The sequence below is a fragment of the Salmo trutta genome, chromosome 27, assembly GCF_901001165.1.
Source record: "Salmo trutta chromosome 27, fSalTru1.1, whole genome shotgun sequence".
Lineage (NCBI taxonomy): Eukaryota > Metazoa > Chordata > Actinopteri > Salmoniformes > Salmonidae > Salmo > Salmo trutta.
In genome coordinates, this window is record NC_042983.1 from 4,673,399 (window position 1) to 4,904,697 (window position 231,299).

At 42.7% G+C, this 231,299-nt stretch overlaps 4 protein-coding genes across 7 annotated transcripts in view; 3 read left to right on the forward strand and 1 right to left on the reverse strand.

The window, feature by feature from the left end:
• Positions 1 to 59,655, forward strand: part of LOC115164040 (whirlin-like) — a 103,107-nt gene extending 43,452 nt beyond the window's left edge. Inside the window, exons 2-12 of the mRNA XM_029716170.1 lie at positions 9,887 to 10,096; positions 14,471 to 14,596; positions 24,733 to 24,959; positions 35,814 to 35,850; positions 41,500 to 41,682; positions 42,285 to 42,488; positions 47,644 to 47,718; positions 47,972 to 48,749; positions 49,378 to 49,550; positions 49,891 to 50,016; positions 58,621 to 59,655. Coding sequence (XP_029572030.1) covers positions 9,887 to 10,096; positions 14,471 to 14,596; positions 24,733 to 24,959; positions 35,814 to 35,850; positions 41,500 to 41,682; positions 42,285 to 42,488; positions 47,644 to 47,718; positions 47,972 to 48,749; positions 49,378 to 49,550; positions 49,891 to 50,016; positions 58,621 to 58,833 — 2,352 coding nt within the window. The 3' untranslated portion in view covers positions 58,834 to 59,655. The remainder of the gene's footprint in view (positions 1 to 9,886; positions 10,097 to 14,470; positions 14,597 to 24,732; positions 24,960 to 35,813; positions 35,851 to 41,499; positions 41,683 to 42,284; positions 42,489 to 47,643; positions 47,719 to 47,971; positions 48,750 to 49,377; positions 49,551 to 49,890; positions 50,017 to 58,620) is intronic.
• Positions 59,656 to 70,746: 11,091 nt separating this feature from the next.
• On the reverse strand, positions 70,747 to 125,939 carry LOC115164166 (syntaxin-binding protein 1). 3 transcript variants are annotated; one of them, XM_029716395.1, is made up of 20 exons: positions 125,862 to 125,939; positions 106,988 to 107,037; positions 104,519 to 104,600; positions 104,347 to 104,423; positions 104,054 to 104,132; positions 103,396 to 103,499; positions 100,965 to 101,113; positions 100,611 to 100,695; positions 100,026 to 100,156; positions 99,082 to 99,189; positions 98,877 to 98,937; positions 98,680 to 98,745; positions 98,309 to 98,389; positions 92,199 to 92,337; positions 91,163 to 91,272; positions 90,690 to 90,794; positions 90,363 to 90,448; positions 83,412 to 83,566; positions 73,623 to 73,748; positions 70,747 to 72,057 (listed from the first exon to the last, which is right to left on the reverse strand). In XM_029716395.1, the coding sequence occupies exons 2-19, from the start codon at positions 107,030 to 107,032 to the stop codon at positions 73,639 to 73,641; spliced, it is 1,773 nt and encodes a 590-aa protein (XP_029572255.1). In that variant the 5' UTR covers positions 107,033 to 107,037; positions 125,862 to 125,939; the 3' UTR covers positions 70,747 to 72,057; positions 73,623 to 73,638. The 3 variants fall into 3 exon arrangements, with proteins under 3 accessions (XP_029572255.1, XP_029572253.1, XP_029572254.1); XM_029716393.1 differs by lacking the exon at positions 125,862 to 125,939 and adding an exon at positions 114,607 to 114,883; XM_029716394.1 differs by lacking the exons at positions 73,623 to 73,748; positions 125,862 to 125,939 and adding an exon at positions 114,607 to 114,884.
• A 31-nt stretch (positions 125,940 to 125,970) lies between these two features.
• On the forward strand, positions 125,971 to 181,357 carry LOC115164165 (niban-like protein 1). Its single transcript, XM_029716392.1, has 14 exons — positions 125,971 to 126,107; positions 145,193 to 145,323; positions 146,569 to 146,697; positions 148,436 to 148,541; positions 148,916 to 149,083; positions 161,053 to 161,168; positions 168,347 to 168,451; positions 168,698 to 168,860; positions 169,619 to 169,806; positions 170,040 to 170,195; positions 171,360 to 171,473; positions 176,120 to 176,227; positions 176,447 to 176,558; positions 178,429 to 181,357. The coding sequence occupies exons 1-14, from the start codon at positions 126,053 to 126,055 to the stop codon at positions 179,709 to 179,711; spliced, it is 2,934 nt and encodes a 977-aa protein (XP_029572252.1). The 5' UTR covers positions 125,971 to 126,052; the 3' UTR covers positions 179,712 to 181,357.
• Positions 181,358 to 182,478: 1,121 nt separating this feature from the next.
• LOC115164168 (neural proliferation differentiation and control protein 1) lies at positions 182,479 to 229,569 on the forward strand. Of its 2 annotated transcripts, XM_029716397.1 has the most exons (10): positions 182,479 to 182,618; positions 182,710 to 182,885; positions 210,159 to 210,320; positions 223,294 to 223,389; positions 223,747 to 223,974; positions 224,428 to 224,494; positions 226,149 to 226,233; positions 226,559 to 226,638; positions 227,010 to 227,109; positions 227,539 to 229,569. In XM_029716397.1, exons 2-10 carry the CDS (start codon positions 182,777 to 182,779, stop codon positions 227,602 to 227,604), a joined length of 993 nt encoding a protein of 330 aa, XP_029572257.1. In that variant the 5' UTR covers positions 182,479 to 182,618; positions 182,710 to 182,776; the 3' UTR covers positions 227,605 to 229,569. The 2 variants fall into 2 exon arrangements, with proteins under 2 accessions (XP_029572257.1, XP_029572256.1); XM_029716396.1 differs by having other exon boundaries at positions 182,479 to 182,885.
• Positions 229,570 to 231,299: the final 1,730 nt, after the last annotated feature.

The window sequence follows — 231,299 nt, forward strand, 5'->3', positions numbered from 1 at the left end:
ATCCCACTTAACATACCTATGTAAACATTCTGTGTCAAACACCTCCTCCTGCTACAGATTCATTTGCACATATATCATTCCATCTAACCCATAACACACTTGTCACTACTCCTAATAATGCACTTCTTTAGTTATAAACATACTACAACATTCTCAAATCAATTAGTCAATATACATTCCTCGAAACCTAATAAACATATTGACTTGAAAAGGAAAGAGAAAAAAGTACACGTTTAATAACTTCACAACACCCATTGATGCGACAAACTATAATTCTGATTACTTGGAATGTTACCTAATATCCACTGTCCTTGATTCTCACAAGGATTATTCAACCCCAAAATCCGCTAATGAACAGGGTTGATCCAAACTTTGATTCATAATGCCTAATACTTTTTTTCCCACAAGGCAATCAAGTACCCAAGCTAACTGGCTAAAGTTTGTTAAAAACTTTGGTGACTAACTGTGCTGCTGACAATAATTCAAATAACGTTATTTCCCTGACGTTTACTAACACCGGCCATATTCAACCCGGCGTTGAGCATTCGTAAATTCATCAGTTATTCTGCACTCTGGTACATCCAAACTAGAGCTTTGAAATCCTAACAAAATAGCCTGAGCGATTCTACCAAGTACCCCATTCAACAGTATCCATACTCAAATAGTGCGGTTGGTTCATGCGATTACGCTGATAGAACGCTAACATCAATACGCTGGTATATTGAGCTTTTGATTTTATGTGATTGTGCCAATTCATAATTGCCTCCCTGAATTCTTTATTTGATTTGAATTCTCCGTTAGCAGGGAAATGTTGCCCAATATTATCCAGTTTGCTCAATTCTTCCCATATTTGAGCCGAATTGGTAGAATTTTCATGCACTTCTTTCAGCGACTCAATGTTTTTATTAAAATCCTCTAGCTTCATATTACGGAGAGAAACAGGGCCGTTTGTCGACATATGAATAATTATTATTCCCAAACCTCTCCCTAATGTGTCTAGGGTGTTTTAGATTTCTTCACTCCCTTCTATATTAGACACCTTTATTAAGTATTTTCCAAGCTTCTCCCTATTTTCCTGTGATATCCGTATTTATTCTTTGCTCCCTAGTTTTGTTTTATTGTGCTATTCACTTTATTAAAACCACTTTCTTTCTCTTGTTCTTAGATTTCTCTACTCGTCCAGGGCTAAATCTTTCTAAGGGTCTGTTAAAGCCCTGAACGACTTGACCACACCATATTCTCTCCTATTTATATCCACGTTATTTTTGTTTCTCTGATTGTTGTACTCGGTCTATTGGTTATTGCCCCTGTCTCTAGTTTTTTAAAATAATTGTTCTCTCTTTTTGAGTATATTCTTACTTCAAATGTTCCAATTTCTATATTTCTCTGTACTGTATATTATTCTTCCTTGCAACAGAGTAGGCCATTTTTAATGGCCTTACCGGCAATCGCTAATGTCATCTTGACTTTTATTACTATTTCACTTAATGTTCATATATTTTTTAATTTATCCTAACTATTCAAACTTCTAGTATCATATTACTTCAATGGTTATTCATGTACCATTCACACTCCCCTCCTTTAGTGCGGGACTGGGTGAGTCCTCCCTACCAGGTCACACTTTAACCTCTCTGGGGTATGTGGGACGCTAGCGTCCCACTCGACAAGAGCCAGTGAAATTGCAGGGCGCCAAATTCAAAACAACAGAAGTCTCATAATTAAAATTCCTCAAACATACAAGTATTATACACCATTTTAAAGATAAACTTCTTGTTAATCCAGCCACAGTTTCTGATTTCAAAAAGGCTTTACGGCGAAAGCATACCATATGATTATGTTAGGTCAGCGCCTAGTCACAAAAAAACATACAGCCATTTTCCAGCCAAAGAGAGGAATCACAAAAAGCAGAAAGAGATAAAACATCAGATGGCACTCATAGGACTTCATGTTACACAATACATGTATGTTTTGTTCGATAAAGTTCATATTTATATCCAAAAATCTCAGTTTACATTGGCGCGTTATCTTCAGTAATGTTTTTCCTACAAAACAGCCGGTGATTTTGCAGAGAGCCACATCAATTTACAGAAATACTCATAAACGTTGATGAAAGATACAAGTGTTATGCATAGGATTATAGATACACTTCTCCTTAACCTGTTGGGGCTAGGGGGCAGTATTTGCACGGCCGGATAAAAAAACGTACCCGATTTAAACTGGTTACTACTCTTGCCCAGAAACGAGAATATGCATATAATTAGATTTGGATAGAAAACACTCTAAAGTTTCTAAAACTGTTTGAATGGTGTCTGTGAGTATAACAGAACTCATATGGCAGGCCAAAACCTGAGAAGATTCCATACAGGAAGGCCCTGTCTGACAATTTGTTATCCTTCTAGGGCATCTCTATCAAAAATACAGCATCTCTGCTGTAACGTGACATTTTATAAGGCTTCCATTGGCTCTCCAAAGGCGCCAGAAAGTGGAATGACGTCTCTGCAGTCTCTGGGCGAAAAACAGCAGGAGTTTTTGTCAGTGGTCAGGCTGAGAACAGTGACACTGGAGTGCGCGTCCACGAGAGGACTCCATGTTTTTCTTTCAGTCTATGAATGAATATAACGTCGCCCGGTTGGAATATTATCGATATTTTATGAGAAAAATCGCATAAAAATTGATTTTAAACAGCGTTTGACATGCTTCGAAGTACGGTAATGGAATATTTTGACATTTTTTGTCACGAAATGCGCCCGCGCTTCACCCTTCGGATAGGGACCTCAACGCACGAACAAAACAGAGCTATTTGGATATAACTATGGATTATTTCGAACCAAAACAACATTTGTTGTTGAAGTAGAAGTCTGGGGAGTGCATTCTGACGAAGAACAGCAAAGGTAATCCAACTTTTCTTATAGTAAATCTGAGTTTGGTGAGGGCCAAACTTGGTGGGTGTCAAATTAGCTAGCCGTGATGGCCGGGCTATCTACTCAGAATATTGCAAAATGTGCTTTCGCCGAAAAGCTATTTTAAAATCTGACACCGCGATTGCATAAAGGAGTTCTGTATCTAGAATTCTTAAAATAATTGTTATGTATTTTGTGAACGTTAATTACTCACGATTAAGTAAATTCACCGGAAGTTTTCGGTGGGTATGCTAGTTCTGAACATCACTGTAACGTTCGGCGTCAGGTAACGAGGAAGCGGACCAAAACGCAGCTGGGAGCGAACACACGTTTATTCTTTTACACCGAAATAAACACGTACACAAAATCAAGAAAATACCGATACGTTAGCTGCTCAAAATCAAAGAGACAACAACCCACAAACATCGTGGGGGGAAAAGGAACTTAAATATGATTCCCCAATCAGAGGCAACTAGCGACAGCTGTCTCTGATTGGGAATCGACAGAACCCAACATAAAAATACGCCCCAAAGCAAGGCTATACCAAAAACATAGAAAATAAACTATAGAAATGCCACACCCTGACCAAAATAGAAGAGTTCACCTGGTCAGGGCGTGACAATCACATGCTAATGTAAAAAGCTGGTTTTTGATATAAATATGAACTTGATTGAACAAAACATGCATGTATTGTATAACATAATGTCCTAGGAGTGTCATCTGATGAAGATCATCAAAGGTTAGTGCTGCATTTAGCTGTCACGTCCTGACCAGTATAGGGGTTATTTGTGATTGTAGTTTGGTCAGGACGTGGCAGAGGGTATTTTGTTTTATGTGGTTCGGGGTGGTGGTTTGTTTAGAAGGGTGTTTGATTTATTATTTCCGGGTTTTGGGTTATGTTCTTTCTAGTTTAGTATTTTCTATGTTAGGTAATTGAGTGTTGGACTCTCAATTGAAGGCAGGTGTTTGTAGTTGCCTTTGATTTAGAGTCCTATATATAGGGATGTGTTTTGTTTGTTAATTGTGGGTAGTTGTTTTTGCATTGCGTTGGTGTAGCATACAAAACTGTTTCCTGTCGTCGTTTCGTTGTTTATTGTTTTTTGGTGTTCACATTCAATAAATATAATGATGAGCACGCAACCCGCTGCGCCTTGGTCCTCTCTTCACGAAGACAGCCGTTACATTAGCTGTGGTTTTGATTTTTGTGACATATATGCATGCTTTGAAAATGGCTGTGTGATTATTTTTGGCAGGGTACTCTCCTGACATAATCTAATGTTTTGCTTTCGCTGTAGAGCCTTTTTGAAATCGGACAGTGTGGTTAGATTAACGAGAGTCTTGTCTTTAAAATGGTGTAAAATAGTCATATGTTTGAGAAATTGAAGTTATAGCATTTATGAGGTATTTGTATTTCGCGCCATGCGATTCCACTGGCTGTTGCAAGCGTCCCACCTTGCCCAGGGAGGTTAATGCAACCGCTGTGTCAGATTTCAAAAAAGATTTACGGTGAAAGCACACCATGCGATAATCTGAGTACAGCGCTCAGCCACCAAAACAAGCCATACAGATACCCGCCATGTTGTGGAGTCAACAAAAGTCAGAAATAGCGTTATAAATATTAACTTACCTTTGATGATCTTCATCAGAATGCATTCCCAGGAATCCCAGTCCCTCAATAAATGTTTGTTTTGTTCGATAAAGTTAATCTTTATGTCCAAATACCTCCATTTTGTTTGCGCGTTTGGTTCACTATTCCAAATGCACAAGGCGCGCGCACTAAGTCCAGACGAAATGTCTAAAAAGTTCTATTACAGTTTGTAGAAACATGTCAAATCATGTATAGAATCAATCTTTAGGATGTTTTTATCATAAATCTTCAATAATATTCCAACCGGACAATTCCTTTGTCTTTAGAAATGAAAAGGAACGGAGCCCGTGCACACAGCTGCGCGCGATAAACAACTCATAGCTTTCAGCTGGTCCACTTACTCTAGGTGGTTTTATTCGCTCCCCCTTTACAATAGAAGCCTGAAACAACGTTCTAAAGACTGACATCTAGTGGAAGTGCAATCTGACCCCACAGACACTGTATATTGGATAGGCAATCACTTGAAAAACTACAAACCTCAGATTTCCCACTTCCTGGTTGGATTTTTCTCAGGTTTGTGCCTGCCATGTGAGTTCTGTTATACTCACAGATATCATTCAAACAGTTTTAGAAACTTCAGAGTGTTTTCTATCCAAATCTACTAATAATATGCATATCCTAGCTTCTGGGCCCGAGTAGCAGGCAGTTTACTTTGGGCACGCTTTTCATCCGGACGTGAAAATACTGCCCCTACCCTAGTGAGGTTAAGCAACAGTTCGGGAGAGGTGCGTGGCCCTTTCGCCACCAACAGCAGATAACTTTTACACTCACTTTCACACTCTCTCATGCTTTTCTAAGCAACCTGAAAATTCAGCATTTTTCTGATTCACTTCCTCAACACAGAAAAGGCAGTATTCCAAGCAGTCCCCATTGATCAATTAATTTCCTCAATGCAATAGGCGGTATCACAGGATTTCTACCCATCCAAGCAGTCCTTATCGATTCACTTCCTCAACACGATAAGCGTTATCACAGGATTTCTGTTTCATTTTATTTGACCATGCAGATGGACAGTTGCCACTCCAAACTCGATCAAACAGAACAGTCAACAGGGCAGACAGACAACCTGAACAAGACTGAACACACCCACCCCAGATGAGCAACTGAGCGAGCTGGATGAATTGAATGACCCGCTGACTCGGACTGATTGAATAAGATGAATGGGCTGTGTTTTGTGCGCAAACTCAAAACATGTCTAAACAAATAAGTCCAGCCAAACTGAATCAGACAACACAGTCAGAACTCAAACAGAATGAACAGATGAACTGCCCGAACAAATTAGTGAATAACCCCACTCAACTGAGCTAGTCAAGCCAGATTAAGCACATAAATCTCCCTCTGCAATTGGTTACACACCAATTACTATACTCTATTTTCACTGTTGCAACCCTCAAAGCTTTTTATCCCGTCATTATTTTGCATGCATTTCATTTGAACTCAAAAGCTCCCAATATTTCTTTGGTTCGGCAAATTTGGAGAGACCCACTTTGTGACCTACCGCTGAGGCAGGTTTCTGGAGCGAACCACACAATCTCTATACTATAGACAAGAACTAAGCTTACCTTGTTTTTCAAGTGGCCACATTTATTTGTGCAGTTCATCCAAGAAGCCCCGTCCGCAGCTGCAGATTTTCACCGTCTCTGGTCCCTTTTCGCCACTCCTAGCAAACTCACCATTTATGTTGTGGAAATATTCAGTAAATACCGGAGCCTGTGAGTTCAAATCTTTTTGCCTTGCACTAATTTTAGTTTCGTTTCATATTAGGGCATAGAAACATTAGAGCCATAGCAATGGTACAAAAATAAACAGACATGTCCACTCCCGAGACAGGTGCATGTCCAATGGTGTCCAATGACCTAGCCACACATACAGAGCGCACCTATTCTGTTGACCACTCCACGAGGTACAGTTGACATACACTTAGGTTGGAGTCATTAAAAGTCGTTTTTCAACCACTCCACAATTGTCTTGTTAATTAACAAACTATAGTTTTGGCAAGTCAGTTAGGACATCTACTTTGTGCATGACACAAGTCATTTTACCAACAATTGTTTACAGACAGATTATTTCACTTATAATTCACTTATAACTGTATCACAATTCCTGTGGGTCAAAAGTTTACATACACTAAGTTGACTGTGCCTTTAAACAGCTTGGAAAATTCCAGAAAATTATGTCATGGCTTTAGAAGCTTCTGATTGACATAATTGACATGATTTCTGTATTTCAAGGCCTACCTTCAAACTCAGTGCCTCTTTGCTTCACATCATGGGAAAATCAAAAGAAATCAGCCAAGACCTCATAAAAATAGTGTAGACCTCCACAAGTCTGGTTCATCCTTGGGAGCAATTTACAAAAGCCTGAAGGTACCACGTTCATCTGTACAAACAACAGTACGCAAGTATAAACACCATGGGAACACACAGCCGTCATACCACTCAGGAAGGAGACGCATTCTGTCTCCTAGAGATGAACGTACTTTGGTGTGAAAAGTGCAAATAAATCCCAGAACAACAGCAAAGGACCTTGTGAAGATGCTGGAGGAAACAGGTACAAAAGTATCTATATCCACAGTAACACGAGTCCTATATCGACATAACCTGAAAGGCCACTCAGCAAGGAAGAAGCCACTGCTCCAAAACCGCCATAAAAAAGCCAGACTACGTTTTGCAACTGCACATGGGGACAAAGATCATACTTTTTGGAGAAATGTCCTCTGGTCTGATGAAACAAAAATAGAACTGTTTAGCCATAATGACCATTGTTATGTTTGGAGGGAAAAGGGGGTGGCTTGCAAGCCGAAGAACACCATTCCAACGTGAAGCACGGGGGTGGCAGCATCATGTTGTGGGGGTGCTTTGCTGCAGGAGGGACTGGTGCACTTCACAAAATACATGGCATCATGAGGAAGGGAAAGTATGTGGATATATTGGAGCAACATCAAGACATCAGTCAGGAAGTTGAAGCTAGGTCGCAAATGGATCTTCCAAATGGACAATGACCCCAAGCATACTTCCAAAGTTGTGGCAAAATGGCTTAAGGACAACAAAGTCAAGGTATTGGAGTGGCCATCACAAAGCCCTGACCTCAATCCTATAGAACATTTGTGGGCAGAACTGAAAAAGTGTGTGTGAGCAAGGAGGCCTACAAACCTGACTCAGTTACACCAGCTCTATCAGGAGGAATGGGCCAAACTTCACCTAACTTATTGTGGGAAGCTTGTGGAAGGCTACCCGAAATGTTTGACCCAAGTTAAACAATTTAAAGGCAATGCTACCAAATACTAATTGCGCGTATGTAAACTTCTGACCCACTGGGAATGTGATGAAAGAAATAAAAGCTGAAATAAATCATTCTCTCTACTATTATTCTGACATTTCACATATTTAAAATAAAGTGGTGATCCTAACTGACCTAGGACAGGGAATTCTTACTAGGATTAAATGTCAGGAATTGTGAAAAACTGAGTTGAAATGTAGTTGGCTGCGGTGTATGTAAAAACTTCTGACTTCAACTGTATAATGGACACACAAATTCCCAATAGGCGTAACCATAGCAACAGTAAATATTAGGCCATAGCAATGGTACAACAATAACCAGACATGCCCACTCCCCAGACAGGTGCATGTCTAATGTTGTCTAATGACCCAGACACACATGTAGAGTGCACTTATCCTGCTGACTACTACGAATATCAACTGCAAAACATACAGAATCCTGCACTACGGGTACTGACCAAGACCAGACGGAGAGCACACCGGTTTTAAGGTCTGTGCACTGGCTGCCTGTGAGTTTTAGAATTCATTTTAAGATTTGTCAATTGTTTTTAAATCCATGTCAGACATGCTTTTAAGTTATGTACCTAGTGTAGTAGGTCCCCAGTCGCTCCCTCTGGCACTGGCCTTTTCACTATCCCAAAGCCTAGGACCAAGAGGCATGGGAGGCAGCCTTTAGTTACTATGCACCCAGCCTCTGGAATAGCCTGCCAGAGAACCTGAGGGGGGCCGAAACTGTGGACATATTTAAAAGAGATCTTAAAACACACATTTTATCTTTGCCTTTCTTCAGGTTGCTTTTTAGTAGTTCAGTTTTTATTGTTATTCTTGTTTTTTTTATCCTCTTGTTTGTTGTGTAGTAAATATTTAAGTTTTTATTTTCATAGTTTTTTTTTCCTGTGAAGCGCATTATATTGCATTCCATGTCTGAAATGTGCTGTATAAATAAAGCTTGATTTGATAGGCGCGTGGATTCAGTGTGGTCAGGGTGAAGCAACCTGAGCTCTCTTTACCATAAAAGAACAGAGGATGAGCAACTCCTATTTACAGATGACTCACTTCCAGATTACTCTATTCATCCACAATAAAAGACAGATACAGTACAGCTACATATAACAGTATAGCAGAAAATTGTTTTCAATTTTCTCCAGAACTATTTTTCTAGGAAGAAAAACAGATATATGCACTCAGAAAGATAAAAGCAGCCAATCTGCCACTCTCAGATACACATCTCTCTCTCTCTGTCTGTCTGTCCTCTCTGTCTCCCTCTGATAGCCATCCTGTAGAGAGGGACAGCTTGGGGCCTCCAGGGAAATCCTTATCACCCTGCCCCCTCAGACTGTGTTGTATAGAGAGGCATGTGCTGTGTGTTTGTTTGTTTGAGTGTGTGTACTAGTGTGCGCGCGTGTTTGGCCCTGTGTGTGTAACCTTGTGTGTTTGTCTATGTCAGTGTGTCCCTGTGCGTTTCTGTCATAGCTCCGTCAGTGCATATGAGTCAGAGGACAGTCACTCGGAGAGCTGCCTCCAATTCATAAAGGAGCGGAATGATGTGGCTGCCGCAAGACACTCCCTCCGCTCGTTACGAGCTTCACTGTTTTCAAACAGAACATAATGAAATCAATGACGGAGGTATGACGATGGTAAACACAGCGATTCATCCCGAGAGGACAATAAAAACGCTGTGTCTATATCACCAATCAATCTGAAAACATCCATATCTTATGTAATGGTGGAGCATTTACGTATGTAATCAGCTAGGATGATGTGAGGGGTATATCCGGCTGTGACACAAAGCGGAATGTGGAATGAGTGTGTGTGTAAGCTACAGAGGATGAACACGTCATGACTGAAGTTAGCAAACAACTCACCCCTGTCCTCTTCTTCCCTCCCCATCTTCTAGTGCTCACTCTCCTGTGTGTGTGTCATTTATGGTATGTTTGTTGTATGTTCTCATGTAGTTGTGGTTACTTACTCTCACATCTCCAAATTAAATTGCCCTTTGGGATCAATAACGTTTTTTTTAAAAATCGAATTAAATTGAATCCCCTCCCTCCTCTATGCAGGTCCTGAAGGGCTGTAAGAAGCTGACCATGTCAGTGTGTTCTGTGGGCCGTATCCCTGGCGGTTTTATCACCAACCACATCTACACCTGGGTGGACCCTCAGGGCCGCAGTGTCTCCCCTCCCTCCGACTTGGAGCAGGAGCAGCACAGCACCCTGGGACAGCAGGACAGCCAGAGACGTGGACACACACAGGAGAGGGCTGAGAAGACAGTGAGTACGATATTGGACCATTGGTTGTCATATCTTTTTGAATTCTCAGCACGGTTCAAACAATTTCTCTATCCATCCACACATTCTGTTGCCGGGGAAGCAGAGCTGCGTTGGTAGACAATTTTTGGTAGGTCCGTGGTCGGGCTGCTCGGACAGCCATGTAGGTTTGCTATTACAAGGAATCAAATGCTAACTACTTGACCTGTGTCTTGACATCTTAAATATACATGGTAAAGAATGCCCTTGCCAGCAACCATGCTATACAAATGAGTGTGTATGGAGGTGCAGAGGTAACATCAATTCCCACAAAGAAGGCTAGGTGCCCAGCAAAGGAGGAGTCCCAAAGTAAAGACCTGACTCTCTATTGGTAGAGATTCATGTCCCCTGACTCGGGCTGCTTCCCAAATGGCACCCTATTCCCTATGTAGTGCCCTATGTTCAAAAGTAGTGCAGTACATAGGGAATAGAGTGCCATTTTAGACGCAGACAAGCAACACATCATCCCTGCCTGGGGCCTGTGCTGAGATATCAATGGTAGTAACAATGTCTCAGGCCCACGTCCAGAGAAACTATATCACTGTCAACATTAATGACATATAACATCTCAGGCCATTCGAGTCTCATCCAAATGCAGCGAAAAATAAGCAATTTTCTGTAGGATTAAGTCTGCCCCCTGGCTAGCCCAGTATTCCCACGGTTTATTTAGTGAATGTAAATCTGTTTGGACGCGTTTGGCCATCATCAAAGTTTCCATCTAAATCTGCAGCGCTGTGCAAAACTCTATCGTACCCCCGCCCACCCTGCCTGGTCTGTGGAGCTGACGATGCAGTTTCACATCAATATATGAGAGAGGTGGGCAAACACTGGAGAAAGGAGAACACAGGCTACATCCCAAATGGCACCCTATTCACTATAAAGGGCACTCATTTGGACTAGGGCTCATGTGAATAGGGTGCCATTTGGGATGTATTCTGGGTGTTTGGATGCTCAGAGGGGAGCTCCACATCGATTTCTCCCTGGCCCATGGAGCTGTCCCATCAGACTACAAAATAAATGCAGTCACCCCCATCCTAAAGAAGCCCGGACTAGATACCTCCATCCTCAACAACTATCGCCCCATCTCCAACCCCTCCCTCTGCAACTGGATCTGGATTTCCTGACGTGCAGCCCCCAGGTGGTGAGGGTAGGCAACAACACATCTGCCACGCTGACCATCAACATGTGGGCCCCTCAGGGGTGTGTGCTTGGTCTCCTCCTGAACTCCCTCTTCAACCACGACTGTATGGCAGCGGGCGACTCCAACATCATCATTAAGTTTGCAGACAACACAATGGTATTTGCCCCTTTCAAATTTTCTGTACTTTTGCATATTTTTGATACTGAATCAGATCTTTAACCAAAACCTAATATTAGATATAGTGAACCTGAGTCAACACAACAATTATATATTTATTTCATAAACATTTTCATGTACACTTGATTGGGTGTTTTGGATCATTGTCTTGCTGCATGACCCAGATGCGCTCCAGCTTCAGCTCACAGATGGATGGCCTGACATTCTTCTATGGAATTATCTGATACAGAGCAGAAATCATGGTTCCTTCTATTAAGGCAAGTCGTCCAGGTCCTGAGGCAGCAAAGCATCCCCAAACCATCACTATGTTCGACTCAAAAAAATATTTTTCTTAATTTAACCTTTAACTAGGCAAGTCAGTTAAGAACACATTCTTATTTACAATGACAGCCTACCGGAGAACAGTGGGTTAACTGCCTTGTTCAGGGGCAGAACGACAGATTTTTACCTTGTCAGCTCGGGGATTTGATCCAGCAACCTTTTGGTTACTGTCCCAACGCACTGACAACTAGGTTACCTGCCGCCCCAAAGGTTCTTACCGTGGAATGCAGTGTTTGGTTTTTGCTAGGCATAATGGGACCCATGTCATCCAAAAATATATACTTTTGAATCATCTGTCCATTGAACATTCTTCCAAGAGTCTTGATGATCATCCAGGTGCTTCCAGATGCTTTTTGCCAAACTTGAATCAACTTTTTAGATGACATGGGTCCCATTATGCCTGGCGAAAACCAAACACTGTAAACTCAGGTTCCCTTTATCTAATATTAGGTTTTGGGTGAAGATCTGATAACATTCAGTATCAAAATATGCAAAAATAAGGGCCTCCCGGGTGGTGCAGTGGTCTAAGGCACAGCATCGCAGTGCTAGCTGTGCCACCAGAGATTCTGGGTTCGAGTCCAGGCTCTGTTGCAGCCGGCCGCGACCAAGAGGCCCATGGGGTGGCGCACAATTGGCCCATCGTCATCCGGTTAGGGAGGGTTTGGCCGACAGGGACATCCTTGTCTCATCACGCACTAGCGACTCCTGTGGTGGGCTGGGCGCAGTGCACGCTGACCAGGTCGCCAGGTGTACGGTGTTTCCTCTGACACATTGGTGCGGCTGGCTTCCGGGTTGGATGGGCAGTGTCAAGAAGCAGTGCAGCTTGGTTGGGTTTCGGAGGACGCATGGCTCTCGACCTTCGCCTCTCCCGAGTCCGTACGTGAGTTGCAGCGATGAGACAAGACTGTAACTACTACCAATTGGGGAGAAAAAAGGGTTGCAAAATGTAAAATAAAAATATGCAAAAATAGAGAATCAGAAAGGGTGCAAATATTTTTTCACGGCACTGTACACATCTACCTCAATTATCAACTCGGTACTGGTACCCAGTGAAAATAGCCAAGTTATCGTTACTCAATGTGTATTTATTCCTTCTATTGTTTATTAGTAAGCATTTCACTGTTAGTCTACACCTTTTTACAAAGCATGCGAAGCATGTGACAAATACAATTTGATTTGAACTACAAACCCACCTCCTGAACAATAACCTATTTGAGCCTCTCCAGTCTGGTTTCCGCCCCATCCACAGTACTGAAACTGCCCTCCTCAAATTCATCAACGACCTCCTAACCTCTGCTGATGCTGGTGCCCTCAACATCCTGATTCTCCGCCACCTGAGTGCCGCCTTTTACGTGGTGAACCATCAAGTCCTGCTCAGGGTCTGGGTGTTGGAGCGCCGCACTCTCATGGCTACAATCACATCGTACCAACCGGACCCACTACATTGCCCTCAAAGGCCATACTTCTGACTCTGCTGCTGTCACACAGGGTGTCCCCCAGGGCTCTGTGCAGGGCCCCTTCTCTTCTCCATCCTCCCCCTTGGTCAGATCCTCCGCCACTTCAACCTCGACTTCCACAGATACGCTGACGACTCCCAGACATACCTCAGCACCAAATACCTCCTCGACCCACCACTGACCCTCATTGAATCCTGTCTCTCTGCAATAAAAACCTGGATGCAACACAACTTCCTCAAGCTAAAGAATTACAAAACTAAACTCTTCCTATTAGGCACCAAAATCACACTCAGCAAAGTTAGCAACCTCACTCTCAAAATTGATGACACCACGCACCAACTTTGGCGTCATCCTGGCCTCCACCCTCTCCTTCGACCACCACATCCGACAGACTGTCAAATCCTTATCTTCCACATCCGCAATATTTCCAAAGTCAGGTCCTCCCTCTCCCGTCCTGCTGATGAAACCCTCATCCATCACCTACCGTCTCAACTACTGCAACTGACTACTCTCCGGCATCAATGCAAGCTCCCTCCATAAGCTCCAAATGGTTCAAAACTCTGTGGCCCAACTCCTCACCCACACTAAGTCCTGGCAGCACATCATCCCTGTCCTCCATGAACTCCACTGGCTCCTTGTCTCCCAACGCATTAACTACAAGATCCTCCTTCTGAACAACAAAGCCCTTCACCACCTTATCCCCCTTACCTCTCTGACCTTCTTCTCCCCTATCAACCCACACGCTCACTACATTCCACCACAGCAGGCCACCTTGCCCCCCCCACCCTCTCTCCCACACGTACTCTCTCTCATACACACAACACCTGCTCGCTCACTCATACACTGACACGTCACTCTTTTCCCTTCTTTATGCCCCTCCCATTCTCTTTGTTTAATGTTTATGTTTCTTCCTTCTGTTAGTCTGGTGTTGTCTTGTTATGATCTCTGTTGTTTTGTTTAGTTTCAACAATTGCCTAGTGACTTTAGATCATTGAAAAGCTCTATACTGTATGTTCCATGTATTATTGTTATTCTTGTTATTATTATTACTGATCACTGTCACTTCCAGGAGGTCTGGGGCCATATGTATCAATCAACTCACAATAGGAGTGCTGATCAAGGATTTGCCTTTTAGATCATAATGAATAAGATTATATAGACAGGGAAGACCTGATCCTAGATCAGCACACTTTATGAACACGACCACTGATCCCTGTCCCCTCTGTCTGTGTATCCCTGCAGATCACCCTAAACCTGAACGATGGTCTCTCTCTAGGCCTGATGATCAGAGGAGGGGCAGAGTACGGCCTGGGCATATACATTACTGGAGTGGACCCAGGCTCAGCCGCAGACCACGCTGGACTCAAGGTATTTACAGACCATTACCATACACATCCTATGGAAAATGTTTCACCCCACCACAGTGAATAAAAACACAATGCGAGGTTCTGACGCAGCAAAGCAGTGGGGTAAAGAGTCTGCTATGGTCTGTGTTGCTGATTCGAAATATGGCAGACGCTTTTTACTCGACTAAAGACATTGATTCTATATACTAAACATAGTTCATTGCACTCTATTTTCAACTTCAGTCTGCTGTGTTTTCAGGTCAGATTTCTGAGGCAGGAATACAGTGAAAAAAGAATGTGAACCCATTAGATCTGATCTTCCTCTAAGTCATAACAACAGACAAACACAGTCTGCTTAAACTGATAAATACAATAATGTGTGTTTTCTTGTCTATATTGAATACACAATTTAAACATTCACAGTGTAGGTTGGAAAAAGTATGTGAACCCCTAGGTTATTGACTTCAGTACAATCATTGAGGCGAGATTGGAGATGTTGGTTAGAGCTGCCCTGCCCAATAAAAAACACTCACAAAATGTGAGTTTACTATTCACAAGAAGCATTGCCTGATGTGAACCATGCCTCGAACAAAAGAGATCTCAGAAGACCCAAGATTAAGAATTGTTGCCTTGCATAAAGCTGGAAAGGGTTACAAAAGTATCTCTAAAAGCCTTGATGTTCATCAGTCCCTAAGATAAATTGTCAATAAATGGAGAAAGTTCAGCACTGTTTCTACTCTCCCTAGGAGTGGCCATCCTGCAAAGTTGACTGCAAGAGCGCAGAATGCTCAATGAGGTTAAGAAGAATCCTGGTGTCAGCTAAAGACTTACAGAAACCTCTGGAAGATGCTAACATCTCTGTTGACGAGTCTACGATATGTAAAACACTAAACCAGAATGGTGTTCATGGGAAGACACCACGGAAGAAGCCACTGCTGTCCAAAAAAGAACATTGCTGCACGTCTGAAGTTGCACATCTGAGCATCTGGATGTTCCACAGCGCTACTGGCAAAATATTCCGTGGACAGATGAAACTAAAGTTGAGTTGTTCGGAAGGAACACACAACTATGTGTGGAGAAAAAAAGGCACAGCACACCAACATCAAAACCTCATCCCAAATGTAAAGTATGGTTTGGAGCTGCTTTGCTGCCTCGGGGCCTGGACAGCTTGCTATCATCAACGGAAAAATGAATTCCCAAGTTTATCAAGACATTTTGCAGGAGAATGTAAGGCTATCTGTCTGCCAATTGAAGCTCAACAGAAGTTGGGTGATGCAACAGGACAACGACCCAAAACACAGAAGTAAATCAACAACAGAATGGCTTCAACAGAAGAAAATACACCTTCTCTAGTGGCCCAGTCAGAGTCCTGACCTCTTCTGTTCTACTCATTCTAGTTCTGTGGGACCGATGGTACTCTAGCCACTGAGATGACAACCTGCATAGACTAAAGGTTTTCCAGAAATCCTGGTTGGAAGATTCCAGATTCCCTGTTTATTCCCTCCTGATTCGCGGAATCTTCCAACTGGGATTTCTGGAGAACCTGTTAATTTTGGAAAAGTTACAGGTTATTTTTCTTTCTCTATTCTACTACAAGCCTCAGATATTTTGATTTTATTTTTTAAATGTTCTGCCTCAGTGTTGTTAATTGTACTCCACAGTGTATTCAGAGATCCATAAGAACTACACTGTTTTCCAGTGTAATGCTCTGTCGGAGTTATGTTGTGGGTCTACATCCATGGCAGTCTTGCAGAGTGAGTGATATTGACATTAGAGGAGGAGCAGTAGGAAAGTAAAGAGGCTGTCTGTTCTCCTCAGGAGGCCGTCTCCGTCTGTCTCACCTACCCACATTTACCCCCCCCTCCCTCTCTCATTCTCTCTATTCTCTCTTATGTCCTCTTTCTTCCCCTCTACCTCTCTCTTACCTCAGCCTGTTAAACACTGACTTGAGGCCTGTCTGTCTGCTACCTCTGGCAGATATCAATGGGAAACAGCCAGATATCAAACTATTGTTTCTTTTTAGTATGCAGTTTGCACCTGCATCATCACCAGGTGTATAAATGATTCATTACCACAAAGGCTGTATGTAATTGCAGGCATTATTGTGGCGATGTTAATGTTCTATAACCTGTTGTTTATAGATGGACGAAGTTATGTATAGCCCTGTGAATTATGGAGTAAGAAAAACAGGGACATTCAATGTTAGCCTGGTCAAGCAGTGAAACAGAATGTGAGCTATCAAGATCAGGCTGATTTCACGAGGCTAATTTAATGTTGCTCTTTGGATTCAAGGCCTTTTCTGAAGTTATTTTACAGAAGCTAAGAGAAACAAAATGCCTCTTTTCTCTCCTCTGACAAGTGGATAAACTAAACTCCTCTAAATGCATCTTATTTGTCATCCTGTCACTGAGGCGCAATAAGACACCGTCCGTCAGCCAGGTGTCAGCCCCATAACGAGGGCCTCTATCAAGCCAGTCTGGATCCAGCTGTTGTCTAACGGGCGGTGTGACAGATGATCATGTGCCTGTCCCATCTGTGTGCACTGACGTGGGCTTTAATTAGTGTCACTCCCCCAGGGGATCGGACGCTGTCTTATCCAGCCTACAGCCCTGCCTTTTATTTTATTTTAACAGGCCAGCCCACTGGCACACTATACTTTCCCCCCTACTTTTGAACAGAGCCCTATGGGGATAGGGTGCCACTTGGAACCATTATTTTTTTAAGACGAAAAATGAAGGCAAGGAACGTTGAACAAGCCCTGTGCCATTTCAAATGTCTCTGTTCCTATTGGAATGTGTGCGTGTTTAGCGCGCCACCATTAGGTAACAGATCTTTTTTTTTTTTTTTTCCCTAAAACTTTTCAATTGTTTTTCTTAATTTTTTTGAAAATCTTTTGGGAATAGTAATTGGTGACATATTTTTATCTCAAACCTAAACTTACAAATCTCTTATTCCCTAAATGGGGACAATAATTTAAAAAAATAATATACATTTCAGGGCCTGTTGTATCTCAGGCTCTGTAGTTGTTTCTGACACCTTTATCAGCATCCCACAGTTCTTACCTTTCTAACAGTACTTTACTAAGCATGGGTTTGTAGGATGTATAGTTTTGAAAATACCGAAATGTACTTTATGAGGGTAGTATATAATATTATGCATTGTTTAGAAAATGCCACCGGGGGGGTCAGAGTTTAACATGTTAACCTATTTAGACACTTTATGTTGGTGTTTCTGTTATTTTGGCAGTTACCTATAGGTACACATGCATATACACATACAGTACATATAAAAACCAAACATAAAAATATAGCCTATAACAGCAGCCAAATATCTTAAAGTGAAATATCCTAGATCATCTTCTGGGTGTACGTGAAGGCCTTGGACATTAGTACCTCAGCACTAACTCCATTCATTTTGGCAGGCATTGAACATTAATACCCAAACTTTACACTATATAATATTCAGTTCAAACGAAGTTTTGAGAATGCTTCCCCCCCCCCCCCCCCCCCCACAGCTGTTGAAGCTGCTAAGATGATTTGCTTTTCTTGAAAAGACATGTCGAATTTTTGATTGTAACCAAAGAGCATGAGAACGGGGCAAAATGGAAGAATCTTATTGAGAGCTTCAACAGTTAATCAGTGCCAAAACATATGCATGTAGTTTCTTACTAGAGAACAACCCCGGTTCTATGAACCAAGCACAAACTTTACCTCGCGACCCCATTTTCAAATCAGGTTGTGACCCCTAGTTTGGGAAACCCTGGTGTATGCAATTCAAATAGAAGTGTTCAACCTTCGCATACAGCTTGAAATCACAAAACATTGACAAGGGCCTGTAGCTGGAACATTTCACAGGGTGCCATTTGGGACATAGCCTCTGCCACTTCTCATCCACAGATAGGTGCCAGTGTCTTGTCTCTTTGGCTGGCAACCCTCTGAAAAACAACATTTCGTGTGTTTGGGAGAGATTGTCCATTTGCTGTACCGTGTCCGTAATAGCCCCTCTCTCTCAGGCCACCTGGAGAAAAACTATTAAGACAGACAACTGTCTCGGCCACCCAAAATAGGAAATTGCCCTTAGCTTCGCTTCCTTTGTTTTTTTATCTCTCTCTCTACCCCCCTTCTCTCTCTCTCTCTCTCTGAGAAAGGACAAGAACATTGTGCATGGACAATTGCTCCTCTCAGTCTCGCCTGACTCATAACCATTTTATTTCACGCTTCATCTCGGATGATCAATGAAACGCCAGTTGGAAATGACGGTTCAATCTATCGACTTTGAGCAGCTGAGTTACAGTACGCTGGAGGGGTCCCATACTGCCACAGAGTAAGCATTACAGAGGCAGGGGGCTGAGGGACATGGACTTTGAGTGAGTCCCAAATGGTACCCTATTCCCTTTATAGTGCACTACTGTTGACCAGAGCCCTACAGTAAAAACTCTCCCGTTCAGTGGCTGCACCTCAGATGCCCTGGCTGGGCGATGTAAATCAGACCCCCTCACCCTCCCTCCATCTCTTTCCCTCCCTCCTCTTCAGTGAGTTATGGAGGTTCACTCAAGCTGATTCTTCCGCTGCATATACTGTAAATGCATTAGTGTTAGGAGGGAGGGAGAGGAGAAGTCAATAACTAATTTCTTCCTTTACATCCTCTTGTGGAAAGAGAATTGGCCATTTGAAAAGGTCCAGTAATGCCACTATGCCTCCTCAGCTTCTCCTGTGTTTCTCAGATTTTCTGTTGTCTTTATTTCACACTGGACTAACTTATTATTTTTTAAGGAGTGGGGCAGTCCTTTCTTTTTTTATGTTTAATGGATAGGATAGACATTATGAGGCAGGAGGAGAGAGCTAGACCACCCCAGGCCTTTAGACTAACTCATTCTGATGCTCTGAGAAGACTAGTATAAGATTTGAGAAATGGAAAAACATTGATACACTTCAGTCTAGATAGAAGTTATTTCATTGTGAATTACATTTCTATTAGATACTAATCATGTTAGATATTGATAGCAAAGACACCTTTTGTATTCCCCTGTAGATCATGTTTTCCTTACTAAGGGACAGATAGAAATGGAAAAAGTGGTTACCTGGAGGAAAATGGGGGAGGGTCATGTTTTTTCAATTTCAGTCAAGGGGGGGTTTAGATTTTTTTTTACATGGTCCAGGGGAGGGTCATGTAATTTTGCCCTCAGAACAGCCTCAATTCATCAGGACATGGACTCTACAAGGTGTCGGAAGCCTTCCACAGGGATGCTGGCCCATGTTGGTTCCAATGCTTCCCACAGTTGTGTCAAGTTGGCTGGATGTCCTTTGGGTGGTGGACTATTCTTGATACACATGGGAAACTGTTGAGCTTGACGCAAACCAGCGTGCCTGGCACCTACTACCATACCTCATTCAAAGGCACTTAAATATTTTGTCTTGCCCATTCACCCTATGAATGGCACACATACAAAAGCCATGTCTCAAGGCTTAAAAATCCTTCTTTAACCTGTCTCCTCCCCTTCAACTACACTGATGGAAGTGGATTTAACAAGTGAAATCAATGAGGGTTCATAGCTTTCACCTGGATTTACCTGATCAGCCTATGCCAAAACTAGGCTGCATTTTGAGGGCTCCCGAGTGGCGCAGCGGTCTAAGGCATTGCATCTCTGTGCTAGAGGTGTCACTACAGACCATAGTTTGATCCTTGGCTGTATCACAACCAGCTGTGATTGGGTTAGGGGAGGGTTTGGCCAGGGTAGGCATTCATTGTAAAATAAAAATTTGTGCTTAACTGACTTGCCTAGTTAAATAAATGTTTAAACATTTTAAATTAACACAGCAATGGATATTCCAACCCTGAGCCCTGGCCTGCTGTTTCAAATCGAAAACGTTTTTGTATGCTGCTTAACCAATGGCTGTGCTGATTGGGGCTATGGTGGCAGTTCAGGAGATTATTTAATCTCTAGGGTACGTGGGACGAAATCGTCCCACCTACTCAACAGCCAGAGGAATCCCGTGGCGCATTATTCAAATAGAAATGCCTTAGAAATGCTATTACTTCAATTTCTCAAACATATGACTATTTTACACCATTTTAAAGACAAGACTCTCGTTAATCTAACCACACTGTCCGATTTCAAAAAGGCTTTACAACGAAAGCAAAACATTAGATTATGTCAGCAGAGTACCCAGCCAGAAATAATCAGACACCCATTTTTCAAGCTAGCATATAATGTCACATAAACCCAAACCACAGCTAAATGCAGCACTAACCTTTGATGATCTTCATCAGATGACAATCTTAGGACATTATGTTATACAATACATGCATGTTTTGTTCAATCAAGTTCATATTTATATCAAAAACCAGCTTTTTACATTAGCATGTGACGTTCAGAACTAGCATACCCACCGCAAACCTCTGGTGAATTTACTAAATTACTCACGATAAACGTTCACAAAAAAACATAACAATTATTTTAAGAATTATAGATACAGAACTCCTTTATGCACTCGCTATGTCCGATTTTAAAATAGCTTTTCGGCAAAAGCACATTTTGCAATATTCTGAGTAGATAGCCCAGCCATCATGGGCTAGCTATTTAGACACCCACCAAGTTTGGCCCTAACCAAACTCCGATTTACTATTAGAAAAATTTGATTACCTTTGCTGTTCTTCGTCAGAATGCACTCCCAGGACTTCTACTTCAACAACAAATGTTGGTTTGGTTCAAAATAATCCATAGTTATGTTCAAATATCCTCTGTTTTGTTCGTGCGTTCAAGACACTATCCGAAGGGTGACGAAGGGTGACGCGCCCGACGCGTTTCGTGACAAAAAAATTCTAAATATTCCATTACCGTACTTCGAAGCATGTAAACCGCTGTTTAAAATCAATTTTTATGAGATTTTTCTCGTAAAAAAGCGATAATATTCCGACCGGGAAACCCTGTTTTAGTTCAAAGACGAAAAAATAATAACATGGTGTCGACTCGTGCACGCGCCTCAGTCTCATTGTTCTCTGATCGACCATTATCCAAATGCGCTACTGTTTTTCAGCCAGGGCCTGCAAAGACATCATTCACCGGTTTGCCGACTTCTGAGAGCTTATGGGAGCCGTAGGAAGTGTCACGTTACAGCAGAGATCCTCAGTTTCCAATAAAGAGTGTGTAGAAGCCCAAGAAATGGTCGGACAGGCCACTTCCTGTAAGGAATCTTCTCAGGTTTTTGCCTGCCATATGAGTTCTGTTATACTCACAGACACCATTCAAACAGTTTTAGAAACTTTAGGGTGTTTTCTATCCAAAGCCAATAATTATATGCATATTCTAGTTTCTGGGCAGTAGTAATAACCAGATTAAATCGGGTACGTTTTTTATCCGGCCGTGCAAATACTGCCCCCTACCCTAGAGAGGTTAAACGTTTGGGCCGGGTAACTACCTAGCAAACGTAGTTAAACACAATAATACAAAAGACAATATCAGCATGTAATAGTTAGCTGTAAAATCGCCAAGAGCAAACTGCACTATCAATTTAGGAGTCTACAAACTCACCATATTCAACTTGCAGATACATGTACTTCACAGAGTGGATTCTAACATTCGCAACGTCATACATACTGTCGTTTTGAGGAGATGGGAAACGTTGCCCATGCTATGGAAATTGACCGCGTGGTGCATTCTGGGCGATTCAGGGACAAGGAGCGCTGTCCTTCAAGGAGTGAATGGGAGTCTATTGGGGGCTAGCTCAAAAACCCAACATTCGCAGAATTTCGTCAACAAAAAGTACAACATTACAAATATTTTTCTGTTGAAATCGTGACATTAGGTACTTTCGAGGGAAAAAAAATACACTGACTTGGGATTGCGTGATGATTAGCTTAGCAACCGCGTTACGCAGCATGACAACGTGAACGCGATTGGTTGACAGTGAGGTGGGACGTAATACGTTACTTTGTTCATTACATTCATATCTCCTTTCTATAATATCTCTAGCAAATGCAACATGCAATGCGCGCTAGATTTAAGAGGCAGACAAATAGGAAAATGTGCTAGATCCTCTGTTCAATTACACATTTCTCAAGGTAGGAATATCGAAAAAATATGATCATTGGCTCATTAGAGAAAATAAATACCCCGAGTTATGACATCGGCCAATATTGAAATCAGACATGTATGATAGATGTTTTTCGCGGTCTAAACGTCGTATCCCAATCAACTTCTAGTGTACAGTAGTGAGAGCGACTTTATCACGGTGCTACGTAATACCGCCGGGATTTCTGTACACTTGAACGTCAATAACTCAGGTACACATGAAAACATGAAATGATCCAAGGAATCGATAGAACGGGAAAGGTAGGCCTAGCTTTTGAAAGTACCATGCTCAGAATCCTAATGACAACTCAGGTTATTATTATTTGCAAACTGGGACAGTTTTCTTACAAAGAAGACACACTGATTTGGCATTAAATAAATAATGATAAGATGAACACATAAGCCTATCTCTCTGTCCATTAGTCTGTAATTTCGGTAATTTTTGTGGTATTAAAAAAAGATTCTGCTAATATGTAAAATGACGTAGAATTAATTGCATGAATGTTTATAAATGGCAATCATGCAATGCTTTAACTATAAAGGAGATATTTCCATCCCTACTCTTGTCCACGGTGGTTTGCGAACCCACAACCTTCTGGCCAGCGCTCTGAACGCTATCAAAATTCCTAATTTGCTATGTAATGCTGACAGGATGAAGAACGGTTTTTAAAACTGCATATCTAAGTCTCTGGTCTGTCCAAGAAGTGAGGGTAGACATGTTCTCTGCTATCCACTTTGTTTTAATTACTATTCTTTTCAAGCGTTCAGGGAGGGTTTAGGTAAAATATATTTTGCTGAAGGAACGGCCATTCATTTTAATTTCAGAGAGGTCCAATTTTCTCTGTGTATAACGTTCACTTCCTAATAACTATTAAGCTCAAATCAAAGCTAAACTGCTTCTCATAAATGTCAAACAGGAAGAATATGGAAGGGCATAAAACAAAGAGGATTATTGATTGTAAATCACAATGTCCAGTCAAGTGTTTTGTTTGTGCTTTTGAAGAATGAATAGGCTGGGAGATAATAAGCATGGGTTGTTATGGTCTGTGAGAACATGGTTTTATGAATGATGTTCCTTCCATAGATTTGGCCTCTCATCAGTCCAATCAAAGCTACAGTAGATACAACGGGATTTGATGTAATTTTATCTGTAGCCAATGACCTTGAGCCTTCTTGGATGGGCACTTCTAATGTAAATCTATGGCAGCACCCAAGGGGCTTGAATTTTCGAGCTCTCTCTGTAGATTTTGAGGTGACGTAGTGTCCCCATGAGTGACAGAATACTGAGCGGTGCAACTAGAGAACATTACCAACCCCTACGCTCTGTATTTTCCGCTGGCTGCCCCACCACCACCACATAAATCACTGAGCTAGGCTGAAACACCTGCATTTTGGAGCTGCCTTACACAAGGAAGCAATAAGAGACCATGTTTGTATGCGGCTTTATTAACTTAGCAATTTTTTTTTTTTACATTGTTTGAAAACGGATATGTGACACGTATTAATGCCAAAATAACATGCAAAACACTTTTTTTTTTTAGCTAAACAGGTGTGGCTCAAAAGAGGTGGGGCTCTGCCTGTGATCCCTTATTGATGTCACTTGTTAAATCCACTTCAATCAGTGTAGATGAATGGGAGGAGACAGGATAAAGAAGGATTTTTAAGCCTTACGATAATTTAGACATGGATTGTGTATGTGTTCCATTCAGAGGGTGAATGTGCAACACAAAATATTTAAGTGCCTTTGAACGGGTTATGGTAGTAGGTGTCAGGCGCACCGGTTTGTGTCAAGAACTGCAACGCTGCTGGGTTGTTTCGTGCAGGGTAGTGTCCCGTGTGTATCAAGAATTGTCCACCACCCAAAGGACTTTCAGCCATCTTATCACAACTGTGGGAAGGATTTCAATCAACATGGGCCAGCATCTTTGTGGAACGCTTTCAACACATGGTAGAGTCCATGCCCCGACAAATTGAGGCTTTTCTGAGGGAAAAGGGGAAGGTGCAACTCAATATTAGGAAGGTGCACCTAACGTTTGGTATACTCAGTGTATATCTACAAGTATAACCTCTCTTCTCTGTGGGTTCAGGTGGGCGGCCAGCTGCTGGAGGTGAATGGGCGGAGCTTCGTGGCCATCCCCCATGATGAGGCGGTGAGGATCCTGAAGACGTGTCGCCACCTGCTGGTTAGGGTGAGAGACGTTGGCCGCCTGCCCCATGCCCGCACCGTGGTGGACCAGACCAAATGGATCAGCAGCCCTAGCCCCCCCAGCCCACCGCCCGTGGCAGAGAGCACCGCCAGCCCAGCTACTACACGGTGATTTAGCACAAACAGGCACAACATTGTCAAAAGGGCAATCTCTTTGTGAATTCTATGGGTGTATCCCAAATGGCACCCTATTCCCTATACAGTACTCTACTTTTGACCAGAACCCTATGGGCCATTTGAGACGCTTCCTATGGGAGTTCTATGACATTTTTGTTTTCAGCGAAAAAGTCACGTTGAAGGTCACAGTTCTAACTGCAACTAGTGAGTGTAAGCTCTTTTCTCTGTTTATTTTAAATTCCCTCTAAACCAAACATTCTTGGAATGTACAATGTACAGTGGCTCCAACATTCTCTTAAGAGGGATGTAGTATGTTTAATGCGTTGAACATTGAATGATATTTGCATTCAGTCAGTCATTTCTTATTTGAGCAGAAAGAATGTCTTAGGGCATTGATGGAAATATACTTTGTCTGCATGGCACCCTATTCCCTATTTAGTGCACTACTAGTACACTATATAGGGAATAGGATGCCATTTGGGACACAGTCATTCTGTTGGATGAAATCAATTATATTCAACCGGTTGACATTAAGATTAGCAACATAATTTAATATTTTTTTTCTTTATAAGACAGCCCCCATTGAAGCATTTCATCGAATTATCACGTAGCAAGGTAACAGAATGACATTACCATTCAGTCTCTGACCAATGTATTTATTTATCCTACCACTGTCAGTGGCAGGGCTTTCGTCATGCGAGTGATTAAGTGAGTAATGTGAGGCAGAATACATCCACTTCATTGTTGGGTTTGACTGTGGCGTGTGATTATGGTGCTCAGTCCCACCGCGAGCTGCCTGTCTCTCCCTCCTTTCCTCAGCTCTCTGTCACTAGCTCTAATGAGAACCCTAGGAAGTATGCATTTCCCCTCAGCTCCTTTAGAAATCAAGCAAGGTGGCTTTTAGTCCTTCACTTCCATATATTTGGCCTCTCATTATTAGTGATATCCTCCTTCCAGCACTTTCTGTTTAATTACTAACCAAAGAGCCTGCTCAGTCTTATGGCACAATTCAATCAAACCACATTGCGTTTGCTGCTTAGCCTGGAACCAGGCTAATCTGGAAATAACTCACATGCTGTTTCACTTTACGTATCTGTGAAACGAAACGTGAGTGCAGCAGCCAATTTGCTTGACCAGGCCAGTTGCTTCTTTTCCCATGGGCAAATGACACCAGAGATTATTTCCAGAATAAGAAGCGTGTGTTTGCGAAGGCAGTAGTTAGTCAACAAAGAAACTGCATAGCATACACATTGCTGTGGCGGGTTCGAGTGCACTAAGTTCTGCTTCAGTGTAGTGTGTGTTATTGGCTGAACCTTGCGCTGCAGCTGTCAGAATGTCTGCTCTGCTCTCTCCTGAATACTGTCCTTGACTGTTGTAATGACATTCACTGTTCAAGGTTATCAGGAAAACCTATGGTACTTTAGTGTGGGTGTATACTTGTGTGTGCAGTGGCGATTTTAGCATAGAATATTGGTGGGGCAATTTTTTTTGCTTTAGATGCATGCAGCTAAGCCACAACACTAAACAATACATTAGTTGCACTATAAAACTGACAAACGTTGCCCACAAACTGTTAGGGCCTACATAAAGCTGTCCCAACAGCAGAGCTTTCTTTTCAGCACCATGGAATGAATCCTTACCACTGCTACACCTGGCTATTAGTGGAGCCTTGTCTGGCAGCAAAACAGTTCATTCAGCCTCATTTACTACCTTTAAAAAAAATATGGCTGACTTGTGTACAAACTACGGCATAAGGGGACGACGAGCGGATAAGAGGCAATCCGTAATTTTGATTAAGACATTAATGAGCGAGCTAGGACGGACGTAGTCAATTTAACTATTTGCTCAGCACTTTTGAAATGTACAGCGACAGAATTCAGAACATGGGCCGTTGTTACAGTATTCGCCCTGTACACCAAGTCAGAAATGTAGGATTAATAAAGGGGGTATATAAGCAGACAATGCAAGTTCTTACAATATTCGATGGTGACATTTATCTAAAACAGGCTATAGGCTACATGTGCACCACCAACAGCTAACAGCTTACTAAACAACATACATTTAGTATTAATTTTTTTTAGCTACAGTATACATATCTTCCTGGCATATTACATCATTTATGCAGCAGCATACAAGACATTTTTGGACTCACCTTGTTGTGTTGTGTTCACTTCAACAGGAAGGTGGCGGGCGGTCATCAAATTCTGGCATTCTCTGGATTTATGGTGCTTTCAAGACAACTGAGAACTCTGAAAAAAACAAGGTTGAATCATGATGTCAGTGAGCTCTAATCATGATGTCAGTGAGCTCTAGAAAGAGGCCCGAGTTCCTGACTTGGAATTTTGAATTAGATGACCATTCAAAACATATTTTCCCAGTCGGAGCTCGTTTTTTCTCAGAGTTCCCAGTTGTCTTGAACTCACTGAAGTCTGAGATTTTCCAGTTCCGAGTTTCCAAGTCAGGAACTCGGGCCTCGTTTTAGAAGTCATGCTCAATTGACAGCATGGCCAATGTTTAATATTTATCCTTTTGAGCTTGGAAAAGAGACCCTTAAACCCAGACATGGACCACATACCCACTCCACTGAATAGCAGGCTAGTGATTGCTTTGCAATGCTTGCAGTTAGCCACTGATTCCTTCCAAACCACTCATTGTTGAATTTGTGATTTCCAACTTGTTGTGTAATGTTTATGTCCAATGGCCGATGAGCACCATTACGTTTTATCTATATTTTCTCTTCATAATTTCTCTTCATATAACACCTTCCCAATAAATCCATTATTTATTTTAGACAGGTCTAAAGAAGCATGATATGAAGAAAATGTAGTCTATGTCAGAGGAAAAGAATATCATACTCTGAGTTGTCCTTGTGTTTGGTCCTGATGTGGCAATGCCAAATGGCTGTGGGCTAATTCTAAGATTTGCTTAGAATTCCTTGGCATTGTTTTATATTATTTTATAGTATGAAGAGTACACTTTAATCATTTTCTCCAAATTATTTGATGGAGTGCGCACATGCGGCTATGCTGTGTTGAGTAGTTAACAAATAAATACATACTCCTATCCTTAATTTAGAGTTATTAATGCAACTTTAGTTGTCCTACAAACGTTGGGCTATATGTTTTGATTTTTAATACATTGTAAGGCTGCATGATGAGACTAATGATGATTTGAAAAAAGTCGCTTGAAAGGCATGAGCTGTGCTTTGTTTTTTGCTCAGGCTGTACACACTTCAATCGTCTCTCATTCACAATTTGACAAGCACTTGATAATGCCTCGAATTTAACGGCGGCATCCCCTTTGTGGCCGTAATGCAACCTAAAAAGATCCTTGCCTTTTGTGGCCCGGAGTGCTGCGTTGTGCTCTTCTCCCTGATTGCTGTGCGATCAGAAGCGCCTCTCCCATTCACATGGCTCTCAATCACGTGATCGGGTTTTCTCACAGGCTACAGGTGAATACAGACACATTGGGGACGCAACTGAGCATGTCCTTGTCCAATTCCGAGGTGCATATTGAAGATATTGGAAGAACTGTCCACATTTACTTTTCGTCAGCCAACAAGATGAGTAGGCCTAGCGAACAGCAAAAGCACTAGCCTATGTCAATCTACTATCCCCCATAGTACAAAAGTCGACCTATTCTATTGTGTGCAAGAAATAAATATTGCAAACATAGTCTGGGACAGTTGTGGGGTGCAATGGATCCCAAATTAATACTATCACTAGCATCAAAAAACATGTTTTATAAAATGTGGCTGACGCAACAGATCAGAATGTTTAGCTTAAAATGTTGCTAAACTATTAGGCTGTTTCTTCACATTATAAGTGCAGCAATGCGCACATGGCAGTAGGCTATGAAAACACCACTATCAAAAATGACCGTGAATGCAATTATGCATGTAATGCATTTATTATTAAGGTGCATTTATATGGTGAAAGTTATCTTCCCCAAACTTGAAACTCACGCCCTGCTTATGTATGCCAGTTAGGCTCTCAACCCCTTGTAAAGAGGATTAATGTGCTTAATTTTAAGAAGCCACTTTAGTAGTGATACAAACCTTATCAAATATATAGGCCTATGGGCTACATGAGGTGTGCGACCATGATTAGCCTCTTACATCTAGATGTTCCGCTAGCGGAACACCGCTCCAATATCCAAAAACGTCCATTTTTCAAACATATGACTATTTTACACCATTTTAAAGACAAGACTCTCCTTTATCTAACCACATTGTCCGATTTCAAGAAGGCTTTACAACGAAAGCAAAACATTAGATTATGTCAGGAGAGTACCCAGCCAGAAATAATCACACACCCATTTTTCAAGCTAGCATATAATGTCACAAAAACCAAAACCACAGCTAAATGCAGCACTAACCTTTGATGATCTTCATCAGATGACACTCCTATGACATTATGTTATACAATACATGCATGTTTTGTTCAATCAAGTTCATATTTATATCAAAAACCAGCTTTTTACATTAGCATGTGACGTTCAGAACTAGCATACCCACCGAAACTTCCGGTGAATTTACTAAATTACTCACGATAAACGTTCACAAAAAACATAACAATTATTTTAAGAATTATAGATACAGAACTCCTTTATGCAATCGCTATGTCAGATTTTAAAATAGCTTTTCGGTGAAAGCACATTTTGCAATATTCTGAGTAGATAGCCCGGCCATCATGGCTAGCTATTTTGACACCCACCAAGTTTGGCACTCACCAAACTCAGATTTACTATAAGAAAAATTGGATTACCTTTGCTGTTCTTCGTCAGAATGCACTCCCAGGCCTTCTACTTTACACCCAAAGTTGTTTTGGTTCCAAATAATCCATAGTTATATCCAAATAGCGGCGTTTTGTTCTTGCGTTCAAGACACTATCCGAAGGGTGACGCGCCGGTGCGTATCGTGACAAAAAAACCCCGAAATATTCCATTACCGTACTTCGAAGCATGTCAAACGCTGTTTAAAATCAATTTTTATGCGATTTTTCTCGTAAAATAGCGATAATATTCCGACCAGGAGATGTTGTTTTCGTTCAAAGACTGAAAATGTAAAATGGACTCTAAATGTGCACGTGCGCACCCGTTTCATTGTTCTCAGATCGACCACTATCCAAATGCGCTACTGTTTTTCGCCCAGGGACTGCAGAGTCATCATTCCCCGTTCTGGCGCCTTCTGAGAGCCTATGGGAGCCTTAGAAAATGTCACGTTACAGCAGAGATCCTCTGTTTTCCATAAAAAGGCTATAGACGGCCAGGAAATGGTCAGAGGGCACTTCCTGTATAGAATCTTCTCAGGTTTTGGCCTGCCATATGAGTTCTGTTATACTCACAGACATTATTCAAACAGTTTTAGAAACTTTAGGGTGTTTTCTATCCAAATCAAATTATATGCATATTCTAGTTTCTGGGCAGGAGTAATAACCAGATTAAATCGGGTACGTTTTTTTATCCGGCCGTGAAAATACTGCCCCCTATCCTAAACAGTTTAGAAAAAGTAGCGAAACAAAAATATTTTTTTAATGCTGAGCATCATTCACAAGTGATAGGCTAATATTGTCACCCATTGGACTATTCTTGATTGAATCTTGTCTTTACATATTCTAAATAATATCTGTGTGAAATTTGTTTTGATTTAGAATGGACCATGATCATGCACCTGTCTCAAAAACAGGAGCAGCGAGAAAAAATACATCTTATTCACAGTTGAAGTTGGACGTTTACATACACTTTAGCCAAATACATTTCAACTCAGTTTTTCACAATTCCTGACATTGAATCTTAGTAAAAATTCCCTGTCTTAAGTCAGTTAGGATCACCACTTTATTTTAAGAATGTGAAATGTCAGAATAATAGTTGAGAGAATGATTTATTTCAGCTTTTATTTATTTCATCACATTCCCAGTGGGTCAGAAGTTTATATACACTCAATTCATATTTGGTAGCATTGCCATTAAATTGTTTCACTTGGGTCAAACGTTTTGGGTAGCCTTCCACAAGCTTCCCACAATAAGTTGGGTGAATTTTGGCCCATTCCTCCTGACAGAGCTAGTGTAACTGAGTCAGGTTTGTAGGCCTCCTTGCTTGCACACACTTTTTCAGTTCTGCCCACAAATGTTCTATAGGATTGAAGTCAGGGCTTTGTGATGGCCACTCCAATACCTTGACTTTGTTGTCCTTAAGCCATTTTTCCACAACTTTGGAAGTATGCTTGGGGTCATTGTCCATTTGGAAGACCCATTTGCGACCAAGCTTTAACTTCCCGACTGATGTCTTGAGATGTTGCTTCAATATATCCACATAATTTCCTTTCCTCACGATGCCATCTATTTTGTGAAGTGCACCAGTCCCTCCTGTAGCAAAGCACCCCCATAACATGATGCTGCCACCCCCGTGCTTCACGGTTGGGATGGTGTTCTTCGGCTTGCAAGCCTCCCCCTTTTTCCTCCAAACATAACGATGGTCATTATGGCCAAACAGTTCTATTTTTGTTTCATCAGACCAGAGGACATTTCTCCAAAAAGTATGATCTTTGTCCCCATGTGCAGTTGCAAACCGTAGTCTGGCTTTTTTGTAGCGGTTTTGGAGCAGTGGCTTCTTCCTTGCTGAGCAGCCTTTCAGGTTATGTCGATTTAGGACACGTTTTAATATGGATATAGATACTTTTCTACCTGTTTCCTCCAGCATGTTCACAAGGTCCTTTGCTGTTGTTCTGGGATTGATTTTCACTTTTCGCACCAAAGTACGTTCATCTCTATGAGACAGAATGCATCTCCTTTCTGAGCGGTATGATGGCTGCGTGGTCCCATGGTGTTTATACTTGCGTACTGTTGTTTGTACAGATGAACATGGTACCTTCAGGCATTTGGAAATTGCTCCCAAGGATGAACCAGACTTGTGGAGGTCTTGGCTGATTTCTTTTGATTTACCCATGATGTCAAGCAAAGAGGCACTGAGTTTGAAGGGGGGCCTTAAAATACATCCACAGGTACACCTCCAATTGACTCAAATGATGTCAATTAGCCTATCAGAAGCTTCTAAACACATGACATCATTTTCCGGAATTTTCCAAGCTGTTTAAAGGCATAGTCAACTTATTGTATCTAAACTTCTGACCCACAGAATGTGTGATACAATGAATTATAAGTGAAATAATCTGTCTGTAAACAATTGTTGGAAAAATGACTTGTGTCATGCACAAAGTAGATGTCCTAACCGACTTGCCAAAACTATAGTTTGTTAACAAGAAATTTGTGGAGTGGTTGAAAAACGAGTTTTAATGACTCCAACCTAAGTGTATGTAAACTTCCGACTTCAACTGTATGCACTTAAATAGCGAATGGAAGATGATATTCCTGTGGTTCATTTTTGTGCCAGCCTGGTAGGCTATACTCCTGTTGTAAAGATAAACAATGTGCTTAATATTATTAAAGTTGAGAAATAAATATTGTAGGCCTAGTCTATAGAAAGCTGATGGGATCCTCCACTTTTTAGTAGAGGCCATCACTCTGTTTTCTCGCACAATTGCATAGCCTATAGAAATTTTGCGCAACATTAGCTCATGGGCTTTCATGACGTGTTTGATTAGATTTTCGATTACATTTACATTGATATCAGAGTGATTAGAGGGACAATAGAGTGTTGAGTAACAGGCAGTTAGCAAGTTTGGTAGGCTACTAATGACCATCAGCAGCATCAGAGCTTGGAGAAGCCTAATTACCAGAATTTGACTGCCTTCGTGACTCGTGATCACCAGTGTGGTGGAAATGCAGTCACCGCAATTGTGCCATTGCGCCAAACCGCCACAAGGGGGAGTTAGAACGCTGATTATGCTTTCGTTCCGGTCCTCAGAACGGGAGAAATGAGACCCTCCTCTCTTTCTCTCCCTTTACCTCCCTCCCAAACACAACACAACATTACTTAATGCTTTTTACAGAGATCATGGACCGCTCTTATCAGAAAATGATCCGCAACAGCGCAGCTCCCTACATCTGACTCACTGGGGAAGTGGTCAGATGACGCAGATGCTAAGCTAAAGGACTGTTTGCTATTACAGACTGTAATATGTTCCGGGATTCTTCCGATGGCATTGAGGAGTACACCACATCAGTCACTGGCTTCGTCAATAAATGCATCGATGACGTCGTCCGGACAGTGACCACACGTACTGTGTCGTACAGCAGGCCAGCCACCAGGGGGAGACTAGTCGAGGCCTGGTGACAGACGGAGTATACATGACGAGGCGATGGCTCCATCTGCTGGACGTGCCAGGTCTCGACGGGCTCTCCAGCCAGGACTAATTGGGGCTGATTGGGAGCTGGTGAGTAATCAAGGGCTGATTGCTCAACAGCTGTGCAAGGCCCATAAAGCTGCCAGAAGGGCAGCACACGAGAGAATGGGGGGGGAAGAAAGGACTCCCGTATAGTTGGGGACGGTTACAAAGGGAACAGGACTGAGTGCAGTTGCGATCCCGACAGGATACAGCAAGACCCGGAGCCCAGAAGACGGTGTCCCGGAGAGAGTCTCAAAGGGTAGACCAATCCTTTTTGTTTTTAATTTATTATTTCAATAAACACCCTTGAAACCGAGTTCATCCTACTCTGTCCGTGTCTGATCTGTGTAAACATCTTGACCAAACCCCTGGTCTACCGCAGTACATACCCCAACCAGAAGCCATGGATGAACAATCATACAGGCAAAGTGTCAATACAGGACAAAGGTTGAATCCAACTACACCGGCTTCCGATGCTTGTCGGATGTGGCAGGGCTTAAGAAGTTTAAACTGCCTTTAAATCATTGTTTTTGTAACCAGTCGACAGCCAGTGAAAAATGCGCTCTTGCAACATATGCATAGTGGGTATCCCAGCCTATGGAATAAAAGTGGGGCTTTTATTGATCAATCTAATTCATGCTGATAAAACCAACACTTTTGATAGACTTAAAGGTGCAATCTGTAGTTGCTACATCCATTTTTGGACTTATAAATTATATATTTTAATGTAAAGATCTAATTTCATTGTATTATTCTATGTAGTATAAAGCGATGGGTTAGAAGAAGCCTACTGTACATAACCAACCCATAAAATGAAATTTAACATCCATATATGGCCAGCTATGTAAGCTTTAACATTGATTTATCCTGCAATAGATGTTGTTCAATTGGTAACATATATTTTTGTGTTCTTCTAATGCCTTTTAAGGGGAAAGTAATCTAAAAGTAACTGAATGTAATCAAATTACGTTACTGAGTTTGGGTAATCCAAAAGTTCAGTTACTGATTACAATTTTGGACAGGTAACTACTACCTTTAACAGAATACATTTAGAAAGTAACCTACCCAACACAGGGAACAAGTATGGTCCACCACCCAAAGAACATCCAGCCAACGTCACACAACTGTAGGAAGCATTGGAGTCAACATTGGCCAGCATCCCTGCTTTCAACACCTTGTAGAGTCCATGCCCCGATGAATTGAGGCTCTTTTGAAAGTGTTCCCAATGTTTTGTACACTGTATAAGGATTATATATTGAACAAAAATGTAACATGCAACAAATTCAAAGATTTTACTGAGTAACAGTTCATTTAAAGAAATCAGTCAATTGAAATAAATTAATTAGGCCCTAATCTATGGATTTCACATGACTGGGAGTACAGATATGCAACTGTTGGTCACAGATACCTTAAAAAAATGGCCTCACAACAGGCCTCAGGATCTTGTCATGGAAACTCTGCATTAAAATTTCCATCGATAAAATGCATTTGTGTTTTTGTTGTCCGTAGCTTATGCCTGCCCATATTATAACCCCGCCGCCACCATGGGGAACTTTATTCACAACGTTGACATCAGCAAACCGCTCGCCCACACAATGCCATACACGTTGTCAGCCAAATTCTCTAAAATAACGTTGGAGGTAGCTTATGGTAGAGTAATGAACATTAAATTCTCTGGCAACAGTACTGGTGGACATTCCTGCCAATTGCATGCTCACTCAAAACTTGAGACATCTGTGACATTGTATTGTGTGACAGAACTACACATTTTAGAGTGGCCGTTTATTGTCCCAAGCACAAGGTGCACCTGTGTAATAATCATACTGTTTAATCAGCTTATTGATATGCCACACCTGTCAGGTGGATGTATAATCTAGGCGAAGGAGAAATGCTCACTAATTTATGCACAAAATCTTAGATAAATAATATTTTTGTGCCTATGGAACATTTCTGGGATCTTTTATTTCAGCTCATGATACATGGCACCAACACTTTACATTTTGCGTTTATATTTTTGTTCAGTGTAATATTCCCCTGCCCTACCGTAATCAACACACACATATTTTACAGTAACAATAAAATGGAATATAACAGAATAAAATAGAAATTATATTTTTCCAGATGGCTAATGCTACCAGTACTCACGTGTGGCGCCGCCTTTATACTGGGAAAAAGTTTTTGGAAACAATTCTGAGAGTTATTTGCCAAAAATAGAATCATTAGAAACATTAGAATCTCCTCAATCAAAACGTCTTGCCTGTATGGAATTCTGAAAATGTATTTGAAAGTGATTTGGTCTACGCACGCAACTTTTAATTGAGGAACCACTGTATGTAGAGAATAGTGTGCCATTCGGGATGCATCTGTTGGCTTCCTTTTTCCTGAGGCACAGGGAGCGCTGCTGCCAGTTCTCTCCGGGCTGTTGTTGTTGCTGTTTTCATGTCATATTACATATTTCAAAGTCATTTGTGCTTGGTTGTTATATGTGCTATTGTAAAATGGGTTTTCTGTCAGTGGTTTATAATGTGAGCATCTTTAATGTTCTACTGTTTTTGCTGCAGGCCATCTTCAGCGCGGGCTACACCTGTATTAGGAAAGGTAAGTCAAATTCTACTACATACTTACAGTATATACTCCTATACTACTTGATGCTACTATATCGTCATTGATAAATAAACTTATATCCGAGTTCTTTTTGCTCCACATAACCCCAAATTAATGACATCAGAAGTGAAGAACACACGGACATCGCATACACACATTTATAATAGGTCTCTTAATTGAGGGGTCACCAGATTTGGCCACACTTAAGGCCTTTTAGACTGATAGTTCACTATCTTCAGATTACATTTTAATATTCTAGTACCTTTAACCTCACAGACAGCTGAGCACATCATACATGAACTACACAGTGTGTGTGTGTGTCCCAAATGGCAGTCTATTACCATATAGTGGGCTACCAGGGCTACCCGTGAGGGTTTGTTAAAGTCCCATAACTTGAGTCACAGCTCTTCAGGGTCGGATGCAATCTGCAATATTGATTTTCCAAATTGAACTTGCCGCAAAGTGCCTCTGGGCCCTGGTCAAAAGTATCGGGGGCCATTTGGGAAGCACGCTAAATCTTACAGTACCATTAAGGTACGAATCTATAGCTCAAAGTGGGAGTACTTAAAGTAAGACCAGGGCTATGTCCCAAAATGGCACCCTATTCCCTATATAGTGTACTAGATCCCTATGGGCTCTGGTCAAACGTAGTGCACTGTGTAGGGAATAGGGTGCTATATGGGATGCACCCCCAGTAGCAAATGCAGAAAACAGTAGGATTTGCTGGAAGAGAAGAAAGAGAGGCACTTTGCGGCTAGTTCGATTGAAAAATCAATACTGCAGATGGTATCTGACCATGAAGAGCAGTGACTCAAGTTATGGGACTTTAACAAACCATCACGGGTTAGTTACTGTATGTACGTATTGTGTTTTACCGTTTTACAGTTAAGAGTAGCTCACCCCTGCTTTTCTCTTCTATCTCTCTTTCTCTCGCTCACTCTTTCACTCTCTTTCGCTTGCTCTCTCTCCCTCTCTCTCTCTATTTCCTAGCAAGAGAGGCACTGAAGTGAAGAGGAAATTCAACAACTCTCCTTCATGTTCAGGCCTTCTTCACAGGCCAAAACGTGGTGGTTTTAACAATAAAGAAGCATTTTTATCAAGATCCACTGTCCTCCAAGAGTTGCTGAATTTCATCCTCACTTCATTCCTAACATCCATGACCTCATCCTTAGTTGGACATTCTGATCGATCCTGTCAAGGGACAGTGACAGCCGCCTGACAAGACGCCATCACCATGGCGACTCAAAGTCAGGTCTCTTCAATAAAAGAGAAAAGCGAGGGAAGAGTCCTTCGTTAGTCATCTTTAATTAAAGGGGAACACTGAGCTAATCTCATGGAGGAAATGCTGCATTCCGTATTCAACCATGACACATCACTGTCGTTGTCCCTAAAACCTCACGCTACTCGTGAGCATTCACTATCTATAAAGTTTAATACAGAGAAATGCAATGCAACAGATGACGTAGAATTACAGGTTATAGTAGTATGACTATTAGGGCAAGCAGTGTATTTATCAGCTGAGATATGTAGAGAGAGTTGATCCATTTCTTTGGAGACCCTGAGGTTCTCCTCCTAATGTTCTCCAGTTTGGGAATAGTCTCTTCTCACAGCCACTGTATGAGTGTGCAGACCGCCCTGAGTCTGGTGAGAGAAATATCAACTTGATGGTTGAGCAATTCTAGGTTCTGAAGCTTTCATTTGTATGATGGTTTACCTTCTACTGCTGTGAGTAGAGTGCTGTGTACCTGTGCTCCAGTTAGGCTCTCCTGAGGAGGCTTGCAGAGTGGTCCCATGGTGGTGATGAGAGGCAGGATTCAATGACAGACAGCCTAGACACTCAATCATACACACGAGCATGCATACACGAGCATGCATACACGGATGCACGGATGAGCAAACACGCATGTGCACCACACACACACTCAATCATCATGAACACGTTGAGACACAAAGGACCGCAATGGCACCACCAATGGTTTCACACACAATATAGACACGTGTGTGTGTGTGTGTGTGTGTGTGTGTGTGTGTGTGTGTGTGTGTGTGTGTGTGTGTGTGTGTGTGTGTGTGTGTGTGTGTGTGTGTGTGTGTGTGTGTGTGTGTGTGTGTGTGTGTGTGTGTGTGTGTGTGTGTGTGTGTGTGTGTGTGTGTCATTTACAGTGTCTAAGGTGAGTTCTGGCAGCCAGAGAGAGGTTAATGGCCCCTGTACCAATCTCACAGTCACACACACAGATACCATTCTCTCACAGTCACAACAGCAGGAGAACACCCTATGGTGCCGCCTGCCAAGAAGTGAGGACTCATGACCAACATCAATGCTACCTAACTCACAACAACCAGCTTTAGAAAAACACATTCACTTACTGTGAAATGATGCAGGTACTCAAACAAAAGCTCTGTCTTTCCTCCTTCTAACCTAGACCAACACATTCAAATCTACCGGTTCCTAAATGTGTCATCTAATCTTGCGATGGTTGCAGCTTTGTTTCCAAAGAGGGGACGTCTTTTATTTGGCCTGTTTCCTAAATTGCACCCTATTCCCTAAATAGTGCACTACCTTTGACCAGAGCCCATAGGGAATAGGGAGCCATTTATGACACATCCTCGTGTCCCTAATGCAGTCAGTCAGTCTGTCTTGCGGCTGTTAAAATGATACTCTAACCTGTATTAAATCAACATGCCCTCACCACCAATCTCCAATTACAAATCTCATTAGTTGCAGACCGCCAGAGGCACCCAGTTTGGACTCATTCCTGATGAATAGCTGTTTAATTTTAGCAATGTCCTTTGATGTGGATCTAATTGTAAGCATTCTAAGCAAATTTGTATGTTGGCTTTCTGTTTACAATGGAGCTCAATGGTGAGAGAGTGAGAGAAAGAAAGAGATAAACCGAGAGACAGATAGAGAGGCAGAGACCGAGACAGAGGGGACTCAAAAGAGCTATACTGTGCTTTATCACACTTTCTGTGATTGATTATGCTGAATGTGTTTTCTCCGCAGTTTTCCCTGTCCTTAGTCATACTCTAATGTTCACATCATCAACTCCTTTACACCTTTGTAGACCTTCAACTGTATCTCAAACACGATACGTAACCATAAAAGTGACTGCTCTTCCATTGTATGGATTTCATTGCAGAATATGGAAGCTCACGTAAACTCCACAGGGTTGTGTTACTTGGAATGCTACCGGGGTAAACTATGTAGGGTCACCTTGGGGAGAAATGAATGTCTTCATTGATTCCCAAATGGCACCCTATTCTCTGCATTGTGCACTACTTTTGACCAGAGGCTCTGGCCAAAAGTAGCACACTACATAGGGAATAGGGTGCCATTTGGGACTCAGAGAATTTCTCTGGTCTGAGCTAGGTATGGCGCTGGTGGTGAAGTGAGGGCAGCACAGCGCAGGACAGGAGCCCAGTGTGACTGACAAATTCCCTTAGTAATTAATAGTAGCAAGAGTCAATGCTTTGCTCCTGACCTGCTAACTCTCGCTGTCATTTTTCTCTTTACTCTCCGGGCCCTGCAACACATTCATCCTCCTGGTGCTCCTCTTGACAATCTGTTTCACATTCCCAGGCGTCTATAACCTCTAACATTTTTGTCCTCAAAAAGGTGTGCTGCGGTATATCGTCTGATATGTGAAAACATAACCATCTGTGTTAGAAGTCCTCTCCACATACGCGCACAGCTCTTATCCAGGCACCCATTTTAGAATGAGTGGAACTGTATCATTTTGAGTGCCATCGTTTAACCATGAATGGTATTTAAGATCCATCAATGGCTAGGTGCTCAATATTCTATGTTCCGGTCTATTTAAAACTGGAATGGTCATTTCAAGCTGTAGCTGAATAACAATGAGAGTTATTGGGCTCACCCTAACACTGATGACTTTGAAGTGGTTTCTATTGTTAGAGCTTAAGAAAGCTTGTTGGTGTGCTGTTGATGTGTGTGGGATGACTGAGAGCAAAGGAGACATACTGTACAGGAGACTCTGTACACTCTCAGAAATAAAGGGTGCGATTTTTCTTAAAGGGGTACAAATGCTCGTCACTGTAGCGGTACACTCTAAGGTATGTCCTTTGGACCTTTAGTTAAAATTACTTAATTGTACCCTTGCGGTTCATTTCTTAAAAGAGCCAATAATGTTGCTTAGGGGACAATATAGTACAGGTATAACAGCATACCTTTGGAAAAGGTACAATTTTGCCTTTTTTAGGTTACCACCACAGTGACAAAGCCGTTTTGTTCCTTTTTAAATGGCAAAAATGTACCTCAGAAAAGGTTTTTCATATTTCCCAGGATGCATTTCAAGCAATTTTTTTAGTTAACAGTACCACATGGTTGTTGCATTCGTTGGCTTTCAGTGCTGTAGCCTTCACCAAGTGAGGGCCTAAGAAAAATGTTTTTTTTATTCTTTATGACAATACATTATGTATATCATGAGGCCATAACTCCTGGTTAGTCCAACTATTACCAGACTAGGATTAGTATAGAAAAATGTATACTATTTATCTTTGTGTAGCATAAGATCAATCAATCATTGTGCATTCAAAAACACACTTATTGAAACAAACAATTCTAAAAATCAACCTGCAGTAGAGCATGCTGGGAAATATGTTAATTATGGGCATGGTTTGTGTGATGATTTCACCTTTATATTCAAAATATTAGGTACCATTATAGTAGTTTATCCTCTGCGGGATCGGTGTCCCCCCCCCCCCCCCCCCCCCCCGCGCGCAGGACGGTTGAGCTAACTTAGGCTAATGTGATTAGCATGAGGTTGTAAGTAACAACAACAACAAAAATCCCAGGATATAGACATATCTGATATAGTTAAGCTTAAATTCTTGTTCTTGCACTGTCCAATTTACAGTAGCTATTACAGTGAGATAATACCATGCTATTGTTTGAGGAGAGTGCACAATTATGAACTTGAAAATGTATCAATAAACCAATTAGGCACATTTGGGCAGTCTTGATTCAACATTTTTAACAGATATACAATGGTTCATTGGATCAATCTAAATCTTTGCACGTACACTGCTGCCATCTAGTGGCCAAAATCTACATTGCACCTGGGCTGGAATAATACATTATGGCCTTTCTCTTGCGTTTCAAAGATGGTACAAAAAAACAAAAAACGCATGTTTTTTTCTTTGTATTATCTTTTACCAGATCTAATCTGTTATATTCTCCTACATTCATTTCACATTTCCACAAACTTCAAAGTGTTTCCTTTCACATAGTATCAATAATATGCATATCCTTGTTCAGGTCCTGAGCTACAGGCAATTAGATTTGGGTATATCATTTTAGGTGAAAATTGAAAAAAAGGGTCCGATCATTAACAGCACATGTACCCTAAAAGGTACAGTACCTACAGTAACAGTCTCATGTGAGATTATACCTCTGAAGGAACGTTCTGTGTATTTAGATTTTTGTACCTCAGGGAACAATACTGCACCCTAACCAAACCCTTAATTCTAAGAGTGTACATTCATTCTTTTTCTCTCTCTTCTGTCTTTCTCTTTCTCTCCCTCCCACTCTCTACCTGTCTGTCTTTCTCTCTCTGTCTTTCTCTCTCTCTCCCTCCCTCTTGTTCTCTCTCTCTTGCTCTCTCTCCTCTCCCTCCGTCGATACAGCCAGTGTGTCGAGGTGTGTGGCCCCCAGGTTCACAGGTATCTCTAGAGGAGCAGGCCTTTCTGCTGCTGACAGACCCAGAGAGGCAGACCATGGGTTACTACCTGCAGGAGTACCAGGAGGGACACATCGGTCTGGAACCCCTGGCTATGGCCCTGTTTGAACTCTTCAACACCCACGCCAAGGTACTGTAACGCCTGCTGAGACAGCACATCTGGGCTAGCATCCCAAATGGCACCCTATAGGGCTCTGGTCAAAAGTAGTACACTATAGGGAATATGGTGCCATTTGGGATACACCCTGGGTGTCTGCTTCATCTGATGGTTGATCTTTTTCTCCAGAAGATGGTGTCTCCACAACTGTTTGGAAATTGTTTATTTAATGTACACCCAGTCACAAAATGCCTATAAATGTTATTTTGGTGGTTCCTTGTCTTAACTGTCCACCATTCTTCCTCCTGTCCTCCCTCCAGTTCCCTTTGTCAAAGGAGAGGATGAAAACCTAGTGCTCGAAGGTTAAACGTTGTCTAATAAATTCCCATTGAGAGCATAATGCAGTGTGTGGAGTACCCTTTTCACCTTTTATTGAACACTTTCTGACATCCAGCACCTTCTCTAAGTCAAATAAGGACTCTATATAACCTGTTGGGCCTCTATATAACCTATAGGGCCTCTATGTAACCGACAGGGCCTCTGTAACATCATAGGGTTTCTATGTAACTATGATAGCGCATTTATGTAACTCTATTGGGCCTCTATGTAACTTGTTGACCGTTTCTCCTCTACAGTTATCCTTGCTGTCTGAGGTGCGTAGCCTGGTGGCTCCCCAGGACCTGGAGCTGTATGATGGTCTGGTGCTGCACCGTGAGAGGGAGGCTCTGAAGGCCTGGCATGGAGAAAAAGGAACGTTGCATCCAACCAGCCGCTGTGTACACACAGAGCCCTTAGCCAGCCACAGCCACTACAACCCCACCACTCTCTGCTCTGCCAAGGTAGTGGAAAGTTTGCACCCTAAATGATACCCTACTCCTTATACAGTGGAGTGCTTTTGACCAGAGCCTCATTGGCCCTGTGTGTGCGTGCATGCCTATTCAGGTCTATGGTGCGTGTGTGTTTGATTTCCCCCAGGCATCCTTTTAAAATATTTTCTGTCATCAATTGGATCTGGCACCAGTATCAAATGAGAGAGAGCAGTGATTTCAGATGAGATTACTGAGCTGCAGTGCCAGTGTAGCATCGATGTTTAACTGAATCAGTATGGCCCTGATCAGTATAATGGGACCTCATTCTGCCAGGGCACAGTCACTCTACAAAACACTCTATAACCATCCAAATGAGACCCAGCCACCCTGTAATAGAAACTGTTAAAACAGTGTTTGAATGCACAATGGCACCCTATTCAGTGCTCCTCTTTTGACCAGACTCTGGCTCTGGTCAAAAGTAATGTACCATACAGAATAGGGTACCATTTGCTCCAACAAAGCAGAGATTATTCAGCCATGGACCGGGGGGGGGGGGGGGGGGATTTGAAACCATTGTGAGGAGAGATTTGAAACCATTGTGACTGAGAGCTGAACCCAAGTACAGTTGAAGTCGGAAGTTTACATACGCCTTAGCCAAATACATTTAAACTCACAATTCCTGACATTTAATCCTAGTAAGAATTCCCTGTCTTAGTTCAGTTAGGATCACCACTTTATTTTAAGAATGTGAAATGTCAGAATAATTGTAACGATCGTCGTGCAGGAAGGAAGAAGTGGACCAAGGCGCAGCTGGGAGCGAACACATGTTATTTATTACAGACTGAAATAACACGGTCAAAACAGAGAATAAACGTATCGTTACTGCTCCAACAAAAAGAGACAACACCCCACAAACATCGTGGGGGAAAAGGAACTTAAATGTGATTCCACAATCAGAGGCAACTAGCGACAGCTGTCTCTGATTGGGAATCGACAGAACCCAACATAGAAATAAGCCCCAAAGCAAGGCTATACCAAAAACATAGAAAATAAACTATAGAAATGCCACACCCTGACCAAAATAGAAGAGTTCACCTGGTCAGGGCGTGACAGTACCCCCCCTCCAACGGTGCGTACTCCCGGCGCACCAACCTAAAGTCTATTAGGGGCGGGACCGGGTGGGCGCCTCACCCTCGGTGGAGGCTCTGGCCCCGGGCGTGTTTCTCCCCCTGCCTCCACCCTAGCCCTACCCCTCTGGCCCGGACTGGACCACGGTGGAGCGGCATGCTCAGGCTCCGGAGTGGAGCCGCCGACCGGAACAGGACTGGTCACCGGTGGACCGGACACAGGCCGTGCCGGACTGTGGACACGCACCGTGGGCCTGGTGCGTGGAACAGGGACGGGCCGGACAGGACCGGGGACACGCACCACCAACCTGGTGCGGGGAGCAGGGATGGGCCGGACTGGACTGGGGACACGCACCAGCAACCTGGTGCGGGAGGCAGGGACGGGCCGGACTGGACTAGGGACACGCACCCCCGGCTTGGTGCGGGGAGCAGGGATGGGCCGGACAGGACTGGGGACACGCACCACTAACCTGGTGCGGGGAGCAGGGATGGGCCGGACAGGACTGTGGACACGCACCACTAACTTGGTGCGGGGAGCAGGGATGGGCCGGACAGGACTGGGGACACGCACCACTAACCTGGTGCGGGGAGCAGGGACGGGACGGACTGGACTGGGGACACGCACCACTGGCTTGGTGCGGGGAGCAGGGATGGGCCGGACAGGACTGGGGACACGCACCACTGGCTTGGTGCGGGGAGCAGGGATGGGCCGGACGGGACTGTGGACACGCACCACTAACTTGGTGCGGGGAGCAGGGATGGGCCGGACAGGACTGGGGACACGCACCACTGGCTTGGTGCGGGGAGCAGGGATGGGCCGGACAGGACTGGGGACACGCACCACTAACCTGGTGCGGGGAGCAGGGACGGGACGGGCTGGACTGGGGACACGCACCACTGGCTTGGTGCGGGGAGCAGGGATGGGCCGGACAGGACTGGGGACACGCACCACTGGCTTGGTGCGGGGAGCAGGGATGGGCCGGACGGGACTGTGGACACGCACCACTAACTTGGTGCGGGGAGCAGGGATGGGCCGGACAGGACTGGGGACACGCACCACTGGCTTGGTGCGGGGAGCAGGGATGGGCCGGACTGGACTGTGGACACGCACCACATTCGCCCGGCAAGGGCGAGGTGCTGGCACAGGACGTGCTGGACCGTGACCGCACACCGGCGACACAGTGCGCATAAGCGGCGCCGGATATCCTGGACCGAGGAGGCGCACTGGAGGTCTGGAGTGCACAGCTGACATCACCCATTCTGGCTCAACGCCCACCTTAGCCTGGCAAGTGTGGAGCGCTGGCACAGAACGCACTGGGCTGTGCAGCCGTACCGGAGACACAGTGCGCGTCCTCGGCGCAGGATACATCGGACCGAGAAGGGGCACCGGAGGCCAGGAGCGCTGAGCCGGCACAACACGTCCCCGCTGAACACTCCCCCTAGCCCGGCAAATGTGGGGCGCTGGCACAGAGCGCACTGGGCTGTGCAGGCGCACTGGCGATACCGTGCGCACCTCTGCCACCCAAGGCTCTTCCTCCACGCTGTCCCTACGCAGGTCCTCCAGGACCTGCCACATCTCTGCCTCCTCCTTCGCCATTATCCCCCACGAGAGCAGTGGTCTGGGCTCTTCCTCTGCCCTTCCGGACCACCCCATTAGCCCCCCCCAAAAAAAATCTTGGGGGTGTCTTCCGGGCCTCCTCGACCGCCGCCTGCGACTCCTTCCACCGGCTGGCATCACCTCCTCGACCTGGGAATCCTTCCGCCAGGGTCCTTTCCCCGACATGATCTCCTCCCAGGTCCAGAACTCCTTCCCCTCGCGAGCCCATCTCTCGCGCTCCTTATCCTCCCGCTGCTTGGTCCTGGTTCGGTGGGGTGTTCTGTAACGATCGTCGTGCAGGAAGGAAGAAGTGGACCAAGGCGCAGCTGGGAGCGAACACATGTTATTTATTAAAGACTGAAATCACACGGTCAAAACAGAGAATAAACGTATCGTTACTGCTCCAACAAAAAGAGACAACACCCCACAAACATCGTGGGGGAAAAGGAACTTAAATGTGATTCCCCAATCAGAGGCAACTAGCGACAGCTGTCTCTGATTGGGAATCGACAGAACCCAACATAGAAATAAGCCCCAAAGCAAGGCTATACCAAAAACATAGAAAATAAACTATAGAAATGCCACACCCTGACCAAAATAGAAGAGTTCACCTGGTCAGGGCGTGACAATAATAGTAGAGAGAATGATATATTTCAGATTTTATTTCTTTCATCACATTCCCAGTGGGTCAGAAGTTTACATACACTCAATTAGTATTTGGTAGCATTGCTTTTAAATTGTTTAACTTGGCTCAAACGTTTTGGGTAGCCTTCCACAAGCTTCCCACAATAAGTTGGGTGAATTTTGGCCCATTCCTCCTGACAGAGCTGGTGTAACTGAGTCAGGTTGGTAGGCCTCCTTGCTCACACACACACACACTTCTTCAGTTCTGCCCACAAAGTTTCTATAGGATTGAGGTCAGGGCTTTGTGATGGCCACTCCAATACCTTGACTTTGTTGTCCTTAAGTCATTTTGCCACAACTGTCCATTTGGAAGACCCATTTGCGACCAAGTTTTAACTTCCTGACTGATGTCTTGAGATGTTGCTTCAATATATCCACATAATTTTCCCTCCTCATGATGCCATCTATTTTGTGAAATGCACCAGTCCTTCCTGCAGCAAAGCACCCCCACAATATGATGCAAGTCTCCCCCTTTTTCCTCCAAACACGATGGTCATTATGGCCAAACAGTTCTATTTGTTTCATCAGACCAGAGGACATTTCTCCAAAAAGTACGATCTTTGTCCCCATGTGCAGTTGCAAACCGTAATCTGGCTTTTTTATGGCGGAGTGGCATCTTCCTTGCTGAGCAGCCTTTCAGGTTATGTCGATATAGGACTCATTTTACTATGTATATAGATACTTTTGTACCTGTTTCCTCCAGCATCTACACAAGGTCCTTTGCTGTTGTTCTGGGATTGATTTGCACTTTTCGCACCAAAGTACATTCATCTCTAGGAGACAGAACGCGTCTCCTTCCTGAGGGGTATGATGGCTGCGTGGTCCCATGGTGTTTATACTTGCGTACTATTGTTTGTACAGAACGTGGTACCTTCAGGCGTTTGGAAATTGCTCCCAAGGATGAACCAGACTTGTGGAGGTCTTGGCTGTTTTCCCATGTCAAGCAAAGAGGCGGTGAGTTTGATGGGGGGCCTTAAAATACATCCACAGGTACACCTCCAATTGACTCAAATGATGTCAATTAGCCTATCAGAAGCTTCTAAAGCCATGACATCATTTTCTGGAATTTTTCTGACCCACTGGAATTGTGATACAGTGAATTATAAGTGAAATAATCTGTCAGTAAACAATTGTTGGAAAAATTACTTGTGTCATGCACAAAGTAGATGTCCTAACCGACTTGCCAAAACAATAGTTTGTTGTGGTTGAAAAAAAGTGTGTACGCGACTGTTTTTGTACGCGACTGTGTGAGTGTACGCGACTGTGTGTGTGTGTGTGTGTGCGACTGTGTGTGTGTTTGTGCGTGACTGTGTGTGTGTGTGTGTGTGTGTGTGTGTGTGTGTGTGTGTGTGTGTGTGTGTGTGTGTGTGTGTGTATCTGTATGCGTGTGTCAGTTTCCCCATGGTCCAAGGTGACAAAGTGTTGCTTTCTGTTGGTTGGCTGGTTTTGCTGATTGCCATGGTCCATTCTGTGCTTGTGTAATTGGCCTTGTTGACACCCTCATTACTATAGCTGTAAAATCACACCCTCAAGTAAACAAGTAATTGCAGTTCATTTATATTATATGCACTAAATGATCTTCCTGTGTTAATTGATAATTCAAGTGTTTAGTCACGCTTCTGGGTTAATGTTTCAGCACATTATTGTCACACAACATTGTTCTGGGGTGCAGGTCAGTGACTCTATGGATGGGCCTGTTTATTTTGAATGATAAGTTCAAGTAAACAGGTGAAGTCATATTATAACACACAAAACCTTGTGTCTCTGTCTCTTTCAGCATGAGTGCTCTCATGGTGACAGTGTAGAGCATGATCCAGGGGTACGCACTAGTGTCCTACCTGACATTACATTGGTGAGTCTGTGTGAGTTTGAGGTTGTTCTAGTCTGATGGAAATCATTTGTCAGGTTTTATTATGTGCATGAGTGGCAAATTAGACTTAAATGCTAATCTTTGTGTACAATGCATTTAAAGGTGAGTCGTGAAGTTGCGTTTGAAGGTGACTCTCTCCATTAAAAACATTGTTGGTGAACTTCAGCAGACAGACTGAGGTTGTAAAGAGTTTGGACCACTTTTCTGTACAAGCAATGTCCTTTTGTGTTTCTAGAAAGAGGTGCGGTCTACAGCTGAATCTCCTCCGTCCTTCAAGCCATCACTTCCCTCCGGCCATACCCAGACGAGAAACCCCAAGGAGAGGGACCCTTCCAAGCGCCCCTCATCCAGTCACTCCCAGTCTGGCCTGATCTTTACTGCCCCCACCAGGCTACACCAGGAATGCCACCACAAATCCCTCAAAGCCTTCAGCTCCTCCAACCACCAAACCTCCACCTCCCCTAGTTCTGGCCTCCATCACACCTGTCCCAACCCTGGCCACCAAAACAGCCCCAACCCTGGCACCAACCACAGTGCCAATCCAAGCTCTGGTCATCAGACATCCATAAACTCTCTTCACCACACCTGCCAAAACTCCCTCCACATCTCCACCCCCACCTCTGACCACCACCCCCACCAAGCCTGCCCTAGCTCTGGCCACCATACCTGCCCCGGCTCCCTTCACCACAACCCCTTGTGGTTCCCCTCTGCTCCTCCAACCCAGGAGTCGACCATCAAGCACCCCATCTTCAGATCCTGTTCCCATGAGAAGCCTGCTACCTCCCCTAAGACTGCCTCCCCTTGTCTCTCCCCGTGTCCCTCCCCTGGTCTCTCCCCATGTCTGTCCCCCTGTCCCTCGCCCTGTCCCTCTCTCACTGTCCTGAAGCCGCCCCCATGTAGCCCAGACAGACCCTGCTCTCCTTGTTCTCCCTCCCTCAGCCAGGGAGGTCAGTGTGTCATGGCAGGCATACACAGACTGACTGCTGAGGTCAGGCCCCAGCCCCAGCAGAGAGGTAAAGGTCAATGTGTGTCTGTGTTTTTGTGCGTACCTGCCTGTGTTTCTGTGTGTTTATCACTTTACATGCTTGTACCCTGTGCGTACAAAACATTAGGAAAACCTGCTCTTTCAATGACATAGACTGACCGGGTGAATGCAGGTGAAAGATATGATCCCTTATTGATGTCACTAAATTCACTTCAATCAGTGTTGATGAAGGGGAGGAGGAAGGTTAATGAAGGATTTTTAAGCCTTGACAATTGAGACATAGATTGTGCATGTGTACCATTCAGAGGGTGGAAGGGCAAGACAAAAGATTGAAGTGCCTTTGAGCGGGGTATGGTAGCAGGTGCCAGGTGTACCAGTTTGAGTGTGACAAGAACTGTAACGCTGCTGGGTTTTTCATGCTCAACAGTTTCCCGTCTGTATCAAGAATGGTCCACCACCCAAAGGACATCCAGCCAACTTGACACAACTGTGGGAAGCATTGGAGTCAATATGGGCCAGCATCCCTGTGGAACGCTTTCGACACCTTGTAGAGTCCATGCCCCAAGGAATTGAGGCTGTTCTGAGGGCAAAAGGGGGTTCAACTCAATATTAGGATGGTGTATATATAATCGAATCTATTACTTCTGTGTATCCAGGCGCCACATTGTCCCAGCTGTCAGACAGTGGTCAGACTCTGAGTGAGGACAGTGGGGTGGACATTGCTGAGGCAGGAGGGCTGAGTAAAGACAGCAGTCCTCGGCCCAGTAAGAACCAGGCCACACAGCAGTCCCAAGTGGCCCAGGGACCTGCAGCACTGGCATCCAAACAGGTGAGGGCCACCAAGGGCCCATATCACAACAGAAATAACATGTTGGTGTCTCAAATGAAACCCTTTTCCATATATAGTGCACTGCGTTTGACCAGGGCTCATAGTGCACTATTTTTTACCAGAGCCCTAGCTAGGGATTAGGGTGCCATTTGGGACGCACACCATAACATAAAAAAATCTCTGAGTTTCACAACACTCTGTTTTGCCTTTTCACAAATTCATGGTTTGCCACACCTTTTATTACAGTACACTCAGTGCCTGTCCATCCCTTAACCGTAGTCTTGCTTCTATGTCTTTTTGTCCTCATTCTATGTTCTGATTCTTCTTGTGTTCCCTGCAGCAGCCTGGCTCTCCAGTGCCCACCCCTACCCTGGTACATGTGGTAAAGAATGCCAATACTCTGGGTATCGCTATAGAGGGAGGGGCAAACACACGCCTGCCGCTGCCACGCATCGTCACCATACAGGTGAGAAAGAGAGACTACTGCGTCCCAAATGGCTCTCTATTCCCAAAATAGTGCACTACTTTTGACCAGGGCTTATGGGGCTCCGGGTAAAAGCAGATGATTCTGCATCACCTTATCATACTCCGACATTTAGGATAACTCTGAACATGAATGTAGCATGATGAGGACTACACAGGGCTTTTGTACTGTGATGTCTGTAAATAGTAAGAACTACTTCATCCTATGTGAATGTAGCGCCTGAAGGTGTGCCATACTTATATATATTTTATTGCATAACAGCAAGCATAAAAAACGACAGAATTACCATTTTCACTTTCATCCTAAATGTGACTTTCCCCCGAGCATCTGTTTATGTGCGTAATAGCAGCCTATATTTGCATTAATAAGAATCTCAAATCAGGTAAAGGATGCTCTCATGGGGATTTGTAACTTTGTTGAAGAAAGTTTTCGCCACCTGTTTAGTCTCAGGATTCTTGGATTGGATGATCAATTCAGGTCACCAGGGCCCATATTCATTAGGAACAAAACGGAAGCAAACCCAAACATGGAGGGTCTACCTGAACTTGTCCAATAAGGAACACGTGTTTTGATTTTTAGTTTTCAGGTGTGAGTATACCGACATAGTCATTGTGAGTGGACCTACATGTGTATTTAAATATTATTGTCAAGAACAGCCTTGATGTAAGGATCGACTCTGGAGACGAGAAGCTGGTACAGGGAGTGAACATTTAATAACCACGGACAGGAACAGAATACGGACAGCGTCCGATGAGCCGGCTGAGGTGTAGGAACCCGACGAGCTGGCTGAGGCATTACGTGGGATGGGAGCCTGCCGACCCAACCGGAGCAAGGAAACCTCTCGAGCCAGCTAAGGCGTGAAAGCCTGATGAGCCAGCTGGGGCACCCCCGGTTCCATCGGCGGCGGAACCCGGACCCGACGTCACCAGCAAAACAAAAAACAAATACCTCCCTGATGCTTTGTATAGTGGTGCCGGCATTCTGTAAGGATCAACACTGGAGATGAGAAGCGCGTAATGATGGTGACAGGTGTGCGTAATGAAAGGCAGCCTGGTGCCCCCGAGCGCAAGAGAGGGAGACAAACAGGTGTTTGTGCCTCATTATTCCAACTATTTCCCCCCACCATTTAATGGTACTGTCTATGATTCAGTAACAGTCCATAGTTGTTTTCCAAATGGCAACCTATTCCCTATATAGTGCTTATAGTCCCTACACTCTTAGAAAAAAAGGTGCTATCTAGAGCCTAAAACGATTCTTCGGCTGTCCCCAGAGGAGAACCCTTTGAAGAACCCATTTTGGTCCCTTTCCACAGAGGGTTCTACATGGAACCCAAAAGTCTTCCACCTGGAAGCAAAAAGGGATCTACTTGGAACGAAAGTGGGTTCTCCTATGGGGACAGCCAAAGAACCCTTTTGGAGCCCTTTTTTCTAAGAGTGTATGGGCCTTGGTCAAAAGTAGTGCACTACATAGGGAATAGGGTTCTATTTGACACGCAGCCATTAGGTTGGCTCTGAATGGTCATACAGAGAATTATAAGTGACATGGTTGAAGAGGTTATTTCAGGATATGACAGTCAACAATAATGGGATTTTATTGTTTATTGTTTTACTGACTTAACACATCTGGGGATATGGTGCGATAAAGAAGATCATAAACAATAGGTTGTCACAGCCAATTTCAAGGCTCTGCCGCAGCTATTGCATAACGCTAGAGTGCTTCCGCTTTCCAAAGAGAAAACATTGTTGGTTAGTTGGAATGCCTTCCCCCTCTGTCGTAATGAGGGTAGATTGCAGGGTGCTTAAACTTAAGTGGGGACTGCTGCTGTCCAATATAATTGTTGTTAGGGTGTTTGATTAGTGTTATTACATCCCACACTTATATTTTTCTTCTTGGCTCTGATTCGGCTGATAGCGGATAATTATTTTGAAGAAGGGTCTACTTGCAATAACTGTGATGGGTGGGCGGTTTCTACCAAAAAATGAACTGACTGTAAGTCGTTCTGGATAAGAGCATCTGCTGAATGACTAAATTGTAGGAAACAGTGAAGGAACAGTGAGAGCAGTAAGGCAAGCATGCTTCTTGTTTTTATTTATTTATCGATAGCCAGGGGCACACTCCAACACTCAGACCTGATTTACATTTACATTACATTTAAGTCATTTAGCAGACGCTCTTATCCAGAGCGACTTACAAATTGGTGCATTCACCTTATGATATCCAGTGGAACAACCACTTTACAATAGTGCATCTAAATCTTTTAAGGGGGGGGGGTTAGAAGGATTACTTTATCCTATCCCAGGTATTCCTTAAAGAGGTGGGGTTTCAGGTGTCTCCGGAAGGTGGTGATTGACTCCGCTGTCCTGGCGTCGTGAGGGAGCTTGTTCCACCATTGGGGTGCCAGAGCAGCGAACAGTTTGGACTGGGCTGAGCGGGAACCGTGCTTCCTCAGAGGTAGGGGGGCCAGCAGGCCAGAGGTGGATGAACGCAGTGCCCTTGTTTGGGTGTAGGGCCTGATCAGAGCCTGAAGGTATGGAGGTGCCGTTCCCCTCACAACTCCGTAGGCAAGCACCATTTACAAACAAAGCATTTGTGTTTAGTGAGTCCGCCAGATCAGAGGCAGTAGTGATCCAGGATCAGAAAGGTCTTTGTTTCTGGCCATTTTGAGCCTGTAATCAAACCCACAATTGCTGATGCTCCAGATACTCAACTAGTCTAAAGAAGGCCAATTTTATTGCTTCTTTACTCAGGACAACAGTTTTCAGCTGTGCTAATGTAACCGATGTGAAATGGCTAGTTAGTTAGCGGTGGTGCGCGCTAATAGCATTTCAATCAGTGACGTCACTCGCTCTGAGACTTGAAGTAGGGTTTCCCCTTGCGTTGCAAGGGCCGTGGCTTTTGTGGCGCGATGGGTAACGATGCTTCGGTGGGTGTCAGTTGTTGATGTGTGCAAGGGTCCCTGGTTCGAGCCCGGGTTGGGGCGAAGAGAGGGACGGAACCTACACTGTTACACTAACATAATAGCAAAAGGGTTTTATAATGATCAATTAGTCTTTTAAAATAATAAACTTGGATTAGCTAACACAACGTGCCATTGGAACACAGGAGTGATGGTTGCTGATAATGGGCCTATGTAGATTTTCCATAAAAAATAAGCCATTTCCAGCTACAATAGGCATTTACAACATTAACAATGTCTACACTGTATTTCTGATCAATTTTATGTTATTTTAATAGACAAAAAAAATGCTTTTGTTTCAAAAACAAGGACATTTCTAAGTGACCCCAAACTTTTGAACGGTAGTGAATTAGGGGTGAAACGATAACTGTATTCGTATTGAACCGTTCAGTACAGGGTCCACGGTTCGGTACGCATTGCGAACTGAACAATACATTAATCATATATTATAGCTAGGAAAATATATATATTTCATTGTAAAAAATGATTATTGCATAAACCAATGGTGTATAAATTAACTTGGGCAAAATATCCACATAGTAATAAAGTTGTTTATAGTTGTCTGCTCATGAGTTATTTCACTCCAGCGAGAACAGAGCTGAGACCACCGTAGCAGCAATTAGCTAATGAAGGAATTAGCACTTAGCTAAATGCAAAGGAGCAACATGGCAAGCATTGGCGAGCCAGAACTAGAAGTCGCCCCAGTATCATTCAGGTCTGCCGTCAGGGAACATTTCGGTTTCCCTGTAAACTATAACGGGGATTGTTAACGAGTGGTGGATAAAACTTCTACAACATGTAGGCTTTGTTCATTGCCGATAGCCTATTCGAGTTGCAATACGCGTAACATGACTACTCATTTGCGCCGAAATCACTCAGTGGGACGAGGCGAAAAAATGAAACCACTTCTCCCCACAGACTTCATGCAACAATATGCGGCTGACTCCTGTAGGGCTAAAGAAATCAACGCAGCGATAGCTAAATTCATAGTGGCAGATATGAGACCTTTCTCTGTGGTAGAGAATGCGGGGTTCAGAAACATGTTTAAAGTGGTCGAGCCGCGCCTCACTATTCTTTCTCATACACATTTTGCCCAGTCATTAATACCTGCCTTATACAAAAGAACAACTTGAGACCGAGTAGTCAGAAACGCGGTCTGTTGCTCAAACAACAGACAGTTGGACGTTTAGAGCTACATAGAGCTACCTTACTGTAATGGCTCGTTGCATTACGGCAGAGTGGGAGATAAAAAGCCATGTCCTTCAAACAGGTCCCCTTGAGAGTAGTCACACCAGTGTAAACTTGGGGGAAGAGCTAAGGGAAGCAGTTGGAGAGGGATAATGTAACGATTTCTGTGACCACTGACAACGCTAGAAATATTGTAAATGCAGTTGCACTAGCTGGATTGGGGCCACAGATAGGATGCTTTGCTTAAGTTATTAATCTAGCATCTCAAAAAGCAATGTCAGGGAATCCAATCTGTCGCCTCCTAGCAAAGATCAGGAAGGTTGTATCCTTATTTCACAAAAGCACAATTGCTGCACATGCTGGAGTTCCCAAACCACAAACTAATCCAAGATGTCCCTACTAGATGCAATTCAAGCCATGACATGGTTGAGATACCTTGATCAGAAAGTTGCGGTGTATTCTACACTGACTGATCAAGCTGTGAGAAAGAATGTCAAAGATATTGTGACTTTGTCTAAAAATGACATAAGACTAGCAAAGGAAGTTTATCAAAGTGTGCTAACCTCTCAAAACAGTCACAACACTGATATGCACTGAGAGCATTCCATCAGTTTCCATGGTCCCGCCTATGAAAACAATGAGCATGAAATCAATGGTGGCATCTGATGAAGATGAACCCGCAGTAAGGGATGTCAAGACTGCTATCAGAGTTAACCTGGAGCCTAGATAGCACCGCTTTGGACCCCTGATTCAAGACCCTTCTGCACCTGGATGCTGCTGCTCATCTAAGAGTTTACAATGAACTCACAGCAGAGATTGTGACCAATATACAACAGGTATTGTATTTATTTATATATACCCATTAACACATTATGTTAATGTGACATTTATTTTATTAATTAGTGATTTAACAATTAATTATAAAGTTGTAATTGTCCTAATAGTGTCTGATGTATATCTCTAACAACAAATCATATTTTTAAAGCCACTTCAGAGACAGTAATTTTCATCAAATTGTAATTCTGCAGGGTCAAGCCACAGATACCACAGGAGCCAGCCCATCTACAGAGACGGCAGACGACAGGGGTTCTCCTCCAGAAAAGAAGTCTGCCATGGCTGAGCTTTTTGGAGAGTTGTTCACGACCCAGGAGCAGGGAACCAAGTCAAAGGTCAAGGTCATAGAGGAGGAGGTGACCTCATACAGGGAAGTGAACTGTATTCCCCTGGATGCTGATCCACCTACATGGTGGAAGACCAAAGAGTTAATATACCCTGATGTTGCCATGTTAGCAAGGTGCTACCTGGCTGTGCCTGGGACCTCTGTCCCTAGCGAGAGGGTATTCTCCACAGCGGCTGACATTGTCATCTGTGCTCACTGCAGATAATTGCGATATACTAATCTTCTTAAAGAAAAACTTAAAAATCTGATAAAAATGTTTGTATTTTTTATTTTTTTCAAGTAACCAGTCTCAAGTGGTCCTATTTTGTTTAAAGTACTGGTATGTGACTTAATTTTGATATATGCTGCTGGACTATGTACTCTGGTTGAAGTTCTGTTTTAAATTACTATTTTATTTCATGTTATAAGGCAGGCACTGCTGTTTTTGTTGTCCCTTTGTTTCCATATGCTCCTGGGAATTCAAGCTACCCATGTTTACTATTATAATAAATAGAAAAACTTAATACAAATTACATATTTCTCAGGCATTTATTTTGTCAATGTATCAAAACCATAACGAACCGTGAGTTTTGTGAACCGTTTCACCCACCCGTTTCACCCAAGGTTTTAATGAAAATATGTAAATCATTATTTGAATATTATTTGAATATGTTGGTAACCCGTTGTATAAAAGTGATAATGCCCTGGAAGCCGGTGTTTGGAGGATATATTGGCACGGTTTGTCGGCCTTCAACTTCAATTCGGGCCTAACAACAACTGTGCCAATATACAGTATCCTCCGAACACCGGCTTCTCGGGCGTTATCACTTAAATATCTGCATTTTGATATAGACAATTCTCAGACCAATTCTTGCTCGTCAACGCCAACTCATTGCCTAACATGCTGACCAGACCGCGCATGTGTCCGTGTGCGCCATCGCGCGCATGTTGATTTTGTTCAGCCACACCAGACACGATCAGGACATGCAGGTTGAAATATCAAAACGAACTCTAAACCAAGTATATTAATTTGGGGACAGGTCGAAAAGGATTAAACATTTATGGCAATTTAGCTAGCTTGCTGTTGCTAGCTAATATGTCCTGGGATATAAACATTGGGTTGTTATTTTACCTAAAATGCACAAGGTCCTCTACTCTGACAATTCATTCATAAATAAAAGGGTAAAAGTTTGTTTCTAATAATCTCTCCTCCTAAAGGCTTCTTCTTCTTCTTTGGCATTTATATAGCAGTTGGTAACCAACTTTAAGGTACATTACCACCACCAACTGAACTGGAGTGTGGACCTCAGTTCATCTTTCAATCACCCACATGGATATATGCTCCTAAAAACCAATGAGGAGATGGGAGAAGCGGGACTTGCTGCACGTCAAGCATCACAAATAGAACCAAGTTCTATTTTAGCGCCTGGCTCCGCAGACACTCGTTGACGCGTGCGAGCAGTGTGGGTGCAACGATTGAATAACATGTATGTGTACATTTATTTTGCAACGATTGCGCACGCGACGCGAGCGGTGTGGTCAGCATGTAATGCTTGCTTGTATATTTCAATTAACTTCATGGAGTTAGATACATTTAATTATAGGCTAATTGGCTTATTATGAGTCGCATGTGAGGTGTGTATATATAATATGTATATATCAAATATTACCCCACTACATCTTGACCTGTCCAATACTGTAGGTATCAGTAGTGATGTTTGCTAATATGCTGTCTTCAACCGCCGAGCTTGGGAGGTTGCTTGTGGCATCCTTCCACACAGAAGAGAAGTATAGACTCAGGGTTTCACACTCTTGTGTCTTTGTGTCATCTCTCTCACTCTGGTCTTCTGCAGCTCCCATCGGCTTTTTAATGGACCAGTTTCTGCTGTCCTTAGTCCTGAGATGAGAGACTTTATCCTCCTAGTGCAGTATATTTTCTTAGCATGTTGAATGAGATAGGGAAAGGGGATACCTAGTCATTTGCACAACTGAATGCATTCAACTGAAACCCGTCTTTCACATTCAACCCAACCCCTCTGAATCAGAGAGGTGCGGGGGGGGGGCTGCCTTAATCGACATCCACGTCATCGGTGCCCGGGGAGCAGTTGTTGTGGGGGTTAACTGCCTTGCTCAAGGGCAGAACGGCAAACCTTTCGGTTACTGGCCCAATCCTCTTAACCACTAGGCTACCTGCTGCCCCAGGTATGCCACTTTGGAGCCTCCATGGCTTAGTCCTCCATGGCTTATCAGATGATGTGATGTTGCTCATTCTGATGGTCAATGCCTGCTTGAGGATAGGAGTAATTCACAGTGATTCACTGTTGTTCGTTTTTCACTGTGTATTTATTCCTTGGGTCATTATATCCATTTTTTATTAAATGTTTTGTCTTTAACTGCATTGTTGGAAAAGGACCTGTAAGTATGAATTTCACTGTTAGTCTACACCTGATGTATACAAAGCATGTGACAAATAAAATGGTATTTGATTTGATTAGCCTGATGTCTTTACCCTGATGTCTTTGTTTTTATTTGGCCTGACCGATAGAAGGCCACCCCGCACAAAGTGCTAAATCATTCCTCCCCTCAATCTCTTCTGACTATTAATCAGAAGAGCCTCTACCTTTGTATTTTGTCTCTAACCTTTCCTTGAAACCACCAACCATGTTCTCCTCTTCTCTTCGCTTCATTATCTTCTCGCTCTCTCTTTAGCGCTTATTTCTGCCACAAGGACACAGCCTGTCTACAAAAGTGATTATTTAATTGATGCTTCATTATCTTCTCGCTCACTCTTTAGCGCTTTATTTCTGCCACAAGGACACATCCTGTCTACACAAGTGATTATTTAATTGATGCTTCATTATCTCTCTCTCTCCCTGTATCTCTCTCTGTCTCTCTGAATTCAATGAATTATCAATTTAAGGGCTTTATTAGCATGGGAAACATATGTTTACATTGCCAAAGCAAGTGAAATAGATCATAAACAAAAGTGAAATAAACAATAAAAAATGAACAGTAAACATGACACTCACAAATGTTCCAAAAGAATGAAGACATTTCAAATGTCATATTATGTGCAAGTAGTTTAAGTACAAAAGCGAAAATAAATTAACATAAATATGGGTTGGCTTTACAATGGTGTTTGTTCTTCACTGGTTGCCCGTTTCCTGTGGCAACAGGTCACAAATCTTGCTGCTGTGATGGAACACTGTGGTATCTCACTCTCACAGTCCCCCCTCTGTATCTCTCACTTTCTCACTCTCCCCCACATCTCTCTCTCTTATAGAAGGGGGGCTCGGCACACGGTTGTGGGCAGCTGAAGGTGGGTCAGGTGATTCTGGAAGTGAACGGTGTCTCCCTGAGGGGCCGTGAGCACCAGGACGCTGCTTGCATCATCGCTGAGGCCTTCAAGTCCAAAGAGAGGGACCACATTGACTTCCTGGTCACAGAGTTCAACGCAACCCTCCTGCAGGGCCTTTTGCAGGGTCGTATTCATTAGCCACCATACAGAAGGAAACGGACTGAAATAGGCAGGGACTACCTGAACTTGTCAAATAAGAAATGCTTGTTCCCATTTTCCTGCAGGGGCTTTAGCAGGACTTTGCACTTTAAAGAGGTGAAACGGAAGGAGAAGGAGAGAACAGGAGGGAGAGGTCTGAGTGTTAATATAACAATCTATCTTAGTCTCGTCTAAGCCCGTTCTCCTTTCCCACTTTTTTGTCTGTAGATCGCAACCAGGCTTGCCATGTAGAGTTGTATTGCCAAAATGCATGACATTCTGCATTAAGAACTCCCCAATATAACCTAATAGAACCTAAGAAGAACCCACCAATGGAACCTAATAGTATTGAACTGAAATCTTGAAAATCACAGTTTATAACAACAATATCAATGCTGTGATGTCATTAATTATGTCATTCCATTTAGCTGCTTTTCAGTCTCCCTGCTCTCCCCTCTCCAATAGGTCTGCCATTCGTAGCAGCTCTCCCCTGGAAGTGGTTATACCAAGATGGTGCTTTGAAAATGGACAGAGATTGTATCTAATCTTAGCCGAACTATACCTTTATGCTATCTCTAAAATACTTGTTTTGCATCATTTCTGTAATGTTTTATGAACACCCTATATATTGTATATAGAATATATTGTATATAACACTGAAACACATTTTAATAGGTAGAGGATTTGAGCTATTTATAACACTAGGTCGTCTGTATGTAAGAGGATCACATTTCTGTATGGATTTTTATTAATTTACTTAATTCATTTTTTATTTATAAGGGCAGTTCGTTTTCTATACTTTTCATGGTACACAGTATTGGTTAATTGGCTGTGTGGTGAATCTTGTGATTACATTAAGAATCCTTTTTCATACACTTCCATATATATATATATATATATATATATACAGTAGATAAAAGCAGAGACAATATTGAAAATTAGCAAAGGTACTTCATCTGAGCTGTAGAACTGAATCAGAGACGGTAATGATGAGTCAGAGAGTGATCCTGGGAGAGGAAAATTAGTCCATGAGCTGCTAATGCATCGTTATACAGATAAATAACTTGTCAATTATAGGCAACTGACTCACTATTAGCAGAGCTGGGGTGGAGGGGATGCAGCAGCAGCCATAATGCACATTGTGTGTATGAGAGAGAATATACTGTACACTACATCGCCAAAAGTCAAGTTCTTCCACACCAATCTCGGTGAACCATTTCACTATCGACCTCTGTGCACGGGGCATTGTCATGGTGAAACAGGAAAGGGCCTTCCCCAAACTGTCACAAATTTGGAAGCACAGAATCGTCTAGAATGTCATTGTATGCTGTAGCATTAAGATTTCCCTTCACTGGAACTACGGGGCCAGATGGTAAAGCGTGATTCATCACTCAAGAGAACGTGTTTCCACTGCTCCAGAGTCCAATGGCGGTGCGCATTCTGATCTTAGGCTTGTGTGTGGCTGCTCGACATTTCCACTTCACAATAACAACACTTACAGTTGACCGGGGCAGCTGTAGCAGGGCATACATTTGACAAACTGACTTGTTGGAAAGGTGGCATCCTATGATGGTGCCACGTTAAAAGTCACTGAGCTCTTCAGTACGGGCCATTCTACTGCCAATGTTTGTCTATGGAGATTGCATGGCGGTGTGCTCAATTCTATACACCTGTCAGTAACAGGTGTGGCTGAAATAGCCGAATCCACAAAGGGGTGTCCACATACTTTTGGCCATGTAGTGTATCAGCGGCAGTGTATGCTATTGTAGTGAGATACTAGTGGATATCCTGTCACCATAACGGGGAGGTTGGCACCAGTTACTTCCCGAATGGGCCCTGGTCAAAAGTAGTGCACTGTATCGGGAATAGGGTGCCATTTGGGACACACCACATTGCTTGCTGTTGATAGATGTCTTGAACTGGATGAACTGTTGTAAGAGTCTATAAAATGACTAATGATACATCTTTCAATAAGAGTATAACAGATTATTATAGAGTAAAGGTTTGTAGGTATTTTTTAACATTATACAAATGGCATGTTTTTGTGACTGCAAACAGACCAAACATGATACATATATATTGTCCACATATATGCATTCGGAAAGTATTCAGACCCCTTGACTTTTTCCACAATTTTATACGTTACAGTCCTATTCTAAAATTGATTAAAATGTTTTTTTCCCCCTCATCAATCCACACAATACCCCATAAACTGTTTTTTAGACATTTTTGCAAATTTATACAAAATAAAATACTGAAATATGACATTTACATAAGTATTCAGACCCTTTACTCAGTACTTTATTGAAGCACCTTTGGCAGTGATTACAGCCTTGAGTGTTCTTGGATATGACGCTACGAGCTTGGCACACCTGTATTTGGGGAGTTTCTCCCACTCTTCTCTGCAGATCCTCTCAAGCTCTGTCAGGTTGGATGCTGAGCGTCGTTGCACAGCTATTTTCAGGTCTCTCCAGAGATGTTCGATCGGGTTCAAGTCTGGGCTCTGGCTGGGCCACTCAAGGACATTCAGAGACTTGTCCTGAAGCCACTCCTGCATTGTCTTGGCTGTGTACTTAGGGTTGTTGTCCTTTTGGAATGTGAACCTTCGCCCAAGTCTGAGGTCCTGCATGCTCTGGAGTAGGTTTTCATTAAGGATCTCTCTGTACTTTTCTCCGTTCATCTTTGCCTCATTCCTGACTTGTCTCCCAGTCCCTGCCGCTGAAAAACATCCGGGCTGTCATGAACCTTTTACTGAGGAGTGGCGTCCTTCTGGCCACTCTACCATAAAGGCCTGATTGGTGGAGTGCTGCAGAGATGGTTGTCCTTGTGGAAGGCTCTCCCATCTCCACAGAGGAACACTGGAGCTCTATCAAAGTGACCATCAGGTTCTTGGTCACCTCCCTGACCAAGGCCCTTCTCCCCCGATTGCTTAATTTGACCGGGTGGCCAGCTCCAGGAAGAGTCCTTGTACCCTTTCCCAGATCTGTGCATTGACACAATCCTGTCTCGGAGCTCTACAGACAATTCCTTCGACCTCATGGCTTGGTCTTTGCTCTGACGAGCACTGTCAACTGTGGGACCTTATATAGACAGGTTTGTGCCTTTCCAAATCATGCCCAATCAATTGAATTTACCACAGGTGGACTCCAAGTTGTAGAAACATCTCAAGGATGATCAATGGAAACCGGATGCACCTAAGCTCATTTTCGAGTCTCATAGCAAAGGGTCTGAATATTTATGTAAATAAGGTTTTTCTGTTTTGTTTTTTAATTAATGTCCAAAAATTCATAAAAAGCTGTTTTTTCTTTGTCATTAGGGGGTATATTGTGTGTAGATTGATGAGGATTATTATTTTTTTAATCCATTTTAGAATAAGGCTGTAACGTAACAACATGTGGAAAAGGTCAAGGGGCCTGAATACTTTCCGAATGCACTGTATATGCTGTAAATAGATTTATAGACATATATAGAGTGACAGGTTACATTACTGTCTGAAAGTATCACGAACATCACTGTATTATCCCTGTGTCTGCTGTCACATTCTACAGTAGCTCTCATTCGACTAGTTGCTCAGAGTGTATTTGCTCAGGTTCCAGTTGGGTATTGATTGATTGACCACATACAATGCATTACCTATAGCAGGTGAGGGTGATGTAATGCTACATCACCTTTTGGCACTTTGCACCAAAATAATTCCAAGATTTACAAATACTCACAGAAACAGTATGCGAACATCAGATGACAAAACAGTCAGATGAAAATGTAAATCTAAAGTAGACTATTTACAAGTCTGCTGCATCTTGGCCCAGTTTACACAGGCTGCCCAATTCTGATCTTTTTTGACTAATTGGTTTTTCCTCCAATCAGATCAGCACTTTTGCCAATAATTGGGCAAAAGATCAGAATTTGGCTACCTGTGTAAACGCAGCCATGATGCAGCAGACTTGTAAATAGTCTACTTTAGGTTTACATTGGGTTTTTCATCTTACTGTATTGTCAACTACTGACTCGGTACCGGTACTCCTTGTATATAGTCTCATTATTGATATTTTATTGTGTTACTATTTCCTTTCTTTATTTTGCTAACTTTTTTTACTTTTTAACATTGCATTGTTGGGAAAGGGCTCGTAAGTATGCATTTCATGGTAAAGTCTACACCTGTTGTATTCGGCGCATGTGACAAATACAGTTATATTTCAACTGATGTCACATACTGTTACCGTGGGTATTTGCAATTATTTTGCATTGTTTTGGTGCAAAGACAAAAGTGATGTAACATTACAACACCCTCACCTGCTATAGATAATACATTGTCAGTCAATTTGCCTTTTTTTTGTTCTGTGCCGGCCTTCTGTTACCCAAGAGTAGGCTGTATTGTAAAAAAGGGAATCATGCTGGACAATGTTTTAGTAGCCTGAGTGCCAGTCTGTTTGTGCTATCATGCCAGCTCCCTGTCACTCATTGTCATGGCAATGTTTGGCTTGACAATGACAGCAATGGAGTTGGCTACAGATGGAAAGTAGCTGTAAGCGAAATCTGGTGCAACACATCAATTCTCAGTGGTTTGAGACTTATGTTTTTGTTGTACATTGTCCCTGCCAAATTAAACGTAATACAAATTTGACAAAAAAAGCACAAACAGGTCTAGGACCAGGCTAATCTTTCAGCACTATAGCTGTAGCAGCATATCATAGTAACATAGTGCATCTTACTACTACAGAGCTGACACAATATTAGAGGTGTACAATCATAACCAAATGCTTACTGCACTAAAACCTTAGGACTCTATTCAATCAGATCCGACATCTGCATAGGGGTTGTTTTGGCGGTGTCGGAGGTGGAGCTGCATTAGAGCTGTGAAATCCACAAGCGTCTTTTGGCATTATACTTAAAGCGGACATTGCCATTGGCTGCATGGAGCCGCATTAAGAGAAATCCCATACAGTCTTCTTTATAAGTTCGGAAACACTGGAATGTAAGATGTAGTCTACACCTCGATTAGGATGACAGAAATCCTCATCATTTCGTTGAATGATTTTCAGGTTGAGCGTCATTATTTCTATATAGCCTACACTTTCTCATTCTGAACTTCTAATACCAGTAGGACGGATGTGGCTTCTTGAAAATGATCACAAGTAGCTGCTCAACGATTTGACACCTCCAACACCGGCAAAGTATCAGCTATGCGGGTGTCGGCTATCACCGGTTAATGCTTGATCTGATTGAATCTAGGCCTTAGACATATTCCTGAAGTCTATAGAGTGCATAACAATGTCACACTGAAGTGAATTGAATAAAGATTTACCAACTCATGTCTAAGATCTTTTTTTCCTGGTTTGGTTGTATAGCTATAACATTTCAAAATACAAAATATTTTTCATTTCATTTATCATATTTTCTACATTGTAGAGTACTATGAAATGACACATGGAATCATGTAGTAACCAAAAAAGTGTTAAACAAATGAAAATATATTTTATATTTGAGATTCTTCAAAGTGGCCACCCTTTGCCTTGATGACAGCTTTGCACACTCTTGATATATATATATATATATATATATATATATATATATATATATATATATATATATATATATATATATATATATAGTGTGTATTTGTATGTATGTATATGTACAGTGAGGGAAAAAAGTATTTGATCCCCTGCTGATTTTGTACATTTGCCCACTGACAAAGAAATGATCAGTCTATAATTTTAATGGTAGGTTTATTAGGTTAGGTAGGTTTAATGGTAAGTTTATACAAAAAACTCCAGAAAAACGCATGTCAAAAATGTTATAAATTGATCTGCATTTTAATGAGGGAAAAAAGTGTTTGACCCCTCTGCAAAACATGACTTAGTACTTGGTGGCAAAACCCTTGTTGGCAATCACAGAGGTCAGACGTTTCTTGCAGTTGGCCACCAGGTTTGCACACATCTCAGGAGGGATTTTGTCCCACTCCTCTTTGCAGATCTTCTCCAAGTCATTAACCTCTCTAGGGTAGGGGGCAGTATTTGCACGGCCGGATAAAAAATGTACCCGATTTAATCTGGTTATTACTACTGCCCAGAAACTAGAATATGCATATAATTATTGGCTTTGGATAGAAAACACCCTAAAGTTTCTAAAACTGTTTGAATGGTGTCTGTGAGTATAACAGAACTCATATGGCAGGCAAAAACCTGAGAAGATTCCTTACAGGAAGTGCCCTCTCTGACCATTTCTTGGGCTTCTACACTCTCTTTATTGAAAACTGAGGATCTCTGCTGTAACGTGACACTTCCTACGGCTCCCATAGGCACTCAGAAGGCGGCAAAACGCTGAATGATGTCTTTGCAGGCCCTGGCTGAAAAACAGTAGCGCATTTGGATAGTGGTCGATCAGAGAACAATGAGACTGAGGCGCGTGCACGAGGCGACACCATGTTTTTATTTTTTCGTCTTTGAACGTAAACAGGGTTTCCCGGTCGGAATATTATCGCTTTTTTACGAGAAAAATCGCATAAAAATTGATTTTAAACAGCGGTTGACATGCTTCGAGGTATGGTAATGGAATATTTAGAATTTTTTTTGTCACGAAACGCGTCGGGCGCGTCACCCTTCGTCACCCTTCAGATAGTGTCTTGAACGCACGAACAAAACAGAGGATATTTGAACATAACTATGGATTATTTTGAAACAAACCAACATTTGTTATTGAAGTAGAAGTCCTGGGAGTGCATTCTGACGAAGAACAGCAAAGGTAATCACATTTTTCTAATAGTAAATCGGAGTTTGGTGAGGGCCAAACTTGGTGGGTGTCAAATTAGCTAGCCCGTGATGGCTGGGCTATCTACTCAGAATATTGCAAAATGTGCTTTTGCCGAAAAGCTATTTTAAAATCGGACATATCGATTGCATAAAGGAGTTCTGTATCTATAATTCTTAAAATAATTGTTATGTTTTTTGTGAACGTTTATCGTGAGTAATTTAGTAAATTCACCGGAAGTTTGCGGTGGGTATGCTAGTTCTGAACGTCAGATGCTAATGTAAAAAGCTGGTTTTTGATATAAATATGAACTTGATTGAACAAAACATGCATGTATTGTATAACATAATGTCCTAGAAGTGTCATCTGATGAAGATCATCAAAGGTTAGTGCTGCATTTAGCTGTGGTTTGGGTTTATGTGACATTATTTGCTGGCTTGAAAAATGGGTGTCTGATTATTTCTGGCTGTGTACTCTGCTGACATAATCTAATGTTTTGCTTTCGTTGTAAAGCCTTTTTGAAATCGGACAGTGTGGTTAGATTAATGAGAGTCTTGTCTTTAAAATGGTGTAAAATAGTCATATGTTTGAGAAATTGAAGTAATAGCATTTCTAAGGTATTTGAATAACGCGCCACGGGATTCCACTGGCTGTTGAGTAGGTGGGACGATTTCGTCCCACATACCCTAGAGAGGTTAAGGTTTCGAGGCTGACGTTTGGCAACTCGAACCTTCAGCTCCCTCCACAGATTTTCTATGGGATTAAGGTCTGGAGACTGGCTAGGCCACTCCAGGGCCTTAATGTGCTTCTCCTTGAGCCACTCCTTTGTTGCCTTGGCCGTGTGTTTTGGGTCATTGTCATGCTGGAATACCCATCCAGGACCCATTTTCAATGCCCTGGCTGACAAAAGGAGGTTCTCACCCAAGATTTGAAGGTACATGGCCCCGTCCATCGTCCCTTTGATGCAGTGAAGTTGTCCTGTCCCCTTAGCAGAAAAACACCCCCAAAGCATAATGTTTCCACCTCCATGTTTGACGGTGGGGATGGTGTTCTTGGGGTCAAAGGCAGCATTCCTCCTCCTCCAAACACGGCGAGTTGAGTTGATGTCAAAGAGCTCCATTTTGGTCTCATCTGACCACAACACTTTCACCCAGTTGTCCTCTGAATCATTCAGATGTTCATTGGCAAACTTCAGACGGGCATGTATATGTGCATTCGTGAGCAGGGGGACCTTGCGGGTGCTGCAGGATTTCAGTCCTTCACGGCGTAGTGTGTTACCAATTGTTTTCTTGGTGACTATGGTCCCAGCTGCCTTGAGATCATTGACAAGATCATCCCGTGTAGTTCTGGGCTGATTCCTCACCGTTCTCATGATCATTGCAACTCCACGAGGTGAGATCTTGCATGGAGCCCCAGGCCGTGGGAGATTGAGTTCTTTTGTCTTTCTTCCATTTGCGAATAATCGCACCAACTGTTGTCACCTTCTCACCAAGCTGCTTGGCGATGGTCTTGTAGCCCATTCCTGCCTTGTGTAGGTCTACAATCTTGTCCCTGACATCCTTGGAGAGCTCTTTGGTCTTGGCCATGGTGGAGAGTTTGGAATCTGATTGATTGATTGCTTCTGTGGACAGGTGTCTTTTATACAGGTAACAAGCTGAGATTAGGAGCACTCCCTTTAAGAGTGTGCTCCTAATCTCAGCTCGTTACCTGTATAAAAGACACCTGGGAGCCAGAAATCTTTCTGATTGAGAGGGGGTCAAATACTTATTTCCCTCATTAAAATGCAAATCAATATATAACATTTTTGACATGCGTTTTTCAGGATTTTTTTGTTGTTATTCTGTCTCTCACTGTTCAAATAAACCTACCATTAAAATTATAGACTGATAATTTCTTTGTCAGTGGGCAAACTGTCACGTCCTGACCAGTAATAGGGGTTATTTGTTATTATTGTTTGGTCAGTACATGGCAGGGAGTGTTTGTTTCATGTGGTTTCGGCTATGTATTTAGGTAGAGGGGTGTTTGGTTTATGTGGTTCGGAGTTTGTTAGTCTATGTTCTATGTTAGTGTATTTCTGTATTCTGTTTTGTTTTCTTCACCTGACGGAACTGTCGGTGTCGTTTTCATATTGTATACGTGTTTTGTTTTGTTTCACCTTCTTCAATAATTAAAAAGAAGATGAGTATACATTTTCCTGTTGCGTCTTGGTCCTCCACAAATGACACCCGTTACAGAACTACCCACCAAACCCGGACCAAGCAACAGATGATGGAGCAGCAAATGGACTACGAGGAGTGGAGCAAGCAGCGCGCTCGGAAGGAGATGGCATCCTGGCCGCTGGAAGTATTGGAGGCACGGATAGACTGGACGTGGGAGAAACTATTGGACTATTGTAAGGGGCTGCCTGGGAAACAGGTGGAGACAGCGAGGGAGGAACGGCACAAATGGAGCAAAGAGGAGAACTGTTATACAGGTACACGATTGGCATTTAAGCCTGAGAGGCAGCCCCAGAATTGTTTTTTTGGGGGGGCACACGGGAGTATTGGCTAGGTCAGGTGACAGACTGGAGCCAAATCCCCGTACTTTTGTCAAGCAACCTATTAATGGACAAGTCCCGTGCTTCGGGGTAATGCGTACTGTGGCGAGGCCAAGTATTTTCAGGCCGCTGTGCGCAGTGCCAGCGCCCCGCATTTGCCTGGGGGAAGTGAGCACTCAGCCAGTATGGGCGGTGTCAGTCCTGCGCTCGAGACCGCCAGTGCGTCTCTACGGTCCAGTGTATCCCGCTCCTCGCACTAGCCTTAAATTGCGTGTCTCCAGTCTGATACCTCCACTACCAGCTCCACGCACTAGGCTTCCAGTGCATCAGCCCAGTCCAATTCAGCCTGTTCCCGCTCCTCACACTAGCCTTAAAGTGCATGTCTCCAGTCTGATACCTCCAGTACCAGCACCACGCACTAGGCTTCCAGTGCATCAGCCCAGTCCAATTCAGCCTGTTCCCGCTCCCCGCACTAGCCCTGAGGTGCGTGTCCCCAAACTGGCACATCCAGTACCAGCATCAGGCTTCCAGTGCGTCAGCCCAGTCCAACTCAGCCTGTTCCTGCTCCCCACACTAGCCCTGAGGTGCATGTCCCCAAACTGGCACATCCAGTACCAGCACCACGAATCAGGCTTCCAGTGCGTCAGCCCAGTCCCAGTCCAGAGTGTCCGGCAACAGTACCTCGTCCAGAGTGTAAGGCAACAGTACCTCGTCCAGAGTGTCCGGCAACAGTACCTCGTCCAGAGTATCTGGTAACAGTGTCTAGTCCGGAACAGAGTGAGACGGCCCACTGTCCGGAATCGAGTGAGACGGCCTACAGTCCGGAACCGAGTGAGACGGCCTACAGTCCGGCACCGAGTGAGACGGCCTACAGTCCGGCACCGAGTGAGACGGCCTACAGTCCGGCACCGAGTGAGACGGTCTACAGTCCGGCACCGAGTGAGACGGCCTACAGTCCGGAACCGAGTGAGTCTGCCTACAGTCCGGAACCGAGTGAGTCTGCCTAAAGTCCGGAACCGAGTGAGTCTGCCTACAGTCCGGAACCGAGTGAGTCTGCCTACAGTCCAGAGCTCCTAGAGTCGGTCTGCCTACAGTCCAGAGCTCTTAGAGTCGGTCTACAGTCCAGAGCTCCTAGAGTCGCCCTACAGTCCAGAGCTCCCAGAGCCCAGTCCAGGGTCTTCAGTGACTGGCCTCAGGCAGAGGTATGCAGTGGGGGTGGTTTGGTCCGGGAGGGGATTAAGGCCTAAGCCACCTCCACTGTAGGAGGTTTGGGGAGGGGGGGTGTAGCACAGGAGCCGTCGGTGACGGCAGCCACCCTCCCTTCCCTCCCTTTAGATTTGGGATTTCTTTTTTGGGGGGTTTTGTTTGGGTTATTTGTGTGAGGTGCATCCGGGGTCTGCACCTTTGGGGGAGGGGGGGGGGGGGTACTGTCACGTCCTGACCAGTAATAGGGGTTATTTGTTATTATAGTTTGGTCAGGACGTGGCAGGGGGTGTTTGTTTCATGTGGTTTGGGCTATGTATTTAGGTAGAGGGGTGTTTGGTTTATGTGGTTCGGGGTTTGTTAGTCTATGTTCTATGTTAGTGTATTTCTGTTTTCTGTTTTGTGTTCTTCACCTGACGGAACTGTCAGTGTCGTTTTCATATTGTATACGTGTTTTGTTTTGTTTCACCTTCTTCAATAATTGAACAGAAGATGAGTATACATTTTCCTGTTGCGTCTTGGTCCTCCACAAACGACACCCGTTACACAAACGTACAAAATCAGCAGGGGATCAAATACTTTTTTCCCTCACTGTATGTGCAAATGTATGTATGCATATATATACAGTACCAGTCAAAATGTAGGACACACCTACTCATTCCAGGATTTTTCTATATTTGTATTTAATTTTGTATTTACATTTTTTTTACCCTGTTTTCTCCCCAATTTCTTGGTCTCCAATTGGTAGTTACAGTCTTGTCTTATCGCTGCAACTCCCGTACGGACTCAGGAGAGGCGAAGGTCGAGAGCCGTTCGAGAGCAGTGTATACACACACACACACACACCCTTTTAAAATATATTTTCCTTTATTTTTTCTCACAAACCCTATCGCCCCTCCCCTAATTGGAGTAAACTAATAAACAATAACACTTAGGCTTGCTTATACATACTATATACATTTCACGAACATAATATATTTTACAATAGTTCTGTTTTTTTTGTTTTTTGTCCTGGCCTTCCTCTTTTTCTGATGTCCATCCAGTTTGATGTCTATTTGCCACATATTTTTAACTGTGCCATTTCACGAAAGTTCTGAACCTATATACATTTTACAGACATAGTATATTTTACATTTGTTATCTTGTTATTAGTTCCACCCACAAAACATAGTATTAATTTAGTCCTACCATTCAAAGAAATGTTTCATTTATTGAAGTAACCCCCACAATATTCAAAAGCTTTAGAAGTTTGTTGTAATTATGGGGTATTGTGTGTAGATTGATGAGAATCATCAAAAAAAAAAATCTATTTTAGAATAAGGCTGTAATGTAACAAAATTTGGAAAAAGTCAAGGGGTCTGAATACTTTCCGAATGCACTCTATGTATTTCAGTAGTCATGTAGTAATGCAACAGTACAAGACCAACTTTTATTTGAAGCCTTTATTGGAGCTTTAGTACATGATATTTGCAGAAAGAATACGGTTTGTGATAAATCACTTCCAAGCATCGAATTCTGAGAAGTTATACTGGTATTACAGGAACTAATATCTCTTAATAAATAATAGATTACTCTAATAGAAAGCTAACAAATCACTATACAACAACAGCTGCAGTGACCAAAAAATTGTTGCATCATGACAGTGTCAACACTGGGAAGTGGAACGAAAATGACCATAATTACTACAGGGAGAGGAAATAACAAATCAAGTCAATATTGTGACATAATGTTAATGAACAGAGACAGACAACAAAACTAATAGAGGAAGAACTTTCCAATGGTTGATCACTGTCCAACTACTGTACTGTTTGCTACAGCTAAATGACCACTAGTACAGAGTGGCTTCACATTGGCATGTCCAAAGTTAGGTTAATCACCATCAAAACATTGATACAGCACGGCATATATTCTACTAACTACTGATTGCATGAGACGGAAGATGTTTCTTATTTTAAAATGGTGGTGAAGTTTACAAATTCTAAAATTGCTTTTCAAAATACTGAAAGTAAAATCAGTCTTTTTGCTCAATGTTCCGGGAATGTTTCCAAGCAATGAGACAAAATATATAATGACACTAAAAACAGACAGACAGTCTTAGAAACACAGGAATCTTGCAAATATTTTTGAGGGGGGAATGTTATACATAGATCCCATCCCACTATCTTCACAGCTGGTGCCTTTATACTCCTATCTGAAATATGATGAGCACTCTACACCAATCACCAGCCTAAATAATTCCTCAATTTCCAACTACACTAATCTAATCTCCTCTATGACTGGCTTCCCTTTTAAGGAAGTGCATTAACAGCATCCTGAGATGGCAGTTTACATCTACTGCTCATAGTATCAACGGTTATCCAGCATACACAATCTCTACTCTTCCATCCAATCATCGAGGGTGTATGTACAGTAGTTAAAACATTATGTGGTTCTCGGTGCTCTGGTTTTGAGGGATCTTATGTAATTCTATTGAAACATGATATCTCAATACATGACTTGGATATGCTAGAAATAGATGCTGCCAGTTGTTTTCTTCAGTCTTATGTATAGAGTAGAAGGGCCTGTTATGTCTTGGGTCCTGACTATTCATGTATGCCAGTTGGGAGAGTTTGGAGGTTAGGAGAGGGACAACTGCAGCCAGGGAGCTCTTAGCTGTTCAGCTCAAACATCTTGTTGCTTATCCATGTCTTTGAGGGCTTGAAGAAGGCGTGTAGGGGTGAAGATATTGGTTGATCCTGCAGCAGAGAGAGAGAGAGAGAGAGAGAACTACACATATCTTCTCAGTTTGAACTAGGCTCGTCTGTTAATTATAGTACAGTACTGTTCCAAATTGGAATGACATTGAGAGAAATACACAGACAGCAGAAATCACATATAAAGACATGGGTCCAGTTTTTATATGCTTCTCTAAAACATGTCATTTTCAGCCAAACAAAAAAATACAGGGGCAAAAAAGCTTAAATTTAAAAAACCTGTGCAAGAAATATTACATTGCTAAATACAATAGCGACATAGTGCCTTGTTGATTGTTAATACAGAAAATGGGAGCTATTGACAACTGTCTGCATACAGCACACCACAAGGACAAATCTCCAAAGGACAGACACAGAGAGCACAGACAAGATAAACAGAATAGACGACAGCACCACTAACCAAGTACACACATACAGACAAAGAATAGAGGTGAGAACAAACAATCCACTGAACCGTGAAGAACAAAGGGATAGATCACAAACAGTAGAATCAGAATGTGCTTTCCTATGGGCCCTAGTCAAAAGTAGTGCAATGTAACGGAAAGAGGGTGCCATTTGGGATGCAAAACAAGGGACAGTCTTTGGCACGGTTTCCCGAAAGCATCTTAAGGCTAGTTAAGGCTAAGGTCAGGCTAAGTTCATCGTTAGAACCTTTGTAGGAGCACCGTTAAATCTCCAAGCTGTTTCCCAAAACCATCGTTAGTAAAGTTGCACTTGAAAACCCTCGTTATTTTCCGACTGCCTCAAAACAGCTAAGTGCGTCATTTGATCCTTTTTTGCCCTTCCGTGTCACTTTATACACAGACGATCTCCACTAAACATAGAATCAAGCTGTTTATCTGTCTCTCTGTGACCCCCGTAACTTTGAATCGAAAGTTGACTACAAATACAAAGTTGGCCATGTCTGTGAAGGGTAACAGAAAACCGAGATGACTGCTTCAAAAAATAAATACAGTAGGCTACATAGGCCTCTGCATATACAGTATTTCAATCATATTGAAATTAATTTAATGTTTAGTCAATTGAGTTCTATTTTGCTAATTGTAGGCTAAACTGTCTGTAATTTTATGCTTTAATATATTTCATGATGTGTAACAATATCTGCGCATTGATGTGCCAAATTTGTGATTTAATGCATTATTAGGCTCCAGGGTAAGCATTAGAATAAGCCACCTCAATATTTGCAGCCATAAGGTGATAATATCTCTCTAGAACCTGATCCGTCGGCAGTATTGTGGAATTATTATAATGTTAAGGTAAGATTTCAATGGAGAATGATGATCCGATAGCAGCTGGGCCTTTCTTTCGAAACTATCAGTATTGACACATGCTCCAACGACACACTTAGCCAACGTTCTTCCTGCGTAGTGTTTTGGGAAATGCATGTTACGTCTTCGGTTGTTGTCGGAACGATGCATCTTTAAAACACTTGGAAGCCTAAGTTCCATTGCTATCGGGAACCCGGGCCCAGGGTCAGAGGAGGGGAAGTGGGGTGAGACTGAGGGAGATCAGAAAAGGTGGCTTCACATCACAACAACTATCTTTACTTCTCAGTGTGTGTTCTCATTCTGCAGGGGCAGGCTCTGGTTCCTCAGGGGCAGCGTTGGGGTCCAGGAAGTCAGGGTGCTGAAGCTCCTTTAGGTATTTGGTGGGAGTGAGTGTGTGGGTGGAACCTAAGGAGGGACAAAGGCTTTCACATTGCACCCTAATCTCATTCTCTGTTTTTGTGTAAAATCGCCATTGTCTTCTGACAGATGACATTATTCTAACGTGACTGCGTTGCCATGAACTGTAAGTGGAGATGGAGTTGTCACACTTTATCTGATGTAAGGTCCCCTAAAAAGATAAATGTTAGTGGCAACAAAAATATAATGTAAAAGGACATTCTCCACATAACATGAATTAAGCTTATTTTCTTGTCTTAAATTGTACCCTAAAAAAATGCACTATATAGGGAATAGGCTGCCATTTAGGATGTGGGTAAGTAATTTAACTTGACCTAGACTTGGCTTTTGATAGATAACTAATCTGCAGATCAATGTAATTCAGTACCTTTGTAGAATAACTGTGTCTTGTCCCTGCCACTGTTGGTATCCATTCCCTGCATTCACAACACACACATCCTCTATCTGATGCATTCTCAGAAACACCATCTGATCTGAGCCCACTAACACACTAAGCCGATTCCACCCACTAGCAGCAGCAACATCTGTGTCAGACACAGTGGAACAGCAATATAGGATATCAACTGTATATTCTAATGATTTCCACAGTTCCTAAGTATAGATAGGAGGATTCAAGATATGTAGATCAAGTCAAAGGGTAGACATAACATGCTATCATACAAATTGTATGATATGTTACGAATACCAATTTGTTGTGGCTAATGTTAGCTAGGTGGCTAACATTAGCTAGGCTTCCTCCCTTGCCTCCAGTGATGTGTTGTGCTGACCTCACTACCCTCTGGAGAGCCATACGTTTGTAGGTGGAGCAGTTGCCGTACCAGGTGGGGATACAGCCTGACAGGATGCTTTCAATTGTGCATCTGTAAACGTTTGTGAGTGTTTTGGTGACAAGCCAAATTTCTTCAGCCTCCTGAGGGTGAAGAGGCGCTGTTGCGCCTTCTTCGCCACGCTGTCTGTGTGGGTAGATCATTTCAGTTTGTCCGTCATGTGTACGCCGAGGAACTTAAAAACTTTACACCATCTCCACTACTGTCCTGTCAATGTGGATAGGGGGGTGCTCCCTCTGTTGTTTCCTGAAGTCCACAATCATCTCCTTTGTTTTGTTGACATTGAGTGTGAGGTTATTTTCCTGACACCACACTCCGAGGGCCCTCACCTCCTCCCGGTAGGCCGTCTCGTCGTTGTTGGTAATCAAGCCTACCACTGTAGTGTCATCTGCAAACTTGATGATTGAGTTGGAGGCGTGCATGGCCCACAGTCATGGGTGAACAGGGAGTACAGGAGAGGGCTGAGAACCCACCCTTGTGTTGAGGATCAGCGGGGTGGAGATGTTGTTTCCTACCCTCAACACCTGGGGACAGCCCGTCAGAATGTCCAGGACCCAGTTGCACAGGGCGGGGTCGAGACCCAGGGTCTCGATCTTAATGACGAGTTTGGAGGGTACTATGATGTTAAATGCTGAGCTGTAATCGATGAACAGCATTCTTACATAGCTATTACTCTTGTCCAGATGGGTTAGGGCAGTGTGCAGTGTGATTGCGTCGTCTGTGGACCTATTGGGGCGGTAAGCAAATTGGAGTGGGTCTAGGGTGTCAGGTAGGGTGGAGGTGATATGATCCTTGACTAGTCTCTCAAAGCACTTCATGATGACGGAAGTGAGTGCTATGGGATGATAGTCGTTTAGCTCAGTTACCTTAGCTTTCTTGGGAACAGGAACAATGGTGGCCCTCTTGAAGCATGTGGGAACAGCAGACTGGGATAGGGATTGATTGAATATGTCCGTAAACACACCAGCCAGCTGGTCTGCGCATGCTCTGAGGACACGGCTAGGGATGCCATCTGGGTCGGCAGCCTTGCGAGGGTTAACACGTTTAAATGTTTTACTCGCGTTGGCCGCGGTGAAGGAGAGCCTGCAGGTTTTGGTAGCGGGCCATGTCAGTGGCACTGTATTATCCTTAAAGCGAGCAGAGAAGTTGTTTAATTTGTCTGGGAGCAAGACGTCGGTGTCCATGACGGGGCTGGTTTTCTTCTTTTTGTAAACCGTGATTGACTGTAGACCCTGTAGGTATTCGGTCATGTTTCCGGTCACCTTGCCATGATTAAAAGCAGTGGTTCGCGCTTTCAGTTTTGCGCAAATGCTGCCATCAATCCACGGATTATGGTTGGGGAAGGTTTTAATTGGTCACTGTGGGTACAACATCACCGATGCACTTGCTAATAAACTCGCTCACCGAATCAGTTATTGTCTGAGGCTATCCAGAACATATCCCAGTCTACGTGATCGAAGCGATCTTGAAGCGTGGAATCCGATTGGTCAGACCAGCGTTGAACAGACCTGAGCACGGGGTTTCCTGTTTTAGTTTCTGTCTATAGGCTGGGAGCAACAAAATGGAGTCGTGGTCAGATTTGCCGAAAGGAGGGCAAGGGAGGGCTTTGTATGTGTCTCGGAAGTTAGAGTAGCAATGATCCAGAATGTTGCCAGCCCGTGTCGTGCATTCGATATGCTTATAAAATTTAGGGAGCATTGTTTTCAGATTAGCTTTGTTAAAATCCCTAGCTACAATAAATGCAGCCTCAGGATATATGGTTTCCAGTATACATAGATTCCAATGAAGTTCTTTCAGGGCCGTCGATGTGTCTGCTTGGGGGGGAATATATACACGACTGTGATTATGATCGAAGAGAATTCTCTTGGTGGATAATGCGGTCGGCATTTGATTGTAAGGAATTCTAGGTCAGGTGAACAAAAGGACTTGAGTTCCTGTATGTTGTTATGATCACACCACGACTCGTTAATCATAAGGCATACACACCCCCGCCCTTCTTCTTACCAGAGAGATGTTTGTTTCTGTCGGCGCGATCGTGAAGAAACCGTTTGGCTGTACCGACTCTGATAACATATCCGGAGTGAGCCATGTTTCCGTGAAACAGAGAATGTTACAATCTCTGATGTCTCTCTGGAAGGCAACCCTTGCTTGAATTTCGTCTACCTTGTTGCCATGAGACTGGACATTGGCAAGTAGTATACTCGGGAGCGGTGAGCCCGTCTATAGAGCCTGACCAGAAGACCGCTCCATCTACCCCTTCTGCAGCGTCATTGTTTTGGGTTGCCTACAGGGATCCGATCCATTGTCCTGGGTGGTGGTCCAAACAGAGCATCCGCTTCGGGAAAGTCGTATTCCTGGTCGTAATGTTGGTAAGTTGACATTGCTCTTATATCCAATAGTTCTTCCTGGCTGTATGTAATAAGACTTAAGATTTCCTGGGGTAGCAATGTAAGAAATAATACATAAAAAAACGAAATACTGAATAGTTTCCTAAGAACGCAAAGTGAGGCAACCATCTCTGTCGGCACCATTTTTAGGGGGATGCCGCCATGAAATTCTAGGCAATATCAAGTGCTTGTCAAATAGTGAATGCATGACTGATGTAGTGTGTACAGCCTGCGCAAAAAAACAAAGCAGAGCTCATGCCTTTCAAGCAACATTTTAAAAATCATCATTAGAGTCGCATCATGCAGCCTTACAATGTATTAAAAATCAAAACATATATCCCAATGTTTGTAGAACAACTAATGTTACATGAATAACTCTATATTAAGCATATAGGAATACCCATTTCTTTGTTAAGCGCTGAACACAGAATAGCCGCATGTGCGCACTCCCTAAAATCATTTGGAGAAAATATATTTTCTATTTTATTCAGCTTTGTTCAATTGTATTCTTCATACTATAAAATAATGCCATGGAATTCTAAGCAAATCTTGTCTGCTAAATGCATTTGTTTAGCCCACAGCCATTTGGCATAGCCAGATCAGGACCTACAGTGGTTCTTCCTTTAAAAGTTTTGAGCTTATGCCATGACCGTTATTGGTAGATGGTGGCATTCTGTCATTGCACCACACTGTCACAAGGGGGAGTTAGAACAACGATATATCGGTAGTCTAAACTGTGGCACAAATTGACTTTAATGGAGGTGTTTTCAGTCAGTCTCCTGCATCAGGCAACAACAAAAAACTGTCGGTGGTGCTGGAGTTAAGAGAGAACTTGGGTAAATACAATGTGGAATTACACTTTACATGTGGACCAACGATTTTTGAAAAATAGGTACGGTGGGCTTTTGGTTTCTCCCTCTCTAAAAACAGAAATAAATCATTCAAAATAACAAACTGGCTTTATTTACAAATTAGTAACTATGCCTCACCCCATGTTCAAGAATGGCCTTTTCCCCTTTATTCAGATTACAACAGCTCACTTTTGGTTATTTGAAAACAAAATAATCTAAAAAATATCGTTCTTTTTTAAACAAGCCATAGAAAGTTGGTTGCAATTTCAATTTAATCCACCAGAAAAGACTGAAGAAATAATACAGCAAATATTGTGGTTAAACTCAAATATACAAATACATTTTTTTTTATTATCAATTGGAACCTTTACCAAGTGGTAGAGGGAAAAAGTAAAGAACTTGTCTGTCGGCCCTGCATTAAAGACCAAAATTGGTTAAAGAAAATTGTGATAGATAAAAACTATATACCAGTTTCATTTAAGGATGTAGATTGCAAAATAGTTGGGAAGAGATTTTCGATCTACCGATTCCATGGTACATGGTTTATGAATTGACACACAATTTTCAGTTTATTATAACCTACTGCAGGCCTAAAACCTTTGGGTTTAACCTTCTGAATTAATGATTATATTGAAGATAGAAGCCGCTCTCTTAATTAATCAGTTCCAAGAGCCGATCTGTTATCGAACGATTATTATTATTACTTTTACTACTGAATGACAGAGCATGGGGACTGGTCTTGATAAATCAATCAGATTTTTATTTGGAAATGTGTGGATTATTTTGTACGGCGCCATATTTTCCTAACTGAAACCCTTAATTAAATCACTTTAGCCGTGATTGTAAAATGAAATCAGCTGATGCATTGGTCCAGAGCTAGGTGGTATAGGCGGAGAGTCATGTCATTGGCAGGGAGTCAGGCGGCATTTGTGGCATTTACCCAAGTAAAGAAGAGGGCGAGGAACGAGATGAAGTCACAATCCATGCCAGGCACACCTGTGAGCTCCACCTCCTGTTTGTGGACTCGGCAAACAATGTGTCCTTGATCAAAATACCTGTCTATTTGTGGAAAAATCACACTGATTAACTCTTTAGTCATATCACAGTTTAACTATTTGATTATGGGCTCCCGAAGATAGAAGCCTCAAGCACTGCATCTCAGTGCTTGAGGCGTCACTACAGACACCCTGGTTCGATTCCAGGCTGTATCACAACTGGCCATGATTGGGAGTCCCATAGGGCGGTGCACAATTGGCCCAGCGTCGTCTGGGTTTGGCCGGTGTAGGCCGTCATTGTAAATAAGAATTTGTTCTTAACTGACTTGCCTAGTTAAATAAAGGTTAAATTATGGATTTGACTACACCTAGCGACCTGTTTAAATTATATGAGCAAAAAATATTCAATTTTATTTGGAATGGCAAGCCAGACAAAATTAAAAGGGCCTATTTATATAATGAATATGAATTCGGAGGGCAGAAGTGAGAAATTACTTTATCAATTGGAACCTTTATCAAGTGGAAGGGGGAAAAAGAAAGGAACTTGTAGACCAAAATGGGATAATAAACCATTTAAAGGCTGACATTGGTTGATTTTAATACTTCTGACAGCCAAAATTCTAACTCCACCCATAACCTTTGGACGTTTAAACATTCCCAGTAAGGCCTGCGTGGAAACCAGGCGATAATACATGTGTTTATGTTAATTAACAGTCAATTACCGTGAGATCGACAATTATTTGCTTGACGATCACCGTCTGACGAAAGTTTGTGACCGCCACAGCCCTACATGAGAGCACCAGCTGTTCCGGATGACTGTGATCTCACTCTCCGTAGCAGATGTGAGTAAGGTAAACAGGTTGCAAAGGCCGCGTGGCCAGACGGAATATCAGGACGCGTACTCAGAGCACACACTGACAAGTGTCTTCATTTACATTTTCAACCCATCCCTGACCCGGTGTGTAATACCAACCTGTTTCAAACAGTCCACCAAAGTCCCCGTGCCCAACAACGCCAAGGTAAGCTGCCTAAATGACTAGCGCCCCGTAGCACTCACATCTATAGCCATGAAATGCTTTGAAAGGCTGGTCATGGCTCACATCAACACCACCATTCCAGACACCATCCTAGACACCCAATTTGCATACCGCCCCAACAGATCATGCAATCTCTATTGCACTCCACACTGCCCTCACCCACCTGGTCAAAAGGAATACCTAAGTGAGAATGCTGCTCATTGACTACAGCTCAGCATTCAACATCATAGTCCCCTCCAAGCTCATCACCAAGCTCAGGACACTGGGACTGGACATCTTCCTCTGTAACTGGATCCTGAACTTCCTGATGGGCCGCCCACAGGTGGTGAGGGTAAGCAACAACACATGCGCCACACTGACCATCAACACGGGGGAGCCTCAGGGGTGTGTGCTTAGTCCTCTCATGTACTCACTGTTCACCCACAACTGTGTGGCTGCGCACGATTCCAACACCATCATCAAGCTTGCTGTGACATGACGTGGTAGGACCAATCACCAACGAAGAAAAGGCAACCTACAGGGAGGAGGTCAGAGACCTGGCAGTGTGGTGCCAGGACAACAGGCTCTCCTCAATGTCAGAGACAAAGGAGCTGATCGTGGACTACAGGAAATGGAGGGGCGAGCACGCCCCCATCCATATCAATGGGTCTGTAATGGAGTGGGTCGAGAGTTTCAAGTTCTTCAGTGTCCACATCACTGAGGAATTAACATGGTCCACACACACCCACACAGTTGCGAAGAGGGCACAACAGCGCCTCTTCCGCCTCAGGAGGATGAAAAGATTTGGCATGGGCCCTCAGATCCTCAAAAAGATCTACAGCTGCACCATTGAGAGCTGCATTACCGCTTGATAGGGCAACTGCAAAACAACAGACCGCAAAGCACTACAGAGGGGGGTGAGTATGGCCCAGTACATCACTGGGGCAGAGCTCCCTGCCATCCAGGTCCTCTATACCAGGCGGTGTCAGAGGAAGGCCAAAAATTATCACAGACTCCAGCCACCCAAGCCATAGACTGTTCTCTCTGCTATCGCATGGCAAGCGGTACCAGTGCAAGTCTGGAACCAACAGGACCCTGAACAGCTTCTACCCCTAAGCCATAAGACTGCTAAACAAGACAACTAAATAGCTGATCACATGGCTACCCGAACTCCCTGCTTTGACCCTCTCTTGCACCGACTCACACACTGGACACTGGACCCACACACTCACACATACTTACACTGATACCCCAGCACACACACACAACATGCACACATATGCACACTGACACCACACACACTCACAGTACACGCTGCTGCAACTGTCTATTATCGATCCTGTTGCCTAGTCACTGTACCCCTACCTACAGTTGAAGTCGGAAGTTTACATACACCAAATACATTTAAACTCAGTTTTTCACAATTCCTGAGTAAAAAGTAAAAAGTCCCTGTTTTAGGTCTGTTAGGATCACCACTTCATTTTAAGAATGTGAAATGTCGTAATAATATATATACACACACACCGCTCAAAAAAATAAAGGGACCACTTAAACAACACAATGTAACTCCAAGTCAATCACACTTCTGTGAAATCAAACTGTCCACTTAGGAAGCAACACTGATTGACAATAAATTTCACATGCTGTTGTGCAAATGGAATAGACAACAGGTGGAAATTATAGGCAATTAGCAAGACACCCCCAATAAAGGAGTGGTTCTGCAGGTGGGGACCATAGACCACTTCTCAGTTCCTATGCTTCCTGGCTGATGTTTTGGTCACTTTTGAACGCTGGCGGTGCTTTCACTCTAGTGGTAGCATGAGACGGAGTCTACAACAACCCACACAAGTGGCTCAGGTAGTGCAGCTCATCCAGGATGGCACATCAATGCGAGCTGTGGCAAGAAGGTTTGCTGTGTCTGTCAGCGTAGTGTCCAGAGCATGGAGGCGCTACCAGGAGACAGGCCAGTACATCAGGAGACGTGGAGGTGGTCGTAGGAGGGCAACAACCCAGCAGCAGGACCGCTACCTCCGCCTTTGTGCAAGGAGGAGCAGGAGGAGCACTGCCAGAGCCCTGCAAAATGACCTCCAGCAGGCCACAAATGTGCATGTGTCTGCTCAAACGGTCAGAAACAGACTCCATGAGGGTAGTATGAGGGCCCGACGTCCACAGGTGGGGGTTGTGCTTACAGCCCAACACCGTGCAGGACGTTTGGCATTTGCCAGAGAACACCAAGATTGGCAAATTCGCCACTGGCGCCCTGTGCTCTTCACAGATGAAAGCAGGTTCACACTGAGCACATGTGACAGACGTGACAGAGTCTGGAGACGCCGTGGAGAACGTTCTGCTGCCTGCAACATCCTCCAGCATGACCGGTTTGGCGGTGGGTCAGTCATGGTATGGGGTGGCATTTCTTTGGGGGGCCGCACAGCCCTCCATGTGCTCGCCAGAGGTAGCCTGACTGCCATTAGGTACCGAGATGAGATCCTCAGACCCCTTGTGAGACCATATGCTGGTTGGCCCTGGGTTCCTCCTAATGCAAGACAATGCTAGACCTCATATGGCTGGAGTGTGTCAGCAGTTCCTGAAAGAGGAAGGCATTGATGCTATGGACTGGCCCGCCCGTTCCCCAGACCTGAATCCAATTGAGCACATCATATCTCACTCCATCCACCAACGCCACGTTGCACCACAGACTGTCCAGGAGTTGGCAGATGCTTTAGTCCAGGTCTGGGAGGAGATCCCTCAGGAGACCATCCGCCACCTCATCAGGAGCATGCCCAGGCGTTGTAGGGAGGTCATACAGGCACGTGGAGGCCACACACACTCCTGAGCCTCGTTTTGACTTGGTTTAAGTACATTACATCAAAGTTGGATCAGCCTGTAGTGTGGTTTTCCACTTTAATTTTGAGTGTGACTCCAAATCCAGACCTCCATGGGTTGATAAATTGGATTTCCAGTGATTATTTTTGTGTGATTTTGTTGTCAGCACATTCAACTATGTAAAGAAAAAAGTATTTAATAAGATTATTTCTTTCATTCAGATCTAGGATGTGTTTAAGTGTTCCCTTTATTTTTTTGAGCAGTATATATGTATATATATATGTATATATATATATATATATATATATATATATATATATATATATATATATATATATATATATATACATACATACACATACACTGTACATAGCTACCTCAATTGCCTCGTACCTCTGCACATTGACTTGGTACTGTATTCTCTGTATATAGCCATGTTAATTTTACTCGTTATTGTTATTCATTATTTACTGTATATTTTTTTACTTTTTTTATCTTTAACTCTGCTTTGTTGGAAAAGGAGACGTAAGTAAGAATTTCACTGTTAGTCTACAACTGTTGTTTACAAAGCATGTGACAAATACAATTGTATATTTTATTTGATGACCAGGAATACATCCAACTGGTACAACCAGCCCATGGATATTGTCTAGGTCTATGTATATATTCACAGTTTATATTCCCATGTTAGATAAAGAAAAACAGAACACAAAACAGTAAACCATGTAACCTTACATATGCTACCAACTCACCAATGATGGCTTCCCATTTGCCATTGGCTTGTGTGACCTCGTAGACGCAGCGCATCTCGCTGAAGGTCATGCCTCCGATGATGAAGATGATGACTCGGGGACCTGTCTTCATCTCTGTTGGACCCTTGTTCTTATGCCAGTTACCGTACCGGGCACTGCAATGAGAGGGGAAAATATTCAAGTAACTTTATTTGGATAGTCCATTTATGATGAGACATACTGTTGAGATGCTACTGAAAGGCTAAAGAAAAGCTGATGAGATGTTGTTAATAGTCTACTGACAGTTTGTTGAACATCTGTAGATGGACCAAAGTTCCTCTGTCCAGTGTCTGTGTTCTTTTACCCATCTTAATCTTTTATTTTTATTGGCCAGTCTGAGAGATGTCTTTTTCTTTTCAACTCTGCCGAGAAGGCCAGCATCCCGGAGTCGCCTCTTCACTGTTGACGTTGAGACTGGTGTTTTGCAGGTAATATTTAATGAAGCTGCCAGTTGAGGACGTGTGAGGCGTCTGTTTCTCAAACTAGACACTCTAATGTACTTGTCCTCTTGCTCAGTTGTGCACCGTGGCCTCCCACTCCTCTTTCTATTCTGGTTAGAGCCAGTTTGTGCTGTTCTGTAAAGGGAGTAGTACACAGCGTTGTACGAGATCTTCAGTTTCTTGGCAATTTCTCACATGGAATAGCCTTCATTTCTCAGAAAAAGAATAGACTGATGAGTTTCAGAAGAAAGTTCTTTGCTTCTGGCCATTTTGAGCCTGTAATCGAACCCACAAATACTGATGCTCCAGATACTCAACTGGTCTAAAGAAGGCTAGTTTTATTGCTTCTTTAAATCAGCACAACAGTTAACATAATTACAAATGGGTTTATAATGATCAATTAGCCTTTTAAAATGATAAACTTCAATTAGCTAACACAACGTGCCATTGGTTGCTGATAAAGGACCTCTGTATGCCTATGTAGATATTCCATAAAACATCAGCCGTTTCCAGCTACAATAGTCATTTACAACATTAACAATGTCTATACTGTATTTCTGATCAATTTGATGTTATTTTAAATGGAAAAATTATGCTTTTCTTTCAAAAACAAGGACATTTCTAAGTGACCACAAACTTTTGAATGGTAGTGTATATTTATATATATATAGTGCTATCAGAAAGTATTCAGACGCATTGATTTTTTCCATATTTTGATACGTTACAGCCTTATTCTAAAATGTATAAAATAGTTTTTTCCTCTTTAGCAATCTACACATAATGACAAAGCAAACATGGGTTTTTAGAAATGTTTGCAAATGTATTAAAAATAAAAAAACTTAAATCTAACATTTACATAAGTATTCAGACCCTTTACTTTAGCAGTGATTACAGCCTCGAGACTGCATGTCATAGCAAAAAACAAGCCATGAGGTCGAAGGAATTATCTGTAGAGCTCCGAGACAGGATTCTGTCGAGGCACAGATCTGGAAGGGTACCAAAAAATGTCTGCAGCATTGAAGGTCCCCATGAACACATTGGCCTCCATCATTCTTAAATGGAAGAAGTTTGGAACCACCAAGACTCTTCCTAGAGCAAGCCGCCCAGTAAACTGAGCAATCGGGGGAGAAGGGCCTTGGTCAGGGAGGTGACTAAGAACCCAATCGTCAGTCTGACAGAAGTCTAGAGTTCCTCTGTGGAGATGGGAGAACCTTCCAGAAGGATGACCATCTCTGCAGCACTCCACCAATCAAAAAATCGAATCAAACTTTATTTGTCACATGCACCGAATACAACAAGTGTAGACCTTACCGTGAAACGCTTACTTCCAAGCCCTTAACCAACAGTGCAGTTCAAGACGAGTTAAGAAAATATTTACCAAATAAGCTAAAGTAAAAAATAATAAAAAGTAACACAATAAAATAACAATAACGAGGCTATATACAGGGGGTACCGGTACCGAGTCAATGTGCGGGGGTACAGTCGAGGTAATTTGTACATGTAGGTAGGGGTGAAGTGACTATGCATAGATATACAGCGAGTAGTGTACAAAACAAATGGGGGGGGGGGGAGTAAATAGTCCGGTGGCCATTCGATTAATTGTTCAGCAGTCTTATGGCTTGGGGTTAGAAGCTGTTAAGTAGCCTTTTGGTCCTAGACAGTACCGCTTGCCGTGCGGTAGCAGAGAAAACAGTCTATGACTAGGGTGGCTGGAGTCTTTGACAATTTTTAGGGCCTTCCTCTGACACTGCCTGGTATAGAGGTCCTGGATGGCAGGAAGCTTGGCCCCGGTAATGTACTGGGCCGTACGCACTACCCTCTGTAGAGCCTTGCGGTCAGAGGCTGAGCAGTTGCCATACCAGGCAGTGATGCCACCCATCAGGATGCTCTTGATGGTGTGGTGTAAAACCTTTTTAGGATCTGAGGACCCATGCCAAATCTTTTCAGTCTCCTGAGGGGTAATAGGTTTTGTCTCGCTCTCTTCACGACTGTCTTGGTGTGCTTGGACCATGATAGTTTGTTGGTGATGTGGATGCCAATGACCTTGAAGCTCTCAACCTGCTCCACTACAGCCCCGACGATGAGAATGGGAGCGTGCTCGGTCCTCCTTTTCCTGTAGTCCACAATCAACTCCTTTGTCTTGATCACGTTGAGGGAGAGGTTGTTGTACTTGCACCACACGGTCAGGTCTCTGACCTCCTCCTTATAGGCTGTCTCATCGTTGTGTCATGGGCAAACTTAATAATGGTGTTGAAGTCGTGCTTGGCCGTGCAGTCATGAGTGAACAGAGTGTACAGGAGGGGACTGAGCATGCACCCCTGAGGGGCCCCTGTGTTGAGGATCAGTGTGGCGGATGTGTTGTTACCTACCCTTACCACCTGGGGGCGGCCCGTCAGGAAGTCCAAGATTGAGTTGCAGAGGGAGGTGTTTAGTCCCAGGGTCCTTAGCTTAGGGATGAGCTTTGAGGGCACTATGGTGTTGAACGCTGAACTGTAGTCAATGAATAGCATTCTCAGATAGGTGTTCCTTTTGTCCAAGTGGGAAAGGGCAGTGTGGAGTGCAATAGAGATTGCATCATCGGTGGATCTGTTGGGGCAGTATGCAAATTGGAGTGGGTCTAGGGTTTCTAGGATAATGGTGTTGATGACCAGCCTTTCAAAGCACTTCATGGCTACAGACTTGAGTGCTACGGGTTAGTAGAAATTTAGGCAGGTTGCCTTGGTGTTCTTGGGCACAGGGACTATGGTGGTCTGCTTGAAAAATGTTGGTATTACAGACTCATACAGGGATAGGTTGAAAATGTCAGTTTAGACACTTGCCAGTTGGTCCGCGCATGCTTTAAGTACACATCCTGGTAATCCGTCTGGCCTCGCGGCTTTGTGAATGTTGACCTGTTTGAACGTCTTGCTCACATCGGCTATCGAGAGCATTATCACATAGTCGTCCAGAACAGCTGGTGCTCTCATGCATGCCTCAGTGTTGCTTGCCTCGAAGCGAGCATAAAAAGGCATTTAGCTCGTCTGGTAGGCTTGCGTCACTTGGCAGCTCACGTCTGTGTTCCCCTTTGTAGTCTGCAATAGTTCTCAAACCCTGCCACATCCGACAAGCGTCAGAGCCGGTGTAGTAGGATTAAATCTTAATCCTGTATTGACGCTTTGCTTGTTTGATGGTTTGTCTGAGGGCATAACGGGAATTCTTATAAGCGTACGCATTAGTGTCCCGCTCCTTGAAAGCGGCAGCTCTAGCCTTTAGCTCGATGTGGATGTTGCCTGTAATCCATGGCTTCTGGTTGGGATATATATGTATGATCACTGTGGGGATGACGTCTTCGATGCACTTATTGATGAAGCCGATGACTGAGGTGGTATACTCCTCAATGCCATTGGATGAATCCCGGAACATATTCCAGTCTGTGCTAGCAAAACAGTCATGTAGAGTAGCATCCGCGTCATCTGACCACTTCCGTGTTAAGCGAGTCACTGGTACTTCCTGCTTTCGTTTTAGCTTGTAAGCAGGAATCACGAGAATAGAATTATGGTCAGATTTGCCAAATTGAGGGCAGGGGAGAGCTTTGTATGCATCTATTGTGTTGAGTAAAGGTGGTTTAGAGTATTTTTCCCCCTTTGGTTGCACCTGTGACATGCTGGTAGAAATTAAGTAAAATGGATTTAAGTTTGCCTGCATTAAAGTCCCCGGCCACTAGGAGCGCCACTTCTGGATGTGGTGGTAAATAGACGGCTACGAATAATATAGATGAGAACTCTGTAGTGTGGTCTACAGCTTATCGTAAGGTACTCTACGTCAGGCGAGCAATACCTCGAGTCTTCTTTAATATTAGACATCACGCACCAGCTGTTATTGACAAAAAGACACACACCCCCACCCCTGCTGGTGCATGGAAAATCCTGCCAGCTCTATATTATCTGTGTCGTTGTTCAGCCACAAATCGATGAAACACAAGATATTACAGTTTTTAATGTCCCATTGGTAGGATAATCTTGATCTAGGTCATCGATTTTATTTTCCAATGATTGCACATCGGCCAATAGAATGGATGGCAGTGGGAATTACTCGCTTGCCTACGAATTCTCAGAAGGCAGCCTGACCTCCGCCCCCTTTTTCTCTGACCTTTCTTCACGCAAATGACAGGGATTTGGGCTTGTTCCCGGGAAAGCAGTATATCCTTCACGTCGTACTAGTCGGACTCGTTAAAGGAAAAAGCTTCTTCCAGTTCGAGGTGAGTAATCCCTGTTCTGATATCCAGAAGTTATTTTTGGTTCTAAGAGACGGTAGTCTTTATGGTAGAGTGGCCAGACGGAAGCCACTCCTCAGTAACAGGCATATGACAGCCCGCTTGGAGTTTGCCAAAAGGCACCTAAAGACTCTCAGACCATGAGAAACAATATTCTCTGGTCTGATGAAATAAAGATCGAACTCTTTGGCCTCAATGCCAAGCAGTGCTTCCAGAGGAAACCTGGCACCATCCCTACAGTGAAGCATGATGGTGGCAGACATGAACCCGAACTAACATCTCAGGAGAGACCTAAAAATAGCTGAGCAGCAACGCTCCCCATCCAACCTGACAGAGCTTGAGAGGATCTGCAGAGAAGAATGGGAAAAACTCCCCAAATACAGGTGTTCCAAGCTTGTAGCGTCATACCCAATAAGACTCGAAGCTGTAATAGCTGCCCAAGGTGCTTCAACAAAGTACTGAGTAAAGGGTCTGAATACTTATATAAAATGTGATATTTCAGTTTTTTTTTTTTTATAAATTTGCTAAAAAATCTAAAATCTTGTTTTGGTTTTGTCATTATGGGGTATTGTGTGTAGATTGACGAGGAAACTTTGTTTATAAATCAATTTTAGAATAAGGCTGTAACCTAATAAAAGGTGGAAAATGTCAAGGGGTCTGAACACTTTCTCAAGACACTGTAGGTTGAATAGCCATATATGTTTATGGTCCAATAACATATTTAAAATCATCCATCTACCTTGAGGATCTGTTTAGACAATTTGCACATTCGGAACAAAATTACTGTTAATTCATATCATCACCCCTTTTGAATTTCTTTGCCCATGGGAGAAATATATTTAGCCCCCCCTTATTATCTGCTAAGCCATTACAATTATAACTGGCTAGGATAGTCTTTCAATAGTTTGTAGAGCATCTACAGATGTACTACAACAAAACTATAAGTGCAGCGTGCAACAATTTCTAAGATTTTGCTGAGTTACAGTTCATATAACAAAATCTGTCAATTGAAATAAATTAAATCTATGGATTTCAAATGACTGGGAATACAGATGTGCATAACAGATACCTAAGTAGTGGCGTGGATCAGAAAACCAGTCAGTATCTGGTGTGACTACCATTTTCCTCATGCAGCACAACATCTCCTTTGCATAGAGTTCATCAGGCTGTTGATTGTGGCCTGTGGAATGTTGTCCCACTCCTCTTCAATGGCTGTGCGAAGTTACTGGATATTGGATGGAGGTGGAACATGCTGTCGTACACGTTGATCCAGAGCATCCCAAACCTGCTCAATGGGTGACAGGTCTGGTGAGTATGCAGGCCATGGAAGAACTGGATCCACAAATTGTGTACAGATCCTTGTGACATGGGGCTGTGCATTATCATGCTGAAACATGAGGTGATGGCGGCAGATGAATGGCATGACAATGGGCCTCAGGATTTCATCACGGTATTTCTGTGCATTCAAATTGCCATTGATAAAATGCAATTGTGTTCGTTGTCCGTAGCTTATGCCTGCCCATACCATAACCCCATCACCACCATGGGGCACTCTGTTCATAAAGTTGACATCAGTAAACCGCTCGCCCACACAATGCCATTCACGTGGTCTGCAGTTGAGGCCAGTTGGACGTACTGCCAAATTATCTAAAACAATGTTCGAGGCGGCTTATGGTAGAGAAATTAACATTAAATGATCTGGCAACAGCTCTGGTGGACATTCATGCAGTTAGCATGCCAATTGCGTGCTCCCTCAAAACGTCAGACATCTTTGGCATTGTGTTGTGTGAAAAAACTGCACATTTTAGAGTGGTATTTTATTGTTCCCAGCACAAGGTGCACCTGTGTAATCATCATGCTGTTTAATCAGCTTCTTGATATGCCAGACCTATCAGATGGATGGATTATCTTGGCAAAGGAGAAATGCTCACTAACAGGGATGTAAACAAATTTGTGCACAAAGTTTGAGAGAAATACGTTTTTTTGTGCATATGGAACATTTCTGGGATCTTTTATTTCAGCTCATGAAACATGGGACCAACACTTTAGACATGTTGCGTTTATATTTTGGTTCAGTATACAAACTATCAAACCAAAGTGTTGGGAAATATTGAGGCTGTTCCACTAAGACCTAAAATGAAAAATGTCAGTAAGTAATTGGAATCTCAGAAGGTACAGAGCACAGCGGTGATGTCAAATTAATAGGGTTTATCTGTATACCTTGATGGAGCGCTGCTGTGGGTGGATGCAGTGCGTTGGGAGATGTAGGGGTACTGCTTTGGATCCAGTTTGTCCTCAATGGCATCCTGTAGAGAGACATAATTGGGTCAGTGGACTAACCATACCACGGCTCAACCCTAACCCTAGCTTTATGTCCATACCCTGGCTAAACCCTAACCCTAACTTTATGTCCATACCCTGGCTCAACCCTAAAAGTGAGAGCATTTCTTCCATGCCAGTCTTAACCCACACTAAACGAATGTATGTTAGACCCTACTAACAAATTGATCATGTATATAACAGTCTACAACAGCAGGCTGGACTTGCCTCCATGATGTCCTTGATGAGAGGGGTCCATCGGGAGAGCTGGTAGGTCTGTTCACTCACTCGCTCCTTCCGGTCAGTCTTTTTCACTTTGCGGGTCGGGTTCCCCTAGAAAGTACAGTAGATGATTGACGCACTGAAACACTTTTCAGTTGGACCCAGATAGCATATAAACACTGCAGTTTTCATATTTATGCCATTATCCCAAAAATGGATCCCCAATCCACATGTTAAAATGTTTCTACTAGTGTGTGAGAGAGTTGTGAGACAGTTCCACAATGGTTCATGGGTCATATTCATTAAGACACACTGTAGAAAAACGTAGCAAAACATTTTACAACAGAAAACGAAAACAAGAGTTGCTTGTTGGACAGGTTAGCTAGTAGTTCCTCCCTGTTTCAGTCCATTTTCTTCTGTTCAGTGCCTAATGAATATATGTCCTGGTGTTACTAAAGTATGGTACTATAGGATCTCACCTCTAAGATGATGGGCATGCCCATATGGGCCATGTTGGCGATGATGTCACTGTCCTCAGGAGGGATGTTAGCATGCTGGAGGAGCTTACACAGGTTCTCCTCCGAAACACCTGACACACACACACACACACACACATGCACAAACACAGACATGGACACATGCACATGCCCAGAAAAACACACACATGCATGAAAACATGTGTAACAGGGTTGGTTATGTTTCCACTTGCCTCTAAAGCAATGTGTACTTAATGTTCAAGCATTCGTATTGGTTGGTTCAACTGATGACAATAAGGTGTGTTGTGATTGGCCCCGCTTGCAGATAGGGGGAGATCGCGAACGTCAGGTCTTCCCAGTATGAAAATGTGATGCAAGGGGTAGGTCACGTTCTGAATACTGTTTTATATTTTATATTTTACAATGTGTACAAGTTTGCTGTACGTTACTGATTTATACATGTGTGGGTATATGGTACCTGTTAGGGATTGAGGGGCTTTCTGTGATGTGCTTTGGCATATGATTGCTGTAGATAAGTGTTAGCTAGCATACACCGTTGTAATGGTCACATAAGCCCACTGCTAACACAGTTGTCTTCATGCTACAGCTTTTGCCATCGACAGCCATCAGTATCATTAAGCCCTGCACAACTACCGTGCTGTTTCTCATTTAACAACAGGTATTTACACATGTTATATTTTGTATTGTATTTTTGTATTTTGTGACCCCAGTATGAAAATGTGATGCAAGGGCTTTTGCCATCGACAGCCATCAGTATCATTAAGCCCTGCACAACTACCGTGCTGTTTCTCATTTAACAACAGGAATAAATGATGCTCAACTGGGACCACTGGCTGATGTGAGTTATTAGAAGAAAACACAACGCAAGGAGAGTACGATATACATCTGTTACACATGCACAGACATGCAAAAACATGCACACACCCACACAACAAAATCTGAATTGTAATGGTAACAGAGAAGTGGAGTAATGTACATCGTAAAATACAAACACACAGAAAATAGATTTCTCTCTCACCGTTTTTCATGAAGATGTATAGCAGGATTATGCGGATCTTGTCGAAGACAGTGACATCTTTATCCAGCAGGATGGGTACGATGGCCCTCATGGGGTCCTTGATCTTCTCCCCCTCTGCATCTGTACCCATCGCTAGATCCTGGGGTAAGGCAAGACAGTTGGAGAGGCACGGGGTGGATTAGAGGATGAGAGATCTAATAGATATACAAAACATTAGGAACACCTGCTCTTTCCATGACATAGACTGACCAGGTGAAAGCTATGATCCCTTATTGATGTCACTTTTTAAATCCACTTCCAATCAGTGTAGATGAATGGAAGGAGACAGGTTAAAGAAGGATTAAAGAAGGAAGCCTTGAGACAATTGAGTATGTATGCCATTCAGAGGGTGAATGGGAAAACAAAATATTTAAGTGCTTTTGAACATGGTATGCTAGTAGATGCCCGGCGCACCGGTTTGAGTGTGTCAAGAAGTGCAACGCTGCTGGGTTTCACGCTCAACAGTTTCCCATGTGTATCAAGAATGGTCCACCCACCACCTGCACGCTGACACTACAGTCAAATGGATATAAAGATCTCACTGAAGACTAAAGGAAATGGAAGTCATGACTCATGATATGTCGTGAAGGAATTATTTACTTTCTTGTTAAACTCCTTCTTCTTGTCCCTATTAAGTATGCTGCACGACTACATACTTCAACGGGATATTAATTATTGGCAGATGTAGCCTAACGGTGACTATTACTGGTCACATACGTCATGTCATTCAAACGGGACAATATAGCTAACTGCATATACATTCTTTGTGTTGATGAAAATATTATCTGACTAATCATAGACCCGATTTATTTGTAATTGTTTTTTAAATTATTATTTTGGAGTGGGGTTTGTAGGTGCGCTCGTCTCCATGCCCGTCGGGGCGGCCCAGCCGGGTTGGGTCTCTCCCGTCCTTGGAAAATCCCTTTGGTCGAGGGCAGGGGCCTCCGCCGACCGGTGACTCGAGAGCACCTACCTGTAGCGGTTTGTATGGGTCTATTCTGTTTGGTTTTTCACATTGATGTGGTGACTGGGTGCCTGTCCACTTTCAGCATAAAGATTCCAAAGACCCCTCTCTTTTCCTCCTCATGAATGATTCAATTTATTAGCCGTATGTTTTTTATGTTGGCGCTGAGAGCTCAGTTGGGGAAAATGACTCGAGCTGGTCAGAAGCCCATCATAATATGGCCCTAATAATCAAGATTGATAGATGAATGAGCCACTATAGCCTCGCCCGTGGCTCTCAGACTGGGATTCAAATATTGAGAGGTGGTTCTGTTTGATTTTGCTGTCTATAATATGAAGCAGAATGGGATTTGCCCTGGTATTCGATTAAGAAGCCAGCTGTCATTAACGAATCCCTCTTCTTTCTTAAGTCTATTTTGTTCTTATTAAACCTTGTTAATTAAGGGAAGTTTGATGCATTTTCTTTTCTCCTTCCCAGCCCACTATTATTATTATGACTTTATCATTAGTATTATTAGGCTATAATGAATTAAATAGGCTAGTAAATTACTTGTCAGCTAATGGTTTTGCTGACTGAACGAACTATGAATGCCCTTTTAATTGCGCTGATATCTACTTCAATTTGAGAAAAGGCCTCTAGGAAGGTAGACCGTACCAGGGTAGCTAACGGTAAAATCTAAACGTTTATTTGGACTAATGAACGCAATGGAAGATGCTCATAGGAGACGATGGCCTAGACGACGTTAAATTTATCTCCAGATGCGGTCAAGATATCGTAGCTTTTTAAATTTTTAACTGGTTACCTTAAGCATGGTTTCATACCTAGTGAACATAATTTATGGTTAGAATGGGGAGGATTGAACGGTTTGGCCAAGAATAATGATTTTCATTTTCAAGACTCCACCTCCCCCGTGGCTTATCCAATCAGTATAACGTACTGATTCAATCTTTGTCAGGTGTTTTTATTTTGTTATGTAATGTTGCCTGTATATGGTGTGTTTATATTTTTATTTATCTTAATGTTGACCAAACGTGAACTATTCTCAGATGGTTCTCATTGCTCTTTCATTGCTTGTTGCGAATCCTGTAACAACAGCAAACCTCAATGAGTGATTTAAAAATAACTACTATTAATTTGAAAGGAATTCATTTGCCTATCAAATGTACAAAAGTATTGGCTCAGTTTAAAAAAGAAAAAGGTACAGAAAAGGTACAGGACTTCCTCCAAACAGCTGTTTTAAAGAATTACAAGCTGCAAGATCAGCATTAAACCAACGGTTTACAGACAAAGAAGAAGCATCTATTTTCCAGGCTAGGCACAGATTATAGGAACATGGAAATAAGCCAAGTCAACTCCTCTCAAGACTGGCAAAGAATAGAACGCACCAGATGCTATACTTTCATTAAAGGATCAAACTACAGACTCCAGCAATAATCTGGTTGACATACAATACTTTCTAGATAAACTATCTCTTGCAACAATACATGTGGGAGACAGAGAATTATTATGCAAGGAGATATCCAAAGAAGAAATACAAGAGGTGATTAAAACCCTTAAAGATGTAAAATCCCCAGGACCTGATGGGTTTGGACAAGAGTTTTATAAGAATTGTCAAGATTTCATAACGGAACCCCTTCTCAAAATGTATACAGACTCCTTTGCCAGGAGTCTGTATACATTTTAAACCATGTATACACTTTAAACCATGCTAATATTGATGAAGACTGCTCTAACTATAGGCCGGTGTCCCTTGTTAGTGTAGACAGTAAGATCTTAGCTAGGAGACTAGAAAGATTTCTACAAACTTTAATAAAGCCGGACCAAACTGGTTTTATAACGCAAAGGCATTCATTTACAAATATCAGTCATCTCCTTAGCATAATACAACATTGTGAGCAATCAAAACATTGAGCAGTGTCTCTATCGTTGGATGCCGAGAAAACATTTGACCGAGTAGAATGGCCATACCTATTTAAAGGACTTCACCGCTTTGAAGTGGGAGAGAATTTCGATAACCGGATTAAGTTGCCCCACAGGCTGCTGTGATAACAAATGGAATGCAGTCACCCACTTTATTTTTGAGTAGAGGGACATGCCAGGGTTGCCCACTGTCACCTCTGTTATTTTCATTGGTATTAGAGCCCCTGGCAGAGGCTATATGTCACGTCCTGACCAGTAAAGGGGTCATTTGTTCTTATAGTTTGGTCAGGACGGGTTTTATGTGGTTCAGGGTGTGTTTGTGTATGTGTTCATGTAGAGGGGTATTTGGTTTATGTGGTTCGGGGTGGTTGTGTATGTAGAGGGGTATTTGATTTATTAGTCCAGGGTTTTGGTTATTGTTCTATGTTAGTTTATTTCTATGTTCAGTCTGGTCGTTTGTATTTCTATGTTTAGTTAATTGGTGTTGGGGCCTTCAGTTGGAGGCAGCTGTCTATCGTTGCCTCTGATTGAAGGTCCTATAAATAGGAATGTGTTTGTCATGGGATTTTGTGGGAGATTGTTTCTTGTTTTGCTGTATGCCTGACGAGACTGTCTAGTTCGTTTGTATACGTTGTTTGTGTTTTTCCTTCTTCACTAAATAAAAAGAAGATGAGTATACATTTTCCCGCTGCGTTTTGGTCTACACCCTACGACACCCGTGACTCTATACGTACCCAGGAAGGTCTTACAGGTGTCAAGATTGGAAAACAATATATATCTCTATATGCAGATTATATTTAGCTATTTATTTCTTATTGACTTAAGAGATTTAGATCTTTTTCTGGCTTCAAAATACCTTTAATAAATCAGAAACTATGCCCCTAGGGATCTTGAGTGAGAACAATTTGAATGACTTCCAATTCAATTGGACAAAACATTTTTTGTTTATCTGTTGCAAAATGTTGAATAAACTTCACAACCTGTCTAACAGCAACTTTGCACCTGTACTTAGGGCAGTTAAGGAAGACATAGATAGGTGGATGGACTTGCCATTATCATGGTTGGGTAGAATTCATCTGATTAAAATGAATGTTTTCTCTAAGACTTCATATGGCACTGTAAACTGCAGCTACCATATAATTTAAGAGGCTTGGATTCATCTTGGGAGAAATAATTGCTTTTCTACTCTGACTCCCCTTATTAATAACAAGTATTTTCCCCTGGCATCTCTGATAGCATTTTCCACCTCTGGTACCAGAAAGGTATAAGGTCAATATCAGATATGTTTGATGGTGACACGTTGCTATCGTTTCAGCAAATCCCCCAAAAATGTGCTGTACCACACAGACAATTCATTGGGTGTCTGCAAGTAAATTGGACAAAGACTATGCCCGAAGCAAGACAGCTGTTCACCTGCAACAAGGTGCAAGAGATGCAATATTCCGCCGTTGATGATGCTCATTATACATTAAGGTTGAACCAAGATTACATGTAACAAATCTGAAATGAAATACGAAACAATTATGTGAAATTGAATTAAACAATATGTATTTTGATGCTTTTATGATGTATAATATTCAATTATGTTTCTATATGATAACAATAACGTAATATATTTAATATGCCATAAACTATAATTTTTTTAACAGTTTCACAAATTCATTTTAATTAACTTAATCATTATGACACACCCCTCACTATTGTCATTGGTTGCACTAATTGCACTGTTTGTCTACATAACCTGGTTAAAGTATTCATGACATTACCCTGAGGAAGGCACAGTGATGCCGAAACCTTGGTAAATACCCATTAAATTGCTGGGAGTTAATATATGGAGTGTGTGACTTTCTTTATTTTGATAGTCTATGTAAGGAACATAAAAAAAAAATCATGAAATTAATGTTATATTGTTTGATTAAAGTAATTAAAAATGAAGAGCAGAAAACTGAAATGGAATGTATAAGTCTTATTGTTTTTGTATGTTTTGGTGTTTGTTGGTTATGCTATGTTTTACGTTACCTTGTTTCATTTTGGAATTAAAATATACCGTAAATTCCGGACTATAAGCCGCAACTTTTTTCCCAGGCTTTGAACCTCGCGGCTTAAACAATGACGCGGCTAATATATGGATTTTTCCCGCTTTCAATTTTTTTCCCCCAAAAAAACACATTCTGTGACGTGCTCAGTTTTTTGGCAGCGTGAAGCTTTCATTAGACCAATGAAATTGCCGAACGGGTTAAGGTCAAACAACTTTTTTGTTTACTGTTTAGATTAAATTGAGCGCTCTCAAACTTCCCATCATTCTGATTACGGTAGTCATTTTGTCACCCTCATCATGGCAAAGACACAGAGAAATGCGTATGATGCAGCTTTCAAGTTGAAGGCGATTGATCTGGCTGTTGGAAAAGGAAATAGGTCTTAATGAGTCGATAATAAGACGGAAACAGCAGCGTGAGGAATTGACAACTAAAGCTTACTGCTAATTATGATTTTTTTGTTACAAGCCGTGTTTCGTTAAAGCCTATTTATTTTTGTTACAAGCCGTGTTTCGTTAAAGCCTATTTATTTTTGTTACAAGCCGTGTTTCGTTAAAGCCTGTGTAAAGTTAATTTGTTTCAATGTACCGGTAGGCACCTGCGGTTTATAGACATGTGCGGCTTATTTATGTTCAAAATAATATAGATTTTTACATTCAGTGGGTGCGGCTTATATTCAGGTGCGCTTAATAGTCCGGAAATTACGGTATGTACAATCTCTTTACGATGTTGACCTGAAACAAGGAAAATTATATAATAATAATAATTGAAAAAGATATATCTAAGAATGGTCCACCACCCAAAGGACATCCAGCCAACTTGACACAACTGTGGGAGGCATTGGAGTCAACATGGGCCAGCATCCCTGTGGAACGCTTTCGACAACTTGTAGAGACCATGCCCCAACGAATTGAGGCTGTTCTGAGGGCAAAAGGGGGTGCAACTCAATATTAATATTTTGTACACTCAGGGTATATCCAGTATCGTGTACCTATTTTAATAGCCTGAGTGCTAGTCTATGTGTGCTATGATGCCAACTCATGGTGTCACTGGTTGTTTGGCTTGACAATAACAGCAATGGAGTAGGCAAGAGTACAAACATTTCACCCAAATATATTCCAATTCCCTGGGCTCCCTGGTTATTCTGTTACCTGCTCAACACGACACAGCTTGTCCACCGTGCCCTGGTATCGATTCATACAGTCTTCAGCCAGGTGGAGGTGGGTAGAGTACTGAAACACAGGGAGGGGTGGATTCATTAGTTTACACAGTAGCAAAATCACTTTGAAAAAAGAAAACAAGCATTTCTTATTGGACAATGTCAAGGTAGTCCCCTCCGCGTTTCAGTCAGTTGTCTCCCGTTTGGTGTCACACATTCATAGTCTTAATAGTCCACAGTGAAGGTCTTCTATGTGTTATATTCCATAGCTGCCTGGGGGACCAGTTGTCTGTCTGAGCATGTTGGGTGTATTATTTCTGTGATGGGACATCCGTACAGTATCATATGACTCATCATGCTTACCTTGCTTAGCTCTTTCTGATACTGCGGCATCTTCTTCAGCATCTGAGACAAGTCTTTCATTGTGGTCTGTAACAAACCCAGAACAGCACATCACTGTTAGACACATACAGCAGCAAATACAGTGCAGAGAGTTACGAAGGACACATCTCAGTTCAATAATAGGTAGGTAGGACTAATACAGACTGAGTTGCATGTACCTTCTCTCCTGTGTTCATCTTTTTGGTGGCTGAGAATTCTTTGAGGGAGCGGGTCACAGCCCTGTTTGAATGTGTGAGAGGGATAGATGAAAAAAGAGAGAGAAATAAAAGACCTATAAAGGGCAGCAGGGCGTCCGTGCGTCTGTGTGTCCGTGCATGCATGTGTGTGAGAACCAAGGGAGCATCCTATTTCTTAAAGACTTACGTGGTGACTTCGGCAATGTGCTTGTGTCTGAGACTCATCCACAGGTCATCATCCTCATCCAGCAACACCGCCTTCTCCTTGACCTCCCCCATCCCACTGGTGTCATACCTGACAGACAGAGACAGAGCGAGGGAGAGCGAGAGAGCAAGAGATGAAAGCGAGATATGAGAGAGCGAGAGACGAAAGCGAGAGATAGAGAGAGAAAGAGAGGAGAGAGAAAGAGAGGAGAGAGAGAGAGAAACAGGGAACAGAGTCAAACACAGAGAGATGTACAACATAAATGCTCATAACAGCAAATATTGATATGGTCAAATGTTGACTTAGAACCAAATAGGAAGCTACAGGACAAGATGACAATTCCTATCCAAACAAAACGAGAGATGGACCTATTGCTAGGCTGTGCCAGGGATAGAGATCCTATAACATAGGGATAGAGATGTTATAATTCACATAGGGATAGAGATCCTATAATTCACATAGGAATAGAGATCCTATAACATAGGGATAGAGATCCTATAATTCAAATAGGAATAGATATCCTATAACATAGGGACAGAGATCCTATAATTCACATAGGGATAGAGATCCTATAATTCACATAGGGATAGAGATCCTATAATTCACATAGGGATAGAGATCCTATAATTCACATAGGGATAGAGATCCTATAATTCACATAGGGATAGAGATCCTATAATTCACATAGGGATAGAGATCCTATAATTCACATAGGGATAGAGATCCTATAAATCACATAGGGATAGAGATCCTATAATTCACATAGGGATAGAGATCCTATAATTCGCATAGGGATAGAGATCCTATATGTTCTCTGTAATTCTGTGGTGCGAGGCCCAGTGTGTTGTGTGCGATCAACCCATTGCTGTGCCAGGCTGTGCTATGAACCCATTGCTGTGCCAGGCTGTGCCAGCGTGTGTGTTTACTTGTAGACGTCGTTCTCGATGCCCAGCAGGTCATAGCCCATGGCTTGGAGGGTGAGTTCGTGGAGGATGGGAGAGACTGGGTCAAAGCCTCGGTCCAGAATCAGGAGTTGGGAGCGAGATTTGTCCGGACCCTAGGCAGGGCAGAGAGAAAGAGGGGGCCATATTAGCTGACAGGGACACAGAGACAAAAGGCTGGACAAAGAGTTTTACATGTGATTTACGTTATGATTTGACTGTACTATTGCAGTTTCATAACCTCCAAAACGTCATAACGATCTACAATAGATTCAACTATTTCATTATTGTGAATGATACATTGATTTGACATAATGACATGTTTCACTGTAACCTAAAGGACAAAACACACCGTGCCGGCAAAAGGGTAAAAGCAGCGGGTGGCTGACCTATCGTACTTGTTTGATACCGTATTTATATTACAGTATATTACTGTAATATGAAATACAGAATTGTACTTACCACCAAGCTGCCTGTAAGATACTGTCAAATTCACAGTAATCCCTTTACAGTGTGTGTTATATCAGTTAAATCAGTGTGGCTTGTTGGTTGGTTGCTCTCCTGCCTCACCTCTCCCATGGTGGGGTCGTCTGCCTTGTAGCCGTCTAGCTTGTCCTGCAGGAGCTGAGCCAGAGTGGCACAGTCTTTGTACTCCCTGAGTCAAGACAACAGAGTAGACAACAAACAGGCTGTTAGCTTTCCATCAGACGTACAGAAGACGGACTCCTTCTAAGAATCCTCTCAGGCTACGTCCCAATCCACAAGGATGCTATGTTTGGAGGTAGGTAGCTGCCTTTGGATTGAGACATTCCACTCTGGTCTGTCTGGGACTCAAACGAAACCACCAGCCACCACTATAGAAGCCAGTATACATGAAACAGCAGCAGTAATTGATATTGCTGTAGCTCTCTCTCTCTTTCTTACCCTCTGTATCTGATGCCAGGGTATTCCTTCAGGGTGTTGCAGAGAGTGGCGATCTGCTCAGCACAACGCTCCAACATGTTGTGCTTGATGTCAGCCTTGTAGGGGCTGTAGAAGTCCTGGAAGGCATCTGTCTTGTCCAGGGAAAACACCTAGATACACACAGAGAAATAATCAAATCAATGAAATATATTTTATTAGGCTGTTTTTACATCAGCAGTAACAACTTGCTTTACAGTTACCTGTCCTATACACAAAAATGTTGGTCACTTTCGCAAAAATCATAGGTTTTCCAGAAATCCTGGTTGGAATATTCCCGGAATCAGGATAGAATAAGCAAAAAATCTGTGAATCCTCCAACCAGGAATTTATGAATTTGGTGGAAATGAACAAAAGTTTGTAACCCTATCCAGTGGGCATGCAGGGCCAGACCTGCAGGTGGCACTGTAGCAGTGTGTGAGACTGTGTGGGTGAGATAATATACTCCTATTTGACTGCATTGATGCCCAAATGACTGACAATACAGTACGGTGCTGTAGGATCAGATGGGACATCTTTCATTAATTCCTCCAGCCTTGAGAAAGGCAGTTAAACCCCAACAACAACTGCTCCCTGGGCTCCGATGATGTGGACGTCAATTAAGACAGCCCCCCCCCCCCCGTACCTCTCTGATTCAGAGAGGTCGAGTTAAATGCGGAAGACACATTTCAGTTGAATCCGCTCAGTTGTGCAACAGACTATGAATCCCTTTTCCCCTTCCCCTTGCTTTCCCTTATGACTGATTCCCGAAATCAAATCAAGCTTTATTTATACAGCACATTTCAGACATGGAATGCAACACAATGTGCTTTACAGGAAAAAACAAACAAATAAAATATTTTAAAAGTAAAAGCTGAAATATTTACTACACAACAAACATAAGATAAAAACAAAATAATAACACAAATTGAACAACTAAAAAGCACCCTATGGAAAAGCAAAGCAAAAAGAAAGGTGTGTTAAAATCTATTTTAAATATGTCCACAGTTTCGGTTCTCTGGCAGGCTATTCCAGAGGCTGGGGGCATAATAACTAAAGGTTGCATCTCCATGCTTCTTGGTCCTAGGCTTTGGGGATAGTTAAAATGCCAGCGCCAGAGGACCTGAGGGACATACTGGGTACATAACTTAAAAGCATGTCTGACATGTATTGGGGTGCACAATCGTGGATTGATTTAAAAACCAATTGAAACATCTTAAAATTCATTCTAAAACTCACAGGCAGCCAGTGCAGAGAGCTTAAAACCGGTGTAATGTGTGCTCTCTGGTCATGGTCAGTATCCGTAGTGCAGGATTCTGTATGTTCTGCAGTTGACCAATGGCTTTCTTGGGTAGACCAGATAGGAGAGCATTACAGTAGTCAAGCCTGCTTGTAATAAAAGCATAGATTAGTCTCTCTGTATCAGCCTGAGATTGATTTGATTTGAAACGGCCACACCATGGCAATGTTCCTCAGGTGGTAAAAAGCTATTTTGGTCACATATCCTCGGTCTTGTCTTGATTTAGCTGGAAGAAGTTGTGAGCCATCCAAGTATTTAAATCACTAATACAGTGTAATAATTTATCTGTGGAACTAAAATCCTCTGGTGACACAGAAATGTAGAGTTACGTATCGTCTGCATAGCAGTGAAAATCAATGCCGGGCTTTCTGATAACACTGCCAAATGCCCCATGACATAAGTGACAGTTTATTTCCAAACTAAAACTTCCTATTTCTTCTCAGCCATGCCTCCCTTCATCCACTCTACTAAACCCATAATGTGTGTCAGTCAGGCAGGCTCTCTCTTTCCCATGCACCACTGCAACCAGCACCTCCAAACGCTCGAGCCCATCTGTTGACCGTCAAATGACAACAATCCCTCTAGTGGGCAAACAACTTCCCGCTGTCACACAACCCTCCTCCGGCTCCCATTGGCTCCCCGGCCAGCATTTTGATGCATCCGCCAATGAGGTGAGGGATTAGAGACAGACTGGGAGGGAGGGAGGGAGGCTGGGCGACGTGGCATCCCCACACACCCCTCATCTCCTTCTCATCCCCACACCGTCCCCTGTAGGATTAATTCTAGAGGACAACAGAACAGCAGAGGATTGGAGGCACAGCAAAGCCATGGCCTGGCTAAAGCCACTCTGCTCTGGAACATTCCATCAGGAGAAAGAGGAGAGGAGACTACCCCAGCTCATTCAGCAATCCCTCCCCCTCTCCTCCCCTACTCTTCCTATACCCCTCCCCCTCTCCCCCTCTCCACTGGTGTTTCCTTCTCTGTGTCCCCTCCTGTTCACCCCCCACCCCCTAATCATAATCATAATCCTCCCCTTACCTCCTCCTCTCTCTCTATGTATCTCTCCCACTGTCTTTCTATCCCTCGCCAGAGACAGAGGGGCAGATAGGCTCTTACCTGTGACTCATAGGGCAGAAAGGCGATGTGGATCTCAGTCAAGGTCTTCATGGCTTTGGACGCACGGGATTTCGTCAACAGATTGAACAATGTATCTGGGATTGCTGGGAGTTGGGGGGGGGGGTGACAAAAACTATGAAATTCTTGAAAAGGATGAAAATAATATGATAAAAATAATAGGGAAATAGAATAGAAATCTATATACTCTTAGAAAAAAAAGGTGCTATCTAGAACCTAAAAGGGGTCTTCGGCTGTCCCCATAGGAGAACCCTTTGAAGAACCCTTGTTGGTTCCAGGTAGAACCCTTTTGGTTCCAAGTAGAATCGTTTTTGGTTCCATGTAGAAGCCTTTCCACAGAGGGTTCTACATGAAACCCCAAATGGTTCTACCTGGAACCAAAAAGTGTTTTTACCTGGCACCAAAAAGTGTTCTCCTATGGGGACAGCTGAAGAACCCTTTTGGAAGAGAGAGTGTACTGTGTAAGGTTGAGATTGACTGTTGGTATTGTGGCAAAGAGGAGTTGCCTGCTAGTCTTTTCCCAGTACTCGAGGAGAATCAGATATAAAGGCATCATCAGACTGCTCCAAACTCAAATTCATATACTGTATACAATAAGTGATGGTGCAAAGTCGTCCCATGTCTCTCCAATATTACTCACTGTCAGTGAAGAAGACGTGAGCTCCTCTGTATCTGGGAGACCGCGGGTCTCTGAAGTCATCTATGAGTGCCTCCACAGTCTGGGTAGGAGAAGGTACGGGAACATCACAAATCTTACCAAAGAAAGCTCAAGTTTTTTTTGCTCCTGCATATCTCAGATGGTAGAGCATGGTGCTTCTAACACCAGGGCTGTGGGTTTGATTTCACTGGAACCGCCCATATGTAAATGTATGCATTTACTACAGTAAATCACTTTGGATAAACGCATTTACTAAAACTAAATGGTTCCAATACCTCATCATTGGGAGTTATTAGGTAGATGGCCTCCATACTGGGGAGAGGCTCTCGCTTCTTGCCAATGTCTTCAACAACTGGACAGGAGAGAAAAGCACAGTCATTCAGTTAGCCTTTGAAGTGATGCTGAACATTGAGCGAGCATGTGCGATGTTGATGGAGTGGTACTCACTGGTGATGCCATCTGACATGATATCTGTCATCTTACAGCAGGATGACATCATCCTCATGCTCAGCTTGTCTACTACCAGAACCTGGAGGAGGACAGGGACGAGGTTTACAGGGGGTCAAGGGGTGTATCCTAAATGGCACCCTATTCCCTATATACAGTGGGCTCCAAAATTACTGGCACCCCTGACTGGCAATGCACAAACAATACTTTAAAAAATATAAACAATATAATTATAGAGAAACTCAAAATACCAACATGTGAGAAATACTGTACTTTATTAATGTTTCAATGGAACCAACCAAAATAATTTATTGATTTAATTAAAAATCAATGTCCTCCAAATCAAGGTTTCACAATTAATGGCACCCTTTATTATTGATTATTGTAAATAACATCTACCAAAATTAAACCACAAATTAAATTCCACTTATTTAAGTTGATCTAAGTCTTAAGGAACTATATTGAGCCATTACATCACTTCCTGTTTCACTAGGGTATAAAAATGAGATAACACACATCCAATATCCCGCTGTCATCCAACACCATGAAGAAAACAAAAGAACTGTCAGTTCAAAAGAGACAGATGGTCGTAGACCTTCATAAATCTGGTAATGGCTACAAGAAGATCCACAAACAACTGAATATACCACTGAGCACTGTCAGGGCAATTATTAAAACATTCAAAAGATAAGGAACAGTTGAAAACCTCACGGATAGAGGACGCAAATGCATTTTGCCCCCCAGGATAGGGAGGAGGATGGTGAGAGAAGCAACAAAATCCCCAAGAATCACTGTGAAAGAATTGCAGGCCTTGGTGGCATCTTGGGGTCACCAGGTTTCAAAATGCACCATCAGATGCCACCTCCACAACCACAGGCTCTTTGGAAAGGTTTCTAGAAGAAAGCCCTTTCTGACCCCAAGACACAGACCCAAGAGCTTGGAGTTTGCCAAATGTCATTTAAATTATGACTGGAAGAAGGTGCTCTGGTCTGATGAGACCAAAATTGAACGTTTTGGTCAGATACAGGATCAGCATGTTTGACGTCGAAACACAGATGCATACAAGGAGAGGAACCTCATACCCACGGTGAAATATGGAGGGGGGTCAGTGATGTTTTGGGGCTGTTTTAATTCCAGAGGTCCAGGGGCACTGGTTAAGATTGATGGCATAATGAATTCCACAAAGTATCAGGCAATTTTGGCTGACAATCTGGTTGCCTCTGCCAGAAGGCTGGGACTTGGCCGTAGGTGGACTTTCCAACAAGACAATGACCCAAAACATACCTCAAGATCCACACAGAAATGGTTCAGTGACAACAAAATCAATGTTCTGCCATGGCCATCTCAATCGCCGGACCTCAATCCAATCGAAAACCTGTGGGCTGAGTGGAAGAGGGCAGTTGATAAGCGCAAACCCAAGAATTTGAAGGATCTTGAAAGGATCTGCATAGAGGAATGGTCCAAAATCCCTCCAAATGTGTTCCTTAACCTTGTCAAACATTACAGGAAAGGACTCCATGCTGGTATCCTTGCCAGAGGTGGTTGCACTAAGTACTAAATGAGGAGTGCCAATAATTATGAAACCTTGATTTTGGTTACATTTATTTTGTATTAAATAATTGTATGATTTTGGTTGGTTCCATCGAAACATTAATAAAGTACAGTATTTTTCACATGTTGGTATTTTGAGTTTCTCTCTATAATTATATTGTTTATATTTTTTAAAGTATTGTTTGTGCATTGCCAGTCAGGGGTGCCAGTAATTTTGGAGCCCACTGTACTGTGCGACTTTTGACTTGGGCTCATAGGGCTCTGGTCAAAAGTAGTGCACTATATAGGTAATAAGGTGTCATTTGGGCGCAGACAAGTACTATCACATACACAGTCATTCATAACCAAGAATGTCACTGATATAAAAGATTTGGCATGGGTACCCAGATCCTCAAAAAGTTCTACAGCTGCACCATCGATATCATCCTGACCGGTCGCATCACCGCCTGGTATGGCAATTGCTCGGCATCTGACCGTATGGCGCTACAGAGGGTAGTGCGCACGGCACAGTACATCATTGGGACCAAGCTTCCTGCCATCCAGGACCTACATACTAGCCGATTTCAGAGGAAAGCCCCAAAAATGGTCAGACTCCAGTCACCCAAGTCATAGACTGTTCTCTATGCTACCGCACGGCAAGGGGTACCGGAGCTACAAGTCTAGGTCCAAGAGGCTTCCAAACATCTTCTGCCCCTAAGCCATAAGACTACTGAACAATTCATCAAATGGCCACGCGGACTATTTACATTGACACAACCCCCCCCCATTTGTTTTTACACTACTGCTACTTGCTGTTTATTATCTATGCATAGTCACTTTAACCCTACATACATGTACAAATGACCTCGACTAACCTGTACCCCCGCACACTGACTGTTATTTTATTGTGTTACTTTTTCTTATTTTATTTGCCCATACCTTCCATTCGCCCTTCTTGTGCACCTTCTTGATGACATCATTCATAATCTCTGTAAATGGAGGAATAATTGATTAGCACACACTTCAACTTACACATTAAACTGTTCTGTGCTAAAAAGCACAAGCACTGTAGGCTATTTGCCCCTTGTGTCACACCCTGATCCGTTTCACCTGTCTTTGTGCTATTTGCCCCCCTCCAGGTGTCGCCCATCTTCCTCATTATCCCCAGTGTATTTATACCTGTTTTCTGTTGCCAGTTCGTTTTGTTTAGTCAAGCCTACCAGCGGTTTTTCCAGTGCTCCTTTCCGTCTCTAGTTCCTGTTTTCTAGCTTTCCTGGTTTTTGACCATTCTGCCTGCCCTGATCCTGAGCCTGCCTGCCATTCTGTACCTTTCAGACTCTGCTCTGGACTACTGACCTCTGCCTGCCCTTAACCTGTTGTTTGCCTTCCGTCCTGTTTTTGTAATAAACTTTTGTTACTTCAAAACTGTCTGCATCTGGGTCTTTTCCTGAGCCTTGACACCTTGTATACAGTTTAGTCTCACGAGGTCATCCTTCCGAATCTCGTCTCGTTGACTCAAACTAATGGAACAACTTGAGTGAAGCCTGGTTATCTAAGCATAATGCTTCAGGTATAAAAAGGGCATGTGAGATATTTTGGTCTAGTGAATTGTTAGTTTAGGGGGGTGACAGACGGTGTTAGCAGTGACGGCACAGCCACAGTTGGAATTTAATGGGCTCCGGTGAGGGGTCTGAAGTGAGCAGTTATACCAATGTAACACTCATTACATCTGTGAGGAGTCTGGGTACCTGGTGCCCCATTGGAGCCATCTGGGAGACAGTTGATGCATCCCAAATGCCAGTCTGTGGTAATGGAGAGGGGGGAAGGATCAGCTTTGAATCTATAGTTTAAAAGCTGGCCCATCTATCTACTGGAATGAGTCAGTGAGAGAGACACACAGCAATCACAAGGCCTAATCTCTTCCAATCCTCTTACGCCACAGAACCGCCAGGATCGCTATTTCTGGGCTCTTTCTGTGCCACAGGATGTGATGTCACAGGGAAACCTGTTGACACACACACGTATGTTCGATTTGGCTAGTATCCTAAAAAAACTCAATTAAATACATTCATCAGTGTTATTTGATTTGAAATAAGTATACGTATTAAATGAGTAGTAGCTACAGTGCCTTCAAAAAGTATTCACACCCCTTGACTTTTTCCACATTTTGTTGTGTTACAGCCTGAATTTCAAATGGATTAAATTGAGATTTTGTGGGACTGATCTACACACAATTACCCACAATGTCAAAGTGGAATTTTGATTTTAGAAATGTCTTGAGTTAAGTATTCAAACCCTTTGTTATGGCAAGCCTAAATACTTTCATGAGTAAAAATTTGCTTAAAAAGTAACATAATAAGTTGCATAAAAAGTGATTAACATTTTATATGACTATCCATCTCCGTACCCCACACAAACAATTATCTGTATCAAGCACAGATTCAACCACAAAGACCAGGCAGATTTTCCAATGCCTCGCAAAGAAGGGTTCCTATTGTTAGATGGGTACAAATAAAAAAAGCAGACACTGAATATCCCTTTGAGCATGGTGAAGTTATTAATTACACTTTTGGTGGTGAATCAATACACCCAGTCACTACAAAGTTACAGGTGTCCTTCCTAACTTAGTTGCCGGAGAGGAAGGAAACCGCTCAGGGATTTCACCATGAGGCCAAATCAGTTACAGAGTTTAATGGCTGTGATAGGAGATAACTAAGGATGGATCAGCAACATTGTAGTTACCTTAATGACAGAGTGAAAAGAAGGAAGTCTGTACAGAATACAAATATTTCAAAACATGCATCCTGTTTGCAGTAAGGCACTAAAGTAATTCTGCAAAAAATGTGACAAAGAAATTAACTTCTTGTCCTGAATACAAAGCATTATGTTTGGGGCAAATCTAACACAACACATCTGAGTACCAGTCTTCATATTTCCAAGCATGGTGGTGGCTGCATCATGTTATGGGTATGCTCATCAACGGCAAGGACTAGGGAGTTTTTTTGGTAGGATAAATATAAAACGGAATAAAGCTAAGCACAGGCAAAATCCAAGAGTAAAAACCTTGTTCAGTCTGCTTTCCAACAGACACTGGGAGACAAATTCATCTTTCAGCAGGACAATAATCTAAACTCAAGGCCAAATATACACTGGAGTTGCTTACTAAAACGACATTGAATGTTCCTGAGTGGCCTTGTTTTAGTTTTGACTTATATCTGCTTGAAAATCTATGGCAAGACTTAAAAATGGCTGTCTAGCAATGATCAACAACGAACTTGACAGAGCTTGAAGAGTTTTAAAAAGAATAATGGGCAAATATTGTACAATCCAGGTGTGCAAAGCTCTTAGAGACTTACCCAAAAAGACTCGCAGCTGTGAACGTTGCCAAAGGTGATTCTAATATGTATTGACCCATTGGGTTGAATACTTATCTAATCAAGATATATTAGGGTTTTATTTTTAAATTTAATTTTCTTCCACTTTGACATTACAGAGTATTTTGTGTTGAAAAAAAAAGAGAATTCAATCCATTTAAATCCCAATTTGTAACACAACAAAATGTGGGAAAAGCCAAGGGGTGTGAATATTTTCTGAAGGCTCTGTATATCCTTCATCCCTAGCTTAAAATGATTGTTACATAGAGCATGGATCCTAAAAGCCAGAGACAAAAGTATTTGGCTGTTGTGTCAGGATACACTATTAAAAAAAATGGTTCCAAAAGGGCTCTTCAGCTGTCCCCATAGGAGAACCATTTTTGGTTCCAGGCAAAACCTTTTTGGTTCCAGGTAGATCCTTCTGTGAAAAGGGTTCTACATGGAACCCAAACACAGTTCTACTTGCAACAAAAATGTTTCAACATGGAACCAAAAATAGTTATTCAAAGGGTGTAGCAAGGCATGGCTCTCTGTTTTCTAAATTCATCTTAACATGCATTACCTCAATTGAAAGACAAAACAAGACAATGTCACAAATATATAACAATCAGTCAACTCAATCATTGTTAACATTTCAGAAATCAAGAACAAAAATGTGCCTATATGCTTCATTCAAACACTGTTGTTGTTTTGAATATGGGTTGGGTGGGTTGATAATTAAGGTGACATGTCTGTCTATCAGTGAATGAGTTCTGTATCCAATTACCCAACTGGATTAGCTAGGGGGAATTTCCCCAATGCCCCATGAAAGAGTCAGTCAGCATCAACAAACTAACAAGCTGCTTTGGGATGGGAGATAATGTCTGTCTCAAATGTCGCCCTATTCCCTATATAGTGCACTACCTTCGACCAAGGCCAATAGGGTTCTGGTCAACATTTGTTAACTATATAGGGAATAGGGTGCCATTTGGGACGCATCCACTAAACTCCTCCTGTTTGTCTGAGCCGGACAACCACAACTATTGTGTCTCAGAAGGTAAACAGAAGAGCGATCCCACTGGGCCACAACTGGTTGAATCAACGTTGTTTCAATGCAATTTGCCAATGTATTGTGACGCGGAATCTAAGTGGAAAATACATTAGATTTGAAAAAAGTAATCAACATAAATATATTTTTTGGAGAGTTAAATTTCAACCAGGATTATTATGTCATCATGGTAACCAAATTTCAACATAGACAAACCTTGTATACAATATGTTGAATTTGTACCTTTAAAACAACATCAGATATTCAAAGTTATATCCACTATCAGAAATAAACAATAGGCTGTGCAGCATAATTGGTCTATCCACAGCTACACTTTGGTCTCCCATCTAGGATTTTAACCAATACGTGCTTAGCTATGATATTTGTAACGGACTATTACCAGTGTGCTATTGTGAGAGTTAAATAATATAACTAAATCAAATCAAACTTTATTTAAAGTTTGATTTGATTTAGTCCTACTCTTTCACTTAGAATTTTTGGGGCGAGATGGAGATGTGAAACCAACATATCAATTATTAACCTACCCACTGGGCACAAACTGGTTGAATCAACATTGTTTCAACGTAATTTGTCAACGTGTTATGACGTGGAATCTACATGGAAAATACATTGGACATTAAAAAAGTAATCAACGTAAACTGTTGGTTTGGCTATTAACCAAGCCCATCCCTGCTTAGCTATGATATTTGTCACTGACTATTATCAAGGTGCCATTGTGAGAATGATTGCTGAGAGGTCTCCACTTGAAAACTAAGATTCACTGTTGTTATCGAGGTAGATTTAAAAGAGCAAATTAAATGTGACCATACTTTATCACTCATATATCATCAGTTATGCTATTTAGGCCTATATATCAATTGCAAAGTCATCAACAGCTATTGTTTCAATTCAACCCAAAATTCAACTAAACATAGACAATACAATAGGCCTAAGGTTTCAAGCTGTGAATGTAATGATATTTAGTGATATTGAATTGTGTTCGGTTGTCAGGGCAACCAAATATCAACTTTTGAAGCAGATGTATCTTCTGCTTGGATAGTTCCATCTGTTCCACTGACTTATTCTGGCTTTAATTCCAGTTTGTTGCAGCAATAATCTGCGCAGAATTTCAAAAGGCATTGATCACTTGCACCATGTACTTTTAAAAAGGGCAATCAGCAGTTGCTACATCCATTTTTCGATTGACAAATTAATGATATATACACCTATTGATTCTTGAAGAATATAACTTATAAAAGCGTCTATGAGTCTAGCTCAACTGTTGTACACCATCAGGACCCAAAATATAAGCTTGTTTTACTCCAATGTTTGTAAACAAACACCACATAGCCTTAAAACATGGTTAAAACTAGTTTTAATATCATGGATTGTCAGTCCTTTTCCGTCGCTCTGTCTATGAATGTACGAGTGGTTAAATTTCTCCAACCCCCATTCCTCAGCTTTTTACCAAAACAGGGGTGGGGTCAGTGATAGATATTTGGTTGACAACTAAACCAAAAATCTGACATTGTTTTTCCATTGGAGTTTGGTTGTGCTTTTAGATGGTTGAAAGCAGTGATAACACATTGGAAATTCAACTAACTTTTCTCTGTCTTTTTGAGTAGGTGATTTCCATCTATTTCTAATTTATTATACAGTATTTGTCATACCCATAGATATTTATGTCTGTATGACAATAAAAGCCTTCAGGATTAAGAGCAAAATCCAGAAAATGTAAGGGACAGACAGACTCAACAAACTGTGAACACCAATAGTACTGTGATTTTCAGGTCCAGCATAGCTAGCTGTTGGTGATGCTGAATGTTACTGGTGGCTGGGTGGAGTTGGAGACCACAGCTCACTTCACACCAGTGGAACAAACTCTGAATCACCATAGCACCATCTTGTCTCACCTCAATCAAATACAGTGGGTATCTGGGGAGCAGGGTTGGGGAGTAACGGATTACATGTCCAAAAATAAAAACGGTAACTGTAATCCGTTACATTACCAGTAAAAAAAATATTGTAATCAGATTACAGATACTTTTAAAAAACTAGATGATTACTTCGATGATTACTTTAAATTCAGAAAGGATGTTTGCAAAAAAAAATAGTTGACACTTCTCTGTTTTCTCAATGACATTCAAATCAGCATTGAAAAAAGGCTCAAATTTAAGGTGGTTCCACCTGAGCGAGTCTGACCACAAGTCAGCGACCAGTATGATGACACACCAAATGTGTTTGATGGATCGCGGGAAAAGAGAAGGAATAGGCTTTTGTAGGATACAGTCCAAGCTATGTCTTCCAATGGTGCGACTGCTGTCGGCATCAGAAAATGATTCAACTTGAATAAAAACGCTTGGAGGTAAGGATGACAGCAGTGGTGTAGTCTACGGCGATACGGATATCACTTATTGATATCTACATAGCGCATTGATGTGAATCACACTGCTGTTCTCTCATTTTGCTATTTGCGCCTTACGGATTGTGGTTGTTGAGGATGGCTGTTCACAAATCTAAATGTGTATTTGAACCCAATAATGGTTGAACTCAAATAGTTTAAGCTGCCTATTAATCATTGTTTTTGAAACCAGTCGACAGCCAGTGAAAAACGCGCTCTTGCAACATCTGCAAGAGCGCGTGGGGCTTTTAATTGCTCAATCTAATTTATGCTGATAAAATAAATACATCCATAGGCCTAATGGACACATGCTCAAACTCACACACTTTTGATAGATTTAAAGGGGCAATCTGTAGTTGCTACATCCATTTTTGGACTTGTAAAGATATTATTATATGTAGTAGAAAGCGATGGGTTAGAAGAAGCCTACATAACCAACCCATAAAGTAAAATGTAACATCCATATATGGCCAGCTATGTAAACGTTAACATTGAACCACGTCTATTGCAGGATAAATCAATTGGTAACATACATGTTTGTATTCTTCTAATGCCACTTAAGGGGAAAGTAATCTAAAAGTAACTGAATGTAATCAGATTATGTTACTGAGTTTGGGTAATCCAAAAGTTACGTTACTGATTACAATTTTGGACAAGTAACTATTAACAGTAATGGATTACATTTAGAAAGTAACCTACCCGAGTGACCTACCAAACCCCGCTGAGGTACTAAATAGCGGATACCCACGCTTTATCAACACACGTTAACCCCAATATCTATATTCCCCTGTCTTCCATACCATAAATCAATAAAACACTGCCAGCCAAACATTTAACGTATTTAAGACTTTAGTTGCATTGTGTAATTATTGTTTTCACTTTTTCATGCATGGATAAGGTATTGCTTTTTATGTGCATAATGGGGAAACTAGGTTGTATGCCTGTTCTTGAATTAATTGCCTTCAACCCAGCAGATTTATTTTAAAAGCGCACAATACAAAGTAATAGGCCTACACCAGTAGAGGCTGCTGAGGGGAGGACGGCTCATAATAATGGCTGGAACGGAGCAAATTGAATGGCATCAAACACATGGAAACCATGTGTTTGATGTATTTTATCCCACTCCAGTAATTCTGCCCCAGGCATTGCCATGAGCCTGTCCTCCCCAATTAAGGTGCCACCTGTGGCCTACACGTTTTCATCCACATAAGAGATTTTCCCCTCTCGTGGTGGCTTTAGGTAACCGAGTACTGTATTGTGGTGGATCCATGCAGCAAGGCGCACTATGACAGTGGAAGAGCTTAATCCGTATGGATTTAGCGCATGTGGATTTACCCGAAACGACAATTTCATAGTGCAACTCACTACAAAACAAATGCCAGTATTGTATAGTGCACAGAATTAAAACACAATATTAAAATACCAATATTTTGCCATATCTAATGATGCAGAGAGATAGGATAATTGAGAGTGCGGTAGAGCGCCTTTACGCACTTTGAGCAATCCTATCGAACGCGAGACGCACTATATTTTACTTTCAATAGGTCTACTTCTGGATTTAAATTGTGTTTGAAATACAAATTTAGATCTAAATAATTGTAATTCAAACCAACTAAATAGCCTAAATTAATAGAATGTCCAAAATAAAGCAAAAAATAAAATAGCCTAGGCCAACACAGTACCTGAAAAAATACAGAATAACCATAGCGCATAGACCTACATAACGAAGTGATTAAACAAAAATACATATTCTTACTTTCTCCCACAATGGCTTTTAGTCCGAGTGGTGCCATGGTGATGTCTCTGTCGTGGACGTGTCTCCGCCTCCCCTTCTCTTTCCCTCTCTACCCAACCACCGCTAATACTGTGTAGGACTGTAGGCCGCGGGACAACATCCAAAGTGATGTTGTCCCGTATTGCTTCGAAAATAATCCCTTCCGCGCCTCCACAAACATGCCGATTTCAACTGTCTGTCATACAATGCCACAGACAACCTACTTCAACTTTTAATAGACATCCACATAGCCTATGTTTAGCTGTTTGCAGTGGTATTATTTATCAAGTGAAATAAAGTTATTGTATTTGTGAACTATTTTAATAGGCTATCAGGGTTAGAATAAATATCAGTTATGGGCCTAGTAATTTGTATACAACAATTAGGATATTGTACAACCCTAATTGAAAAAAGTCATGATCAGACCATTGAATTCTTATTTTAACATACTGTATTTGCACAGCAACTGCAATAGGATAAAACACAATAGACTACATTATCAGTAATACCTACAGATGTCCACAGAGGGGCAGTAATGTCTAAGTAAATATTGTCCTATTATCCATCCTTATGCCTCCATCACACACAGTGTTTTTGCGCAAAACTCAACATCATCTGGATATGTGCAAAACAAAAGTTCAACATTCACCTTCTGCCAGTGGTGTAAAGTACTTAAGTAAAAATAATTTAAAGTACTACTTAAGTAGAGTTTTTGGGCATCTGTACTTTACTATTTATATTTTTGACAACTTTTACTTCACTACATTCCTAAAGAAAACAATGTACTTTTACTACATACATTTTCCCTGACACCCAAAAATACTCATTACATTTTGACAGGAAAATGGTCCAATTCACACACTTGTCAAGAGAACATCGCTGGTCATCCCTACTGACTCTGATCTGGCGGACTCACTAAACACAAATGCTTTGTTTGTAAATTATGTCTGAGTGTTGCAGTGTGCTCCTGGCTATCCGGAAAATAAATAAAAAACAAGAAAATTGTGCAGTCTGGTTTGCATAAGATAAGACATTTGATATCATTAATACTTTTACTTTTGTTACTTAAGTATATTTTAAGAATTCCATTTACTTTTGATACTTAAGTATATTTAAAACCAAATACTTTTAGACTTTTACTCAAGTAGTATTTTACTGGGTGACTTTCACTTTTACTTGAGTCATTTTCCATTAAGGTATCTTTACTTTTACTCAAGTATGACATTTTAGTACTTTTTCCACCACTGCCTTCTGCTACCATTTCTGAAAAGCCGTACACGCATACAGTTTGACGCATACGTTCAATAAAACCAAAAGTATGCACCACACAGAACGCACTGCAACTGCCTCTCCAACGCAATGCTGCAAGGCAAACGCAGTGTTCCATCAGAAATAAATGTTTTTCTGCTGTACCAAAATGCAATGACGTTGTCAGTGTGATCGAGGTGTAAGGTCATGTCTTGTGCATACACCAGGGGCAGGCAACCCTGTTCCTGGAGTGCTGCAGATACTGCAGGAATTTGTTCCAACTAGGCACCACACCTGACCAACTGAGCTAATTGATCAGTTCACTGATTGCCTAAATTTCACAAACCTGGAATTCCAGGTTGATTAAATCAAAAACATGAAGTGCCTGTGTAGCAAATGGGGATGTGTGAAACTTAATCCTCACGCCTCGATCACACCTACAGTGTCATTGCGCAAAATGGTATGCAGCATCATCTGGATATGTGTGCAACAAAAGTTCAACATTCACCCTCTGCTACCATTTCTGTCAAGCTGTCTACACATACAGTTTGACGCATACGTTGGGTTCGATAAATCCAACATCAAATAAAATGTTATTGGTCTCATACACATGTTTAGCAGATGTTAATGCGAGTGTAGCGAAATGCTTGTGCTTCTAGTTCCGACCATGCAGTAATATTTAACAAGTAATCTAACATTTCACAACAACTACCTTATACACACACACAAGTGTAAGGAATGAATAAGAATATGTACATATAAATATATGGATGAGCGATGGCTGAACGGCATAGGCAAGATGCAGTAACCACACAGAATGCACCACACAGAATGCACTGCAATTGCCTCTGCAACGCAATGCTGCAAGGTAAACGCAGCTTTCCATTGGAAATCTGTACTTCTGGTGTACCAAAATGCAATGACGCGGTTGGTTTGATCAAGGCATCAGCCTGAAGTGTTCCGCTTGTGTTGCCTCATTAGCTAGCTTTTTGCATGACGCCGACTGATAAGACACTTCAGAAAGGCAGTCACACTAGGGACCTATGCCTTGCTAGCACACATGACCGCCTTCCTGAAGTGTCTTCCCAGTTGGCACCATGCAGAAAAACTAGCTATTCGCTGGTGCAAGTGGGGACACTTCAGGCTGAGGAGTAACATGCTGACTAGAACAGGCACGTGCGTGCGCCAACGCGTGCATGTTGATTTTGTCCATCCACACCAGACGTGATCATCAAGACACGAGGGTTGAAATATCAAGTTGCAAGATGGCGCCGACAGAGATGGTGGCCTCGCTTCGAATCCTTAGGAAACTATGCAGTATTGTGTTTTTATATGTATTATTTCTTACATTGTTACCCCAGGAAATCTTAAGTCTTACATTCAGCCGGGAAGAACTATTGGATATAAGAGTGACATCAACTTATCAACATTATGACCAGGAATACGACTTTCCCGAAGCAGATCTTCTGTTTGGACCACCACCCAGGACAATGAACCTAAACCCAAAAGCAGACCCCAGACAACGGCGCCGAAGGGGCAGACGGAGCGGCCTCCTGGTCAGGCTCGTAGATGTGCACATCGCCCACCGCTCCCGAGTATACTACTCGCCAATGTCCAGTCTCTTGACAACAAGGTAGAAGAAATTCGAGCAAGGGTTGCCTTCCAGAGAAACATCAGAGATTGTAACATTCTCTGTTTCACGGAAACATGGCTCTCTCGGGATATGTTGTCGGAATCGGTACAGCCACCGTGCTTCTCCATGCATTGCACCGACAGAGATAAACACCTCTCTGGGAAGAGGAAGGGCGAGGGTGTATGCTTCATGATTAACAACTCATGGTGTAATAATAACAACATACATGAATTCAAGTCCTTCTGCTCACCCGACCTAGAATTTCTTACAATCAAATGCAGGCCATATTATCACCCAAGAGAATTCTCGCCAGTTATCGTCACAGTGGTGTACATTCCCCCTCAAGCAAACACCAAGACGGCCCTAAAGGAACTTTACTAGACTCTATGAAAACTAGAAACCATATATCCTGAGGCTGCATTTATTGTAGCTGGAGATTTTAACAAAGCAAATTTGAGAACAAGGCTACCTAAATTCTATCAACATATTGATTGCACTACGCGCGTGTGGAATACACTCGATCACTGGTACTCTAACTTCTGCGATGCATACAAAGCCCTCCCCCGCCCTCTCTTTGGCAAATCCGACCACGATACCATCTGGCTCCTATGGTCTTATAGGCAGAAACTCAAACAGGATCTACCAGTGACTAGAACCATTCAACGCTGGTCTGACCAATCGGAATCCACGCTTCAAGAATGTTTTGATCGTGGGGACTGGGATATGTTCCAGTCTGCCTCGGATAACAACACCGATCTATACACTGACTCTGTGAGTGAGTTTATAAAGAAGTGCATTGGAGATGTCGTACCCACTGTGAATATTAAAACCTACCCTAACCAGAAACCATGGATGGATGGCGGCATTCGCGCAAAACTGAAAGCACGAACCACCGCATTTAACCATGGAAAGAGGTCTGGGAATATGGCTGAATATAAACAGTGTAGTTATTCCCTCAGCAAGGCAATCAAACAAGCAAAATGCCGGTACAGGGACAAAGTGGAGTTGCAATTCAATGGCTCAGACACGAGACATATGTGGCAGGGTCTACAAGAAATCACAGACTACAAAAAGAAAACCAGCCACATCACGGACACCGATGTCACGCTTCCAGACAAACTAAACACCTTCTTTGCCTGTTTTAAGGATAATACAGTGCTACCATTGCGGCCCACTAACAAGGACTGCACCCCGCCCCTCTCCTTCTCCATGGCCGACGTGAGTAAAACATTTAAACGTGTTAACTCTTGCAAGGCTGCTGACCCAGACAGCATCCCTAGCCGCGTCCTCAGAGCATGCGCAGACCAGCTGGCTGGTGTGTTTACGGACATATTCAATCGCTCCCAATCCCAGTCTGCTGTCCCCACATGCTTCAAAATGGCCTCCATTGTTCCTGGACCCAAGAAGGCAAAAATAACTGAACTAAATTACTACCGCCCCATAGCACTCACGTCTGTCATCATGAAATGCTTTGAGAGACTAGTCAAGGATCATATCATCTCCATCTTACCGGCCACCCTAGACCCACTTCAGTTTGCATACCGCCCCAACAGGTCCACAGATACAATCGCCATCACACTGCACACTGCCCTATCCCATCTGGACAAGAGGAATACCTATGTAAGAATGCTGTTCATTGACTACAGCTCAGCATTCAACACCATAGTACCCTCCAAGCTCATCATCGAGCTGGAGGCCCTGGGTCTCAACCCCGCCCTGTGCAATTGGGTCCTGGACTTTCTGACGGGCCGCCCCCAGCTGGTGAAGGTAGGAAACAACATCTCCACTTCGCTGACCCTCAACACTGGGGCCCTATAAGGATGCATGCTCAGCCCCCTCCTGTACTCCCTGTTCACCCACGACTGTGTGGCCATGCACACCTCAAACTCAATCATCAAGTTTGCAAACGACACAACAGTAGTGGGCTTGATTACAACAACAACGAGACAGCCTACAGTGAGGATTTAAAAAATATATATATATTTCCCCTTTATTTAACCAGGTAGGCCAGTTGAGAACAAGTTCTTATTTACAACTGCGACCTGGCCAAGATAAAGCAAAGCAGTTTGACACATACAACAACACAGAGTTACACATGGAATAAACAAACATACAGTCAATAATACAGTAGAAAAAGTCTATATACAGTCTGTGCAAATGAGGTAAGATAAGAGAGGGGTAGTCAATAAAATAGGCCATGGTGGCGAGGTAATTATGATATAGCAATTAAACACTGGAGTGATAGATGTGCAGAAGATGAATGTGCATGTAGAGATACTGGGGTGCAAAGGAGCAAAATAAATAAATAAATACAGTATGGGGATGAGGTAGTTGGATGGGCTATTTACAGATGGGTTATGTACAGGTGCAATGATCTGCTCTGACAGCTGGTGCTTAAAGTTAGTGAGGGAGATATGAGTCTCCAGCTTCAGTGATTTTTGCAGTTCGTTCCGGTCATTGGCAGCAGAGAACTGGAAGGAAAGGTGGCCAAACTAGGAATTGGCTTTGGGCGTGACTAGTGAAATATACCTGCTGGTGCGCGTGCTGCAAGTGGGTGCTGCTATGGTGACCAGTGAACTGAGATAAGGCGGGGTTTTACCTAGAAAAGACTTGTAGATGACCTGGAGCTAGTGGGTTTGGCGACGAGTATGAAGCGAGGGCCAGCCAACGAGAGCGTACAGGTCGCAGTGGTGGGTAGTATATGGGGCTTTGGTGACAAAACGGATGGCACTGTGATAGATTGCATCCATTGTTGAGTAGAGTGTTGGAGGCTATTTTGTAAATGACACCGCCGAAGTCGAGGATCGGTAGGATAGTCAGTTTTACGAGGGTGTTTGGCAGCATGAGTGAGGGATGCTTTGTTTGCGAAATAGGAAGCCAATTCTAGATTTAATTTTGGATTGGAGATGCTTAATGTGGGTCTGGAAGGAGAGTTTACAGTCTTACCAGACACCTAGGTATTTGTAGTTGTCCACATATTCTAGGTCAAAACCGTCCAGAGAAGAGATGCTGGACGGGCGGGCAGGTGTTGGCAGCAATCGGTTGAAGAGCATGCATTTAGTTTTACTTGCAATTAAGAGCAGTTGGAGGCCACACCTTGAGCATGGTTGAGGTGCACCCATGACCAGCTCGGAAACCAGATTGCATAGCGGAGAAGGTACGGTGAGATTCTAAATGGTTGGTGATCTGTTTGTTAACTTGGCTTTCGAAGACCTTAGAAAGGCAGGGTAGGATAGATATAGGTCTGTAGCAGTTTGGGTCTAGAGTGTCTCCCCCTTTGAAGAGGGGGATGACCGCGGTAGCTTTCCAATCTTTGGGGATCTCAGACGATACTAAAGAGAGGTTGTAATAGGGGTTGCAACAATTGCAGCATATCATTTTAGAAAGAGATGGTCCAGATTGTCTTGCCCGGCTGATTTATAGGGGTCCAAATTTTGCAGCTCTTTCAGAACATCAGCTATCTGGATTTGGGTGAAGGAGAAATTGGGAGGCTTGGCTGAGTTGCTGTTGGGGGTGCAGGGCAGTTGACCGGGGTAGGGGTAGCCAGGTGGAAAGCATGGCCAGCCGTAGAAAAATGCTTATTGAAATTCTCAATTATCGTGGATGTATCGGTGGTGACAGTGTTTCCTAGCCTCAGTGCAGTGGGCAGCTGGGAGAAGGTGCTCTTATTCTCCATGGACTTTACGGCATCCCAGAACTTTTTTGAGTTTGTGCTACAGGATGCAAATTTCTGTTTGAAAATGCTAGCCTTAGCTTTCCTAACTGCTTGTGTATATTGGTTCCTAACTTCCCTGAAAAGTTGCATATCACGGGGGCTATTTGATGCTAATGCAGTACGCCACAGGATGTTTTTGTGCTGGTCAAGGGCAGTCAGGTCTGGAGTGAACCCCAGGCTATATCTGTTCCTGGTTCTACATTTTTTGAATGGGGCATGCTTATTTAAGATGGTGAGGAAGACACTTTTAAAGAATAAGCAGGCATCCTCTACTGACGGGATGAGGTCAATATCCTTCCAGGATACCTGGGCCAGGTTGATTAGAAAGGCCTGCTCGCTGAAGTGTTTTAGGGAGCGTTTGACAGTGATGAGGTGTGGTCGTTTGACTGCAGACCCATTACGGATGCAGGCAATGAGGCAGTGATCGCTGAGATCTTGGTTGAAGACAGCAGAGGTGAATTTGGAGGGAAAGTTGGTCAGGATGTTATCTATGAGGGTGCCGTGTTTACGGATTTGGGGTTGTACCTGGTAGATTCATTGATAATTTGTGTGAGGTTGAGGGCATCAAGCTTAGATTGTAGGATGACCGGGGTGTTAAGCATGTCCCAGTTTAGGTCACCTAGCAGCACAAGCTCTGAAGATAGATGGGGGGGCAATCAATTCACATATGGTGTCCAGGGCACAGCTGGGGGAAGAGGGTGGTCTATAGCAAGCAGAAACGGTGAGAGACTTGTTTCTGGAAAGGTGACTTTTTAGAAATAGAAGCTCGAATTGTTTGGGCACAGACTTGGATAGTATGAGAGAAGCTCGAATTGTTTGGGCACAGACTTGGATAGTATGAGAGAACTCTGCAGGCTATCTCTGCAGTAGATTGCCACTCCGCCCCTTTGGCAGTCCTATCTTGTCAGATAAGGTTATAGTTAGGGATTAATTTCAGGGTTTTTGGTGGTCTTCCTAAACCAGGATTCAGACATGGCTAGGAAATCCGGGTTGGCAGAGTGTGCTAAAGCAGTGAATAAAACAAACTTGGGGAGGAGGCTTCTAATGTTAACATGCATGAAACCAAGGCTTTAACGGTTACAGAATTCAACAAATGAGAGCGCCTGGGAAATGGGAGTGGAGCTAGGCACTGCAGGGCCTGGATTAACCTCTACATCACCAGAGGAACAGAGAAGGAGTAGGATAAGGGTACGGCTAAAGGCTATAAAAACTGGTCTTCTAGTACGTTCGAAACAGAGAGTAAAAGGAGCAGGTTTCTGGGCGCGATAGAATAGATTCAAGGCATAATGTACAGACAAAGGTATGGTATGGTGTGAATACAGTGGAGGTAAACCTAGGCATAGAGTGACGATGAGAGTGATATTGTCTCTAGAAACATCATTTAAACCAGGTTATGTCACCGCATGTGTGGGAGGTGGAACTGAAGGGTTAGCTAAGGCATAATGAGCAGGGCTAGAGGCTCTACAGTGGAATAAGACAATAATCACTAACCAGAACAGCAATGGACAAGACATATTGACATTAGGAAGAGGCATGTGTAGCCGAGTGATCATAGGGGTACAGTGAGTAGTTAAGCTGGCTGGAGACACGGCGATTCAGACAGCTAGCGGGCCGGGGCTAGCAAGCTAGCAGAAAGGCCTTAGAGGGATGTCACGACGGAAGAAGTCTGTTGTAGCCTCCTCGTGCGATTCCGTCGGCAGACCAGTCGTGATGGATTAGTAGGGTTTAGTGTAGTAAAGGGGCCCAGTCCAATTGGCAAAGTAGGTATAGTGGCCCAAGAAATTGGCCGATGGACCTATTCAGCTAACAGTCCGATATGCACTAGACAGCTAGCGGGCCGCGGCTAGCAGGCTAACAGATGGGCATTCAGCGGACGTTACGACGGAGGGGCCTGTTGGAAAAAGAACCCATCGGGCAGATTACGTCGGTAGTCCAGTCGTGATGGATTAGCAGGGCTTCGTGTAGTAAAAGGGGTCCAGGCCAATTGGAAAAATAGGTATTGTAGCCCAAGGAGTGGCTGATGGACCTCTTCAGCTAGCCGGGAGATGGGCCTAACATGGGCTAGCTCCAGGCTAATTGGTGTTTGCTTTGGGACAGAGACGTTAGCCAGGAGTAGCCACTTGGATTGCAGCTAGCTAGCTGTGATAATCCAGGTGAAAAGGTTCAGAGCTTGCGGTAGGAATCCGGGGATATGGAGAGAAAATAAGTCCAGTATGCTCTGGTTTGAATCGCGTTGTGCGAACTGGCGAGAGATTTCCGAGCTAGAGGTTAGCTGATGACCGCTAGCAGTGGTTAGCTGACTACTAGCTAGTAGCTAGTTAGCTGACTAGCTTCTGTTGGGGGATTCCGGTTTGAAAGTAAAGAAAAATACTTTACAAAATACCAGATCAATACCACATTGGGTGAAGCGGGTTGCAGGAGAGTATATTGAAGTTGAGGTTTAGGAAAAATGTAAAAAAAGATATGCGAAGAAAAAATATATATACACGGGACACGACAAGAAGAGGACAAAGACGTCTGACTGCTACACCATCTTGGATAACTTCCGACTTCAACTGTATACACAGGTGAGGGCACTCGGATTGTGGTGTCTGGAAAAACAAACTCTCACTCAATGTTAACAAAACAAAGGAGATGATCGTGGACTTCAGGATACAGCAGGATACAACCCAATATGAATAGGGTAGCCGGCAATACGCTCGTAACCCCCGCAACCAGCGAGAACATAAAATATCCTCCATTCAGGCTGCAAAGGCATCGGTTTCCTCCTAAAGTAGTTGAATGGTGTGCTGCCGAAAAGAAAACTGGAAAAATATGCATTTTACTTAATAAAACTAAATGTTGATTACCACGCACCCAAAGAACACAGTAGCTTCCATCATTCTTAAATGGAAGAAGTTTGGAAGCACCAAGACTCTTCCTAGAGTTCGCCGCCTGGCCAAACTGAGCGGGGAGAAGGGCCTTGGTCAGGGAGGTGACCAAGAACCCGATTGGAGCTCTGACAGAGCTCCAGAGTTCCTCTGTGGAGATGGGAGAACCTTCCAGAAGGACAACCATCTCTGCAGCACTCCACCAATCAGGCCTTTATGGTAGAGTGGCGAGACGGAAGCCACTCCTCAGTAAAAGGCACATGACAGCCTGCTTGGAGTTTGCCAAAAGGCACCTAAATGACTCTCAGACCATGAAAAACAAGATTCTATGGTCTGATGAAACCAAGATGGAACTCTTTGGCCTGAAAGCCAAGCGTAACGTCTGGAGGAAACCTGGCACCATCTCTACGGTGAAGCATGGTGGTGGCAGCATCATGATGTGCGAATGTTTTTCAACGGCAGGACCTCAGACTGGAGAGAAGGTTCACCTTCTAACAGGACAATGACCCGGAGCACACAGCCAAGACAATGCAGGAGTGGCTTCGGGGGAAATCTCTGTGTGGCCCAGCCAGAGCCTGGTCTTGAACTCAATAGAACACCTCTGGAGAGACCTGAAAATAGCTGTGCAGCGACGCTCCCCATCCAACCTGACAGAGCTTGAGAGAATCTGCAGAGAAGAATGGGAGAAACTACCCAAATACAGGTGTGCCAAGCTTGTAGCGTCATACCCAAGAAGACTTGAGGCTGTAATCGCTGCCAAAGGAGCTTCAACAAAGTACTGAGTAAAGGGTCTGAATACTTATTTAAATGTGATATCTGTTATTTAAAAATGTTTTGCTAAAATTTCAAAAAATCTGTTTTTGCTTTGTCCTTATGGGGTATTGTGTGTAGATTTATGAGGAAAAAAAATATTGAATACATTTTAGAATAAGGCTGTAATGTAACAAAATGTGGAAAAAGTCATGGGGTCTGAACACTTTCCGAATGCACTGTGTATAGTCTGATATACCACGGATTTCAGCCAATCAGCATTCAGGGCTAGAACCAGGTATATAATTGTAATTAAATCAATTTTGCATATGTGAAGAATTATAAATCCGACAGGGGAGTTTGAGTGATGAAAGTTGGACAGAGGATGTGAAATCGTTATAAATAGCCCATCTTCGAGATTGACTTGTCATTTCAATAATAGGCATAGGCTACAGACTAAACTCGGGGTTTATGATTGTAATTCAACTTTGCCATAGTTTGCCTAGATAAAGGCAGGTAGCCTATTTTTTTTTAGAGAAACGTCATGGCGGCCGCGGTCCAACCCGCAACCAATATATTTTGACGACATCGTTTCAAAAGTATCCTAGTGGGTTAAACCACTGGACAGATTGAGTCAACACATACAGTAGTAGGCTGTTAATACAAGACGTCAGAAAGAACTACGCCCTCTAGGGGTCTCGGCGCTAATTTAATCATGATTTTAGGATCATTTGTACTGTATTTTATAGCTGAAACTCATCAATTTGGTTTATAGTTCGAAATAAAAACCAAAATTTAACGCAAGTATTTCACATCTGGTAAAACTATTGTGGAGAGAAAATTTCTCCATCTTTCAGCTAAAAATAATTCCGTTTGTACACAAATTATAGCACAATCTCTTGACACGCCCTTTATAGTAGTGAATTGGCTCATTTGTCGTCGGCCAACCTCTGTCGAAACCACACTTTCGACATGTCTAAAGAAATGTCTGACTGGCATAGTTCAACGAGCAGTGACTCACATTTAGGGTGTCTCCCTCCTGCTCAAGGCGAGCTCAACTTTTATTCTCTTTCCCTCCACCGCTTGCATTCTTCCAATCATTCACCACGCTGTGTGCACACGAGTTCAAAATAGTTCCTGTTAATTTGTATGTTCTATTTGCATTTGAAACGAACGGCATTGTTGTCACTGGATTAAGTTTTATTTGTTGTTATGGGGGACTTGATTTCGAGCCACCTGGATGAGGGCAAGCGGGAGATCATTAAAGGTGAGTGCGTTGGGATTTTGTCAATATTTGCTTTTTACCACAGTAATGCATGTTTTGTGTGTACATACATACATACTACAGATCATAAATGCGTGAATAAGAACTAGTGAACCGAACAGTATAGCCAATGTTACCAGCAGCATTTTAGTGTTCTGAATGGAAACATTGTCGTTCTCTATATCATGAATATAGCAGGTAAAGTAAACTACTAGGTGGGTGTCTAATATATTGAATTGTTCGATTCCAGTTCCCAAGCTTTAGTGTTACCATAGTTCTCGAAAACCGTTCTCCATTGGTAGTGTTTTCAGTTTACATTCGCCCAAGGTTGGCTCCATGTGAACAACAATTCCGATGCTGTCTTTTAACGTTCAGAAACGTCAATCAGAGCTTTTCAAGCCGGTTTTCAAAACATATTCTTATCTTTAATACAAAAAAGATACACATACTCTAGCAGTTTTGAACAGATCCGATCCTCAAGTTGTGTGTCTCCTGTCAGCATGGTCTCAGACTTGACGTAACATAGTAAATGTAATTCCAGGAGACTATTCAATTAGTATATTTTAGGTTTGGCATGGGTACAAAAGACAGAAGGTTACTTAAGGCAAAAGCGAAAGGTGGGTCGGTGGAAATACAGTTTAAGTCGAAAGTTTACATACACTTAGGTTGGAGTCATTCGAACTCGTTTTTCAACCACTCCCCAAATTTCTTGTTTATAAACTATAGTTTTGGCAAGTCGGTTAGGACATCTACTTTGTGCATGACACAAGTAATTTTTCCAACAATTGTTTACAGACAGATTATTTAACTTGTAATTCACTGTATCACAATTCCATTGGGTCAGAAGTTTACATACACTAAGTTGACTGTGCCTTTAAACAGCTTGGAACATTCCAGAAAATGATAACATGGCTTTAGAAGCTTCTGATAGGCTAATTGACATCATTTGAGTCAATTGGAGGTGTACCTGTGGATGTATTTCAAGGCCTACCTTCAAACTCAGTGCCTCTTTGCTTGACATCATGGGAAACTCAAAAGAAATCAGCCTAAACCTCAGAAAAAAATGGTTCATCCTTGGGAGCAATTTCCAAACGCCTGAAGGTACCACGTTCATCTGTACAAACAATAGTACGCAAGTATAAACACCATGGGAACACGCAGCCATCATACCGCTCAGGAAGGAGACGCGTTCTTTCTCCTAGAAATAAACGTACTTTGGTGCGAAAAGTGCAAATCAATTCCAGAACAACAGCAAAGGACTCTGTGAAGATGCTAGAGGAAACGGGTACAAAAGTATCTTTATCCACAGTAAAATGAGTCCTATATCAACATAACCTGAATGGCCGCTCAGCAACGAAGAAGCCACTGCTCCAAAACCGCCATTAAAAAAAGCCCGACTACGGTTTGCAACTGCACATGGGGACAAAGATCGTACTTTTTTGGAGAAATGTTCTCTGGTCTGATGAAATAAAAATAGAACTGTTTGGTCATAATGACAGTTATGTTTGGAGGAAAAAGCGGGAAGCTTGCAAGCCGAAGAACACCATCCCAACTGTGAAGCACTGGGGTGGGGGTGCTTTGCTGCAGGATGGGATTGGTGCACTTCACAAAATAGATGGCATCATGATGCAGGAAAATGATGTGGATTATATGGAAGCAACATCTCAAGACATTAGTCAGGAAGTTAAAGCTTGGTTGCAAATGGTTCTTCCAAATGGACAATGACCCCAAGCATACTTCCAAAGTTGTGGCAAAATGGCTTAAGGACAACAAAGTCAAGGTATTGGAGTGGCCATCACAAAGCCCTGACCTCAATCCTATAGAAGATGTGTGGGCAGACCTGGAAAAAGTGTGTGCAAGCAAGGAGGCCTACAAACCTGACTCAGTTACACCAGCTCTGTCAGGAGGAATGGGCCAAAATTCACCCAACTTATTGTGGGAAGCTTGTGGAAGGCTACCCAAAACGTTTGACCCAAGTGAAACAATTTAAAGGCAATGCTACCAAATATGAATTGAGTGTACATAAACTTCTGACCCACTGGGAATGTGATGAAAGAAATAAAATCTGAAATAAATTATTCTCTCTAGTATTATTCTGACATTTCACATTCTTAAAATAAAGTGGTGATCCTAACTACATAAGAAAGGGAATTTTTACTAGGATTAAATGTCAGGAATTGTGGAAAACTGAGTTTAAATGTATTTGGCTAAGGTGTATGTAAACTTCTTACTTCAACTGTATAATACGTATGTCTAGCAACCAATAGATTGTGTGTTCTAATCTCGTGATGATCAACTTTAGCATTTTAGAAACTTAAACAATTTACATTTTAGTCATTTAGCAGACGCTCTTATCCAGAGCAACTTACAGTAGTGAATGCATGCATGAAATGTATTTTTTTTGTACTGGCCCACTGTGGGAATCGAACCCACAAACCTGGCGTTGCACACACCATGCTGGCGTTGCAAACACCAGGCTCTACCAACTGAGCCACAGGGAAGACTATCTTATAACTATTTAGCATGTTAGCTAACCTTCCCCTAACCTTTACCCTTTTATCTAACCCTTCCCCAACTCCTAATCTTAACTCCTAGCCAGCTAGCTAACATTAGCGTTAACCACCTAGCTAAAGTTAGGTACAACAAATTGTAATTCGTAAAATATCATACAAAATGAATAATAGACATCCACAAATGAATACTTACCATACGAAACATAACATCTACTAAATGGAGTTTCTCGGATTTCCGTACAGAATAATACAAATACTCTAAGACCAGGTTGCTCCAGTTGATCAGCTGCACTTCCTCCCCACCTATGCTTACACACAGGTGTTTGGAGCATGCTCGATAGCTAATTAGCACACATGGCTGCCTATGTTTTCTGTCAAAAAGCTATGTAAGTAGTAAGTAGTTGAGATATGACCAAGTGGGAACACTAACCCTATAAAGGTGTGTAGTATTTAAACTTAAAAAAAAAGAAGTATTATTTCTCGCTGATATAAGTTCCTTATGTTTCCAAAACCGTACTGCAAGCGTGCGTTTTAAAGTTCAGAATGAGCGGTCAGGATCTTAACAAAACTCTTTCAACCAGAAGATGCTATCGTCAATAGGCAAAAAAGCCGTAAACAAATCAAATTCAATTTGTCGCATACACATGTTTAGCAGATGTTATTGCGGGTGTAGCGAAATGCTTCTATCTCCAACAGTGTAGCAAAATGTTCCTAGCTCCAACAGTGCAGTAATATCTAACAATACACAACAATTAACACATCTAAAAGTAAAATATAGAAATATTAGGACGTGCAATGTCTGAGTCCGGAGTATAAATATACAGTGCATTCAGAAAATGTTCACACCCCTTCACTTTTTCCACATTTTGTTACATTACAGCCTTGATTAAATAGTTTTGCCTCAATCTACACCAACAATACCCCATAATGACAAAGTATAATCAGGTTTTTAGACATTTTTACAAATGTATTCAAAATAAAATATGGCATTTACATAAGTTTTCAGACCCTTTACTCAGTACTTTGAAGCACCTTTGGCAGTGATTACAGCCTTGAGTCTTCTTGGGTATGAAGCTTGGCACACATATTTGGGGGAGTTTCTCCCATTCTTCTCTGCAGATCCATTCAAGCTCTGTCAGGTTGAATGGGGAGTGTCGCTGCACAGCTATTTTCAGGTCTCTCCAGAGATGTTCAATCGGGTTCATGTCCGGGCTCTGGCTGAGCCACTCAAGGACATTCAGAGACTTGTCCTGAAGCTACTCCTGTTTTGTCTTGGCTTGGCTGTGTGCTTAGGGTCGTTGTCCTGTTGGAAGGTGAACCTTTGCCTGAGTCTGAGGTCCTGAGCACTCTGGAGCAGGTTTTCATCAAGGACCTCTATGTACTTTTCTCCGTTCATCTTTCCCTCGATCCTGACTAGTCTGTCAGTCCCTGCCGCTGAAATACATCCCCACAGCATAATGCTGCCACCACCATGCTTCACTGTAGGGATGGTGCCAGGATTCCTCCAGACTTGACGCTTGGCATTCAGGCCAAAGACTTCAACCTTGGTTTCATCAGACCAGAGAAATGTGTTTCTCATGGTCTGAGAGTATTTAGGTGCCTTGTGGCGAACTCCAAGGAGGCTGTCATGTGCCTTTTACTGAGGAGTGGCTTCCGTCTGGCTGCTCTACCATAAAGGCCTGATTGGGGGAGTGCTGCAGAGATGATTGTACTTCTGGAAGGTTCTCCCATCTCCACAGAGGAGCTCTGTCAGAGTGACCATCTGGTTCTTGGTCACCTCCCTGACCAAGGCCCTTCTCCCCCGATTGCTCAGTTTGGCCAGGCAGCCATCCTGGCCAAAGTAAGGAGCTGATCGGAAGAGACTTGGTGATTCCTAACTTCTTCCATTTAAGAATGATGGGGCTCATTGTGTTCTTTGGGACCTTCAATGCTGCAGACATTTTTGGTAACCTTCCCCAGATCTGTCACACGACACAATCCTGTCTCGGAGCTCTACAGACAATTCTTTCTACCTCATTACTTGTTTGCTCTCACATGCATTGTCAACTGTGGGACCTTATATAAACAGGTTTTTGCCTTTCCAAATCATGTCCAATCAGGCTTTCCACTAGATGTTGGAACATTGTTGCGGGGACTTGCTTCCATTCAGCTACAAGCATTAGTGAGGTCGGGCACTGATGTGGGGCGATTAGGCCTGGCTCGCAGTCGGCGTTCCAATTCATCCAGAAGCGATGGGGTTGAGGTCAGGACTCTGTGCGGGCCAGTCAAGTTGTTCCACACCGATCTCAACAAACAAATCATTATTCGTCCTCCTCCAAACTTTTCAGTTGGCACTATTCATTCGGGCAGGTAGCATTTTTCCTGGCATCCGCCAAATGCAGATTCATCTTTCAGACTGCCAAATGGTGAAGCGTTTCCACTGCTCCAGAGTACAATGGTGGCAAGCTTTACACCACTCCAGCCAACGCTTGTCATTGTGCATGGTGATCTTAGGCTTGTGTGCGGCTGCTCGGCCATGTAAACCTATTTCTCGAAGCTCCCGACAAACAGTTAATGTGCTGACGTTGCTTCCAGAGGCAGTTTGGGACTCGGTAGTGAGTGTTGCAACGAGGACAGACAATTTTTATGCGCTTCAGCACACGGCAGTCCTGTGAGCTTGTGTGGCCTACCGCTTCGCAGCTGAGCCGTTGTTGCTCCTATACGTTTTCACTTCACAATAACAGCACTTACAGTTGACCGGGGCAGCAATAGCAGGCCAGAAATTTGACGAACTGACTGTTTAGAAACATGGCATTCTATGACGGTGCCACGTTGAATGTCTCTGAGCTCTTCAGTAAGGCGTTGCACCTTCTTCACCACACTGTCTATGTGGGTGGACCATTTCAGATTGTCAGTGATGTGTACGCTGAGGAACTTGAAGCTTTTCACCTTCTCCACTGCTGCCCTGTCGATGGGGGTGTGCTCCCTGTGCTGTCTCCTGAAGTCCACGATCAGCTCCTTTACTTTACTTTTGTTGACATTGAGGGAGAGGTAATTTTCCTGGCACCACTCCACCAGGGCCCTCACCTCCTCCCTGTAGGCCGTTAGCGCCTATGAATGGGTTAGTGTCACCACAGATGCTAGTCTGATTTTAATCAGGCTGTAATACACAAGGAATTGGTATATACAGCCTGTAACTTTTGTGTGCAAAATCGTGTAGTCTTCCTTAAATGCCAGAATGTTGAATAAAAAGGTAAACAAAAATGTTAACTAAAAATGTGTTAATTGTTCTCAATCTTCCCCTGATTCAGAGTATACCATTTTCATTGTAATGAAATGCTTGGTTGAAATAGCTATTGACAAGAGAACCGAATATTCAAAATAAAACTTTACCTTGGTGCCAAACCATATACCTACCGGCTCTCTAAAAATGTGGTGAACAATATTTTCCTGTGGATATTTTGTCTCAAATTTTGAGCAGCTGAAGGACAAAATGCACAGAGAAATGTCAAGTTCAAATGTAACTTTTTTTCAGCATTCTGTCTTTTATGGAACATATACATGATTTTGCCAACAAATGTTTCAGGCTCTATATACCAATTCATTGTCTATTACAGACTGATTAATCAGACTACACAGAGGCATGATTTAAAGTGGGGGGGATATTGTTAATTTTCTATGTAAAGCCCCTTTACTTGAGTTGATAGCACTGTGAAGCCCACGTGGCTGTGGCAATGCTGGCCATAAGGACTGAGTTTTATCTCACTGTATAATCAGACTCTTGTGCAGCAGTCTGTATAATCCCAGTAGCTTCATGGGTCTGCCTGTAGGAACTTGTCCACAGGCAGCTGAGAGGATGTGCCTTGATCAGAGAGGAATAACATAACACATGATTAACAGGTTTTTTTTTCTGAGTAGGAAGGTCTTGGGCAGGCTGTCAGTTTTTTCGGACCACCTACAGTACCAGTCAAAAGTTTGGACAAACCTACTCATTCCAGGGTTTTAATTTATTTTTACTATTTTCTACATTGTAGAATAATAGTGAAGACATCACAACTATGAAATAACACATATGAAATCATGTGGTAACCAAAAAAGTGTTAAACAAATCAAAATATATTTGAGATTCTTTAAAGTAGCCACTCTTTGCCTTTGACTGCTTTGCACACGCTTAGCATTCTCTCAACCAGCTTCACCTGGAATACTTTGCCAACAGTCTTGGAGTTCCCACATATACTGAGCACTTGTTAGTTGCTTTTCCTTCACTCTGCGGTCCAATTCCTCCCAAACCATCTCAAATTGGGTTGAGGTCGGGTGATTGTGCAGGCCAAGTCATTTGAACGGATGTTAGTATTCGAATACTTGAGTATTAATTTTGTTGAGGGGGGGAAAAAATATTTGCCCATATTTTAACACTGAAGCTTTTTTCGAAATTAAAATATCCATGTGACGTTACATACAAGGGTATACCATGACATTTCTAATTATTCATTAGAAATTTTTGTCATTTTTATGATGTGCGTGGTGCTCCCCCAAAAAAGACATGTGGCCGACCAGTAGCCTTGACCTGTGTAGCTTTGGCAAGTTAATTGGCCAACATAAACTACAAAGAGACACAATGTGTAGCAAGTGGAGTGCGAGTTTACTAATACAATGCAGGATGGAATAAAATGACGGAATTAAAAGTTAGCGAAATGAGGAGTAGGCTACAACGAGCAACCAACAGGTAGACTGCTGTTTTTTCTGAATGGGTTTGGGGAGAAAGCGCAGCAGGTGGCCTCAGTTAACCTAGCTAGCTTCTCTAGGCTACTCCAGTCAACAGGCACTGTTATATGGCATGATAAATAACATTGTGGCGTTCTACAAGTCTTAGCTGTAGCCGAGTTGCCTCCGTCTGCTCACTACACGCAACGCCCCATACCTTCTGCAGCGGCAGCAATAGAGCGCCAGCTTCTCCCTCACTCAGCAGGGCTCAGGTAAAAATAGGTATTTAGAATATCCGGATAGCCAACAAAAATTCATGATACTGTTCGAATAGTGAAATTATTTCAAAATCCCATCCCTAATAGCTAGACAGTCAGGGAGAATCTTTTAAAAATGTTTTTATGATGCATTCAGGAGTTTATTTTGTTCTCATGACATAAGACCACCATTGATTTTATTATAATATTTGAGGCATCAGATAGCATAAACTGTGGCAAAATGTGTAGAATTGCTGGAAATCTGCTTTAAAACAGCTTTCGGGCTCCTGAGTGGCGCAGTGGTCTAAAGCCCTGTATCTCAGTGCTAGAGGCGTCATTACAGACACCCTGGTTTGAATCCAGGCTGTATCACAACCAGCCGTGATTGGGAGTACCATAGGGCGGCGCACAAATGGCCCAGCGTCGTCAGTGTTTGGCCGGTGTAGGCCGTCATTATAGATAAGAATTTATTCTTAACTGATTTGCCTAGTTATAATAATACATTTTGTCACTGCGGCCAACAGGAGGGCTTCAAAAAATACAGTACCATTGGCCACGCCACTGTCACGCCCACCACCTAAGCCCCATTTTGATCCAGAAAAGAACCGTGGGTAAGAGTGTGTTGGGCAACATAGGAGAGAATGGATGCTCCCTCCCAACATTGACATTTAGTATCAACACCTACCTAGCCTTAGCACACCAATGCTTATATTCTTCATTGAGGTATCCTGACTCCTAATCAACTACAGATTTTTGAATGGCCATGTGGCTTTATAAACCCTGGCTGCACACAATACATCAATATGAAGAATGTCAAGCTATCTTATGAAAAACCAAACAACTTAATTAAAGGTTTTGAAGATAACAAATGAAGTATTTCCCTATTCCAAGTAATCCTGTGCCATTAGCAGGGAAACATCTGAGAGAGTGATCCTCTTCATGATAAAGGGAGCGACGTTCTCTTTTGGTCATACTTTTAATGCGTTGGCCAGCCAATCCAGAGACGCATATCAGATGTGGAATTACAGGAATGCATGAAAAAAAGCATGTGTGCTTGTGGCTGGAAAACTAGATTATTTGGGGCCTTGGGCTGCAGTCAGTCTCTTGTGAATCTCGGACAGAGAGAGCGGAGCGCCACACAGTCTCTAAAGTACTGACTGTCAAGGGCCTGAAGGCGTCAAGGTATTCTTTGTCTGCTCTGAGGAAATGTCTGTTCGTTATAATGTGCTGAGACACACATATACACACACATACGGGCCCGCCTGTTTGCGCACACAAACCACATATTTACCTAAACAGCGTGCCAGACAGAGAGGGAGAGAACTCCTACTGAAAATCAGTCACTATATTCTGCATGTTGCCAAGGTGACTGTTCCCTTACAGTTTGAATAGTTAATAATTGAATCATCAGATCTCATTGTGTCATGACTAATTTCCCTGTTTTACTGGCTGCTTGGTGTGTTCTCCATGCTTATATTCTGGTCCAGCTCTGTTGAGAGAGAGTTAGAGTTGCCTTGATGCTGATAGGAGCTACAGTCAGGGAATCCCTACATACGTGGCCATGTTCCAAGACTGAACATCATAACTGTATTCCAGTAACCCTTGAATGAGGTCATCATCTTGAGACTAGTAGGATAGGGTTGCAGCAAGGGCTGTGGCGGTCATGACATTTTATCAGACGGTTATTGCCTTGAAAATGACGGCTGGTCTCCCAGTAATTGACCGTTAATTAACATAAACATGTTTAGAATCTCCAGGCCTCCATGCATGCAAGCCACTGATGCGTACCTTTGGAACATCTATATTTAAAAGTCTAATAAATTCATTTTAATATACACCATCACAATAAATCCATGATTTTATTTTAGGCAGGTCTAAAGAAAGAACCGAAATATAAGTAGGCCTACTGTATGTTATCTGGCTATGCTCCATGCCATAGGCTGTACGGTAGTTAATTTAGCGGACAAGATTTGCTGAAGTCCCATGCCATTATTTTATATGATTTTATAGTAAGAATAATATTATTGAACTTAGCTGCGTGAAATAGAAAGGATATTGTTCCCATTCATATGTGCAGTCGCTATGGAAGTGGCTATGTCGAGCGTAAAAGTGATCATTTGAAACAGCTCCTATACGCTAGATTTAAAGTTATTGGCTAATTTAGTTGTGAATGATACAAACCTTAGAATGTCTTAGAAATCAAAATATATACGGGCTGCGTGATGTGACTAGGCTATTGACTATTTGAAAAAGTCGCAAAAAAAGCTTGCTCTCTGTTCCTTCCCTCAGACTGAACACGCTGTTCTCTCAAGGGATCATATTTTCACCCATCAGACTATTCTCAATTTAATCTTGTCTTTACTGATATGCAAAATTTGTTTCGATTTAGAATGGCCCATTATCAAATGGGCAGGGGAAAAAATACATGTCATCCGTAAGCACTCGAATAGTGAATGGAGGCAGTTCGTTTTAAAATCATGCCATGTAGCCTACTCCGGTTTCATAGTGGAGCAGCAGAAACATAAATATAGTTGCAGCTGGGATCCTCCTCGTTTTAGTGGCAACCATCAAAACTCTATCACACAGGATTGCATATAGAAATGTCTGGGCTTATAAGAATATTTATTTCACTTCATTCATCAACCACTGTTTGAGGAGCATGCAGCCTCTCGCTGCATGACAGGTGACATTCTGCTCAAATTCTGTATGCCACGGGCTCTCCCAACGGTGGTGAGATATTCTGTAGCTAAAAGGTAATGTTTCAGCCTATTAATTATGAAAATATAAAAAAATGCCCTATTACTAGGCTATTCAAAATCAAATACAAATTCACTATAATTAACTCTGCAAGCCGCCCTGCACAACCAAACAGCATCACCTAGGCATATAAACTCAGCATAAAAAGAAACATCCTCTCACTGTCAACAGCGTTTATTTTCAGCAAACTTAACACGTGTAAATATTTGTATGAACATAACAAGATTCAACAACTGAGACATAAACTGAACAAGTTCCACAGACATGTGACAAACATAAATGGAATAATGTGTCCCTGAACAAAGGGGGGGTCAAAATCAAAAGTAACAATCAGTATCTGGTGTGGCCACCAGCTGCATTAAGTACTGCAGTGCATCTCCTCCTCCTGGACTGCACCAGATTTGCCAGTTCTTGCTGTGAGATGTTACCCCCCTCTTCCACCAAGGCACCTGCAAGTTCCCGGATATTTCTGGGGGGAATGACCCTAGCCCTCACCCTCCGATCCAACAGGTCCCAGACGTGCTCAATGGGATTGAGATCCGGGCTCTTCGCTGGCCATGGCAGAACACTGACATTCCTGTCTTGCAGGAAATCACGCACAGAACGAGCTGTATGGCTGGTGGCATTGTCATGCTGGAGGGTCATGTCAGGATGAACCTGCAGGAAGGGTGCCACGAGGGAGGAGGATGACTTTCCTGTAATGCTCAGTGCTGATTGCCTGCAATAGGCTAGACATTTTTTTTTTTTATACCAAAGACACCTTAAATCTTAAAAATATATATATATTTCTGCCATGCATAATATGCAGTAGGTCAACCACACAATCGTGACATTTGTTGTATTACAGCCTGAATTTTAAATGCATTATATTTAGATTTTGTGTCACTGGCCTAACACTGGCAATAATGTCAAAGTGGAATTGTTTTTCAACATTTTTACAAATTAATATAAAAAATTGAGTCAATAAGTATAATAAGTATTGGACCCCTTTATGGCAACCCTAAATGAGTTCAGGAGTAAAAATGTGCTAAACAGGTCCCTACCTTTTTGTGAACAACAGATGCAGATCTGTATTCCCAGTCATGTGAAATCCATAGATTAGGGCTTAATCAATGTATTTCAATTAACTGATTTTCCTTATATGAACTGTAACTCAGTAAAATCTTTGAAATTGTTGCATGTTGTTTATGTTTTTGTTAAGTGTAGTTCACATATGCCAGTCGTGGACTAATCTAATGGCTGAGAACTGTGGGGAGAAGGCAGAAGGTCACCTGGAGTTTGAGAGCTAGTGCATACCATACATTTCCCCACCCACCCATAGGCTATTTAGCTGTTTAAGTGCAGTTCAATATGTACTTCCCTTAAGTAATTAAGTAGTCAATTTGATGTAAGGATGTGGTTGGTAAAGATTTCGGCTGCATTCCAAAATGACACCCTAGGGTAATTCCACGCAAAACATTTTTTGGGTATCTCAGATTGTTCTGGATATTCTCACACAGAAACTTCATTAGGAGGAAGGATGTTTGATATGCATTTTACATTTGTATCACTTTTTTGAAAATAATTTAGAAAGTTGCCATTTTAGGCCCTTTTTAGACCTATACAGAAGACTCTGTGAACCCTACATGATACAGCAGCATATTGGTGTCATTTTACTCCATATGTGCTCTTAAAAATGGAGTATGTCTAGATTCTCATAACATTTTTCACATGAATTTATTCAACATTTAAAAATATGAATATCTCAAAAGTAATCTTTTTTTTTTTGACATTGTTTGGAACATTACTCTTCAAACATTACATTTCTGCTGCCTTTGGCCACTTTCATGATAAAAAAAAATGGTTTGTGATACAAATGTAAAAAGCATATCAAACATCCTTTCTCCCAGTGAAGTTCTCCCTGTTCCCTATATAGTGTTGCTATGGGGGACGTGAAAGTAGTGCACTAATGTAGGGTGCCCGTTTGGCTCTGCTCAAAAGTAGTGGCTTATAAAGAGATTAAAGTGCTATTTGAGACTGAGCGTTCTCCTGTGAGTCATTGGAACATGACAAGACAGTAACCCAGCTTTCACCCAGACTCAGCACTGCTGAGGCCCCCAACACAATTAGCTGCAACACGACAGCACACCAAATGAACAACCTAGCACAGCGTCAGCTCGTCTCACAATAACAGAGCTGAGATGCTCCCCATCTCTATTTCGTCCATCTTTTTGACTCGTCTATCTCTTCATCTCCATGAAAATGGATTAAAGGGGAAAATGAAGTGTTTATTTGAATGGAAGATGGTAATATGGTGAAATGCAATTACCTTATTGCTCTCAGCCTCGGTTACTGCTTGACGGTGTAAAAATTTACTTTACAGTATACACACTCATGATTTTGACCTGGATTGCCTAACTAACACATGAAATAATGTGGCCCTGGTGCAACTCCCACATAGTTGCCGCCTAGCCGGGCTGAACATGTACACAATGCACAGACGGATACTCTTCAGTCCGGGCACTATAGCATATTGTATCTGACTCCCAATTGTCTGCAATAGTGATTTGAATTACAGTACTCTGATTTTCTCCATTTCAATTGCTCTTTTGTGCCTCCTAATTTGGGGCGGCAGGTAGCCTAGTAATTAGTGCGTTGGGCTTCTGAACAAGGCACTTAACCCATTGTTTTTTGGTAGGCCATCATTGTAAAATATTAATTTGTTCTTAACTGACTTGCCTAGTTAAATAAAGGTTAAATACTTTTTTTTAATATAGTAGAGTCCTGTAAAATGCCACACTGTATGTTACAGTATGTACTAGGACTATACATCAAACGCATTACAATCGGTTGAGGGACAAGTATTGCGTAGGAGTGACCCCCATCTGATGTGAGATAATACACATGCCCTGTCAGCACTCCCTTCCTCCCCCTCACCGCTCTTGACAGTGGGGGAGAGACTTCTTGTTCTTCATGACGAACAAAAAACCCTCACCCATCCTCGCACTGCAGAGAGAGCTCACACACACATCTGAATCACATTTCTCACACTCGGGCTCCAAATCTCTAGGGCACAGGGTTGGTTATTATGGGATCTAGTGCCCAACTAAGGCTGCATCGAAAATGGCACCCTATTTCCTATATTGACCTATGGGCCCTGGTCAAAAGTATTGCACTATATAAGGGATATGGTGCCATTTGGGATGTACGTAAGACAGAAGCCCACAGTACTGTAGGTTAGTTTTCATACAACACAATGTTTTGAAATTGAGTTTTCATTTTTGATTCGGGTGAAGTTTACGAACGGCAGCAACAGCACAAAGTCCGAGTCGGAGAGTTTGCTGTTCATCAGTTAAGTTTTCAGTGGACCGTTTCACCTTCACAGAAAAGTTCCAGGGAAGTTTATTCAACTGTAGCCTACAAGACACTAAAGGCCAGTTGAATACGGGCAGTATTATCTGTGAGCCCAGCTACCGCATGCTGTCTAGTTAGACATCATGTACTGAGATAAATTAAGCTTTTTTTTTTAAGAAGTCCATTGGTCCTGCCACCATGTGATCATGCCTCACAAACAACCGAGTAAATCAAAGGACAGTGTTGAGAGCATGTCAACTGTGTCATGCGCCAAATCAACCGCTCACACCTCATTGTGAATATTGTTAGTGTTATGAAGTCTGCCAAAGCCATACAGAGTGCTCTTTCAGTTACTTTGTGACTTCAAACACTTGTAGGCTTTCTAAACACATTTAATTAACAGAGGACAAAGACTGCTAATCTGGCTGTATAATTTCATCATGATTGCTATTCTAATGTCATGTTTGGGAACAATGAGAAGAGTGTCACTGTCTCGCCTTGATCACATGAAACTAAGTCAGTATGTGACTAAATCAAGTGACACACACATACGCGCACGCACTGTTGTATCTTGTGGTTGTTACTCCTCCTCAGGCCTGTCATTCCAAGCTTTCAAAAGTGACTGTCTTCTCCACACCCACAACATGGGAACCATTCCCAGGCCAACTCTCTTTCCTAGCTCCCTCTCACTGGTTCAGTTTTTCATAGAGAAAAGTTTTTAAAAAAAATAGCTGGAGTGGGTCTAAGCCCTGAACTGATTTCCAGGTTTTGTTCCATCAGTAGCACTATGAAGACACTTGAGCCCACCCCTGACTAAGTTGTTATTAATTGTTACATAACGCAGAGACTTCCTCCCCAGTCAGCCAGCTGGCCCACCAGGACATTCCCCAAGCTTTGTGTCAACTTATTTCGGTAGAAATGGTTGGTCATACTCGCATCCTTAAAAAAAAAAAAAAAAAAAGAAGCCATTCACTGTTTACTTAGTTCTAATTATCACCTTTTAATGACTTGGGCTCCTGAGTGGCGCAGTGGTCTAAGACGCTGGATCTCAGGGCCAGAGGCCTCACTGCAGTGCCTGGTTTGAATCCAAGCTGCATCACATCCGGCTGTGATTGGGAGTCCCATAGGGTGGCACACAATTGCCCCGGCGTCGTCCGGGTTTGGCCGGGGGGAGGCAGTCAATGTAAATAAGAATTTGTACTTAACTGACTTGCCTAGTTAAATAAAGGTTACACAATGACAATGTTTTGATCAAGAAGATCTTCATCAGGTCAAACAGAAAAGTTTTAATTACAGTGTTTGGGCCTTTCTATTCTTTATTATAACCTTATTTAATTCCAAGAATTAATAGTAACATTAATTTTGGTGGGTGCTTATACAGTATGTGTCCTATTTCAATTTTTTTTTTGCATATGGTCACAGCCAGTATTACTACTTCTGACCTGACCATATTTGTTTGCTTTTTCTGCAACAGAGTTGCAGTGCATTAGACTCACTTTAGCCTGGTCCCAGATCTGTTTCTGCCATCTTGCCAACTCCCTATGAAATTGTCATGTTTGGCATGACAATAGCTGGCAAGGAGAGCAGAAACATGCTGACACAGGCTCGGCTCACTCCGCCTAGAGGTGACCTATGTCCAAATAGTTGTGGCCTGTGGAACCATCCATTGTCTTTGACCTAGCTCTCATGACTAAGAGATTAAGCAGTCAGAATCTGTGGGAGAGAGTTTAGTTGAGCAAGCATCTGGTGACTGGATGGGTTTGGACTGACTGGGAGTGGAGGAGCAACTTGCAGTTTTTGTCCTCTGTCTACAGTCAGATGTTTGTTCAAGATGGATTGTGAGTCACTGCACAAACAGTGATACAGCTATGAAAGTCTACCCTAAAACCACCACCAACATGTCACCTGCTATTCATTCTCTGTACCATGGTCCTCAAGTCTCTGATAGACCCACACTCTACTCTGAGACACAGGACAGGGGATGGACAGCGAGAGAGGGGTGGGTGGCCCAGTTGAGTGGAAGAATGAAAATGGATAGAGTTGTTACTTTATTTCCTCTTCCACTGAGACACTGGGGGCCTATCAGTGCGTCAGTTCAGTAATCTTATGGAAGGCCTGTGTTGTGTTGGAAGGCCATAGGAAGGAGTGGCACAAGGTGGACTTTGCTGTGAGCTTATCATTCCCACAAAATAATTGGTGATTTTCAACCCCTCCCCATGTCTTCTTAGCCTAGTTCCTTACTAACCCAGTTCGTTCTAATGTCCAGTCCCCCCAGACGCTGCTCCTGCCTGCCTAATGGCTTTACCACAGCCCTTAATTATACTGTAGCCTCAGTCTTTAGAAAGCAAATCTGATCCATCTCTCATTATTCTCACCCAACCATTTCTCTCCCATTCCCAGCAAAATAAACATTTCATTAACTTAATGCAGAACAGATGGGATCAGAGAAAGATTATCTCTGCTCCAACTATAATTACTATCAAACATTTATCATATTTCCCATGTAAGTGCTATAGTATCAGAAATACACATTTGGCCAATTTTGTAATTCTGTTTTGGCAATACCATTTAGTCACTCACTCGGTTGAGCTACTACTCACATACACACAATTATTTATATTTTTAGCAATTTTTCTCCTCAGCTGGGTCCTGAGTGGTCTTGGGTTGGTGGTCTTAGAATATGATTGGTCTAAAGAGCAGCAGATGGAAGGACTCTTGCCGTCCTCTTTCAGGACAACCCAAACTATTTGGCACATGTCAGGTGGTTCTTTATTTCCCCTACTGGCCTGGTTCCAGCTCTCTCTTTCTCTCACTTTCTGGTTGTGTGTCCCAAATGTTACCCTGTTCCCTACATAGTGCATGACTTTTGACCAGAGCCCTCTGCCCTGCCAGCAGACCATTCCTCGCCACGCTACATTTATAGCACCAGTCTCTAAATAAAGAGACAAGAAAAAACAAATTTGAGATTTTGTTTCTTTGTTCCCTTCTCTCCGAAGTAGCCTAGACTTAAAGAGACTGAAAACATCAGAAATGGCCTCGCTCGGTATGAGTCACATAAAGAAACGGCTAAAATAGTTTGTTGAAGGTCCAGGATGGTGATGGAGAAATTAATCGATAGTTAGATATCGGGATGTAATCTTTGGAATATCATTATTTTTTTGACAATATTGCAATATAGTTTTTGTTCTAGTTGGCTGTACCTGCACCAGAACTCCAGTATTTTTCCTTCATAGCTTGTTCTCCATCTTTTTATATAGGGACCCAATTTGGTTTCAGCACTTCATTTCCATGACTGGTCAAACAAATTTTCTTATGGCTCTCTCTTGTCCCTCTGCAGCAGACATATGGGAAGCAATGTGTTTGGAACATCAAATCGCAATAAAATTACAGTATCAAATTGCAATACATATAGAATTGTGAGAATCGCAATACATATCGTATCAGCACCTAAGTATCATGATAATATCATATATTTTGGTATTTTAATAGGATCCCCATTAGCTGTTTCAAAAGCAGCAGCTACTCTTCCTTGGGTCCACACAAAACATAATACAGAATGACATACAGAACATCAATAGACAAGAACAGCGCAAAGACAGAAATACATAATTGAACAAAAAAAAGGCACACGTAGCCTACATATCAATGCATACACACAAACTATCTAGGTCAAATATAAAGATCCCTGGCAATTTCCAGCCCTAGTCCAGGATATAACTTTAAAGTCAGGGCCTTTTCAGTTTCACAAATAGATTGATAATGTGCCAGGTTTGTTTCCATGCCAACTCCATTACTGGGTAGAGTAAAAGGATCTGTGAACTGAAGGCTAACTCCGGGTAATGCAAACATGACCGTGTGGACATTCTGATAAAGGACACAAAGGACTGTGTGAAATGCTGTACATTCTTCAAAGAATGTGTGTTTTACTTTCCACTTGGAAACTGTTGTTGTTTTACACCGTGATAAGAGTAGTAAATAGGTATTGAGGTAATGGTGCACTGGAAGGAGAGAAAAGTGACCGTTTGTTCTCTCAAACACTATTACATACAGTTGAAGTCGGACGTTTACATGCGCCTTAGCCAAATACATGTAAACTCTGTTTTTCACAATTCCTGACATTTAATCCTAGTAAAAATGCCCTGTCTTAGGTCAGTTAGGATCACCACATAATTCTAAGAATGTGAAATGTCAGAATAATAGTAGAGAATTATTTATTTCAGCTTTTTGTTTCTTTCATCACATTCCCAGTGGGTCAGAAGTTTACATACACAATTAGTATTTGGTAGCATTGCCTTTAAATTGTTTAACTTTGGTCAAATGTTTCGGGTAGCCTTCCATAAGCTTCCCACAATAAGTTTGAATTTTGGCCCATTCCTCCTGACAGAGCTGGTGTAACTGAGTCAGGTTTGTAGGCCTCCTTGCTCGCACACACTTTTTCAGTTCTGCCCACACATTCTCTCTAGGTTTGAGGTCAGGGCTTTGTGATGGCCACTCCAATACCTTGACTTTGTTGTCCTTAAGCCATTTTGCTACAACTTTGGAAGTATGCTTGGGGTCATTGTCCATTTGGAAGACCCGTTTGCGACCAATCTTTAACTTCCTGACTGATGTCTTGATGTTGCTTCAATATATCCATATAATTTTCCTCCCTCATGATGCCATCTATTTTGTGAAGTGCACGAGTCCCTCCTGCAGCAAAGCACCCCCACAACATGATGCTGCCACCCCCGTGCATCATGGTTGGGATGGTGTTCTTCGGCTTGCAAGCCTCCCCCTTTTTCCTCCAAATGTAACGATGGTCATTATGGCCAAACAGTTCTATTTTTGTTTCATCAGATCAGTGGACATTTCTCCAAAAAGTACGATCTGGGGGTTTTGGAGCAGTGGCTTCTTCCTTGCTGAGCAGGCTTTCAGGTTATGTCGATATAGGACTCATTTTACTGTGGATATAGATACTTTTGTACCGGTTTCCTCCAGCATCTTCACAAGGTTCTTTGCTGTTGTTCTGGGATTGATTCGCACTTTTTGCACCAAAGTACATTCCTCTCTAGGAGACAGAACGCGTCTCCTTCCTGAGCAGTATGACGGCTGCATGGTCCCATGGTGTTTATACTTGCACAGTCAACTTAGTGTATGTAAACTTCTGACCCACTGGAATTGTGACACAGTGAATTATAAGTGAAATAATCTGTCTGTAAACAATTGTTTGAAAAATGACTTGTGTCATGCACAAAGTAGATGTCCTAACCGACTTGCCAACACGATAGTTTGCTAACAAGAAATTTGTTGAGTGGTTGAAAAACAAATTTTACTGACTCCAACCTAAGTGTATGTAAACTTCCGACTTCAACTGTAACACATGAATTCAGAATACACTAACTAATACATCACTGTTGACATGGGGAATGTGTCATTAAGTAAGCGTTGTCGGAGCCAGAATGGCCTATAGAGCAGGAGCCTCCTGTTTGGAGCTTGTGGCTGTGTGTCATTAAACACCACTTAATTTGTAACAACTGACCCCGCCTCTCCTCCCTTCCCCATGCAGCACGGACAGGCGAGGTGATTGGAGAGTTTGGCCGTCTGTATGAGCAGCAGTATGCAGTGGCCCTCTTCAACAAGGTCCGCTTTGACATTGAGGGAGGAGGGGGGCCCCAGCCACAGCTACTGCGCCGCAAGGTAATGAACACGCCCTCCTGTCCCTGTTTCTTTTCCTCTTGTTCCCCTCTTCCATACTCCTTTATTCCTACTGTGTCTTCCCTGAGAAGGTGATGGAATAATATCTGCAGTTTCTCATGACGTGCTGACATTTTGGAACACTTTGCCAACATTATGTTGAACCTGAAGCTCACATCACACTACATCAAATGAATGGCCATCTAAGAGTGACTCAGGACAGATGCTGATTGACACTCCCATGCTTTCAGTGTGTTCTGAAGATTTAAGTGTGTTTAGATCACTAGATAGTTTATTATAAATACACGATGACAGTAGCCTTGATTTTGAAGGCCACTTCCACTTCAGCCAGTGGAGTCTGCTTTAGAGTCACATGGTACGGAGGGAAAGATCTCAGTTTTCCTTGTATGGCTCTATCTCTGTGTAGCAGATGTTAGCTAGCAGGCTAGTGAAGAACAAGTAGCCATGGTGTGTCATGGTGACCTCGTTTTCAGTGAGATCTCAAGTTAACCGTGCTACTGACAAAGTGAGAAGTAAGCTTGAAATACTGCTACAGTTGACTTTAGGGCGAGTGGCGTCACACCGAGTAAACTCTTTATTTGTATTCTCCTGGGTGTCCAGTGTCTCTAGACATGGTTTAATTCACCTTTTTCAAGCCTGCACAGTGCCATTACCTTTTAAAGAGAAACGGTTACATTCTGTCTGGTGCCACCGCTGCACTCAGAATGCTACTGTAACTACATGAAGCTGTGTGGAAATGACCGAAGTCTTGATCCGCATCAGAAGTGCCACACTTTTCCCTATGTAGCTCTGTTCAAAGTAGTGCACGACTAAGGTAATAGGGTGTCATTTGGGATACACATAGTTTAATTGTCGGTGGTGAGTAAGTGAGGTTCTTGAGAAATGCCTGCTGTTTTCCTGAGAACAACAATACTGACTAGGTGGGCTTATGATTGGGTAAACTAAATAACACTACTCCAGTGTCTAGGCTACAGTTGAGATATCACTTACAGACAGTAGTATCACCCATGGCATGCAGTCTAAGTATACCTGATGTTTCTAAAGGAACGCAAAGGCTTAACGTTTTAGGCCACTCATTGGCTTTCTGGAGTATTACAAAATCATGGAATTTATTGTTGATGTAAAAATGTACTGTCCATGAATATGGCTCTATCCACACAGAGGTGATGTCCGTTCTTGCCAGTTATCATTGGGATGTGTACTGACTCCCCTGTCTGTCCCACTCAGGCCCCACTGGAGAATAGGTCCATCTTCTCTGGAGCTCTGTTCCAGTTTCTGGAGGAGAACAAGAAATGGAGAAACCGTTTCCTCTTCGTTCCTGACTCCTACAACATGAACTACTATGACAACAAAGCGGTAAGGGAGAATTTAATTAAAATGTCCCACGTTTACACACACACACACACAGCGTACCAGTCAAAAGTTTCGACACACCTACTCATTCCAGGGTTTTTCTTTATTTTTACTATTTTCTACATTGTAGAATAATAGAGAAGACCTCAAAACTATGAAGTAACACATATGGAATCATTTGAGATTCTTCAAAGTAGCCACCCTTTGCCTTGATGACAGCTTTGTACACTCTTGGAATTCTCTCAACCAGCTTCATGAGGTAGTCACCTGGAATGCATTTTAATTAACAGGTGTGCCTTGTTAAAAGTTCATTTGTGGAATTTGTTTCCTTCTTAATACATTTTAAACAATTAGTTGTGTTGTGACAAGGTAGTGGGGGTATACAAAAGATAGCCCTATTTTGTAAAAGACCAAGTCCATATTATGGTGAGAACAGCTCAAATAAGCAAAGAGAAACGACAGTCCATCATTACTGTAAGACATGAAGGTCAGTCAGTATGGAACATTTCAAGAACTTTGAAAGTTTCTTTAAGTGCAGTCGCAAAAACCATCAAGCGCTATGATGAAACTGGCTCTCATTTGAGGACCACCACAGGAAAGGAAGACCCAGAGTTACCTCTGCTGCAGAGGATGCGTTCATTAGTTAACTGCACCTCAGATTGCAGCCCAAATAAATGCTTTACAGAGTTCAAGTAACAGACACATCTCAACAACAACTGTTCAGAGGAGACTGTGTGAATCAGGCCTTCATGGTTGAATTGCTGCAAAGAAACCACTACTAAAGGACACCAATAATAAGAAGAGACTTGCTTGGGCCAAGAAACACGAGCAATGGACATTAGACCGGTTAAATCTGTCCTTTGGTCTGGTGAATCCAAATTTGAGATTTTTGGTTCCAACCTCTGTGTCTTTGTGAGACGCAGAGTAGGTGAATGGATGTTCTCCGCATGTGTGGTTCCCATCATGAAGCATGGAGAAGGTGTGATGGGGTGGGGATGCTTTGCTGGTGACACTGGGATTCATTTAGAATTCAAGGCGCACTTAACCAGCATGGCTACCACAGCATTCTGCAGCGATACACCATCCCATCTGGTTTGCGCTTAGTGGGACTATCATTTGTTTTTCAACAGGACAATGACCCAAAACACAACTCCAGGCTGTGTAAGGGTTATTTAACCAAGGATATTGATGGAGTGCAGCATCAGATGACCTCGCCTCCACAGGTCCCGACCTCAACCCAATTGCGATGGTTTGGGATGAGTCGGACCGCAGAGTGAAGGACAGGCAGCCAACAAGTTCTCAGTATATGTGGGAACTCCTTCAAGACTGTTGGAAAAACATTCCATGTGAAGCTGGTTGAGAGAATGCCAAGAGTGTTCATAGCTGTCATCAAGGCAAAGTGTGGCTACTTTGAAGAATCTCAAATATATTTTGATTTGTTTAACACTTTTTTTTGTAACTACATGATTCCATATGTGTCATTTCATAGTTTTTTATGTCTTCACTATTATTCTACAATGTAAAATGTAGTAAAAATAAAGAAAAACCTGTGTGTGTGTGTGTGTGTGTGTGTGTGTGTGTGTGTGTGTGTGTGTGTATATATAATATACACACACACCTTAGCTCAGTTGCATTATGATGGTGTATTTTACGTTCGTATTAGTGAATTAGCTAATAAAATGCTACTATATCTGCATGCATCATTCCCTTAAGTCTACCATGTCCTTATGTTCCTGTCCAGTCTCATGAGAGAGGGCTGCATCCCAAGGGAACCATCAACTGTGCCGGATACAAAGTTCTGACCTCGATGGATCAGTACCTGGAGCTGCTCAACAACAGCCTGCCTGGTGAGAACATGTTACGACTGAAAACCAGGTGTGGAGGAGAGTAGCAGGGGTGGGCGTGAGGCACATGTTGCAACTGCTCACCCAATTGTCATATATAATCCTTTAAATTGGAAGGCTTAATACTGTTCTTATTATGAACATCTCAATGTCATTTGATGTTCTAAAGAACTTGAGGCTATAGGTGTGATCATATGTTTCTCAATTTCAGTGTTACTGTAAACTACTAGTATTCAAATACCATATAAAACATAGGAAAATCTGCTTTTTGACTATACTGGACCTTTAAGTTGTTTTCAGTGTTGAGTGTATGATTCCAAAACCATGCAGAAAGGGCGACGTGGCCACCGACTGATAGAGGAATGCGTGTGTTTCAGATGTAAAGGCTAAAGTGGGCAACGCTCCCTTCCTGAAGTGTGCCACCGAGTTCCTTCTGATCCTGTGGCACCCATATGCCCGCCACTACTACTTCTGTGTGGTAACGGAGAAAGAGCAGAAGAAGTGGCATGCAGTTTTTCAGGACTGTGTGAGACATACCAATGATGGTGAGTAAAACCCACACAAACATTCAACAAGCATTCAAACCTAGACACACTGTAGAGCCCATAAAAATCCTATAATTCACATTTAATTATGTGGTAGTGGAGCACATATTAAACACACAATTCCACAGATCTTAGGGTCATTCCACCAATTGAGTACCTAACTTGGTGAGGAAAAAGAAAACCTGTTTTATTTCACCTCGTTTTAAGCCTGTCATAAAGAGCACCTGCTAAACTTAAAGAGCAACTGCCCCTAAACTAAATGTAGAAAACAGCCTATGAGGCATCAATAGGAATCAGAAACATTTATTCTACCGACAAAATTGACTACTAAGTGTAAATAGGATCATTTTCGTCAAAAGGTCAGTCTCGTCCAAAACTAAGTTTTTTGAGACTTGTAGTCTTGACTGCATCACAACGTAAATTAAGGTTAGGTTTGTTTCAATCCTGCCCACATGCCCACAGCTGGCAGCACACAAGTAATCATCAATTCGGAATGCAGCTGCACGCAATGTGTGTGTGTGTGTGTGTGTAAGGGTTGGATGTGTGGAGAGTGCAAATAGTCTCTAAGGTGCAGATGGTCTCAAGGGTCTAATAGTCACAAGGTGCAGGTCTGTTCAGGGAAACCGCTAAGGTTATCTGTTCAACAGTCTGATGGTGATGGACTGTTCACTCTACTACAGCTTCTATCGCTCGGGTGACTGGATTCCTTCATAACCTTTTGGGTCTGGTGTAGATGCCTTGGAGGACAGGGAGCTCGCCCCCAGTGAAGTTTTGGGACGCCTGCACCACCATCTGTAGAGCCTTGCGGTTGAGGGCGTTGCCATACCAGGCGGAAGATGCTCTCGTGGTGCAGCTGTAGAACTTCTTGAGGATCTGAGGGCCACCTCCGCCTAGCTGACTCTCAACATGGGGGGCCTTCCAGGGGTGTGATCAGCCCCCTCCTGTACTCCCTGATTTTCTTCAGTAGGCTGAGGTTGAATAGGCGCTGTTGCGCTGGCTTCACCACGGTGTTGGCATGATTGGTCCATGTCAGGTCCTCTTTGATGTGCATGCTGAAAAACTTGAAGCTTTTCACCCTCTCAACTACAGCCCCATCAATGTCAATAGGGGCGTATTAACTCATTACCAAACTTCTGTCTGGAGTCGAGTGCGTTGGATGCAGGGGCGGGGATTTGTGCCCCCTTTGGTCCCCGGGGCCAGGACTGGGGACGCTGTCATGGCCAGATGGTGTTTGAGCTGCTAGTGGAGAAAAACTATCATTTTTTTTCAGTATAGGCAGTTATGGTTGTTCCACTGAATATCTTAAGGTGAATGCACCAATTTGTAAGTCGCTCTGGATAAGAGCGTCTGCTAAATGACTTAAATGTAAATGTAAATGTCTCTGGCTACAGTGTGCAGATATGATTCCATTGTTATTGCGAGACCTAATTTATTTTATTCATTGTATTTTCTCTTTTTTGTATATTATTTATTTAATATAAATTGTATTTTTTTAATCATTCTGCTTTAAAAAAATAAAATGATGCCTTGGTGGGGGGGATAAAGGACTGGATATGTTGTATTGATGTCAATGTCTCCTTGTTCGCAAATTCAAAAACGTACAAATAAAGAGTTTCCTGTAGTCCTCGATCAAGCTCCTTGGTTTTGCTGACGTTGAGGGAGAGGCTGTTTAACTCTAACCTCCTCTCTGTAGGCTGACTTGGCAATCAGGCCCACCACCTCCATGTCGTTGGCAAACTTAATGATGGTGTTGGAGTCGTGCGTTGTCACGGATGTACAGGGAGTACAGGAGGGCACTGAGCACACACCCCTGGGGGGGGGGGGGGGCGGCATGTTGAGAGTCAGCGTGGCGGAGATATTGTTGCCTAACCTTAGCACCTGGGGTCTGCTTGTCAGGAAGTCCAGGATCCAGTTGCAGAGGGAGATGTTCATACCAAGGGCCTTGAGCTTAGTGACATGCCTGGAGGGGACTATGGTGTTGAAAGCTGGGCTGCATTCAACGAAAAACATTGGCACATATGTATAGTATTCCTCTTGTCCAGGTGGGACAGGGCATCGTGCAGAGCAATAGCGATTACTTCGTCCTTAGATCTGTTGTGGCGGTATGCAAACTGTACTAGGCCCTTGGTGTCAGGTAAGGTGGAGCAGATGTGGTCCTTGACCAGCCTCTCAAAGCACTTCATGATGACGGAAATGAGTGCTACAGGGTTACCTTTGTTTGCTTGGGTACAGGGAAAATGGTGAACATCTTGAAGGATCACAGGGAAAGGTTGAATATGTCCTTAACCACTCCAGCTAGCTGGTCTGCGCAAGCTCTGAGGACACGGCCAGGGTTACCATCTGGGGCGGCTGCTTTGCGAGTGTTCACGCGCTTGAAAGTCTTACTTACGTCTGCCACAGAGATCGAGCGCTCACAGTCCTCTTCAGCAGTGGGGGTCCTCATTGGAGGACCCAGGTTGATTGCCTTGAAGTGAGCATGAAGTGTTTAGCTCGAGGTTAAATGATCAAATGACTATAGTAAGTGCATATTAAAGGCCAAATAAGATTGTCAACCCTGTTTCTTTATCTTAAATCAGCCATAAATCCACTTGTGACAGGGGGGAATGGAAGTTTGTTCTGTGCAACAGGGAGGGACAATTGAATTAAAAAATATTTCTAGTCTGTATCTATGGGTAACAGGGCTGACGTGTTATGCTCGACCTGCTCATTTTTCCACCACAAATATGTTTTTTTGCCAAACCGGCTCACCTGCTTTTACACTATGATTTAACTATTAGATGTTCAGTGTTTCATTTTAATTAATTATTTTATTTAAAGGAGTAGTTTTGCCATATTAAAATGAGAGTAAAGTTCACAAAACAAGGTTGGCCTTATAATGAGGGACACATTTTTATTAACCTAAAATGAATCACCAACCACATGAAATGACTCACTGTAGTCAAAGAAACAAAATAATAACAGCCCTTACAATGACGGTGAAAACTTTGAGAAATGTTGGCACTTTAGCAAGTCTTTAAGTCAGAAGATATATTTATTGAGTTTTAGCAAGTCCGAGTTATAGAATTTTCCATGTGCTCTATATTAAAGGGCACTTCATTTAATATAACTGGCTTTTAAAATGCAATATTTGTGCACAGTTTCCACTTAAAATATCAAAGGGATGCAAAAGGCACAAAAAAAATCTGTGATTTACTTAAGTTTTGTTATGTAGCTAGACTAGTTGTTGATGTTCTGGAGGTTGAATCAACATAAAATATGCCTTGCCGTAATAACCTTTCAACTTCACTGTTAAGTACATTTTCCATTGTGCAAGATGCATCACTAATTGACATATTCATTGGTTACTCCCTAACTTTAGATGTGTTGCTTTCCAACAGTCTTCCTCTTTTTCAATTTTTAAAAAAACTTTGTTTAGCTTTGTTCGCTTGTATTTCATGCCTGTGGATGAGTCTAGGGTCTGATTATCCAACCTTTTGCCTGCCCTGCACAATGCACAGAATTGTAAACAAGACAGTGTGACACATGCACAGACAAGTGCCTGTCAATGTTAAAACTGTAGTTTACATTACCAGGTCTCAAACTTAAATATAGGGAATCATGTGAGTGACATACTGTTTATGTAAGTTCAGAAATATGGTGAAACGTCAACGGCAGCTCACCAGGCGTTACAACAAAACTGACAGTTAAGAGTGGCAGGCAGGTACTCCTGGCAAAGTGTCTCTGCTGTCGTTACGGGGACCAGGTAAACGGCTGACGTCATGTGCAGTCTATTCCATAGTCAAAACCTTTCCAATGCAACATCCACCTAAGTTTCTGTTTCAGTCCACTTGAAGATGTTATAGCTAACTAACTGGATGTTACTGCAGATGTCAATGATCATGTGCTGTGGCTGCAAATTATACTGTAGAGAAACGGATGCATGCCCAATGAAGTCATGCCAAAGCCCTAGAACTATGTATAATCTATGTAGTTATACTTTAGGCTTTACCAGCATCGTCGTTGCATGGCTCTTCAGAGCCAACATGGGTGCCCTAACTGATCCAAGACACTATCAGTAGGTCCCTAGAAGTTAGTTAACATAATGTACTGGACTGCAAACCTACTTAGCTCTTTTTCATTTTACCCATGTGTGGATAGGATCTTGCATGAGAAACATGGGAACCATCATGAAACGGTGAAGCTGGTGAGCAGAGAACAGCTAGAAGCCACAATGCCTGGGATGAGTGGGTTCAGACGACATCACTTCACCACCAGTCAGTGTACTTCACACTGCTACAATGTAAACTACCTCACTCATATCTCTCCCCCTGTTTGAGTTATGGCTACTCTGGTATTAGGGAGCAGCTGTGACGGGACCTGGGTTCAAATACTATTTGAAATCGTTGAAATATTTTGTGCGTTTGCTTTAGCCTGCCCCAAGTGCCAGATGGGCAGGGTTAGGGACGATTCCATTGGTCCATGAAGCAAGGCAAGCTCAATCAAGCACAGATGAAGTATTTGTAAATGATTTCAAATGGTAGTTGAACCTAGGTCTGGCTGTGACTGTGGGCGGCCCTGCCTGCTGCTCGAATTCGCTCTGCGTGCACTATACATGGACAGGTGAGCTAGCTAGCAGTGGTACAGACCAGACAAGGCAGTCAACACAACCAGAGATGGAGAACAGAAGAGAGAGAGAGGAAGGCTCCCTCTGACTCACATGCTTTGGTACTCCTCAACACAGGACTCACAGTGCCTTTGATAGTAGAAGCCAGGGGGAGTTGAATGTGGTGGGAGAGGAAATGGGAGAGGAGTAAGAGGGTTAATATGAACACCCTGGTCAAAGGTGGTGCACTATAGGGAACATAGTGCCTTTTGGGATTGTCATGGGTCAGTCAAAGCACATGGATTGACTTACTAAGCACTCCCATTCCAAAATCTGTGATGGCTTAATTGAAGTCATTATGTGTCTTAATTGAGTTGTTAGTAGGCATGCTAAGCACAGAGTCTGTGAGGGTATATGTGAGTGGGTGGACAGTTTGTTGTGTGACCTAACAAGTCAGGGTCTGCAGGTAATTTAGCCCAAACTGGAAGCATGAGCTGGCAACATGGTTGAGAGGAAGAGCTAATGAACGAGTTGACAGGCACCAGGGGCTTACCGTAGACCCCTTTTTTAGGCAAATGGTTACATGTAACAAGCTCTAACTCGATAGAGAGAACTTGGTAAAGGAATCTTTTAGCAGGCAGCTGTCATTCTTGGGATTCTCGACCGACAACTTTGTTAATTTTCTAATCCGATTTCGTCCTCAGTGAAAGATCTCATCTGCCTGGCGGCCAGCGTTTCCTCGGATGTACAGTATAGCTCTTTCTGTCATATCAGGGAGTCTAGAATCAGTGTTTAACAACTCCGGTCCTCGAGTACCCCCAACAGCACACATTTTTGTTGTATCCCTGGACAAAAACACCTGACAGGCCTTCCCTGTGGCTCAGTTGGTAGAGCATGGTGTTTGCAACGCCAGCATGGTGTGTACAACGCCAGGGTTGTGGGTTCGATTCCCACAGGGGGCCAGTACAAAAAAAACTAAAAATGCATGAAATGAAAATCAAATGTATGCATTCACTACTGTAAGTCGCTCTGGATAAGAACGTCTGCTAAATGACTAAAATGTAATGTAAATAGAATCAGGTGTGCTTGTCCGTGGCCGCAACAAAAAGTACGTACAGTTGGGGGTACTCGAGGACCGGAGTTGGGAAACTGGTCTAGATCATGCCCCAAAACTCACATTTGTACTCACTTTAAGTACTATAAGTAAGTTTGCCTTTTCCTGAGCCAGATCAGCCCATAGAGCATTAGTCCATCTCCAATTTCTGTAGCATGAGGCAAATACTTCAAGTACTATTTGATATGTCCCTGTAGCCTTGTATGGCCAGAGCAAAGACACAGGCCAACCTAAAAACAACACGTCATTAAGTGTATACAATGTGTAGAAGCTCCAGCCTGAGCCACATAAAGATCATAAAGAAGGGGACCACAATGTTGTCGAATGAGTCTGTAAAGTGCACATCATGTGCACTTCCCAAATGACACCCTGTTCCCTAGATAGTGCCCTACTTTTGACCAGCGCCTATAGTGCACTATATAGGGAATAGGGTGCCATTTGGAACATGCATGTCTTCATGTAGTCAAACCCTGAGTGGTCGGTCAGAGCAGTGTATGAACAACTGCTCTGTAGCTCGATGTTTAGACTGCAGGCTCAATAAAGTCTGGTATGTGCAGCAATTAATTTCCTCAGGCGGGCCGCCCTGCTCTGGCTCTCCCCACCCCCACCCTCCTTCCTAGAGCAGGCTGGGGTCTAGGGGCCGAACACAGAGGGACCCTGTCCAGCAGACGGACACCCTGCTGACCATGAATGAAGGCTTCACCTTCAGGGGCCACAGGATTTACTCCTCATTCATCGCTTATGTCCAGCACTAGGGCTGTGTTCCAAATGGCACCCTGTTCCCAATGTATGTAGTGCACTATATAGGGAATGTGGTGCCATTTGGGACTCAACCTAGGATTCATGCAGACTGAAGTTAGCATGGTGGGGAGTGGCAGGAATAGCCAGCATTGATGAGGTTGTAGAAGGGAAACGGAGGGCCGAGCACACCCCCATTCATCGATGGGGCTGTAGTGGAGACGGTCGAGAGCTTCAAGTTCCTCGGTGTCCACATCACTTTTTTTTCTTATTTTACTAGGTAAGTTGACTGAACACATTCTCATTTACAGCAACGACCTGGGGAATAGTTATAGGGGAGAGGAGTGTGGATGAATGAGCCAACTGGAAGCTGGGCATGATTTTAGTTTTTTTTTGACCAGAGGAAATAGTGCCTCCTACTGGCCCTCCAACACCACTTCCTGCAGCATCCAGTGACTGACCAAGACCAACCCTGCTTAGCTTCAGAGGTAAGCCAGCAGTGGGATGCAGGGTGGTATGGACCTATCACTAAGGATCTATCATGGTCCAAACACAGTCGTGAAGAGGGCAGGACAACTCTTCTTCCCCCTCAGGAGGCTGAAAGGATTTGGCATGGGCCCTCAGATCCTCCAAGTTCTAAAACTGCACCATTGAGAGCATCTTCACTGGCTGCATCACCGCTTAGTATGGCAACTGCTCGGCATCCGACCGCAATGCGCTACAGAGGGTAGTGTGTACATCCCAGTACATCACTGGAGCCGAGTTCCCTGCCTCTATACCAGGTGGTGTCAGAGGAAGGCCCTAAAAATTGTCAGACTACAGCCACCCAAGTCAGGCTGTTTTCTCTGCTACCGCACACCAATGCACCAAGTATGGAACCAACAAGACCCTGAACAGCTTCTACCCCCAAGCCATAAGACTGCTGAAAAGTTCATTAAACGGCTACCCAAACTTTCTGCTTTTTACCACCGACCTACATGTACATAGTACTTCAATTACCTAACCAAACCTACATATACTGTACATATTACCTCAATCACCCCAAAGACCTTGTACCGGTACTCCTTGTAAATTTCATCGTTATTGTTATTCTGTTTCTATTGTCTTTATCTATTTGTTAATTTTCTTACTTTTTAACTGCATTGTTGGGAAAGGGCTCGAAAAAAAGCATTTCGCAGTAAAGTCTACACCTGTTGTATTCGGCGCATGTGACAAGTACGATTTGATTTGTATCTGTCAGTGGTTTCTATTGACCTCTGTCTACATTGACAGCTGTGACCATGTTACTTTGTCCAACTTGAGAATATGGTACTTCTTTAATGAAAACCACACCGTAGGGCTGTATATGATCTGGTAAAAAGTTGCTATGATCACCATGTCCGAAAAGCATACGATATAGGGATTTTTAAGTTGAATAAAAATCTCCCTAGTCAGCTCTGAAGCTGGACCCTCTGACAACAAAGCAGACTATTTAAAAAAAAAAAAAAAAAAAAAAAAAAAAAGTACACACACAAGGCTACTCACTATAAGGTGTTGCTGAACTATAACCAGCCTCAAACTGACCAGGCCATTCTTTCTCTACAGATGCTGATCAATTGAAATACAGTACTGGATTTTCAGCATAAACAAGTCTTTTAGTCTAGTTTGACTTTAGATCCGGGGTACAGACTTTATTGGGCTGGCAAAAAATCCCCTCCACGTTCTCATGAGGCAGTGCCAAGATAAATGGCCTGGCTCCCACCCTCACACTCTTTCAACACACACACACACACACACACACACACACAGAGCTTTCAGAGAGAGAGGGAGGTAGTCTGGGGCTGTAGACTTCCTGCCTGTAGCTAGAAGCTCTACTTCCCCCCCAATTCATGCTCCCAGGCCCCACTCTCACTCACACATCCCACTCACTCCCCCACCCTGCACAACATACTTCCTGTCTTTGTCATGGCTAGAGTTAATTTATGAATTCCCCATTTTTATCACAAGACAGGATTTCACATGATTTGTTCTGATGCTGTGGTTAGACTAGCTCTCTCATGTACTGTACAGTGCATTCAGAAAGTATTCAGACCCCTTGACTTTTTCCACATTTTATTACGTTAGACTTATTCTAAAATTGATGAGAATTTATTTTTATTTAAGCCATCTACACACAATATGACAAAGACAAAAAAAAACTGTTTTAATTGTGCAAATTTATAGAAAATAAAAAAACAATTTATTTACATAAGTATTCAGACCCTTTGCTATGAGACTCGAAATTGAGCTCAGGTGCATCCTGTTTCCATTGTTCATCCTTAAGATGTTTCTACAACTTGATTGGAGTCCACCTGTGGTAAATTCAATTGATAGGAGATGATTTGGAAAGGCACACACGTCTATATAAGGTCCCACAGTTGACAGTGCATGTCAGAGCAAAAACCAAGCCGTGAGGTCGAAGAAATTGTCCATAGAGCTCCGAGACGTGATTGTATCGGCACAGATCTGGGGAAGGGTACCAAAAAATGTCTGCAGCATTGAAGGTCCCCAAGAACACAGTGGCCTCCTCCATTCCTAATTGGAAGAAGTTTGGAACCACCAAGACTTTTCCTAGAGCTGGCTGCCTGGCCAAACTGAGCAATTCTGGGGAGAAGGGTTTTGGTCAGGGAGGTGACCAAGAACCCGATGGTCACTCTGACAGAGCTCCAGAGTTCCTCTGTGGAGATGGGAGTACCTTCTCTGCAGCACTCCCCCAATCAGGCCTTTATGGTAGAGTGGCCAGACGGAAGCCATTCCTCAGTAAAAGGCACATGATAGCCTGCTTGGAGTTTGCCAAAAGTGACCCAAAGACTCAGACCATGAGAAACATTATTCTCTCGGATGATGAAACCCAAGATTGAACTCTTTGGCCTGAATGCCAAGCGTCACCTCTGGAGGAAACCTGGCACCATCCCTAGGGTGAAGCAAGGTGGTGGCAGCATCATGCTGTGGGGATCATGCAGCGGCAGGGACTGGGAGACTAGTCAGGATCGAAGGAAAGATGAACAGAGCAAAGTACAGAGGGATCCTTGATGAAAACCTGCTCCAGAGCACTCATGACCTCAGACTGGGGAAAACGTTCACCTTCCAACAGGACAGCGACCCTAAGCACACAGCGAAGGCAACACAGGAGTGACTTTGGGACATGTCTCTGAATGTCCTTGAGTGGCCCAGCCAGAGCCCAGACTTGAACCCGATTTGAACATCTCTGGCGAGACCTGAAAATACCTGTGCAGCAATGCTCCCCATCCAACCTGACAGAGGTTGATAGGATTTGCAGAGAATAATGGAAGAAACTCCCCAAATACAGGTGTGCCAAGCTTGAAGCTTCATACCCAAGAAGACACAAGACTGTAATCGCTGCCAAAGGTGCTTCAACAAAGTACTAAGTAAAGGGTCAGATTTTTTTGTTGAAATGTAAAAACAAAAAAACAAAAAACTATTTTTGCTTTGTCATTATGGGATATTTTTGTGTAGATTGATGAGGGGGGGGGAAACAATTTAATACATTTTAGAATAAGGCTGTAACTTAACAAAATGTGGGAAAAGTCAAGGTCTTACTACTTTCCGAATGCACTGTATGTTCTGATGGTGAGTCTACATACCAGAGTCTGATTCCTGATCCAAACACAGCTGGATACATTAAGGAATTCTTCAGGTTGACTCTTTCAGTAGAGGTGAAGATGATCTAAGCGGGAAGTGTGTCTGTGTGCGCCGTCTATTAGATGTAGCCTTGTTCACTAGTAACTCTGGGCCAACGAAGATGCTTGCCATCAAAACTGTGACTTCATGGTCAAAACAAACCCTGTTGCCAAAACAACATGTACAGTTATCATGTGATTACTGGCACTTTCTGTAGCTACTACTTCAATATTTGGAAAATGATTGGGTGATTTATTATTTTATTTTTTAAATGTGTTGGGGAGACAAGAATTGACTTCCCTAAAGGTGGATAATGTGGAATCTCCCTGGGTTGCCATGGCAAAGCTCTGATAAATAACCCTAGCCACTCGTGACATGAGAATGATCCAGTTGACTTTACAGAGTGTATGTGGTGTGGTCATTACATATGACTGTTTCACTCTTCCATCCATATTTAGATGGTGACCCTTGGCAACCCTTGTTTTTTCCCCTCATCAGTCTACACACAATACCCCATAATGACAAAGCAAAAACAGGTTTTTAGAAATGTTTGCACATTTACAAATAATAAAAAACAGATCACATTCACAAGTATTCAGACACTTTACTCAGTACTTTGTTGAAGCACATTTGGCAGCTATTACAGCCTCGAGTATTCTTGGGTATGATGCTACAAGCTTGGCACACCTGTATTTGGGGAGTTTCTCCCATTCCTTTCTGCAGATTCACTCAAGCTCTGTCAGGTTGGATGGGGAGCGTTGCTGCACAGCTATTTTCAGTTCTCTCCAGAGATGTTTGATCGGGTTCAAGTCCGGGCTCTGGCTGGGCCACTCAATGACATTGAGACTTGTCCCGAAGCCAGTCCTGTGTTGTCTTGGCTGTGTGCTTAAGGTTGTTGTCCTGTTGGAAGGTGAAACTTCGCCCAAGTCTGAGGTCCTGAGTACTCTACAGCAGGTTTTCATCAAGCTTTGTCAGAGTGACCATCGGGTTCTTGGTCACCTCCCTGACGAAGGCCCTTCTCCCCTGATTGCTCAGTTAGGCCGCACAGCCAGCTCTAGGAAGGGTCTTGGTGGTTCCAAACTTTCTCTATTTAAGAATAATGGAGGCCACTGTGTTTTTGGGGACCTTCAGTGCTGCATAAATGTTTTGGAATCCTTCCCCAGATCTCTGCCTCGACACAATTCTGTCTCGGAGCTCTATGGACAATTGCTTCGACCTCATGGCTTGGTTTTTGCTCTGACGTGCTGGTTACTGTGGGAATTTATGTAGAGAAGTGTGTGCCTTTTATTACATGTGGACTCCAGTCAAGTTGTACAAACATCTCAAGGATGAGCAATGGAAACAGGATGCAGCTGAGCTCAATTTAGAGTCTCGTATCAAAGGGTCTGAATACTTATGTAAATACGGTATTTCTATTTTATTTTGAATACATTTGCAAACATTTAAACCCAGTTTTCGCTTTGTCATTATGGGATATTGTGTGTAGAGGGATGAGTTTTTATTTAATCAATTTTAGAGTAAGACTAAAGTAACAATGTGGAAAAAAGGGGTCTGAATACTTTCCAAATGCACTGTACTAGACAGTTCTCTTTCTGCACAAGTTGCAACAGACTCTAGGAATGCATGGAAACTCCTTTTCAAGTATATTTCTGTCAAACCTGAATTCAAGATCTCATTTGAGATTAGCCTGGTGGAGCCAGTCTGATCGTGCGATGGCTCACAATTTGGTTTGAAATGTGAGCACAGCAGTCAGTCTGCTTGCCCAGGCTAGTGCTGATTTTATGATAAATGATCAAACTTGTACAATGTTTTCAAATCAACCTTCACAATGTCCACTTCCACTAACAATGCTAATCCTCTGTGGTTACCCCATAGGTTTGTTGGAGGAGAGTAAGGTGCAGACGCCAGCCTTCACAGACTCAGTGAGGCTTTTTCGCCAGGCCCATGGGCAGTATGGCACCTGGGAGATGATGTGTGGCACACCTCCACAGGTAAGGATGGCACAGCCAATGTCAGTGTCTGTGTCTCAAATGGCACTCTATTCCCTATATATACTACCTCACAACATTTGGGCTCTGGTCAAAAGTAGTGTTGGCAATGGGGTGCCATTTGAGACACAGAAATTCTCTCCGCGTGTTGTAGGAGAGAGAACTCGTGTCTTTCTGCATGATTTTGCCCCTGCACATAGTTTTTTTGTTTGTTAACCATTATTTAACTAGGCAAGTCAGTTAAGAACAAACTCTTATTTACAATGACGGCCTAGGATCAGTGGGTTAACTGCCTTGTTCAGGGGCAGAACGACAGATTTTTACCTTGACAGCTCAGGGATTCGATCTAGCAACCTTTCTGTTACTGGCCCGATGCTCTAACCACTAGGCTACCTGCCGCCCCTTGTGTAAACGTTTTGGTAAGAGACCTTATTCAAGACTGTAAGACAATTGAACAAATCTAAGTCTTAGGTACTTTGATTCTCTACAGTACAATCCGAGACCAGGTCAGCAAAATACTGATCAGAATACCTCTTTTCCTACCAAGTCACTTTCCATTAGTGTATATTTCCTGAACAGCTACAGGAAGCATACTTGCCACTCACCCAGGGTCTATGTCCTAAATGGCACCCTATTACCTACATACAGTGCATTTGGAAAGTATTCATACCCCTTCACTTTTTCCACATTTTGTTATGTTACAGCCTTATTCTAAAATTGATTCAATCGTTTTTTTCCTCATTAATCGGCACACAATACCCCATACTGACAAAGCAAAAACACGTTTTATCATTTTTTGCAAATTTATAATAAATAAAAAATGGAAATATCACATTTACATAAATATATATAGACACTTTACTCAGTACTTTGTTGAAGCACCTTTGGCAGCAATTACAGCCTCGAGTCTTCTTGGGTATGACACAAAGCTTGGCACACCTGCATTTGGGGATTCTCCCATTCTTCTCTGCAGATCCTCTCAAGCTCTGTCAGGTTGGATGGGGAGCGTTGCTGCACAGTGATCAGATCAAATCAAATTGTATTTGTCACATGCGCCGAATACAACAGGTGTGGAACTTAAAGCCCTTAACCAACAATGCTTTAAGAAGTTAAGAATAATAAGTGTTAAGTCATTTAAAATATATATATATATAAAAGTAACATAATTAAACAGCAGCAGTAAAATAACAATAGCAATATGTACATATAGCTAAAGTGAGTATGCATAGATAAAGAGAGAGTAGCTGCAGTGTAAAAGAGGGGTCTGGATAGCCCTTTGATTAGCTGTTCAGGAGTCTTATGGCTTGGGTATAGAAGCTGTTAAGAAGCCTTTTGGACCTAGACTTTGCGCTCCGGTACCGCTTGCCGTGCTGTAGCAGAGAGAGCAGTCTGACTATGTTGGCCGGAGTCTTTTACAATTTTTAGGGCCTTCCTCTGACAGCGCCTGGTATCGTGGTCCTGGATGGCAGGAAGCTTCTACCCCAGTGATGTACTGGGCCGTATGCAGTACCCTCTGTAGTGCCTTGCAGTCAGAGGCTGAGCAGTTGCCATACTAGGCAGTGATGCAACCAGTCAAGATGCTCTTGATGGTGCAGCTGTAGAACCTTTTGAGGATCTGAGGATCCATGCCAAATCTTTTCAGTCTCCTGAGGGGGAATAGGTTTTGTCATGCCCTCTTCACGACTGTCTTAGTGTGTTTGGACCATGATAGTTTGTTGGTGATGTGGACACCAAGGAACTTGAAGCTCTCAACCTGCTCAACTACAGTCCCGTTGATGAGAATGGGGGCATGCTCGGTCCTCTTTCTCCTGTAGTCCACAATCATCTCCTTTGTCTTGATCACGTTGAGGGAGAGGTTGTTGTCCTTGCACCACACGATCAGGTCTCTGACCTCCTCCCTATAGGCTGTCTCATCGTTGTCGGTGATCAGACCTACCACTGTTGTGTCATCGGCAAACTTCCTCTCTAGGTTTCTTGCTAGGTTCTGGCCTTTCTAGGGAGTTTTTCCTAGCCACTATGCTTCTACATCTGCATTGCTTGCTGTTTGGTGTTTTAGGCTGGGTTTCTGTACAGCACTTTGGGACATTGGCTTTTGTAAAAAGCTTTATAAATACATTTGATTGATTGATTGATTGGTGCTGGTGGAGCCATGCCTGGCCTGAGCACGCACCCCTGAGGGGCCCCCGTGTTGAGGATCAGCGTGGTGGATGTGTTGTTACCTACCCTTACCATCTGGGGGCAGCCTTTCAGGAAGTCCAGGATCCAGTTGCAGAGGCCGGTGTTTAGTAGGGTCCTTATCTTGGTGATGAGCTTTGAGGGCACTATGGTGTTAAACGATGAGCTGTAGTCAATGAATAGCATTCTCACATAGGTGTTCCTTTTGTCCATCTGTGGATCTGTTGGGGCGGTATGCAAATTGGAGTGGATCTAGGGTTTCTGGGATAATGATGTTGTGAGCCATGACCAGCCTTTCAAAGCACTTCATGGCTACAGACGTGAGTGCTTCAGGTCGGTAGCCATTTAGGCAGGTTGCCTTAATGTTCTTGGGCGCAGGGACTGTGATGGTCTGCTTGAAACATGTTGGTATTATAGACTCAGTCAGGGACAGTTTGAAAATGTCAGTGAAGACACTTGCCAGTTGGTCAGTGCATGCTCGAAGTACACATCCTGGTTATCCATCTGGCCTTGTGGATGTTGACCTGTTTAAAGGTCTTTCTCACATCGGCTATGGAGAGCGTGATCACACCGTCGTCCGGAATCAGCTGATGCTCTCATGCATGTTTCAGTGTTACTTGCCTCGAAGCTAGCATAGAAGTAATTTAGCTCGTCTGGTAGGCTCGTGTCACTTAGCAGCTCGCGGCTGTGCTTACCTTTTTTAGTCTGTAATAGTTTGCAAGCCGTGCCACATCTTCAGGTCTCTCCAGAGATGTTCGATCAGGTTCAAGTCCGGGCTCTGGTTGGACCACTGAAGGACATTCAAAGACTTGTCCCGAAGCCACTCCTGGTTGTCTTGGCTGTGTGCTTAGGGTCGTTGTCCTGTTGGAAGGTGAACCTTTGCCCCAGTCTCAGATCCTGAGCTTCTGAAGCAGGTTTTCGTCAAGGATCTCTATGTAATTTGCTCCGTTCATCTTTCCCTCATTCCTGACTAGTCTCCCAGTCCCTGCCGCTGAAAATCATCCCCAATTCATGATGCTGCCACCGCCATGATTCAACGTAGGGATGATGCCAGGTTTCCTCCAGAGGTGACGCTTGGCATTCAGGCCAAAGAGTTGAATCTTGGTTTTATCAGACCAGAGAAGGTTGTTTCTCATGGTCTGAGAGTCTTTAGGTGCCTATTGGTGAACTCCAAGCAGGCTGTCATGTGCCTTTTACTGAGGAGTCTGGCCATTCTACCATAAAGGCCTGGTTGGTGGACTGCTGCAGATATGGTTGTCCTTTTGGAAGGTTCTCCCATTTCCACAGAGGAACTCTGGAGCTCTGTCAGTGACCATCGGGTTCTTGGTCACCTCCCTGGCTAAGGCCCTTCTCCCCCGATTGCTCAGTTTAGCTGGGCAGCCAGTTCTAGGAAAAGTCTTGATGATTCCAAACTTCTTCCATTTAAGAATGATGGAGGCCACTGTGTTCTTTGGGACCTTCAATGCTGCAGAAATGTTTTGGTGCCCTTCCCCAGATCTGTGCCTCAACACAATCATGTCTCGGAGCTCTACGGACAATTCCTTCGATCTCATGGTTTGGTTTTTGCTCTGACATGCACTGTCAACTGTGGGTCCTTATATGGACAGGGGTGTGCCTTTCCAAATCATCTCCAATTCATTGAATTTACCCCAGGTGGACTCCAATCAAGTTGTAGAATCATCTCAAGGATGATAAATGGAAACAGGATGCACCTGAGCTCAATTTCGTGTCTCATAGCAAAGGGTCAGAATACTTATGTAAACAATAACCTGTTTTCACTTTGACATTATGGGGTATTGTGTGTGTCTTGATGAGGGGGAAAAAAGTATTTAATCCATTTTAGAATAAGGCTGTAACTAGGGATGCACCAATATGACATTTTGGGCCGATACCGTTATCCGATATTTTCCTTGCCAAAAAACGCGATACCGATAGCAGCAAAGTTTCAGCTCTGTCTGTCCGTGGCCTCTCTTCCTCGATGCGCACTGTCACTGTGTCCGTTTCCATCTTGTCCAGCTGTGTCTAACATTTCACGTAAACCCTGTTTCTTGTCTGCATCGAAGTAGCGGTCCTTGTACCTAGCATCGAGCATGGTGGCGACACAGTAAATAGGCTCCGAGAGAATACCACCGACTGGCTTGTTCACAGCCTCTAGTAGAGAACTTTTCCAAGTTAACCCCACGGTCCATGTCGGCAGTTTTAGTGAGTGTCTGCTGCAGACGCAGTTGATGAGCTTCTTTCTCAAGTCAGTTGTTCGAATGGAGCTAAGAGTGTGTTCATGTTCTCAAATGCCATTGAAATGGCAGCAGCGGTATGAGAACCAGCACATTCTTGAGCTTTCCTCTGTACAAAATCCTCGTCGACCCACTGTGCTGTCAGACTCTGCATGCTCATGGGGCTGACATCGCTGGTCCAAATGTCAGTCGTGAAGCTAATAGCAGTGACGCCCATAGCAAGTAGCTCATGGATGTGCGTTTCAACAACATAAGGCAACATCTGAGAAATAGCGCCTACTTGGTAGTGTGTACCGGGGCTCGAGGTGCTCGACCAGTTGACAAAAGCCAACATTATCCACAACAGAGAACGGTTGATTGTCAAGGGCATTGAATTCCATTATCTTGGCCTGAATGGATTTCGCCTTTGAGTTGTCTTGCTGAAATGTTTTTACTCTTTCAAATGACTGCTCGATACACACAGCAGACATTGTGGGCTAGGTTAGGAATGCTGTGTTGCACGTGTAGCGCTATATTGTTTGTGGCGTCATTACGTCATCTACCTCCGTTATATAGGTATGCACATCAGCTTTAACATCGGCGTTAAACTAGACATCAGGCCTATGTTGGCATTTTTTTTTTATATTGTGCATCCCTAGCTGTAACGTAACAGTGGAAAAAGTCAAGGGGTCTGAATACTTTCCGAATGCACAGTAGTGCACTACTTTTGAACAGAGCCAAATGGGTCTATGTAGGGAATAGGGAGAAATTTGGGATACAAACAGGGATGTAGAGTCCAGCTGAGAGATGATGTCACTATGCCCCCTGCCCTGGTGACACAGCATCCTGTGGGCATGAGCTCACTGTGCCCCCCCCCCGAGCAGAGCTGAGTCTTTGTCTGTCTTTGTGAGTGTGATGTCTGTAGCTCTTACATCAGGGCCTGGGGGCCTTGACTCATACCCATCATTCTTAGTATCTCATAGACAGATTGCTCCAGTGGGAAATGGAGGGAGCCAAAGGTCAGACAAAGGAGCCTTGGGCTCAGAGTTAGCCACAGAGTCACAACACAGCACTTTCAACAGACAGACAGACACAGCCTGTGTATATACAGTGTACAAAACATTATGAAAACCTGCTCTTTCCATGAGACTGACCAGGTGAATCCTATGATCCCTTCTTGATGTCACTTGTTAAATCCACTTCAATCAGTGTAGATGAAGGGCAGGAGACCGGTTAAAGAAGACATTCAAAGTTAAAGAAGACATTTCAAACCACCTTCGTAAGTGGTTTGAAGTCCAATACAAATCTGATTCCTGGCCATGCACCTTATTATTTGCCCTCAAGTGGTTTGGCATATTTTGTTTTATTGCTAGCTACTCTGTTGACAGTTTGACAAGAACATGGTAGCTAACTATCTTGTTAGCTGTTTACAAACAAATTAGTGAATGTGCTAGAAAGCTAAACGGCTACCTAGCTAGCTAGTTGGCTCTTGTTGCTAGACAAAACTGAGTCATTTGAGGCTTTTAAAGTGTTCTTACACTATGATTTTGAACATTCAAAGCAACTGGGGAAATGTCCATGGCAGGCATTGTCAACTTAACTTGCTACATAACTTCTGAGTGGTAGGAAGCATGAGCACCACTACCAATCAGCCTACACCACTGCACACACATCCGCCATTACTATGACAACTAGCATAGCCTTGTAAGAAAATGACTGCTGTCTGAACACACACGCATCCGATTTGGTCACTTGTAACTTGCTTTTTGAACAGTCAGTATTCCAAAACGGATTTGAAAAACAAAACCGATTTTGAGCATTAAGGCCAGCATTGTGAACAAGGCTTAAGAGACCGATCAGGACAGATAGCCTGATGCTGTTATGCTTGTAGCAGCAGTGACTACAGCCTCTGTGCACTCCTTGGCTAACATTTTAACAATAACCAAACAGTGGTAGTCATTCATCGTGCCCTGCTGTGACACACCACCAATGAGACACCTACAGATAAGACCAGCACTCATCGTTCTGTTTCAAGTTGAAAATCACCAGAATGGTTGAACAGAGATTCTCTGGCAGCATTGCCAACTCCTACACATTCCTCTGTCCCATATCATCATGCAAGATCAGTAACTCGCATCCAATGCAGCCTAGCCCAAAGCTCTTGACTTCAAGGCCAAATAAGTACAATAGAAGATAGTCATGATAAATATGTTGTGATGAATGTGTTGGGCCCCTTATATTCAACTCTGGACCGCAAAGCCAGTTCCACTTATTTTAGACCTGGGACACCAGGTGGGTGCAATTAATTATCAGGTAACAGAAAACCAGCAGGCTCCGGACTGCATAGGGTAAGAGTTGAATACCACTGATCTAGAGCAATCAGGCTAGAAAAACCAGTTCTCAGGTTTCGATAGCTCTGACATATCTGTAGTGTAGAGTGCCGACCATACCTGAGAAGGTAAAGTACAGTAGACTAGTATACAGACTTTTGGAGATGCCCTCCAGCAGATACAAAGCATGAATGGGATCTAAAATGAACCACTTCCCATGTATAAATAAATACTCTGCCCTGAGGCCATAGATTAGCCCCACTGCCCAGTGGTGGAGAGAGTGAGCTGGTATGACCTTAGGTCATAAGAATTGTATCACTCTGAAAGTATGGCTGTATTGGTCTCAGTAGTTCATGAATCACTTTGCGTCCCTTTTTGGGAAATTTGTCTTGCATCTCAAACAGCATAGCATCACCACAGTTATTGTTGTTATCTGATCTCAAACCCACTACCATCCCTGTAGATTCTGGCCAACCTGGTGATGGAGACACTTCTCCCTGAGGTCAGGGATCTCATCACCCCGGGACTGAAAGGCAAAATGCACGAAAGGCAGAGGAACTGGATGCTGGTAAGTTCTATCTCACACAACTGACCAAATACCCCTTTATAATACTAGGGAAAATGTCTTCTTCTGAGTTCCCTGTTTGTACATGAATCCATGTCATGTTGGGATGCAAGAATGCTAGTGATCTACATTTTTGTATTCCATGTTCACAACGATGAGTCACAGTGGCACTTTGGTCAACGTTTCGGCCCAGTGGCTTTTCTCAATACAAGATGCAGACATAACAATCCTCTGTGTGTCCCCATGCAGATCTGTGATGCTGTTTATGGTCTGGTGGTGAGGCAGGCCCAGGCCCAGTATGAGGCTGTGGTGCAGAGCTGTGAGGCTGGACGCCCCCTTCTAGAGGCCTCCATACGCACAGACATGGACCAGATCATCACCTCCAAGGAGCACGTCAGCAACAAAATCAAAGGTGAACCCTCAATGACCTGTGTGGTCCAGCTGTTAGAGCTGCGGACTCCAGCTCATGTATACTAGAGTCGGCATGAGTTGGAATCCACACCACTGCACTTCTGACTTGCCAACTTGTCCACCTTTCATGTCTCCTCTTCATTATTCCATCTTTATAAAATAAATAAATATCCCACAATAAATATATTTAAAAGGTATGAGCTCTCCACAGTAAGATGACGTTGAGCCCTAGTCCCAGACATTGACCCAACATCAGTTTTACAGTCCACCCAGTAATGGATTTTGGGGGAGTAAGCAGATCCTAGATCTGCGCCCAAGCCAGGTTAACTTGGGACCCACAGTAGGTAAATACCAGTAGTTGCAGTACAATGGTAGATTCTAGTTCATACTCTGAATACCTACAGTACATGTCTGGCCTGTATGTCATTCTGGGCTCTTTGCCAGTGGCGTGACAAATATTTACCAACAGTTGGACAGGTGGTTGTCACAGCCACAGACAGGTATGTGGTCTGTTGACAGCCTGCGTCCATGGAGTGGAAGTGAGGAAGAATAGCATCATTCCATCAACAGTTACATGGGGGACTTAGTCTGTCGCAATAACAGTCTTATATGGAGAGGAGCTGAATTCCTTTGGACGAATCATATCTTGAGAAAAGCACGTGTTGCACGATGAGTCACAGTGGAACTTCTGCCAGTTTATAAAGTCATGTAGACTAGTCTGTGTGTTGACATCCGCTCTCTCGTTGTGCTTCCTCCCAGCGGTGGCGCTGCCTAAGGCAGAGAAGCTGCTGAAGGTGAGTATCCAGCCCTACATCAGCTCTATCCTGGAGGCCCTGATGGAGCCCACCAGTCGAGGCTTCTCTGAGGTCAGGGACGTCTTCTTCAGAGAGCTGGTGGACATGAGCAAGAACACACTGAACGACAGCACCAAGGAAAAACTGGCAGAAGTGAGAGCGCTGTTATTCATTTATATGGGTGTCAGTCTAATGATCCAGCATAACAGTTTAGCTGCATGCTTTTAATCCCCCCATTTAGGTGATATCGGAAGTGTAGCATACAAATTGATGAGCGAATTGAAAGACGTATATCATCCAAGCCTGGTCTCTATGGTCTATGTGTTAATTCTGTCAACCCAGCCTCACTCTTCCTTCTCTCCCTCCTTCTCTCCCTCTCTCGTCAGCACATGGAGAAGATCTCTATGCTGGCTTTCCACCCGGTGAAGATGCAGAGCTGCTATGAGAAAGTAGAGGACCTGAGTCTGGACGGCCTGCAGCAGAGGTTTGACGTTTCCAGCCCCTCCGTGTTCGTCCAGAGGGCACAGATCCTCATGAGAGAGGTACAACTTTTCTAACTAGCACTGATTTGAGGATGAAGGTTTTACTTGCAATGACTGTGATAGGCTATCGTACCTAGCTTAATTGAATGTGATCAAAATGCAAGTGTAAACTACACCCTCCTACACCTTATTTCATTCTGCAAAACGTGACACAACCTCTTACTGATGATGTGGACCGTTTTTCACTAAACTGACATATGGGGTATGAGTATGGTGAGGTACTAATTAAATAATTGCTGAAATGTCTCCTTTTGAGTTCCTGGCTGGTGTATGAGTGCTGAAAGGATGTGGCCTGCAGGTCTATTTTGTGGTTGTTGGTTGATGCTGTTTTTGTCTGAGATCCTCAGAGCTACAGTATGGGGAGTTCTTTATTATTGTGGTTGGAGAACAAGCACATTCTGGTTAGTGAGTGGTGGTTTACTGTCATTGGCTGGCTGGTCTCAGTTGACAGACTGTTGGTTGTTGGAGAGATATCCTAGAGCAAAGTATTCACCACTCTGTCCCCCACTGTGAATCACATAGGCTGTCCTCTTTGTAGTTGCTAGAAGCTGCTGGGGGTGAGCCTTCTCAGACAGGGGCTAAGGTCTCAGAGAGTTCAACAATTTGAACTTTGCTTTGCATCCAAGATTCTGTTTATAGTTCAGATATACAATAGCAAATATCTACCCTCAGGGTTCAGGGTGTGATTAGTTTAGAATGGAGGGAGGGAAGGGTTTTATTGGACAGAATTAGTATATAGAAAGCAATCCTATTTTGTTATGCTACACTTAAAAAGGAATTGTTGGGAAGATAGTGTCCCCTTGTGGTGAATATATGAAAACTGATGGAATGTTTTGTTCTTGGCATTTTTGATTTCAGCGAACAGGCAAATCATGGACTTTATCTATACACTGTCTGATGACTGCTTAGTTGAGTTCACCAGTTTATTGAGTTACCAACATGCCCACATGATGATCCATTTTATAAACCGATTTCTCTGCATTCTTTTTCTGCCTGGTAGAGTATAGACCATTTTAAAGAGAGGTTTACTTGCAATGACTGTGATTTGTGGTTGTCTTTCCACCACTAAACTTAGTTGAATGCACTGACTGTAAGTCACTCTGGATAACAGCGTTTGCTAAATGACTAAAATGTAAACTAATAAACAAACCTTTATCTGTGCAGCAAATGGACGATGCAGTGTACACCTTTGAGCAGATCCTCCACCAGAGTCTGGAGGACCAGGGGCCAGAGGGTCTCTGTAAGAGCATCCAGCGCTGCCAGGACCGGGTCATCAAGGTAAGGCAGACAGGAAAGGGATGGCTGTTGGCCCAGTGCACACCATGACATAGGCACGATGACTAATCAAGACCATTGCGCTCTCCCCCAAAAAAAGTTTAGTTGGTGCGTAAAACAAGTGACTCTAGAGAAGCACACAAAAATGTCATATATTGCTTGCTAGGCACAAGGATGGGTAACATTTTATTTTACGTTTTTATTTCACCTTTATTTAACCAGGTATGCCAGTTGAGAACAAGTTCTCATTTACAACTGCGACCTGGCCAAGATAAAGCAAAGCATTGCGACAAAAACAACAACACAGAGTTACACATGAGATAAACAAACGTACAGTCAATAACACAATATAAAATATGTATACCGTGTGTGCAAATTAAGTAAGGAGGTAAGGCAATAAATAGGCCATAGTGGCGAAGTAATTACAATTTAGCAATTAACACTGGAGTGATAGATGTGCAGATGAGGATGTGCAAGTAGAAATACTGCTGTGCAAAAGAGCAGAAAAAAACAATTATGGGGATGAGATAAGTAGTATGTTGGATGGGCTATTTACAGATGGGCTGTGTACAGCTACACTGATCGGTAAGCTGCTCTGACAGCCGATACTTGAAGTTAGTGAGGGAGATATAAGTCTCCAACTTCAGTGATTTTTGCAATTCGTTCAAGTCATTGGCAGCAGAGAACTGGAAGGAAAGGCGGCCAAAGGAAGAATTGGCTTTGGGGATGACCAGTGAAATATACCTGCTGGAGCGCGTGCTACGGGTGGGTGTTGCTATGGTGACCATTGAGCTGAGATAAGGCGGAGCTTTACCTAGCAAAGACTTATAGATGACCTGGAGCCAGTGGGTTTGGCAGCTAATATGTAGTGAGGACCAGCCAAGGAAAGCATACAGGTCGCAATGGTGGGTAGTATATGGGGCTTTGGTGACAAAATGGATGGCACTGTGATAGACTGCATCCAATTTGCTGAGTAGAGTGTTGGAGGCTATTTTGTAAATGACATCGCCAAAGTCAAGGATCGGCAGGATAGTCAGTTTTATAAGGTTATGTTTAGCAGCATGAGTGAAGGAGGCTTTGTTGCGAAATAGAAAGCTGATTTCTAGATTTAATTTTGGATTGGAGATGCTTAATATCAGTCTGGAAGGAGAGTTTACAGTCTAGCCAGACATCTAGGTATTTAAAGTTGTCACATATTCTAAGTCTGAACAGTCCAGAGTAGTGATGCTAGGCAGGCGAGTGCGGGCAGCGAGCAGTTGGAGGCCCCGGAAGGAGTGTTGTTTGGCATTGAAGCTCGTTTGGAGGTTTGTTAACACAGTGTTCAAGGAAGGGCCAGATGTATACAGAATGGTGTCGTCTGCGTAGAGGTGGATCAAAGAATCATCCACAGCAAGAGCGACATCATTGATATATACAGAGAAAAGAGTAGAAACCGAGAATTGAACCCTGTGGCACACCCATAGAGACTGCCAGAGGTCCGGACAACGGGCCCTCTGATTTGACACACTGAACTCTGTCTGGGAAGTAGTTAGTGAAACAGGCGTGGCAGTCATTTGCGAAACCAAGGCTGTTGAGTCTGCCGATAAGAATACGGTGATTGACAGAGTCGAAAGCCTTGGCCAGGTCGACGAAAACAGCTGCACAGTACTGTTTTTTTTTATCGATGGCAGTTATGATATCATTTAGGACATTGAGCGTGGCTGAGGTGCACCCATGACCAGCTCAGAAACTGGATTGCATTGGCTTTCGAAGAATTTAGAAAGACAGGGCAGGAGGAATATAGGTCTGTAACAGTCTGGGTCTAGTGTCTCCCCCTTTGAAGAGGGGGATGACCGCGGCCGCTTTCCAATCTTTAGGAATCTCAGATGATATGAGAGGTTGAACAGACTAGTAATGGGGGTTGCGACAATGGTCGTGGATAATTTTAGAAAGCGAGGGTCCAGATTGTCTAGCCCAGCTGATTTGTAGGGATCCAGATTCTGCAGCACTTTCAGGACATCAGCTGTCTGGATTTGGGTGAAGGAGAAGCGGGGGGGCTTGGCCCAGTTGTTGCGGTGGGTGCAGAGCTGTTGGCCGGAGTTGGGGTAGCCAGGTGGAAAGCGTGGCCAGCCGTAGAGAAATGCTTATTGAAATTTTCGATTATCATGGATTTATCAGTGGTGAGTGTTTCCTAGCCTCAGTGCAGTGGGCAGCTGAGAGTAGGTGCTCTTATTCTCCATGGACTTTAGTGTCCCAAAACATTTTGGAATTAGTGCTGCAGGATGCAAATTTCGGTTTGAAAAAGCTAGCCTTTGATTTCCTAACTGCCTGTGTATATTGGTTCCTGACTTCCTTGAAAAGTTGCATATCGCGGGGACTATTCGAAGCTTGTGCAGTGTGCAAGGGCAGTCAAGTCTGGAGTGAACCAAGGGCTATATCTGTTCTTAGTTCTACATTTTTTGAAAGGGGCATGCTTATTTAAGATGGTGAGGAAGGCACTTTTGAAGAACAACCAGGCATCCTCTACTGACGGGATGAGGTCAATGTCCTTCCAGGATACCCGGGCCAGGTTGATTAGAAAGGCCTGCTCGCAGAAGTGTTTTAGGGAGCGTTTGACAGTGATGAGGGGTGGTCGTTAGACTGCAGACCCATAACGGACGCAGGCAATGAGGCCGTGATCGCCGAGATCCTGGTTGAAAACAGCAGAGGTGTATTTAGAGGGCAAGTTGGTCAGGATGATATCTATGAGGGTGCCCATGTTTACGGATTTGGGGTTGTACCTGGTAGGTTCCTTGATAATTTGTGTGAGGTTGAGGGCATCTAGCTTAGATTGTAGGACGGACGGGGTGTTAAGCATATCCCAGTTTAGGTCACCTAACAGTATGAATTCTGACGATAGATGGGGGGTGATCAATTCACATATAGTGTCCAGGAAACAGCTGGGAGCTGAGGGAGGTCTATAACAGTGAGAGACTTATTTCTGGAGAGATGGATTTTTAAAAGTAGTAGCTCGAACTGTTTGGGCACAGACCTGGATAGTATGACAGAACTCTGCAGGCTATCTCTACAATAGAATGCAACTCCGCCTCCTTTAGCAGTTCTGTCTTGACGGAAAATGTTGTAATTGGGGATGGAAATTTCAGAATTTTTGGTGGCCTTCCTAAGCCAGGATTCAGACACGGCTAGGACATCAGGGTTGGCGGAGTGTGCTAAAGCAGTGAATGAAGCAAACTTAGGGAATAGCAATCTGATAACATGCATGAACCCAAGGCTTTTACGGTTACAGAAGTCAACAAACGAGAGCGCCTGGGGACACACAGGGCTGGGTTAACCTCGACATCACCAGAGGAACAGAGGAGGAGAATGATAAGGGTACGGCTAAAGGCCATAAGAACTTGTCATCTAGTGTGTTCGGAACAGAGAGTAAAAGGAGCAGACTTCTGGGTGTGGTAGGATAGATTCAGGGCATAATGCATAGACAAGGGCATGGTAGGGTGCGAGTACAGTGGAGGTAAACCTAGGCATTGGGTGACGATGAGAGAGTCTGCATCTCTGGAAGCGGCAGTTACACTAGGTGCGGTCTCCGCATGGGTGGGGCAAGGGAGCTAATCGAGGCATGTAGAGCGGGACTAAAGGCTCCGCAGTAAAACAAAATAATGAGAACTACCCTAAACAACAGTATACAGGCATATTGACATTAGAGAGAGACATAAAGCAACCACCAGTGTTGATTGGGAGGGCTAAGACAACGGGTAAAATGCTAAGAAACAATAATGTGTAAATGGCGATGAATGGGCAGAGAGGGTCAGTTAGCTACACACAGGGCCTGAGTTCGAGGCTGGGGCCGACGGATAAACAAAATGAAGTACCGTGTGAATGAACAGTCCAGTTGGCATCCGCTGTGTAGCCGAGTGATCAGAGAGCTAGCAGGCCGGGGCTAGTAGCTGGGTCCTACCGACATCAACGACGCAGAGGCCGGTTGAGAGCACATTGGCCGAAATACGTCAGCAGACCAGTCGTGATGGATCGGCGGGGCTCCATGTCGACAAAGGGTCCAGGCCAATTGGCAAGAGGGATATTGTAGTTGGTGTACTTTGTTTGCTAGCCGGGGGAATGGGCCTAGCTCGAGGCTAACTGGTGCTTGCTTCTGGACAAGGGCGTTAGCTAGCTAGCTGCAATGATCCGGTGTAATGGGCCAGAGCTTGTGGCAGGAATGCGGTGATTTAGTGGGGAAGAAAAGCAGCCCGATATGCTCCGGGCTGATTTCGCGCTGTGCAGACTGGCAGATATTATCCGGGCTAAAGCGGCTTGTGTCTGTGCTAAAGGTAAAGACTGCTAGCAGTGGCTAACAATTAAATAGCTAGTAGCTAATTAGCTGGATAGCTTCTGAATGCTAGCTTCTGATAGAGGTTCCGGTTATAAGGTCTAAAAAAAATAGCAGATCTGTACCACGTTGGGTGAGGCGGGTTAAAGGAATTTAATTCTAAAATGGAAAAAGAGATTGAAATGTATACAGAAAAAAGCTGAATATTTACACGGGACAAAAACAAACACGTATTGCTGCCATTTCATCTTGGAAAATGTAGGCTTCAGCAGATTGATGCAACACAAATGTTCTCTAAAAAATCATAACATCTCCTGTCTTTTATTTCCCTCCTGTCTGTCCACAGAAATTTGATTATGACAGCAGCACAGTCCGGAAGAGGTTCTTTCGAGAGGCTCTTCTTCAGATCTTCATCCCTTACATGCTGAAGCAGCTCACTCCCTCCGTCGCATCTGTAAGTCTAGCAGCTGTAGCCGGCTAGACTGTGTCTAGACGGGTCAAATGCATACGTTGTGTGAAACTGACATTACACTTCCATGCAATAGCATTCCCTTTGTCACTCATACTGTTAACTTACCCGTTTTCTGCATGTCTCTCCTGAGTGTATTCCTGAATGTGTATGACACCTTTTATGGGTCCTCTGTTCTCATACTTGTTCCTCTGCCGTGTCCAGGAGCTGCCTCGTTTCCAGGAGCTGATTTTTGAGGACTTTTCTCGTTTCATCCTGGTGGAGAACATCTTTGAGGAAGTGGTGCTGCACTCTGTCATGAAGGACATCATGATGGGTGAGTCTCACAGTGGAAACAGTGGCTTTGTCCTTAATGGCACCTTTACTCCCTTTGTATTGCATTACTATGGGCCCTGATCAATAGGAGGAATAGGGTGCCATTTGGGACACAGACATATACTTCTCTTATATTTGAATGCCTTGTGTCAGGGTTAACCAACTGGCGGTGATTTCCCCCAAGTTTTCTGAGCAAAAAATGTATTAATAAAAATCTAAATGGAGGGTTCAACATAAAATACTATAGAAACACAAGCAAATCCGCACCAAGTGAGTGTACAAAACATTAGGAACACCTGCTTTTTCCATGACAAACTGACCAGGTAAATCCAGGTGAATGCTATCATTCCTTATTGATGTTAAATTCACTTCAATCAGTGTAGATGAAGAGGACGAGATCGGTTAAAGAAGGATTTTTAAGCCTTGAAACAATTGAGACATCGATTGTGTATGTGTGCCATGCAGAGAGTGAATAGGAAAGACAAAAGCTTTAAAGTGCCTTTGAATGGGCTATAGTAGTAGGTGCCAGGCACACCAGTTTGAATGTGTCAAGAACTGCAACACTGCTTGGTTTTTCACGCTCAAAGGTTTCCCATGTGTATCAAAAATGGTCCACCACCCAAAGGACATCCATCCAACTTGACACAATTGTGGGAAGCATTGGATTCAACCTGGGCCAACATCCCTGTGAAATGGTTTCGACTCCTTGTAGAGTCCATACCCCGATTAATTGAGGCTGTTCTGAGGGTGAAAGAGGTGCAACTCAATATTAGGAAGATGTTCCTAATGTTTTGTACACTCAGTGTATGTGATCATATGCAAATAAGCAAGGTTTGAAATGATGTTTTAGTCAAACATATGTGTTGGTCTTCTGAGTGTTTCAATTTGCAGTTTACAAATTGTTTGTAATTATGTTCCGGCCCCCTGACCATCCACTCAAGAAAAGATCGGCCCGGTGCTGAATCTAGTTGATGATCCCTGCCTTATGTGTTCAGTGTATGGAATAAGAGTACTCACAGGCTATATTTAGGCCCCAGAGTTAGAAGAGATACCTCTCCTGAGTCGTTTCACCTCAAAAGCACAAGAAAGAAGATTGACAGCCACCATCTCTGATTGTTCTGAAATTGTTTCTGTAGTTAGAAACAGATAATATTAGCATTATTGTATTGAAACATTTGAGGAATTATGCAAATTGTTGCACATATTTGCCATTTTAATTTATAGGATTCATATAATATTCAATAAATATATTACCCATCTTCCAGTTTGGTGCAAACCACTTTTTAATAATGTATAAAACATGAGAAATCCAAATAAATGGTCAAAAGCCTCCCATCCCAATGGCCAGTATACAGTATCAGTTATCTATATTTGACAGGTAGTATGACACTGCGGCTTGGATTATTGTTTATTCATACTATGTAATGCATTTTCAGTGAATTTTGTGATGTCCCCCGTTCAGACAAATTTGCCGTTGAAGTCGCTTGCATTTCTGCCCATAAAATAGTGTGAAAGTACCAGGTTTTGCCCACTAGATGCCGCTGTTCATGCTGTTACGTTTATCAATTTTGCTGGTCACTTGTCTGAACTTTCTGATTAAGGCCTTGTTTTTCGGGTTGAGGCCATGAAATCGGGTTTTGGGCATTATATTTAATGAATATTATATGAATCCTGTAAATTGAAATTGCCTATTTGTGTGCAATCAATTAGCTTAATTTCTCAGAATTCCAAATGTCTTTCAACAAAATCATATTGAAATACATATATAATGTGAAATTAAATGGAACGAACATCCGGTGGACAATGTGTTAATGACCTTTCTCTCTCTCTCTTTCTCTCTTTCTATCCTTTCTTTCTTCCTCCCTGTGTAGCTGTGAAGGAGGCAGCAGTCCAGAGGAGACACAACCTGTATAGGGACAGCATTGTATTGACCAGCAGTGACCCCAACCTGCACCTACTGGGGGACAACCCTGCCATCGATTGGGCTGGGGAGTTCGGGACAGGACCGGAGGAAGGGCAGGGACAAGATGATGAAGAGGGGGAGGAGACTGGTGATACTGGGGAGGCCCATAGGAGGCGCAGGATGAAGCAGGTGGTCTCTATGATCCAGCTGGATGGCTCCCCCATCCTGGTCAACGAGTCCTGCCTGGAGGTGCCCAGTGTGGACGGCATCCCTGAGGAGAGGGAGGGGGAGGTCCAGGACGCAGACGCTCTATCGTCTCCAGAGATCGTCCACCAGGATCCAGTCAAAGTTAATGCAACCACTTCAAAAGAAAAGAAGAAAGCCCCTCCACCTCCTGTCCAGCCAGAGAACAGTCCATCCCCTGCCCTAACGAATGGCTCCATCCTGAAAGGAGGAGAGTCGGTGACGATCTTGAGTGTGGCCCCAGAGGTGCAGACCAAAATCTCTGAGGATGTGACCCAGGAAGCTGAGCATGAGAAGAAGTTCCTAGAGATTGAGAGCTCCTTACAGGACTCAGATAACACAGCATCAGCCATCGAGAGTGCCATACGGGAGATAGAGAATGCTGTGCAGGAAGAGGACAGCGAGCCAGGCGTGGAGGTGGCTGCAGTTTCACAGGAGACCGCAGCAGAAGTGTCCCCCTCAAGCCAGGAGGTTAGTAGTGTACCCTCAAGCAAAGAGAAGGAATCTCTGAAAACAGTTCAGGAAGAGGCTTTGGCACCAGCAGCTCTAACCCAAGAGGACACGTCTCCTAGTTCAGAGGCGGTATCCCCCCTACCCTCAACGCAGATGGAGGCAGTAGCAGTAACACCCATAGCACAAGAGGAGATCCCCACACCCATACCAACAGCCCTGGACACAGAGCCCCTAGTGCCTACACTCACACCAACAGAAATTCCTGCAGCCACGACCACAGCCCTGGAGACGGAGAAAGTCCCTGTCCCTGCACCAATGCCAGAGGAGTCGGAGAGCACTGAGAGCACTTCAAATGTCCAGAGAGCAAATCCACAACCCACGGTGGATTTGAACTCCCTGCCCCCTCCACATGCCACCAGTGAGGCGGTGGAAAAGGCTGCCCCCAGTACAGGGGAGCCAGAGGCAGCAGAGGTGATCCCTGAGGCAGGGGGAGAGGGAGTGACTGTGGCCCAGGACGGAGCAGCAGCGCAGAAGGAGGACTCTGTGACGGGATAGAAGAAGGACTCAGAGAAGGCAGACGGCGCCAATGTGGAATGAGTCATTGTTTGGGCTGTATGCTGCCGTTAATTTGGATTTTGTTTTTTTGTTTTTTACCATGACCGGGATATTATACACAATTAATCTCACAATAGCATAGACAATTTCATCAATGGAAATGGTTTGTATACATTAGTTTTGCCAATAATTTTACTGCTTAGTTTTCGTCTTCAAGATTATTCTCTATTAACAGTTACTTTTTTCACCAATATTATCCACCTCTACCAAATCATCAGTCTGTATGTACATTGATCGGGGTTCAGGTGCAACTTCAATGCCTGTATATGTTGTTTTCCTATTGTTTCTATATTTTGACAGATTACGTCCACATTCCAATTGATAGCATGTGCATTGTAGCTTGAGTGCCAGATGTTTGTGCACTCATGCCAACTCTCACTGTCACTCATTGTCATTAAAAAAACCATGGCTTGACAATGACAGCTTTGGAATTAGAAAGGCCACAAACTGATCTGGAACCAGGTTAGGAACTCACTCCATTGTCCTTTTTTACTATATATTCACTGGGTAGTGAATGATGAGCACAATCGAAAGACCCAGTTGTGTTTATATTATGGTGCCCTGTAAATATGAAATTAACTCGCACACTTCAGGTGTTCTTGGTGTGGTATATAACGTTCAATATCATCATTGATTTGTCCTCTATGACCTACACTACTGCTCAACCATTTGAATTGGCTTTACCCTGAATCCAAAAGCTGTCAAGGGTCTGACTTATCTAGTCTGTGTTAAATTGTATTTAGAGTGGACCATGACAACATGAGCAAAGCTACAGTATAGCTAGCCATGGCTAAATCAAAATCATAGAGTATTTATTCCAATAGGTTCAACGACTGATATGTCCTTGTTGTCATCTTATTGGTGTTCTTTCATTACTTTCGTACAGTTCCTCTCTACTCTGAAGTTTCCTGTCAGTTTTTGAATCTCTTTTTCTCAGAGTAATTCCAATACTTGTATAATTGTGCATCAACCTCCAATAATATTCTTCTGACGTGTATTTATTGAGATATGTTGAAAAGGTGTCTGGGAAGCAAGCAATTTGTGCAAGCAATTCTGTAGTAACAGTGCCTTTATGAAATACTAGAAAACATCTCATTCGAAGTACTTTTTACTTTCTATTTCAAATTGAAATGACAATCCGTCAAACATATTGATGTGTTAACTGTTCTGTTATCGCAAGGCAAATGAGTAATGGTATTTGATATGTTGTCCTTAATATTTGACAAATTCTTATTGATATGAATACCTCAGCTATAACATTGAGCTATTCCCAACAGAGAAAGCATCTGTACATACTGTATTTAATGCTATGTTGACTTAATACATTTTTTACCCTTTTCACTATCATGTAGTCTTTCCACAGATGCTTGTCTTAGCAGCTGTGACAAGTTTTTATTTTTGAGTTTCTCTTCAGTGCCTTCATTGATACACATAATATGATCTCAATTATTTGTATTTATTATGTATTGCACTCTGCATTTACATCCCTGTCCCGCATCCCTTTTGATGCCTGTACTTTTAGATTTATTTTACTCAACGTTATACAAAGGACTGCTACTGATAATAAATCATTTGTTAATTCAATACGTCTGTCTGTATGTTTTTCCTTTCGAAACACAAAGGTTTGTTGAAGGGGCAGTCTGGGATTTGAAAAACAACGTGGACATCTTGCCACTTTTCTTTGTTAAACAGCTCAGGGATGGGACTGGAGAGATTTTTACTACTCTCAAATTTTGAAAATGGATGGACCAATCCCAGATTGCCCCTTTTTTAAATGATTGTTGGGTTCAAGTGGAGCAGTATTTAGTCTTGCATTCACATTGACTGTCATATTTCCATCTGGTCACAATCTACAGTTAGTCTGAAGAGTGACTTGCTACCATGCCTTGCATCGTTGCACCTTCCAGAATAGGACAATGTAGTAGCCTGCCATAGATTAATTGTGGTTTAAAAATGTATTGGGAAATGCCAAATGTATAGACCAGGGGTACTCAACTCTTACCCTAGGAGGTCCGGAGCCTCCTGGTTTTCTGTTCTACCTGAAAATTCATTGCACAATTAATTGCACACACCTCGTGTCACAGGTCTAAATCAGACTAGAGGGGAACAATGGAAAAAATGCAGTGGAACTGGCTTCGAGGGGTACAGACTAGAGCCCTCAAACTCGAATCCACCAGGTGGGAAAAAGACACCAGGTGGGTGCCGTCCATTATCAGAACAGCACCAGCAGGCTCTGGACCGGACCTCGTAGGGTAGGAGTTGAATACCCCTGCTCTACAAACTATAGGCATACTACAAATGTATAATATGTATAACCCACATTAAGTATTGATCTTCCACAAACCAAACACTCTAAAAACGATACTATTTCAAGAGATATTGGTTCATCCGCACAATTAAATAGAACAATGTTTTGTATCTCTATTCCAGACTTAATTGATCTATTTCAGCCTTTTATTATGTAACCTTGGTGTCATGTCATATTATGTATGAATCATCAGTGTGCCCTTATACACATTAATTGAATCCTTTTAAAAAAATAGCAAAGGGCTTTTTATGAACACATTTCTCTCAGAACCGGGGAGGCACTAGAGGCCATTAAAATGCACATGTTGGCTTCTCTGCTTCGGTACTGTGGCTTGTATTTTCGGTTGTGCGTACGGCAAAACTGATTAGGCGCGCATCGTGACGACATCTACGTAACTCACAACACCATAGAAACTCTGACAGACAGCAGCCCTGCCCTCACTCGTTTCTTCAACTGTCACACATAAAGCGACATAATGGGATCCTGCGCAAAACACATAGCAGACGAAATCGTTGACCAGCGCTCTATTACCGAATCCGGTACTTGCAACTGAGCGCCTTTTCTACTCCGCATTCTGACTACATATTTACAAAAGCTGAGCACCTTTTCTAAGCTTCTTTCTGTTCTAAGGGGATGGGGGAATGATCAACCCCGACTCTCCAGCTCAGTTGTATCAGTTGTAGGAGCGCTTTGCAGTATGCCATCCCAGAGAAGAGGTGTCGATCACCGACCGAGAACAGCTGCCACGCTTCTAACCCAGGTTGCTGTCTTTGCAACCTTCGTTGCTATGAGCGCATGCATGCCAGGTAAGAACAGCTCTTTTAATATTTAAGTCTGCGTGTTGTGCGCACATTTATGAAAGTTGATCCCGATGTGGATGATGTCATATGCCGTCAATGTAAACATATGAATGCGCAGGTGTTACCGCGTTCCCTACAAAAGGTAACATATGGTAGGCCTCTAGGCCGACACAAACTCAAAAATAGATGAAATACTATTCATTTCTGATCATAGGCTTTTTATTTTTTTTATTTGAACAGGGATATTATAATCGGAAAATACAAAGTATATTTCTATGTAGAACGAACATGCCTCTGACATGTAGAGTAAAGAATCATATCAGCTCTTCATGGCATTTCTATATGCAATGCTCTAGAATATTTGGCAAATGATCCCCGTTGTGATTCTTCTGGTCATTTTCAACTAAAAGGACCCATTACCATGTCATATTGGGTGTCAATGAAAGCTAAGCATCTACTGTATCTCTCTCACACACATGCATATATTATAATTTGTTTTATTAAGGTCTGTCAACCATTTCCCACCCAAAACATTTGGAATAAGCAAAAGCTTTGATTTCTGGTCAAACAGATGGAAAAGGGGATATACACAACATCTACCATCATATGTCTTAAAAGGTATTAGAAATACGTGAAAACACTCATGTTAAATCAAAGACCCCTGCCAACTAATTCCAGCACTTAGTGTGTTCAGAAAGTATTCAGACCCCATGACTTTTTCCACATTTTGTTACGTTACAGACATTAAAAAAAAAGGTTTATCTACACACAATAACCCATAATGACAATGTGACTTTGTTTACTCAGTACTTTGCAGAAGCACCTTTGGCAGCGATTACAGGCTCCTTGGGTATGACCCTACAAGCTTGTCACACCTGTATTTGGGGAGTTACTCCCATTCTTCTCTGTAGATCCTCATGCTCTCAGGTTGGATGAGGAGCGTCACTGCACAGCTATTTTCAGGTCTCTCCAGATATGTTCGATCGGGCTCTGGCTGGGCCACTCAAGGACATTCAGAGACTTGTCCCGAAGCCACTCCTGCGTTGCCTTGGCTGTGTGCTTAGGGTTGTTGTCCTGTTGGAAGGTGATCCTTCACCCCAGTCTGAGGTCCTGAGAGCTCCGGAGCAGGTTTTCATCAAGGATCTCTCTGTACTTTCCTCGGTTCATCTTTCCCCCGATCCTGACTAGTCTCCCAGTCTGTCTCTGAAAAACATCCCCACAAGCATGAGGCTGCCACCACCATCCTTCACCGTAGGGATGGTGCCAGGTTTCTTCCAGATGTGACGCTTAGCATTCAGGCCAAAGACTTCAATCTTGGTTTCATCAAACCAGAGAATCATGTTTCTCATGGTCGGAGAGTCCTTTAGTTTAGCCTCCAAGCAAGCTGTCATGTGGCTTCCGTCTGCTCACTTTACCATAAAAGCCTGATTGGCGGAGTGCTGCAAAGATGGTTGTCCTTCTGGAAAGTTCTCCCATCTCCACAGAGGAGCTCTGTCAGAGTGACCATCGGGTTCTTGGTCACCTCCCAGACCAAGGCCCTTCTCCCCAGATTGCTCAGTTTGGCCGGGTGCGCCAGCTCTAGGAAGAGTCTTGGTGGTTCCAAACTTCTTCCATTTAGGAATGGAGGAGGCCACTGTTCTTGGGGACCTTCAATGCTGTAGACATTTTTGGTATCCTTCCCCAGATCTGTCCCTTGAGACAATCCTGTCTCGGAGCTCTACGGACAATTCCTTTGACCTCATGGCTTGGTTTTTGCTCTGACATGCACTGTCAACTGTGGGACCTTATGTGTGTGCAATTTCCAAATCATGTACAATCAATTGAATTTACCCCAGGTGGACTCCAATCAAGTCTCAAGGATGATCAATGGAAACAGGATGCACCTGATCTCAATTTCGAGTCCTATCGCAAAGGGTCTGAATACTTATGTAAATAAGGTATTTCAGTTTTTTTAATGATTGAGGCCACTGTGTTCTTGGGAACCTTCAATGCTACATACATTTGGATGCACCTGAGCTCAATTGTGAGTCTCCTAGCAAAGGGGCTGAATACTTATGTAAATGTCATTTTATTTTAATACGTTTTCAGAAATCTGTTTTCACTATGTCATTATGGGTTATTATGTGTAGATTGAGGAAAAACATGTATTTAATCAATTTTACAATAAAGCTGTAACAAAATGTGGAAAAAGTGAAGGGATCTCAATACTTTCCAAATGCACAATACTGCTGTTGTACTGTGAAATCTTCGGTCGATACATTTAATTAAGATGATAGAAAAGAGAATGGCTAATAAATAAACAACAGAATGTACATAGTGTAATCATCTATGTATTACTTGTAAGTTATGTACAATGTAAATACTTAAAGGAATTAATGAGATGGGATGTCCCTCAGTCTATGGCATATACATATCTGGCACTAATATTTGTGTTTTTTTCCCCCCACCCAGAAGAATTCCCACCTTTCTGTTATTAGTAAATGCACAGAAGTTAGGAATTGATTGAGATATTTTATTGAAAAAAAATATGATCTTATTTGGGAGTATTTTTCACAGTAGAGGATAAAGTGCATCTCTGTCTCTACCTCCCCTGTCGTGCAGTGACCACATAGACTCTCGTTGGTTAGCCCTGTCTTTATGTGTCTCCCTTTTTCTTTAGCGAATTGGTGGTCGCTGAGCCAGTATTTGGTCAGGCTCGGTCTCTGTTTTGTATCTCTGACAGAGTAGAGATATTCTGCCCATTTGTATTATCTTTTGATTGCCAAATAGCAATTTAGTTTATTCTGTGTTTTTGTTTCATTTTCACAATTTGTCAAGTAGGAAGTTTTCATTTTTGTAACAATTTGATGAATTTCCTTGTTTGGATAATAGTGTTGTTTATTGTTTTTAACCGCTGACATAGGGGACTCTTTTCAGGGTTCAGCTCTTGGGTTTCCGGTGCTTTGAATTGTAAGAATGTTTTGGGGCTTAATCTCAAATGATGCCAAAATGTTAGTGACCGTTTCTTTATATTTACAATTTAAAGGGAATTGTCCGAGTTCTGCTCTGCATGCATTATTTGGTACTTTCTTTTGGATATTTAGGATAATTCTGGAATATGCTGTAAGTAGATTTTCTATCTGTTTTTTTTCTCCCAAAGCTTCTAATCGTAATTACAGGTTGTACCCCAAACCTCACTTCCATATAGGGCAATTGGTAAAATTACACTATTGAATATTTTGCACCAGATGTGGATATTAATATCTATTTTTGAGAAATGTCTTTTATGGAGTAAAATGCTTGCAGGCTTTTTCTTTTAGTGCATTCACTACTAGACCAAATCCACCAGAGGCACTGATTTTTAGTCCCAGGTAGTTGTTCAACTATGGTATTTCCTAATTTGAAGGAGTGTCTGCTGCTCTGATTCCTGGTCTTTTTCTGGAAAATCACAACTTTGGTTTTCTGTAAGTTGATGTTGATGCTGTATTCCCAAATAATGTTAAGTTGTTCCTGTAGACTTTGCTCTGTTGGTGACAGTAGGACAAGGTTATCTGCATAGAGCAGGAATCTGACCTCATCTTTGAGGGTGGGTCCAGGGGCTGCAGATCGGTCCAACAACACTGCTAGTTCGTTGATATTGATGTTGGACTTAAACTGCACCCTTGTCTCACCCCTCGCCCTTTTGCAAAAAAACTCTATAGTTTTATTGTTCATTTTAATGCTACATGTGTTGTTCAAGTAAATGGATTTTATGATGTCGTATACTTTACCCCCAATTATCCATTATGCCATATGGAATCAAAAGCATTCTTAAAATCAACCAAACTCCGAGGCATGCAAAGAACTAAGAAGCAACACCACAAATACTCTATAGATTGTGTCATAGAATTACAACATTGTTAATCCCATTACTCTTATATTAGAATGTAATCCTATATTAGTGCTCACACTGTCTGTTTTTCTTAGAGGCAACACAATAGGATTGTTAGAATTTTCATGTGTCTGTGTGAAGGGAGAGAAGCCTGAGATTTAACGCTGACAGGTAGATTCACGATGGCTTGGTGATAACCTAAAGACTGCACTGCATTCCAAACCATGATTAGTGTCTGTGTGCCTGTCTGTCGGTAACAGGGAGAACCAACCACCTGTTTATTTAAGGAAAGAATTTAGTATTCTAGGTTGCATTAGTATTTTTGTGTAAGCAAGCAGTAAATAAATGAGAGACATATTTGCCGCAATGTAAATCTTGATGTCTGTTGCATGAGAGCACAATGTACCTTTTTTGTATAATTTCAACATATCTGTTCTTCATCACAAGGACTCAGGAAGACTATAAAGAGTTGTAACCAAATCCTGTTTATTTGGGCTTTAACTCTACACCATTGGGTGATTGTTAACATTCCATTACTGCAGTAATTACTAATACAGTTTGATTGTTGTATAGTAAATACATTTTACTGTACTATATAACATAATGAACACAGATCTGTGTCAATTCATGTTTAACCCAATCAAGTAGAGTGCATTTTCTATACCATTCATGGTATGGCATGATCTTGCTCCTCAGAACAGAAGCAGAGAACATGTTGTGCTCTGAGTTTCCACTCCGATTTCCAGGATCGTTTTGTGTTCACTTAGCCTGCTTTATTGGAGTGCAGGACTGTTGTTAACAGTGCTTCTCACCACCTTGATTAATTATTTTCATCCCTGTTCCCCTGGCTCGGGCACAGGTGAGGTGATACCATCTGTGATATGAAAAGGGTTGCAGTGAGTGCAAGTGCGCGGCATAGCCCTGCCACTGGTCTTAGTGCTGCTGTGTTTGACGGGCAACATGAACCTGGATTTACTGATGTGAGCTCTTAAGCACAGGCATCAATTAGTTGGGCTATGTCCCAAATTGCACCCTATTCCTTTTATAGTGTGCTACTTTTGACCAGGGCTCATAGGGAGAATGTACTGTGTGATGTGCTGCAAAGTCAGCTTTATAATTCGGGATTCCTCCTATAGCTAGTCAGCTAGCTAGGTAACTTTAGCTAATAGCTAGCCATCTAGCTATGCATCGATGGAGGCACAGTGGGGCTGCTCATGCTCATGTCGTGGCCCTACGGGTGAATGAATGGCTGGCTGGCTAGTTAGTGGCAATAGAGTGCCACAGTATGAGTCGTCATACCCATAATACCTAGCAGTCAAACAAGTAAATGGTTCCAATCGTTCTTCCGTCATACATTTTTCCCAAAGGTGATTTTAGAAACATTTAAAATTAGCGCTGTGTTTTGTGTAGGCTTAACCTGGCGTGAAGTTTTGGTAACCGTGTCAATCTCTGTAGGACAAGGTGACTTATCAATATATTTGCCTGTATTTACCCCCCCCCCCCCCCCCCCCCCAAATGAAATCATAAAGAACTACAAATCCATGATGATCTGGACGAGACTGCCAAATCAAAGCAAGGGTAAGAATTGTCGTGGAAAATTACAAGATTTATGTTATAATGCTTGTATTGTATTGTATTATAATGGTAGTTTTATTCGTCAGAATAAAGTATTCTGTTAACTGTTGTGTGTGTTTTTACTGAGGATGGGCCTCTTTGAGATAACACTGACAGAGGAGATTTACGATGTCTTTGGGTAATAAAGCCTAAAGAGCATTCCAGAGAACATGAGCTAATGGTTCTGTTCTATACCGTACCAGGGAGAGATGGTTCAAGTTTGGAGTAGGAGGACCAGACACTGGTCTTTACAAGGAAAACTGTTGACACAGCAGTTGCTGTCTGCTATGTTTTATAGATATCTTTCATACAAATCTTAACCTTGTTACCATTCTATGTATCTGTTGTTCGTCATGTAGGTTGAGAGGGGTGTATCTTGGCTATAAAAGATCTTTGTACTTTTGTGTTGTCACTGGTTCATTGGAAATGGCGTATCATTGAAAGTCAAAGTGCTTTTGCAAAGCTCTTATTATTAAAGATGTAGTTTAAGTATAACTCCGACTGGTGTGTGAAGTTTAACTCTCCTCGTTTGGTAATGCAGAAATGAACCACCACAGAATCTCTGGATTAAATATCTGTTAGCTAAATTTTAGTATGAATAAATACATTAATTTAAATTGACAATTCTGTAAACTTTGCAAGTTTTAAAGAGCAAAGGTATCAGCTAAAAATGACGTGCAGGAAGGTTGCGGGGATTTGTAGTCTTGCATGATGTCTACTTTGATGCTGATTAGCGTTTACGGAATCTGAGGGAAACTAGAGCCGAATATATTGATAAGTCACCTTGTCTGAGAGAAATTTACATGGTTATCAAAACATCACGCCAGGGTAAGCCTACACAAAACACAGCCCTTATTTTAAGTGTTTCTAAAATTTCCTATGGGAAAATCAATGGTGGAAAAAAGATTGGAACCATTTCCCTGTTTGACTGCTAGGTTTTCTGGGTATTATGACGCCTCCACTGTGAGGCTCTATACTATAAAACAAAACACTTTGTTTGGACTGTGTAGAGCAGGGCTCTCTAACCCTGTTCCCATAGAGCTACATGTTGAAATTACTTAGTGGGCTGGCTACCTGACTAACTACTCATTTTTATGTAATTGTTACTGTAGCCTGCACAATTTACTTTTTTCACAGCTGTCACATCCTGTTGTGCTCCACAGCAGTTTGTTTTGTTTCTCAAAATAAAAAAAATCCTAAGTACATCTGTGCTCTCATTTGCCCATGTTTCCTGGAGATCCTGAATGGTTTTGTGATACTCTCAACTCATTATGTGGTACAGTATCAAACACATTCATAACTGTTTTTATAACACCTCAAATGTCACTTCTTACGGTGCCTATGCACACACTATAACTGAATATGACATGGTTATGCCGCCCACCAATTCAATATAATAATGTGACAGAGTTTGGTAAATTATATAATGACGTTATAACATCTGGTATGTAGAAACGTATGTACAGTAGCATGTAATAATGACAAGTTGTCATGCAGACTGTAATAGCAGTTCTTAACAGTTGACATTCTCTTTTGGAATCAACCTGGGTATGTGTGAGCTGGATAGAAGGGCTGAGAGATGAGAGCTGGCTTCTGTTAAAGCTGTAAAATTGAGAACCTGATTTAGGACTGTGTGGAAACAAGAGAAATGGAGCTGTATAGTATACTGCTCCTAAAGGATATCTGCTGGGCTGGCACTCCTGTCCTTGACACACTGACTAACCATATGGCAGCATTATGTTAGGACTGTAGAGGAGATGAAGACTATGCAACTGTAGTTATCTCCTAAAGGAGATGTGCTGTGCTGGCACTCCTGTCCTGGACACACTTTCACCTTTATGGCTAAATGTCCCGCGAAAATGTCCTTGTTGTTGAGACAAGCCATTTAGGGCATTCTGTTTTCGAGCGAAGCGGTTTCAGGCCATTGGGAAGCTTTGTCCCTGTGCCAGACCTTGTCATTTTGTCAGAGAGAGACCCCGTTTGTTCATTTTAATGTAGATATGTGGGTTTATTTCTCCAGTCTTTTGGATAGAATATAGCTCTGGCATCACACAATGTGTAGACATTCCGCTGAGTCCCAAATGGAACCATATTCCCTATATAGTGTACTACTTTTGAACAGTGCCCATAGTGCACTATATAGCGACTAGGACGCCATTTAGGATGCAGGTTCTGACTGTTCAAGGAAACCAGAGGCTCTGTCTAACCCTTGGAAAAGATGCCACTTGGAATACCAGAAGCACAATTTTAAAAGACTCTCAATAATAATTGATAATTAGAGGATTGACATTTAAAGTGTTGGTCTCTGTAGGAAGTGCTCATAATAAATGCATGACCACCTGTATCGATTGCTTTGTCGCAGTGGAGATGTCGAATTTGTTGTATTGCTGCTGCCCCAAGAGTAGGGGAGGAGGGAGGGATGAATTAAAAGGTTCTGCCTAGGTTTATTAGAAGCTGTGGAGCGTAACTGTGACAACACGACCAGAGCAGGTCTGTTCCTTCTCCCGAAGGTGTTGGTTTTCGGAGCGTGACTGAATGTAGTTTCTTCATATCACCTGCCTCTTCTCGTCTCACCCAATCTGACGTCTGTAGAGATCTGTGCTTGAGTCTCAATAAGCGTATGGACTTGATGTTAGACTGGCACAGCAGTCTTAGGGCCTTTTTACACTAACAGTATGTGAACTAAGATCTGATTTAAACGTGAAGAGACCTTAATTAGTTTTTTCTAGGTATTGTCTGGTCGACAGTGTGCTTTTTGTATGGAAGTGACTGACGTCACATGGCGAACTAACTGCTACCTGTCAGCAGCTTTCAGATCTTATCGTGTCACAAAAGACCGAACGCTCCATACGGTGGTTCCAAGAACGTGTCTGCTGTGCGCGTGGCTGCGTGCCCCCAAGTAGGCTCGTCAGAGTAGTGCTGGCTTGAAGATTAATCCTGTCGGCGTGTCAGTGAGATGTTTAGTCTTTGTGCTGATGTGGTGTGTGTGCTGCTGGCACTGGGGGGACCAGCTTAGACTGCCTTTCTCCCAGCCTTCTCTTCCTCTCCAATTCTCTCTCGTTCTCATTCTCTTGGTCTCTCGTTTTCTTCCTCTTGCTCTCTTTCTTCCTATCGCTCTCTCTCTCTTCTGTGTTTTTGAGTCATTCCTCTTTCATGCTATCTCTTATTGTCAATAAACATATCTGGTGCCGTAGGTAAATGTTCAAGAACTCACTTCTCTCTCTCCGCTCATAACAGTATTCTCTCTCTCGCAACCCTTTGTTACTCTTGTACCTTCTAGGACAGGGGTGGTTTGAGTAAATCATTATTTTATTTTTATAGATCCCTTTTTTTCTCAGGCGAAAACCGATCTCCATCGACATGGCAACGACTCAAACTAAATCAAAACTGTGTATAAATGATCATGGACCAACAGTTAGTCTCTCTACTCTGTCCAGCTTGCTAACAGTCATCGAAACTAAAGCAAATTTTGACAGCGAAGTGCAGCCCTCTGGGGCAAAATGAGTTTGACACCCCTGATCCAGAACGTTGTGTAGGGTAACTAACTGTCTGGCTTTATAAATCATCAATATATCTACAGAAATACAGTGCATTCTGAAAGTTTTCAGAGCCACCTCTTTCCAAATTTTGTTATGTTACAACCATATTCTTTTATTTTTTTCCCCTCAGCAATCTACACAATACCCCATAATGTCAAAGCAAAAACAGGTTTTTAGAATTTGTCACATTTATTTTTAAAAACTATCACATTTACATAAGTATTCAGACCCATTACTCAGTACTTTGTTGAAGCGCCTTAGGCAGTGATTACAGCCTTGAGTCTTCTTGTGTATGACGCTACAAGCTTGGTGCACCTGTATTCAGGGAGTTTCTCCCATTTTTCTCTGCAGATCCACACCTATTTTCAGGTCTCTCCAGAGATGTTAGAATCGGGTTCAAGTCCGAGCTCTGGCTGGGCTACTCAAGGACGTTCAGAGACTTGTCGTAAAGCCACTCTTGGCTGTGTGCTTAGGGTCGTTGCCCTGTTGGATTGTGAACCTTCACCCCAGTCTGAGGTCCTGAGAGCTTTGGAGCAGGTTTTCATCAAGGATCTCTCTGTACTTTTCTCTGTTCATCCTTGCCTCGATCCTGACTAGTCTCCCAGTCCCTGCCACTGAAAAACATCCCCACAGCATGATGCAGCCACCACCATGCTTCACCGTAGGGATGGTGCCAGGTTTGCTCCAGACGTGCCGCTTGGCAATCAGGCCAAAGAGTTCAATCTTGGTTTCATCAGACCAGATAATCTTGTTTCTCATGGTTTGAGAGTCTTTAGGTACTTTTTAGCAAACTCCAAGCGGGCTGTCATGTGCCTTTTTACTGAGGGGCTTCTGTCTGGCCAATCTACCATCAAGGCCTGATTGGTCCTTCTGGAAAGTTCTCCCATCTCCACAGAGGAACTCTGGAGCTCTGTCAGAGTGACCATTGGGCCCTTCTACCCCGATTGCTCAGTTTGACCGGGCGGCCAGCTCTAGGAAGAGTCTTGGTGATTCCAAACTTTTTCCATTTAAGAATGATGGAGGCCACTGTGTTCTTGGGGACCTTCAATGCTGCAGAAATGTTTTGATACTCTTCCCCAGACCTGTGCCTCAACACAATCCTGTCTCAGAGCACTAGGGACAGTTCCTACATGGCTTAGTTTTTTGCTCTGTTTTTGCACTGTCAACTTTGGGTCCTTTATATAGACAGGTGTGTGCCTTTCCAAATCATCTCCAATCAATTGAATTTACCACAAGTGGACTCCAATCAAAAAACCTGTTTTCACTTTGTCATTATGGGGTATTGTGTGTAGATTGATGAGGAAAAAAGTATATTTAATCAATTTTAGAATAAGACTGTAACGTAACAATGTGGAAAAAGTCAAAGAATTTGCATACTAAGAATGATTCTGTACAGGTGTGTATGTGTGTGTGTGTCTGTGTGTGTTTATGACCTATATCACGAATCCAGTATGTAGGGTTTAAACAGTGTAATTAAAATACAATGTGTGTGTGTGAGCTATATCACGAATCCAGTATGTAGGGTTTAAACAGTGTAATTAAAATACAATGTACAGCAGTATAAATATTATAATGAGCTATGTCGAGAATACACTATTTAAATACACAGTACAAAACCCCATGGCAGAATGAATAGAATTGCAGGAAATTAGCTTCCAGACCAGAGGCAGGCAGTGTGCCCCCAATGATGCGTTGGGAGGCGTCTGTTTTCAAAACTAGATACTGTAATGTACTAGCTCAGTTGTGCACCGGGGCCTCCCACTCCTCTTTCTATTCTGGTTAGAGACAGTTTGCGCTGTTCTGTGAAGGGAGTAGTACACAGCGTTGTATGAGATCTTCAGTTTCTTGGAAATTTCTTGCATGGAATAGCCTTCATTTCTCAGAAAAATAATAGACAGAGTTTCAGAAGAAAGTCTTTGTTTCTGGCCATTTTGAGCCTGTAATCAAACCCAGAAATGCTGATGCTCCAGATACGGCCTACAGGGAGGATGTGAGGACCCTCGGTGTGTGGTGTCCGGAAAATAATCTCTCACTCAACGTAAACAAAACAAATGAAATGATCGTCGACTACAGACGATCCACATCGACGAGACAGTAGTGTAGAAGGTGGATTTTTTTTATTTGTTATTTATTTTAAGTTCCTCGGTGCACACATCACAGACAAACTGAAATCACAGACAAACTGAAATGGTCCACACAGACAGCGTGGTGAAGAAGGCCAACACCGCCTCTTCAACAGGAGGCTGAAGAAATTTGGCTTGTCAGCTAAAACACTCAAACTTTTACAGATGCACAATTGAGAGCATCCTGTTGGGCTGTATCACCGCCTGGTACGGCAATTGCACCGCCCTCAACCGCAAGGCTCTCCAGAGGTTGGTGTGGTCTGCACAACGCATCACCGGGGCAAACTACCTGCCCTCCAGGACACCTACAGCACCCAATGTCACAGGAAGGCCAAAAAGATCAAGGACAACAACCAACCGAGCCACTGCCTGTTCACCCGCTATGATCCAGAAGGCGAGGTCAGAACTGGTGTATCAAAGCTGGGACCAAGAGACTGAAAACAGCTTCTATCTCAAGGCCATCAGACTGTTGAACAGCCATCACTAACATAGAGAGGCTGCTGCCAACATACAGACTCAAATCTCTGGCCATTTTAAATAAATGGACTTAATAAAGGTATCACTAGTCACTTTAAATAACGGCACTTTAATAATGTTTACATATCCTACATTACTCATCTCATATGTATATACTGTGTTATATACCATCTACTGCATCTTGCCTATGCCGCACGCCATTGCTCATCCATATATTTATATGTACATATTCTATTCATCCCTTTAAATTTGTGTGTGTATAAGGTAGTTGTTGTGAATTTGTTAGATTACTTGTTAGATATTACTGCATAGTCAGAACTAGAAACACAAGCATTTCGCTACACTTGCATTATCTGCTAACCATGTGTATGTGACCAGTGAAATTTGATTTGATGCTAAACTAGTCTAAAGATGGCCAGTTTTATTGCTTCTTTAATGAGCACAACAGTTTTCAGCTGTGCTAACATAATTGCAAAAGGGTTTTCTAATGATCAATTAGTCTTTTAAAATAAATGATAAACTTGGATTAGCTAACACAACATGCCATTGGAACACAGGAGTGATGGTTTTTGAAAATGGGCCCCTGTACGCCTATGTAGATATTCCATAAAAAATCAGCTGTTTCCAGCTACAATAGTCATTTACAACATTAACAATGTCTACACTGTATTTCTGATCAATTTAATGTTATTTTAATGGACAAAAAATGTGCTTTTCTTTTACAAAACAAGGACATGTCTAAGTGACCCCAAACTTTTGAACAGTAGTGTAGGTATTCCTCTTGTCCAAGTGGGATAGGGCAGTGCAATGGCGATTGTGTGGTCTGTGGATCTGTTGGGGTGGTACACAAATTGTAGTGGGTGTTGGGTGAGGTGGAGGTAAAATTATTCTTAACTTGCCTCTTGAAGCACTTCATAATGACAGAAGTGAGTGCCAAGGGGCGATAGTCATTTAGTTCAGTTACCTTTTGCTTTCCTGGATACAGGAACAATGGTGGACATTTTGAAGCAAGTAGGGACAACAGACTGGGATAAGGAGAGATTTGAATATGTCCATAAACACTCCAGCCAGCTGGTTTGCACATGCTCCAAGGACGCGGCTTGGGATACCGTCTGGGCTGGCAGCCTTGTGAGGGTTAACACGCTTAACACGCTTACTCGCGTCGGCCACGGAGATCGGGAGCACACAGTCCTCGTGAGCGACAGGAGCCCACATCGGCGGCTCTGTGTTTTCATCGACGCAGGCGAAGAAGGTATTTAGCTTGTCCCGGAGAGAGGCGTCGGTGTCCACATATTGTGGCAGGCTTTCCCTTTATAGTACCTGAGTGTCTGGAGTCCCTGCCACGTTTCATGTCTGAGCTTTTGAATTGGGACTCCACTTTGTCCCTGTACTGTCATTTTGCCTTAAGAAGCTCGTAGGTGGTCTGTTTGTACATGTCCATGTTCTCAGTCACCTTGCCATGGTTCCATGCGGTGGTTCGCGCTTTCAGTTTTGCACAAATTTTGTTATCCAAACCAAAAACTTTGGATAGATAAGTTCCAATCGTCACAGTAGGAACAACATCCTCTATGCACTTCCTGATGAATCTAGTCACTGAGTCATAGTATATTTCGATACTATTCCCAAAAGTGACCAGTCTCTCCCTGATCAAAACAATCTGGAACCATAGATTCCGATTGGTCAGACCAATGTCAAACAGTCCTTACCACAGCTGCCTCATGCTTAAGTTTCTGCCTATAGGCGGGGAGAAGCAGGATGTAGGTTTCATCTCATTTGGGGGAGGGAGGGCGGGGAAGGGCCTTGTAGCCATCCTGGAAGCAAGAGAAACAATGGTTAAGAGTATTCTCTCCGCGTGTAGCAGAGAACGTGTTGATAGAATTTCGGGAGCTTTTTCCTCAGATTTATTTTATTAAAGTCGCCAGCTACAATAAATGCTGCCTCAGGATATGTGGTTTCCAAATTGCACACAATCCAGTGTAGTTCCTTGAGACGTCGCAGTGTCAGCTCGGGGGTAATATACACCACAGTGACAATAACCAAAGATATTTATCTCTGGAGGTAATGCGGTCACCATTCTAGATCGGGAGTACAGAAGGACTTGAGTTCCTCTACGTTACCACAATCGCTTGGGGGGAAAACGCCTCTTTTCTAAACTATAGCCACTTATTTCCCTTCATAGTTTGTTTTCCTAAGCATGCCTGTCAACTACATACCATTTTTCTTCTGCAAACATTGCTTTTTTTGTGTCATCAATTGGACAGGAGGGGCTAGTCACCCCACGTTACCCTATGTCCTGTTTCTCATACTGTATTTCTAGAGTACTTAAAAAAAATTAAAATCACTAAGATGACACTTGACATGTCTAAAACCATCTTTGCTCTTGAATCCTCCTTTGTTTTCTGAAGAGGAATAAACCAAAGTACTTTGAATCATAGATTACTATTTACGAAAGGTACTTATTTTACGCAACAAAGATTTTCCATTGCAGAGTTCCATTCCCATAAATGCTCATATCATATGAAAGGTAATTACATTTACACATCCTCAAATTAAGGTTGAGGGATCATTTCTAATAATATAGCCACTCAGGCACTGGAATAGAAGCCTAACTCATTCCCGGCCGCTGTCAAACAACACTGATCAATGGGAATAATTTAAATCCATTCTATTTTAGTCAGTCTCTTCATCATTTAAAGCGGGGATATTCGTGTATAGAATAAATCATTAATTAGCCTAAACTGTGTTCTGTAACCCCGGAATCTGTTTGATTTAACATTTTTAATGTTGATCAGTAAATCAACATTCCATTATATATCCATTACATTATTTTTGTTTTCAGTACCAGAAACATAAGGGTACGACTACTCTGTTTATCCGTATTAAGTACATGTCAGTTGTTTCATCAAAACCAAGGAAGGATCTGTGTGCAGTCTGGATTAACGGAGGTAAAATAATGTGAAGTGCATTAAGGACAGAATAAACTTGTTTTTGTCAGATCTTTATACATTTATGCCTAAAAAACATTACTCTTCTCTCCTGTGACGTTCGGCACGGCTAAACAAGGACATAAGAAGTTCACCTTGCATATGGCTTACCAGGCCAATCCAGTTCAGTGATTGCCATATGCAAGGTTGACTTGTTGTGTCCTTGTATAGCTGTGCAGAATGTCACAGGGGAGAAAATTAATTTAAGGATTAGGTTGTGTGGAAAGGAAATATCTACCTGGCAGCTGAGGATTTCTATAATACAACAGACTGGGGGGTCTCAATGACCTTCAATGGTTCACATGGGTTCACACCTGTAGGTTCTCTCAGGGGAGATCACACTCACTACTGGACATTGTTGTAATGGAAATATTCAATGTCTACCATAGAAATAATTACATTTCTATGTACAATACTTTCAGACCTAATCTTGTCCCCAGCCGGCTTTCCCTTTATGTGGTAGAAATTGAGCTTTGGGACGAGGTTACTTCAGACCCTACAGCAGGGATCATCAACTAAATACAGCCACTGGCCGATTTCTTACTTGTTTTTTTTTTAAGAAAAAAAAAAAAAAAACTTTTTGAGAATGGTTGGTGGGCTGGAACTTGACTACTAATAATTATTACACTGCAAATTGACCACAAGAAGCCCAAACAGATATATTTGACTAAAACATAGTAATTTCAAACCTTGCTTATATTTGTATGCGATCACATCTCTCTATTATGTGTGGGTTTACTTGGGAACAGATTTTTCACAATTCAAATAAATTTTATTGGTCACACACACATTTAGCAGATGTTATTGCGGGTGTAGCAAAATGCTTGGATTTGAATTAAAATCACTTAGTAAAAAAAAAAAAAAAACTTTTTTTTATTCCATGTCCAACAATGAAAATGCAAAAAAATATACACCGAAGAAAAATATAAATGCAACAATTTCAAAGATTTTACTGAGTTACAGTTAATGAAAACCATTCAGTATCTGGTGTGACCACCATTTGCATCATGCAGCGCAATACTTCTCCTTCACGTTGAGTTGATCAGGCTGTTGATTGTGGATGTTGTCCCACTCCTCTTCAATGGCTGTTGGAGGCAGTTTATGGTAGAGCGATTTAACATTCAATCTCTGGCAACAGCTCTGGTAGACATTCCTGCAGTCAGTAAGCTAATTGCACGCTCCCTCAGCTTGAGACAGCTGTGGTGTTGTGTGACAAAACTGCACATTTTAGAGTGGAATTCTATTGTCCCCAGTACAAGGTACACATGTGTGACGATCATGCCGTTTAATCAGCTTCTTGATATGCCACACTTGTTAGGTGGATGGATTATCTTGAAATGCTCACTAACAGGGATGTGAACAGATTTGTGCACAAAATTTGAGAGAAGCTTTTTGTGTTTATCGAAGATTTCCTTGATCTTTTATTTCAGCTCATGAAAATGGGACCAACACATGACTTGTTTATTTTTATAAACGGGGGGGGGTCAAATTAAACCAGTTGGGGGACCCTTCCCTACAGTCTAGCGTGCTCACTTACAAAACACCATGAACAATTCTATGTAATACACGTGAGACCATGGCCACTAGGCACAGAGGGCAAACGGTTTCCTATTTCAGGCCATTTCCCCCAGAGAACATTTTGAGGAAATGTGACATATTATTAGAGCACTGAGCTGCAGTATGACTCATATTTCTGTTGCCACTGTGTCCTTTGTCCCTCCCAAACGACACCCTATTTCCTATGTTGTGCACTACTTTTAGCTGTTGTTTGAATCCCAGATTGCCACTTCAACTGGCCACCAGATTATTGGAAATTGCATCTGGAGATGACTAATTTGCATTGGTTTCAGGTGCAAACTGTTCTGTCTCAAATGTATTGTGTCCTGCTATCAATATGGAATAGATCACTAATATATGCATAACTGGCTTGCGTCATTAAGACCCATATGCCATCGACCACAGCTAGAAGGGAGCCAGACTGAAAAAGGGCTCTGTGATTTATAATTCAATACTTAATGACATTTACTCATTTCATATGACAGGACAGAAGACAAGCAGTGAGGCTTTTTGTCTTACTGTGTGAATAGAAAAATAAACCAGGTTATCATGGGTCAACTATATAGTCGATTTTAAACTCCACGATTTACAATTGGAGTTGAGCGGCTACTAGTGTGGACTGACTGGAGCTCCGACGTCACATAAAATGGCATTTCTTCAAATGAATACACTATTGATTTCAGCACCCACAGAATAGCCTGCAATTACACACAACATTGTTCTGTGTAATTGCAGGCTATTTTCTGGGTGCTGAAATAACTTCTTTTTTTCCCCCAGGGTTATTTCGTGATTTTATGTGACGTTTGAGCTCCAGTCTGCTCACACCAGCCGCTGCTAAACTGCATCATAAATAGTGTGGAGTTTAGTCGGCTACTAAATTATGACACATTGGACGTGTCATAATACCCATAAAACCTAGCGGTCAAACACTGAAATGGTTCCAATTGTTTTTCCACCATTTATTTTATTTATTGTGGATTTTAGAAACACTTCAAATAAGGGCTGTGTTTCGTGTAGGCTTTCCCTGGAGTGACGTTTTGATATCCATGTAAATCTCTCTCGGACAATGTGGCTTTTATCAATATATTCGGCTCCATTTACTCTGACTCAAAAATGCTAATTAGCATCAAAGAAGACATCATGCAAGACTACAAATCCCTGCAGGCTCCTGCACATCATCTCTAGCTGACACTTTAGCTGTCATGTAGCTAGCTAGTTACCTTAATCCAAAACAAAAGATATATTGAACATTTTTAATTTACTCTTCCATACTTTATTTAACTAATATTTGTTTTTATTCATCCTTTTGGTCTTGTACAGAAGACTATCCTAGTAGCAGTCATATATTTATAATGTGCCATGAAGAGTAGGCTAGTTTTTGCTAACCAGCAATATAAGTAGCGAGCCACCTACCTAGATGATATTAGCAACATACCCTTATTTTACCAGATCCTCTTCTCCTTCAGCCGGTGGAGGTCTTGATTTAATCCCTTATCATTTCTGACAACTATATGAACAAGGGGAAATCTCTTTCAATTCATGGTAATAAAATGGACGGCTGTATTAAAGCAATTCCGAAGTAACTTGTTGACATGTCCTGTTGCAGATTTTAAGCCAGTTTAACACATTGCATTATCTATCCACAATCATAAATGAATAAGCATATTTATTTGCGAAAACTGCACCTAGTCACCCATCAATCAGGTCAAACACCTGAACTCCAACAATTGTTTTTAAAGAAATCAAAATAGTAAGCAATACATTCTCACCGGCCAGTTTTAGGTACGCCATCCATTTTTGAAAATGGGCCGCACCTACAGTGAGTCATGGCTTGTTATATAATTTATTTATATATATTTTTTATTTCACCTTTATTTAACCAGGTAGGCTAGTTGAGGACAAGTTCTCATTTACAACAGCGACCTGGACAAAATAAAACAAAGCAGTGCGACACAAACAACAACAGAGTTACACATGGAATAAACAAACATACAGTCAATAATACAATAGAGAAAGTCTATATACAGTGTGTGCAAATGAGGTAGGATAAGGGGGGTGAGGCAATAAATAGGCCATAGTGGCGAAATTATTCCAGGATGGTAAATTTAAACACTGAGGTGATAGATGTGCAGAAGATGAGTGTGCAAGTAGCGGTACTGGGGTGCAAAGGAGCTAAATAAATAAATACAGTATGGGGATGAGGTAGTTGGATGGGCTATTTACAGATTGGCTATGTACAGGTGCAGTGATCTGTGAACTGCTCTGACAGCTGGTGCTTAAAGCTAGTGAGGGAGATATGAGTCTCCAGCTTCAGTGATATTTTTTGCAGTTCGTTACAGTCATTGGCAGCAGAGAACTGGAAGGAAAGGCGGCCAAAGGAGGAATTGGCTTTGGGGGTGACCAGTAAAATATACCTGCTGGGGCACGTGCTGCGTGTGGGTGCTGCTATGGTGAACAGTGAGCTGAGATAAGGTGGGGCTTTACCTAGTAACGACTTATAGATAACCTGGAGCCAGTGGGTTTGGCGACAGATATGAAGCGACGGATATGAAGGCCAGCCAACAAGAGCATACAGGTCGCAGTGATGGGTAGTATATGGTGCTTTGGTGACAAAACGGATGGCACTGTGATAGACTTCATACAATTTGCTGAGTAGAGTGTTGGAGGCTTTTGTAAATGACATCGCCGAAGTAAAGGATCGGTAGGATTGTCAGTTTTACGAGGGTATGTTTGGCAGCATAAGCGAAGGATGCTTTGTTTTGAAATAGGAAGCCGATTCTAGATTTAATTTTGGATTGGAGATGCTTATTATGAGTCTGGAAGGAGAGTTTACAGTCTAACCAGACACCTATGTATTTGTAGATGTCCACATATTCTAGGTCAGAACCGTCCAGAGTAGTGATGCTGGATGGGCGGGCAGGTGCTGGTAGCGATCGGTTGAAGAGCTTGCATTTAGTTTTACTTGCATTTAAGAGCAGTTGGAGGTCACGGAAGGAGAGTTGTATGGCATTGAAGGTCGTCTGGAGGTTAATTAACACAGTGTCCAAAGAAAGGCCAGAAGTATACAGAATGGTGTCCTCTGCGTAGAGGTGGATCAGAGAATCACCAGCAGCAAGAGCGACATCATTGATGTATACAGAGAAGAGAGTCGGCCCGAAAATTGAACCCTGTGGCACCACCATAGAGACTGCCAGAGGCCCGGACAACAAGTCCTCCGATTTGACACACTGAAATCTGTCTGAGAAGTAGTTGGTGAACCAGGCGAGGCAGTCATTTGAGAAACAAAGGCTGATGAGTCTGCCGATAAGAATGTGGTTATTGACGGAGTCCAAAGCCTCGGGCAGCTCTATGAATACTGCTGCACAGTATTGTCTCTTATTGATGGTGGTTATGATATCGTTTAGGACCTTGAGTGTGGCTTGAGGTGCACCCATGACCAGCTCGGAAACCAGATTGCATAGCGGAGAAGGTAAGGTGGGATTCAAAATGGTCGGTGATCTGTTTGTTGACTTGGCTTTCGAAGACCTTAGAAAGGCTGGGTAGGATAGATATAGGTCTGTAGCAGTTTGGGTCTAGAGTGTCTCCCTCTTTGAAGAGGGAGATGACCGCGGCAGCTTTCCAATCTTTGGGGATCTCAGACGATACTAAAGAGAGTTTGAACAGGCTAGTAATAGGGGTTGCAACAATTTCGGCTGATAATTTTAGAAAAGAGAGAGTCCAGATTGTCTAGCCCTGCTGATTTGTAGGGGTCCAGATTTTGCAGCTCTTTCAGAACATCAGCTATCTGGATTTGGGTGAAGGAGAAATGGGGGAGGCTTGGGCAAGTTGTTGTGGGGGGTGCAGGGCTGTTGACCGGGGTAGGGGTGGCCAGGTAGAAAGCATGGCCAGCCGTAGAAAATGCTTTTTGAAATTCTCAATTATCGTGGATTTATCGGTGGCGACAGTGTTTCCTAGCCTCAGTGCAGTGGGCAGCTGGGAGGAGGTGCTCTTATTCTTCATGGACTTTAGTGTCCCAGAACTTTTTGGAGTTTGTGCTGCAGGATGCAAATTTCTGTTTGAAAAAGCTTGCTTTCCTAACTGCCTGTGTATATTGGTTCCTAACTTCCCTGAAAAGTTGCATATCGTGGGGACTATTCGATGCTAATGCAGTACGCCACAGGATGTTTTTGTGCTGGTCAAGGTCAGTCAGGTCTGGAGTGAACCACGGGCTATATCTGTTCCTGGTTCTACATTTTTGAAATGGGGCATGCTTATTTAAGATTGTGAGGAAAGCAGTTTTAAAGAATTACCAGGCATCTTCTACTGACAGATGAGGTCAATATTCTTCCAGGATACCCGGGCCAGGTTGATTAGAAAGGCCTGCTCACTGAAGTGTTTTAGGGAGCGTTTGACAGTGATGAGGGGTGTTCGTTTGACCGCAGACCCATTACGGATGCAAGCGATGAGACAGTGATCGCTGAGATCCTGGTTGAAGACAACAGAGGTGTGTTTGGAGGGCAGGTTGGTAAAGCAGACAGACAGGCATCGAAGCATTCAGTTGCTGTTCGATTGAATGATAGAATAGGAAAGTGTGACTAAGCAACTTTGAGCGTGGTATGATCATTGGTGCCAAGTGCCTGATCAAGTGTCTCAAACGGCTAAACTCCTGGGCTTTTCATGCACGACAGTGTCTAGGGTTTACCGAGAATGGTGTGACAAACAAAAAACATCCAGTCAGGGGCAGTCCTGTGGAAAAAAACAGCTTGTTGAGTATAGGGTGGAAGAGAATGGCAAAAATTGTGCAAGCTAACAGGCGGGCCACAAACAAAAAAATAACGGAGTAGTACAACAGTGGTGTGCAGAACGACATCTCGGGAACGCACAACTCGTTGATCCTTGTCACGGCCACACCGGGTTCCACTCCTATCAGTTAAAAACTAGAGAAATTGGCTTCAGTGGGCACGCAATCACCAACACTGGACAATTGAGGAGGGGAACAACATCGCCTGGAACATGACCGCGAGATCAGTTTTCTTGAGTGGCCTGCGCAGTCTCCAGACCTCAACTCAATAGAGCATATTTGGGATAAGATGGAACGGGCTGTAAGCAGCATGAATGTACCGCCTTCCAATCTGCAGCAACTGCGTGATGCCATCGTGTCAGCATGGACCAACATCCCTGTGAAATGTTTCCGACACCTTTGTAGAATTCCCCGAATAAATCAGGCTGTTCTGGAGGAAAAGTGGGGTCTGAACCAGTACTAGATGGGTGTCTCTAATAAACTCTCTGGTGAGTGTATCCCTTTTATACATAACATATAAACATCTGAATTTTTAAGTAAACATTAAATTATTTATTAATCAATGCCACAAACCTGGGACATCCCAAAGCACCATATGAAGTATTATTACTATCCGAGAGCGCACAGATTCTTATGCTTTTCCATTTTAGGAATTAGACCAGCACAAATGGCATGTAAAAACAGTATATTTTGGTGGGTGAGTTAGAAATGGAAAAACTGGACAAGGAAGGTAGGTTTTATATAAAATACTGGGTCCACTCCAGCAGAATGAGAAACACACTTAACATACTCAAAACAAGGAAGCCATGCCTAAACGCAGCTATATCAACACCTTTCTTGTCAATTTAACAGGTCCATGTTGCTGCTGTTAATTGTGAGCAGCACATTTACCACTGCATTCAGTCTGAACCTCAGAGTAAGCAGGAGGACAGCATTACACAGGTGAAAAAGGTAGCTGATAAAAGTTGTTTTAGAGAATTTGACAGTACGTCCAACCGGACTCACAACCGCAGACCACGTGTAACCAAGCCAGCCCAGGACCTCCATATCCGGCTTCTTCACCTGTGGGATGCTGAGGGGTGCTGAGGAGTGTTTCTGTCTGTAGCAAAGCCCTTTTGTGGGGAAAAACTCATTCTGATTGGCTGGGCCTGGCTATACCCTCCCAGACCAACCCATGGCTGCACCCCTGCCTAGTCATGTGAAATCCATAGGTTAAGGCCTAATACATTTATTTCAGTTGACGGATTTCTTTACATAAACTGTAACTCACTAAAATCTTTTAAATTGTTGCGTTTTATATTTTTGTTCATTATAGAGATAAAGCCAGAAGATGAATATACTTGTTGAACATAGCTATAGCCATCAGTCTTGCGTGTTAATATGGTCATCACTCACTCACTGTTAAATTTGTCAAGGTCCCGACATCAGTGTTAGCTATCCTGCTACAGCGCTTTTTGATATTGGGATGCGCACGCATCACTGGAATGTGCTGTTTGATGGTAAACAGAAAATGGCTCTAAACAGATGGAGCATAAGTGAACCAAGGGCCCAATATAGAACTGCGTCTTGTCTATGACACCCTCTGGAAGAGTGTAAGGCTGTGTCCCAAATGGAATCCTAGTATTCCCTATATAGTGCACTACTACCATAGGGCACTGGTCAAAAAGAGTGCACTATATGGGAAATAGGGTGCCATTTGGGACATACTTACGTCTTAATAGTAAACCATTAGCCTAAAAGAGAATGCTAATCAGTCTGGACTCTTCCTGTTGACATCCCTCAAACGGATAGACAGACAGACAGCTTGATAGAGGCAGAGTCTTCTATTTGTAAATAGAAGGCTCTTGATGGAGACTGTCTGGCCTCTGACAGCAGCTTACAGCTAGCTAGCTGACCTCACACAGCCTGCCTAGCCCTGAGGATCACCAGCCCTAATAGGTGGCAGGTTGTGGAGGAGCTATCGCACATGCCTAGACCGTGCCGTAGTGCTTTGATAATCCCCATAGTCATACCATTTTCAATTTGAGTCAATTAACCCTTGTGTGGTGTTCGTGTCTGTGGGGCCCATTTTAAATGTTTACTGAAAGAATAATGATACAGTAAATACTTTTTTCAACTTGAGACTCATTGGCCTTTGCTCATTTTCTGTGAAGAACATCGGCGGCAGAGAGACAAGCTAGCTGCAATCAGGTCAGTGTGGGACAAGTGGGTGGGACCGCCTTCCCCTGTTTTACAACCCTGGGCCCAACGTTACTGTTGCTGAGCAGCTTATGCCATTTAGGGGCCATTGCCCCTTCAGGCAGTACATACTGTCTAAACCCGCAAAATATGGAATCAAGATCTGAGCTTCCTGTTATGCTGCTTCATCATATGCGTGGAACTTACAAGTGTATACGTGGCAGTTTAGATGGAGGAGCCCCTGAGAAGAACCAATGGATGTGGGTTGTCCTGGATGTGACACAGGGACTCCTTGGCCACAACATCACATGCAACACGTTTTTACTTTGCACAAGCTGGGACAGGAGCTCCTCGAGGAAGCTGACGATGGTAGGAACAGTACGTAAAATTACAATACCATAAAAGGAGGGGTGGACAATTTAGACAAGCTGGTGACTGGCTACAGCTGCAAAAGAAGAACCCTACGCTGGCCACTTGTGCTATTCTTCAACATCTTGGATATCTCGGTGTACGACACGTTTGTCATCTGGATGGCGTTGAACCCAGATTGGAACAGAGCTCCAGAGGGGACGGCTCTTTCTCGAGGAGCTGGGTAAGACCTCAAATCCAGAGGAGGCCACATATCCCAAGGACCCCAGCTTCTGAGGCCATCGTGAGGAGGATTCAGGAGGAGGATGCTGGTGCCCCATAAGCCCGACCCACAGAACCAACAACTCCAATACTGGATGTAAGTATGAGTGATGGTGAGTGTCTGACTCTCCTACCTTGGCCTGCTGTAACTATATATGTGAGTGATGTTGTTGTATGTGTGTGTGTCTGACTCTCCTACCTTGGCCTGCTGTAACTATATATGTGAGTGATGTTGTTAGTAAAATTCCTCAACTAAGTGTTTTCATCATTCTAGATTGCAGCCGGTAGCAACAAGAAGAAGCGCTGCGACGTGTGTGTGTGGACCAAAGGACAGGAAGACACAGAGAACACATGCATCAAGAAATACATTTGCAACACACAAACACACACAGTAAAACTCTGTCCATGTGGTGTGTAGACTGGCCTTAATTTGTGTTCAATGGGGCTCATTTATAATTCCCATAAAACACAGTGTCAAATTTGTCCTTCCAATTTGTTCAATTCAAAGCAATGAACATCAATAGTGATAACTTTTGCATTTTATATTTGTTCAAGATAAACATGATTTTATTCCACCGATGTCTTGATTATATAAAAAAAGGGATAGCACTTTTTGTTGATATATGTGATCTAGCAGAGGAAAATGACAAATGTTAACCATGTATGCTGTCTAAATTGCTTGTAATTGATATGTCAACATTTTACGTTTTTACGTAAATTGTTACGACTGTATTGTTTTAAAAGACCAGCAACAGTATTGGGTTATGAGACCCGCAAACATTGGGTGAATAACAAAAACATGACCACCACACAAGGGTTAAATTTGAATTCTGTTTATGAATTCATCGGAGTTCCCAAAATATTATTACCATTGTTTTTCTTTTCCAGGTCTTCAGTAGTTTTAAATGGAATTGACTCTGGCATAGGCATAAAACCCCTTCACATCAAAATGCAGGAGACAGTCCACTTGACTCACCTCAGTTTGGTAGAGTTGGAGAGATTGCAGTACTGCATTTACGTCTTCTGTTTTGCATACAGTATGCTGCTAGATGGACTACAGCGCCTCCCAAATGGCACCCTATTCCCTTAATACTAGGTCAAAAGTGGAGCATTAGATAGGAATATGATGCCATTTGGGACGCAATGTGTGCTGCCAGATGAACGAGGCAACCTCAAGTGTACCCAGAGAGGATTTGGTTATATGGGTCAGTTGTGGATTTATAGACCCACGGACAGGTGTGGAGAACGATGAATGGCCTGTAGTCAGTTGTGCCTGCTTAGGCAGCAAGCAGCTGGATGCTGCCTATGGAAGACCAACGCTAGTTGACATGGATGCTTTGTAAAGACCTAGGTCTTGTTGTTTGTTTATACTCCTTACAACCTATTTCTCCTTTCAATGTTTTTGTCATTTTTAATTACATGGTTTACAGGGTAATCTCAAGTAGTTATATAAAAAATAAATGGTCACGCTGCTGAGGAAACATATTCCATTCTCTCTCTTGTTGTTTCTTCTAATGTTTCATGGCCATAGCCAGGGTCTAGACCAGCATATTGTTGAGAGACCGTGCTCTCTGAGGAAAGTGAGATGGGGAGGTGATTATAGCCTGCTGGTGCAGAATGAAGATTACAGGAGATCTGCTCTCTGTCAGAACCAATTGAGAAGCCCGATTTTGTCAAGTGCAAAAACAAGCCATTTGGGCCAGATATTGAGTTAATTATTTTTTTTTAGCTACTTTAGTATTACTTTCAGATGAGATTCAAGGGTTTGTTTTTGCTTTTCAGGGTCAAAACTCATGAACATCTCATTGATAACGCTTATCAGAAGCAGACTGGAGCGTTGCCTACTACTTAAAATAAACACTATGTCCTTTAAAGTTTACTAACCCACTTAAAATAAATGTTCCCTTCCCGCTATCGTTTGTCTTAATCTTAGTTTGTCTTAATCCCACCTTCCCCCACCCCTTCTTTCCATCCTCGGATTCTGCATTCACAGTGTGACTCACACCTGATGTCACGCTCTCTGTTGCCATGGCAGTCATTATGGCAACCACAGCAGCCTAGACTTTTCATTGGTTGGCTGTGTTCTTTTTGGGGGGGAGAATCAGTAAGGGGTTAATATTGATAAGTTTACTTTTAATTATTTGCTTCCCTCAGCCTATTGAACGCTTACAGCGCATTGGCAGGCAGAGAAGAACAAACCTACGGCTGGTTGTATGAATCCTCTAGCAGCCTTGCTAAGTCGAGCCCAGCCAAGACCTCTCATACACACACACAAAGGCTTCGTCCCAATTGGCTATTCCCTGGCCTATGTAGTGCACTACTTTTGACCAGGGCCATGTCATTTGGTCTAACTCTCTGTGGAGAGCATTATTTAGTCAGGTGTTTAACCAGGTGTTTTTACTACTAGGCAGGCTAACTCAACATGACACCAAACATACAACCCAACAGGAGTCAGCAGCCTTGGGCAGACTGACTGACTCACTCACTGTTCTGGTCACAGTGAGGGTTACTATTCCATGAGAAAAGGGCCTTTAGCTAACAGCACAGTCTTTTCCTTTATCTTAGCACCCAACCTGCTGGCCCATATAGTCCCCCAGCCCAGAGAGCCTGTCCACCTCCACCCCACTGCACACCGGTCAGGTGGCGACAGAGGCCACATGACCATGGCCCCAAAACAACATCAAACACCGGTCAAGAAATACTGTAGTTTAATATTCTGTTCACATCAGAGTGAAGGATTTCAACCTCCTCCATGGTAGCCTAAACCTGCAGAATAATTTCTGACCCTTCGATAACGAACTCAACAAACTAAAGACTGCCCTCAGACTTCAGAGGAGTTTGGTTTCTCTGACTCGACCATAGTGGTGAGATTTGGTACAGTGAGGAATTTGGCTGGTTTTCCTGAGAGGTAGTGAAGTAGATGTCGGACAAGGTATATCCGCAGCCAAAACTAGAGATGTGATTCAAATGGCACCCTATTCCCTATGTAGTGCACTTATTGTGACCAGGGCTCTGGTCAACAGTAGTGCATTACACAGGGAATAAGGCGCCATTTGGGACGCAGTATCTATTCTGATTAGCTGTAGCTCAGTGAGTGGTAGGGCTGGCCTGGAGGCGTATTGTATTAGATGACGTATTGTCAGGCACCAGTAATTATGATTCCATTTTTTTCCTTTGTCTATTTTCTCTCTTTCTCACTCACTCTTCCGTTGTCACCTTAGGCACCCTGATAAAAGCTAGGCTGTAAGACTCATGAGATGCTTCTGTGCATAATGTTAGTTTATTCTATTTATATGCTTAGCTCTCTAGTGTGTGTCCAATTTGTGTGGAAGCCTCAATGTGTATTGTCATAGAGACTGGTGTTTTGATTGACAATACATTTGATTTGCATTTCTACAGGAACATGTTTAAGTAATGTCTGCTGATGTTAGCACCAACAGTCAGGAAGAGAGAGGCTTGTCTTTTCACTGTTAGCGCAGGTGCACTGGTGTTAAAATCCAAATGGATGTGAATACTAATGTTACTCTGTGTCTTACTATCTCCACAGGGTCTTCTTCAGTATGCCCGCGGAGCTTAGACTGTGCCCGAGCAGGGCGTCATTTCTGCCAGCCGGGCAGCTCACACTGCGGCCCCTGCCTCAACCCGCTGGTAGAGAACTCACATGGCAGATGCATAGTGAAGAGGAGACACGCTCACGCCCCCCATTTTGGTACGTTCACTTATCCCTACTAATGCCAATGCATTGCTGTTTCACTGCTAGTGTAGAAACAGTAGCCAAAGCCACAAAGCACCTCTCGTTGCAAGCCTTGACCAAGCCTTTGAGCCAAATATATCCCCTCTCCTTCCGAAATTCAAAAGATGCTGGATGTAGGTGTACCCAATATTCCCGCTAAGCTGCTCCCTCAGGACTGCCGTGCAGAAGAAATATCTGCCTGCGCAGAGAAGCACTAGTTTGAACTTCACTCAACTTTCTAGAGTTTTCCCCGTTAGTTAACACTATCAACGTTTCCCTTTACTGTGGGAATTGTGATTGAATCAAAGCAATATTAGCCACTTTCAATGCAACATACCGAAACAAAACGAACTATGCAAGACTTGGGGTGTTTCTCAAAAAGCATACTACCATGCTCCGAGCACTCAAATTGGAGCATGGAAGGGTCGGAGTATGTGAAATGGAGCATGGTGGGCGCTTCTCGAATGTGTAAATGTGGTAAAATTGCTTGAAATCAATTATTTCATTATTTGAGCTGAAGCGAGAGAAAATACACTCCGCCATCGGAATGAAATGTTTGATATGTTAATAAATACATGCTGTGTTAATTTTGGCATGTTTACCTGCCTACATACCGTAGATCACAAGTCCATAATAAGTCAATAGGGCTATCTAGCTAGCTAGCCACGAAGAATTGGTAGGTACCCCCAAAAATTTGACATCTACCTTGCATAACATTAGTTTAAGGTCATGTTTGCCTGTTTAACTAGCTGGCTAGTTATATTATTACGATTCAAATATCTAGCTGATATTAGTTATTATATTTGCTTTGTGAATATCTTGTTTTGTCTTGTTGCTATTGTCCTGACTGGAAGAATGTTCAGTGAATGTGGAGGTGAAGCATGAGGTAATACAGTAGGGGGAGTGCGAGTGCTCAAATGTAATGTTTTATGCATTCTCCACATTCTCGTTCTCACAAGCGTACTCAAGAGAACATCGTTGGAGAATGCCCTCATAGCATGAGAGTGGAGCACTGTATTATGCATATTGAGAATCACCCTTAGTATGCAAAACTAACTATGCAAGATATTTTGTTTTAAGCAGAACGCATCGGTGTAAGATTCTATTACATTGACAGATATGAATCAGGCCCGTGCTCTACACAGATCGGTGTGTTGTAACCAATCAGAGCTGCAGTAGGCCTATTTGCAAATATACCATTGCCATATATGGATCTGTGCCATTCACTTTGAACTGGACTATGTTTACAGCATGAGCGGTGTCATGACTCTCCTGTGAGGATCCAAAGATCAGGCTACAATTGATCAGCGTCTACAGAGCCTTTGGTGTGGGGTTTTTATGATACCTCAAGTCGATCGTAAATTGTAGGCAGCAGACAACTACTTTTGGTCTCTAGTATTGTTGAATGGAATCTTTTTGTTACGGAAGGTTTTGCAGCACAAAAACTCTAACGTCTAACAGTAAACACTGGTACAGTATATTTCAACATCCGAATGTGGGGAATGATGAGAGATGGAATATGGGATATTCATTTATATTTTGTCATGTCATTAAAAATTATATAAAAGTGATATAACAAAAATATATTGTAACTTGAAGAGCTTTCCCACTGTGTATATCAGGTTTGCATCCTTTATGCTGTGTAGGAAATATCAAGGATGAAGATAATATTTTTAATATAGGAATGTAATTTTAGTTTTCTATCAAGATCATAGTTTTTGATGTTTTGCCCGATGTTTTGCCCGTCAGTATGACGGAAATGCCTCTTTTTACCCAAGTGTATAAAAGACTGAGTTAAGAATTAACATAACAGACTACAAGGACCACAAACTGCAGCTAGGTCTTCATTGGTCACGAGCTGAAGAAGACAAAGTAGCCTCTAACAATCAATGTTACGGTTGAGTAGCTGTTCTAAGTACTGTATCTAAGAAAGTGAATAGGACCATCCGGTTATTCTCTTCAAATCATCGTCGACTACACTGCTCTCATCACAACTCTGGGGATCGTTGACCAGGCTGATTAGCTGTCCTCAGAAGACCACTCTTCCAGAACGAGTGAAAGTAAACACAGACAACTAAGGAGAAGGACATTGTGACCTCTTGTGGACATACAGAGACTTACACTTACGAACTAAGGAGAAGGCCCAATCGAACCCTTTTCATGAAGCAGAACCCTTTTCACGAAGGCCTGGGTCCAACAGCGATACACGACAAAGACCTTGAACACGTAAATACATGCATTACTTCTTACCCAAACAGGCAGCAGTTTGGGGCAAGGTATTAGGATTACTGTGAGTGTAATTCCCGACTGTATCTAAGTGTTGTCTCTCTTTAACTCTCCATCTTTTGTAACAAGTGTCATATTGTGTTAGTCCTCTAGGGACCTGTTTTCATCTTAGGTTTCAAATCAGTAAGTGTGTGTCCTGTTATCATTTAGTTTGTTAGTAAATAAATAATCAAATCAATTGTGTGGTACAGAATGATCAGTAAGACTCGGGTTTGTGCAGGTTCAAGAAGTCTGCAACGTTCAGAATGAGACTAATATGAGGTAATGATTAAGTGACTTATCGATTTATATAACTTATGTATATATTCTTCAGTTTAATTCGGGAGATGGAAACTCGTTAAACACCTTCCTCCGTGGTTCCCCAAATTCCTAATGAGTTAATTGTTGCATGATTAATTTAGTCTGGTAACAATTCAACATGGTAGGTAATTATTAGATAAATAAGTCATCACATTAATGAAAGTCACGTCACGACAGCAGTCATGAGTAAATGCGCTTGTTTTGAAATCAAAGCGAGAGCTACATGTAGCCACGTGCACTTTTGTTCATATCCTTTGCTAGTTAATGAGTTATTAACCCAGTTATAGATCATTTGTAGTCAGCAATGGGAGAGTGATTGCCACCTTTTGCAGCAATTACAGCTGCAAGTCTCTTTGGGTATGTCTCTATAAGCTTGGCACATCTAGCGACTGGGATTTTTGCCCATTCTTCAAGGCAAAACTGCTCCAGCTCATTCAAGTTGGATGGGTTCTACTGGTGTACAGCAATCTTTAAGTCATACCACATATTCTCAATTGGATTGAGATCTGGCTTTGACTAGGCCATTCCAATACATTTAAATGTTTCCCCTTAAACCACTCAAGTGTTGCATTAGCAGTCTGCTTAGGTTCATTGTCCTGCTGGAAGGTGAACCTCCGTCCCAGTCTCAAATCTCTGGAAGACCTGAAACAGGTTTTCCTCAAGAATTTCCCTGTATTTAGCGCCATCCATCATTCCTTCAATTCTGACCAGTTTCCCAGTCCCTGCCGATGGGGAAAAACATCCCCACAGCATGATGCTGCCACCACCATGCTTCACTGTGGGGATGATGTTCTCGGGGGGAGGAGAGGTGTTGGGTTTGCGCTAGACATAGCATTTTCCTTGATGGCCAAAAAGCTACATTTTAGTCTCATCTGACCAGAGTACCTTCTTCCATATGCTTGGTGAGTCTCCCACATGCCTGTTGGCGAACACCAAACATTTTTTCTTTTTTTTTTTCTTTAAGCAATGGCTTTTTTCTGACCACTTCCGTAAAGCCCAGCTTTGTGGAGCGTATTGCTTAAAGTAGTCCTATGGACAGATACTCCGATCTCTGCTGTGGAGCTTTTGCAGCTCCTTCAGGGTTATCTTTGGTCTCTTTGTAGCCTCTCTGATTGATGCCCTCCTTGCCTGGTCTGTCAGTTTTGGTGGGCAGCCCTCTCTTGGCAGGTTTGTTGTGGTGCCACATTCTTACCATTTTTTTTATAATGGATTTAATGGTGCTCCGTGGGATGTTCAAAGTTGCGGGTATTTTTTTATAACCCAACTCTGATCTGTACTTCTCCACAACTTTGTCCCTGACCTATTTGGAGAGCTCCTTGGTCTTCATAGTGCCGCTTGCTTGGTGGTGCCCCTTGCTTAGTGGTGTTGCAGACTCTGGGGCTTTTCAGAACAGGTGTGTGTGTGTGTGTGTGTGTATATATATACTGAGATCATGTGACACTTAAAGTCCACCTGTGTGCAATCTATTTAAATAAATATGTGACTTCTGAAGGTAATTGGTTGCACCAGATCTTATTTAGGGGCTTCATAGCAAAGTGGGTGAATACATATGAACGGACCACTTTTCCTTTTATTAATAAAAAAAAAATTAAACAAGTAATTTTTTTCACTTCACCAATTTGGACTATTTTGTGTATGTCCATTACATGAAAGCCAAATAAAATCTATTTAAATTGTTGTAATGCAACAAGTTGTAACGAGTTGTAATGCAACAAAATAGGATAAACTCCAAGGGGGATGAATACTTTTGCAAGGCACTGTAAAGTGGTTTCCTGCATCAACAAAACATTTTCAGTCACCTCCTTGTCTGAAGGACAAGTGGATAAACGGGTTAATGTCAAGCCCTGCATGTTTTTTTTCTTTCAATAGTCTAATCCAAATATTCCTAAACTGGGGTACGCCAAATAAAAATGTGATTCACATTAAAAAAAATCTAAAAATGTTTAAAAAAGTAAGGCCCACACCAGCTGTACTGGTTGTACTGCTACTACCAGCAGTACTACACCTGCACCTGTCGACGACACATTGTTCTGCTTCCACGAGCACATCCAATGCTAGCATCAGTAATTCTACATTTGTTGTTAGCCCAGCTAGCATGGACACTGACAGTGAATCTGATGCAGCCGATGAGCTACTGCCCCCTTACTTGGGAAAGTACCAAACAGACAGGGACGTTGGACCATCGAATAGGCGCAAATATGATGAGAACTACATTGATTTGGGGTTCACTTATATTGGGAGTAGTGCCTTTCCGTAGCCACAGTGTTATATGCGCAAAAGTACTATCTCACAACACGATGAAACTTTCACTCTTGCGCAGACATTTAGAAACAAAACATGCCAATTAGAAAAATAAGCCACAGGAGTTTTTTGAGCGAGAATTAAGACTTCCAAGTAGTAAGACATGTATAAAAGCAACAGATACTATTAATAATAAGGTGCTTGAATAGTCTTATATTGTGGCGTACCGAGTGGCTAGCCAGGCAAGCCCCATACTATTCTGGAGAACTTAATTCTTCCTGCTGCCACGGATATGGCTGAGACAATGCTGGGGAAATAGGCCCAAAAACTATACAGACAATGACTTCATCAAACAACACTGTTTCACGACGCATCAGTGACATGGCAGGAGATGTTTTGAAACAATTACTGCTTCGCATACAAGCCAGTGCAATATATGCGTTACAGCTGGATGAGTCAACAGACATGGCGGGCCTGGCACAGCTCCTGGTATATGTCCGTTACGTTTATGGGGGGTCAATTAAGGAAGACATCCTCTTCTGCAAACCACTGGATAACAGGAGAGGATATTTTTAAAGTACTGGACAGCTTTGAGACATCAAATGGACTTTGGTGGTTAAGATGTGTTGGTATCTGTACTGATGGCGCAAAAGCCATGACAGGGAGACATAGTGGAGTGGTAACGCGCGTGCAAGCAGTTGCTCCCGATGCCACTTGGGTACACTGCAGCATCCATAGAGAGGCTCTTGCTGCCAAGGGAATCCCTGACAGCTTGAAAGACGTTTTGGACACTATAATGAAAATTGTTAACTTTGTTAAAGCAAGGCCCCTAAACTCTTGTGTATTTTCTGCACTATGCAATGATATGGGCAGCGACCATGTAACGCTCTTACAACATACAGAAGTGCACTGGTTATCAAGGGGCAAAGTATTGACAAGTTTTTTTGAATTGAGAGACAAACTTAAAGTTTTCTTTAATTTTCACTTGTCTGACCACTTGCATGATGACGAGTTTCTCGCCTGAATGATCTGAATCCAGGATTACAGAGACTCTCCGCAACTATATTCAATGTGCGGGACAAAATTGAGGCTATGATTAAGAAGTTGAAGCTCTTCTGTCTGCATTAACAAGGACAATACACAGGTCTTTCCATCATTGTACAATTTTTTTGTGTGCAAATGAACTCACACTTACGGACAATGTCAAATGTGATATAGCGAAGCACCTGAGTGAGTTTGGTGCGCAATTACGCAGGTATTTTCACAAAACAGATGGAGGTTGAATGTTTGAAGGGGTTCGGGACTATAAAAAGTTTGGGAACCACTGGGCTAATCGAATGTAGGCATACATTGAACACAACACATTGGCTGCTACTGTAGGCTGAATGATAGAACAGCTATTTCCATGTTAAAATGTTATGGATCCATTTTCTCCATTGATTTTGATGGTAGGCCACTCGGGTAGGATTAAATTATGATCAAATAGCCACAGCAGTCTACTTGACCACTGTTAAAACTGTAAGTTAAAGCGGGTACAGCCGCAGTGTTCTCAGTAAACGAGCGCCAGGAGTTGCACAGAATTTTCACAATGTTCAAGTTTGCGCTCAGCAGACCTTTTTGAGGGAACATTGAGTGTACCCCCACGAGATTTGTCCTAATAACCTGTTACAAAACGAGGGCACAGGGAGAATTGTTCCACATTATCTGTCCTATCTCACGAGAGACTAGTTTAATGTGAAAAAGAGGTTAATATTGCTCACTTTTTAATGGATAATAGCAGTCTCCCCTCCAGTCCCCCACTGCCTCAGACTTTAACGAGTGTTAATGAGACAGCGTAGGAGGTGCGTCATCAGGGGGCTGAGAGCTGATAGCTCAGGAAAAAGGTGCGTTGTTCCAATGGAGAGAGAGAGAGAGAGAGAGAGAGAGAACCAGAGCAATGGGAAAGGATTCATAATGGTTCAAAATGAGAATGGATGACTTTCATAAAGTGGTACTGATACAAAACAATTGGCATTTAAACCCATAAAGATATCGCTTAGATTTAGTCATAGGCCAGACAGACACTGGAGGGAGGGCGACACCAGGAAAGCCCTACATAAAGAAGGAAAGGAATTGAAAGACAGACCTGATTCACCATCGGTCTGTGAGATTACAGCCTAGTCACAACAAAGTCTAACCGAGTATCCCTCAGCACAGATTTAAAGCATGGACTGTCTGCCAAGCAGGTTTTCCCTGATCCACTGACAGAAAATACATCCCAAATGGCACCCTAATCCCTATAGGGCATGCTACTTTTAACGCAAGCGTGCCATTTAGGACACATGCACTGACTGGCTCTAGAAGAGCAGATGGTAACAGAGTAAATCACTAAACAGAAGGTTAGAGAGGACCCCTCTATTATTCTTTCCTCCTCCACATATCTCTCTTCCTCTCTATCACTCTCTATCCTCCTTTTCTTCTCTTTTCTTTTCCTCTTGCTGTCCTTCACACACACTATCCTCCTCCTGAGCGAGCTCCTCCGTGGATATTCTAGCCACTCCATGCACACTGATATTGTGAGCAACAGTTTGCTCTGTTGGAAACTATCGTCCACTCGTATGGATGGCCATGTTAACAAGGGTGTTGGTTGTGATATAGATCATTCTACCCATTTAGACTTTGAGTATCTGGACATCTGGACATGTTTACCAGCTCTCATCCTGGATTGCTTCCCAAATGGTCCCTGTATGCACTTGTCACGCCCTGACCATAGAGAGCCCGTGGTTCTCTATGGTGTAGTAGTTCAATATTTCTATGTTGGTGTTTTGTATGGTTCCCAATTAGAGGCAGCTGGTAATCGTTGTCTCTAATTGGGGATCATATTTAGGTAGCCATTTTTCCCACCTGTGTTTGTGGGATATTGTTTGTGTTGGTGCTTGTTTCACCACGTAGTCACGTTGTGTTGCTTGTTTGTTTTGGTTGAAGAAGTTTCTCTTTAAATAAATATGTGGAACTCAACAAACGCTGCGCCTTGGTCCGTCTCTTACAACGACCGTGACAGCACTGCTCTGACCATAGTCCGGCTTCTGTTCAAAAATAGTGCACTATGTAGTGAATAAGGATGCCATTTGAGACGTACCTCTGGATTTGCAGCTGTACACACAATTAATTCACCGACTTAGCCCACCGCATTTAAGTGGTATCCATTTTCCTAATGGCCATTAGTTCTTTACAGCCACTTTGGACATGACTGGCACATGACTGAATTTAATGGATAAGAATGCATCGCATGCGAACCACTTTGTATGTTGTGAGGCCGGTTGAAGGGACTGCCAAATTCTCTAAAACGATGGATGGATTATCTTGGCAAATGATAAATGCTCACTAACAGGGATGTAAACAAATTTGTGCACAAAATTTGAGAGAATCTTTTTGTGCATATGGAAGATTTCTGGGATCTTTTATTTCAGCTCATGAAACATGGGACCAACACCTTACATGTTGCATTTATATTTTTGTTCAGTTGCTCAGAAAACTTGGGGGGCCAAATTAAACCACAGCATGCGGGCCGCCAGTCGGGGAACCCTGCAGTACAGCTCGCTCACTTACAAAACACCTGGAACAATTCTATGTAATACCCTTGAGACCATGGCCACTAGGCACATGGGGCAATCAGCAGCATATTTCCAGTAGACAATGGCTGCTAGACACACAGGGCAAACAGTTGCCTATTTCAGGTCATTTCCCCCAAAACAAGGCAATATTTGCAGACACAACATGTTCAAACAAGAGATTGGTCTTTACCCAGCCCCAACCACCCACTCGACAAACACAGAACATTTTGAGGAAATGTGACAGAATAATTACATTTCAGCATTGAGCTGCAGTATGACTCATATTTCTGTTACCACTGTGTCTTGCGTGCGCCCAAATGGCACCCTTTTCCCTAGCTGTTGTTAAAGTCAGAGATTTTTACTTTAACTGTGGCCACCAAATTATTGGAAATTGCAGCTGGAGTTGACTAACTTGCATTGGTTTCAGGTGCAACCTTTTCTCTGTTATCAAAAGGGAATAGATCACTAATATATGCATAACTGGCTTGCGTCATTAAGACCCATATGCCATCGACCACAGCTAGAAGGTAGCCAGACTGAAAAAGGGCTCTGTGATTTATAATTCAATACTTAATGACATTTACTCATTTCACATGCCAGTAGACAAGCAGTGAGGCCATTTTGTCTTACTGTGTGAATAGAAAAATAAACCAGGTTATCATGGGTCAACTATACAGCCGATATAGCCGATTTACAATTGGAGTTTAGCGGCGACTAGTGTGGACTGACTAGAGCTCCGACGTCACATAAAGTGTTCTGTGTAACTGCAGGCTATTCTTTGGGTGCTGAAGTCAATAGTGTTTTTATTTTAATAAATCATTTTTATGTGACTTCGGAGCACCAGTCTGCTCACATCAGCTGCTGCTCAACTCCATCGTCTATCGTGTTGTTTAGTTGGATACTATATGGGACTATTGAGCTCCACAGTGGACCTTTTGATTTTATTTAACTAGGAAAGTCAGTTAAGAACAAAGTCTTATTTACAATGATAGCCTACCAAAAGGCCTCCTGCGGGGACCACACATCACGACAAGAGAGACAACACTACGTAAAGAGAGACCTAAGACAACAACGCAGCATGGCAGCAACACATGACAACACAGCATGGCAGCAACACAACATGACAACACAGCATGGTAGCAACACATCACATCTGTCAGTAAGTGTCCATGATTGAATCTTTGAAAGAAGAGACTGAGATAAAACTGTCCAGTTCGTGTTTGTTGCAGCTCGTTCCAGTCGCGAGCTGCAGCGAACTGAAAAGACGAGCGACCCAGGGATGTATGTGCTTTGGGGACCTTTAACAGAATGGCCTTGTCATAACTGGCCGTGTCATAATACCCATAAAACCGTTCAAACACTGAAATGGTTCCAGTTGTTTTTCCACCATTCATTTGATCCTTTGTAGATTTTAGAAACACTAGAAATAAGGGCTGTGTTTCGTGTAGGCTTACCCTGGCATGACATTTTGATATCCATGTAAATCTCTCTCGGACAAGGTGGCTTTTATCAATATATTTGGCTCTATTTACTCTGATTCAAAAATTCGAATTAACATCAAAGAAGACATCATGCAAGACTACAGATCTCTTCAAGCTGCTGCACGTCATCACATCTGGTCTTTGGTTGTGAGGCCGGTTGGACGTACTGCCAAATTCTCTAAAACGACGGAGGCGAAATTAACTTGTAATTCTCTGGCATCAGCTCTGGTGGACATTCCTGTAGTCAGCATGCCAATTGCACACTCCCTCAACTTGACATCTGTGGCATTGTGTTGTGTGACACAACTGCACATTTAGAGTGGTCCTTTATTTTACCCAGCACAAGGTGCACCTGTGTAATGATCATGCTGTTTAATCATCTTTTTGATATAGCACACCTGTCAGGTGCATGGATTATTTTGGCAAAGGAGAAATGCTCAATAATAGGGATATAAACACATTTTTGCACAACATTTGAGAGAAATAAGCTTTTTGTGCATATGGAACATCTTTGATTTCAGCTCATGAAACATGGGACCAGCACTGTACATGTTGCGTTTTATATTTTTGCTCGGTATAATTGGAGTTATTTATATCTGTGGTCTGCTGCATACAATAGTGGCATTGAACTGAAGTCTGACATTTTGAAAACATTTATTACATCAGAAAATAATAATACCCTCCCTCCAGTCCTTGAAACGGCCTTTAGAAATGGGTCTTTGGTTCATTTACGATTCTTCGCCTCTGAACCACATATTTAATCTGACTGTGACCCCCTCCTCTCTTTTTTTTAAAATGTGTATTTATTTAACCCTTATTTTACCAGGTAAGTTGACTGAGAACACATTCTCATTTACAGAAATGACCTGTGGAATAGTTACCTTCTATCCTTTCCCTTTCTTGGCTCCTCTCTCTGTTGCCCTGGTTATGGTTTTCATTCATGATTTTTCTCTCTCTCTCTCTCTCTCCTGTGCCCTCCACCCACACGCTCAGAGCACCGCTTCATGACAGAGACGCTGACCTATCCACCCACACACTGCGACACGTTCCCCCACTCTCACTAATTTGTAATGTACAGACTCTCTTACATACAAATACACGCATGCATGCACACTCACTCTCTCTCTCTCTCTCTCACATACACACACTGCACCACTCTCACATACACACACACACACACACACACACACGTATGCACAAAAGCACCTCACATTCACTCTGTCATAGACACCCACCCACACAGAGATTCTCTCACTTTGATCCAGCTAGCAACACACAGTATCACTGGCTTACTCAGTCTCATACATAGGCACACAGGCATTACAGTACTACACACACACACACACACACATTCTAACATTTATATCACCGTACTGCTATGCAGTTTATCATCTCACTGCTCTCACCTCACCTGTGAAACCAGCATTATTAATTACTGTTGATATAGTAACCCTTTATGATTAAGCACAAACCAATCCAATGTAAGGAACATGCAGCGAGTCGTCTCTGCAAATGCAAAGCTATTTAATGCTTTGCGCAAGCCTTTTGTACTTGATGAATGATTTGATTTGGATCCTTACACTTATCATCGACTCACTTTTTGTTGTAGGTGTGTGTGTGTGTGTTTATCCACACTGGCCACATGAGGGCAGCGTGGACCAGTTCTTTCTAACTGGAATTCCTCTGTGTCCCTGAGAGTACCAGTACGGGGTATATGGATGGAGTCAAGGAGAGCCATGTGTTTACACTGAACAAAAATATAAACACAACATGTAAAGTGTTGTGAGCTGAAATAAAAAATGCTAGACATTTTCCATATGAACAAAAAGCTTATTTCTCTCAAATTTTGAACACAAGTTTGTTTACATCCCTGTTAGTGAGCATTTCTGCTTTACCAAGATAATCCATCCACCTGGCAGGTGTGGCATATCAAGAAGCTGATTAAACGGCATTGGGACAATAAAAGGCCACTCTAAAATGTGCAGTTTTGTCAACAACACCAGATGTTTGAGGGAGTGTGCAATTGGCATGCTGACTGCAGGAATGTCCACCAGAGCTGTTGCCAGAGTTTTAATGTTAATTTCTCTATCATGAGCTGCCTCCAATGTCGTTTTAGAGAATTTGGTAGTACTTCCAACCGGCATCACAACCGCAGACCACGTGTAACCACGCCAGTCTAGGACCTCCACATCGGGCTTCTTCACCTGCGGGATCGTCTGAGGTGCTGCTGAGGAGTATTTCTGTCTGTAATAAAGTCCTTTTGTGGGGAAGAACTCATTCTGATTGACTGGGCCTGGCTGCCAAATAGGTGGGCCTATGCCGAGTGGCGCAGTGGTCGAAGTCACTGCATCTCATTGCAAGAGGCGTCACTGCAGTACCTGGTTCGAATCCAGCTGCATCACATCCAGCCGTGATTGGTAGTCCACAATTGGCCCAGTGTCGTCCGGGTTTGGCCGGGGTAGGACCATCACTGTAAATAAGAAGTCAAATCTTTGAAATTGTTGCATGTTGCATTTTGTATTTATGTTCAGTAATAGATGCAATATGATGCATTTACATGATGACACTGTAATTCCATATGGTGGCCATGTTAGCTCCCCATTTTCAAGTGTATGCCTCTGGAGTCAAGTACCAAAGACTCTGTATTTCCCTTAGTCAGCAGGGCTGTGGTTTTCCTGTTGATCTGCCACCCTTACCTACAGCACTACTATTAATACAATTATAGGATGAATAGATGCTTGATCTCTACAGTAGTGTGTCTATATTTCTCTGTGTTTTTGTATTATTTCGTAGCCTGTCATTCTGTATGGAAATCAATAGTTGATTAAGTGTAGCTTGTCTTATCAGTATCTGATGACTGATTCCCCATAGTCACTATGGTGTAGTAGGAGGTCATCATTGGCGATTTGTAGATCTGACTCGTACCTGCAATCACCCGGATGGTGGAGGAGGAATTGCTCTCTTTTTGCGTCTACCTCTGTCTTCTCCTCACATCGTTGTGTAAGTAATCATTGAAACCCAATGACCAAGATCATGTTCTCCTTTCAGCGGGCAAAGTGACCACGTTCCCTGAAGTGGATGAGGAGATTGACTTCCTGTCCACCATCATCAGCCAACAGAAGGAGTCAGGGGTCAAACATCCAGGTGAGAGAAAACCTTTGGCTTTACAGTGCCATACTTTTGACCAAAGCCCTATGGCCTGCAGGCGCCCGGCCTGCGACAAGGAGTCGCTGGAGCGCAATGAGCCAAGTAAAGCACCCCCTGGCCAAACCCTCCCCTAACCCGGGTGACGTTGAGCCAATTGTGCGCCGCCCCCAAGGGGGCAACCGGTAGCGATGCAGTGCTTTAGACCGCTACGCCATTCGGGAAGCCCGATTTGACAAAGCTTTTAATTGCATAGTTATGGCATAATGTGACCAGTAAGATCATATGATTTGCTATATTAGTATAGTTTTCCTTGCTATCAATTACCATTTATTCTCTAATTTTTGTATCTCCTAGCTCCTCTCTCTCAGGATCTTTCCAAAGCCGAGGAGGAGGATGACCGATCCATGATCCTCACCCAACGGCCTACCACAGAGCAGCCTACGACACACAGTACCACTACAGCCCCGTATAACACGACTACAGCCGCCCCCACAATGACGGCCCCCACCACCACCCACATCCCAGCAGTTCGTAGTGGGCCCCTGATCATCCCTTACCCCTCCAACGATCATGTGTTTATTGGCATGTAACCTTCCTTATTACTTTTTAATGTTTCGATTTTAACAGCAAAATGCTTTCCTCTATATACGTGAGTCAAGAACGTTCCAGTATTATCTACACATTTCTCATGGAAATATTGAACAGGGGAACCATTGTTCTCCAATCTGAAGTTTTTCCACATCCTGATTATCTTGTGAATGCTGTATTGACTTTAACTGCTCTTGGCTCTTAAATGAGGTTAATAGCGCCCCAAATGGCACGATATTCCCAGGGATGCAATTTGGGATGCATACAACCTTGTCAATAGATTATCTTTCCTGTCCCACTTACTTCTCCTAGTCCATGAACTAACCCAGACAGTGCCTTAGTCTGTCTTCTCCTCTGATCTATACCCTCTTCTAGATATGTCTTCCCTTTTCTCTATCGGCCGTTTTCATCCTCTTTTCCTAACACCCTTTCTTTTCCTCTTTACAGTCATGACCAGTGTGTTTGCGGTCATGGGATCTGTGGCCTTGCTCTTGGCTGGCGTCTGTTGGATCAGGTAAAATTCTCCCTACATCTGCATCTTGTTCCAGTTGGCTTTGGTTTCTTACATGTTGTGTGGTACTTTACTGTACGTTGACTTAACTGTTTTATGAACGGACAGTTTGGTGTGTCTTTAGTAGTCACATTGTTGCTTCGTTTTAGTGTACGTTTTAAGGTGCTGATTGTAAATTGTATGCACTTCAGTGGTACGGACTAGTAGAGATTTACTCCATGTAACCATTTTAGAGTCTAGACTGACTCAGCATTAATAAACTGAGGTTTAACTTGCTACATGACTATTTTTTAAATGATTACAAAGCAAATTCAGGGAGATTAGATTCATATTGATTTAAACTTTAATCCAGAGCTCAAAACTGTGACTGAAATCCTCGAATTTGCCACGCTTTGACTTGGCAGTGTGAAACCAATTTTTTAAAATTGCTTTAACTGGTTACGTTAGTTTTTGGTTCAGTTTTTTTTTTATCAAGATTTATTCGAACATCAATCGGTATGCAACAATGGGAATGCAAACCAGGTATTCAAAAAGTTTGATCCGAAGTCTTAGTTGACTTTGTGATGCGCAATTCACCCATCATGCACTGTTTGAATGAGCATTGGTCTAAAGGCTTTCCCCCAAAAACTTCCCAATTAAATGTTGACTGCAAAGTAGGCCTACCTGGCAGAATGAGATCATAATGATTTGTATCAATTGCCCGGCATTTGTTTATCAAACTTCGCCATCACATCATGTAGCCTACACTGTACAGTACCAAAATGCTAGCCAAACACAACTCTCTTCTGGTGTGGTTTAAGCATTGTTAGAATTTGAAGTTTTTGTAGTTAAAAAAATATATATATCTCGAGTGAAAACCTGAAAAAACTTGGAGAAACTGGGAAAAATTAAATAGGGCCCTGTTCAAAATCTCTAACAATAACACCCTTTTTGAGATTGCGTAAAGGTTATATTTTTCCCTCCAAACAATAAATGCAAATATGATATTGTCAAGTTAAAATGTCGTTTTGTTTGAGGGTATGTAATTATAAGCTACTTGCTCAGCCCGCAAATTTAAGATGACATTTAAATGACGCACGCGTCATCTGCTTTGCCGGGCCAGTATTCTTTTCATTCAGGCTAGTCGTTTTCAGGTGGCACTGGCCCAGTGTGACACTAGTGTAACAGTGTAGGTTCCGTCCCTCTCTTCGCCCCAACCAGGGACCCTTGCACACATCAACAACTGACACCCCACAAAGCATCGTTACCCCTCGTGCCACAAAAGCCGCGGCCCTTGCAACGCAAGGGAAAACCCTACTTCAAGTCTCAGAGCGAGTGACGTCACTGATTGAAATGCTATTAGCGCGCACCACCGCTAACTAACTAGCCATTTCACATCGGTTACACTAGCAAATGTACCTGAATGTCAAGCCCTACAAGGGCATGGTAATTTAAAAGATGGCTAGTCGTTTGCCTGGTTCTGTATGGAATGCAGGTACAATATGAGACACAAGTCAAAACGGAAAAAAGTCTCTCTAGAGCCCTGTAATCTATTCCATGTTATAAATGCTGACAAAGAAGAAAGTACATTTTACAAAATAGAACCACATTCATCACAGTAGGATGTGCAATGTGCTGGGTATGGCATAGAGCTAACTCTGTCCCTGTATCATCTCAGGTTGCAGAGAGGTGTGCGCCTGGCTCAGAAGGCAGACTACCCTGCTTATGGGGGTATGGGGCCCCCTTCCTATGACAACAATGTGGTGAGTACAGAACACAATTGCATTACAAAGTCATGGTCACAATAGAAATCATAAATGTGATTTTATACTTTTTTTTTCCTACGTTATCTTTCATCTTAGTTTATTTTTTTATCATCTTCATTTTATTGTTTTACTGTAAAGTGTGTTTCAATTTTAAATGCAATACTAATCACATTGAAACAATCTCATGTTCTGTACAATAATGTTCTATTGAAACACTCCCAAATGGCACCCGATTTTTATATAGTCTGGTCAAAAGTAGTGTACTGTGTAGGGAGTAGGGTGCCACCATGCCCTCTAATGTAATCGTATGCCCTGCCTGCAGCCTGGGGATAAGAGGCTGGCTCAGAGTGCCCAGATGTACCACTACCAACACCAGAAACAGCAGATGCTCTCCCTGGAGAAGTGAGTCATGCCCCTGGCCTTCTAGCTCCACTCTGTCTGTCTGTCTGTCTGCTACGTAAACAGACTTACCTGTCTGCCCTCTGTCCCTGGCTGTCTGAAAATGTTACTAGCTGTCAATTCCTTGTTTCCTCTTTTGTAAAGCTACTTGGCGGTGCTCCAAAGTGTTTTACCAGGAATTGAGGGGGAAAATGACAGAGGAAGAAGGCTATTAATGTTTCCAGACACAGCCCACGTCTTGCCTCTCCTCCTCTTCCCTCCCTTCTCCCTTGTCTTCCTGTCAGTCTGTATCAGGGTGAATTGTAGGTTGTGGTGTGATGTTTGGATACCTCCATGACTCAGTGTTCTGTTCTGTGTTTTTCCTTATTCTTCAGACACCGGGATGAACCAAATGTGCCTGACTCTGGGGCCACGTCAGATGAGGAGAATGAGGACGGCGATTTCACAGTGTACGAGTGTCCTGGATTGGCCCCAGTAAGAGACAGACACACACATAGTGTACTGCACAGACATGCAGGCATGGTAGAGACAACGATACACGACTGATATCCAATATATATATTTACCTCCTAGTTTGAATACATTTTAGTTAAATACTGTACATTTACTTTGAATACAATTTTATAAATATGCTACAGGCTTCTCTTGTTTTCTCTCTCGCATTTGCTTTATTGGCATGACGTATTGATACATATTGCCAAAGCACAATGTTAAATTAGAAAATGGAGCAATTAACAATAGAAAATGAACAGGTTATGTAAATCAGAACAGAATTATCAAGTAACAATTTTAATCAGGGGAGGGAGGGGAATAAATGGACTCAATACTACTAATCATAGTTTTATAAACTACACATTCTTCCTCATCTCATGGCAGGTTGTCATTAACTCTCTCTCTCTTTAGACGGGAGAAATGGAGGTGAAGAATCCTTTGTTTGATGATTCCACCCTTCAGCGGAGCCACAAGTAACCCTGACAACCCTGGACATTCTGATATGCACCTATGAAAGATATCATCCTACATGTACAGGAAGATCAAAATCACACTTAGTTACTCAAACACCTACAAAAAACCCATCGGGTTTCTCTATACTAGCCTGTCTCACATGATACACTCCTAACACGGTAGGGCAGGCAGGTTTGTAAGGAGAGAAGGAAGGAGCGGAAGTTGTGAGAGAGACGGACTTGAAAAGGAGGAGGAGGAGAAGTGGTGGACTGTATGGACATTGTATCTGAATGGCAGATTGAAGTGGCGTGCAGGTGAATCTCCTCTTGGATCGGACCGATATCTGGGACCCATGACATCTCTCGCACTTAGAAAACCTATACGATATTGTACCTTTCCGTCTGGCCTAAAATATCCATTCCTTCGTCTTTTTGTTATGTTTATCTTATCTCTGGTGTAAATGTGCACACATCAACAAACTGTCTGAGAGATTAGCGTGTAGGATGATGGATAAGATTCTCCAAGTTCTGCTCTCCCCTTCAGTCCTTTGTGCTGTGTCACCCCTGTACAGAGGAACTTCTGGGTCGTATTCACTAGAAATCAAACAGAAGAAAACTGACAGAGGGACTATACCTGAGCTTTTCCAACAAGAAACGCTGTTTTCTTTTTCCATTGCAAAATGTATTGCTACAGTGTGCACTAATGAATACAACCCTGCTTCATACGATAGATACCCACAGACAGGTTCAAGGAGAACAGAGAAGAACTACAGTGGGAAAAGAAAGATGTGTTATGGGCCTATAGGTAGCTGTAGGCTTGAAAACTGGTCCTAGAAATAATTATGGAACTGCAAACGTTAGTTCAAGCCTTTGAAATGGAGATGAAGAATGGTTGGCATAGTACAATTTATAAGGCTGTCAATGCAGTCATTGGCCAGACTAAATGGCTGCATTCCAAAAGGCACCTCATTCCCTACATACACATATATAGGGAATAAAGTGCCATTAATTATGCATCTTAAATATCTGAAACTCATCATTGATTTTCTAATAATTTAACTTTAAAAAAAAATATATAATTTGTATTTTATTTGACTGTTTCATGTACACATGCAGTGCAGACGGTAAACCTGACCTGTTAAAGTTCTCTTATATAGCCATTATATTATCATTATATATGGTCCCACTATGCATGACTTGATGACACTGGGTTCTGCTGAAAAGGGATAGAAGTCTATATGCATTTATGATTGTTATTCAAGTTTCCTGTGTAAACTTGCTTATGATATTTAGATAACGTGAATGATTTCAAAGGAATTTGGAACTTCTTTACCGAACTCAAACAGAGCAACCCCACTGTGTACATATATTTGTCCCCATGATTTATGACGATGTTTATGTAAATAGCCACTGACGTGTACCGTACAGAGATGGCAAACTGTCACTAATGATGTATTTGTACACATTATTAGTCTATATTTCTGATTGCTGTGTCAAATGAACCACTGTTTTCTTTAGCCTAAGGTGAGACCCAAATTGCGCCCCAATCTTTGTATAGTGCATTTACTTTTTATGAAAGCCAGATAAGGCCTGGTCAAAAGTTTTGCACTATAGGGAATAGGATGCTCTTTGGAGCACACTAGTCTTTTCAGAAGTTGCCTACTGCTGTTGTCTCTCAGGAATGCTGAAGTCATTAGCTCTTCTATGTACTTAACCATTTCTCTTACTCTCTGCCTCAACTCTCTCTCATACTGAAGGAAAAGGTGGTCCGACACATACTGGAACATGAATGATTTGTGGATGCAGACAATTTTATTTGCCCAGTTAGGCTTCAAGAACAATGTATGTAAGATGGAAAGGGGATTCTCTTAGAACGGACCCATCCATTGATGTAGGCCTAGATGACTTGTTAAAATGCTGAACATCAAACCTTGACTGTTTTACCTACATACTTACAGGTAACTGCCAAAATAAAGAACCCCAATACAAAGTGTCTTAATTGGAAGTGTTGCCACCACGAGCCTCCAGAACAGCTTCAGTGCACTTTGGCATGGATTCTACAAGTGTCTGGAACTCTTTTGGAGGGATGTGACACCATTCTTCCACAATAAATTCCATAATATGAAGTTTGTTGATGGTGGTGGAAGACACTGTATCAGGCGCCGCACCAGAATCTCCCATAAGTGTTCAATTTGGTTGCGATCTGGTGACAGAGAGACACACACACACCCTTTAAACCCCCTATGCTCTTTTAAAGTCACAGAATTCTGCTTCTAGCCATTGTAGCCAAAATAATGGCCACCTTGACATTTTTATACATGACCCAAAGCATGATGGGATGTTAATTGCTTAAAGCCCAGTGCAGTCAAATGTTTTATATTTACACAGAATGCACAAAACATTAGGAACACATTCCTAATATTGAATTGCACCCCTTTTACCCTCAGAACAGCCTCAATTTGTTAGGGCATGGACTCTACAATGTGTTGAAAGAGTTCCAAAGGGATGCTGGCTCATGTTGACTCCAGTGCTTCCCACAGTTGTGTCAAGTTGGCTGCATGTCCTTTGGGTGGTGGACCATTTTTGATACACACGGGAAACTGTTGAGTGGAAAAACCCAGCAGTGTTGCAGTTCTTGACACTCAAACCGTTCAAAGGCACTTAAATATTTTGTCTTGCCCATTCACCCTCTGAATGGCACACATACTCAATTGTCTTAAGGCTTAAAAAGCATTCTTTAACCTGTCTCCTCCCCCTTCATCTTCACTGTTTGAAGTGGATTTAACAGGTGACATCAATAAGGGTTCTTACCTTTCACCTGGATTCACCTGGTCAGTCTGTCATGGATTTCCACACTGAGGTTAGAATAACACTAACATTGTGAAAATGATGGTAATGCCCTTTAAGTGTAAGAGCGGTTTGAAAAGACTGCCTGAAATGTTCAGCCTACTGTCGTTTTGGCCTGCCTGGTGTCATACCCAGGTGTCGTTAGTAGACCAATAAGAAGAGAGTTCCAAACCTCTCTGCCAATAACAGCTAGTTTTCAGTTTTTACTGTATCCCAGACCAATTTACTGTATCCCAGACCAATCCAATCCTGTCTGGGATACAGTTTTTACTGTATCCCAGACAGTCCTAGCAAAATTCTTGTTTGAGAAGTTGCTCTTTGCTAAGAAGCTATTTTTGTTTGTTTTTGATCATTTTAATTGAAAACAATCACAGTAAGGCACTTAATTGTTACCTAGAAATGATTTGATATTGAGAAAAGCATCTGCTTTGGACTTCTAAGGAACCACACCTGTGTGGAAGCACCTGCCTTCAATATACAGTACTTTATCCCTCATCCTTCCTTTTATTTTGGCAGTTACCTGTACATCAATAATGTCCCCTAGGCCCAGGGTTGCAAAATGCTGATCATAATTCCTAGGTTTTCCATAAATCTTTGTTGAAGGATTGAAATGTGCTCTTTGCTTGCTTTCACGAATGTGGATGGTTAAGAATCTCCAGGAGTGATTAGTGACTGCCCTTTTCTACAGTAAACCCCCCTCCCGGACTAGAGGGTAATTAACACACCAACCCTGAGCGATGAACAACCTCTTTCACTACTACTGGGATTGTTGAACATGATGCATGAAGAGATATCAGAAAAATGTAATAAAGTATTTATACTATCTTAACTGCAACATGGTCTGCTGTGCTGTGTTTTTTATGACATAATGGA

Coding starts and splice junctions, on each gene's coding strand:
- LOC115164166 (XM_029716393.1), bottom strand. CDS start 114,643: ATGGCACCACTCGGACTAAAAGCCATTGTGGGAGAAA. Junction 104,424..104,518: donor CATGTCAGATGGCATCACCA/GTGAGTACCACT, acceptor TCTCCTGTCCAG/TTGTTGAAGACATTGGCAAG. Junction 83,567..90,362: donor CACAGCAGCGCTCCATCAAG/GTATACAGATAA, acceptor CTCTCATTGCAG/TGCCCGGTACGGTAACTGGC.
- LOC115164165 (XM_029716392.1), top strand. CDS start 126,053: ATGGGGGACTTGATTTCGAGCCACCTGGATGAGGGCAAGCGGGAGATC. Junction 170,196..171,359: donor CACAGATCCTCATGAGAGAG/GTACAACTTTTC, acceptor TTATCTGTGCAG/CAAATGGACGATGCAGTGTA. Junction 171,474..176,119: donor GCCAGGACCGGGTCATCAAG/GTAAGGCAGACA, acceptor GTCTGTCCACAG/AAATTTGATTATGACAGCAG.
- LOC115164168 (XM_029716396.1), top strand. CDS start 182,777: ATGCCATCCCAGAGAAGAGGTGTCGATCACCGACCGAGAACAGCTGCC. Junction 210,321..223,293: donor CGCTCACGCCCCCCATTTTG/GTACGTTCACTT, acceptor TTCTCCTTTCAG/CGGGCAAAGTGACCACGTTC. Junction 223,390..223,746: donor GTCAGGGGTCAAACATCCAG/GTGAGAGAAAAC, acceptor TGTATCTCCTAG/CTCCTCTCTCTCAGGATCTT.